This window comes from Prionailurus viverrinus, chromosome C1, assembly GCF_022837055.1.
Source record: "Prionailurus viverrinus isolate Anna chromosome C1, UM_Priviv_1.0, whole genome shotgun sequence".
Taxonomy (NCBI): domain Eukaryota; kingdom Metazoa; phylum Chordata; class Mammalia; order Carnivora; family Felidae; genus Prionailurus; species Prionailurus viverrinus.
In genome coordinates this window covers 202,552,899-202,812,511 of record NC_062568.1, presented here as the reverse complement: position 1 = coordinate 202,812,511, position 259,613 = coordinate 202,552,899, and the positions used below count along the sequence as shown (strand labels likewise).

Below are 259,613 nucleotides of genomic sequence, written 5' to 3'. Positions count from 1 at the left end.
AGGGTTAATTACAGGTGTTGGAGTAGCGTAATTAAAGCCCTTGACCAAGATGATAGGAGGAGAGTCTTGGTGTTCTGAGAGTCTGTGAGCGTGCAAGCGTGCATGAGAGTATGTGCGTGCGTGCGGATGTGTGGCTGTGCATGAGTGCGTGCATGTGGCTGTGTCAGGGTGTGCACGAGTGCGTGTGGACGTGCTGGGGGGGGTGTGAGCATGGGTGTGAGCAAGCACGGGCGGATGTAAGAGGAGGCGTGCGAGTGTGTGAGTGTGAGTGTGCTGTCCTTGGCAAGGGTTGAGAACACCGGCCGTGGAGTCAGCCCAGGGGTTTCGGGAGATTTCCTTTCTCCGAGCCTCAGTCTGCTCCTCGGGAAGATGTACGAACCTCCTTCAGAGGGTTATTGAGATCGAGTAAGGACATGGGTGTGAACCACATAGATCGTGGGTACAGGACACGCTTGTGAAATCCCAGCTGTTGCTACGGGTCTATGCAGTGCGGCCAGAGGAAGCAGTGTGTGTGCTGGGCGAGGCCTGTGGGGCCTCCATGGCACATGGAGAGAAAGTGTGTGTGTGCGCGCGTGTGTGTGTGCAGTAAACGTAGGGAGAAGCCTTTCGCGTGTTGCGTTGGCAGCTCTGGGCTGTGGTGAATGTAAGACCCTCCCTGTACAGGTATGTCACGTGCCGTGCAGGCTCCGTATGCTGGATGCGACACTAGAAAGTACGCTCCGAGAGTGCGGGGACATTTGTCTTTATACCTGACCCATAGCGGGGGTTCAGCAAACCTCTGCCCGTGAATGGACTGATGAGCGAACGAAGGCATTGGCAGGTTGTGTGGTGCCTGGAAGTCTCTTTACGTCGTGTTGGCGGGTCCTTTATGTGGCATGTGTAGGTTTCCCCGCGTGGCCCCACGAGGGTGGCCCCACGTGTCAGGGGTGAGGGCAGCCCCTGCTGGCTGTGGGCCGCGTGCCTGGAGGTATGGGCCCAGCTGGTGACTGAGAGTGCAGAGACAGGTGTCGCTCCCACAGAGGCCTGTGGGAAGGGGTGGTGAGGGCGCTGGGAGGAGGGTGGGGGTGGAAGAAGCTTCTTGGTTTTTAGTCACTCACCTGGCGACACGCCCTTCCCGGAGTCCTTCCCGCTCAGCGTGACTGGATGCTGAGAAGGAAAAGTCCTTTGGTGAGTCTTACAAAGGTCTTACAAAGCTGCGCTGAAAAGTGGTATTTATTGTGACATAATGAGCCCTAATGGAGATAGAATTACCCCATAAAGGCCCCAAAAAGCCCGCGGGGCCTGAGTGCCACTGCAGCAGGCAAGGCTTCGGGTACAGGCAGGTTGAGCCTGAGTGTGTCTGTGGGTGGCTGCGCGGGCCTCACCTGCCATCCCCACCTCAAGCCCAGCAGCCTGCTCAGGTGTCCACCTTTGCTAGGACTTGGCTGTAGGCTGGGGACAAGCTGACGAGAAAGAGAAACACGAGACAATAGCTTCACCCACCCCACCTTTGATCTGTGCCTGAGAGCAGCAGGAGAAAAAAAACATTGTAGCCCACGCTTCTTCTCAAGTGCTTAGGGACTCCTGGGTGGCTTGAGCTCCTGACTCTTGGTCTCAACTCAGATCATGATCCCAGGGTCGTGGGATCGAGTCCTGCATCGGTCTCTCCACTGACAGCACGGAGGCTGCTTGGGATTCTCTCTCTCTCTCCTTCTGCCCCTCTCCCCTGCTTGCGTGTGCATGCTCGCTCTGTCTCTCAAAAGTAAACTTTTTTTTTAAATTTTTTTTCAACGTTTATTTATTTTTTTGGGACAGAGAGAGACAGAGCATGAACGGGGGAGGGGCAGAGAGAGAGGGAGACACAGAATCGGAAACAGGCTCCAGGCTCCGAACCATCAGCCCAGAGCCCGATGCGGGGCTCGAACTCACGGACCGCGAGATCGTGAGATCGTGACCTGGCTGAAGTCGGACGCTTAACCGACTGCGCCGTCCAGGCGCCCCGACCCTACTCCTTCGTTAAGACTTACTTTGGAGCAACTCAGGAGAAGGAACACTGGAGCCCCAAGTGTAGGGGAGTGCCTGGTCTACAGGCACTGAGACAGATTTGGGCAAATAACCGAATGGCTGGAGGGTCCAGCAGACCTGGATTCTGCCGCTTAACCGACCGCCTGGCTTAGCCAAGCCTTATACCCTCAGCTGCCTTATCTGTAAAATGGGCACACTAATAATGGCTTCCTCCCTCTGGTACTGTTGCGGGATTAGTTGAGAATACATCTGTAAAGCTCTTAGCACAGTATCTGGCACACAGTGGGCGTGCACCGAATCTTAGCTGTTACCTTCCCAATCAAAAGTTACTTCTGAAAAGCCGCTGGGCTCCCCCAGGCCAAATTGTTTCACCCTGGAACAAACCTCAGCTCTCACACTGTTATAATTACTTCCTCACCTGCCCTCCCCTTCAGGCAGGGAGCTCCTTGAGGGACAGAGGCCGGTTTATTCCACCTTGTCATGCCCAGTGGAGCCCGGGATGCAGTAGGCGGTCAGTAAATGCTTGTGGGTTGCACACACATCGCCCACCCCCCCGAAATAACACACTCCCCGATTGCAGCCACAAGTGGACTCCACGTTCAGCTTTTCAGGTGAGGTTTTTGGGGTGAACTTGCCTGAGCAGAAGTTGTGCTGAGCTCCCCTGCCCCGATGAGGCGGGTTGAGGTTGGGAGAGGGGTACTTAAATTTGGAGTGGAGGCCGACAGCGTGGGAGGAAGCTCCCCCCCACCCCCACCCTCCACATAATTGCGGGGCTTCCCCCACTCCCGGAGCTGGGTTAGAGGCTGTGCCGCTTCCTCTGGGGCTTGCTCAAGCTTCCTGGGACCCTTTGAAGTGGGTTCCTGGCAAATCCTCCCCAGGGCCTGGATACGGGGCGGAGCTTCGGGGTGGGGCGGGGCCTCAGCCTGGAGGCGGCCAGCAGCGGGAGGGCAGGGGGCTCCCCGTGTGTCTTGGGGCCACCTCCTGCCTGGATTCAGAGCCCCCTCCTCCCAACTCTGGCTTCCGGTTGTCACCCCTCATTTTCTTGCCTTTCCCTTCCCTCTGTGGCCACATCCTCCTTCTCCCCTTCCAAACAAACTCAGCTTAGATGCTCCACTCGAGGAAGCCTTCCCTGACCACCCCCGACCGCTGGTATTTCTCCCTTCTCTGAGTGCCGGTTTTTAACCAGGTGTCTTAAACATCAAAGTAAAAGCAGGGCTCACTCGTGGAGTCCCAGTGATGAGCCAGGGTCTGGCTTAAAGCTTTGCAGCACAGCCTCACCTCATGCACACAGATGAGAACTTTGGGGTTCAGAAAAGTCTGAGTCACTTGCTCAGGGTCAGGAGCCTAAAGGGGCAGAAGTATCTTCCAAAGCCCTTGCTTTGCGGTCCCCCCACCCCACCACACACACACACACACACACACACACACGCACACACACACACAGAAGCCCTGGACCATGCGTAACTAGTCACAGCATGTCCTATGAAAGGGAATCTTGGCAGATAAAGTCCAACCTCTGTATTTTACAAAATTGAGGCCCACATAGGGGAAGGATCTTGCTGGAGGTCCCAGAGACAGCATGAAGACTAGAACCCAGGCCTTCTGCCTCCAAAGGCTGTCAGATGGGGTGGAAGGTGCCTCATCAACCTTTGCAACAAGAGAATTTGAAAGATGGAGAATGGTAGGCCTGCCTCAGGGCCTTTGCACTTACCTTCCCTCTGCCTGGCACTCTCCCTCCCACCCACCCTCCCTCACCTCCTTGGGGGCTGCTTGAAGTTCAGGTCATTGTGGTCAATTGCCTGACCATTCTAGTAAAATGGCAACACCCTAAGCCATACCTGGACTCCCTATCTCCTTTCTTTGCTGCATCTTTCTCTATGGCACTTTCCCGCCCCACACTCTACATGTTGTCTGTCGTCTGCCCCATTAGCACGCAAGATCCGTGTAAGGACCCCCAGGTTGCGGCCTGTTTTGTCCATGGCTCACCACCCCCCGACTTTGAACTTTGTTGAGCAAATGGGCAAAACACATGGTGGCTTCTGTCAATCTTAAAAAATAAAACAGCCAGTTATCTCACCAGCAAAATGGGTTTATTCAGGAAGAGTAAAGAATCGCGATTCAGGAAAAGCAAGCCAGAGGCAAGCTTAACAAGCAAAGGAGAGGAATGTTACTTTGTCGAGAAAAAGGAGGAAGTGCGGAGGGGTTGTCCTGAACAAAATCCACTGGAGGAAATCAAGGGTTCAGGGTGGTGACGGCTTCTCATTGGCTGAGTTGCTGAGCAGGAAAGGAAATCTTCCCTCTTGCTGGAGGGGCAAGTGGTACCCATTTGCAAGGCGTAGCTCTTCCTGTCCGGGTCTGTGGCTGCCATGGGGAGGTGGAGTCATAGTGCACGAAGGCTCCCCCTTTGGGCTTCCCGGCTCCATTTTATTTTTATTTTTTTAATTTATTTTATTTTATTTTTAATAATTAGAAAGAGAGAGAGAGAGAAGGAGAGACAGTGTGTGTGTGTGAGCAGGGGAGGGGCAGAGGGAGAGAGAACCTCAAGCAGGCTGCGTGCTCAGGGCAGAGCCTGACACGGGGCTTGATCTGGCGACCCCGAGATCATGACCTGAGCCGAGATCAAGAGTCAGACGCCTGAGTCACCCAGGCACCCTGCCAACTCCATTTTAAACGAGGCCCCCCCTCTATTAATATTTATACTTCCTACCACAGTGGTAAGAGAACTTCCTCAGTGTGATCTGGGCCATTTACTTCTCTCTTTCCCTGACTATTCCTCACTGGTACAGGTGCACCATGGGGAGAGCAGTGGCCCCTCCTCTCAGAGGTGTGTCAAGGGGGGCACAAGCTACCACACGCCACAGGGCTCAGCCACAGCCAGAGGCCCAGGATGAATCCGGGAGTCAAGGGGCCAACAGGACTAGTGGGAGGGGGGCGGATTCCCACCGCTGCAGCAGGTGGGGGCCTTCTCTGAGTCCCGGATTCCCCCCCAGATTCCCACATGCGCCATGGCCCCAGCGCTACTCAGCTAAGCATGGCCTTTGGAGGTCACTCTGGTCTTTCCTCCACCCTGGTCTCCTCCCCGGTGTGAGTTGTGATGATCCAGCCTGACAACCAGGGTCCTCTGTGCCGTGGGCGGTGAGGAGCCGAGGGCACACGTCTGGCTTCCCACGGCCACACTTATCGTGAGCCCTGGATGAGAAGCCTCACCTCTCGGAGCTTCTGTTTTCTCCGTGGTCAAGTGGGGATAAAAATATTGTAATACCCACCTTGTCGGGGGAGCCATGAAAGTGTGAAAAACTCTTGGCACGGTGCCTGGCATATGGCAAGTCCTCCGTAAATGTCAGCTGTGATTATTTTTATCACTGACACCATATTTGGGGGCCGGGGCTGGCACAGTACCTGCCAGGTGCCGCCACCCCCCTTCCCGCATCCTGACAGTTTGGCAGCTGGCCTGGTGTAGGCTCTGAGGAGGAAGGGAGGGAGGGCAGGGGAGCCGTTCTGCTTGTTTTCTGAGAACCTCCAAGTCTGACCCCAGCCCCTTCCCCCTCCTGAAGGCACGGATGAGAGCACAGCACAAGGCCCAATTCACTGAGAACCCTGCCTCTGGTCCCCTTCTGGCCATGCTCCTGGGGGATAACCCCCCCCCCCACGATGCCATCCAGCCCCAAAGGGAAGGGAGGAACCCCACACTCCAGGCCCTTATTCCCACGCCCAGCATCAGGTCTGAGCCCTCACAGTCTACACACACACTAGGAAGTGCTGTGAACACAACCACAGCCTCAGCACCAGACTCATTTGTGTGTCTATGTGTGCAAACACACACACGCACCCACGCACGCACGCACACGCCTGTCCAGGCACACAGGATTCTGTAGGGATCACTGCAGGACAGACAGAGGCTCCTACCCCACGGCACCCCTGCCCCTTCTCCCTATCCTGTCTCCCTCCATCTGTCTATCCATTTCCATCAACCAGTCCCAGGGAGGCCCTGGTCACTCCTTCCTGACTCCCCTCCCCATCTACCCACCCACCCATCCACGAGTCCATCTGTCTGTCCTGCCGTCTGTAGCCAGCCCGGCAGTAACCCCGTCCTATGCCTCATCTCTGCAACAACCTCCCCAGCAAGACCCTGTCCCCTCTCTCAGCAGGGTCTCTCATCACTCACCCCCTGCCTCACCCAGCCTTCCTCCACCCCCTCATCTGTCTCCCTCATCTGTCAGTCCGTCCATCTATCCATCCTTCCTTTCCCCATGGGCCCGGCCCCATCCATCACTTCCCAGACAGTCTTGTCCAGCCAGGTAGTCACCTCTTGGCAGCTGCTGCCTGCCTGTCCGTCTGTCCATCAGCCCATCCATCCATCTGTCTGCCATCCTATCCATCACGCCACAGCCACTTGTCCACGCTTGCCACCGGTCACATATTCCCTGGCTGGGGCCGCTGAGGTGCCCCTCAGCCAGCCCTGTGAAGGGGGTGTGCGTGCATCTGGACACACGCGCTCACTTGTGTCGCCACCTCCGAGACCTGGGACACGCATTTGTGCTGAATCCCGAGGGGCCCAGAGACCTGGACACAGCCCTGCCTTGAGGAGCCTTGAGGAGCTCACTTGAGGAGAGAGTGAGCAGAGAAACTAGGAACCTGGCCGGGGGCGGGGGCGCGAAGGGGCGGCTGTGTGACTGTGGGTCCTTCCTGTGTATTGTGTGAAGTCGGCCCCTTAGGCATCAGTGAGCTATTCAGAAATAAGTACCTAATTTGAAAGAAGTACCCGGCCTCTATCCTCCTCCCGATCGATCGCTGAGCAGGGGCCTGACCTGGGCCCCAGGGCCCAGCCCCCCACCCCCACCCCCGCGCCCGGCAAGTCCCTGGGCCGTCCACCGCCCTACATCTCCCCCCCCCCCCCCGCCCCCCACCGCTGTCGCCGCTACTGAGGGACGAACTCGGAGACGCGCAGAGCGGGGCCCAGCCGGCGGCAGAGCGCGGAGAAGGCCCGCGGGAGCTGGCCACGTGGCCAGGGAGAAGCGCGGGGTGGAGGGGTGGAGGGGTGGGGGGGTGGAAGGGTGAGGGGGTGGAGGTGTGGGGGGGTGCAGGGGTGCAGGGGTGGAGGGTGGGGAATGGGGGGACGGGCAGAGGCGCCCGCGCACGGGACAGGCGGGCGGGAGGGGGCGGGGGCTCGGGTCTCTGGAGCGCGGGCTTCCCACCTGCCCGGAACGGGGCCCGCCGACCCGCTGGCCCGCGGCGGGGGGCGCCTGGGGGTGGGGGGAAGGGGGCGGCCGCCGCCACCCCGCGCCGTCTCGCGCCCCGCCCGCCCCCGCTTCCGCCCCGCAGGTGTCCTCCTTGGAGGGTCGCCGCGAGCACTTTACGGCCGGGGGGCCCAGCCCCTTCCCCGCTGCGAGAAACCGCCCCTGCGCCTCCTAAACGGGGTCGAGCCCGGGGAGGGGCAGCCCCCGTCGCCATGGAGACAGAGGCGGCCCCGGGGACGGCGGCGGGGGACCGGGGCTTCTGGGGGCGCGCGGTGGGCGACCGGCGCTCCCGTGCGCGTCTCGCCGACAGTTTGCTGGTTCTTCCCCTGGAGGGCGAGCCGCCCCTCCTCCCCACCACCCCGCCCTTAAAAGCCGCCTCCTCCAGAAAGCCTTCAGCCACTACACCTGACCTGGCGGCCTCATAACAGTAATAATTAACAATAATCACAGTGGGCGTTAGCGAGCTTTATCTCGGTGCCAGGCACCGGGCTACCGCTTCTCATTCCTCATCGTTTGTCCTCACACCGACCCTGGAGGGGAGGCAGACGAGAAAACTGAGGCTGGCAGACGTCTGCCTAAGGTCTCACAACTAGAAAACTCCATCCTCCTTCTGGTCTCAGTTTCCCGGTCTGTGGAAGGGGAAGGTTGCACCTGGGACTTGCCAACTGACAAGGGCAGGAGGGAGACCACAGACTTGCTTGGGGTTGGGCTGAGCGTAACACCGCGGCTTTGAAGGTCTGTAGACGGACATGCACAGTTTGTCCCAGCGGATGCCTCCGGCACTTAGGTCCCCGCTGCCACATTGGCATTTCCCTGGGTGCCAGGGAAAGAGCCTGCGGACCTCGCCTGGGGCTGGGCTGACTTGGGGTCCGCCCTAGAAACGGAATGCTGTTGATGGTGGATAGTGAGAGGTCTGTCTGGGGGTCCTGGGAACCCTGCCGTGGCCCCCAAGTTCATATCCGCGTGTACAAGCCGCGGTGTGATCTTCCAGCTGGGATGTGTGGGCACACTGCATGAGAGGGAGTGGGGGTTCTGAGCAGGGCTGCATGGGCGTAGGTAAGCGCCCAGGTGAGTGTGTAGGAATTCGTGCGTGCCCGTGTCTGTCTATCCTGTCCCAGTGCAAGGGCATGGGGTGGGGGAGGGAGGTGCTGGCCTCTGCACATACTGCATACCCAGGAATGCTCGCTATTAGGATCCCCAGAACAGCCCTGGAAACCAAGGCTTGGGCAGGGGGAGGGGGACTTGCTCCTACAACTAAAGTGTGTGTCTGCATGTGTGCGCAGGTGTGTGTGTGTCTGTGCCTGGGCGTATGTGGGGGGCAGGCAGGGTGGGGTGGGGTGGGAGGGCTGCCTGCTGTTCCAACCCTGTAATAGAGCCTCCCTGTCTCGCCGGGCCCAGGGGAGCAAGCGGTAATAATTGTTTTGTGTACCGGATTCACCTCATGTCACAGCCTGAAAATGTGCCTTGGGGCCAGTCTGACAGAGACCCCCCCCCCCCTCCCCAGCCAGGCCCTGACCCTAGGCTGATCCCTGTGGGGGTGAAGGTATGTGTCTCTGGGCCCTGCCTTGCCTTCCTCACCTTCAAATTGGCCTGATGAGGCCCAGCAGGTACAGAGCTGGACTGTCAACAGTCCTGTAAGTTAGCAGCCCTGCCTGCCTCTGTCCTCAGACTGTGAACCCCCCAGGGGAAAGGGCAGGCACTCCTCCAGCAGACTGGGGGGCTTTTCCAGGTATAGAGTGGATGCCTCTGATCCGAGTAGAGAGAGTCCCAGGACAGAGGCAGAGCCTTCCCCCATCGGCCTGGATGGGGGGTGCTCCTCTGCAAGGAAGTATCACAGACACTGCCCCTTTCAGCCCTAACCCCCCAAAACCATTGTCTTCTGTTCCAGTCGCCTCCCCCCAAGACTGACAGAGGCTCCAGGACAGTGGGACAAAGCTGCCAGGCAGGCTGGGGCTGGGACATTTTTCCCCAGCCCTGTCACCTCTTATCAAAAACCACCAAAACCAGACATTGAAACTCCCAGCTTTCTGGCACCCAGTGCCCACCACCCACCAGGAAGTCCCAGGGGAGCAGAGGTTAGCATCCGGACCCCTCTGAGTCCTCGGCCCCTCCTGGGGCCGGTCCCTCCACCTGTCCCTTTCTGCACCAGATGACCGAGTGGGGTGGTGCCCAGGGGCACTGCTCATAAAGATAAAGAAATCTGAAGGCAGGCGCCAGATCAAAGTCTGGCCCGGAGGGTGAGACCCGCTAGGGGAAGTGACTTATCCCTAATCTAGGAGGAGGTTGTAGGACCTTCCACTTTCTCTTCCTTCTCAGGGCTCGGAGAGACCCTGGGCTGATGCCAGCAGAGAAGGGAAACTGAGGCCCAGGGGGAAAGCCTAGCCCAGGCTCATACAGCCAGGCCTGGAGGGTCTCTCCCCGCCCCTGGCGTGCTGAGCACAGGTCTGGTTCACAGGCCTGTCGGAGCCCTTTATTCACTAAAGACCTGGCCGCACCTCAGTTTCCCCATCTGAACAGTGGAGGATATCAATAGTGAATCACTTTTATTATACGAGATAAGGACCTGGATGAAACAGCCGGCCGGCACCGCTGCCTCCCTTCTAGTCTAAAGTTCCCCCCACCCCCACTGGGGCCCCGAGCCCCACTTCCCCAACTTTCTCGAAGGGCGTGTCTTACTTCCCCCAGGCACACCTCAGACCTCCACCCCGACTCCCCCCACTATGTCTAGCCAGTGTCCCCAGATGTGAACCCTAAGGCCGCCCCTCCTCCTCCAAAGGGAAGTAGAACTTCCTCCTCCCCTCCAGCCACCACCGTGCTGGTGATTCGCTGGGAGGGACAGGGCTGCCCGGCCTGCTGACTCAGCGCCTGGAGCTGAGGCTTGCTTAGCAACGGGCACCAGCCCGGGGCAAACAGCGCCCGGGGCGGCCACACCCCCACCACAGGAATGCAGCGGCATTCCCCGGGGGTGCCGTGGCACCACGCCTGCAGCTGGGGTGGGGAGGCAGGTGGGCACCTTCCCCTGCCACCTTGGCACCAGGAGGGAGGGGACGGCACGCTGGGGGCCCAGCCCACAGCCAGGGCCCGGCATCCTGCGGAGAGAGGGTGGGAGTAAGGTCGGGAGGCTCTGAAATCTTTACAAGCCGGATGACCTTGGACAAGGCCTCTCTGAGCCTCAGTTTCCTCGTCTGTCAGGTGGGGGGAGACATAGCGGCAGCCTCCTGATGGCATTGCCAGGGGGACTGGTGGAAAGAATGCCGGTCCAGAGCTTAGCACCAGCCAGCCCCACTGCAAGGATTCAGGGAAAGGACCCTCAGTTACCAAGCCTGCGTCCCCATGACAGAACGAGGGAGGTCTCCTGAGCCTGGGGGCCTAGAGAGAGATTGAGGCCCAGAAAGGGATTTGTTCCTCCCTGAGGCCACACAGTAGGGCCACACTCCGGGGACCAACGGCCCAGTGTACTGCTCCCCCTAACCCTCTACTCCCACCCAGAGCCCTCACTAGCGAGACCCCCATTCGCTTCTCTCCTGGGCAAGTCTGAGTCCCCAGGCCCCACTGCTCTCACTGGCCCAGGGCCCCCAGTCCCCCCCTCGGGTGGTCAGGGGAAGGGGCTTCCCACAGGACACCCTCTCTCTCCTGCCAGCCAGGGTCACGTTGTCCTCTCTGTCTGCCATTGGAAGAGGCCACAGGACAGGGGTGTCTTGGGCACAGAGGAGCCTTGTTTCATGAAGAAAGCCCTGACTGGGAACCAGGTTACCTGGATTCACACCCTGGTTCTGCCTCGGCCTTGCTGCGTGACCTTGGACCAGTCCCTTCCCTTCTCTAGCCTTCCTTTTCCCGTCGTCACCCACATTGCCCGTGGCCGTGAGGAGTACCCGAGACCAGGAAGTGCCCAACACATAGTAGGGAGCCCCGTGGGGCTGCCTCCAGCCCAGCTCCCCCAGCCTCCCACTGCCTCCTGTAATCCCCCTAGATCTGCCGGCCTTTGATACTCCTGTCGGGGCTGAGCCGGGGTTCTGAATAGGAAGCTGAGGGCTCAGGGGCTCTGGGGAAGCGGCAGGCGCAGAGCCTGCCAGGCCGGCCCGCGGGAGGGGGCTGCGGGCCCCTCGGGCCCCTCGCCATTCACCACTAAGCCTGGATCCGGACTCCTTTGTGCCAAGAACAAAACCCAGGGGATCAGCTGTTCTCAGACCTGCCTCTCTCAGCTCCGGAAGGGACAGGAGTCTGGGCCTGAGGGTGTGGACTGTGCCCCCTCCGCGGGCCCTGGGATGCGGGGGGATTGGCCCCACACCCCAGAAGTTCCTCCTACCTCAGGGCATGGGACTGCATAGGTGAGCAAACCTCGGTTCAAATCCGGCGTCTTACTGGTGACGCTTGGGTAAGTGTATTAACTCCCCTGAGCCTGAGTTTCACGATCTGTAAAGAGAGCATTATAATGGCTCCAGGCCTTGTGGGGCCTGAGGATTCACTAAGACGATGCATTCAGGGCTTGGAAGGGCCCAGGGCCCAGCAGGTGCTCTACAAATACAAGCTGCTATTAAAGTACTTTTATTCTTGCCCAGGTACATGGGGTTTAGGCCAGATCAAGTCTTGGCTCTGAGTGCATAATACGTGTGTGTGTGTGTGTGAGAGAGAGAGAGAGAGAGAGAGCGCAGGAGAGAGAAAGCAAGAGCGAGAGAGAGACAGGGGGCTCTGGGCAAGCCTGGCCAGGTGTACCGGGAGACAAGGCCCTAGACTCACCCACCTGCCTACTCTTCCTTCCAGAAGGCCCTCCAGAATGCCCATGGCGCATGGCTCACTCCCAACCTAGTGCCCTGGGCCTGGGGCCACAGGCACTGAGAGGAGGGGTGGAGAGACCCTGAGCATCCGGGTGGTGCTGGACCCCTGCTGACCGGGCCCCAGGTTAAAGTCTGAGCTTGTTCCCTCTCAGGCTTCCCTCTGGCCCTCAGCCCCAGGCCTCCTGGTGGCTGGTTGCTCCCCGCCTGGAATGGCCAAACCGCTCTGGCAGAGGCATCCCCCTCGGTGGTATCTGAGAGAGGCCTTGGGGGCTCTTCCGGCTCTGGGGCCTCTCCTGGGACCCTCAGGCCTGAACCACTGTCTGGGGACAAGACTCTGTCGGAGGTGGCTGAGATCAGGCCCCAGGCAGTCATTATTTGAGTTCCAGGCAGGGGGCCAGGAGGCCCGTGGTCACACTCTGCCTGGGGCCTGGGCTCCGGCCAACCGTCAGCCGCTGAGATTGTTGGTTCGGTTTTATTTTAAACAAGAACTTTGAGTGGAAACATGTGTCTCTCCTTCTCCCCCTCTCCCTCTCTCCCTCTCCTTCTCCCTCCATTTCATTCTCAAATATTTCTCTTTTTTTGTGTGCCTCCTTTTCTGTTTTGTTTTGTTTTGTTTTTTTTTGGTTTGCCCTGTCTCCCCCTTTGTCTTTCTATCTCTTGACTTCTCTGTCTCTCTCTGTCTCTGTCTCTATCTCTCTGTCTTTGTCTTTCTATCTCTGACGTCTCTATCTCTCTCTATCTCTTTCTCTCCAGCTTCCCGGGAGACTGGACTAGCACCTGACTTCCTCCCTCAGGGTATGACCCAGGCTCCTGGGATCCCACCCCACCCTGTGGATGAAGCCCCCCGTGGGTTCTGTGGTCCCATGCAGGAACTCTGCCCAGGGAGGGCCGAGGGTCCCTTCCAGGGAGTCCAAATCCTCGACCCTCCTGTTTTCCTTCCTAAGTGCCAGCTTCTCCCAGACCTGCCCCTTCATGTGTCCATTTTCTGTACAAGGCATTTAAAAATAATTCTGCAGCTGAGTTGTCAACCGGTGATCTGGTCCAAACCTCCCATTTTGCAGCCAGAGAGGCTGGTGCCAGGAGGGACTGTGACTGGCCCAAGGCATCAGGGAGAAAATGGGAGCAGAGCCGGGCAGGCCTAGCTCCCCGCTCGCGGGCAGCATCGCCCCCAAGTCAGGAAGGGGAGCGTCCCACCCCGGACTCACAGTCACCGCACTTCTCAGGCCCCAGGTGTTCCAGAAGGGGGGGGTCTGCTTCCTAGGGGGTGACAGATCTCCCCGGAGCGGTCACCAGCACCCCCTGGGAAACGGCAGGTCTTGGCTGGTCGCCCCTTCGCTCCAGGACAGCCTGTGACTGGGTCCCCACCTTCTGGCCCCTCTGCCACTCACCGGGTAGCAAAGAAGAGAGACTGAACATCCAGGGACCGGGTCTGGGCTCCAGCTCAGCCTCTCAGTCCTTGTGTGACTGTGGACATGACCTTTTCCCTCACTGGCCTCAGTTTCCCCGTCTTTGTAGCAGAAGGCTCGTTTTCACCAGGCATCGTCTTGCCCTAATACTTTATTGTGTTCTCGTCTCTTTCCACGGAAAGAAAGTTCTGGAACACCTGTTCAGCAATGCAGTCTTCCCTCTCAACGGACCCTTCTCAACATGACCACCTCCCCTTAACTTTCAGGCTCACTAGTCCCTGGCTGCAAATGCCTTCGATACCATAAGCAAGAGGAGAGATGCGGAGTGGGGACCGTCCCCGTGACCTGGCACCCCCTCGTCGAAGTTGTGCCCCTTTGGGTGCCCAGGGTCCTGCCAGAGCTCAGGTAGGAACAGGAGGAGCTGCCTGGGTGGCAGAGGGGGATTTCTCCCCTCTCCATGGTGCCAGGAGGTAAGCCAGGGTCCATGAGGGGGATTAGCCAGACAGGGGCGGGTAAGCCTGTCTTTCCAGATTTGAGCAAACTCTGTCATCACCACTGGGCTGCTCTGCCCTCCCTCTGCCCACTTCTGAAAGTGGCCCGAGGGGCCGGGCGGGACAGGGGGGGCTACATGGTCACCTCCACTGGGCCACTCTGGAATCCTTGGGCCTGGGGCCAGGGAGGAAGATCGGGCTGCCCAGGAGCCCCGGGTGGGAAGGGGGTGCGGTGCCAGTCCCCCCAGCTGATGCTCCTTTCTGCCCTCCGGGTCCCCGCCAACATGCGCCAGCCAGGGGCTCAAAGGTGTCCCCTCTGCCTTGCTGATCTCCTCACTTCTGGGCTGGAACATGGAAATGACTCACTTTACAGATGAGGGAACTGAGGCACAGAGTGGGGAAGAGTCTTGCCTGAGTTACGCAGACCTGGCTCCTACTGGCTCAGAGAGAGGGGGCTGTTAAAGGCTCATGGATTTTGCAAGCCCGATTTCATTGGCGCTTTGAGCTCAGCTGCAAGTGTAAGTATTTACACCACGGCAATTGGCAACTGACGCAAACCAAGATTTTGTGGGGGTTTTTTGTTTGCTGGTTTGCTTTGTTTCTTCCTTTCAGGCAGCCGGTGGTGAAACATTTACCAGCTCACCACTGACTGGAGGCCAGCCACAGCTTTTAGAGACAGTGTCTCTAGAAGGGTCCCTAGCTTAGAAAGTTGCAGAGATTTGCAAGGCCGCACCCTCGTCTCCAGATCTGTCACAGATCTGAGGCTGACACCAAAGCCAAAGAAATTTCTTCCTTCTCTCGCGATGCCAACAGCTAGTTTCTCTCTCTACTCCACCATAATAACATCCCATTCTGTGCAAGAAGACTGTCCCGACTGTCCCTTGGGGCAGAGATTAAAGGTACTACAGGGTTCAGAGCGCCTGGCCAGCTCGCCCTAACCTCTGGCACCGTGTGATCAATTCCATAAATATTTACCAAGCTCCTCACTTAACCTCCCTGAGCCTGTCCCTTCAGCTGTAAAAAAAAAAAACAACAAAAAACAAAAAACAAAAAACAAAAAACATGAAAAACTCATCAGCCTGTGGGGCGCTTGGTGGCTCAGTCGGATGAGCGGCCGACTTCTGCTTAGGTCATGATCTTACGGTCCGTGAGTTCGAGCCCCGCAACAGGCTCTGTGCTGACAGCTCAGAGCCTGGCTCCCGCTTCTGATTCTGTGTCTCCCTCTCTCTCTGCCCCTCCCCTGCTCGTGCGCTCTCTCTCTCTCTCTCTCTCTCAAAAATCAGTAAACATTAACAAAAAATTTTAAAAAGAAAGGTTCATCAGCCTAACAGCATCCATCCATCCACTCAGCCAATGACTCCCGTGTGCCAGTCAGGGGGTAGTTTGGAAAGATTTCTGCTCGGAATCCTGACTCTGCCACCGGCTTCCGGTGTTAACCTTGGGCCTCAGCCTTCCCATCTGCACACTGACATCGTCTATAAGGTTCCCTTCTAACCTCTCCCCACCTCGGGGCTGTTGCAGGATCGCAAGGGAGGCCTTTGGTGAAAGAACTCTGGGAAAGGCAAACGTGGTCATCAGGGTAACTAGCCTGGCTGGGGACACAAAGGATCAATGGTGGCTCACACCCTGGAGACAAAACACACCCATGTGATTCACACCCACAGTGGTCCCCGTTTCTGTTTACTTGAATGCAGAGTTCAGAAAGCAGGGAGGTGTGGGACGCTCGACTTCCCCTTCCCGATGGGGTAATAACACAGTAACAGCTAATATTTGATGAGCACTTACTGTGTGCCAGGGCCGGTGCTAAGCACACACTTTATCTCGTTTGATCCTTTTGACAAACTGGTATGATACCCATTTTGTAGATGACACAGCTAAAGCCCAGAGCAGGGGAAGTGACTTGGCCAAGGCCGCTCATTTGTTCAAAACTGTTTGTTGATGAGGAGTTACGGTTTCATGGGGCCAGAGTCTGAGTTTGGGAGGTTGAGAAAGCTCTTTTTCTTTTTAAATATATATATATTTTAATGTTTATTTATTTTCGAAGAAGAAAGAGAGACAGAATGTGAGGCGGGGAGGGGCAGCGACAGAGGGAGACACAGAGCAGGCTCCAGGCTCCGAGCTGTCAGCACAGAGCCCGCTGCGGGGTTCAAACTCATGAGCTGTGAGATCATGACCTGAGCTGAAGCTGGCTGCTTAACCACCCAGGCGCCCCAGTGTTTACGTATTTTTGAAAGAGACAGCATAGGAGGGGGAGAGAGACAGACAGACAGACAGACAGAGGATCCAAAGTGGGCTCTGTGCTGATAACAGAGAGCCAGATGCGGGGCTTGAAAATTAATTGAAAAAGTATCTATCCATCCCCAGCTACGTCCTAGGCACCGAACTGGAGCCTGTGGACAGCGGTGAATAAAGCAGTTATCTCTGCCTTCACGGAGCTGACATCCTAGAACGGTGCTGTCCAAGGGAACGTTCTGCGGGCGGACCGATGGCTGGATGGCAACGTTCCACATCTGCTCTGTGCCGCGTGGTGGCCACCGGCCACAAGTGGCTGCTGGGCACCTGAAATGCGGCTGATGCCCCTGAGGAACCGGCTTTCATTTCATTTCAATTAATTTAAATTTAAATAGGCACCTGTAGCCGGTGCCTCCGGAACTGGACAGTGGAGCTCTAGGAGGCCAGTTGCAGGGCAGCTGAGTGCTAGAGCTGCCGGAAGAGGCCAAGTTTGCTTGCCTAAGCCAGCTGAAATCCAGCCGTGTGGGCCTCCTGCACCAGACTCACCGGGGAGGCTCAGAGGATGGGGCCCAGGAGGCTGCGTGTTTGCCAGCGTCCCGGGTGATTCCCACGGGTAATGGTTCCAGTTTGAGACCCACTCGCCCCGCTGGGGTGAGTTGGACTTAGGTCTGCCCTCTGCTGGGCTCCCGGGCCGGGACCAGGCCTGCTGGGGGCGGGGGAGGGGGCAGTGCCCAGCTCAGGGCTTCCCCAACCCAGCCAACCCCGCCCAGAAGATAACCAGCCCTGGCTAAGGCTGAGATCCCTTACGACTGTTCCCTGCAGAGAAAAGAGTCTACGGGGGGGGGTTGGGGAGGGCGCTATCTCTCGTCTCACCGATGTCAGCCCGCTCAGGGCTCTGGCCCTAGCTGGTGCGCAGCAGGAGAGACTTGGCCTGGCACCCCACCCTGGTCAAGCAAGGAAGGAAGCAACGGCAGCCCAGCCGGCCAGGGACCGGTAGGGACAGGGGTGGGGGTGACGCAGGCCTCAGGAATTTGAAAACAAACATTTAGCCAACGGAGGAAGAGGCTGCTGTGGGTCGCTGAGCCAGGGCGGGCCCAGTTCCCTCCCTCCCAGGGCAGAGGCGAGTCCCAGCCCTGCTGACAGTGGCCGCCAGTTGAAACCAGTGCCCGGAGAGTTTCCACTCTGGCAGGATGGGGAGGGCTTGGGGAGTTACAGAGACCCCATGGGCTCTACCCAGACACCGGAGCCTCCTGGCTGGAGTGACGAGAGGCGGCAGAGAGCAGGGAGTCCCCAGGAGGAGGCTCAGTGGCGACATTTTGCTCATGGAGCCTTTATTGAGCACCCGGGGCATGCCAAGAATTCAGAGACAAAAGCACCGCCCAGCGAGGGAAGGAAGCAGACATCAGGGGAAGATGGGACTGAGGGAAGCCCAGGAGCCTGTGAGCCCTCCGCAGAGGAAGTCAGAGAAGGCTTCCTGGAAGCGGTGGCACTGAAGCCAAGCCCTGACGCACAAATTCCGCCAGGGCAGAACAGAATCTTACTAATCTCACCCCTCCTTCTCCCAAGGCCAGCATTCAGGAGTGGATGAGTGAGCAGACACCTGGAATGAATGAATGAATGAATGAATGCCGTGAAGCCTGAAGCCTCAAGGTCCAGACGCAAAATCCGTCTTTCCACCCCTCAGCTACCAACTTCCTGTATAGCCCTGGGGCTAGGCGCCCACTTAGTACCCAGAAACTCGAGCCAGCCTGCGTGGGTTCAAGTCCCGACCCAGTCACATACCAGCTGTGTGACTTTGAGCGATTGACTTAACTTCTCCTGGGGTGCCTGGGGTGGGGGTGGGGGTCCCTGCTCCACGAAACGGAAGTAATAATACTGTCTGCATCATAAAGTTCCGGTGAAGACTGAGTTCAGACAAGTAAAGCGCTTTGTACAACGTCAGGCCCGCAGCGAGTGCTGCATAAGTGTTTGCTAATACGACTTGGGCCCTAGCTTACTCACTCGCTCATTCACTCGCTTACACACTCACCGATTCACTCCCTCGTGGATCCACCCCGCACTCACACGCCCCTCCCTCTTTACCGGTCATTCCCCGAGCCCTCCCCAAGCCCAGGCCCTCTCCTCTCTGCCTTCCCAGCGCCCCTTTTGCCAGTCCTGGAGGGTATCTGCCGCACCGCTTGCCTGCATTCCCCCCGCCCCCAACCCAAAACGAGCAAGAAGAAAAACAGACCCCTGTCTGGAGCAGGGGTGATGTGCTGCCACCACCAGAACCAGGATGTGGGCGCTAAAGCCTCCAGCACGGGCTTCTGGGCCAGGGGCTCGCCCCTGGAGCTGCCCCAGAGGGGGGCCAGGCTTCCCGGGCCTCCACAGGGCAGCCTGGTCCACTCCCCCCTTTGGCAGGCCGGATTCTTCCAAATCCCAACCCCCCCCAGCCCATGTCTCCCCCCACCCCCTGGCGTTGCCTACTCCCCTCCTACATCTCAGACCCCGTTCCCGCCCGGAGCCCCGGACCCCGGTACTCGAGCCAGCCGCCCCCCGAAGCCAAGAGCCCGGAGCCGGCTGACGGGAGAGCTTCGAGGCCGGAACCCATTTCACAAGTGAACGATTCGGGCTGCATGTTGAGCATGATGATTGCACGCTGATTACTGTTAGATGGGCGAGCTGAAGATTCCACAGCTTCCTTCTTTCCCACAGGCCCCGGGAGAACAGGTCATGCTGGGGAAGAGTCGGAAACACATTTCCTGAACACCTCCAGCGTGCCGGGCACCCCGCCCGGCACTTTCTATGGTTTAACAGCACGGCACGGGGGGGCACGACACCTTGCATGGGAATCGAGGCTCAGAGACGTAAAGGGACTTGCCCGAGGCCACACAGCCAAGACACGTGGTTTTGGAAATCAAACCTGTACCAAGACCGGGGCACCTGGCATTGATGAAGCTTGAGGTGTGTGTGTGGAGGGTGGGGAGTGGGCAACTGCCGGGGGTCCTGGCACCCCATCCTGCCCCAGGGATGAGCAAGGCTGGCGTCTGGGGAACTGGAGAGGGGCTGGGTCTGGGCATGAGGTGATGTTTGGGCCAGAGGGTGGGGCGGGAGAGGAGGAGAGTGCGAGGGGCAGGGCCAGGTGCCCGGCAGGAACAATAGTACAGGGCGGGTAACGGGAGCCCGGCCAGGTCCGGGCTCTTGGGCAGGCCCTTCTGGGCCCTGGAAGCAGCAGGCTCATCCTGTAGAACCGCCAGGGTGATACCAGCCTCGATGAGCCAACTCAGCGATTATATCGGCCTCTTCCTGGAAGACTGCAGACGCAGTGGGGGAGCGTGGAAGGGAGGCACCTGTTTGGGAAAGAGGGGGTGTGGGCACCCTGTCCTGCTGCAGCTCCCTCACCAGCATGCAGCGTGTATTTGCCGCCCCCCCCCCCCCCAGGCACTCTGGCTGGCCTCCTCGGGCCCGCAAAGCCACTGGATCCAGCCGTCAGAGCTGGCTGTGGTGGGGGCCGAGTCCAGGGTGCTCCAGGGCCTTGAGTGACCAGTGCTGCTGGCCGCTACCTCCGCCAAGCAGTACAGCGTCCCAGGGCACGTCCACACCTGCCCTCTACGGCGCCTTGTTTCGCCCCACCCTAAAAGGGGCAGGCGTAGACGGGTGTTAAAGCAAGGTTGATGTCACATCATTTGGTGTCCTCTTTCTTTGGAGAATGTCAGGGCCATTCTGCCACGGGGCACAGCTTGAGGGGCACCAAACAAAGGCCTCCGTGGGATGAGGTCTGAGGCATCCCACCGCCGAGCATCACCTGGAGTCTAGACGAGGGACTGGGGCAGGGGCGGGCAGGGCCAATCGCAAGCATTTGTCACGCCTGATAGGGGATAACAGGATCAGGGGACGGGCCACTGCAAACTGCATTTTCCCCACACCCAAGCAGGGCACGAGCAAACAGAGGGAGGGCAGAGGCATCAGGGGGGCCAGTCAGAGGGGCTTGAAGCCCGGCCCGGAGCAGAGAGAGGCTGTGGGCATCTCAACATCATCGCTCCCCCAGAGATGCCGCGAGAACTGCGGCTGGTGGACAAGCACAGGCTTCGCGAGCCAGGAATTGCTGCAGAGCTGGGAAGGAGGCGGGGGTTATAGGAAAGGGCTTCAGGGAGTAGGCTCTGCTTCCCGTGGGCCCGGGCTCAAAGAAGCTCTGCCTCTCATTTGCTGTGTGACCTCAGGCAAGGCACTTGCCCTCTCTGAGCCTTCCTTTCCTCCTTTGTAAAGTCTGGATGCTACAAATAGAACCCGCTCAGAGGGCTGTTACAGGGGTTAAAGGAGGAAATTGACGCTGACGAAGTGGCAAACAACATTTACTACCCGGTGGTAGGGATTTTTATTGTCCCATTATGTAGCCAAGAACTCGGCATAAAGCCTGGGACCATCACAGGCCCCTGGGGGTAGTCTCCAGAGCCTTTGGGGATAAGCAAGCATCTTTCAGTCTGAGGAATGCTCCCCTGCCCTCCAGTGCCTTCGGGGCAGTCTCAGAGGGAAGGGACTCTGGACCCAGCGCGGACACACCTCCACGCGTGTCGTCAATAAACCTGAAGCAGCCCAGAGTGACCCCGTCTGTGCCGGGATCCCTGAAGGCATCAGAGCCCTGCTCTCAAGGTGCCGACTGTCCAGCGGGAGCAGGGAGCCCGCGACGGGCCCTGGGATCAGCTGATGCCCGGGAGGCGTCGCTGTCAGGGAAGGAGGCGGCCCGGACCCAGCCCTGGAGTCAGCACTGGGGGCTTCTTGGAGGGGGAGGCACAACCAACCGCCATCTTACGCGTCAGACCTCTTCCTCTCAGAGTTGAGACCGGGGCTGGGCACGTGCTCCTACTTTCCGGAGACTGTGCCCTCTCTTGACCCCTGCCCGCCCCGCGTCCCTAACCTCCCCTCCCACCCCGCACAGTGGAGCCTCAGGTGGGCCCATCCCCAACTGCTGGGAGGAGTAGGCAGGGCACCGCCCTCGGGACCCCCGCGTCCCAGCCCGGGGCTCTGCTGCCCCCCGGTGGCAGGACTGAGGAGGACGCTGCGCCCACTAGGGGAAACCAGGCAACAAACAGCAATTACCATAAAAAAGAAAACGGTGATGAGGATATTCACCGCGTTACAGTTTGTAAAGTGCCTTCTCCATCAATCCCAGGCTGCAGGATACTGGACCGAAATCAGATGGGGATTTCAGTCCTGAGTCAGGTTCCAACTGGCTATGTGACCTTGGACAAGTCCGGTCACCTCCCTGAGCCTCAGAGTTCTCCTCTATAGAATGGGTGGCAACATAGGGCTGTTGTATAAGGATTCGGTGACCCAACGCCAGGTGCACAGGTTGCCCCGAGAACGGTAATAGCGCCATTGTGATCATGACACTGGCCCAGTCGGCCGAACATCGCCTCCCTTTTGAATAATGTTTTTTTGCAAAGTCCTTTTTTGAAGCGTCCCCTCCTTTGCTCTGCACTATTATTCCCGTTTCGCAGATGAGGGGATTGAGGCTCTCAGGAAGGGGAAGTCACTTGCCTAGAGCCTCGTGGCTTGTAAGTGGTAAAGCAGGACTCGGGCCCAGGTTGGCCTGACTCCATTCCCAGCACTTGCGCCCCACACCCTTCTTTGGAAACCAGAAAGCACCTCAGCATCCCCCGTATCCTCGTGGCTTCATGTGAATAAGCCGGCCCAGCCTCTGCTCCCGTCAGCCTCTTTCTCCACCTTCTCCCACAAGGCCCAGCAGCTGCCCCCGCCCCTCCTTCCCAACCAGGTCCCCAGCCCTCAGGACAGCTCATGAGCCGGGGGCTTGAGAGTGGCTTCCAAAGGTCACCCCGTCCACCCCCCTGCACCCCGCCCAAGCAGATGACTGTTCATCCTGTTCTCCATGCTGCTCAGGAGATTCCATAACTCCGCCTCCTCTACCCGCCCAGTTGTTGCAGTTCCCACACTCGAGAAGTTCTCTACCTTCTCAGAGAGTCCCTCCTGCTGGTGGCTCAGCCCCTTTCCTTCTGCTCTTCCCCCCCAGGAGTGTCGGGTACACACTTTGGGGAGGACACTTGAGACCTGGAGAGAGGAACCCTGGAATGGGGAAGGGTCCCTCGAGGACAGGAAGTGAGAGCTGAGCCCAGGTTCAACCCCAGGTCAGGGCGGCAAGAGTGGCCAAGCTGGTCTCCTGGTGCCCAGGACAGCCTCAGCCCAGGTGGGGCAGCCTCACCCACAGCCTGAGGCCGCCCAGGCCCACCCCCTGCCCCGCTGGCATCGTGTGGCTCATCGGCCTGGCATGGGACCCGAGAAGCAGAGCGTGAAGGCTCAAACTCAGGGGCTGGGTTCAAATCCCCTCAGACCCCTCTAGAAACATTTGCTGAGCCTCCCCTCTGAGCCAGGCACTGCATTCCGCACTGAGGCCAAAGCCAAGGTCCCTGCCCCACGGAGCTCCTGGTCCAACAGGGAGGTGACAATGAGCAAGTCAATGAGTGAATAAACGGGAAATCCCAGAGTGGCAGGAGGGAAGGTGGGGAGGCCACATATTTGAGAGTGATCAGGGAGGTCCTCCAGAGGAGGTAGCGTTTGGGTCACGGCCGGAACAACAAGAAGGAGCCAGACCCGAGGAAGGGACCGAGAACGCCCCAGGAAGAGGGAACGGTCTGGGCAAAAGCCCTGAGGTTGGAACGAGCTTGGAAAATGGCCAGGGCGGCAAGCCTGTACGGGGCTCCAGTGTGTGGACGCATACACTGCCTTTCTCTCTGAATGTCCGTGTTCTTATCTGTGAAATGGGTTCAACAATACCCGCTGAATATGGAGATGGACATACAGTCCTTATATCAGGGCCTAAGTGGCCCTCTCTCATTGCTCTAATAACAGGCCCATGGGTGGCATCATTCAGGGTTCAGTTTCAACACCATCCCCCAGTCCCAAACTCCCCCCACCGTGCACACGGAGCTGCCCGACCCGCTAATTGGTTATGGAAGGGTTCTAGGCCTTGTCCAAGGGCACTGCATTTCACAGCTTATAGAGCGCCTCCTCCCGCCCTCCCACTGCCCTGCAGAACAGGTGGTTGAGGAAATCCTTGGAGTCATTGATAGCAAAGAGTCTGGTCCCAGGCTCACAGCCGGTGCTCAGAAAGTGTCAGGTACAGGCCCTGTCGCTGCTGCTGTCCCCATGACGAGCTTTCACGTTCCACAGCCTTTTCTTACCAAACTTCCTTCATCGGCAAAAAGGGTCATTTTCCCGCCCCCCCCCCCCCCCGATGGTTCTGGCTCACAGCTAAACTGTTGGAATCAGAAGGCAACTCTCCATCAAAGCCCAGATCAAATATTGGAGCGAGGGTCCTTGGACCCTCCCAGCTGGAAGCAGAGCAGGAGGAGGCCAAGGTCAAGGTCAGATCCAGGACTTGAGCCACAGACTCCTTCTTTCTTCCTGACTGGAAAAGACCTTTTGTAAACTGCTAGTTCCCAGAGGAGGGCAAATCCTGGGTCTCTGCTCTGCCGTATCCTGTTCCGACCATCTGCATGTCAGCCCTCAAGATGTAGCTTGGAGGGCCCTGCCTCCAGGAAGCCCATCCCGATCTCCTGTGAGAGCTGGCTGCTGCTGTTTTCGCCCACCCAGGGCCCCAGGGTTTCTCTACCAGGGTAAAGCTTCTGTTGAAGTTTCACCCCGAGGCATCAGGGACACAGATCTTACGTGTGCAGCTCAACGAACTGTCCCCCAAACGAGCAGCCTGTGTAAGGGGCATCCTCAGACTCCTCCCCCACCAGGGAGACAGCCCCGCCCTGACCTCTACACCCGCAGTGAGTTCCGGTTGCTTTTGCACTTTACGCGAATACAACCATCTGAGGAGTCCTCTTTGCGTCCGGCTTTTGTCGCGTTGTGTCCAGATTATGTCCTTACACAGACTTGCAGATGGTTTCTTCTCATTACTCTGCAGGGTCTCCCTTGGGAATAGGCCACACGTTATCCCTTTTGCCACTGGTGAGCCTTTGGGTCATTTCTAACATTTTGGTCATTAATGAACAGGACTGCTATGAACATTCTAGCTCGTGTCTTTCGGGGCATACACGTACACGTTTCTGTTGGGTACATACCCAAAGAAAGGAGTGGGTTTGCTGGGTCACTGGGTAGGCATGTACTCAGACTTCGCAGATGCAGCCAAACTACTGCCCAAAGTATCGGGTCAGTTCGTACCCTGCCGACAGTTTAGGGGAGGTCCTGCTGCCCCATTTTTACCAACTCTTGAGTCTGTCTGGAAGCCTCCCCCTGCATTGTGTCCGGTCTCTTGTCTGTCTCATCTCTTACAGAGAGTGGATGCCTCTGTGCCCCCTGTCCCCCGTCCATGGAAGGCACAGATGAGAGAGGAGAGTGAAGGGGACTGGAAAGCTGGAAAGGAGAGAGACAGAGAGGAAGGAAGGAAGGAAGGAAGGAAGGAAGGGAGAGAAGGGGGAAGAGAATCAACAAAGACACAAGAGGCCATCTCCATGATGTGGGGCTTCATGCTGCTGCCCCAAAAGTTAGTGCCTGGTGGGACTGAAGCTTTGGCTCCTGGTTAACCCTGAAACCTCAGCGTGCCCTATAAATGAGCAATTGAATAAATTCTATTCTCAACAGTTTCCTTTGAGGATAAAATCTTTGAAACAGTAGTTTGGAGCCTGGGATCTATCGGGAGGAAAGCAGGATCCCCTCGGTCACTGTAGAGAAGGGGTCAGCCCTGGGTGGCTTCTTATGGGCCCCTGGGTGGGAAGGGGGTTCCGGGAAGCCTTGAGATTGGCTCCCAAAGGTATGCGGCTTGGACATTGGCCGAGCAGACAGCCTCAGGGGCCAAAACCCCTACCCCAGACATGCCCGCCCCCATCTGTCCTGCCAGACCCATCCCAACTTCCTCCCTCTCCCACGGCAAGCAGGGGCAGGGCCCGAGGTCTTTGGCCAAGGCCATATACGGAGGCCAGGCCTACCAGGCAGAGGCACATACCGCGGAGAGAGGGGCTATGTCAAGATGCCTTGCCTGGATCTACCTCCTGGGTAGGTGGCAAACGAGAGAAGTGGGCCTGGTGGGGTCTTGTGCAGCCCTCGCCTCCCTCGCAGAATGGCCCCAAAGCCAGCTGCCACCCCCCAACCCCAGCCCCCAGCAGCCTAGCACAGACTTGGGTGTCAGCCAGAATCCAGATATGCCAGGGCAGGTTGAATGAGGAGAACGTGTTTCCTCCGCTTTGCCAGTCTGGTGCCAACTTGGCTCTCCCAGTGCAGATTCAGCACTGGAAGAAGCAGAGAGGCCCTTTGGTCCTTACTCAATGCAGGAATCCCATTCCTGGAGTTCCTTAAGTCTTTAAGGACGGAGGCCTGATCGTCTCACAAAGGCCCCCACGCTCTGGTTATGTAGCTCTGACCCAATAAAAGCCATCATTTTTGGCAACTTCTTGTGGACCAGGCACCGTGTCGATTCACAGAGACTCCATGAAGTAGGCATTACTATCACCACCCCCATTTTGAAGATGTGGTAACAGAGCCTTAGAGTTATTAAGTGTCTTACTTAAAATCACATGATATAGATAGATGAGAGAGAGAGAGAGAGATGATAGGTAGATTTCCTACCTCTGTCCAATGGGAGGGCCTAGAAGCAGTGACACCTCAATAGCAATGAGCACACGCAGTGCCCAGATCTTGGTTTCTAAATACCACTCTCCAATAGAAGACACTATACTCCTTAGAGAAATGGCTGATTCTAGCACTCAGGCAGGTAAATACAAGGTGATCCCGGAGCATCTCATAGTGCCAGGAAGTAAGGCAGTGCTCGAGAAACAAAAGGAAAAGGGGGTGTCAAACAGACACAGGAGCCTAGCCCAAAAACCTCCCAATGGCCAAAGTTGGAACAATTTGAATAAAATACATAGCTTAGTATTTAATTATAACTCAAAGGAAAGATGAAGAAAAGCATAGGTACATGCCTTTATAACAAATGACTGATTACATAAGTAGGCAAAAGGAACAAATCTTCCTTACAGAAGAACCCCAAATAATACATGTAGATATATCCACCAGGAATCGGGAGCATGCCTTGAGTGTGGGTTCCACTTGCTTCCAAAGAACAGAGTATGGAAAGGGAAAACAGGGGTGCCTGCCTGGCTTAGTCCGTAGAGTGTGTGGCTCTTAATTTCGGGGTTGGGGTTCCAGCCCCATGTTGGGTATAGAGATTACTGAAAAAAATAAAATCAGGGTGCCTGGGTGGCTCAGTTGGTTAAGCATTTAACTTCAGGCTCAGGTCACGATCTCACGGTTTGTGGGTTCGGGCCCCACATCAGGCTCTCTGCTATCAGCACGGAGCCTGCTTCTGATCCTCTGTCTCCCTCTCTCTCTGCCCTTGCCCCTTTCACACTCTCTCTCTCTCAAAATAAATAAATAAACATTAAAATAGATAAAATAAAAATCAGGGCGCCTGGGTGGCTCAGTCAGTTAAGCGTCTGACTCTTGATTTGGGCTCAGGTCACGATCTCACGGTTCGGGAGTTCGAGCCCTGCGTTGGGCTCTGCGCCGACAGTGTGGAGCCTGCTTGAGATTCTCTCTCTCTCTCCCTCTGCCCCTTCCCCCTGCTTGTATACTCTCTCTCTCTCTCTAAATAAATAAACTTAAAAATTTTTAATTTAAATTTTTAAAATCTTAAAAAAAAAACACAAAAAAAGGAAAGGGGGAAAATAGTAACTTCACGATGGGAAAGCCTAGCAGGCACCAGCTTAACCATATAGTCAAAGTTAAATCACCAGGACTAAGTCACGTGGACATGATGTGCCTCCTGAGATCATGTGACGAGAAGGGCACTCTGCCTCTGAGGTATTCTTCCCTCAAACCCATAACTTCTGCCCAGTCATAAGAAAAACATCAGATAAACCCAAATAGAGGGACAGTTTAACAAAATTCTGACCAGGACTCCTTAAAATTGTTAAGGTCATGGAAACCATGGAAAGATGGAGAAAGTGGTGTAGACCAGCCGACACCAAGGAGACATGAGGACAACGTGCCACGTGAGATCCTGGACTGGATCCTGGACCAGAAGAAGGACATTAGTGGGAAAGCTGGTGAAATCCGAATAAAATCTGGAGTTCAGTTAATAGTCATGTACCGAAGTTGGTTTCTTAGTTTTGACAACTCTACCATGGTAATGTCAGATGTTAACAGCAGGGGAAACGGGGAAAGGGGCACATGGAACTCTCTGGACCATCTCTGAAACTTTTCTGTGAATCTACAATTATTCCAAAGTAAAGGCTTTATTTTATTTAAAAAAAAAAATCATACGGATTGGGGCACCTAGGTGGCTCTGTCGGTTGAGCATCTGACTCTTGATTTCGGCTCGGGCCATGATCCCAAGGTCATGAGATTAAGCCCCACATGGGACTCTGTGCTGAACGTGGAGCCTCCTTAAGATTGTCTCTCTCTCTCTCCCTTTGCTCCTCTCCCCCACTCACACATGCTTTCTCTAAAATAAAATAAAATAAAATAAAATAAAATAAGATAAATTATAAAATAAAATAAAATATAAAATAAAATAATATAAAATAAAATATAAAATATAAAATATAAGATAAAATAAAATAATGTAAAATATAAAATAAAATAAAATAATATATAAAATATAAAATAAAATATAAAATATAAAATAAAATATAAAATAAAATAATATAATATAAAATATAAAATAAAATAAAATAAAATAAAATAAAATAAAATAAATAAAATAAAATAAAAATAATCGCGTGGGTATAAATGTCTGAACCAGGATTCAAATGCAAATGTTTGCCTCCTTAGCCCATACACTCCACCCTCTCCACACCACCTCATGTTAACTTTTTTTTTTAATGTTCATTCATTTTTGAGAGAGAGAGAGAGAGAGAGAGAGAGACAGAGTGTGAGCAGGTGAGGGACAGAGAGAGAGGGAGACACAGAATCGAAGCAGGCTCCAGGCTCTGAGCTGTCAGCATAGAGCCCGATGCGGGGCTCGAGCCCACGAACTGTGAGATCATGACCTGAGCCGAAGTCGGACGCTTAACCGACTGAGCCACACCCAGGCGCCCCTACACCACCTCATGTTAGAAAGTCATCCCCAAAAGCTTCTTCATGGGTCTGAGCTTCTCCCCATCTGCCCACGTTTGCCTTCTAGGACCATCCTGGCTCATAGTTTCTTTGCCCCACGGCCTCCTTTTGAGGGATGAGGAGGCTCTGGTCCCCCCACGTGTGCTCACATCTCCAAGCTCATTCCCAGGTGCTTCTACTCTCTCGGGTGATTTGGGTTTCCATGAACATTGGCCTCCCCAGCAGCTACCACTCCTGTGCAGGAGCCATCAAACTCCACTTGGGAATCCATGGGGTTCCAGGAAAGATAACTCCCCAACCTGGCTCCAGGGACAAAACACATGACCTAAGCTAGGTCTGTCAACACACACCACCCCCCTGGCCACTGTGATCAGCCTAGAGGCAGCCACATGATCCAAGCTGGTCTCATCAAAAAGCATCCCAGGACTTTGACTTGGAACGCTGGGACAAAGACAATTTCCTCCTCCCGTGTTGGATGTGAATGAAGAAGCTCCTGGAAGCCTTAGGATGAAGACAATACCAAGGACCGCAGAAAGAGCTGAGTCCTCAGTGACATCAAACCTTGCCTGAAGCCCAACCTGCCTATAGACTTCTTAGTTATGAGAACTGTGGTAGGCTGAGAAATGGTCCCCTAAGAGATTATCTACATCCTAATCCCTGGATCTTATGAATGTTATCTTATATGATAAACAAGGGGGGTGGAATAGATTTTTTTCTAATGTTTATTTATTTCTGAGAGAGAGAGAGAGAGAGAGAGAGAGCAGGGGAGAGGTAGAGGATCCAAAGTGGGCTCTGTGCTTACAGCAGAGAGCCCAATGCAGGCTCAAACTCAGGAACCGTGAGATCATGACCTGAGCTCAAGTCAGATGCTTAATCAACCGAGTCACCAAGGTGGGGGATAGATTTTTCAGGTGGGATTTGAGTTAAGGATTATGAGGTAGATTATCTGGGCGGACCCCAAACGCAATCACGTGTATCCTTATACTTGGGAGGCAGAGGGAGATGTGACAGAAACACACAGAGGAGAAGGCAATGTGACCACAGAGGCAGAGACTGGAGCGATGTGGACACAAGCCGAGGAAAGCTGGTAACCACCAGAGCTGGAACAGACAAGGGACAATTCTCCCCTGGAGCACACACCCACTGCAGGACAGGGGACAGCCCTGCCAACACCTGGATTTTGGCCCAATGACACCAACTTCAGATCTCTAGCCTCCAGGACAGTCAGAGCATAAATTTCTGTTGTTTTAAGTCACCTAACTTGTGATCATTTGTTACAGAAAGCTATAAGAAACAAACACAAGAACTAAAAAATTCTCTTTAATCTCTAAGCCTATTTGAATCTGAAATTTTGTCAATTGCAGTCAAAAGTAGTCTAATTCACCACAGCCCTGCTGTCACCCTCCTCTGGTTAAGAGGGGAACTCTATGGGGGCTCCTGGGTGGCTCAGTTGGTTAAGCACCTGACTTTGGCTCAGGTCATGATCTCACAGTCCGTGGGTTCGAGTCCCGTGTGGGGCTCTGTGCTGACAGCTCGGAGCCTGCAGCCTGCTTTGGATTCTGTGTCCCCCTCTCTCTCTGCCTCTCCCCCATTCACGCTCTGTTTCTCTCTGTCTCTCAAAAATGAATAAATGTTAAAAATTTTTTTTTAAAAAGATGTGAACTCTATGGAAAGACAAATCCCCACTGAGAGGCAGCCAGAGACCCCCCCCCTGACCTTTAGTTGGGGGAGTGGGGCAAGGGGTGGGGGTGGGGGGCAGCATCAGACAGCTCACAGACTCCAAGCAAAGGCATCATGGGCGTTTATTTACAGAAAACCCACAGCAACCAGGGCCCATGCAGGCTGTGGCCAGAAGATCCCAGATAATATATACATATATACATACAAGTCCCAGCACCCAACAGCACCAGAGCCAGGCCCCTGCCAGAGGGACTAAGAGTCTGGCAGGGTGAAGGGAGGGGGCCCCAAGTCCTTGCCATATGTCACCTGTGCAGTCCCTATGCCAGAGGAAGAAACCGGCATTGGCCCCAAAGCGTGGACTTTAAGGAACGTGAAGACAGGCTATGCTCTCGATGCCAGGCCAAGGCGCAGCCACGATGGCCTGGGGCACGGGACACAACAGGTCCCTCCAGACCTGTCCAGGAGCCGGGCATGATGTCCCAGGCTGCGGCTGCCCATCACACGGGGGGCTCCCCCACTTTGCTGGTGGCGCTTGTGATCCGTTTATTCTCCCGGAGGTTTCGAAGGCGGGCACTGAGGCTGCTGATCTCTTCCACGTAGGCCTGGGGCACCCACCCCTTCTCACCATCTGCCAGGCGGACCCCCTCCAGCCAGCCTACAGGCACACAGGCCAGGAGCAGCATCCGTGAGTGGCATCGAAGGGACACCAGGGCCAGGTCTGCAAGGGAACACCTAGGCCCTGATGCAAGCCTTGTCTGCACCCCCGGGGCCGAGGTGACATCATCCCAGCATCTCCCAGCTCCAGGAAGGACCCTGCCTCTGGCAGCCTTGCAGATGAACTTCTGACCTGTTTTTCCCGACACCCTCCACGAAGGGTATTTCCCACTTTCCCCCCATCAGTCACTCCAAATCCTACACCTTTATGAGCAGGAAGTTCCTCCTCTTGTCTAACTTGATTCCTGCATGCTGTGGTTGATCAACACTTGCACAAGCTTCTCCTGTGATATCTTAGCCATCTAGCTACCTCCTACCCACCCGAGCCCCATCAGGGAGGCCTTCCCAGGAGGCCCTTCTCACCGTCGCTGGTTTGGGTCCTCACTGCCAGGATGTCAGTCTTTTCCAGGGTCAGCTCATCTGGCTGCAGTGCCTTGTATGTCCTGACACACTGAACCTGGGGGCGGTCTGACAGCCCAGGGGAGAGTGAGGGAGTCCCCAGGGGAATGTAAGAGGGGGCAGGGAGGGGTAGGAGGAGGAAGTAAAGGGGTAGGAGGGTGGCCACTGCAGCTTCATTTCCTCTGCACCTCCCTCTGCCGCCCTGGCCACTCTCCTCTCTTACCCAAAACACAAGCCCTAGGTGAACCCAGCCCCTCCCGGCTTCGCTTATTGCTTCTGTGCCCCGGGCTCTCGCCTCCCCAGCTCAATCTGACACCTTGATGCTGACCTCCAGGCCGACGTCCAACTGCCCCCAGATACCCCCCCACAAAACGGTAATGGCCCCTTCATAGGCCCCTGTTACTTCTCTGGGGCTCTCTCTAATCCATCCTTCTCAACTGGGTTTCAAGTCACATCACTCCCCCAGTTACAACCCTCCAGGGCTTCCCAGTCCTCTTCGAATAAAAGAAAATCCAGAGTCCTCCCCAAGCCTCCAAAGCCGTGCATGGGATGGTACTGCCTTCTTGCTAGCCTCCCCTCCTCTCCTCCTCCCCTCTCCCCCTTGCTCACGAAGCTCAGCGACACTGGCTGCCCCGCTGTTCCCCAAATATTCTGAACTCCCTTCTGCCTCAGGGCCTTTGCACTGGCTGCTTCTCCTCCCAGGAGGGCTTTTCCCCAGATCTTGTCATGGCCGCCCCTCTTCATCCTTCAGGGGCTTTCCTTGACCGACTGTCTGGAAGCTGTGGGAAGCTCACCCCACAGCCCAAACAGCACTCCTAGCCCAAGCCAGAGAACCGGCTTCAGTCTAGGCCCCAGGCTCCTTCTATCATAGCAGGCAGGCTGGCAGTATTGGGAAAACCACAGACTTCGGGGCCAGACCTGACTTGAATCCCAGCTCCGCTACCCATGGGCTACTTGGCCTTGGGCAAGTTACTTAACATTTCTGAGCCTGTTTTCTCAGATATGGGAGGGGGGGGGGGGGAAGAGTCTACTTAACAGGTTTGTCATGAGGATTAAGTAAAGTAAATGCATATAAAAGCCCCTAATACCAGGCCTGACACATGGCAGGGATGGGTAGAAATGAGTTCCCTTCCACTCCCTTCATTAGCTCAGCCCTAACTCCCCTGCTCAAAAGCCTTCAATAGCTGCCTGGTATCTGCTCCCTCAAGGTCCTCTGTGATTGGGCAGCACTCTGGCTGACCAGCCTCATGCACACCCCAGAGAGAAGCCTCTACGTCACCCCCCACCCCCTGGCCATGCCGGTTCCTGTCCTCTTTACAGCTAGGGCAGAGACGGAGACAGACCCGGGTTCCAGTCTCAGCTCCGCCACCTACTTGGACAGGTCACTCTACCCCTCTGAACCTGTTTTCTAGCTTGTAAAGTGGGTTTCTGTAGGGACGAGATGGGAGGATATAAAAGGCTTTGTCATCTCCAGGGTGCTGCCTGTGCACATGGCTGGGGGGGTGGGGGGGTGGAGAGGAAGTCGGCCTGTCGTGTGTAAAACCCGCCCCTCCTTCCAGGTTCTGCACAGCCGCCCCGACTGCCCCGGGGTCAGCTGATCGCTCTCCCTGCTGGGCCTGCGGGCCACGTGGCTCCAGGGCTGGAGGAAAGGGAAGGCCCCAGCCCCAGGGGATGTGGGCCTAGAAGTGGGTGATGGCGGGGGGCGGGGGGTGCAGCAGGCTGCTACCTTGGCCTTCGCGGAAGACCTCCTTGTCCTCCTGGGAGCTGGAGGGGCTCATGGCCGAGATCCACCGCCGCTTCTCACTTCTAGGGAGGGGGAGGCTGAGCTGTCACAAGGCGCAAAGTGCAATCTCCCAGGGCCAGAGTGGTGAAACAGGGCTGGGAGAATCGGGTATGATGTCCAGACTCAGGACCCACCCCAGGGCCCACCCCACAGCCCTGTCCCCAAGCCTGTGCCCCACCCAGCTCTGAGCCTAAGGACAGAGAGGGCCCAGAAGCCCCCCCCCCCCCCACGCCAGCTCCGCCCGTGTCCTGCCTCAGGCCACCGTCCTGCAGCCAGAGGTCAAAGGCCTCGTGCCCTCCTAGGGGTCCTCTCTCTCCACACCCAGGCCCACTCACTCCGTCCGGGCCCTCAGCAGGAACTGGTGCTTCGCATGTTGCCCGTGGAGGAGCTGCAGGAGGAACACGTGGCCGGGGATGCCCTGGAGCTTGAGGCTCAGATCCTTCACCTGGAGCTCGGCCATCTTGGCATGGACGAACACGGCGAATTTCCCTAGCCTGCAGGGCCCGGGGAGGTGAGGTCAGCCTGGCTCATCCCCAGGCTCCCAGCCCCACCCTCAGGACAGGTGAGTTCTGATCCGAAGGAGAACTCCGGCTCCCTCCCCAAGGAAACTTGGCTGTGCGAGACATCACCTCCCTAACAGCCAGCACCGTCCCCACCAGGAACGGGGACCCCGTTCCTGCCGGCTCCCTGACGGAAGTGGAGGTGACAAAAGCCGGTCGCTGCCCCAGGCGAGCTTCCAAGTTCTCTCTGCACCTCTCCCGTGGGTCTCTGTTCTAAAGAGCCCACGGACAGCCACTCGGAGGAGACCCTGCCCCGTTTAGGGTCTGCCTCTCTAACTGGTGTAGAACCTGAACTTTGTCTCTTGTTTGCCCCACTCTATCCCAGTGCTTCGCCCCGCCTGGCCCACAGTGTGGGTTCAACAAACACTTGTGGGAAGAAGGGGCAGGTGGGTGGGTCAAGGATGTTCCACGGATTCCTTCTTCTCAACCCATCTAAACCGAAGTCAGTATGCCTCGCTCCAAACCGGATCGTTTCACTGTTCCCCATTCCGGGGAAATACTCCATCAGGGTGCCCAGGGGGAAACTCAACCGTCATTCGCGCCCCTTGCCTCCCTCTCCCTGCCTCTTCCCTCCCTCTCCCTGCACACCCAGCCAGCAGCTCCATCCTAACTCCCTATTGTTCCTGGAATCCACTTACCACAAGCCCCCCCACCCCACCCCCAGCTCTGAAGCATCTCTTGTCACTTGGGGACAACTGCCACGGCTTCTGGTCTCTCCCCTTCCAGTCCATCCCCCAAATTGGCCGGGAGTAAGACGTCACACATCTGTTTCACTCTCCACACTCCCCATGGCCCTCAGGACGCCCAACCTCTGTACTATGACTTTCAACACCCCAGCTTCCTTCTCCTGCCCTTCCTCTCTACAAACCCAGCCAGAGCAGGCTTCATCATCCCCTGAACACAATCTGCCGTTACGCCTCACTGTGACTTTGCTATATATCCTCCCAAACTCCTCCTCTACCTGGCAAAGTCCTATTTACGCTTCAAAACCCAGCTCAGGTGTCCCTTCCTCTTTGAAGCTTTACTGATTCTCACCCCATGCCAGGGGATGCTTTCCATCAAAACCCTAACCAGGTGGTTACCAGGATGTATTTGAATTGTTCTGAGAGCTCCTGTAAGCAGAAAACAAGTCTCATTCAGCTTTATGTCCCTGGCACCCAAAAGGGCCCGGGAGAGAATAGGGGTTCGGGGACATTTGAGTGAATGAGTGAATGAATGAATCAGGAACGAACGCTGCCCATAGTGCAAGGAGTCCATTCTTCAGCGCATGCAGCCTTAAGGCTTACCTCCCTCGGAAAGTCTTCTCACTCATCCCAAACTTACCACTCACAGCTAATGCTGAGCGTTCACCATGTGCCAGGTACTGTGCTATGGCCTTTCCACGTATTATTACGACACTGAGTCTCCCTACCTGCTAGTCTCTATCTTATAGATGGAAGACAGGATAATACAACGGTTAAGGGCCTGGGATCCGACATCAGACAGACCCGGCCTCCTGACTCCTGCCTTTACTAGCTCCACGACCTTGAGAATAATAAGGGAGCCTACTTTCCAGGGAGATGTTTAAAGAAGTACAGAGAATAATCCACACAGCATGCCTGGCACAGACTCAGCAAATGTTGGCCATCACCATCATGACTCAGGGCGGAGCGGGGGCTCCAGGATCGAGCTCTTAACCTCTGCTCTACTTGGCTTAGGTTCAGAGTAGCGTCCAGTCCTCCACATACAGTCCAGCCCTTGGTTCTTAGGTCTGGAAAATGGAATGGACTTGCCTCACATCTCTGCCTTTCCTGGGGGAGTCTGCAAGGCTCGGGGTGCCTGGGCAGCACAGTCTGACCTGTGGTTCTTGAGCCCAATGGTGGCTGTGGTTGTGAGCCCAATGGCGGGCAAGAAGGGAGCCTGGCTCCAGTCTCCTTCCCCCCACCCTGCCCAGACTCACTCCTTCCGCCGGGAGAGCAGCAAGCAGTCATTGAAGAGGTGCAGGTAGACCGCCTTGCTGGACAGCTTCAGCTTGGCGGGGGGTGCCGCGGGCAGCGGTGCCAGTTCCACCAGCTCCCCGTGCCGAACCAGCCAGCGGGCCTGAGAGATCAGTGGGAAGATCTGGAAGGAAGGAAGAGGCAAGGGGGAGGGCAGGTCAGGCCCAGGACAGCAGGGCAAAGAGCACAGAACAGGGAATGGGAGGGGGTGGGCAGTGATGAACTGGCTCCCAGTGCCCGGGGGGGGGGGGGGGGGGAGGGAACAAGAGTTGCCCCTTTGTGGACCCCATCCCCCCAGCTGCGGACACGCACCTTGCCCTCAAAGTGGATCTTCTTGCTCAGGTGGATGAGCTCCTCTGTCCTCTTCATGGACTGCACACTGGCATTGCACTCTTGCACCAGCTGGGGAGGCCGTGGGTGGGTCACCTGCAGCCCCCCCAGCCCCCACCCAACCCCGGCTCCCAGAGCCTAGCCTCAGACTCCCTCCTGGGGACCAGAGGCTCTGATGGCGGGGGCTCATTCAGAGATGTGCGGGTGTTTGGGGGAGGCCCTCGGGAGCCGAGCTCACCTCCTTGAGCGCATTGAAGGCTTTGGTGGCCACATCTTCATCTTCTGAGCCCTGTGCTGTCCTCTTCAGGATGTTCTGGAGGGTGGGGTCGGTGCAGTGAGGCAGGCCATGACCTCTACCTATAACCCTGCCCACCCGTGGGTACCCGGAGGGGCTGTGGAGGGCACAGCACCATTTTCCTCACGCGGCCCTCGCTGTAGCCCTCTAGGTACCTCCACGAGCATCTTGAGGCGGGTGATCCTCTGAAATGGCAGGATGAGGAAGGAGGTGAGGGGCAGACGCTGGCATACGGGAGACTCCTCCAGGCGAGCCAGTATGCCAGGGAACTTGGGATTCTCCAGACTGAAAGATGGGGAGGGGGTTGGAGTCACGGATGGGTTCTTGGTCCCACGAACGGCCAGGATCCATGACCCCAGCCACCACCTTGGTTTTTCAGGTGCCTTCTCAGCACATCCCTCCTGCCTCTGGCGCCTGGATCTAACCTCATCCTCGACTGAGAGGCCTGTTCAGGGCCTCCTCCCCTCCCAGGTCACCCTTCCTCACCCAGTCCTCTGTACCCACTCCTGCCTAAGACCCCCCCCTTACCCTCCCTCCCCCTCTTACCCTCCCTCCCCCCCCCCCCCGCCTCCTCCCCCGCCCTTCAGAGCCTCCCGCCCTACAGCAGGCGCTGGTATGTGCGCTCCTGGTAGGCCTGGTTGGTGACGTAGGGCAGGTAGACTCGGCGGAAGGCTGGGCAGTGGCGCAACACGATGTCGCACACGCTGAAGCGCAGGACATCGGCCTCTAGCCGCTGCTCCAGGTCCTGCAGGAACCTGAGGGGTCCGGCGAGGGGTCAGGGTCAGGGCCAAGGAGAGAGCCCAGACCTGGGCCCCCCCCCTCCCCCGCCCCCGCCACACCCCTGACCGGACCACTCCCTCACCTCTCGCTGGTGCTCTTGACCTCAGGCAGTTTGGAGAAGAGCCACTGTTTGTCCTGCACCCCTAGACATTCGCTCAGTTCAGCGGAGCCCAAGAAGTGGCCCACGGCCACCGACAGGCTGTGGATGTATGAGGCCTCGGACGTGATCAGCTCGAACTTGGCCTGAGTGTGGGTGGACGCGGGGTTGAAAGAGCCGGAACGGCCCATCCCTGACCTCACTTCCCTCCCGCCCTCCTCCCCCTCCTTGCCCCTTCACCCCCCACCCCCGGCTGCGCCGGCCCTGGCCACCACCGCGTCAGACGCCGCACCCTCGTGTCCCCGCCCCTTTTCTAGCCCCACCTCCGAATACCTGGGGGCAGGCGGGTTCAGGGGACCCATCTCCAGCCGCGCGCAATTGTTCAAACCCAACCGAAGACCGTGACTGAGCCCCTGGCTCCACCCACTGGGCGGGGCCCTAGTCCTCCAGCGGCCCTGCCCCTCCGCGGGGAGCCCTGCGTTTAGCCCCGCCCCCGGTCCCAGGCCAGCAGAGTCGCTCGCGCACCACGCGTTTTCCCTCCCGAGGGCTCTGCCCCTCCCCTGTCCTCGCTTTCCCGATCCCACCTCAGCCCGCCCGGCCTGACTCCGCCCCTCACCCCACCCCTTCGTCCGGCTGCCGCCCTCGCCTCCCGCCCCGCTCCCGGCCCGCCGGCAGCCAGCCCACCCAGTCAGGTCCCGGGCACCCACCTTTCTCATTGACGGTCCCGCCGGCCCCGCCCCCTTGTGGCCCCGCCTTCCCCGCTGAGGCCCCTGCCCACCTCCCGCCGGTCGCAGTCCCACTGGCCGGGTACCCCAGGGCCCCGCCGAGTCCCGGGACCTCGTCCTCCCGGCCCCGCCCCCCGCGGGCCCCAGCGCCACCTCCCCGGCGGGCAGCCCCGCCCACCCCGCCCCGCCGACCCCCGGCGCCCACCTCCTGCAGCTTGCAGTCGCGCAGGCTCAGCGTGGCCAGGACGCCGCTGCCGCGCACGTCGGGGATGTCCTGCCACAGCGAGAAGGTGGAGCCTCGCGCCGAGCGCTGCGCCCGGAAGGAGCTGCTCGGGGAGAGGTTGGCGCGCGGCGGCCCGGGCCCCTCCTCCGCGCCCTCCGCCTCGTCCCCCGGGCCCTCCTCCTCGCGCTGCTGCCGCCGCAGTTCGCGGGCGCTGGCCACGTCGCTGTATTCCTGGTAGAGGACCGCTGGGCGGGGAGAGGGGCGGGGGAGGGCCGTGGGGCGCCCGCCTGCCCCGCCCGGCTCCTGCCCGGCTCCCCGAGAGCCCGCCTCCCTAAGCGCGCCTTTCGGAAGGTTCGGGTCGCGGGACACGGTGGCCCCGCGCACGCACTCCCTCCCTCCCTCCCTCATCCGTTCCGTCAACGCGGCTGGCGCGCCCCCTGCGTGCCAGCCGCCGCGTGCTTGCTGCTGACATTCATTTCCCTCCCTCTCTCGCAAGATCCCAACCTCCGAACTCCCCCAACCCCCCGGGCCCCCAGCCCTTCCTCCCACGTACTGTTAAGGAGAAACCGGGACTGGCGCCGCTCGCTGGCGCTCCTGGAACCCAGAGCCAGCTCTTCCTGCGCGTCCAGCCTAAGAAAGGGACGGTGTCAGGGCCCTTCTTCGCCTGCACCCCTCCTGGGGCCGAGCTCGAAGTAGGAGACGGTACCTGGGCTCGGGCCAGCCGCTATGGCCGCCGCTCAGCTCAACAGGGGCTGGCATCGCCGTGCCGTCCGCCCTCGTCTCTACACCGCGCGACTCCCTTCCGGACGCCTTCCCTGGAGAGAGCGAGAGCTGAGGGCGGGTGGCTCCAAGAATGGCGCTGGGCACCTGGGGTGCCATCCTCCAGCTGTCCAGCACCCAGTGTCAGGTGTGGGCCGGGGCCCCTGCTGCATCTGGCTCATGGCCTGCTCTTAGGGCCCAGGGGAGAAGCTGGTACCTTCCCGAGCTGCTCCAGTGCCTGACCCTGGGGTCAGCACCCTGGCTGCTGAATTCCGCCCCAGGCGCAGGGAAGAGTGCAGCCGGGTCATCAGTTCAGAGGCCGAGAAGCGCCTCCGCTCAGACCCCTCCAGGCCTAACCGGGAGGGCCCAGACAGCTCCAGGGGCCTAGGCTCCTCTGTGCTCAGGGCTTGCTCTGCTGCCTGGCCAGGCTCCAGGAAGACGGCATGGGCCTCAGGGCTGCCAGGGAGCTCTTCACGCTGGTACACCCGCATCTTGCGCCCTGCAGGCAAGTGGGGTGAGAGCACAGGCTGGCATCCATCCACTGGGCGCTCTCTCTACTCCTGCCTGCTGCTGCCCTGTGGCCCTGAGCATCTGAAGGGCACGCCTCAGGGAAAGGCCAATGTTTTTGCCAGGATGTGGTCCCCCCCCCCAAAAAAAAATGGGATCAGCAAGAGGGGTAGAGAGAGCACAGTGCCTGACTGCAGTGGACAAGGGACCAAGGAGCCCAGGGCAGCCGCTCATTTGCTGTGCCACATCCGACAAGTCACTTGTCCTCCCTGAGCTCCAGTTCCTTCCCTTACCACTAAAACCTACCACTTGTCCTGCCTGTTTGGAGAACTCAGGGGCTTAAGAGTCCCGAAAGAACCACCCAGCCTCTCCCCTATCTGCCCCACTGGGCCACCACCCAGAGTGACTCACAGGCTGACTTCTTCTCTGAGCCGTGGCTGGCCCGGCGCTGTGGCTGTGGGTGCTGGGGACTCCAGGGTCCCTCCAGAGCTGGGGGCTGGGCACTGGGACAGTGTGGCCAGCTGCCAGCCCTGCTGGGCCGCATTCCCCCACTGGTGGAGATCTCGCTGTCTGAGACTCCTGGGGATGGTGGCCATAGCAGCCCTTGGAGAGGAGCAGGGGTCCCCAGGGACCAGCGGCTGCCAGGAGCCTGCAGCTCCTCTGGGCCGACGGGGAAGAGATCCAGACACACAGGGCTCGGGGGCTGCAGGGTGGGCAACTCTGCAAAGGACAGACTCTCCTGCTGGCACACGGCTACTGGGCGGCGGGCAGTGCCACGTGGCCCGGCCAGGTGGGACTGGAGGGTGGCAGGTGGCCCACAGTCCATTCCTCCTTTGCTCTGCCACCCACCTGGACCTGTAGGGGAAAAGGTGTCAGAGGCGGACACGGAACTGCAGGGCTGGCCAGCAGGCCACCTTTGTCTTGGAGGCCTGGACAAACCCTTGTGTACCCACATCTGTACCAGCACACTCACACGCCCAACTGCATGGCAATAGCTCCCACTGAAGCTCCTACTCATTTGTCACTTACCGAATGGCGGGCCAAGTGCTTTGGATATATTCTTGCATTTGCACAACAACCCTGAGCTGATGCTATTATCATCCCCATTTTATAGGTGAGGAGAGCGAGGCACAGAGGTCCTTTGGTATGTGGTGAAGCCAGGATTCAAAGCCAGGCAGCGTAGCTTCTGAGGCTGCGCTTTTAACCACCTCGCACACTTCCAGCTCTCGCTGACACAGGCTCAGACATACAGGTCCCTACGCTGTCACACAAACACACGTATGTTCCATGGACTTGCACACACGCTTTCTTCCAAGGACACGCACGGACATACACACTTTCACAGACACACTCAGACATTTCACGTTCGCAGGCTCTCACATTCACACACTTTTTACCCAACTACATACATTCACACCGACTCTCTCTCTCTCTCACACACACACACACACAGACACACATGCCGACCCATCAGATACTTGTGTATCCACTCGAGCTCTCGCTCCTGTTCCATTCACACTCACACACCAGGATCCAGACACAAACACACGGGCCCAGAAGTCCTTGCCTTGGTGTTACCCAACCTTCTCTCCCGTGCCCAGAGTTACAGCCTTCAACGCTGAGTGGTGCCCACACCCTGCCAAGCTGGCTGGGAGGGTCACGGACTGGCAGGCGGGCCACCACCCAGATCAGGCTAGGCCCTCCCAGGAGAAGGGCAGGGAGATGTCCCCGCTCCCCGGCTTGGGGCGAGAGAAGGGGTCCTTCCCTGTCCCAGCTCCCAGCCCCCGGGATCAAGCCAGCTGACCGGGTCCTCTCTGGGCAGGAAGTCATGCCAAGGAGTCTGCCGGAGCCTCGGGACAGGCCTATTGATTGAGGGATCGCGGCCCCCACAGCCCTTCCCCCGTGGCCCTCCTCTGGCTGCCCTCCTGCAGCCCCCTCACCTCTCGAGCCGAGGGCCTCTGCTGATGTTGCTCTGCTCCGGCAGGGGAAGCCCTCTCTCTGCCCAGCTGGCTGGGGGAGATCCCACCCAGACAAAGAGTTTGATTCATCAAACCCTGTGGTGAGGCAAGCGGTAGGGAGGGAGGGAGCAGGCAGCGGGCTGGGCGGGGGCCTACCCTAGCCTGGCCTCACTGTGGGCAGGCGGGGCAGCATGGACCCCCCCCAGGGGCCCCCTCAGGCCAGAGGAGCAGTGCCCAGCCTGGCAGGGCAGGGAGACCCAGAGGACAGAGACAGAGATAGGGACCCAGAGATACAGAGACCCCTTAGGCAGCATCTCGGAACGGAGACCCCAAAAGACTCAAACCCAGAAAACCACAGACGCCAAGACATTCAGGGACCCAGAGATGGAGACAGAGAGACAGAGACACCGAAAATTTCGCAGACCAGATACTCAGAGACAGATGAGAAGCACAGAGAAACCCAGGGAGACAGATGAACAAATGTTTCGTGCCCCGCGGGGTTGCCAGTCCAGTGAGGGAGTTAAAACGGAAAACAGTTACAATCTGGGTTGGCAGGGGCCCAGGCAGAGGAACCATCGGCGCTCAACTTGACCTGAGCATTCCAGGAAGGCTTCCTGGAGGAAGTAATGACAAACTGTTCCAGCCGAAATACCCAGGGACCCGGTAAACATAGAGAGGGAGAAAATCTTGACCTGAGAGGAACAGTGACAGTGTCAGTGACCTTGGGAGAGAGGGATGGAAGAGCACCCAGTGGGGGACCACTCTGCACAGGCGCCCAACTGCTCCCCTGCTCTCTTCAGTCCCTGCCTGGGGCGGGGTGGGGCTGCTCCTAAGAGACAGTTACTCCTAAGGGTCCAGCTTTAGCTTGTACTTTAAACCTCTGTCCATCTGAGCACATCTCTGTTCCCTCATCTGGTAGATAGGCTAGTCGTGCCAACTTTAAAACACGCATGTGAGGGGCGCCTGGGTGGCTCAGTCGGTTGAGCGTCCGACTTCAGCTCAGGTCATGATCTTGCAGTTTGTGAGTTTGAGCCCCGCGTCAGGCTCTGTGCTGACAGCTCAGAGCCAGGAGCCTGCTTCAGATTCTGTGTCTCCTTCTCTCTCTGCCCCTCCCCTGCTCATGCTCTGTCTCTCTCACTCTCAAAAATGAATAAATGTTAAAAAAAAATAATAATAAAACACGAATATGAGAATTCGTGATAGCATGTACAATGCGGCTAGCACATAGTGGGAGCTTTGTAGTTGATAGTCATTCTACTGAGTATTGTGATTAGTCTTTCTCTAGTCAGGCAGGTGGCTTGACTGCCCCCATCACACAGATGGGGAAAGTGAGGCGGTGAGGATGAGACCCACTCTTCTTTGTAGGAGTATGAGGAATGAGATACGAGACCACTGCCCACCAGAGAGGTCTCTTTCTCTCCAGGAATCTGAAGTCCTCAACATAGAAGTCCTACTTGCTTCTGTAAGGACTCACAGTATTCTATTCCCTTGCATTCTGGGTGAGCCTCTCCACTTGGATTTTGGGAGCTCCTGGAAGGCAGGGAGCACACATCCCCTATACCCTTCTGAGTTACAGGGATAAATGGGCAAAAACATGGACGCCTTGGGGCAGGAGCACCCGCGTATTAAAGACTTAGAGGAGAAGGCTGGGTGAATGCTGAGGAAAGGCGGTAGAAGGCTTTCTGGAGAGACAGGCTGGAGGTAGGTCCCTGGGGGAGGAAGTCAGGAGTGAGTCAGCCTCCACCTCTGTCCAGACCAAAGGGCAATGGGAATGACCCTGGGATACCAGGGGATACACAGGCTGAGATACCAGCGCTGTGGCCTTCCAAAGATGTGGCCCACTCAACCTCAGTGCTGGGGGACCAAGGAGGACTAGAGCTCTGTTCATATTACGTGTAGCTCATCTCTGCTGGGGGGGGGGGGGGGGGGAGTGGGAAGGGGGGGAGGAAAAAGCCACAGGAAGAGAACTGGCCCCAAGTAGCAGGGACATTCCCTGCCCCAGACACGACCACAGGATACTCTAGTGCCAACAGTCATTCTGGAACCCACAGGGGAAAGCCGCTGCCAGAGTCCAAGCCCAGTGTTGACCCCAACTGGCTGTGTGGCCTTAGGCAAGTCACAGCCTGTTTCTGGGCCTCAAGTGTCCCCATCTGTAAAGTAGCACATAAGGGCCCTCCTGGCTGCCCCCTCTAGGAGACCCGTGTCATCATGAGTGTCTCTGCAGGCGGAGAAGGATGGGCAGGGGCCAGGGAGGGTCCCATCCAGTGGGCACTGCTGATCACACAGACAATAGGCCCACTTGGCAAGGCTGGCAGAGAGGATCTCTGGATACTACCATGGTCCAGGGAGAGCACCTCTGGCTTCCTGTGCCCGGGTTTTCCCTGCTCCCTCTCTGGTGCCCCTTGTCCCGATGCCCAGAGCAGTAGGGCCCTGCCACAGCCCCTCTGCCCCTCAAGGGACAAAGCCAAGTGGCAGGTCGTGGCTGGAAAGGGGATCTAGGCCAAACGGGCTGTGGAGCCCCAGGAGGCCATAAGTGGGGTGGGAGCCAGGATCAGAGACCAGGCAAGCAGCACAAAGGACTCACTCTGGAACGACTGACGGGAGGGGTGGGGCTGCAGGCAGCAGGGTGGGGCCCTACCTCAGCCAGGGAGCTCCGTCCAGCCTCCGACACGGTCCAGGGCTCCAGACCACCTGGGGGCTCTGGGGTTGTAGCCGGGTCCTCAGGGGGCGATGTCGGCATGGCCCCCGAGCCGGGCAGTGCAAGCTCCTGGGTATTGTGTGGGGCGGGGAGGGGGGAGGCGAAGGCGGAGGGAACCTCGCAGGCGGGCAGACGGCTGTCTCAACGTGCCTGCTCCCCGCCCCCCTTCCTCAGAACCGGTTTGGCCAGTCTGGGGTACTAGAGGGGGGCTGGAACAATAGGAGTCCTATGCCCCGGAGAGGCTCCGAAGGACCCCAGACCGATGTCCTCAAGATGGGGGAAGAACTGCTTCTCCTCCTGGGAAACATGTCACCCCCTTCTCTGGAGCTTCCCAAACGTGAGACACGCTGGGAGTGGAGGGGCTTCACAGAGAACCTCCCGAGCTTTGGACTCCTCAGGGACCCTGAGAACTCTGCAGTTCCCCCTCTGCTGACCCTCTCTGAGCTGGCTACCGCATCTATAAAATGGGAATGCTCTGGGGCGCCTGGGTGGCGCAGTCGGTTAAGCGTCCGACTTCAGCCAGGTCATGATCTCGCGGTCCGGGAGTTCGAGCCCCGCGTCGGGCTCTGGGCTGATGGCTCAGAGCCTGGAGCCCGTTTCCGATTCTGTGTCTCCCTCTCTCTCTGCCCCTCCCCCGTTCATGCTCTGTCTCTCTCTGTCCCAAAAATAAATAAACGTTGAAAAAAAAATTAAAAAAAAATAAAATGGGAATGCTCATCTCTAGGGCGGGGAGATGGAAATTGTGAAAGTTTGGCGACGTGATGCATCCAGGACCATCCTGGCCGGCCCTTCCAGCATCACTGCTCTCATGAATGACCCATCCACCCCGGCTGCCTGGAATGACCCACCTTTGCCATTTCCAATGGCCTCCTCCACCAGGAAGCCTTCCCAGGCTCTAATCCACACCAAATGAGCCCTCAATAAACCAACAGCCCAAGTAGAACCAGCCTCCAGTAAGGAGGGCCTACTCTACAGCCAGCAATCTTCCCGACCCCGGGAAAGGGAACGCTGCTTTCTTCCTAATACTCTCTGCCATTCATTTAAGCACTCGGTAGTTGCCAGGCACATAGTAGTAATATGAATACGTACACAAATACCAATACTCGTGTTGCTAATAACTTACTGTCCACTATGTGCCAGGCACTGTTCCGAGCACTTCACACACTGATTCACAGGTTTCCCTCCCTATCCAAAAGTAGAGCGCTCCTGTGAAATCTTTCCTAAGCCAAAACGACGTGCAGCGAAGAAGCAATCGTCATTCATTTATTTGGAAAAATGTTTTTAGCACTTGCATACCCCCCAAAAATAACCTCTCTTGGGTTTTTCTGATACTTTAGGACATATCTTGCTAACAGGTGCACAAAATAGATGGAGATAAAGCACAAAGCTCGGGTGGCTTGATAATGACACGCTGAGGGTCGCACCAGGGCAAAGCTTGGTGGGGCCAGGCTCTCTGCTCAGGGGGTCGCTGCGTGCCAAACACTATTTTCCCTTTTCACCTTTTTCCGTAAAAGCAAAAACGTTCTTTGGATTTCTTCCGGTTAGCAAAAACACGTAGTAATGCAGATCTTCGGGGAAAGCCAAGTCACAGAGCTGCAGACTTTTGAAAAGTTTCGTTTAATCTCTGCCAGGACCCTATGAGGTCGATACTGTTACTGCTCCCACTATCACATGAGGACAGGAGGCTTGTACGGGTTAAATCAGGGGAGGTATCACATCAAATGCGTTAAATCTCTCGTTGGCTCTATGAAGTCTCTATTTTACAGATATGAAACTGAGGTTCAAGGGATGAATAACTTGCCCAAGGTCGTGCAGCCAATAGGTGTCAGAACTAATATTCAAACCCAGGTCTCTGACCCAACCACCAACCTGAGTCCTTAACAAAGGAGTGCATCACCAGGCTTTGGGGGAGGATCTGGCGAAAAGTGTGCAAACATCCGTGGGGAGGTGTCTCAGCTCTCCCTACTAAACCCTTTACTCTTAGTCATACACTGCAGGCCTCCGTGAGCATGATGGGCAGGTGTCCTGGGCCCAGATCCCAACGAACTCTCCCCCACCAACTGGTGACCATTCAATACCGAGTGATTAGGGTCCCTCCACTCCCTTGGCCTCCAGAACATCCCGACATAGTGAAGACACACTACACAGCGTGTGCGGGAACCAGGTGGCACGCTGGGGGACAGAGAGAGGTTTATTGCCCGCATTGCACACAGAGCAGGAGACGGGACAGGGAGAGGAAGGCAATGCGGGACTAACGGTCTCCCTAGAGCTCTCCCAGGCCAACCTTGGGGCCGCTGGCCAAGGTACTGCCCAAGACCCCAGCCGGAAGCAGAGGACCCCAAATGGAAGGAAGCATCTGGGGAATCCAGGTTTTTGGAAGTCCCCTCCCCACTCGCCCCTGGTCCTGGGCTCTGGGGACAGAGCCCCTGCTGCACAGGACAGAAAGCATGGTGGCTTGGTCAGGGTGAATAGGCGGGCCTTCGAGAGTAGAGGGGACGCAGGTGGGGAGAATGTAATAGAAGGGGCGTGGCGTGGGCGGGGTTTGGTGAGGGGCGGGGCCAGGCAGAAACCGTAGGGACTCCCGGCCAATTCTCTCTCCAGGAGAGGCCAAACCAGAGGGCGGAGCAAGAGGGGGCGGAGCTAAGGTCTGAGGGCGGGTCGAGGGGAGGGCAGGCTCAGAGGGGGAGGAGCCAGGATCCGTTAGCAGCGCGGACCGAAAGCAGCGACTCCCGGTCGTCCGCAGGCTCCTGCTCGGCCAGATAGCGCTTCGCGCTTTACCTTGGCAACCAGGGCGGCTGGCACGTCGGGCACGAGCCAGGCGAGGAGGCGCACGGAGAACACCGCATGCTGGGGGGAGGGGGAGCCAAAGAGAGAATGAGTCCCTTAGCTAGCTGAATGTATAAGTGCAGGGCACCATTCTGAGGGTTTCCCGGGTATTAATTCATTCAATCCTCCCAGCAACACCAGGAGGGGAGTACAATTACTGTTCCCGTTTTACAGGTGAAGAAACTGAAGCATAAAGCAGTTGTCATTTGCCCAAAGACACAGGTATAACACTAGGGACCTGATGGAGAGGCAGGGCTGGAGAAAGGATCCTGAGCAAAGCCGGAGGGGTCAGGCCTCCTCGCCTTCGTCCAGCTCTTGACTACTACAATGTGCTGGGCGCTGTGCAAATGCGTGACACCGATTCTTCACTACGACCCTCTAGATTCTATTCTATAGCATAGCCCCGTTTACAGCTGGTCGGCGGCAGCCAGAAGCTGAACCCAGGTCTGTCCGATACACAAATACCTGGAAGGAGATGGTGAAACCCAGACGCACGGCCAGCAGCTTTCCTGTGCGTCGCGCGAAAGGCCGCGTACCTGAGCTGAGGAGCGGGCGGGGTCCCGCGAGGCTCTCCCGCCCCTCCCGGCCCTGGAGTCTGGCCCCGCCCCCTCAGCCCGTACCCCCTCCGCTCGGCCCGGCAGTCCGCCGCGCAGACTCAGCTTCCGGTCCTCCCAGTTAGGCCCCGCTCCACCCCTCCCACCGGCTCCCCGCTCCGCCTCCAGATCCAGCACCCCGCCCCCCAGCCAGGCCCCGTCGGCCCCGGGCTCCGGAGCCCCGCCCCTCCCAGAGAGGCCCAGATCCCAGCCTGAAGGCTCCCAGGGCAGTGGTCCTCCCGGGCAAGGTAGGCTGGAGGCGTGGGTGCAGGTGTGAAGTTGACAAAGCTGTACATACAGCAGGCTGTAGTGTTCGTACTCGTACAGGAGGCGCGTTAAGTCCGAGGTGAAGGCGACGAGGAGGAAAGCCTGCAGGGCCAGAGGGATTCCAGGGCCCAATCTCCAAACTCACCTCCAGCTGGGCCCAAACCCACTTGTGTGGGCAAGATGAGCCAGCGCCCAGAATCCTAGCCCCCTGCCTCTATTTCTCTATCTCTGACCCTGGAATTCAGCACCCGTTTCCCTATTCCTAAACCACCTTTCCCAGTCTCTAATCTCCATTTCCCCCTCTGCCCCTGTATTCCCCTCTTCCGCCCCATGCTCACATTCATAGTGACCAGAAGGTGGGCCGGAGCCTCAAGCGGAAGCAGGCAGATTCCAATGTCCTGTGCCCGCTTAGCCACCGGCGGTGGACACTCACAGCGAACTTGTGGGTGTCCGAGTCGGATCTCCACCCAGTTGTTGAGCACAGCAAAGAGGGGGTGCCAGCAGGAAACCTGCCACAAAAATGGCAATGAACACAAACGGCAGCGCTGAGAAGTGGGGTGTCAGACCTGGGCCACCTTGAGGGCTGAGTGAGTGAATGAATGCAGGGGTTGAAGTTTCATATTGACCCAATGGTGTGTTAGCACATTACAGTTGAGAAAATTGAAGCCCAGGGAAATCGAGGACCAATTTCAAGGTCAACGGCAAGACCTTGGTAGAAACAAATCTGGAGGTTCCAGGATGATGCCACTCTGTCGGCCCACTTTGTTGGGAGGCAACAGCCCCGGGGGGGGTAGGGGGTCCTCCCCTGCCTTTGAAGAATGCCATGTAGAAGGAAAAGTAGAAAATCGACAAACTCAAAGAAGAAGACTCTGAAAGTGAAGGTCTTCGTGGAAGGTCTGGGTTCTGTGCATCTCTGGGCAAAAGGTAGAGATGGTCAGAGTTCTATTGGTTGTAAGGGGGAAGGCACAGCTTAGCAGGGTCAGTCCATATGCTTCTGTCCCCAACCCACTTTCACTTAATGCCAGCCATGCGCCCCTGGCCATCTTCACTTGAGGATGGCTGAGTAGGCTGGGGACACCAAGATGGGAGCTGAAGGCTTTGAGGTGTATGGAGTCTTGCCTCAGGGCTCCCAGGACTCAAATGATTCCTGGGCACCCCTGTGAGCCCCTGCCCTCACTCACCCCACCCGGTGAGCTGCTCAGCCAGCAAGTAACAGACCTGACCCAAGAGGAGGATCAGTACCAGGTTGAGCACAGTTCTGCTGATTGTGGCAGACCTATGGCCATCACCCGAAGCCCAGCCTGGTGGGTAGGGGTAGGAGGAATCTGAAGACGCCCATATTGTGCCTCGAGTCTAGAACAGTGCCCCCACCCTCTGCTACCCCCAAAGGGGCACACACTCGGGTCATGGACATGGGGTTGCCTGTGTGAAAAGGCATCAGCCATTGCTGATGATGGCACAGTAAAATGATGACTGACACCAGGAAACTCATCACCACACAGAGCGGGGCGCCAGCAAGGAGGGTTGTCAGAATTGGAGGGCAGGCCCCCAGGATCCCAGCCCACTCTGGAGGGTATGGTCCTTCCAAAGCAAGGGCCCAAAGCTCCCTCACCATGACAAGGATGACTGAAGAGCTGGGGAGTAGGTGGGAAAGGCGGGTGCAGTCCTTGAAGGACTCTTTCAAGCCTATCACTGGGTCCTGGGCCCAAAGCAAACTCTTTGGGCCCAAAGCAAACACACACATTCCTGTCCAAAGAGGCGATAGCTGTGCTTCCTGCAGCCCAACAGGCTGGGTGTCACAACCCTGGGGTGGGGGGAGCCCCCATCTTTTTCCGCCTGTGCAGGGAGCTCTGGAAGTACAGGAATGAGGTTCCATTTATTTTTGTTTCTGCAGGGCCTTCCTCAACCCTCAAGGGCCTGGCTAAGAGCCTGTGGATGGATGGATGGATGGATGGATGGATGGATGGATGGATGGATGGGAAGGTAAAAACAAATGTAAACAACAAATGGATGTACTTGTGGGAGAGGGCTGGATAGACTGACAGATGGGTGGGCAGTAGGAAGACAAATGGGTGGGTAAACCGGACAGGCCAACAATTGGCACGTGTCTGTAAGTGGGTGCACAAGTGGGTGAGTGGAAGGGCAGGTGGGTGCATAGATGGTTGGATGGCTAGGTGGGTGAGCAGATGAAAGCCGGGTGGGATGGATGCTGGATATAATGTGTAATAGATCATGGATTAGTGTGTCTGGTAACTTGTAACTGACTGCATACTATTCTACAGAAGATACTGGATACAATGTGATAACAACCTGGACAAAGCCCGAGCCCTAATGGACTTTACAGTCTAGTTGGGGAGACAGACATCAAACAAATAAGCACAAATACGTAATTGCGAAGAAGTCCTATGCAGGAATGATGCTAAGTAAGAAGAAGGTGGAAAGACAGTGTCCCACAGTGGTGACGGTGGTGGTGGTGGTGGTGGCAGGGAGGAACCATGTGTGCAAAGGCAGGGCCATTCTTTAGGTCACATGAGTTGTATACCGCACTATTCTAGGGGGCACCATTCACACTGACTTTGTTACCTCAATGTTTCCTTCCTGCTTTTTCACTCCCCCCACATCTGTTTAACCTAATGCATCCCATATGAGAACGCATCCTACTGGAAGGCTTTGGGGAGGACAATGCACAACATGATTTGTGTTTTCAAAAGATCACCCTGGCAGCTGAAAAGAAATTAAGTAGGGCAAGTCCAGGAGCAGGGAGACCTTTGGAGGGCTACCACAGTGGTTCAGGTGAAACGATGGTGGATGGTGGCTTGGACTGGGGACAGGGGGCAGGGGAGGGAGTGGCAGTGGAGGTGGAGAGAAGCAGATACAGGATCAATGATTAGGTGTTTGGATGGGCTGGTGGGTGGCTGGCTGGCTGGGTGAGTGGAATGCTTCCCCCCTTCTTCCCTGTGCCAAAGTTTCTCTTTGAGACCCTAAATGCACCCAGTCTTTAACCTCACCAACCCTTATATCATCTTGATATCAGGGGCAGGTGGAAAAGTAACCTGGGAGGTGTAGGAAGGAGCCAGATTTGGATCCTGGAATTTTGGACTTCAAAGTCTAGTCTCTTCCCAGCATGCCTTGTGGTTTGTGAGAACTCTGGGAAATGGAGTTCTGGGCCTGGCGGCCTGAGCTGGGCCTCACCTCCTCTTCCTGGAAGCCACTGTGGTCCCAGTGGTGGACAAGGGTGATGCTCTTGCACTTCCGGTGCTCCAGGAAGGCCGTGGCCCACAAGGACATAAAGATGTTGAAGAACACAGTCCCCAGACAGGGAAGTAGCCCAACTGCAAGAAAGGGCGAGGGGACATACTGCAGGGCCAGCACTGCCTCCCCACAGCCAGACCCAGGTGTCCCAAACACCTACCCATTCCCTTGCTCTTGTCCCTGTCTCACCTTGCCATGGGGCAGATCTTGGAATTATTCCATACGGCACAGGTATGGCAGAGGGGGCACATGAGGAAGGTACGCTCATGGCACAGGTCTGTTCCCTATGGGCAAAAAGTGCCCATCCTGGGAGAGTCTATCCTCAACCAACCATCTGATCTGGCCCACCCAGCCCGTCCTCCTGCCCCTAGCTCCAGCCACTCATGCTGGCGTGTTGGTGCCCATGACAGTAAGGCCAGAAATAAAGACCGGGGTGCCCACAAGGGCAGCAGGCAGGCAGCAGCGAGGCTGTGCAGAAGCCTGACAAGACGACAAAGTTTGCGAGCCGCCATCTTTGTACTTGACCCCAGCTCCCAGCCCCCCCCCCCCCCCCCCAGTGCCAGGTAAAGTAGATGACCTTCTCCCCAGAGTACTCTTGTGCCAGCATCTCCAGCAAGCCCAGCAGGAGCACAGCAATTGGTGAGGGGTGGAGTCTGCATCAGGCACCTGGTACCTGGGCGGGTCAAAGGGCCCCAGGCAGACGAAAGGAGGGAGGGCTGCAGGGTTCCCTCCTGATGCCCCGGCAGTGGGAGAGAGCTGAGCTTGGGTCATCTCCAGTTCATGCAGTGGGAAGGCTGCAGGGTCAACTCCCCTGGCCAGCAGATGGGAAATGGCCATCTCTGTGCGTTTCTACTTCGCATAGACTGCCACCTGCCAGAAAGAATCCTGGCGTCAGCTCCCTCCCCTTAAGGTCCCTGCCCCATCCCCACCCCCCACCCCCAGGCAGTGGTCTCACCACCTCTGCCTCTTTGTGTTGGAGAAGTAGGAGTCGTGGGAATCCGTGCCTAGGAATCTGTGAGCAGAGCTGGGGTCAGAAGCCCTCTGCCCAGTGCGAGACCTAACACAATGGGAGTGCAGAGTCTAGTCTCTAGGCTGGGGACACAGGGTTGAGATGCGCCAGTTGCTAAAGCCAGAGAGCCCATCTCCCCACAAAGCTCAGCCTGGGCTGGTGTGTTCCAGCCAGATGAGCACCTGAGGGGGACCGAACGGGTGGGAATCAGGCACTGGGAGCCGCTAGGACACCGACTGGCTGAAGACCTCAAGCGAGTCAGGCAGGAGGTGCCTCCGCGAGGAACCGGGGAGCCAAGCGCCCCGCCCCTCTGCGGAAGGCCCCGCCCCGCCCCGCCTCTCCCGGCTCGCGAGGAGCTGCGGTCTGGGCTCCTGCAGAAGTCCCGCGGCCGCTTGGCCACGTGTTGCTGCAGAGTTGCTCAGGCGCAGGCGCCGCGGCGGCCCCGCAGAGCGGTCCGAATCCAGGGTGGGTCGGGCCTGGGGGAGGAGGAGGAGAGCAGGGTGACGCGCGCCTGGCAAAACTCGGCGACCCGGCCGACCCCTCCCCACTCCTCTCATTTCCTCCGCGTAGAACAGGAGCAGCTCCCAGGGCGCGCTCAGCTTGGCGAAGTGCACGGCGGGCCAGAGCCCCGGGCCCCTTCCCTTGCGACCCTGGCTGGGAGGTGGCAGATCGCGTTCTGTGCGAGGGTCCTTTCCGGCCTGCAAAAGCGCCTTGACCTGCAAAAGCGCCTTGACGGACGCGTTTTCTCGTTTGAAATTCAAACGAGGAGGGAACTAGTACCTAAACGTGGATGACGCTGAGCAGGCCCGCGTCCTAGAGTGGTGGCTGCTGTTTCTCCTGTATTGGGCATCTCCAGGCCCTGGGCTGGGCGCTGGACACACTTCTCCCGCTTCGGCATCACAGACCCTCTGGGTTGGGGGTTGGGGGGGGGGGGTGCTGACACCACGGTAAAGCCAATTTTACAGATGAGATGCTGAAGTCGCTTGCGCAGGTCGAAGAGCGTATTAGGGGAGCCCGCGCTCAGCCTCGGGGACAGAGCCCGCGCTGCCGGTTCCCGCCGCGCGCGCAGGTTCCGCTGGCACTTACAGTGTCAGGGTCACTGGGGAGTCGCAAGTGCTGTGACCTCCAGCCCGCGGGGTGGGAGGGCAGTTGGGAACTGTCTGCCTCACTTCCCTCCTGGGCCTATCAGTCCCAGCGAAGCCGGAATTAAAGGAAATTGGGTTTAGCTCCAAGGCGGAACTGCCCATTGCAAGAAATGGACGAGAGATGCCACGGGATTGCTCGGCCGAGGGAAGAGCGGATTTAAGAGCGCGATCGTGGGTTGGCTGCTCGGGCCTCGGGGGACGTGTCTCACCGATTTCGGTTATCCTGCCGCGGGAAAGGTTGCCCCCCGGGAGTCGGAGGCACAAATGTTGACGCAGGACGCGCAGAGACGGTCGTCGTTGGGGTCCTCGTCCCCGGTGCCATCGCCATCCTGGGCACAACAGGACGGGAGGGAGGGCGAGAGGACCGGAAGCGGTTACTGGTGCCAGGAGCCTCTCCATTCTCCGTCGCCCCTGCTGGGCTGCCGCTCGGCCCGCCCACCCCCGGCTCGGTGTGCGTGCATCCAACCGCCCTGGCGCAGTCGACCGGTCTCCCTCTCCAGCCCAGCCGCCACCACTACCATAAGAACAACGACGAAGAGAACAACCAGCATTTATTGTGCCCTTAACTTGGTGCCTGGCGCAGCACCGAACATTTCCCACACATTTAGCTACAATCCAGAGAAATGCGTGCTACTGTCCTTTCCATTTCACAGATAAATGAATGCACGGGAATTGAAGCGAATGGCCCAAGGCCCCAATTCTCCCTCACCTTCCTTCCGGACCCCCTCTCCACCCCCAGCCTCAGTCAGTCCTCTTTGCTCCCAGAATCCACCCCAACTTTCTAGAATAGAGTTGAACACCAGCTTCCTCCATCCCCACTGCCCCAGCCTCTGGGTCTGAGGTCACAGGGAGGGAAGAACCTTCACCACTTCCCAGCTTCACTTCTCATCTCCTGGTTGGCCCTCTGGGGGTCTGGCCCCAACCTGTCCTAGCCTCTGAGCCCCCTGCCTCCATCTGGGCACTTCCCCCACCCCCACCCCCCCAAGCCTGTGCCTGGCACAGGGGCATCACAGCTGGCACCAGGCTGGCTAGGGAGTAAGGAGATCCAGGGCAAGACCAGAAAGCCCCAACCGGAATCTGGACTCAGCCAGGGAGGGCCCCGGAGGCCCACCCAGCAGCCTTTGCAGGGAGGGGGGATTCCTGCAGCCCCTTCCTATCCTGGGGCCAGCTTCCTCACCTGGGGTCCTCCCTGCTCCCCAAGAGGCCAGCCAGCCTAGGCTGGCAGCGAAGAAGAACTTCTCACTTAACAGCTCAGCTCAGCCGGACCTGGGAAGCTTTGGGGGCGGGGTGGGGGGCGGGGAGGAAAAGGGAAGGAGAGGGAGGGGCCAGCACTGCATTTCCCCTCCTACAGGCAGCCCCAGGCTTCAAAGTTGGAAAAATTGGGAGGACCGGGAGAGGGCCTGTGAGGGGCTGAATCCTGAAGACTGCATTAGGGGATGAGGGGGAGGGATGGTCCAAGGGAGGAGAGTGCTGAGGGCTGAGAGCATCAGGGCTGTTTCGTGGCTCTGCAACCTTGGGCAAATGCTTGTCCCTCTCTGGACCTCAGCTTCTCTGTCTTAGTCTGTTCGGGTCGCTATAACAAAATACCACAGACCGGGTGGCTTATAAACAACAGAAATTTATTTCCCACAGCTCCGAAAGTGGCAAGTCCAAGATCAAGGCTCCAGCAGGGTCCTCGAGGACCCTCTTCCTGGTTTATAGTCTGCACTTTCTGTGTCTTCATTTGGTGGAAGGGGCTACAGAGCTCTGTGGGGTCTCTTGCATAAGAGCACGAATCCCATGCGTGGGGCTCTGCCCTCTTGACCTCCCAAAGGTCCCTAAAATACCATCACATTAAGGATTGGGATTTCAAAGTATAAATTTTGGGGGGACACATTCAGACCATGGCACTCCCCATCTGTAGGCTCTGTTGAGAGCCTGTTTGGGGAAGGAAGAAGCAGCTGATAGATCCTGACTCTGGGAACAGCAGTGGGGCCAGGCCACAGCAGAGCTAACCCCCACCCTCGCCTCAGGAAAAGATGATGGCTCCCAGCGGCTTCCCTCCAGAGCCCCAAAGTTCAGTGGCTCCAGGGCCCTCCCGGACCTTTTCCCAAAGTCAGGGCCCACCCCTGACCCAGTCTGGGGCATCATCACTACCCCTTCCTTCCAGGGAGCCTCAGGGCCCATGGAGGGGTGGGGTGAGTGGAGAGATACTTGCCCTGAACTGCTGTGAGGCTTAACCTAACGGTGGAATTTGGGGCACCAAAGCAGGGAGAAAAGATGGCCTTGTGACACTTCCCCGGAGTGGCCCCTCCCTCCAAACCCTGAGAGAGGAGCTTTATCTGGAGCCCAGACCCTCTCCCTGGATAACACACCCAGGACCCGCTACAGACTGTGCGGTGTCCAGAGTTTCAAGATGGCCAGAGCAGAGCTTCAAACCAGGTGGGAGGGCCCCTCTGAGGGCCGTGAAGCTGGCTCGAAACCACACGCGTGTGTCCGCACGCTCTTCTCACTCCCTTTCCACGTGGCCCTGCCCAGGGAACACACTGTAAGTGCAGTCACCTGCTATTTTGATAATGGCTCCCAGCTCTGCACTGCCACGGAGGAGGCCCCCCGGATAAGCAGTCTGCTAAGTGCTGAAGGGACACGGCGGCAGGGCTCGCAGGGGCACAGAAAGTGGTGCTGGGAGGGCAGGTGGCCAGGCTCCTGGTCCCAGTCCCCCTGGCCTCCCTACCTTGTCCTTACGCAGGAAAACAGCAGAGAACTGTTCACCTCCTTGGTTTGGGGTGAAGGTGGGTGACAGGGTGATTCTCTGATTGGGGCAGGGCTAACCAGGAGAAAACTGGCCTGCGGGTACAGAGCGGGGACCCAAGAAGGATGCAGTAGCTTCCTTTCTGGGGGAGTTTCAAGCCCAGAGATAACTGGCTGGTGCTCACAACACAGGCACCTGTAGCTAGAGCATCACATTCAGGCCCAGAGGTGACCTTCACCGGGTCCCACTCCCAAGCTTTGCTGTTGCCTCCCGGGTACGGTCTACTGGAGCTAAGAACGGAAAAGAATGGGCTGAGCCGGCTGCCCGGAAGCAGAGCTGAAGCCCGCAGGGGACAGGTCTATGGCTCAGGAGCTCAGGAGTGGGAGCCAGCCCACCGGCTGTGCTACCATGAGGCTTAGGGTCCCGCACAGGGACGTTCTTTCTCTGGGGTATGGGACAAGCTCAGGACTCAGCTCTGAACCAGCGCTGGTCCTTTAGGCCCTGGAAGGGGTGACCGACGAACCTGTGGGTGGTGCCCAGGGTAGCAGACATGGTAAATGCCATCAGGCAGGTGGTCAGTGTGCCCAGGAGGGTGAGCCCGAGTGGGTTATGTATGAACGTCCTGCGTGTGCCAGCAGGGGGGGTGTGCACATGGGTGGAGGGCAGTGTTTTAGGCCAAGGGCTGGTATGTGTGAGCATGTGATCATGCCTGTGAGGATGTGGTATACAAAGCTGCCAGGGCTCCCCTCTCAAGAGGCGGCTCCAAGGGTCCGCTGGCTTTGGGGGTCACATATCTGGGCCCCCAGGTCCTTCCAGCTGGCTCAGACTCAGGCCAGGCCTCAACCCAGGGTTCCAACTAGGGTACCATCAGGGGGTGTCCGAAAGTATAAAGGCCCTCTGCATCAGCACCGCCCCCTCCCCCCATACTTTAGCCTGCATTCACCAGTGTCTCTGGTGGATGGGGCAGGGGTGAGACACAAGAATGGGCACATTCCCTCACTTTCCTGCTCCTGCCCTTGCTGGCTTCCCACAGGGCAGAGCTGCCAAACAGGGCACCTCACTCCCTGACCCCACCTGGTCCAGTCCCTGGCCCTCCCCAGTGAGCTTTCTGATACCCCAGGCTGGCGGGGCCCTGCTTCCCAAGCCTAGCCTGACACCTTCATTTTCAAGAAAGGTACTGCACGGAGGGCTCACCCCCTGAACATGAAGGTGGACTACATTTCCCAGCCTGCCCTGCAGCTCCATGTAACCATGTGACTGGGTGCTGGCCAATGGAAGGTGGGCAGAAGGCACACCCCCAGAGGCCAGGTCCCGGGAAACCTCCTAGGTGACCCTCCACTAGCAGTCACTCCCCCTCTGCTGACTGGATGCTGATGCCCCAGGGCCAACCGGGAAGCCATGTGTTAGAGACCTCAGAGTCAGGGTTCATTCAGCAGAGCCCCCAGATCCCTTCACTTTCAGCTGAAGTGAGGCTGAGCAAGGGAAACACTTCTATCGAGTAAAGCCACTGAGATTTCAGGGTTTATCCGATATAGCAGATGGTGTTGCCTCAAGGAATACAGGCTCTTGACTGAAGTCACTTGGGGTCCAGGGCCCGGCTGGGATGCCCCCCCTTTCCAGTCGCCCTTTCTGGGAGGACAGCAGGTGGGGGGTGCGGGAGAAGCTTGAGCCCTAAGGTTCTGCCCCTATACTTCCTCAGTTTCCAGAGCCCAGACCCTCCAAGGCGGAGGGAGAAGGCCAGGGGGCCCCCGGATGCCCTTAGGCCACTGATGTACAGAGCCTCGTGTCCCCACCTCACTGCTGTGATTTCTGCAAGGAAGGTGCCTCCTCGTCCTCCTGACAGGCCCCTCTGGCCAGTCCTCAGGATGAGGTCAATGTTCCTGCCTCAGCCTTAGGACCTGGTCCTGCCCTCTGCCTTGGGTCACGGTTGGGAGTAGAGATCAGCTGGGGGAGTTCTCCGAGGTGTCGGGGAGCAGGCCAGCTGCCACCTGGTCCTGGTGCCACAGCTGTTCCGCCAGGCCGTTGAGCACGTGGGCAACGTCGGCCAGCCCAGCCCACCCATCCAGTGTGCGCCCATCTGCCAGCCGCCGCCCCGGCACACTCTTCACCCTCAAGAGGGGCAGTTCCCAGGCCTGCCGGAAGGCCGTGAGGTCACGCTCAGGCACATCAGTGTGCATGTACTGGTCAAATCTGGAGGAGGGTCAAGGAGCCTGGCCGGGTGTCTCTGCTTACCGCCTCCTCGCACCCAGCCTCAGCCCTCTTCCCTGGAGCCCCATCCGGTGGGGGCGGGGGGGGGGGGCGGCTGCTGCAGCCTTTAAGATACTGTCCATGGGCGTAGAGCCCACAGCTAGGCAGAGGCAGAGTCCCTGATCCCCTTGCTCTGTGCCTTGCCAGGTGTGGCCTCAGACTGTCCTAGGGGCCACCCAAAGGATACTTGGAGCCGATGACCATCCTGACAACACCAGGGGTGTCGCCTGCTACTCGGGCCAGCTGTCCAGGGAGGTCTTCAAAGGAGGCACGGTCGGTGAAGGAGAAGAGGAAGAGGAAAGCATCTGTCTTCTCCTTGCAAGCCTGGGGAGGGAGAGGCCGATGTGAGGCTTGTAACCAGGGGGCCAGAACCTCCGATCAGCCGCAGGGCCCTGAGAAGTCTCAGCAGATCCCCTCCTTCCACAGGCCCAGAGCAGGGACCGGCTGGCCCAGGGCAGAGCTGGGGCTGAGACCCGGTCCCCACGGCCAGCTCAGCCTTCTCCCACCCGGGGCAGCACCCCCCAGGCCACGCCCAATTCTGCCTCCTGCAGACAGGGCAGGTACTCAGAAGCCCACCTCAGACAACCAGCTCCTCCCGGCCCCTCCCAGGCCCACCTGTCTGCTCACCGGCAGCATGTGGTCGAACTTTTTGAGTGCAGACTCCCCGCAGTCCCAGAACTCAAAGCGGAACATGACAGCACGGTCACTGGCCTGCAGTTTGGCTGGCCAAAATACCACGGTGGTCTGGATGCCTGGGGGAGGGTCAGCTATTCAGCATGGGAGAGGCGGAGTGGAGAGGGGCCAGGGGCCAGGAAGAAATAGGAAGAAGATACATCCCCGGTGGGTCCACCAGCCTGGTGCGGAAAGCATAGTCGCTGACCCGGGAAAATTCTCAGGCTGATGGGGGGAAACCAAACTGCTCTAGAAGGGTCTCCAGCCTGCCAGAGAGATGCAGCCCCAGCCCCAGCCATGACAAAGCAGTTCCACTCGTACGTACGAGGGGACCCAGACGTACTGGATGCTGGAGGATCCAGTTGCAACCTGCTGGTCAATCAGGAAGGAAACCGGAAGAGAAGATCGGCGTTCCCTGAGCGCCCATCTTGTGCCAGCTCGGGGCGAGGCATGTTACCAACACGATCTCTAGTACCAATCCCACAATACACTGGGGTTGGAACTATCATCTCTGACGAATAGAGGAGCCAGTGAAACGCCTTTCCAAGGTTGTGGAGTAAACGAACGATGGGTCAAGGGCCAGTCTTTCCTCCACCCCAGGGAAGGCCTCCCGGGATGCACTCACCAGCGGTCTCATGGTGTACCACGGGTACCTCTAGGCCAGCCAGCTTGGCCACCAGTGCTGTCTTGCCCACGCCGCTCTTTCCAGACACGAAGATCTTGTAGCTGGCTGTGTCAATGGCCACGGGTGGGGGCAGCACTGGTCGTTCCAGCAGCCCTGGGGCAAGAAGGGAGCCAGGTGGGGTCAAGAGGTCAACCTGTGCTTGCCCCATCAGACCCATCAGCTCTAAGGGCTTTCTGGTGCCAGCTATCCATGGTTCTCTATACTCGGTACGGAGGCCTGGGACACAGGCAGGGTCCCTGGATGAGCTCTGTTACAAACACCTGTGCTCTGTTAGGTGCACCAAGGCCCATTCCAAATAATACCGAATTACTTTTCTTTAAAGTTTGATGCACGAGGGGCACCTGGGTGGCTCAGTCAGTTAAGCGGCCCACTTTCGGCTCAGGTGGTGATCTCAGGGTTTGGGAGTTCGAGCCCCGCACTGGGCTCTGTGCTGGCAGCTCAGAGCCTGGAGCCTGCTTCGGATTCTGCGTCTCCCTCTCTCTCTGCCCCTCCCCTGCTGGCGCTCTGTCTCTCAAAATAATAAGTGAACATTACAAAAAAATAAATAAATAAAGTTTGACGCATGAGATTGTTTTTATTGATACTATTATCACCTGTTCTAGATTTCCCACATGTAAAGGCAAGGTTCTTCGTAATTCTTTCCTCCGTGGAGAAATATCAGCAAAAATATTCTCAGTTACTATAAATAAACTTGTTAGAATCAATACACTGAGATCTTTATGAATGCTTTTAATTTGCAAAAAAAAAAAAAAAAAAGGTCTGAATTATGATACATGCATAGGCTTAGCATCTGAAAGTCCTCAGCTGTGGGTTGCCCTGTCATTCTATGGCCTTAAACCTCCTGGCGCTTTGTTTCTTCTGGCCAGAGCTGAGCTCTCACAGCAGATGCCAGGCCCCTCTGCTGACCTGTCAGTGCAATGCTGGGTGAGGTGGCTTCATCCTGGGAGATGTGAATGTCTCGTCTTTGAGACTGTAGGATATGGAAGAGGCTTGCCTCTACTTACCAGGCTGGGTCTCGGACAAGTCTGTAAGGTGTGCTGTTGAGGGCAGGCGGGAGTCTGTTGTGCAACATGCCCAGCAGAGGGCCTGGCACAGAGGTAAGAACTCAATCAACAGCCTCTCTGGTGACAGTGTTCTTGGCAGGGTTGGGGCTGTTTCCATGCTCCTGGCTCTGATGGTGGAATTCGCTCTAAGGAGATTCGGGGGCCCCAGGGATAGGGCTTCCAGGGGTCTCCAAGGTTGAGGAGTGTAGTAACGCAGGCCCTCACTGCCCTACCGCTTTGCCACCTTCCCCACCCCTCCCGACAGGTGACACTGTTCTTCCAGGGGAGTGACAGGCTTGGGGGCAGGCACTTACCGAACACCCGTCTGCGGTTCTTGCGCAGGATGCAGGCTAAATACTCCTTGCCCTCGGCGCTCTCGTGCCAGTCTGGGACAATCACCGAGCCCGGGGCGGGTGGTCTGGCCATGGCCTGGCACCGCGACGGGGTAGAATGCTGAGTAGGGGAGGGGAGAGGGTAGATGTCCTGAGCTGGACCTGCGATCCCTCTCAACCTGCTCTCTGACTCTTCCTCAGAACCCCAGCTCCCTCCTTGGGGTGGGGGGCGGGGGGCGGGCGTCATTTACTGCACCTCACCCTTATTATCCCCATTAGCGCTTTTGGAGTCCCAGTTTCCTCTCATGGTCCTGGGGGGTTACACACTCCCCGTCTCCCTCTTATTACCCAGACGGTGCAATTCCATAGTCCCTTCGTCCCCATACTGCCCCCTGGACAGCCATCGCATTATTGCCCCGGGGGGGGGGGCACTTACACAACCCCCTCTCCCTTGTCATCTCGGGGCAGGAGCGAGGGTTTTTACACAGCCCTGTTTCTCCTCTGCCTCCTCGATCCCAACTCCTGGGGCCACCCAGCCCTCACCATCAGAAGTCCCCGTCGGCGAACGGGCTCAGGCGGAGCTGGTCCCTTTAAAAGCCCACCCGCTCACCCGCCGCCCAGTCCGCCCGGGTTGCTTCCGCCCGGCCTGCGTCTGGCTTCGGAGCGCTCAGCCTGCCTCCGCGTCGGAGCTTGAGGCGCATGTGCGGAGGCTGTTGTCAAGGAGACGCCGGGGGCGGGACTGGCCCCCTCTCTTGTCTGCCGCTACCACCACGCGGGGGCACTTCGGACGCGGCCTAACCCTCCGGGCCGTGGGTCCTTGTTATTGCTCAGTACGATTCCCAGGCTTTCCTCCCCAAACTCCTCCCAAATCAAATCCCCCTCCTCCAGGAGCCTTCTCTGTCTCAGTGACTCAGTTCCTTCTTCTATAAAATACTATTACCTCCTAGGGTGTTTTTTTTTTTTTTTTATAACAGTGCTCAGCCCATAGCAGTGCTCAATAAGTTTAGTTAGTGTTGCTTATTATTATTGTTATCGCTCTATTAATTCTGCTCGGCAGGACCTAGAGATGAATTAAAACACCTATGGCTTCCTAAGTGGGGAAACAGCAGCTCAGAGAGGTTAAGGGACTTGCTCAAAGTCTTAAAAATGAGTCAGAGGGCCACAGGAATCTACCGGCCATTCATTTATTGATTCATCCCATCCATTCAACAAATAATTACTGAGCACCTATTATGTGTTCTGCCCGTTCTAGGCACTGGCAATGGAAAGACAAGAAGTACTACCCTTCTGCAGCTGACATTTCAGCACTGAGGCCATGAGCCCCCCTCCACCCTTCCAACAATGGGCACCCACCTGTTACCAGAAGGTGGGGGTGCTCAGTAAATGCCTGTTAGTTGGACAGGATGCAGGTGGGTCCTTGCTGAGAGGTTATCTATTACACTTAATTTTTGCCCGTATCTTCGTGCAAGTAGCACGAAGATTTGTCCTTCAAGTAGGACAAATTTGTCAAGTAGGACAAATCACTGCTTTGTAAGGAATAATCTGTAAGTTAACCTTTATTGCAGGCCAACTCAGTGCCAGACAGTGGGGGCTTTACAGAGGTTAGCTTCGTTTAATTCTATAAACAAACTTGTATGGGAAATATTATCATCTCTCTTTTCTTTTACAGGTGAGGAAACTCAAGACAACATGATTCTCTGGGGTCACATCACACGGCCGGCCAGTGGCAAAATTAGACTCAGAACCCAGGATTCCTGGACTCTGAACATCTGTTCTGCCAGACTGGGTCTCGTGTTTTTTTAAACTTTGTCCCCAGCCACTAGGAGGGCCCTTCTTAGTCATGCCGACAGCAGCCAGAGGGCCATCAACCCACAAAGCATCGAGGTCCATTATGTCCGAGAGAGTAGAGGGGACGTGGCCGTATAAGACAGGGTGCTTGCTGTCAGGTGCTTCCACTGCAGCTAGGCGGAAACATAACAAATGAGCATTGATTTCTCCGGGATTCTGCAGCTTGAAACCCCTGCCCACAGTCCCAGGTTGCTCAGCTCCCTTTCCTGCCTTTCTTACCGCACCTGCCCAGACTCAGGATTGGTCACGCTGTGTGGAGCGCCCTCTCTCCGTGGACCTGAAGTGCCTCCATGGCAGGGCTCAGATCTGACTTATCTCTGAGTTTCTGCACTTCATCGTTAGCCGTGCCCTGTCTTGGCTCTTGGAGGGCTTGGAGGGCTCGGGGAGTGTGAGGAAATGAAGCAACTTGGCAGGATGAGCTTGCCAGTTATCCTGGAGGCCAGATGTGAAGTCCTCTTGGACAGAGGGGGAGGCTGGTGATCAGAGGATCTAGGGGCCAGAGGTTTTGGGGAGAATCGGCCTTCACCGCCCTCAGGAGCTCATGGAGAGGACACTTGGGGAGCATCAGGAGCCTGTTCAAAACATGGGTTCTTGGGGTCCATCCTCCAGAGACTCTGCTTTGGGGGGCCAGATGGGTCTGTAAGCTTGCATGTGAACACGGGGCAGTTCAGAAGTTGGGTTCTGTATCAGTCTGCTGTGGCTGCCGTAAGAGACTACCACAGACTAGGCAGCTTAAACAGCAGAAATCTATTTTCTCGGCAGTTCTGGAAGCTGGAAGTCCAAAATCAAGTTGCCAACGGGGTTGGTTTCTGGTGTGGCCTTTCTTCCCGGCCTGCAGGCAGCCGCCTTCTCAGTGTGTCCTACAAGGTCTCATCTCTGTGCACACATACCCTTGATGTCTTTTCCTTTTATAAGGACACCAGTATTATTGGATTAGGGCCTTGCTCTTATTACCTCATTTAACCTTTATTACCTCCTTAAAGGCCCTGTCTCCAAGTAAGTCACATTGGGGGTTAGGACTTAGCATATGGATTTTGGCCGGGGGTGAGGGGAGTCACACACCATCCAGTCCATGGCAGGGTCCACAGACCTCACTTAGACGTCACTGCTGGTGAGAGAGCCAGTCAATGGTTAGAGCCTGGGAGTGAGGTGGTCAGAATTTCGTTTCAGAGGATGCTTGTGGACCATTTTGGTCTAGTGAGTTCTGCTGTCCTGTGCCCCCTCTGACCATTAAACTGAGTGTCCCTCTAAAGCAAAATGTTTCTCCTCTCAAGGCCTAAGGTGAAGCAGGTGGACCATCTATCTAAAGGCCCATATGGTGTAAAACTTTCTGATTCATCTACTCATTTGTTCATGGTTTGGTCTCCCCCCATCTCCCAAATTGATTGAGCACCTTCTGGACAGGGCACCATAAGGCCTGGATGGGCAGACACACACAGGCCTGAGGCCCTCAGGGGCAGGGGTGGGTGGGATGCCCAGGAGGATGAGTGGAGGAGGGACAGTCAGATTTGGGTGTCTGTTTCTTCTCTTGCCTGGACACTGCAGCTGTTTCCTGTAGGTTTCCCTGCTTGCCTTCTGGAATGCCACAGAGGCACCAGAGTCGTCTTTAGGCAAAGTAAATCCAGCAATGCCACACCCATGCTTATAGTTTTCCAATGGTTTTCACTGCACTCAGAATAAAATCCAAACTCCATGCCGCCAAGGCCATCTGTGGCCATCTGACCACCTCTTGCTTTCATTTCAATGGTCGCGCTTTTCCCCTTGCCCAATGCCCTCCAGCGAGCCCGGCCTTTTGTTCCCACACAGGACCTCTGCCCTCCAGTGTCCAACACCCAGACCTCCCTGCATCACCCCCCCAACCTCCCGTGGATGGCTGCTTCACCTGCACAGAGCCCTTCCTCCTCCTCCGCTCAAGGATTCGCCCTTACCCTCCGAGACTCACTCCTTCACGCCCTCCTGTTCTTGATTCTGAAATTTTATTTTTTAAAAGATTTTTAAGTAATCTCTGCACCCAACATGGGACTTGAACTTACAACCCCAAGATCAAGAGTCGCGTGCTCTACCAACTGAACCAGCCAGGCGCCCCTTGATTCTGAAATTTTAAATTTATTGTCTCTCTCACCTAGAACATAAGCTCCATGAGGCTAGGGGCCTTGTCTTTGAGGCTAGGGGCCTTGTCTTTTCATTCTGTTATACCCCTGTATTGGTTTCCTACACCTACAGTAACAAAGTACCACAGACTGGGTGGCTTAAACAACACAAATGTGTTTTCTCAGTTCCGGAAGTTAGAAGTTATATATCAATGGGTCACCTGGGTGGCTCAGTTGGTTAAGGGTCCGACTTCAGCTCCGCTCATGATCTCACGGTTCACAAGTTTGAGCCCTGCATCAGGCTCTGTGCTGACAGTTCAGGGCCTGGAGCCTGCTTCAGATTCTGTCTGTCTGTCTGTCTCTCTCTGCCCCTCCCCTGCTCATGCTCTATCTCTCAAAAGTAAATAAGCATTAAAAAAAAATTTTTTTTTAAAGAAATACATCAAGGAGTTGGTAGGGCTGGTTCCTTCTGAGGGGCAGGAGAGAAGGATCTGCTCCAGGCCTCTCTCTTTGGCTTGTGGGTGACCATCTTCTCCTCACGTCCTCACATCACTTTCCCTCCGTACAAATCCGAGTACAAATTTGCTGTTCTTAATAAGGACACGAGTCACACTGGATAAGGACCCACCTGAATGGCCTCATTTTAACTTAATCACCTCAGTAAAGACCTTATCTCCAAATATGATTACATTCTGAGGTTCTGCGGGTTAGAACTTCCATATGAGAAGGGAGGGGGGCAGAGGGACACAATTAAGCCCATAATAACCCCTACTAGCTAGAATATGTTGGACATATAGTAAAAACTCAATAGAAACGTGTTGGCTGACTGGCTGTGGCTGCAGCTTGGGGAATGGCCTGAAGAGGGTGCCTGGAAGAAGCCACCAGTTAGGAAGCCCGGCAAACATTACAGGCACGAGTGGGTGAAGACATGTACTTGTCAAATACGTAGGAGCACTCCCCGTGCCAGGCCAGACACTGGAAAGACGACCGTAAAGGAGATACAGACCCTGTCCTTGTGCATTCCACACTCCGCTGGGGACAATAATCCAATAACCAGGGAGTTGCACTTATAAGCAGGGCGGGAGGGTAGATTAAAAATGTCCAGATTCCATTTAAAATATAGGGTTTGGGACTGGAGCTGCCAAATCATCCCCAGGGAGGTTTTTTTGAGCCTGGAATGTGCCAGGCCTGTGCTCGGCAGCAAGGTTGGTGTCCTTGACCCGGACAGCCTCATGTGTCACTTCCCTGCTTAAAACCCTCTAATGGCCTCCCACTGCACCTGGAGTCTTGTCCACCCCTCCCTCCCCATGGCCTATGAGGTTCACTGGCACCCACTGCCTTCACTCACATGCCTCAGGCACTCCGGCGTTTCCTCTGCTCCCTGAATTTGTTGAGTTCATGCCTGCCTCTGGGCCTTTGTTCCTGCTGTTTTCTCCACATGGCTGCTCTTCCGTTCAGGTCTCAGCTGAAACGTCCCCTCCTCAGAAAGGCCTTCTCTGATGAGCCCAAGCCCATCACACTCTGTCACATCCCCCTTTAATTTTCCTCGGGATACTCATCTGGAATGGTCCTGCTTAGCTCTTTCCACGTTTGCCCCTTCTCCCTCACCCCCCACTGAAATACCACCTCCACGGGGAGGGCCAGTGCCTGGCTCACAGTGGCATTCCGCACTTGCTCCATGCAGGGAGCAAGTGAGTGCCGGCCTCCTCCCCCCTTGATCCAGGCAGCCACCAGGCGTCCTCTCCCTACACATTTAACATCCTGTCCTCTCTTGGTTGCCACTGCCTGGGCCCAGATCCCACTCCCCCCCCCGCCTCTCGTCCCCATCTCCAATTCATTCTCCAGTTCTGCCCCGTGCACTCCAGTCTCACACTGACCTTCTCAAGATTCCGGAAGGGCTGGTCATACTCGGATTTCTTTGCAAAGGCTCTTCCATCTACGGGAATACCCTTCTCCTTTCTTCCTCTGGCACTGGCCACAGCCCCTCTCACCCCTGGGTCTTGGGGTTCCCTAGCACCTTATCTGATTTCTCTCCTTCTACTGGAGCAAGTACAAGCTTTTACCTTGGCAGACTCAGATGCTTAAGAAACAGAGCTTTGTTTCCTGGCTTGATTTAGTCTGTCTGCCGACATTTTAATCCAATAATTTCCTGGTGAACTTACATTCAATGGATTTCTCATTCTCTACTCTTTAAACTCAATCTCCTCGAGGTTATTTCTTTTCATCTCCCCCTCCTCCGGCCCTGGGGCTCATGTTCAGTGTGTAGGAGGTGTTGCCCAAATGCCAGGGAAGCATGTCTGTGGAGGGCACCCACTCCTTGGGTGTCCTCTGTCCTGGACCTTTGTGGGCCTCCGCTACTGGGAGAACTCTATGCCATCAGTCTGCCATGGCCCCAGCTGTGCGGGCCTCTCCTCCCACTGTGGATTCTGCTCATAAGCTGCTTTCCTTGCTACATCTGAGGGGATGACCTCTGGTCAACAGATCCATATGGGCCACTCTGTACTGTCCTCAGCCCCAAACACCAGCCCCTCTGGATATGCCAGACCTCCCACAGCCCTTCTGCACCTTTCCTGGACCACAGTGAGTCTGTCTTCCCAGGGTGAGGCCCGGAGGCCCGCCAACACCCTGCATTACTGACTGCCAGAGGCCAGGCCTGGGATCCCCCAAGAAAGGCTCTATTCTCATTTCAGTGGGTGAGGCTGGGGCAACGAGAAACCCATCTGTTAGCGCTCTCTGGCTTCCCAACAACTGTCCTGCCCTTGACTGCCTATGTTGGTTACAGACAGTTCTGACTCTGCCTCCTTTGCATCTTTTTAGTACGACACCTGGACTGTCTTTGGCTTCTGAAGCCCAGGATTTGTCATCTTCGTTCAGCCCAGCGTGATGCCTCCCTGGTTTGTGATGAGGCTGTGAGCTCCTCCAGGAGCAGGCCTCTTTTCAGCCATCTGCGTCCCAGTGCCTCGAGGGTCAGTGTGTGCTCAGGTGTGCCGAGAATGACTGACCCCGAAGGGCAGTCCCGGGCTCTCCTGGTCTTGCTGATGGGTGGGCAGCAGCTTCCTTCTTCCTTCCAGGGTTCTGCCTGGTCAGGTCTGGTCCTCAGCCCTCTTTCTCTTCCCTGCAGTGGGCGGGGGCAGACAGGTTCCCCGGTGGGGAAATGGCACGCTCTGCCAGGCTTCTGAGGCATTGACTTGTAACATCGGCTCAGCTTTGTGCATGCTGACAGGGCCTGGGCCCACAGCCCAGCCCAGTGGAGACAACACTGGCTTTCCCATAGCTGGAGGCTGAGGCAGAGAGGGCGGGGGGCGTGGGGGGGAAGGCAGCCTGGGACGGTGTTCAGACATGTGGCAGAGGCCAGGGAAGGGGCCCTACCCAGGCTCTACCAACAGTGGGAGGGAAGAAATGGGCATTTTTCTCCTCCAGCCCATTCAGTTTCCCTCTGAAGTCAGCCTCTGATGCAGTGCCCAGGCCACAAAGCCTTTCACGGGGTGCCCCCAAGTGGTCTTTTAGGGAAGCGCACCCACTCCGTGGACCAAGTTACTGCTGGATCCAGCTAGGCCGCTCATCTGTGAGGCTAGCAGCATCACCGCCATTTGAGTGAAAAAACTGAGGCTCAGGTGGGACCAAGGGACCCCCAGGTGCCCTCTCAGCTCTTGAGTTGTGAGATGACTTGTGTCAGCCCAAAGTGACAGCGCCAGCTTTTGAAACCAAGGTCTTTTCTGGTTCAAAGCCGGCCCTCGTCCCTGTCCTGCAGCCTCTCTAGGAAGTCCTTTCTGAGTGCAAAGGGCACGGAGGGGTCCCTTGGCCCCATTCTTGACCGGATGCATACCTCAGCTCTACCTTCCCTTCCCGTGAGAGTTAATCAGTCTCTGCTTGAGCACCTCCAGCAACGGTGACATCATTACCTCACAAAGTATCCACAAGAGCACTTGGCTGCTTTTGTCAGTGGTATATTGTGGGCAAGTGGGGACAGTTGTGGCCACTGAGAGCAGAAGGCAGACCCAAGCTAGGGATGCTCCCTTGTTGTGGGGGGCGGTGGCAAGGCATAGAGAAGCAAGGGTCCGGTCCCCCGTGGCAGCGTTACAAGCAGGCCAGCCTGCAAGATTTTGAGGTGATGCCTCCTGTCCCGCTGGACAACAGGGTGCTCAAAGGCTGGCTTTTTGCAGAGGCTCCCAGATGAGGGTGATGCGAGGCAAAGCCTTGGGCTGCAGAGCTGGCTGACGGTAGCGACCTGTGCGATGCCTTGGCCTCCCAGTCTGAGTCAGTGATTCCTGCACTGCCGACCCACAGAGCCAGCTGGAGAAGAGTGGCCAGGGCCTGGGAAGGAGAGAGGGCAGTGTGGAGCTGCCCCTTCCCTGCTAGGTGCTGAGATTTACACCCAAATGTGCAAAGGCCTCTGGCCTGCAGACACCCAGGGGAGTGGCGAGGGAGTCTTGTGCTAGGCCTGCGTGAGAAGGCAGTGGTCGCCACCTCCGGTCAGGCCTTGGGAGAGTCACGATCTTCTCTGTTCGTCTCCACATTAAGGTTTCTCCCCAGATTGGCATGTCCTCTCTTCTATGCTCCCACACACCCTCTGACCTGGGGCTGATCAGGCTGCTGTCAAGTTCAGGTCATCTTTGGAGCAGAAACATGCTCATCAGGGGGTAGGAGCATGGCCCTTGGCAGGGACAGACCGAGTTAGGATGTGGTCTGGGAGGCTGTGCAGGTCTGACCTATCCTGAAGACTGGGCACGGGGGGCCTTCCTCAGGCACCGGTGTTTGCCTCCTTCCCCAGGACCACCAATCAGTCACCCCTAGCACCCTACCCACCAAACACAGCCTCCTCCACAACATTCATTCCACATAGACTGCCCGGGCAGTGCTTGAATTCCCCCAATGGTGCCAAACTGGTTCTACCTGATACATACAGTTCTGGCCATTGGGAGGAATTTCCCAATGATGCTGAAATCTCTTCCCTAGAGCTTCTACCCACCGGACCTTGTTCAGCCCAACAGACCCACCAGGGACAAGTCCAACCCGTCCGCAGGGCGACTGTGACAGAATTCAGAACAATCATGCTACCCTTTGCCAATTCAGTAGCAGCCAGCACGTGGTGCTGGGCCATTTGTACCCCAGGGCCCTTCCCCAGACCATGCTGTAGTTTGCTATCCGCCTTAAAGTATGGTAAACGGAACAGACAGCATCAGACCACCTGCTGTTAGAGGTGGAAGGTTCACCCCACAGCTTGGGAAACACAACCGTGCAGACGGGATGACAGCCGCAGCTCCACAGCACCTGAACCTGGGACGAAGTTGGTACAGTAACCGCTGAACGAAAAGCCCGTGCTGGTGCTCGGCCCAAAGGCCCGTGGGTGTGAGGATCTGGCAGGTGGCTTCAGCACTGGGGCAGCCCCCTGCCCTGGTGGTGCCTGTCTCCTCCCAGGCCCCCACACAACCGGGCAGACTCGTGTCGTCCGTCCCTAATCGACACTTCCAAACTGGGAGCCCACTAACTGTGCCCTTGCAACCAGGCAGAAGGACACCTCACGTGCCGGAGGCAGAATTCAACGAGCACACCGCAGAATGAAGTCCGGAAGGGAGATTAAACGATAGACAGTTCTGACCTGATTGATGGCAGCAGCTGCTACTTACTGCTCTCGAGAGGCAAAAGCCCCAGAGGTTCTCACGGTGACATCTAAAAGATGACCCGGACGACCACAGACACGCATAGTCCTCAGCAGCGGCACGCTCGTGACGGTTTACACGGCGAGCCCAACCCTTTCCTTCACGATCCTGTATTTTTCTCGAGGGTTAATTACAAACACTACCCACCACCTAACGAGCTCTCGCCGTGTGCCAGGGCCTGTGCTAGTGCTTTCGTATTCAACTTCGGTTCACCCTCACGATCCTTTCAGATAAAAACAACTAAAATTACAGATGAGGAAACCTGTATCCAAGGGGAAGTACTAACAGGGGGAAGGCGAGATCAGGTCAGAGGCCTCTAGAGCCGCAGGCCTGCTTCTCACCACCATCTGCAATTATGTCCCAAGATCCAAGGGCTCCGTGTCCTCGTCTTGCCCAGGAGGCCAGTGACGGGGTGGCTGTTGTGCTGGCCCCCGGGGCCTCCGCTCCAAGCTGATCACCTCTCTTAGGTGTGCACCACAGGGTAGTAACTGAGGCTCTGAAACACCAAGTCCTTCAAGCAGGACTGAGGGAGCCACGTCACTGTTAAATGGAGCTGTCCCTGGGGAAGGGCAGCTCTCCACCTCAACCCCAAAACACACCCCTCCCAGAGGAGGAGGGAGTCTCCCAACTACCTTGCTTTCAACTTCCGTCTCCAACCTCAACTGCTTGCTCCTACAGCTTTCTTTCTTCTTTCTTTTCTACTAATAAAACAGTTAAGACAATTCTGTCCATTTTGTTTTATTTGTTAAATTGCTAAAAAGTCATCAGGGAAAACCTTAACAAAAAATGAAACAGACAGAGATTTAGATATTAGTGAAGTCCACTTTTCATTCCTACACTGTTACGTGCCTAAGATGACCATCTCAGGGGAAGCCACCCGGGACCCCTGAGTTGCAGGGAAACCTCACGCACAGCACCAGCTTCGCCAGGGCACGATGGGTGTGCGCTGACATGTACCCTGGTTGGTGGGAGGGGAGCAGAGCGAAGGAAAGAGAGCAGGGGTGGAGTTAACACCTAGGGGTTGCTCTCATTTGACAAGGGACAGAGTGAGAGGGAGCCACTTACTGGTGACCGTGCAGAACATGCCTTCTGCACTTCGCGGGGAGGCTGCACGGGATGCAGGCCTCAGAGTTCGGCTTCCTTGCCCCTGGGGGTATTCAGATCCTCCCCACTGACTCGTGCACTGGTAAGAGAGCACAGACAACGCAAAGCAGAGCACATCACCATGCCAGGATCACCACAAGGACAAGGACAGACAGACAAACCCACCAGGAACATCACTTTTACGGGGAAGGAAAGAGCAAAGCAGACGGAAACACAGAAAGATAAAGTCAGAGGACAGGAAGTATCCCTCTGTTCTCCAACAGCTGGTGGCTTTCTGTTCTCCAAAGTCAAGACTTCTCAAGCTGGTTTTCTTTCATCCTCCTCTTCTTCTTTTCTCTAAAGAGTTCCAACACAGTTCCTAGGATAGTTCATGGTTTTAGCTCTTGATACAGAACTCAAACATTAAAATCAGATCAATCCGTAGAAGGCCGGAAGGAGAGTGAGCCTAGTGTTACAACTAAATTTAAGCTTGTTTCAACACCTCATTTGTGCTCCTAAAATATACTACTTGGGGGGGACGAAGGGGTGTTTGTGCAGCCCACCATCCACGTTAGTAGAAATGTGAACGAAAACACAGAACCCTCTCTGCTGCCCAGCCGATAAAGTGAGGAAAGGGAAGCTCCGTCCAAGAGGGAAGGAAGACACCAAGACTCTCACGTGAGAGTCTCAGCAGGGTGGCCGATGAAGCGGACAGGACATGGGGCTCACAAAGGCACACTTGCAGGAATGGAAGGGGTTAAAGCTTCAAGTAGAAACAAAATGTATTTTAAATACTTAAATACTGATAAATAGTTGCTAATTTAGGTGGTCCTGAAGGCTTAAGAAATCGTCTCCTTTTTCTCAGTGAATTTTAAGACAAAACTGGCGTCATGTCAAAAACCAGAGTTGTGGTTAGATGTGACCTGGCGGAAGCACCCCCGGGGGGCTGGCAGAATGCTCTCCGCAGCCGAGACGCCTGGAGTCCCAGCACGCGCGCGTGCGGCTTCACAAGGGCCTGAGGACACAATCGCCTTGACTGTGTCGAGTCGCTCTCCTAAGGTATCTGCCCACAGCGCCCAGGAGCCACCGAGACCAACACCACCGGGTGCGGATGAGGCAGATTTTTCTTAAGGAGCTGTCAACAGCCTGGTTCGGAGCGGTGTAGACAATACTGGATGCCACGGAGTGCCGAGGAGCTGGTTACTTTCTAAGAGCATCATCATCTCCACTGCCTCCCTGTTTGGGGAAAACGGAGGGAATCCACAAGCTAACAGCTGGCTTAGGGAGGCCACAGGACAAAGGGAATGATCACCAAGTTGAGAGTCTGAACTTTCAGGCTTCCAAATACTTTCTTTATATTTCAATAGGAACTGAGTTAGGAGATGCTGTCCATGCGCAAGTGCAACGTCATAAACAAGGTTCAGCAATGGCAACAGTGTAGTATCTAATCTCACAGGCTGCTTTATCTTGTGAATAAGGACCCCACGTGGTCTAACAGTCTTTGCCAAAGAAGGACCGGCAACAGCCCAAGAGCGAGGAGTCTGGAAAGCTAAGTGCTGAGCTGTGAGTAGGTGCACACCACAGCAAGTAGGCTTGGTAGTTTCCTCATCTAAGGGAGCACATGGAACAGTTTCTGGAACACAGACCTCTCCCTGCGAGCTGGCCCCTTCCTGCGCTTGGCACCACAGGGGCTTTCCCACCAAGACCAAATTGTAAAAGCTAATGGCCAGGGGAAAGAATTCAACATGATGTAATAGGAGAAAACACACTTATCGGACAGACTGCTAAGTGCTGGCCGAGAGCCAGGACCCAGGGCCAGCTGTAGCAGGCTTGTGCTTGGGAAATGCGAACAAGAAAAAGGGGAGTGTGAAAGATGGGAAATGCAATGTTTTGAAATTCAAATCCTAAGGGCAAAGTAAAAATCCTCTTTGCACTGATGAGAAATCACCAAGAATCCACATTTAAGTGGTGACATTTGACTTTATTCTAACATCTCCTACATCCAGCCCACGGCTTAGAGACTGGTAACTTCCAAGAAGATTGGTAAACTTGTAACTTCCTATGTCAACCAAAGACATGCTCCAGTTGGTTGCACTTTATCTCAGAAATGGCGTGAAATAAAAACCCAAACCTTATTTGTGTCATACGTGAACAGCACAACCACAAAGGAGGGGCTGCTCCCGAGGTCAGCCTTGCAAAGACGCTAAGCACATGATGCTCAACCCAACCACCGCTCAACAGCCAGGCAGAAAAACGTATGTCACGACAAGGACAAAAATCATTTCTAGAAGGAGCTATCACTAGGATTTCCTTCCAGGATCAATTTCCACATTGCATGAATATGGACGGGTGGGCCCCATGTGCTCTGGAAGTAAAAACAAGCCCCAAAGGGAAAAAACGGTATTTTTTGATGCTTCAAGGATTTCTCATGATACTGCCATCTTGGAATTCCCTACCAGCCTCCTAAGTGATACCAGAGAAAGGGTTCCAGAAAAGAAATATCTCTAAGAGATTTCCCTGGGCACCTTAGCTTTGTAAGAGAAACAGAAAACGAGAAAGCTTTTAGGGCTTAAAAAAAAAAAAAATCCACATATGCCCCCCCCCACACCCAAAAAAAAGAAAAAGGCAGCCTCTGAGGATCAAGTTTTAAGGGAACAAATGTGGTTTTTGGCAACTTGCAATCAAATACGATTGTCAGAAAATTCCAAAATCAGACACCAAAATGTTTTTTCTGAGACACAGAGGGAGCACGCAAAAGACCAGTGGACACGAGGTAGACAGGCGTGTCTGCATAAACATCGTCTCACGGTGATCCTGGCACACACATGTGGAAAAGAATTCCCGGCTGGGTAACTTTCCTCAGTCACGAGGGCAGAACGGGGCCAGGCAGAGGGCATTACCGCTTGGGTCCTCTGTGCTTCTCAAGGGAAGGGAGGAACAGTTCTCTACAGGCTCCTTTCCCCCTGCCAGCTCCTGGAGCTCGTGGGTCTGGAGCCTCCACCTGTGCACCTTACACACGCTCTTTCTTTCTCTAACTCCAAGAAGGCCACGTAAGGACTTATGGGGGCTCTTCAGTTGCCTTAGGTTACGTTCTGACATTAGTCTGTTCCCTAAATTCTTGGTCTAGTTACCAGCAATGTAGAAAAAGGCAGCCGAGCCTCTGCTAAAACACAGCAACAATTTGATCTGAACCAGGACGGAGACCTCTCCCTCTCTGTAAACACAGTTGGCTATATAATATATATTTATAGATTTATATATAATTTTTTTCGTAATGGAGGTTTGACCCCAGCCTGCAGTGAGTGAGGTTGGGAACTGGGGGTTTGGTTTATGGGGTAATTCTGTCCTTTGTTTTCCCAATTCGCAGTCCAAATGCTTGCACACTGGAAAATTAAAAGCCACAGAAAGGGAAGGGGGTTTAGAACATATTATCTCTTTGCTCGCACAAAGTACAAGGCGTTTGTTTTTGGATAGTACTTCACATTCTGTTTCTTGTCCATGAGTCCTCCAAATATGATGAGTTCGCCCCTGCCTTGTACCACTGTGTGCAGGCTGGTTTCAGGAGGTCCGACCACAGAACTGCTATTAAATACTTTCCATTTGACCCGCCCCTTCTCCTTGGTGTCTTTAATGTCTAGCACGTACATCTGCATGGGCTTGCAGTTCATACTCTGGTACAAAGGTTTGCCAACATTCAGGGACTGCGGAGGGTGGTGGCCCAGGCGGCGGGCAATGGGAGGTAAGGAATGCCCATCCCCTTGGGCAGGCCCTGGGCGAGGGACGGGCACTGTTTCTCCACTGCTCAGGTTCTGGCTCCCGGGGGAGCCTGGAGAAGACCCCAGAGGAGGACTTAGTGCTGTGGACGCTGAGGGGCCTTTGGATGACATTGCTTTGATGGCTTCTAGGCTCCGACGCAGGGCACCTGGGGAGACAGCCCCTGCAAGGGCACTGGCCACGTGTGGTGGGGTATGCACACCATTCGTCTGTTCGGGAGGGTGTCTCGTGCTTCCCCCAACTGTCCTGTTGTCCACACCATCCATATGATTGCTACTCGAAGTGGGTTTCAGATCCCAATTCAGATCTATTGATCCTAACCTCAGATCTTTCTGATCTGGTAGTGACCCTCGTCGGGGGGCCAAAGAAAGTCCCATTTTGAGGTCATATCCGTCAGTGGTAGATGGAGTGCTAGGAGACACGGCCTGCACAGGGCTGTCCAAGGAAGAGCCACCAATCACTGCTGTTCCTGGAGACAAATTCCCACCATTGAGGATGGGGGAGCCATCTCCTCTGGCTGGGGACAGGCTCCCTTCCCGGGAACTTGAGGGGGTCTGCCTTTGAGCTCTGGGCCTCAGTGTTCCCCAGCGGCCGTTAACACAAGGAGCTTCATCCATACTCCTTACTGGAGACTGAGAGCGGTACTCTCGGGTTTCGGGAACCAGGGCTGGAGGAGTGGCGCTGATAGGTGATGGGCGAGAGTTCAAACTTGGGCTGAGTGGGGCTCTCCCGCTAGGAGCCTGACTGAAGACCACCACACACTGCCCTACCTGGAAGACAAAAGACCTGTGCTCAGTTCTGACCATTCGTCTAAACGGCAAACATTTGATCATGAGCATCTGGGGAGGCCAGGCATTTTGTAGGTACCTGAGACACTAAGATGAAAATAATGGAGCCTGCCTTCTAGGCTAGAAGGGGAGATAGACATGGGGATAATTTTTGCTGCAGCGTGACAGGTGTTACCATTAGAGTTGTATGTACAGGACAGGGGAGGGGTGGAGGGAGGAATCAGTTTTGGTTTGGGGACCCTGAAGAAAAGTTCATAGACAAAGAGATGCTTAAAAAGCTAGCACTAGGGGCGCCTGGGTGGCTCAGTCGGTTAAGCGGCCGACTTCGGCTCAGGTCATGATCTCACGGTCCATGGGTTCGAGCCCCGCGTCGGGCTCCATGCTGACAGCTCAGAGCCTGGAGCCTGTTTCAGATTCTGTGTCTCCCTCTCTCTGACCCTCCCCCGTTCATGCTCTGTCTCTCTCTGTCTCAAAAATAAATAAATGTTAAAAAAAAAAAAAAAGTAAAAAAAAAAAAAAAAGCTAGCACTAAAAGGATCAGTGGGGTATATGGGGTGGGGTGGGGAGCGCCTGGCTAGGTCAGTCAGGAGAATGTGCTACTCTTGATCTTGGGGTTGTGAGTTCGAGCTCCATGTTGGGTGTTGAGATTACATAAATAAATACACTTAAAAGAAAAAAAAAAAAGGATCAGTGGGGCCCACACAGGTTTCTCATCTAAAGGTTCATATATGAGCAATGCCCAAGGAGTTATGGTTAATGCCCACGTCTTTTATGATGTCAAGGTGTTTTTCATTTCTATACAAATTTGCTTGGAAGTCTGACGAGCTAATTTGGCCCTACAGTTAGGACGTCCTCTCTCACTGGCCTGTCAGTCCTCTGCTCACCCGGCAAGCTGGATGGCACCACAGTTCTGGAGCCCCATGATCTTCATTTTCTACCTTGAGCGGCTGCCAGGCCCAGGGGCCTGGATGCATGTGCAACAACCAAGCATCCTTGAAGAGCTGTAAGAGAAGGACCGACAGGAGGGCTCAGGTGTGGTGCAGGTTACAAAACATACACACGTAGCTGGAATCTCAAAGCCATGCTGTTTGGTCTAGAGAGTGCGTGGGCTCTTCAGAAGAGCAAAATTTTTGGTTAGCCATTCATTCACGCCCCTTCATTCATTCATATACCACCACCGGCCTGGAAATACGAAACTGTGCTTGTGACCTACAAATGAATTTTAAGTGGTTCTAAATTTGGCCTGTGGTACAGCGCATGTGTAGGTGGCGTAAATAATACATATCCATAACTTTCTGAATCTGCATTCTTAAATAAATTCCATGTAAACTGTTTTTCTGTCCCACTCCTCCTAGAAACATGACAGCACATTACAGCCTAAAAGAGGAAGTAGGAGTAGGGAGAATATACAAATATTTAAGAGACGAACATCTCTGATTAAAAGCACCTCTCCCCCCTCCAAAAAACAAAAACAAGAAGCAGATCTCAGCCAGAAAATACAAAGGTTCTATATATACCCAAAGTGAAAACGTATTCTCTAAGTACAAATGTGGAAATGGTCTTATCACTGCTTACAAGGTGACACAGGGAAACAAGTTTCGGACACTTAGCAACGTGTGCATCGGAATATGCCACACCAGCAATACTCACAGCGTTGGGACCGCCACACCCTCCAAGGATTAAGATAGTTGCATCATCTATGACAATCTGGGGAGAGGAAGACATTTAAAATAAAACTACAAAGACACAGGCACCTGACCTCCTACGCATCAGTGGTATATGAAAACAGCCTACCCAGATCCCAAATGAGAGTATTCTAGTCATCATAAGCTCTCCAGTCTCCCCAAACCATGTTAATTCTGATGTCTGGGGGCAAATTACTGATGATTCACCTGAATGGATATATCCTTTGTTGATCAAACATTAAAATGAGCATACCAACCACATAAAATGCAGGGTTCTCTTGAGAAATGAAATAGCAAAGTAAATGCTTTGGGGAGAGGCATAATATAAAGCCACTAAAAATTAACACAACCCATTAGAAGTTGAAAAATAAATACCAGCAAAAAAGAACGACAAAGTCTCTTTGGCTTATGCATGTTGGCATCTTACCTGACTCCCTCCTCCCTTTCCCATCCTAACAGGAAGATGCTACAGTGTTTGCTGAATAGTTATTTTAATTCCTGAGCACCTGAGATTGGCCACCTCGAGGATGAGGACTGGGGCCGGAGATGTTCGGCTTGGACCACGCCCACTGCTCGAGGTCAAGGACCCAGACATCGTTGCTCCTATAAGATAAGGACAGGAGAATGAAGGAGTCAGGAGCCACCAGGGACCCCAGAGCTGATATAAATGAAGTTACATCGATATTTTATTTATTATTATTTTTAAGTAGGCTCCATGCTGAACATGGGGCCTGAACTCACAACCTTGAGATCAAAAGTTGCATGCTCTACCAACTGAGCCAGCCAGGTGCCCTTTGAAGTCACATTTATAAAGATGCCTAGCAAAGTGCCATGCTGATGCCATCTTAAATTATATTTTTCTTCCCCTTCTTTCCCTGGAACCCACCTCAAGAACTTCAAACCTTTGTTCTTCCCACTGACCCCTAAGTCCTCTTTTGAGTCAAACCTACAGCGACATACTAGTATCTAAAGTAAGAATGAATTTTCGTTGGAAGTTTAATTGGCAACAGCTACTGGTCAAGATACAGTCTTTCAAAAGCAAAAACCACAAGGAAGAGAACAAAACTGATGCAAAAAGTAGCTCTATCATTGTCTAGGAGATAAAGATTTGTCAATTCTGGCTATCCAAATTAATTTCACCGTGGCTAATGAGATCTGCAGTTTTATCAAGGACAAACTGGCATCTCCAACCCCCAAGGGACCAGTACGGCAAGGACAGACTCCTGAAAGGCAGTCTCTATTTTACAGTCAACTTGCTAAGGTCGTTTATTCACATAGAGGAACACGGAATAAGAACTCTAATACCGTAAAGCCCTAAACTGTCTCAGCTGAAGGGCAGCTCATGGTGTCTCAACTGTTTTAAAACAGGAAGATGTGGGGTACGCTGCCTGACAGGGAACAGGGTTGGGTCTGGAATGGTTTTACTGCTGACAGCCCATCAACCTGCCTTTCAGAGCACAGGGAAAATGACCACTACTGCAGCTACCACCAAACCAGATAAAGAGGGATTCAGATGGATGGCTCTGGCTCTTGATGTTGGCCTGAGCTGCTGAGTCATGGCCAGAGATGATGAGGACAGTGGGTGTATCAGACCTGACAGATTTCTTGCTCCTACCCACTCCCCCAACCCATCCTATCTGGAGAAGGAACCATTTTCACCTGTCCTGTCAATCTAGCTCTCTCCGCTAAAGCCCAAAAGGGCACAGGCTGGCTCACAAAGGAGAGCAGGTAAAAGCACCCTGTGCTTCTTGGACAGCAGCCTTCCGGAAGCACAGGTAGAAACAGACAAGGTGGAGGCTATCTCAGAATGTGATCCCACCGAATGAACCACATACCAAATAAAAAGATCCTACACGGCTCTGACTTTATGGAGGAAGGTTTCCAATGTATTGCTCTATGATGAGGGGATCAACAACTGGAATGCTAGGAAGCAACACGTGGTTGGATTAATTAGAACCATGCTCAGGAATACTAACCTGACTAGTTCACTCTTCTGACCTGTTATTCCCAGGAGTATTTACCTTCAGGTTGATAGTCAGCAAACCAAATATACTTACATTTGCCGGGATCCTAAGGAGCCACCAAAGACAATCATTTTATCATCTATCACACAGGAGGAATGGCCAGCCATGGGAGGTGGCCCGTGGGTCGTCACAATGCAGTTCCACCTAATATAAAAAGACAGAAAGAAGCCAAGAAGTCAGCACCACCTGGTCGTATGTGTTTCAGGTGGCAGCAGTAAGTCAGTATCCACTTGACGCGACGATTCTATCACCCTCAGCAGAGCTACTGGTAGGATAATAAATGGAGGATGGCAGAAGGTATTTATGCCCTTCTTATAAACCTGCTCAAGCTATATTCACTTTCAAGTTCTCAGTGTGTATGGCTTGGAGGTAGAGTGGAGAGAGGACCAGGGAAGCCATCGTGGCTCTTCGCCACTCCAGGCTAGCGTGCTAAAGGAGCATCACCTGTACTTCCTTCTACAGTCCCGATCAGCTGCAGCTACTGAGAGCCCTGTACTAAGTAGTCTGTTCCAAGAACAAAGGAAAAAGAGTCAGGAGTCAGTCTTGCGGACGCAGAAGGAACAATGATCATCTGAATCCACGGCACACCTGGGGACTTAGCAGCCAGAACTATTCTCCAACTGGCACATTCATTTCTCTAGGAAGAGGAATAAATCTCTTCCACTTTTTCTCTTGGGAATAAAGGTTCATAGCTTTAGTTTCTTTTTCTTTCAAAAAACTTTTAACCTTTTCTCTAAACTTAACAACAACAACAACAACAACAAAACTCTTTTAAAAACGTAAGCTCTATCAGCCTGAACTCACGACCTGGAGATCAAGAGTCACGTGCTCTTACCGACTGAGCCAGCCGGACACCCCTTAGCTTTAGGTTTTCAGGGGGTCCTGTAAACTCTCTGAAACTGTCAGCAAAATCTATGCATATGTAAATTTTTTTCCTGGAAGAGAGCCCAAGCTTTTACCAAATTCTCAAAGAGATTCCTGGTCACAGAAAAGACTCATTTATTCATATATGTATGTATATATAAATATGTGTGTGTGTGTATATATATATGTGTATATATATATATATATATATATTTTTTTTTTTTTTTAATTTATTTTGAGAGAGAGAGAGAGAGTGAGCACAAGCAGCGGAGGGGCAGAAGGAGAAAGAGAATCCTAAGCAGGCTCCATGCCCAGTGAGGAGCCCAGAGTGGAGCCCAAGGAGGGGCTTGATCTCAGGATGGCAAGATCATGACCTGAGCCGAAATCAAGAGTCAGACGCTTAACTGACTGAGCCACCCAGGCACCCCAGGAATCCATTTATCTAAAATCTTTTATTCCAGATTGGAAGAATCTTATCTTTGTGGCTTACCAGTTTTTAGAGGGTGAGTAAGTATGTATTTCATCAAAGAATCTCTCTGGTTGGTGTAGGGGATAAGGGCTTGGCCGCGTCCAGCCACCAAACAGCACCAGCAGGTCCTTGTACACGACCAGAGTTGCTCCAGCTTTAGGGGAAGGATAGGACCCTAGGAAAGTCAATAACACCATCATCAGGATTCAGGGTCTCACAAGCGGTAGGGAGGTTGTCTATATATGACCATTCCCTGGAAGAGTCACAAAAGGGGAACCAATACCATAAAACATAAGGGAAAGGCAGAGACAAAACTGGTTTGCAGGTCTGACAGAAAACCATCATCAATTTATACATTTTTTTTTTTGTACAGTTGACACACAATGTTACAACATAGTGATTCCACAAGTTTATACACTATGCTAAGTTCAACACAAGTGTAGCTACCATCAATAGCTACATCGACTATTACAGTATCACTATCAATTTATACATCTTTTATAATTAAAACAGAGAAACCTGAATTAGAGGAAAGTTACTTAGTTTGCTTACCTGAAATGAGGGATGAGAGTACCTATCTCATAAGGCTGTTTTGAGTATTAAATAATACATCTGAAGCACACAGCACAGTGCCTGGCACCTAGTAGGTGCTCAATAAATGTTGACTCTCCTGCCCATCCCTTTAATAAGCTTAATAGACATAACAAAGGAAAGAAAGTAACAGATCAAGGAGTATATATACAGGCTAGTTCCTGGATGCAACTTAAAATATACAATAACTGCTGTTACCCAACACAGGTAAAAAGGGAGGCACGCAGTTCTCATTTGTTAGCATAGTGGCCTCTAGGCCTCTAACTGTGGGCTTCACTAGCACAAATGGGGGCGAAATTTCAGGCGCAGTGTGAAGACATTCCAGTGAAGATGTAGGCCGCGGTACCAAGAGTGGCTATGAAGGCCCTCCAGGCTGGATCTGTGAGCTTTGCTGACCAAACTTTGGAACAACAGAAATGTGGCTTATGCTAGAAAACCTTACGGATAACAAATGTCACACAGGAGCATGATTTTTCTGAGCCCTTTCTGCATTTATGTAACAACTGCTAGTTCTCCCAACCTCTTACTCTGCATGCCAGAGTAAGTTTGCTTTAGTTTACTTAAAACCAAAGAAATTTGTCTCAATACATATGTAAATATGTACATATGTACCCAGGTGTCAGTAAATACTAATATTCAAGAAAAAAAATGTTAAAGCTGCAGGGTCCCTTAAAAAAAGACAAAAATCATCAGCAGAAGGAATCCCAACAGTGTATTTAACCTCATGGCAGCGGAGGTGCTCCCATTCCAGGAGACAGAGGTGCCTTCCCCTTCAGCAAAGGGTTTTTGGGGACACGGTGTTGATGACAAAGTCTCAAGGTTGAAAAAGCGGAGTAAGTGATAGTCTTCTTGGGATCCAACTTAAGAGTAACTTACCATGTAATGAGAAGGTACCAATTCTCAGAATATGGAGTGGGCATCTCAGAGTATGATGTGGCATCAGCTATTCTGAATACTTTCCTAATAGAACAGACACCAATCCAGACAGGATCTGACCACAGAAATGAGTCTTCTCTAGGAATGATTCTCCTGTCAATCGGCAGCACAGACTGAGGTCATACTGGCTGAGGTATTGCATGAGTTCGCTCTTGCTACCCTCCTACCCCCCAGGTATCATGACTAAGGGGGCTATTGTCCTTCACAGAGTCTTGTGATTTCTGGGGTAAAAACTTTTTGCCTTCCTGGGAGGAAGCCTCCTAGACCAACGAGAAAACCTAACTAATACAATGGTCTAGTTAAAATGTTAGTATTATCCCCAAATTATTTAATTTGTGAAATATCAAACAAAGCTTCAAGTTCTTACCCTTACCTTGGAACTCGTAAATACTATGAAAAAGTTGGGAAAAGCTTAAAAAACCTACCAGACTGAAATCTGGGTTTGGACTTGAAATACTGGAAATCCTGGCTTTTAAAATCAAGTGTATAAAGTAAAGCAGCACCATTTGCAATGAAATGGATGGAGCTAGAGAGTATGATGCTAAGCAAAATAAGTCAGTAAGAGAATGACAAATAAAGAAGATATGGGGGGTGTGTGTGTGTGCGCGCGCGCACACACACACACACACACACACACACACACACACACACAATGGAATAGTACCTGGTGACCAAAATGAATGAAATCTTGCCATTTGCAACAACATAGATGGAACCAGAGTGTGTTATTTGCTAAGCGAAATAAGTCAGAGAAAGCAAGTGTCATATGATTTCACTCATATGCGGAATTTAAGAAACACAGCAGATGAACACAGAGGAAGGGAAGGAAAAATAAGATAAAAACAGAGAAAGAGGCAAACCTTAAGAGAGTCAAATACAGAGAACAAACTGAGGGTTGCTGGGGGGAATGGGCTAAATGGGTGATGGGTATTAAGGAAGGCATCTGTTGGGATGAGTACTGGCTGTTCTATGTAAGTGATGAATCACTGGGTTCTAGTCCTGAAACCAATACTACACTGTATGTTAACTAACTTGAATTTAAAAACAGAACAAATGGACAAACAAAAAAAAAGGTAATCAACAGGAGAAAAAAAAAAAAAGACCAAACAAACAAATGAGCAAAAGGAAAAAGAGAAACCAACAAACAGACTCGTAGCTGTAGAGAACACACTGATGGCACCAGAGGGAAGGTGGGCAGGGCCACGGGTTAAATAGGTGAGAGGGGATTAAGGAGCACACTTGTGATGAGCAGAGGGTACGGTATGGAAACGCTGAATCACTATATTATGCACCTGAAACTAATACTACATACACTGTACGTTAACTAACCGGAAATTAAATAAAAGCTTAAAAGAATAAAATGAGGCAGCAGACCCAGGGTTCCCAAAACAGCAAAACATGGAAACAATCAGGGGCACCTGGCTGGCTCCATCGGCGGAGCGCGTGGACTACTGATCTCAGGGTTGTAAGGTGAAGTCCCGTGTTGGGCCTAGAACTTACTTAAAAAAAATTAATTAATTAAGTTAAAAGACACAGAAACAACCAAACAGAATTTATTTTATTTCTGGAGAGAGAGAAAGCAGGGGAGAGGGAGAGAAGGAGAGAGAATCTCAGGCAGGCACCATGGCCAGCAAGGAGTCCAACACAGGGCTTGATCCCACAACCCTGGGATCATGACCTGAGCTGAAATCAAGAGTCGGATGCTCAACTGACTGAGCCAGCCAGGCGCCCCCAAACAGAACTTTTCGTTGAACACTTGTATCAAATTTATATCAAAAAATTTTAAGTGCATATACTTTCAATCAGTATTGAAAGCATATACTTCAATCAGTAATTCCATTTCTAAGGATTAATCTAATGATAGCTGGGCAAAATGAAAAAAGAAATAGATACAAAGATGCTCATTTAAAGTGTTAAAGTAGGGGCGCCTGGGTGGCTCAGTCGGTTGAGCGTCCGACTTCAGCTCAGGTCACGATCTCGCGGTCCGTGGGTTCGAGCCCCGCGTCGGGCTCTGGGCTGATGATGGCTCAGAGCCTGGAGCCTGTTTCCGATTCTGTGTCTCCCCCTCTCTCTGACCCTCCCCCGTTCATGCTCTGTCTCTCTCTGTCTCAAAAATAAATAAAACGTTAAAAAAAAAAATTAAAAAAAAAATAAAGTGTTAAAGTAGACCAAGAAATATCCATATAAAAAAAACAGTACGTGGTAATTAAAAATCATGCGGCTCTGGGGGCACCCGGGTGGCTCAGGTCATGATCTAACGATGTGTGAGTTTGAGCCCCGCATCAGGTTCTCTGCTGTCAGCACGGAGCCAGCTTCAGCTCCTCTGTCCCCCTCTCTTTCTGTACCTCCCCTGCTCGCACTCTCTCAAAAATAAATAAACCTTAAAAAAAATTCGGTGGCTCTTTATTTGTCTTGGAACAATCAACACCCATGCTTTATTAGGTGGAAACTGAATGTAGCAAGTGACAGTGTGTCTGTTTTAGGGGCTATGGGGATGGTAGGAATGGATGGGTAACTTGACTTTTTCCTACTTTTTTTTTTGAAGTTTATTTATTTATTTTGAGAAAACACACACACACAGGAGAGAGCGAGAGAGCAAGCAGGAAGGACAGAGAGAGAAAGAGAATCCCAAGCAGGCTGTCAGCGGACCCATTATGAATCGTGAGACCACGACCGGAGCGGAAATCAAGAGTCAGAGGCTTAACTGACTGAGCCACCCAGGTGCCCCAGGTGACTTGATTGTTAAGAGAAATTGCAATTACAACTAATGATAATGACTAATATTTATTAAGCATGTATCATATGCTAGGCACCTAAGTGCTTTGCATGTATAAGCTAGTTTAATTCTTCCCCCAAACTCCTAGTTTTATTCCCCTTTTACAGATGAGAATACAGAGGCACAGCTCATATAAACAGTTTACCCAAGGTCATAGAACTAATAAGTGGTGAAGCCAGGATTCTGATCCGTTTAGTCTGGATTTAAAACTCATTCTTAGCCATTGTATTAAACTGCTCTTCATGCATATGGAGACATTCTTTCTGAGTAGATGCCATAAACAAGTCAGATACCGTAAAAGGTGGGAGTGTTTCAAAGCTGAAAAAGCACTTTCCTAAGTCTTAATTAATTAGGTAGGCCATAGAGACAGAGTAGATGAGAGTTTAGTAAATTGAACAGAAGGCTACTCTTAGGACCTCTTTTTCTCCACAAGGCTCCGGGTCACACCCTACCTCTATTACAGGACCCTTTATTTGTCCTCGGGACTTTCCAAGGAAAGGTAAACTGGGGCCGGTGACAATGACAACTCAATCCTTATGGATTATCTTAGGTAAGGACTTTCCAAAGTGATTTCACACAAATATCTTGAGCTTTGCGAAAGCCAAAATCCTTCCCTCTACTTCCTATCCCAAGGAGTGGGAGAACTCCCTCATCCAGTATTTCCGAGGCCTGTTTCATGTCACAAATACACACTTTAATTTCAGCATCTTAACATTTTGAGCCAACTAAAGTAGGGTCACACTTAAAGTTAATTAACTGTGTTCCTCCACCTAAATTTGGAAGTGGGAAAAAACAAATGAAGCAGCAGGGGAGGGCAGGCAGAGAATTCAACATACAACCTCTATATAAAATTGTTCACCAAGGAGAGGTCAAAGATACTGGTGTATCAAATTTTCTGCGACCCCAATTATGCATATAATGTTTGCATTTGTTGCAAATTGAATACTTTTAAATTCTTGTTACTTTACTATTTTTTTTTGTTTTTTTTTTTAATGTTTATTTATTTTTGAGAGAGGGACAGAGAGAAACAGAGCGTGAGAGGCAGAGGGGCAGAGAGAGAAGGAGTCACAGAATCTGAAGCAGGCTCCAAGCTCTGAGCTGTCAGCACAGAGCCCGACGCAGGGCTTGAACTCACGAGCTGTGAGAACATGACCTGAGCCAAAGTTGGACGCTCAACCGACTGAGCCACCCAGGTGCCCCAAATTCTTGTTACTTAAAAATCAACAGTGTGAAGCCTCTCTAAAAAGTCTCTAATTTTATCATATCTTTTTTTTTTTTTAATGTTCATTTATTTTTGAGGTGGGGGGGGGGAGGGGGAGGGAGGGAGGGAGAGAATGTGAGCCAGGGAGGGGCAGAGAGACAGGAAGAGAGAATCCCAAGCAGGCTCCATGCTGTCAGCACAGAGCCCGATGAAGGGCTCGAACTCATGAGCTGTGAGATCATGACCTGAGCCGAAGTCAGATGCTGAACTAACTGAGCCACCCAGGCACCCCAATAAATTTTTATTAACACACACCTGCCCACCACACCACAGACTGATTCACTGGGAATCTGGTCTGGTATAAGGTACTCTGACACTTGCAGACCCTCCACAGTTAAAAGGCCCATCATCATCATGGTGACATATGATGAAATAAATCCCCTGCCCTCAAGAAAACTTATACATGAAAGTTTTATACTCATTAGGACGTTTCTTGGCCTACCTTCAACATAATGAGGCTACTGAGCCTGCAGACAGACTCTAAAATCGTTGTATCACAAAAGTAGAGGACGAAAGGGTGTCACTCCCATGCAGGTTCTCATCGAGCACCACGGGACCATATGTGCCCACCAGCAAACTTGGAGGGACATGTTACTTGGGCCTGTTCCCCCAGAGCCGACGGTTAGCCTCATAGGCTTCATTCCCCAAACATACCAAAGGTCTCCTAATCACACAGCAGACATGATCAATGGAGCACATCTCTGAACGAGGCACAAGCCAGAAAGGCAGCTGTGAGAAACTGGATAATCAGAGAGGCACCCTATACACAGAACTAATATTCCCTAAAATTGCTCATTAGTTCAGATGTTTCCCAAGGTTCCTATGAAATCAGGAAATCTCACATGCGGAAGACAGTGGTAGAATTACAAGGCATTCTTGTTTACTTTTGCAAAGATGGTAAAATGGTGAAGCAATTCCAAATTCTGGTCTGGTTTCTTTGCCACTTTCCCACAACTGGAGTTTCTACTCACACAGAACCAAGGGCTAGAAGAGCAGCTCTACTGCGGGTACAAGACAAAACAAGGACTGGTTTTAATTAGGGATGCCTATATTTCATGCATGACTAAAAAGTTATTTCTACATCTCTATACCATGATCAGTCTTTGTTAATATTACTGGGATGTTATTACAATGGTCTAAGCAACAGCCACCATTCCCCTGGAACGTTAGTTCTCAAACTCCAGCTTCTGCTAATAGGTGGAGGACTTGTTACAATGCAGACTGTGGGCCTCACTCTGCGCTCCCCGTTTAGTGGGTACGAGTGGGGGCCTAGAACTTACATTTCTAACAAAGCTTCCAGGTGATGCTCGTGTTTGGGGACCAGACTTAGAGAACCATGTTGTAGAGTTAAACCATCGTTGAGTGAGCCTTTAAATAGTGCTCCAAAATGACATTAACGTGGACTATATGCAGAATTTTTTCTAAGCATACTCAGTATACGACTACATGGAACCCTTCATTATGGTGAACAGAGTAAGGACAAGGGTCCAAGGTGGGCTTTCCTTGACAAATGCTTTGCTCATGGGGGTGCTGAAAAGAACACTCATATTTTCAGTATACAAATATTCTCCAGTCGTTCTCGTCTCTATGTCACTGAAGTTACACTTTGCAAAATAAATAAAAGGAAAAAAAAACACGTTCTGTCTACTGGCTTTCAGGCAAATCACTTTAAGACTTACTCATAGCGACATAGGTGAGCTGCTAATAGTTCTCCATGACTCTGAAAACAGAAGATTTAAGACTAGGAATTAGGGACTTCCGGGAGGTAAAGTCTGAAAACAACTATGAGCATGAAAAATTTAACCATGGGATTCATGAGCATACTGATAAATCCAGAAGAGAAGTACTAGGCAAAATCTTTACTTTGCTCATGGAATTCCAGAATGTTGTACCATGTGGTTCTTTTTTAAATTATTTAATTATTATTTTTTATTTGAGACAGAGAGCGCGCACGTGTGTGTGCACAAGTGGGGAAGAGGGGCAGAGGGAGAGAGAATCCTAAACAGGCTCCATGCTCAGTGCAGAACCCTACACATGGCTCACTCCCACGAACATGAAATCATGCCCTGTGTTGGGCTCTGTACTGACAGTGCAGAGCCTGCTTGGGATGCTCTCTGCCCCTCCCCTGCTCTCTCTTCCAAAAATAGAATGTTTTGTTTTGCATATTTAAAAAAAATGTTTATTTTTCAGAGAGAGCAAGCAAGCACATGCATGCGCGGGGGAGGGATAGAGAGAGGGAGAGAGACAAAGAATCCCAAGTAGGTTCCGCGCTGTAAGCATAGAGCTGGAATCAGGGCTTGAACTCACGAACCACGAGATCATGACCTAAGCCTAAACCACTTAACTGACTGAGCCACTCTGAACAGGTTCTTATCTGGCAATCAAAAAGTTTTCCTTAGGATGCTTTCAAATCTTTTACAGTAACGATGCCAAAGGGGACATTCAAGAGTAACTGCTGAGGTTTCAGGTCACAGTCCCACCTCATTCTAGCCACTCTTCGCAAACACTCGCTTCCTCAGGGTAGCTCCAAAGAAGCTCCATCTGCAGGACGGAACTGGCCTCAAGGGCAAAGCAAGACCAGACAGACCAGACTGACCAACAACCACATGGCCCAGTTTCTTTTGTGTGGCTACTTCTTCTCTGTGGTAGCCAGGAGCCTTGAGCTGGTGTGTGCACAGTGGGTAGGGGAGATGCATTTTGCTGACAGAATCCAAGCTGGGTCTTGGGAAGCCGACCAAGCCTCTGGCTTGATAGAGCTGTCATTATGGTAGTGTGTGAAGTAACTGACCTTGATAGCAAGAGTTCAGAAGTCAGGAAAAGAATAATTTGGAAAGGCATTTCCCAGAACACCATATTAGCATCTGAATTAGAAAACCTAGAGGGCAGGAGAGGACAGGCTGGCATCGATAACTTAGGAGGGGAGAAATTCTTTAAAGAAAAACTACTGGAGTTATAATTTAACTGCTTATATCTCCAAACTGTTGGTTTTATAGGTAATACTCTGTCACGGAAACAAGAAAAGCCATGTTTCACGGTTTTATTATTTGAGGAATGGAAAGACAAAAGGACAACTGAGAAGAACATTTTACAATCCCTGAGTGTAAAGTCCATCTTGGGCTGTAAACACCTAGAAGACTAACTGTTCAAAATGTTCTCCAGGAAAGACCACAGGGGTTCTGTCTGCAACGGCAATCAGTCTCTCCCCGATAATGAAAACATTTCCAATTTACCATCAATGTGGCCAATAGTAACTACAAGAAGTCTTTGCATTTACAGAGACGCCCTCAGAAGATACAAGTATATGGAGCTTATTTGACAGAAACAAAGTAGGAAACAAATACAAAGTTGCTCTTTGGTAAAGTCTCTACAGAATCCCTACGCTGCTTTCCAGAACTTGGTTCTAGTCAAGTGTGCTATTTAAACTCAGTCTAAAATAGAGACTTCAGTTACTCACAAAGAACATGGTACTAAATTCTTCTGCACAGGCATGGCCTTCTTTGGGACCTCTGCCAGCACATCCCTTCCCACACTAGGCTAAAGTGCCTCCTGGAGGGGAAAGGGTACTGTATCAACCCCAATCCCAGAATTTAGCACATTGTGTTGAAATTATCCATTTAGACTCTCCCAATAAGATTACACTATCCTAAAGGACAGGAACTGTTTCTTATGAAAATGCTGAACTAAACCCAATCCTGGAAACCAAATGGTTGTAGATTCCTCATGCGGTGGGAGAAGACGTGGCTCAGCAGGGCTCAGCAAACTCAGCAGGGCTGAGGGCAAACACTTTTCTGGGTGTCTCCCTTACACTGCCTTTTTTTTTCCTTTTCCTATTTTATTCTTCAGTTGTAACATGGCCAGAAAGTTACTGATTGATATCAAACCAACTCACTAATATTAAGACAAAAGCTTGTCTGGATCTTGGGCTTCAGGGCATACATTTTCATTATTATAATTATGCCTACATCTTTAAAAACATCGCTCCTTGGGTCATCCAAAGCAAGAGGAACATCCAAAACAAGAGGAACTTTTGTAATGGGCATGAGAAAAGTTTAGATCCTGTATGACTGCATATACCACAGGCGTTAAAAAAAAAAAAAAACAAAAAGAAATTCCATATTGGCATTGTTTTCACTTCTAAATAAACCCATGAGAAAGGCCACTTGATGAATAGGGCAGTACTTATCAGCTAAAAATTAACAGCATGAAAACCAATAATAGTTCCTTGTTACCATTTCAAGTGGTCTTTTGATCCAATTTCTCCTGGAAGAGAGGAGGTCCACAGTCAGTTTAATCAGATAACTTGTTAATTGCAGTTCTAATGGGGGTTGGAGAGTGGGTACTCTTTGAAGTGGCTCTGTTTAGAAGTAAAAACAATGTTGCTAGTCATAAAGTTTCTGGCCTGGTGTCAAAACAAGGAAATCCTAGTCAGGCAGGAGAGAGCCAGACTGAAATATGGTATAATCTATATATTCTCTCCCCTGGAAGACTGAGGTTTTACCCAGACTTGTGCTATGCACATTTTCCCACTCTTCTCTCCAGTAAGAGATAATGTATACCCACCTCAGAAAAGTATGTATTCTGGAAAAATCCCAGCATCTGAACTTTATAAACAAACAGGAAGAGTTCCTTCCTTTCCTAGGGGAACCCCAAGGCTCTGCTCTCATTCACCTGTCCTGAGACCACCACAGACCCAGGTTGTTCTAGGACTGCAAATGGCTAGAGGAGACAAGGAGAAATCACCAGCTCATATAGATTAACTAGGAACGGGTCCAGGGATCGGGAAGGAGCTAATATAGTAATATATTGCAAAGAACTGAAAGTAGTTGCCTAAGTAACATCCTATGCCTTCTTCACAGAGATTAGTACATGGAAGTGCTGAGCGCTGGGTGCCTTCCTTCTATGAAAACAGAAAAATATTTAAGATACTTCATAGGCGTTTTAATCAAAAGCACATCATCTTAATACAAACATGTAATTGGCCTTAAAAATAAACTGTAACAAATTGTGAACAGAATCCAAATTCATTAGTTTGCTACTTTTCTCTTCATGAATCAGATTTCCTTTAACAATCTATCCATCCATACAGAAGTCCTGGATCGATATAGTTTATAACTTACTTTAAACACCTCCGTCTACTCTCTTGCATCACCAGTTAATTTTCTTCCTAGTGCATTAGATTTTCTTTGTATAGACTGATTTGTTTATGGGCTGTCTTCCCCCCAAACAGACCTGCGTCTTGTTCACTCCTATATCTGCCCCAGCTTGGACAGCACTGGGCATAAACATTCAATAAGTAAAGGCATGAAAATGAATAAACAAAGGGATGAAGGCAATCCCTTTTCAAGCTTTGGGAACTTGAGGATAACTTCTGACCACTCTCCTCCCTAGCTAGTACTTCTGTATATATACAAACTGAACTTGATCAGATTCTACATCTCCCTCCATCTGAATACTGTATTGCATGTAATCCGAACAAAAACTATGAAAGGTAGATATCACCATCTCTATTCTAAAGGTGAGGCAAATGAGATGTTACATAACCTGTTTACGGTCACCGGTTACTAAGCAACAGAGATCTGATGCAAACCTGTGTTTGCCTGGTACAAAAACCAAGCTCTTAATGTTATTACTAACCAGTCTCCTTCCTTCTCACAACACATTCCTCCCATCATTTTAGGTAGGGAGGCCCTAATTATGAGCAGTACCTTTAATTATTAGCCAAGCAGTCTTTCCTCCCCCAAATCTCTATAATACTTAGTTAGATCATCAGATCTTTCTACTTAGAGCAGGATTAAGTGAATAGAGAACTCTCTGGGATACTCACTGTATCTAGAATATGTCTTTTTTTTTTTTTTAAGGTTTTTAAAAAGTAATCTGTACACTCATTGTGGAGCTCAAACTTACAACCCCAAGATCAAGACTTGCATGCCCTACTGACCGAGCCAGCTAGGCACCCCTAGAATATTTCTTAAACAACTTTACGAAACATGGTAGGTCTTAAGTAAGAAATGAGTGATATGTCCACAAACAAACTCACATAAGAATGTTGACTGCAACTATATTCAAAGCAGAAATAACCCAAGTATTCATCAACATTAGAATAGGTTAAAAAAAAAAAAAGTAGTATACTCACATTACGGAACAGTCACAGCAACGAAAAGGAATAAACCCCTGATAAATGCAACCGCACAATGAATCTCAAACAGACCAAGATGAATCTCAAGTCTCTTAGAAGTCAGAAGGTGGTTACCTCAGTGGGGAGTGGTATTGACATGAAAGGGCATGAGGGAACTTTCTGAGGTGACAAGTATTTTGTTTCTTGATCTGGGTGATAATCACATGGGTGTATACACAGTTTAAAAAGTCTGAGTTGTGCAGAGAACAAATCTAAGATTTGTTCATTTTACTGTACGTAAAGTGTGTTTTAATAACGTATTAAGAAAAAAGACTAGCTAATGTCAGAGCTGATAGAATGAAGCGAACTGTAAATCATGTTTATACCACCGTCACATGGCATCAGCCACTCTTTTTACCAAGAAACAGAAAGACCAATCCACTGCCAGAAAATTCATCACGGGAGGTCTTTGAGAACATATTCCTTCCATAAAACGCAACCACGCCATAACTCACATATGTAAATAAAACAGCAAGAAACAACTTAAGATGGGGCAATGAATTTCAGAAACATTACTAAATGGGAAAGAAGGCAAAAAAGGAACACAGCATAAAAGCCAACAAATCAAATATAAAATAGCCCATAATCACTCCTAGAGAGAACTATGGAACAGAGGAAATTATCAGGCACACTGCTTGTTTGAAAAAGTAGAATTAATTAAAGCAGTATTTCAAGAGTTCATTTCCCAAAAAGGAGATGAGAGGTAGCTTCTAAGTTTTGAAAAGTTAAAGTAGTCTCTAAGAACCTAAGTTGATATTTCAAATTAATAAATGACCAACCACAATTCTCACCCACCTAGAAGACCAACCACCCTGCAGATTCTTTACAAAATCTCCTCAAGGTCACAAGAACTGGAAAACTTGAAAAACCAGCCCAATCCTGACTGTACAGAGAATAAACAGCCAAATAATAAGCACTAGGGCATGAGCTGGTGAAAGGCACTGCGGAGTCTCCTAGAGACCAATAGTGTCATGGGGAAGGAGTCAGAAATGACTCTAGCATAGTATCTTTTGTGTTCCCCCACATAAGATTAGCCTTCTGCAATTTCACTCAGGACACACAAAAAAATTAAGAAATCTGAATAGCACTGGAGATAGGGATAAAGCATCATACAAAATCAAGTCTACTGTGCTCATAAAACACCAAGTGCTATCTACTGGTGGGGGGTGGTTATGTGGATACCTGAGAAAAACAAACACTAGATGGTCTGAGAGTCTCACTGCACAGGAAATGCAACCAAAAACTGCCTGTCAAGAGGGTAGGCAGACAGGATAACAGTGCAGATATGGAGGCTCAGAATTCTAAGGAACGTCACTGCTTATGCTCAGTGACACTCAGACTTCTATCTAAAATAAGAAAAGGCAGGGGTGTCTAGGTGGCTCAGTTGATTAAGCGTCCAACTTCGGCTCAGGTCATGATCTCATAGTTTGTGGGTTTGAGCCCCACGTTTGGCTCTGTGCTTGACAGTGTGGAGCCAGCTTGGGATTCTCTCTCCCTTTTTCTCTGCCTGTCCCCTGCTCTCTCTCTCTCTCAAAATAAATAAATAAACTTAAATTTAAAAAATAAATAAATAAAATAAAATAAAATATAAGAAAATGTTTATAGAGTTTTAAGAAAGGACAGAAAAACTCATGAGCTGGACCAAGTAAATAAAAGTGAAAGGATGCAGAATTTTCAACATGGACAGATTTTAATACATTTTGGCAATCAAGACATTAAATAATCAAGAAAAGATCCAGGGGCGCCTGGGTGGCTCAGTTAGTGGAGTATCCGACTGCAGCTCAGGTCATGATCTCATGGTTGTGAGTCTGGGCCCCACACTGGGCCCTCTGCTGTCAGCACAGAGCCTCTGTCCCCCTCTTTCAAAAACAAACATTAAAAATTTTTTTTTTAAAAGGGGCACCTGGGAAGCTCAGTTGGTTAAGTGTCCGACTTTGGCTCAGGTCATGATCTCGCAGTTCATGAGTTCAAGCCCACACTGGTCTCTGTGCTGAGCCTAGAGCCTAGAGCCTACAGCATGCTTTGCATTCTGTGTCTCCCTCTCTGTCTTTTCCCTGCTCATACTCTTTCTCTCCCTCTAAAAAATAAATAAACACTAAAAAAAAATTAAAAAACAAACAAAGATCCATAGGTAAAATTAGTTGGGCCTTCTCATTCATAAATAAAGTATTAAAACAGTGAGGTCAATGATCAGTTTTTAGCACAGAGAACAGAAGAAGCTTGGATTGTATTTGAAAGTCCTCTTGTTAAATATGGTCCAATATTTACCAGTTGATAGGCATCTACCTCTCTCTCATCTCCACAGAACTGGCATTCTCAGAACATAATGGTAACTTTTAAAAATGTATAAAGTGTTTAGATTCAAAACAACACTACAAAGCAGAATCTAACGCCTTTGAACACACTAATAAGTTATTTAAAAAAATTCCACATCCAGCTATTTCAATGTCAATACTGACACCTGGGATCTAAGCCAAGGGAAGGACTGGGTGATCTTTTCCAGAACACACTCTCCTGGTTAGCTGTTCTGGGTATACCTGGTGCCAGGTATCAGTCCCACACTCCCTTCTTTGTTTTGACATTTCCTGAACATGTTACCACAGGCTCAGGAAAGGCTAAACTTTTCTACCAGACACAGGACAGCAAAGCTTCATCAATGGATCCAAGAGCCCTGTGTGCACCATTTTTCAGATATCATTTACAGAGTAAGAGAAACAATAACACTCTGGGCAGTTATTTCTGGGCAGTTCCAGAACTTTCCAGCTTTAAGGATATTCTGGCCTTCCCACAGACATCTGATATGACCAATATTCTTTCTTTTTCTTGCCCAACTCCAAAAGTAAACTAGCTTTTCTGCTAGATTACTCAGTGATTTTGGAAGATGTGATTATTTGTTTAGGAAACAGTCTTAATGAAAACAAAATTATTTCCAATAGAGCTTTTGACTCTGCACGGCTGGAAAAATCTTGATGTGTTAGGTCAAAAAAAAAGATGTCTTCAGCATTCTGCTCCCCGCCAAAAGAAATTTGAAAAGGCAAATCATATTGATATTTGAAAATTCTCTAAGCTGTGAAAAGGTTTCCTCAAATGACATATACCCTTCTGCTCATTATCCTTTTCTGACTCTGATGACTGACATAACGGCCAGAGCACTTGGTTTTCCCCCCAAATTCAATAGAATATCAAGGACCAAGGGCAACTACAAATAAAGGGAATCACAGGAAAAGAAAGAAAAGCAAACTAGGAAAAAGAATTTTAAAGGAAGGGCAAACAAATATATATTTTTTTATAGTAGAGAAATCTAATAAACACTATCTCAGCCAGGTGATCAAGGTTAAGATCAATGGTAAAAAAATCATGTTCATAGTATGTACCCTCAACAGGGTGTGATAAGGACATTTTACCACTGTGGTGTTCCTCCCCAAAACCTGTAACTCTAATCTAACCATAAGAGAAACATCAAACCCAAAACAAAGGACAGTCCACAAAATACCTGACAGTACTTCTCAAAACTGTCAAGATCATCAAACTAGGGAAGTCTGAGAAACTATCACAGCCAAGAGGAATCTAAGGAGACACAAAGACTAAATGTAATGTATCTTGGATGGGATCTTGGAACAGAAAAAAGGTATTAAACAAACAAAAGAAAAAGAACTGGGGAGCCTGGGTGGCTCAGTTGGTTGGGCGTCTGACTTCAGCTCAGATCATGATCTCACAGTCCGTGGGTTTAAGCCCCGCGTCAGGCTCTGGGCTGACAGCTCAGAGCCTGGAGCCTGCTTCAAATTCTGCCTCCCTTTCTCTCTGCCCCTCCCCTGCTCACACTCTGTCTGTCTGTCTGTCTCTCTCTCTCTCTCTCTCTCTCTCAAAAAAAAGAATAAAGTACAGACTTTAGTTAATAATAATGTATCAGTACTGGCTCATTAATTGTCATAAATGTACTACACTAATGCAAGCTGTTAACAATAGGGAAAACTAGGTGTGGGGCATATGGGAACTCTGTTCTATTCTAAAATAAGTCTATTTAAAAAGTTTTTTAAAACGTGAAAGAAATTATAGAAAAATAAAACTACTCACAGCATGGCAGAGGAGAAAGAACACAGACTTTAGAGACAAAATCTTGGGTTTCAGTCACTGCTCCATCATTTATTGGCTGTGTGATCTTAGGTAAATTACTAGGTGATTTTCTGAGCTTCAGTTTCCTCATCTGTAAAATGGGGATAATAGCAGTGCCAACCTAACTGGGTTGGTTTGAAGGTTAGATAGTTTGTTTGAAGAATCTGAGACAACCAACACCCCACCCCTAAAACGCTTTCAAGGGTGTCATCCATACACATTTCCTCAGACAGCAGGCCACTCCTGACTAAGCAGAGTAAAAGGTAGCTGTTTCTACAAAGAAGCAGTTAAGAGAACACCGAGCAGTCATCCTTCTTCCTTACCAAGAGTTTAGGAGTCTAGCTTTGAGCATTACACACTCACCTAACAGACCGCGATAACAAAGTGAAGTCACAGATTGTGCAGTAAGAAAAGCCAAAAGATTTTGGAGGGATCCAGGATTTCCAAATTTAGCTAGGGATATTTTCTCTTTTTTAAAAATGGAGATCCACCACTCTATTCCCAACCTCTTGGGATTAGGTGAGGCTGGTATGAGGCAGAGGAATCTATTTTTTTTAGTAAGCTTCTTCCCAGGTTACTTGGACAATAGGGACTTTTGTCAACCTGTGACTTTTAGGAACAGTGATCTTGTCTCTACCTCTTTCACAGAGAAGAAACCGAGGCCCAACGAATACAGAAGTGATCAAGGATTAACTTAAGAGGCAAGTGGCTCCGGAGTGGCAAGGGTAGCCCGGTTGTGTATCTCTGTCCCTGAGTGTTTTCTAAAACAAAGGGTCTGAGCCATAAGCCATCACTTGGAATTTCATGTGTGATTGATAGGGTAGAAACTGAAAAGCAAAAAAAATGTATTGGACAGTAAGATTCTACAGGGAGAATGTAGTGGGAAAATCAACTGTGCTCTAGGACTTGTTAACAGAGAAGACAAGTTGAGTCTTAAATCCTTATCTAACATTTATCAACTCTCCTACCTGTGGAAAATTCTAGAACTGAAATTTGTTCCCCTTTTGTAAATGGGTGTGGGCTAATCTTGAAGTTCTGAAAACCAGAACACTCCAATTTTAAGTGCAAAAATGTGTACTTGAACATCTCTACTTTGATTTAAAGTAACCAAAAAAGGCCGTGACTTATAATGTTATTATACATTAAACAGATGCCACGATTACCTTCCGTCTGACTAGAGGGTATTTTAGAAACAGTGTTTAAAAATTAGTCTTTTGAAGGACCTGTACCAAGAACTGTGCATTTGCTGGGGAATCAGCACAGGCTGATTAAGAATTAAGGTGTTCCCTTAGCACAACTCCAGAAGGCGGAAGATTCAACTTCCTAGAACACCTGGCAAAGACTACAATGTAGACAATCGTACATTCATAATCACCGCCAGGATGTTCAATGGCCTGTTCTGCTCCCCCTCGGTTATTTTATCTAAGCGATAAAGCAATCAGAACTTCTACCGGTTCCCACGTCTACCCATCCGCCAGCGTCTGTAATCACATACTCTTTCCTGCTCCTTGGGATAAATGGTCAGTGCTCTCGTCCATGGCCAGCCCTCTCCCTTTCTTACCCCTCGAGGACAAGCTCTAACAATCCTTCCTCTCTATCCACATCAAGTCTTCCCTCTAGATCATTCCCAGCAGCATGAATATGCTATAAAATCTGCCATCTTAAAAAAACAAACCTCTCAAATCTACATTCCCCTCCACTCAGTGCCTGGTTCCTCTGCTCTCTTTTACAGCAAAACTCTTCAAAAACGGCAATGCACTGTTTATACTTCCTGTCTTCAACTCCTCTCTTCCCACTGTCTTGAAACCATTCCAAATACACTTTCGTCCTTATCACTCGTTGAAAATACTCTTCACTCAACCTAAGGACAGTTCTAAGTCCTCAAATGACTTGACCTCTTCCTTGAGTAGGACCTGGCTGATTATTTCCTCCCCTCCCAGAAACACTTTCAAGTCTGGTGGCTTCTAAGATGCCTCATTCTCCTGTCTTCCCCCTCCCACCTCCACAGATATGCCTTTTCTAGTTTTTTTTGCTGTTTCTCCCTCTCTCCCTGATCCCCAAACAAAGCTATGTCCCAGACTTACCTTCTTCTATCTTCACTCACTTCCCTGGTCATCTCACCCAGGGAATCCATGATGCTAATCACTCCCATATGGGTATCTAGACAACTGTCTCAGGCGTGCAGGTCTCTCTGGAACTCCAGACACAACTCCACCTGGATGTCCCAATGTGTGTTTCAAATGTAATGTGTTCTCTCATCTCTCCTGAACTCTGCCGACCTTGGCCACCCACAGCCTTTCTTACCCATCTCAGTTAATGGCAACACTATTCCTTCAAATGCCCAGGCTAAAAATCCTTAGGACTGCCCTTGACTCTTCTCTCTTATCACACTCCACATCCACATCATGGGCAAATCCCACTGGCCCCATTCAATCCATCCAGTTGTTAACTTTCTGCTAACCCCCTAACCCAAGTCACCATTTCTTGTCTAGATTATTGCTACCACTTCTTAGCTGGTCTCCTCATTCTTACACTTGTCTTCTTATACACTCTTCTCAGAAACCTAAATGGCCAGTCATTGCACTCAAAAAATGTGAAAAAGTCCCCACGACAGCCTGAAAGTCTTATGTGTATGACACATTTCCATCCATTATTTGTCCAACCCCCTTTCCTAGAACATTCTCCTTTGTTCACTCTCATTCCTCATTACCCCTTGACTGTCCCAAGCACACTCCCACCTCCAGACCTTTGCACTGGTTATTCTCAGTTTGGAATGTTCTTTTACTTAGCTACCCCTTGGTTCACTTCTGTACCCAATCAAGTCTTTGTTCTAATGCTACCTTCTCCATGAGGTCTACCCTCATCGACCTAGTTATAACTCCCTATTCCTGACCCTCCTTACCATGCTATAATTTTGCTTCAGTAGCAGTAACCATCTTCTAACATACTATATTATGTCATTTGGCATTTTAAATATGTCTTCCCTCATTTGGATTTGATCTCCATCAAGAGCGGGATTTGTGTCTGTTTTATTCACTCATGTGTCCCCAGCATCTAAAACAATGCCAGGCACGGAGTAGGAAATCCGTAAGTATTTGCTGCAAGAACAAATGAAGGATGAGAGTAGAATTAACGGAACAAAAGGAAGGACTGTGCTGTCATTTACGGGACGTCAAGCACTCTACTTTAAACATCAAACTCTCATAACAACTAATTACATGATACCACCACTGAAATGTGTAAAGAAATAAAAAAATTAAACTTCTTCCAAATATTTATTGTCCATTTTAGGGAACGGGCCCTCTATCTACCCAGCTGTCAAACTGAAGCATAAGTCAGCCTTGACCGGCCCTCTGACCCTCCCAGCCAATCCATCAAGAAGTCCTGCTGATTTTATCAGAATTTCAGCTCGAATTCTTCCGTTTCCCTTTACCTCTACTCCTAGGACTCTAGTCCAAGTCATTACATCCCCTCACCCGTACCATGTGAGGGCCTCCTAGCTGTTCTCTCGGCTTTGTCTTCTTGCCTTCTTCAATCCATTTCCTGAGTAGCAGCAAAAGTGTTCTTTAAAATGTAAACTGGATCATACTCCTCTGCTTAAAATCTCAAAATCTCTCAGATGCTGGAGCGTGAACGAGTCAGCTCCCGTTTACATCTCAGCTCCACCTGGGCCACTCTGCTCCTTGCTCAGCGTACTATGTCTGTCCACCAAGGGCCACTTTCGGGTCCTCTTACGTGTGCTATTCTTTGCTGCCCCAGGGCCTCTGCATATGCTGGCCTCGCTTTTTCCACTCTTCATCCTTCAAATCTCAGCAAAAAAAAAAAAAAAGTTGCCTTCTGTTTAAAGTAGCTCTCCCCCTCTTATTCTGGCTCATTCCTTGTTTTCTCCATACTTCGTAATAATTTGCTTGCTTGTTTTTGTTTCTCCCTCATTACAGGATACGATATACACTTCATGAGGGGAGGGGCCACAAGACAGCTGTAAAAGGAAGCAGGGGGCACCTCACTGGAAACATCTGAGAAGTACTAGCTATAGTAGGTCTGGCTCAGCCGGAAGAGTTCTCATTCTAACATTTGTCACCACCACACTCCCTCTAGATGGAGTGCTTCTATCACTGCAAAAGGAACTAACAACCGGGATTCAGAGGCAAGTCGCATTAATTCCCATGGTTATGGACTGAACTGTGTCCTCTCAAAATTCGTATGTTGAAGCCCCAACCCCAATGTGATGGCCTTTGGGAATAGGACCTTTGGGAGATTAATGAGATTTAGATGAAGTCACAAAGTTGAGGCCTTTTATAATGGGATTGGTGCTCTTATAAGAAGAGGACGAGACACCAGAACTCTGTCTCTGCCAGATGAGGAGAGAGCAAGAGGGCAGCTGTCTCCAAGACCAGAAGACAACCCTCACCGGCACCCTGGTCTCAGTCTCCTAGCCTTCAGAACTGTGAGAAATAAAGTTCTGTTGCTGAAGCCCCTAGTCTGCGGTATTTTGCTGTGGCAGCCTGAGCTGGCTAGGACACCACCCCACGTGGCAGGGCTCCTGTCTCATGTCTAGGGGCAGCCGATAAACAAGGAAAAAGGCACCTGATGCAGAAGCACCCTCCAGAAAGACTCTCCACTCCAAATGAAACTGCCCCACTGCTTGTCTGCTACTCTTCTCCACACGGCTACACTTTCAAAGACTGAACCCTGTTGAGGTTACGGCTTTAAATACCCTCTGCTTACAAATATAAGTGAGGGGACTCCACAGCGGACACCCTCCCCTCAGTCACTTTCCAACCTGCCCACCTCCATGCGCCAGAACGGGTGAGTCAGGCACACCAAGGCGTATCAACAACGGGGTGCTGTTCAGAAAGACTCGCTGATGTTTCAGTGAGGAAGTCATTTTGGCTGGGACTCATGACAGCACACAGAAGCATGTCCTCAGGCAATCTTCCCATGGGATTTCTGCCCGAAGGAGAATCTCACAGGCTTCTTTATTAAAAACTAGTGCTTGTTTGTTTAAAAAAGGAGACATTTCAAAAAACTGTCTTCCCCCCTTGAAAACTAGGCTCTAATTGTAGATTACAGTGAAGTGGCAAGCAGATTCTTTGAGACACTTTGTTAGAAAATTGAGCCTTCAGGAGCTTCTATGTTTTACAAAAGGAAATAGTCTACCATTGTATTTTTAAAGTCAGTTATTTCTCTGATACTTCTACCTTGAGGATCTCAAAACAGAGTCTTAGTGGTTTAAAAACAAAAAAAAGTCCCACGTCTACCTTACAGAGGGAAATTAGGGAAATAAGCCAGTAGGTAGCAGTATGCTATGAAGGCCCCACAGTCCAGGGCTCCACTTATAGAAGGAAGATCAACCCCCAGGCCAAAGTATCAGAAGCATAGAGCTTGGTTACACAATAGAGAAGGGGCAGTATTGGCGTTTTGTGACTGGAATAGCCAAAACTGCTCTGGAATGGGACCTGGACACCAAGTACAGTGGCAACAGGATGCTGAAGCTGAAGAAATCTTGGACATTTTAGATCTGTGATTCCAAATATTAATCAGTATTGCTCTAAGTGCAAGAGGGGACAGGGGGCTAGAAAAGGAAACTCTCCAAAGCACACAATTCTAAGGGCCCTAAAATAGCACTAACTTCCAAAATTTTTAAGATTAACACTTGGTCTTCTTTCTAATGATTTTAATAAAGAATTTCATCTGTACAAAACCCAGGCCCACCTGTGAGTACCTGTTGTCAGTAGGCTTCTGTTTCTTAGATTTGTCTATTGCAGGGGAAGGAACAGGAGCTTACAGCTTTGGAGAAGCAAATTATAGTTTCTTCTCTTAAAAAGGTTTTAAGCCCCTGGCTTAGACAATCATAGCAGTCATTCCAGAAAAAAAGAAAAGCATAAACTAGCCATTTGAAAACAGAATCATCTAATCCTACTCCGTATCTGTCCCAGAGAGATGCAGTCATCTGTTCACTGACAATGCAGACTTGGCTATTATGGCAGGAGATGAAACTCAGGTCTCTTCACTCTTAGCCTAGGCTCTTTCTACTATACCAAGTCACTTCCCATGTAGTTATCAAACTAGTAAATCAAGACCTAAATGAGTAAGGAATCTGCCCAAGAAAACCTGAGTCTCCTTAGTCCTAGAGTGAATTCCAATCTTGAAAAGCCACATGAATGTCTGGGAAAAGCTTGTCAACAAATCTAATAGAGTACTCTACGCTCAGTGGACTCTTATTTCTCCAGCACACCAGCCCCTTCGGTCTTACGGCTGTGCCTTTTCAAACTGTCCTGCCTCAAGAGTGCAAAAACAAATCCCCAAAAGGTTAAATCAAAAGGAGAAAATAATCAGGCTCCTGGGTGGCTCCTTTGGTTAAGTGTCTGACTTCGGCTCAGGTCATGATCTGATGGTTCATGAGTTCAAGCCCCGCGTCGGGCTCTGTGCTGACGGCTCAGAGCCTGGAGCCTGCTTTGGATTCTGTGTCTCCCTCTCTCTCTGTCCCTCCCCCACTCGTGCTCTGTCTCTCAAAAATGAATAAACATTTAAAACAAAAAAATTTTTTTAAAGAAAATAATCTAGTTTCTTTCTGCCAGAATTTCGGCATAGTGGGACTATGCAGGAATGTATCTACTGGAGAATCTTCCCACATTCCTGAGTCGTTAAGAGTAACCAGCAGAGGCATGTTCCATACACTCCCCAAATGTCTGAGCTGGCAACAACAAAAGATATTCAGAGATCTCAGCCCTGGAACAACAGCTTCTGTCAGTGAACTACCGTTCTCACGATGCTGTGTTTCTGCTTACTTCAACTTCATACCAAAAGGCACATCACACCAGTGCGAGGACTTGAGAAAACCACACCAATGAATTCACACAGTAGTACAATTCTGGCAGGGCACCAATACTAGTAATAAAGTATAATTTTTTTTAATTCAAAGACCTTATACAAACACATTACTTTTAGCATTTACACAGATTTGACCTGGGACCCTAGTACCAGAGACCAACACCAAAACAGATCAGATAGAATGTCCATGCAAAGGGAGTTCAAACATCAGCACTTTAGCTCTTACCTGAAGCCAAAGGTCGGATCCACTCTTTGCTATTTAGGTCAAGTCTCCAAAGGTCATTAAAAGCAGCATTGCAGCTGCTCTGGGTACAGCCTCCAAACACGTACATAGATTGATTAGCATCATAATAGCATGCACCTAGAAAGAAAACAATAAAAGTATAACTGATGTTCAATACTGAAGCCCCTCTGACACCTTAACTGTAACACTTATCTTTCAAAGATCGATAATTTCAGCCATTCGGCGACTCTGTGGCCAGGTACCAACTTTCTATAACCAGCCTCTTGTCTTCAGATTGGTTAATATCACATTATTATTACTATTTTTTTTTTAATTTATTTTTGGGACAGAGAGAGACAGAGCATGAACGGGGGAGGGGCAGAGAGAGAGGGAGACACAGAATCTGAAACCGGCTCCAGGCTCCGAGCCATCAGCCCAGAGCCCGACGCGGGGCTCGAACTCATGGACCGCGAGATCGTGACCTGGCTGAAGTCGGACGCTTAACCGACTGCGCCACCCAGGCGCCCCTCACATTATTCTTTAAAATAAGGTCCAGCAAGGGGCGCCTGGCTGACAGTTGGAAGAGCATGTGACTCTTGATCTGGGGGTCATGAGTCTGGGCTCAGTGTGGGGTGTGGAGATTATGAAAAATAAATAAACTTAAAAAAATAAAGTAAAAGAAAGCTCAGAGGAAAGCTACAGAAATATCATTTCTGAGAACACTGAGCAAATTGACAATGTCACCATTAAATAAGACCGTATAATTCCAGCAAGAGCACACAGGAATTCAGATTATGGGTGCTCAATGGGTAAAATTTCAGTACAGCTGCACAATTAACCTAAATCTGCATCCTCACCCTCTAGGGCTAGGCAGAGAGAGCCAGTGCTAGTGGATGCACTCGGTCCTCCTGTTTCTCTCCTCCAGCCCTCCTATTATTGCTTTTGTTTTCAAATGAAACCTGAAGCACAAACTAATAAACACATCTTTACATGAAGAGAATGACAGAAAACCATTTTAATCGATGCCATGAAGTAACCACACATGAAGATCAATGTATCTCGGGGATCTCAGAAATAGGATGGTCCCCAAGCTACGGAGAGAACAGCATGGAGGTCGTTAAGCCGAAAGCCACCAAGGTGCATCAGAAAGCCACCAAGACAGGCTGTTCGGTGCTACACAGAAAACCAGTGAAGTAACATTTAAAAAGCATCCAGGTCTCTGAGAAGAGCCTTTTCAATCAGATGATTATACACTACTCATCAACAGACACCATTCCAAAGAAAAGGGGTAAGGACTGTGAGAGGGGCTGGGCTGTACCTCCAAAACCAGAAGGACCACAGCCAAAGTCTAGAGGAGAGGCACTGCCACCTTGTTTTGCCCTAAAAAGTTCACTTTGTCTCTATTCTTTGGAAACGATGACCCCACTCCTTACAGACTTGCATTTACCATCTTGGATCTCAGGAAGGGGGCCAAGCAAAACTTTCCTTTCCATTCATTTCATGCATACTGGTGGGAAAAAAAAGAATTCTCAGTGTTCCCCTTACGTAAGAGGAAAGTGAAAAGAAACTCAGAGATTCAACCCACTAGTGCATGGTTTCAGTGACCAGTCAGCTTATTTGTAGGTCTAGTGCAGTTTAGCACACCTCTGTTTTTAAGATCTCTTCTGAACTCTGGCACCACTTAGTCAAGTTCAGAAAAAGAGAAATGCTACTGCTATAATTATCTCTGTGATATGTACTAGCTCTGGGAATAACCCTCCTTTTTTTCCTTAAATCAGCCTACCCCATAGGCCCTTTAAGGAACCTCTGCACTAGAAAGGCCAAGTCAGAAAACTTCAGGAGTTAAGAGGTACCACAGTAGTGTATTTAGTCGCTTACACCCAGTGATCTCAGCCAGTGGAAGGCACAGATCCAAATCATCTTGACCTCTGACATTGTGCAACAATGGAGCTGCAGACTTTTCAAATTAACAGACACACTACAGTATATGAAGATTTAAATGATCTTACACTTTCCACTAACTTTCTTTGCCTTTGCAAATAACTTCTAATCTGTATGTTTTAAAATCCACATCGCAGGGGCGCCTGCGTGGCTCAGTAGGTTAAGCATCTGACTCCTGATTTTGGGTCAGGTTATGATCTCCCAGTTCGGTTCATGAGAGGAGCCCTGCGTCAGGCTCCCGGCTGGGTGTGGAGCCTGCTTGGGATTCTCTCTCTCTCCCTCCCTCCCTCCCTCCCTCCCTCCCTCCCTCCCTCTCTCTCTCTCTCTCTCTCTCTCTCTCTCCTCTCCCTCTGCCCCTCCCCCCCTAAAAAAAAAATCCACATCCTAACAAGAAAATCTATTAAGAAATAAAATCCCATGAAACTCCAATGCTCATATTTCAGATTGGTTAAGAACTGCAAATAACAAGGGGCACCTAGGTGGCTCAGTCAGTTAAGCATCCGACTCTTGATTTTGGCTCAGGTCGTGATCTCACGGTTGTGAATTTGCACCCTGAGTCAGGCTCTTCACTGACAGCAGGGAACCTGCTTGGGATTCTCTCTCTCTCCTTCTCTCTCTGACCCTCCCCTGCTTGCACACATGTGTGTGCACAGTCTCTCTCTCAAAAATAAATGAATAAACATTTTTTAAAAAGAACTGTAAATAATGAAGGATCAAGTTTAGCTGATATTAGACAAACAAGAAGGATAATTGCTAGAGTCACATTTCAATCTCCACTAAAGGAGCTGAGCTTCAGATATCTCGGTCTTCTCATATCTTTCTTGAATTAGTTACTCCAACAAATTGACTGAAATTTTGAACGGAACCAACTGGTACCAGGCATAAAAGAACATTCTTTTCTTCTTGATAACCCACACTTACGGAAAATAAGTTAGCAATGTCCTATGGCCTCTGAAACCTTAATGTGTGTCCATTATAACAATCTTTAATAAGACAAATCTGTGATTTCATAACTAAGAGTCAAGGGCTCATTTATGTCTCCCCGTTCTTCAAACATCAACTCTTGGCAGCTGCTTCCTTCATACAGCAAAAGAGCACAGTGCCTTTATTTTTCAAAGAGGTAGCAAACATTCTTCTTCTCTATTTGGATTGAAAACCCAGCCAACAGCCGGGCCCCATGAGGTCCTTGCCACATGTATTTTAATCCTATACTAAAATAAGGCAATCGGCATTCTCCTGCTTCTCTTGGAACAAACAAAGGTTTCTGGAAGAGGAAGGCATAGGCCAAACTGTGCAAAGCTAGCAGGACTAAAATGACAAGTTTCACACACCGTATTCTCAATGTCTATCAGTTAATCAGCAATGAAGCTTAGAGAGGAAGAGAGTCAGTTTGGGCAGCTATGTTTAGAACTCCAATATAATGGAATAAGAAAACAGCCATCAATAATACCCTCAAATATTTTAAGCATCCTACTAAGCTTTTGTTTATTGTCTATTTTTATTTAAGACATCTACGTGTTGGTCTGGGTGGGTGTGGGGAGACTCAACAAGTTCAATGGGCCTTTTAGAAAAAATTAAGAATTCAAGCAAATACCAGTGCTCAAGTAGTCATTTCCCTTTTACCAACGTTCTCCACCCACATAGTTTTCTTTTCAAAACATCTAGACCAGTGGAATGTGCAATACGAAAGTTACAGTTCATAGTACAGTATGAATACTCTAAGTAACATTAAGAATGTTTATTCTAGGGGCTCCTGGGTGGCTCAGTCGGTTAAGCCTCCGACTCTTGGTTTTGGCTCAGGTCACGATCTCACGGTTTTGTGGGTTCAAGCCCCACACTGGGCTCTGCGCTGGCAGTGCGGAGCCCGCTTGGGATTCTCTGTCTCCCAGTCTCGCTCTGTCCCCCCCACCCACTTGCGCGGTCTCTCTCAAAATAAATAAATAAACTTAAAAAAATAAAAAGAATGCTTATTCTAATTGCTACATTTCTTCAAATTTTCTGAAATGGCTTGATTGCTCCATGAACAACTACTGCAAAACATACATTTCCAGTTAATATCCGATAATCCCTACTCGAAGACAAGTCAAATATTCATATCAACACACAGCAAACCAGTAGTTCTTTGGCATCCTAAACACTTCTGTACTGTAGTATACTCCTCTCTAGTGCAAGGTCTTCCAGTTGTTTCAGAGAGTCACTTGAGAAATGTTTACTTAACTCTAACTTTTGCATTCAGATGTTAAATTCTCTTTTGTTTCACACTTGTTTCCAGGGAAAGGTCCCGAGGCATGTATCCCATACTCAGAGAGACTATGCTGTCATGTGTCTCACGTCTACAAGCCAGGACATATTTGATAAGGCCTGTAATTACATAACTATGGAACAAGCAAGGCTGGTTATCCCGTTTGGGCCTGCTTAGCTACTACAGGAGCACAGCTAGCATGGGTGTGACATGACCTGACCCTATTTGCAGCCTTCACTGAAATACAAAAAGCACGATGCTGGAGACTCAACAGATCCCTATATTAATCTGAAAAGGGCATTCTCTGTTAGTCAAGGTTTGCATGATCGGTCACGCGCACACTCACCAAAGAGTTAGGAAAACTGGCTTCATTTTCCTTCCCCTCTTTGTCCCAGACTTTTAAACAGGAAAGAAGCTATACTGCTACATCTTTGTTACACTTAATTTCACAGAATTCAATGATTTCAGCTATGGACCAAGTGTTGTGAAAGGTGCATGGATGTCTAACACCTGGAACCTGCTTGTCCTCAAGCAGACAACCATTTGAGGAAGAGATCTCTTCATCCCTCTATCATTTTGCAGTTAAAAACATACTTGTGGGGGCGTCTGGGTGGCTCAGCTGGTTGAGCGTCTGACGTCAGCTCAGGTCATGATCTCACGGTTCGTGGGTTTGAGTCCCTCGTTGGGCTCTGTGCTGACAGCTCGGAGCCTGGAGCCTGCATTGGATTCTGTGTCTCCCTCTCTCTGCCCCTCCCCCGCTTGCAGTTGCTCTCTCTCTCAAAAATAAAATGAACATTAAAAAAAATCTTCAAAAAAAAAAAAAGAAGAGCCAAGGAACTTACTTCCCAAGTTTAAAATTCTTCTTTCATACGCAGCCTCTCCAACACAGACAATTATGGCGACAGACAGATGGTAATAAACAGTAAAAGAAAAGGCAAGAGCAGTGTTTTAGGGGTGTATAGGCAGAGGAAAAAAAGATCTTAATCTCCATGGCAGGGAATCTGACAGGAGCTTGTGAAGAGGTGGCTTTTGGCTTTATCTCTGAGATGGGTTTTAGAGGATAGAACACTCTAGTCCATTAACAATGGGCAAACAAGTCCAGGGACGAAAAGGGGAACTGGAGGGGAAGGGAGAAGGAAATCAGGGCATCCAAGCAAGGCCATCAAGTCGGGAAGTGTAAGACCTAACAAGGAGTCTCGTGTGGGTGGAGCCTGGCTGTGTGAAGATGTGGGAGAGATTCAGGCTGAAAGAGTAAGCTGGGGCCTCGAAAGCCAAGGGGAGTGGAAACTCCTCCATCAGCCTGGAAAGACTGAGGTTTTTTAGCAGAGGAGTGACGAGACTGGTCTGATGCTTCACTTACAGTGGTTCCCAACAGGGACGCCTGTTATTTTAGGCAGGTCCATTCTCTTTGTGGAGGAGCAGCCCATTCACTGCAGGACACCGAGCATTCCTGCCTACTAAATGGATACAGTGCTACCCAGTCAAGCAAATGAACAATGACCTTACACATTTCCAAATGCCCTAGGAGGTGGCACTGTCCCCAGCTTTAGAGATGGTTGCCAACAGTGTCTCGTTCAGGTTCAGATGGAGAACCTGAACTTCTTATTTATGCAATCATTTAGAAAAGATTTAGGAAAGATAGAATGTAATCATTCTAATGAGTAATGTAATCATTACTCACATTCATAAATGTGAGTAATGGGAAAAATAAGGAAAGATATAAGAGAGATTGCAGAGATGAACAGAATCAACAAGATCTGACTTTTGTTACTGAAGGAAGAAGAGGAATTGAGGATAAATCCGAGAATTCACACTTGTGTAACTGCGAGAATAATGCCATTAACTAAATTATGGAGAGGGGAAAACTTGGGAGGAACTACTGAATTCCACTTTTAGCTGACTAGATATGAAGCATCTGTGTATCTCTGTGGCAATACGAGCAAAGAATTTGAAATGCAGATCTCCAGCTCAATGTGAATCAGGAATAAGAAATACAATTGAGGGGTATCTGGGTGGCTTAGTCAGTTGCATCCACCTCTTGACTTCAGCTCAGGTCATGATCCCAGGGTCATGGGATTGAGCTCTGTGTCAGGCTCCATACTGAGCCTGGAGCCTGCTTGAGATTCTCTCTCTCCCTCTCTCTCTCTCTGTCTCTCTCTCTCTCTTCCCTCCCCTGCCTGCCCCTCTCCCCACTTGCTTGCTCTCGCTTGCGCTCTGTCTCTAAAAAAAAAAAAAAAAAAAAGAGAGAGAGAAAGAAAGAAAAAGAAAAAAGAAATAAAATTGAACTTTGGGGAGAAACATGCAGTAGGAAGAGGAAGGAGCTAAGGAAAGACATTGAAGGAATTCCTTGTTTTCAACCTATTCTGAAAAATGCCCATTTCTGTGTAACAGTTCTCTTCAGTCTGCCAGCATGCAGAGAGAAAGGCAACAGTGAGAGATGAGCTGAGAGAGAGGAAACAAGACACACAGACACCTTTTTAAAAAATCTATGGCACCTTTGGGGCGCCTGGGTGGCTCAGTGGGTTGAGCGTCCGACTTTGGCTCAGGTCATGATCTTGCAGTTTGTGGGTTTGAGCCCTGTGTCAGGCTCTGTGCTGATGACTCAGAGCCTGGAGCCTGTTTCAGATTCTGTGTCTCCTCTCTCTTTGCCCTTCCTCTGCTTGCTCGCTGTCTCTCTCTCAAAAATAGATAAACATTAAAAAACTTAAAAAAAAAATCTATGGCACCTTTTCTTGGATTTTAAATGAAGACATGAAAAAAAATTTAAGGTAAAAATAAATATTGAAATCCACCAACCTCTGAATTTCTGTGAGATTACTCTATTTTTCTTCTCTATGTCCCCTGCAAATAACTGTCACTATTTTGTAATGATACTCTTTCAAAAGCTAGTTAATTTAACAATTTTTTTCTTCTCTCATTAGAAAGCTAAATTGTCTGTCCTGTGATAATTACTCACCCCTGAATACTTCCCAGCTTGGTTTCTACTTTATCCAGACTCACAACATTTCCCTCACTTAGGGTTCTTAAAAATACTTGTTTCCAAAAACCATCTTAAAACAGTCTTTAGAAACTCTGTCTCTGCCTCTCATTCCAATTACTTGTCAGTAACTGAAGTTAACCCTCCCTCAACAACAAATACTGGATCTAACATGGATTCTCCTGTAATTTCATTACATATCCTTTAAAATTTTTTTTTGTTAATGTTTATTTATTTTTGAGAGGGAGGGAGAGACAGAGACACAGAGACAGAGAATGAGTGGGGGAGGGGCAGAGAGAGGAGACACAATCTGATGCAGGCTCCAGGCTCTGAGTTGACAGCACAGAGCTAGATCTAGGGGCTCAAACTCACAAACCCATGAGATCATGACTTGAGCTAAAAGTGACTAAGCCACCCAGGTGCCCCTCATTACATATGCTTGACAAGGATTCATTTATAGTCTTAAATGAATTAAGTATTGAAGTGTGGATTCCTGAAAACATTCAAGTCCCTTTCAAAAACTATTTTTGTAGTAAGAAGGAGAGGAAGAGAAAGGGGGGGGGAGGAGGAGGAGGAAGGAAGGGAGAGAGGAAGAGAAGGAAGTACCGGTAGTAGTAACAGTAGCCTGGGCTTTGTTTTTTGTTTGTTTGCTTGCTTTTTAACATTTATTCATCTTTTGAGAGATAGAGTGGGGGGTGGGGGGGGGTGGGAGGAGAGAGAAAGGGAGACACAGAATCCGAAGCAGGATCCAGGCTCTGAACTGGCAGCACAGAGCTGGATGTGGAGCTTGGACCCATGAACCATGAGATCATGATCAGAGCCAAAGTCAGATGCTTAACCGACAGTGGCCCCTGTTTCTGTTTTTAATGTTTATTTATTTAATTTGAAAGAGAGAGCAAGTGGGCACCTGGGTGGCTCAGTCGGTTGAGCGTCCGACTTCGGCTCAGGTCATGATCTCACGGTTCCAGCCTCAGCCTTGCGTCGGGCTCTGTGCCGACAGCTCACAGCCTGGAGCCTGCTTCGGATTCTGTGTCTCCCTCTCTCTCTGCCCCTCCCCCACTCATGCTCTGTCTCTTTCTGTCAAAAATAAATAAACATTAAAAAAAAATTTTTTTTTGAAAGAGAGAGCAAGTCAGTGTGAACAGGCGAGGCACAGAGAGAGACAGAGAAACCCAAGCAGGCTTCATGCTGTCACCGCAGAGCCCAATTTGGGGCTCTATCTCACGAACTATGAGATCACAACCTGAGCTGAAATCAAGAGACGCTCAATGGGCTGAGCCATTCAGGTGCCCTGTTTACGTTTTTTGTTTTTCAGTAGTTGCTGTTAATGGCCTTTTCCACTCTGTTGACATTTGCACTAATGGTACAAAAGCAATGCAGAGTAAAACTGTTACAGCCTGTGCAAAACTCAAGGCAGGGGCATTAAAACAAAGAAAACCAGTTCTGACTTCACAGACCCCCAAAAGGGTCTCACAGATTGCCCTCTTCCCCAGAGGCCTAGGAATCACACTTTGAGACCCACTGCCCTAGGGGGGTTACGACAGCAAAAGTAAAACGGCTCCTGGAGAGAACGGAGAACACGGCAACAATCTGGCCTGCTCCTTTGATCTATTTAGATCCAGTTCCAAGACAATGATAAATTATAGTTATGTACTGAATTCTCCTTTGGAAATGAGAATACAACACACGGTTTGGGACAGCCAGCCTCCAAGATGGCCTCCAAAGGTCCTCACGGCCTGGTATTTACCCTGCTGGTCAATATCTGTGTGACCAATAGAACGGATCAGGAAAGAGGTTCATTTCAGAGATTAGGTTGTAAAAGACACTACAGCTTCTATCTTGGTGTCTCTCTCTCTCTCCCTCCCTCCCTCCCTCCCTCTCTCTCTCTCTCTCTCTCCCCAATCATTCATTCTTTCATTCTGTGGGTAGCCAGCTACCAAGTCATGAGCAGCTCCACAAAGAGGCCCAAGTCCTTTTTTTTTATGTTTATTTATGAGAGAGAGAGAGAGAGAGAGAGAGAGAGAGAGCGCGCAAGCATGAACAGGGTAGGGACAGAGAGAGAGGGAGACACAGAATCTGAAACAGGCTCCAGGCTCTGAGCTGTCGGCACAGAGCCCGACGCGGGGCTCAAACCCATGAACTGCAAGATCGTGACTAGAGCCAACGTTGGATGCCTAACCGACTGAACCACCCAAGTGCCCCCAGAGGTCCAAGTCCTAAGGAACAGAAGCCTCCTGTGAACAGTTACTTGTGTGAACCTGGAAGCAGCCCGCCTGGGCCCCAGTCAAGCCTTCAGGTGACTACAGCCCTGACAGACTGGCTGCAACCTCATCAAAGACACTGAGCCAGAACCTCCTAGCTAACCACTCCCAGATTCCTGACCCTTGGGAACTCTGTGGGATAATAAATGTTTTAAGCTGCTAAGTTTTTTAAACAACATGAATAACCAATACACTCTCCTTCCCTCAAGAGTTCCAAATATCCACAGTTATCATGATAAGCACTGAGTATTGTACAGAAGTACTGAATCACTACACTGGACACCTGGAAGTAATATAACACTGTACATTAACTATACTGGAATTAAAATTAAAACCTGAATAACACAAAAGAGTTCAAAATTAGTAGTAATATTCAAGAGTATCAAAAAGTTGGGGCACCTGGGTGGCTCAGTCGGTTAAGCATCCGACTTCGGCTCGGGTCATGATCTCACCGTTCATGAGTTTGCCCCTCTCTTTGCCCCTCCCCCACTCGTGCTCTCTCTCAAAAATAAACATTAAAAATTAAAAAAAAAAAAAGAGTATCAGAAAGTATCAAAATCAGTATTTCAGACAACAACATAGGCTCAGAACAGGAAAATATTTTCTATGAGCTAAAGAGTTGAGAGGTTTCACGAAGGAGCCAGAACTTCAATGGAGTCTTCAAGGAAAGGCAGGCTTTAGCTAAGTGGATACAAACACTCCAGGGAGGAAGAATCCAGCATGGCAATGTGACAGCTTGAAAGAGGAGAGCTCTTGGGCAAAGCTGGGAGATGATGTGGTAAATCTGAACACAGGTCAAATTAAAGAGGGCTCTGAATATAAGACTAAGTTTAGCTTTTATCTTGTAAGCAACAGGCACTGAAGGTTTCTGAACTGGGAAGTAATATAATTAAAGCTGTAATTATGAGAAAGTATTTAGAGCTCCCTCACCCCCACCACACTGCCACGAGCTTTCTTTATGGAGAACCATTATTAATATACCTGTACTGGCCTAAGATATACCACATCTTAATCTCATTTTGATGAAGGTATGAATCACTAATAGAATAAAATGGTGTCTACAAAAATCAAATTCAAATGGAGAGTTAATTCTAGAATAATCTAAAAACTCTAACTTAGGGGCACCTGGGTGGCTCAGTCGGTTAAGCATCTGACTTCGGCTCAGGTCATGATCTCGTGGTTCGTGAGTTCAAGCCCCACCTCAGGCTCTGTGCTGACAGCTCAGAGCCTAGAGCCTGCTTCGGATTCTGTGTCTCCCTCTCTCTCTGCCCCTTCCCTGCTCACGTGCTCGCTCTCTCTCTCTCTCTCTCTCAAAAATAAACAAACATTAAAAAAATTTAAATAAAAATAAAAACTCTAAATTGTGTCTTATTTACCAGAGCATTTATAATTTTACTATTTAAATTGACTTTTTTTTTTTCAACGTTTATTTATTTTTGGGACAGAGACAGAGCATGAACGGGGGAGGGGCAGAGAGAGAGGGAGACACAGAATCGGAAACAGGCTCCAGGCTCCGAGCCATCAGCCCAGAGCCCGACGCGGGGCTCGAACTCACGGACCGCGAGGTCGTGACCTGGCTGAAGTCGGACGCTTAACCGACTGTGCCACCCAGGCGCCCCTAAATTGACATGTTAAAATTAATACCCTTCGTGTTCAAAATCTTTGTGTGATCCCAGCCAAATTCAGTGTTGGCTAAACATATACTATGTTAAAATAAAGAATTATTTTAACTCTTAGTGTTAAACTCTGGCTACTCCCTAAGCAGGATCTTGGAAATACCTTCCTGTACTTCTTTGATATCCTCTTACTTGATATCAATGTTCAAGTCTACGATAACACCTTGACCTCTTTGGGGCAGAGATACTAGAAAAATTCAAATATAAAATTATACCAAGGTGCCTATGCTGTACTTAGGCTCACACTCTTCCCTGATTCTAAAGTTAATATAAGTCCTCATTAAAAAGTCAAACAAAATACATGCCTCCAGAGGAATTTTTGGAAATATGACCACGGGCAGGATGGCATCTACTCTCACAGTAAATACTTACTGTGTGAGAACCGTTGAGTGATCGGGGTTCCAGGATAAGGGTAAGTCCGACTCTCCCATTGAATGTTTCCTTCCTGGACAGCCTTTATGAAACCATGATAACACTGGTGGGCTACACCTAAAGACAAAAATAACAAATGCTTCAGCCTGGATACTTCACTTTTCAACCAAATTATTAAAACTGCATCTATTAGCTGTCACATAACTTCTATAAAACCTAAGTTTCTTATTTTTCATTCAAAGTAAGAAACAGAATTTCGAAAGTAGAAGATCCAATCCTTTCACTTTACAAAGGCTCGGGGTGGCTAAGTGTTACAAAGGTCAAGGTTACAAAATCAGCTCACACTATAACTCTGCTCCCCTTTATGTCATATCTTAAAGCAACAAATTAAAATAATTGGTAGAGGCACCTGGCCGGCTCAGTCAGCAGAGCACGCGACCCTTGATCTCAGAGACGTAAGTTTGAGCCCCACGATAGGCATAAAGGTTACTTTAAAAATGAGTAAATAGGGGCGCCTGGGTGGCGCAGTCGGTTAAGCGTCCGACTTCAGCCAGGTCACGACCTCGCGGTCCGTGAGTTCGAGCCCCGCGTCGGGCTCTGGGCTGATGGCTCAGAGCCTGGAGCCTGTTTCCGATTCTGTGTCTCCCTCTCTCTCTGCCCCTCCCCTGTTCATGCTCTGTCTCTCTCTGTCCCAAAAATAAATAAACGTTGAAAAAAAAAAAATGAGTAAATAACTGGGGTGCCTAGGTGGCTTAGTCAGTTAAGCATCCAACTCTTGCTTTTGGCTCAGGTCATGATATTGTGGTTTGTGAGACAGAGCCCCAGTCAGGCTCCATGCTGACAACACAAAGCCTGCTTGGGATTCTCTCCCCACCTCCCCCACTCACACTTTTTCTCTGACTCTCTCAAAATAAATAAATAAGCTTAAAAATAAAATTAAAATTAAATTAATTTAAATAATTGGAATTGTCTAAAGAAAGCAAAGGGACTGGGGGTAATTTAGCTTTGAGAGAAAGAGCACGGTAAAACAGCGTCTGGAATATAAAAAACAGGTGTTCATAAATGCCTATGGTTAGACCATGGGAACCAAGCATATTCTATCTTAATAAACGAGGAGACAATAATTAGCTTACACTGAATTATGAAATGATGAATTTACAACTAAGGAAAGCTGTTTTAAAAAGTGAGCGCTTGGGGCGCCTGGGTGGCGCAGTCGGTTAAGCGTCCGACTTCAGCCAGGTCACGATCTCGCAGTCCGGGAGTTCGAGCCCCGCGTCAGGCTCTGGGCTGATGGCTCAGAGCCTGGAGCCTGTTTCCGATTCTGTGTCTCCCTCTCTCTCTGCCCCTCCCCCGTTCATGCTCTGTCTCTCTCTGTCCCAAAAATAAATAAACGTTGAAAAAAAAAAATTTTTTTTAAATAAAAAAAAAAAAAGTGAGCGCTTGTACTATAATGGTGGATACATATCATTACACATTTGTTCAAACCCACAGAATGTGCACCCCAATGTAAACTCTGGACTTCGGGTGATGATGATGTGTCCATGCAGGTCTGTCAACTGCAACAAATGCACCGGGGTATGTTGATAGTAGGGGAGGTTGTGGATGTGGGAAAACAGGAAATGTCTGACCTTTCTGCTCAATTTTGCTGTGAATCTAAAACCGCTCTAAAAAATAAAGTCTAAGGGGGCGCCTGGGTGGCTCAGTCAGGCGAACGTCTGACTTGGGCTCAGGCCATGATCTCACGGCTCATGATTTCAAGCCCTGCTTTGGGCTCTCTGCTGTCAGCATGGAGCCTGCTAGGATCTTTGGAGCCTTTGTCTCCCTCTCTCTGCCCCTTCCTAGCTTGAGCTCTCTTAAGAAAGAAAGAAAAATAAAAGTCTTTGTTTTTTAAAAGGTGAGAGCTTCAGGTTTCTGGAACAATCTATGTTTTTAACACATGAAATGACTACCTTATTTCAAAGAGCAACATTTTGAATGAAGAGTACAATAATTTATGTTACACTTTGAAAGAATGTATCATTTTTTAATTCATGTCACCTTAGTGGATCCTTAAGCAGGATCACAGTATTTAAAAATGTTTTCCAATGATGATTACTATCCTTTGGCTGAACTCACAGTTAAGAACTGGAATATTAAAAGATAGTCATCTTTAATGTGTGACTACAGTGCCAACTATACTCTGATGAAGAAAGTAACAGATTTGAAAATGTTGAATTGAGGTAAGGCAGTAATGAATAAGGGACAGATACATAATGATAGAGAGGGGGAAAGAAGAAGCTATCCTGGCAGTGACTTCCTTCTCCCAGAAAATCTAAGACTGTGAGTGCTAGGTTAGGGTTCCTCCCTCTTTAAAATAAAAAAGTGTGTGTGCGTGTATAAATGTATGTATATGTATATATGTATGTATGTATACATATATGTATGTGCATATACATACATATGTATATATACATACATATGCACATATCTATGTGCATGTGTTTTATATATATATATATGTATATATATATATATATATATATACACATACACACACACACACACACACATACATACATATCAAAACAGTAAGAATGCCATATAAAACCAAGAATAAACTCGTAACTTTGATTAGTTCATAGCCCCTCATCTGTGATTCTTCCACCTCTATTTTAGAGGTGAAATCATCTATTTTCACAGGGTAAGCATTCAATCTCTACTGAAGGGTCCATTAAATCTGCAAAGAGAAAGCAAGCATTACCAGTTGTAAGCAGATGAGCACAGGACCCAGCAAACAGTTTCAACACACCTGGTCCTTAGCCTTCTAGGTTGGGTTCTGAGCAATTGACAATGACCCCATGCCCCATGAGAACCACCCTGATGAAAGGAAATGATTTTTAAGACTGATTCTGATCTAAAGGTTTTTTCCTGTCATATTTCTGACTGCCTGTTCCCACTAGGAAGGAACAAACTGCTTGATCAAAGTTTATTCAGCTGGCTTGGTCTTCATTCAAAAATGGGCCCTTTCCAGTTAAAATGTACTGTAAATGTAAAACTGTAAATGTAAAAAAAAATAACTGCTATCTATTAAATTAAAAATACACCACCCCTGGTAAGTACAACATTTAGCTAAAGTTGAAAACTTGATTAGAAAATGGAAGACGGGTGTGTGGGTGGCTCAGTCTGTTAAGCTGCTGGCTCTTGATTTTGGCTCAGGTCACGGTTCTTGGGATCAAGCCCTGAGTAGGGATCTGTAGACTGACAGTGAGGAGCCTGCTTGGGATTCTCTTTCTCCCTCTGACCCTCCCCAATTCATGCTCACTCGTGTGTTCTCTCTCTCTCTCCCTCTCAAAATAAATAAACATTGAAAAAAAAAAACAAAAGAAGGGGTGCCTGGGTGGCTCAGTTGGTTAAGCATCTACCTTCAGTTCAGGTCATAATCTCATGGTTCGTGAGTTTGAGCCCTGCATCTCTGCTGTCAGCACAGAGCCTGCTTCAGATTCTCTCTTTCTCTCTCTCTCTCTCAAAAATAAATAAACGTTAAAAAAAAAGAGAGAAAAATGGGAGAAGAAGAGGAGAAACTCATTTTTAAAAGTAAAAGAGGGACGTCTGAGTGGCTCAGTTGGCTAAGCATCCGACTTCAGCTTGGGTCATGATCTTGCGGTCCATGAATTCGAGCCCCTTGTCAGGCTCTGTGCTGACAACTCAGACCCTGGAGCCTACTTCAGATGCTGTGTCTCCCTCTCTCTCTGCCCCTTCCTCACTCACATTCTGTCTGTCTCTCTCTCTCGAAAATAAACATTAAAAAAAAAAAATTTTTTTTTAAGTAAAAGATATGCATAGAGCCTTTATCACTTAGAGATAAAATAAAGCAGTAAATACTTGCACAATCCCATATTTGCCACAATTAGCTACTTTAAGAAACAAAATGATATCCTCTTAAAGAACACGGACACTAAAGCCAGACTGCCTGAATGTGGATCTTCGATCCCCCGTGATACCCGTGTGACTTTGGGTAAGTTACTTAACTGCGCCTCTCACACTCTTGTTTCTTCACCTGTTCAGAGTTTTCTGTGAGGATAGTAAAGCAGTCACAACAGTGGCTGACAATGGTAAGAGGTATATTAACATTAGCTGTACTGTTATCCCACATCTATCCCTACTTCGTCTGTTCAAGAACAACACAATTTACCAGACCAACTCTAAGAATATGCAAAAAAAGAATCCACATTTTAAAACTGCAAGTTGGATTCAATACTACAAAACCCAAGCTGTTCCTAAAACTAACCAGAATTAAGAGAAAAGGAAAATGTACAGTTAATTGTCTAACACTAAATTTTAGAACCACAATAAATTTAAGGGAGAAAGGAGAAAACGAAACTGGGACCTTAAAAATAAACCATTAAAACAAATTTAAATAGATAAATAAGCCTTCCACTTTGCACAGTACCTTTGATAAGTCGATACCACTGTTTGCAGACAAGGGCTGCAGTTTTGTGTTCCTGGTATGGTGAAAGAAAGGACAGGATATACTCCAAAACCTCTTCTGGCAGCTCAGACATGGGCCTATTATGTCTGGTCTCTTCAACCTCCAGTACTGGGTGGGGCTCCTCATCTTGCTCCATTGTCCCTTCCAGCACAGTTTCTTCTTGGTCCACAGCCATGAAACTGTCATCTTCACTGTCCGAGGAGCTGGCCATGACATTCCACTCAACAGCTATAGTGGGAAATGAACAAACATCAGTATACACTGTCAGAAGCTCTGAAATAACTCAGGCACATGCATCCAAGCTGCAAATGATATTTTTTAGACCCTCGGTGTGAAATCTGTTCTCCAGCACTTTCCCACACTAGTTGAGAGCCACCTTAATTTAACAGGTAGAGCTCAAATACCAAGCCCATCCCAAATATCTAACAAATCCCTAAAGGCTTCTTTATTATTATTATTATTTTTTGAGGCTTACTTATTTGAGAGACAGAATGCATGCAGGATGGGCAGAGAGAGAGGGAGAAAGAATCCCAAGTAGTCTGCACACTGTCAGTGGGAGCCAATGTGGGACTCGATCCCAGGATCATGACTTAAGGTGAAACCAAGAGTAAGACACTCAACCAACTGAGCCACCCAGGCACCCCTAAAAGCTTCTGATTATATTTTTTCTCTCCACTGTAAATCAGAATGACAGCCGAGTTCTGGCATAACCATAAAACACGAAAGTTGTTCCGTAACAGCTCCTCTAAGGCAAGCATCTGACTGGCAGACAGCAAAAGGAACAGCATCTAAACTCCCTTGGCCAGTAACATGATTCAAGACCTCAGACTTCAAAGGAAAAACTAACTGAGGGTCCTATAAAGAGTAGTAAGAACATTCTGAGGACGTGGATTAAGAAAAGTTTTTCTTACAAAGTCTTCTTACATAAGACAATTCACTTACAAGGATAATAAACGTTCCAAGAATAGGCTTACCCAGCTAAAATACCAAATACTAGGCAACATTTGTATTAGAAAACATCAAAACAGATCTAGGGAGTAAGAAACCAGAAATAATATATATGCCCATCAACAATGTTACAGATAAATTGTGGTCCATTCACACAATGGAACTTCTGCAAGACACCCACACAGGTAACTCTCTCAAACACAACACTGAACCAAAGACAGAAGAGTGCATACTACATGGCCACACTTATATCAGATTCAAAACCAGGTAAAATTAATTCATGCTCTTCAAAGTGAGTGCCACAGGGGTGCTGGTGAAGTTGTTTCCTGATTGGGTAATGTTATACGGGTATGTTCAGTTTGTGATAAATTCACCAAGATGAGCACTTAATGTTTAATGCACTTCTCTAAAGTTTATCAAAATAAGCCATTATCAAGTTACCTCTTGTGAAGGTATTTAAAAAAATCATTATGGGGGCGCCTGGGTGGCTCAGTCGGTTGGGCGGCTGACTTCGGCTCAGGTCATGATCTCGCGGTCCGTGAGTTCGAGCCCCGCGTCGGGCTCTGTGCTGACAGCTCTGAGCCTGGAGCCTGTTTCGGATTCTGTGTCTCCCTCTCTCTCTGACCCTCCCCCGTTCATGCTCTATCTTTCTCTGTCTCGAAAATAAATAAACGTTAAAAAAAAAATTTTAATAAATAAAAAAAAATCATTATGATTGAGTTTTAATTTCTCTATTCCTTAAATTTTCTAGAAAGAGCACAACATGTTGAAATATACATGCAGAGGCAGGAAACTCGGGTGATTTATGTAAGAAGTGTGTCACAGGTTATATTACCCAGGAAGCAAATGCTAAAAAAACAAAATTCGGAATGAAAAAATGTTTCATGGGGAGTCTTGTGAGAAGAAAAAAGAAGGAAGCAGGACTGTGCGGGGGGAGCAGAGTGTGATGCAGATCTGACAACGCCTGGAACAAGGTGGCCATTTAGAAGGCTCCAGAATGCAGCATATCTGTCATTGCTCTGCTCAGCCACTGGCTGGGGGGCTGCTCCAAAGCTGAGGCTGACCCTGAAGAGACTAACAGCTTTCTTCAGTTACACTCCTTACAGATGGGCAGGAAGTCTTTTCTTGAAAGGACATCTGAGTTTGTTTTCTTATTTTCTAATACACCTATTCCCCTTGACCACACATACCTACCCAGACCATTCACTATGCCATTCACCTTACAAATTTCCAGCATTGCCTCTAGCACTGATGTAAAGAAGAAAAAATAATGGGAAAAGAAGAGTGATTCTGAAATACACTTGGGGTTTTGAGAAAGATCTGAAATGTTCCAGGGGCACCTGGCTGGCTCAGTCAGCAGGGCATGCTACACTTGATCTCAGGGTTGTGAGTTTGAGCCCCACATTGGTTACAGAGATTACTTAAAAAAATAAAATCCTCTTTTTCTTATAATTTTTTAAAAAGAGAGATAGGGGGCGCCTGGGTGGCGCAGTCGGTTAAGTGTCCGACTTCAGCCAGGTCACGATCTCGCAGTCTGTGAGTTCGAGCCCCGCATCAGGCTCTGGGCTGATGGCTCAGAGCCTGGAGCCTGTTTCCGATTCTGTGTCTCCCTCTCTCTCTGCCCCTCCCCCGTTCATGCTCTCTCTCTCTCTCTCTCTCTCTGTGCCAAAAAGAAATAAACGTTGAAAAAAAATAAAAATAAAAAAAAATAAAAAGAGAGATAGGGCAGGGGAGGGGGCAGAGGGAGAGGGGGAGAGAGAGAGAGAGAGAGAGAGAGGGAGAGAGAATCTTAAGCGGGCGTGGAGCCTGTCATGGGGCTCGATCTCACGACCCAGGACTATGACCTGAGCTAAGATCAATAGACGCACACTCAACTAACTGAGCTGCCCAGGCACGCACCCCCAATAAAATCTTTAAAAAACAAAAAAAAACAAAATGAACAAAGATCTGAAATGTTCCCAAAGGTGAGGGGGACAAGGAAAGCAAAGAAGGGAAGCTTCCCACCTCACCTTGCCACTCCTATAAATCATACAGGAAATTGAGTACATCTTAAAAAATGGAAGGATGATCACATTAAGGAAAATGAAAACATGAATCAAGTCATGAAACTGCTTCCAAGAAACTCATCTATCAAATTAGCTCATGATAAGACAATGTATCCTGGCAGAGTGGCTGCTGGAGTCCTGCTGATGGTGAAGGACTGGTGGCGAGCTATACACACAGTGGGGCAGCCGAAATCCCCCCCCTCGTTGGGGCAGCGGCAGAAGAAGGTGGTGGCAATGTCTTCCACTCCCCTGCAGCAGGGAAGGAGTGTTTACTGTAGGTTTACTGTTACCATAGCACATAAAGGATCCTAGATGGTTGCTCCCCACTTTGGGTGAGTGGTTCTTCCACATGCTTAACTTGCTAGAGGAGGCCTTTCCATTTCCAGGTCCAACACCTACCCAAAAGAGTACAGTTTGGGGTACAATATAAAACAAAAATTAAAATTTTTTTTTCTGGGGGATAAAAAGATACCTTTTACTACTGGAAAAAAATTACTTCCCGTATTCCCTCTTTTTCTCCCCTCTACAAGTTATCATTTCTCACCTCTCACTGGCTATCTTCCCTAATTTATTGACTTTCTCATATTTTTAACTCCCACTCAGCTCTGGAATTCACCAAGGAAAAGAGTCCAAAGAAACAGATTCCTTAAGTTTGGCTGCATCTCTCACATTTGAATTAAACATAGGATCTCAAATATAGTTGTTCTTTACTCAACAACTCGACAGACTGAGTCTAGGTTCTGCTTCAGAACAAACTGAATCAATGAAGACTGCAAAAGGTTATTTGTATAATACTATTTTTCCCCCAAGCAAAATAAATTTGTTTGGCTCAATAAAACAACTTCTTACTCCCTTTAGTAAGCCTACATAAAGGGATGCAAACTTTTGTAATGCCCAGTTTTAAGTAACTCTCACCATTCAACCATTTTACTGTCCATAAAAGCACCAAACCCGATGCTCCTGGGGGCATGTTTGCGAACTTGGCCTTGAGCACAAATGCCAGTGAGAACACACAGGGATGGGCTCAGATGTAATTCCTTGTAATTACACTTCCAGCACCAATTTGCACGGTCCCTCATTTTCACTTCCATGATTAGGTAATGAAATCATCACTCACATTCCCACAGGATATGGAGGCATTTTGAAACAGTTTTTTTCATGCCAAAAGAAGCCCTATAAAACATTTCACATGCAATTGTTGTTAACTCACCGAATGTGGTTTTCATGAAGTATTTATTATTTTTTAAGATTTTATTTTTCGATCTCGCGGTCCGTGAGTTCGAGCCCCGCGTCAGGCTCTGGGCTGATGGCTCAGAGCCTGGAGCCTGTTTCCGATTCTGTGTCTCCCTCTCTCTTTGCCCCTCCCCCCGTTCATGCTCTGTCTCTCTCTGTCCCAAAAATAAATAAAAACGAAGAAGAAAAAAAAATGTTTTAAAGATTTTATTTTCAAAGTAATCTCTACACCCAAGTGGGACTCGAACTCAAGACTTGCATGCTCTACAGACTGAGACAGCCAGGTGCCACGGTTTTCATGGAGTCTTTATTTATTTATTTTTTAAAGATATATATATATATTTTTTTTTTTTTTTTTTTAAGTAATCTCTAGACCCAACATAGGGCTCAAACCAACTCCGAGATCATGAAGTCTTTAAAAAAAAAAATCTTCCATACCCTTCACGTTTGTGTGAAGCCTTCTTAGTTTCCCCAAGTTTTGGGGACAAACATCAAACGAAGTCGGTTTACTGGAATCTGAGCTTCTTGAGGGCAGAGACCATTTGCCTGGCCATCTTGTCTCGCTAGCACTAGACATTCAAATTAGCACAAGGACTCACAACACCCTTGTGCTGACTTTCTGTTATTTTATAATCGAAATTACATCGTCAGTACATCCAGGAGTAGCAGACCCTACCCTTACATGTTACGGGCTGCTGTCAAGGTATTTTATTGGTCAGAATGGACATCTCTCTCTGGTCCCTTGAATTTTGGCCTTTTAAGGTGTATACTGGCCTGTGAGTCTGCTGCCGGACTCCTGAGCCAGACCCAATGACCCTTGGCTAGGTCAAGATGGGTGGTACTAGAGAAACCATTTATTTGGCCCAGTAGTATCACTACTATACTATACTATATACAGTATACTACCAGACCACATCCAACTGAATACAAATCACTTTCAAAAATCCAAATGCCTTGGGGCACCTGGCAGGCTCAGGCAATAGAGCATGTGACTCTCGATGGCAGGGTCAAGCCCCGCATTGGGTGTAGAGTTTATTTACAAAAAAAAAAAAAAAAAAAAAGATCCAAATACCTTACCCTTCTGAAGTATAAACTAAGGTTAAGATTTTGAGATGGAGAGTCTGCCTATATAATGCTGTGTGATCCAGGGTAAGTCACACATAACAACGTGGGAAAACCTCTTTACCCGTAAGTAATGGAAATTCCCTACCAATATGAAGATTCTATAAAGGTAGCAGATATCAACAAACTACTCTGAACTCCTTGGAGGAAAGTGATTAACTTGGAAAGAGTTAAAATCAATTCACAGAAATTCAGGATGGGAACAAAACTACTTCGTTATCCATGTAAAAGTTATTATCAGATCCTAGTACAATATTTGATTAACTATGCCTTGGTTGCTGTACATTAGACATCTGACAATCCTTTTGGAGTAAACATGTCTTTACGGAAATCAAAATACACTTCACCTACCTAAAAGGAACCTGAAGATTTAAAATGCAATCAAGATTGGGGCCCTTGGGCGGCTCAGTCCAGCACTGACAGACTGGAGCCTGCTTGAGATTCTCTCCTCTGCCTCTCCCCGTCGTGTGCATGCTCTCTATCTCTCGCTCTCTCTCTCTTACTCTCTCAAAAACAAACATTTAAAATGCAATCGAGATTATTCTTCACAATTTCAAAAAGCTTTTCAAAAATTCAATAAGGGAACCTCTTACTGACAGTAAAATAAAGCACTGAGACTTAACTGAAAATCATGTGGCTGAATTGAATGGAAAAGCACCCCAGTCTCCCTCAACATGAGGGCTTCTGAGGCTTCTGGATATCGATATGAACTCATGAAGTTACCCACCTTAGCAGTACTAACATGAACTAAAAGGTATTAAATTCTACTCTTAAAAATATAAAATACTGTTAAGTGAAGATTTATAGAACACCACAAAATGATTCAATCTAAGATAACAAGGCCTTCTTATTAATAACATACATTATCATTGTACTAAGTCAAATGAAAGAGTTATAGAAAATGGGAAAATGGGGAGGGTGCCTGGGTGGCTCAGTTGGTTAAGTGTCCAACTTCTGATTTCGGCTTAGATCATGATCTCACGATTTGTGAGACCCGCATTGGGCTCTGCATTGACAGCATGGAGCCTGCTTGGGATTCTGTCTCCCTCTCTCTCTGTCCCTCCCCTGCTTGCTCTCTCAAAACTAAGCAAAAAAAAATAAAGTTAAAAAAAAAAAAAAGAAAATGGGAAAATAAAAATTTATACTTTCATGCGTTCAACAAGTATCAATGAGACATTTGCTATACATGAAAATTCTGTGTGGGGTGCCTGGTGGCTCAGTCGGATAAGCATCTGACTCTTGATTTCGGCTCAGGTCATTATCTCATGATTCATGAGTTCAAGCCCCCAGTCGGCTCAGCGCTGACAGCATGGAGCCTGCTATCTCTCCCTCCCTCTCTCTACCCCCCACCTCTGTACAAGCACTCTCTCCCTCTCTCACAAAATAAATAAACTTTAAAAATAAAAGAAGAAAATACTGTGCTTACATCCCATGAGAATTTAAAAAAAAGAGAGAGAGAGAGAGAGATGCCACTCTTTCCTCTCAAGGGGATTAACACGGTAAGAACTAACGGCACCTAAATAAAGAAGAGCAACACAGGACAGACCTGTGGTATGAAACAAGAAGCTTTAGCAGTTCAGGTAAGGAGGAGATGGTTTCCAACTAGTCTGAGCAGGAAATTACACAAAGGCAAGCATTTCAACTTTGAAGAATAGGCAGGATTTCGGAGAATGAAATGGGGGAAGGTGGAGGGATAAAGATCTTCAAGTTACTATCCCTTGAAATGATATGCTTTGCTACTTTCCACAACTACCTTTAGGACAAAGGTAAAAACTATCTCTTACTTGATGGGTGTTTTACCACTTGTACACACTACTTACTATTTTATCCACATTAACAGAAGCTCATAATCTGGAAACTCCTTAGTTCCTGACAGTCAATGTTGTGACAAAGTCTAGAAATAGAACAATTCGGCATAACGACTGTTGCTATTAGCAAACTGTGAGCTATTTTGACAAGCAACTTCAGAGAGCTGTTTCCGTAAAGCACTCCAAACCTAAAAGAGATATCAGGTGCAGTAATTTTCTTAAGTGGCTAACTCATCAATGTGTTATCTAATGAAGACTCTCTCTTCAATGAAATAGAGAAATAAAGTATTTTGCCAAACTACCTACTTAGTATACTTCTATTCTTCACAATGGCTGATATTAAATGAAAGCACTTTATGACAGAAATGGACCAGTTCTCAGGCAGTTCTCCATATTCGTATGTAGAAGCTAAAGGATTTGTTATTACTAAGTATAAACGGTCAAGAAAAATGTGCTGGTTTCATATCATGAATGGAAATACTCTAGGTTCTGAAAATTCCATATGGAGGAACCATATATTCTAGGTTCAGCAAAATGTTTCATTTGGTAGAAAGAGTATAACAGAACTTTAACATGCAAATTTGTATTGTGTGAGAGCTTGAATTATTAGATTTTTTTTAATCTTTAGATTTTAAAAGACAGTAGTAATTTACAAAGTATAGAATAATTTGGATTGTAATAATTTAACATATAACAATTTAAACAATAGGTTTTCATTTGAAGTACAGTATAAATCAGAGAGGAGTTAGAGGAGAAAAAAGGTACATTAAAAGGGTGCCTTATTCTGGGGCATCCTGGATGGCTCAGTCGGTTAAGCGTCTGACTCTTGATTTTGGCTCAGGTCATGATCTCACAGCTCATGGATCAAGCCCCAAGTCAGGCTCTGTCTGCACAGACAGTCAGGGCCTGCTTGGGATTCTGTCTCCCTCTTGCTCTGCCCCTCCCCCACTCGCATTCTCTCCCTCTCTCTCTCAAAATAAATAAATAAACATTTTTTTAAAAGGTGCCTTATTCTGGGTTTGGAAATTCTTTCCCTCTGAAAAATAATTATTTAAGACATTAAGAAAAATGGGGGCATCTGGGTGGCTCAGTTGGGAGTCCAACTCTTGATCTCGGCTCAGGTCATGATCTCGCAGTTTGTGGGACCAAACCCTGTGTTGGGCTCTGCACCGACAGCATGGAGTCAGCTTGGGATTCTCTCTCTGCCTCTCTCTTTTTCTCAAAATAAATAAAAATTAAAAAAATAAGAAAAATGCAAAAGGAGCAAATAACCATACTGTAACAGTAGTAACCTGTATTAACTCAAAGTTGACTGTATCAGGCTATGGGAAATGCTCAGAACATACATACCTCTCTCTACATGCTATGACTCCCACAATACAGCATACGTGCCTGCAGTACTAGAAATTACTACACTGCAGTTGTCTGCCTGCCTCCTACTCTCCCCTTAGGGCAGGATAGAAAATTGTTTTCTGCATCCACACAGGCAAGCCCTCAACAAAAGGCTGCTGAATGAACAAACACAACTTTATGAATTGATTCTTGAGTCAAAAACAAAACCTAAATGTTAATTCCTACATATTCTCATGAAAGAAACAAACCATATCGAAAAGATAAAAAGCAATAAAATCAGAGTTCAGATGGCTAAAGACTAACAAAACCAGAGAGCAGAGAGTAAAAAACGGGCCTGAATAAGTGGGAATTTTTAGTCTTCAATTAAAAACATACAGTATCAGGCACCTTCCCTCTGCCAAGAGAGGACTGCACAAAAACCACTGCATGCCAGGGTTCTCTTAGCCTTTTGCGGAAAGATTCTTTCACAGTGGTTCCCAGACTTCTGAATTTCATAGATCAGCAATTTTTTTTGGACTGATATAGGGTCAACAAATTTTTATTTTCCCAAATAAGGACAAGGGGGAAAGAAACACCGTATACACAAATCCTGCCATCTACTATAGTTTCACGAAAGGACATTTAAAAACCTGAACAAGGTGGAAGATCACAGTGTTTGAATAACAGGTTTCCCTTCCAAGAAAGGAAACCATACACACATATACACACTTACGCACACACCCTCAAGATAGTAAGTGTGGATGACTATTTTTGGGAACCACTATTGTGGTTTGTGGGGGAAACTTTAACACTTTGCTTTGTGGGGAAAAAAATCCTACAATTAAAATGTTATATAATCTGAATTTAAAAATTTTGTTAAAAAAATTTTCTTAATGTTTTTTTTTTTTTGAGAGAGAGAGAAAGAGCGGGGCGGGGGGGGGGGGGAGGGGAGCGGAGGTGGGGCAGAGAGAAAGACACACACAGAATCTGAAGCAGGCTCCAGGCTCTGAGCTGTCAGCACAGAGCCTGACACAGGGCTCGAACCCACGAACTGAGAGATCATGACCTGAGCCAAAGTCAGATGCTCAACTGACTGAGCCAACCAGGTGCCCTTATTTTCTTATTTTAATTCCATTATAATTAACCCACACTGTTCTATTAGTTTCAGATGTACAGTATAGTGATTCAACAATTCTATACATTACTCAGTGTTCATCATGGTTAAGTGTACACTTCAATCCCCATCTCCTATTTCACCCCCACCCCACCTCCCCTGTGGTAACCATCTGTTCTTTATAGGTTAAGAGTCTGTTTCTTGGTTTGTCTCTCTTTTCCTTCACTCATTTGTTTTATTTCTTAAGTTGCACTTTAGTGAAATCACACGGTATTTGTCTTCCTCTGGGTTATTTCACTTAGCATTATACTCTCCAGCTCCACCCATGTTGTTTCAAATGGCAAGATTTCATTTCAAATGGTTTCAAATGGCTGAATAACATTCCAGTGTGTGTGTGTGTGTGTGCGCGCGCGCGCGTGCATGCGTGTGTTGGTTCTTTATCCATTCATCTACTGACAGACACATGGGCTGCTTCCATAAACTGGCGCCTGAGTGGCTCAGTCGGTTAAGTGTCCAACTTCAGCTCAGGTCATGATCTCGTGGTCAGGCTCTCTGCTGTCAGCACAGAGCTTGCTTCGGATCCTCTGTCTCCCTCTCTCTCTGCCCCTTCCCTGCTCATGCGTGCATACTCTCTCTCAAATAAATAAACATTAAATTAAAAAAAAAAACAATGCTTCAATAAACACACAGTGTGTGTATCCCTTTGAATTAGTGTTCTTGTATTTTCTGGGGAAATATCCAGTAGTGAAATTACTGGATCACATGATAGTTCTGTTTTTAATTTTTTGAGGCAACTCCATACCATTTTCCACAGTGGTTGCACTGGTTTACATTCCCACCAAAAGTGCAAGAAAGTTCCTTTTTCTTCATATCCACCCTAACACTTGTTGTTTCTTGTGTTTTTGCGTTGACCAATCTCACAGGTGTGAGGTGATATCTCATTGTAGTTTTGATTTGTATTTCCCTGATGGTGAATGATGTTTAACATCTTTTCATGAGTCTGTTGGCTGTTTGTATGTCTTCTTTGGAGACATGTCTGTTCATGTCTTTTGCCCATTTTTTAATTGGGTTATTTGGTTTTGAGGTGTTGAGTTGTATCAGTTCTTTATATATTTTGGATACTAACCGTTTATCAGATATGTCATTTGCAAATATCTTTTCCCATTCTGTAGTTTTGATGACGAGTTTTAGTTTTGATGACTGTTTCCTTTGCTGTGCGGAAGCTTTTTTATAGTTTATTTTTGCTTTTGTTTCCCTTGCCCAAAGAGATCTATCTAGAAAGCTGTTGCTGTGGCTGATGTCAGAGAAACTGCTGCCTGTTCCAAGAATTTTTATGATTTCAGGTCTCACATTTAGATCCTTGATCCATTTTGACTTTACTCTTGTGTATGGTGTAAGAAAGTAGTCCAGTTTCATTCTTTTGCATGTAGTTGTACAGTTTTCCCAGCATCTTTGAAGAGACTATTTTTTTCCCATCGTAATACTCTTCCCTCCTTTGTCAAAGATTAATTAACCATATAATTGTGGGTTTATTTCTGAGTTTTTTATTCTATTCTATTGATCTATGTGTCTATTTTTGTACCAGTACCATACTGTTTTGATTACTACAGCTTTATAATTATAGTATCATGTCATCTGCAAAGTAAGAGTTTTACTTCTTCCTAACCAATTTGGACACACTTTATTTCTTTTTGTTGTCTGACTGTTATGGCTACGACTTCCAGTACTATATTGAATAAAAGTGGTAAGAGTGGACATCTTTGTCTTATTCCTGACCTCAGGTGAAAAGCTCTCAGTTCTCCCCACTGAAGGTACTAGCTGTGAGTTTTTCATATATGGACTTTATGCTCCCTCTGAATCTACTTTATTGAGGGTTTTCTTCACGAGTGGATGTTGTACTTTGTCAAATGGTTTTTCTGTATCTATTGAAATGATCATATGGTTTTTATCCTTTCTCTTTTTTTAAAAAATGTTTTTATTTGTTTTTGACAGAGAGAGCATGAGTTGGGGAGGGAGAGAGAGAGGGACAGGATCCAAAGCAGGCTCTAAGCTAACAGCAGCAAGCCCAAGTGGGGCCCAAACCCATAAACCACGAGATCACGACCCCAGCTGAAGTCAGACAACCAACTGCGCCACCCAGGCGTCCCATCCTTTGTCTTACAGATGTGATGTATCATAGTGATTGATTTGCAAGTATCAAACCACCCTTGCATGCCAGGAATAAATCCCATTTGACTGTGCTGAATGATTTAATATATTGTTGGACTTGGTTTACTAGTATTTTGTTGAGGATTTTTGCATCTATGTTCATCAGAGATATTGGCCTCTCGTTCTCTTTTCTTACAGTGTCTTTAAGACACTGGTTTTGGTATCAGGATAAGGCTGGCCTCATACAATGCATTTGGAAGTTTCCCTTCCTCTTCCTTTTTTTTTCTTTTTTTTTTTTGGAATAGTTTGAGAAGAATAGCTATTAATTCTTCTTTAAATGTTTAGTAGAATTCACCTGTGAAGCTGCCTGGTTCTGGACTTTGGTTTGTTGGGGTTTTTTTGATTACTGGTTCAATTTCATTGCTGGTAATTGGTCTGTTCAAATTTTTCTATTTCTTCCTGCTTCAGTTTTGGTAGGTAACATGTTTCTAGGAACTTATCCATTTCTTCTAGGTTGTTATTTTTAACAAAACTAGCTCTTCCCAGTATACTGGGAAACCATTCCCTAATGATACTAAATCAGAGACAACGATGGCTACTGGCAAGAATACATAAAAGATAAATGCAACCTGATTTCTTTTAAAAATATCTTAGCTGTTCTTTTCTTTAGTTGGCTTTTTTAATAATGTTTTTTAATTTACAAGGTTTTGCATTTACAATACTTTCACTCTTGTGTTTTCTCCACTAAATTCTTAAAGTCTATATATTTTTTAAGGTCTATATTTTTATTAAGATTTAACTATAGCACTTTTTCTTCTTTTAAACTGTAATTGAGTATATTAGTCACATTTTATTACTGTTATTGGGAGTATTACAGTCAAACCAGAGTTTCAAAATTTTTCATAGAAACTAAAGTTTTAAGCACCAGGTTCTCACACAAGATGCTATTTGTGCTACTTAAAAAAACAAACAAACAAACCACAAGTCTAAACTTCATTCCAAAATTATATAAGCTAGAAAACTCTTCAAGATCCAGTAGAAAGTCTGAAATAATAAAGAAAACAGAAGTCTCTCCTGGGTTAAAGATTGACTAAAGCAATCACCACCTCATGGCTTCAGTTTTAAGAAAGGCTAACACCTTTCTGGTTCACTCATCCATTGCAGATCTATTTCAATGGAAGGAGAAATTTTTCTAAATCAAATTCATTTTACTTTATACAGGTAAATATTTGTATAAATACTTCCTTCAGAAGAAGAAATTCATACACAAGAAGAAAAAAGTCTGGGGTACCTGGGTGGCTCAGTTGGTTAAGCGTCCAACTCTTGATCCTGGCTCAAGTCATGATCTCATGCTTCATGAGATCGAGCCCTGAATTGGGCTCTGCGCTGACAGCACGGAGCCCGCTTGGGATTCTCTCTCTCTCCCTCTTTCTCTGCCCCTCCCCTGCCTGCTTACTTATGTGAGTGCACTCTCTCTCTCTCAAAATAAATAAACACAGGGACACCTGGGTGACTGAGTAAGTGTCTGACTTTGGCTCAGGTCATGATCTCACAGTTTGTGGGTTCAAGCCCTGTGTAGGGCTCTGTGCTGACAGCCCAAAGCCTGGAGCCTGCTTCAGATTGTGTCTCCCTCTCTCTTTCTGTGCCTCCCCCACTCCTGCTCTCTCTCTCAAAAATAAACATTAAGATAATAAACAGAAAAAAAACAAGTTCAAGAATGTATTGGATTTAATAATATTTGTCAATTAAAATTTGTTTTAATGTTTATTCATTTTTGAGAGACAGAGTGTGAGTGGGGGAAGGGCAGAGAGCGAGGGAGACACAGAACCTGAAGCAGGCTCCAGACTCTGAGCTGTCAGCACAGAGCCCAATGCGGGGCTCAAACTCACGGACTGTGAGATCATGACCTGAGCTGAAGTCAGATGCTTAACCCACTGAGCCACCCAGGTGCCCCTACCCCTACAATGTTTATTAATTTTTAATTTGACTTAGCAAATTTTGACTTAGCAAATTTTAATTTCCAGGTATCTTTCCAACACAAACATCCATACACGTGCCCAAAGATGTATGCACAAGAGGTCTTTTGTATCTTCTTTGTAATGACAAAAACTTGCGATTACCTAAATGCCCATTAATAGAATGGCTAGATAAATTATGCTGAATCTAAATTACAGAACTAGAACACCAGTTTTTAAAAATATGGGTATTTCAGCATATACTGACATGAAGAGATCTCCAAGACAAACTATTATGCAAAAAATGCATAATACCATTTATGTTAAAGAATAAATCAGGGGCACCTGTCTGGCTCAGTTGGAAAAGCATGCGACTTGATCTCAGGGTTGTGAGTTTGAATCCCATGTTAAGTGTAGAGATTACTAAAAAAATAAATAAAAACTTAAGGGGCACCTGGGTGGCTCAGTCAGTTAAGCGTAACTCTTGGTTATAGCTCAGGTCATGATCTCATGGTTCATGGGATTGAGCCCTGAGTCGGGCTCCAGGCTCCAGGAAGACAGCAAGAAGCCTGCTTAGAATTCTCTCTCTCCTGGTCTCTCTGCCCCTCTCTGCTCATACATGTGTTCTCTCTCTCAAGATAAATAAATAAACTTTAAAAAAAAAAAAAAAGAATGACCTTTAAAGAAAACTTAAAAAAAAAAAAAAAAAGGAATAAATCAGTGGCTGCCCATCAGAATCCCTTGAAAACTATTAAAATTCAGATTCCTGATCACTCAAACCAACCATATCAAAATCTCCGGGGCACACAGTGGAGGGGTCAGTGGATCTCAGTCATTTTTATCTTTTTTTTTTTTTAATGTTTATCTTTGAGAGAGAAAGAGAGAAAGAGCGCGCATGAGTGGGGGAGGGGCAGAGAGAGAGGGAGACACAGATTCCAAAGCAGGCTCCAGGCTCTGAGCTGTCAGTACAGAGCCTGATGCAGGGCTCGAACGCACAAACCATGAGATCATGACCTGAGCCAAAATAGGGACGCTTAACCGACTGAGTCACACAGGCGCCCCCCCATCATTTTTATCTTTAACGAAGCACCCAACAACTCTTTCACAGCCAGTTCAACAACAAATGAATAAACATAAAATCCATGTAGTACCCCATAAACACAGAAAAATTATCTAGAAAAACACACATCAAATTTAAGACATAATCTCTGAGGAGGGAAAGATGGAGTCTTTACCTTTTTAAAATTAACTTTTAACAGCCAAAAATATCATACATACAAAACTGTATAGAGGTGTAGCCACTGTGGGAAACAGTATGGTAGTTCCTCAAAAAATTAATCATAATTACCACATTCTATAATCTCATTTCTGAGTATATACCCAAAAGAACTGAAAGGAGGGACTGAAACAGGTATTTGTACGCTCATGTTCACAGCAGCGTTGTTCACAATAGCTAAAGGTGGAAACAACCCAAATGTCTATCAGCTGATAAATTATAAGTCAAATCTAGCATATACACACAATGGAATATTCTTTACCTTAAAGAGGAATGAAATTCTTACACCTGCTACAACATGGAACCAAGCCAGACATACCGCAGGATTCCACTTATATGCAGTACCTAAAGTAGTTAGTACATCCAGATACAACGCAGAATGGTGGCTGCCAGCAGGGAGGGGAGGGAGAACAGAGAGTTATTATTTAATGGGTATGGAGGTTCAGTCAAGGAAGATGAAAACATGCGGGGATGGATAGTGGTGATGGGCAACAATGTGAACATATTCAATGCCACTTAACTGCACACTTAAAATGATTAAAATAGTAAAATTTATGTATATTTTACCACAATTAAAAAAACTTCATAGACATAGATACACAATTTTAAAAATAATAAAATGAACCACTTCGTAGCCACATCCAAGTTAGGAAATATGACATCACCAGGACATTTAGAAAGCCTCTGTACGCCCCCCTCATTACCATCTACCTCTGACTCAACTGTAAGTAATCACTATGCTATTTTCTCTATCACTCTCTTACCTTTCTTTATAGTTTTGCCACATAAGGATATCACATAAAAATTTATTCCTAAGCAATATATTTAGTTGATGGATGTAGTTGTAGTTCATTTTCAACACAGCGGAAAACTGTTGCATGAATACATCTCAATTTATCCATTCTGAAAGAAATCAAGGTCTCCAATGTTTGCTCTTATGAAATAATGAGCATTTTTTAGTTTGTGTAGATTAGGAGTGGCCTCCAAACTTTCTTGACAGCAAACAAAATAAGAAAACACATTCTACCTCATAAATCTGTCCACCTACACCTACAGATAAATAATTGGGAATAAGTTTTTCAAAAGTAATACCCTAACAATGAGGTACACTGACATTTTCTGTTCTATTTAACACTTAAGAAAATTGTTGGTCAAATGGTATTAAATTGCCTTCATTCTTACTAATGGGCTGCAAACCATAGGTTGAAAACAATGCTCTAGAATACATATTTAGGAGGGGTGTCTGAGTGGCTCAGTTGGTTAAGTGTCTGACTCTTGGTTTCAGCTCAGGTCAGGCCCCACATCAGGCTCTATGCTGACAGCATGGAACCTGCTTGAGATTCTCTCTCCCTCTCTCCCTGCCCCTCTCCCACTCTCGTGAACATACTGTCTCTCTCAAAAAAATAAATAAATAAATGAACTTAGACTACATATTTAGGAGTGAAATTGCAGAGTGTAGGTACAAGTGTGTGCATCTCCCCTAGGTAATGCCAAATTGTCTTCTAAAGTCATTATTCCGACGCACACTCCCATCTGCAGTGTATGTAACAAGTGATTTTAATTTAATTTAGTTTTTTAAAGTTTATTTATTTATAAGTAATCTCTACACCCAGCATGGGGCTTGAACTCATGACACCGAGATTAAGAGTTGCATGCTCTTCCAACTGAGCCAACCAGGCACCCCAATTTTACTTTATTTTAAAATCATAGGGGTGCCTGGGTGGCTCAGTCAGTTGAGCGCCTGGCTTTGGCTCAGGTCGTGATCTCGCCATCTGTGGGCTTGAGCCCCGCATCAGGCTCTGTGCTGACAGCTCAGAGCCTGGAGCCTGCTTCCGATTCTGTGTTTCCCTCTCTCTCCGTCCCTCCCCTACTCATGCTCTGTCTCTCTCTGTCTCTCAAAAATAAATAAACATTAAAAAATTTTTTTATTAAAATAAAAAATAAAATCATAAATGGGTTTTAAAAGTTTATCAATTGTTTTTGCTGCAATTAATAAAATGTATGGTTTCCTGTTAGTCCGTTTAAGTCAATTACATTTTCTTTTTTTTTTTTTTAAGTTAGTTAGCTTATTAATTAATTAGTAAATTTATTTACTCTTTACACCAACATAGGGCTCAAACTCACAACCCAAGATCAAGTTGCATGCTCTTCTGACTCAGCCAGTCAGGTGCCCCTACTAATTGATTTTCTAATGTTAAAACAAGCTTGCATTCCTGAGATAAAATGGAATATGATTTATTCTATTTTTTACAATGCTGGATTCAGTTTACTAATGTTTGGTTTAGAATTTTTGTATCTATGTTCATGAGAGACATGGCCTATAATTCTTCTTTCTTCTATTGTCTATCTCCAGTTTGAGAATCAAAAAATATGCTAGTTTCATAAAATAATTTGGGGTCAAAAAATAAATTAAAAAAACTAAATGATTTGAAGTCTGTTCCTCTTTCCCCCATTCTCTGGAAGAGTTTACTTTTATAAAACAGGGAATTATCTGCTTCTTGAATATTTGGCAGAAATCACCTGTAAATCTATTTAGGCCTAGGGTTTTCTTTTTGAGATTTTTCTGTCCCAATTCCATTTCCTTTGTAAAAGGACTACTTGAGTTTTGTTTCTTCTTGAGTTAATTTTAATAAGTCCTATCCTTTTCTAGAAATTTACACTTCATCCAAGAGAAAACTCACTAGTCAGAATCAACTATAGCTTTCGTTACCAACATAATTTAAACTTACCACCACTGCCAAAACATAGAAGTGAATTACATAGATGTCATCTAAGAAATGGGTAAATGCTCTTAAGTAAGATATATATCCTCCAAAAACTTTCAATTTATGATGAGACATTTAAATTTTTCTAATCTCAACAGATGTCACTAAAAAGTCCTGTTCACTTATACAGACTTCATCTCTATGACCTGCTTCCAAATCTCATTTTAACTTCCTTTCTTCCCACTACATGATACACTACTTGAGAGAAGAGGCCAAGTCATGTTCATCTTTGTAACACCTGGCACATTAGCTGGTACCTTACCAATGAGTATTTTTTTTTTAATTTTTTTTTTCAACATTTATTTATTTTTTGGGACAGAGAGAGACAGAGCATGAACGGGGGAGGGGCAGAGAGAGAGGGAGACACAGAATCGGAAACAGGCTCCAGGCTCTGAGCCATCAGCCCAGAGCCCGACGCGGGGCTCGAACTCACAGACCACGAGATCGTGACCTGGCTGAAGTCGGACGCTTAACCGACTGTGCCACCCAGGCGCCCCCCAATGAGTATTTTTTAATGAATGAAGATTACAAGTTACAAGGTCCCCTACTGAAGAGATTAGTGTTACTGACTCACTTCTGGTTGCCACTGTTAAGATGTTTAGTGTTGAAGGACTCCTACTGAACAATACTTTCACATGGCCCTCCTTGTGATCAAAGGCACAAAGCCATCTGAAAGACAGCCTTAGTTGGGAGAAGAACATTAAACAGGTTTGCCTTCACTAATGCATTAAGTTACTAAGTTAAAAATAAATCTTCAACTACTTGCTGTAGGTAACTTCGTGCTAACCAAATGAGTCAACCACCTAAGAATAAAACTGTAAAATGACCAATAGGGATAACACCCCAAAACAATCAAGGGTAAAAATGCTAAGATACTATTCAATGCCAGATTTTGAATACCTGTCATCAATTCAATCACAGATTCGGTAATGCCTGGAATCTTCAAAGATCTAACTGTTCCTTTATGAAAATCTGCAGGTTAGATTTAAGAGCTTAGCTGACAAAACAAGAAAGAAGCAAACCCACCCCCCAAATTGCCAACTTTTAATAGTGATAAGTACTAGAAGAAAAATATTAGAGGGAAGCCAAAATGAGAAAGATAAATGTTAGAATCACAGCACTGTAGAGTTAAAAGTTAGGGCCGGATATCATTTTGGCCAAACCATATTATTTAGCATTTTAAAATTCTAGTAAAACTATCCCAATCCACATTTGTCAAAACCCACAGAACTTTACAGCACAAACAGTGAAACTTAATGTATGCAAATTATGGGGCGCCTGGCTGGCTCAATTGGAAGAGCATGCAAAGCTTGATCTCGGAGTCACGAGTTTGAGCCCCATGTTGGGTGCAGAGATTACTTAAAAAAAAAAAAAAAAAAAAATATATATATATATATATATGTATGTATACTTAAAAAACCTTAATGTACACATATTTTAACAAACTTATTAGGAAGGAATGAGACTGACAAAAGAATCTAACTGTATTACAAACACATAAAAGAGCTGTGGGTGGAGGAAACCATGCTAACCTAAGTAACTCTGAAAACGCGTGACATCTGTAAGACTACATACAGAAGGCACTGCAAATAAGCACTAGCTTACTGTTTCTACTAGTGGATGAAGTTGTTTCCTACAGGAGCACAGTTAATAATTCTAATACAGCTATACACATATACTGGACTTGGACAATTAAGTAAAGTTGATGGCTGGAGCCCAGTTCCTCACTTTTGGGGTAGGAACTCACAGATAAGCAAGGAGAAGGTTTAATGATCATGTGATAATGCATTAATATAAACTCATGTTTAGCTTCATATAGATACAGATGATTACACACAGAAATATTTCTAGATTTATGTATATACATGAGTTAGTGTACACACATGTATTTCTTTGTTCTGTCAGCTGAGAGGGCAGCAACATCCCCAGTAGCAATGAGCATACCTTAGCACCCAGATCTTAACTTCTAATACCATCCTCCAATAAAAGGAACTAGGGCTCCTTGGTGAAATGGCAGAATCTACGAGTGGGACAGAAACTGTACAAGATGAGCCTGGATAATCCTGTAGTGTCAGGAAGTAAGGATACAATCCCAAAACAAAACATTTATAAGATCATGTCTGAGGGACACGCAAGACAAATGAAAGAGCTCCTAGTGGTCAAAGCTAAACCATTTCAAGCACAATATCCATGAGTTTATAGTAATATAAATGATTGGTTAAAAAAAAAATACAGGGGGCGCCTGGGTGGCGCAGTCGGTTAAGCGTCTGACTTCAGCCAGGTCACGATCTCGCGGTCCGTGAGTTCGAGCCCCGCATCAGGCTCTGGGCTGATGGCTCAGAGCCTGGAGCCTGTTTCCGATTCTGTGTCTCCCTCTCTCTCTGCCCCTCCCCAATTCGTGCTCTGTCTCTCTCTGTCCCCAAAAAAATAAATAAACATTGAAAAAAAAATTTAAAAAAAATACAGAAGACAAATCCCCTTTGCAGATTTCCAAATAATTTATGTAGATTCTCCCCCTTTCAATAGGTGGGACTTAATTTTCCCTATCTTCCTAAACTTCTCTCCACCTAGGTAAAATTCTTATTAGCACACAATGTAGCTAGACACTAAGGTAATTTTACAATAAATAGAAAATACTCTCAACCAGAAGACTACTGCATGACGTCACTCTTCATACCTTGGGCAAATAAAACTGTGTATACCTATGCCAGGAAATTCATAATGGGGAAATAAAGGTTAAAAATAAAGAAATAAGGGTGCCTGGGTGGCTCAGTCGTTAAGCGTCTGACTTTGGCTCAGGTCATGATTTCACAGTTCGTGAGTTAGAGTCCCACATCAGGTGAGCTCAAGTCCTGCTTCAGGTAAAACACAGGCCCCAGGTAAACCCTGCTTCTCTCTTTCTCTCTCTCTCTCTGCCCCTGGCTCACTTGTGCCCAAGAAAGAAAGGAGGAAAGAAAGGAAGAAAGGAAAAAAGAGAAAGGAAGGAAGGAAAGAAAGAGAAAGGAGGGAGGAAGGTGGGGGGGGGAGGAAGGAAACAAAGAGGGAAGGAAGGAAGGAGGGAAGGAGGGAAGAAGGGAAGGAAGGAAGGAAGGGGCACCTGAGTGGCTCGGCTGATTAAGTGTCCGACTGATTTCAGCTCAGGTCATGATCTCATAGTACATGAGGTAAGGGCAGAGCCTTCTTCAGATTCTCTCCCCCCCCCCCGCCCCTCCCCTACACATGCAATCTCAAGATAAATAAACATTAAAAAAATTTTTTTAATGAAAACCAACAAGTACTTTCCATTAAGAGGCATCACCAAGGCACCCAGCACCTCATTTCCAACTGGCATGATTTCCAAGTTGTGTTTGTCTACCAAGCATTCCTTCATATTTGCACACCAAGAACTAGACTCTGCCAGTTTTGGTGGCTGACTTGATAATGAGAGCTGACTTAATAATCACAAGACCCCTTGCTTACAAACTATTTTTCCCTTTAACTAAAGTGAACTATCGATATTTCTTAATATGTATTCAGATTCTGTGCAAATGAAAAACAGAGATTTTTGGTAAAAGAGCTGTAGGACAGAAGCACAATCTTAAGGAGGCAAGGCCTCAACTGAACCCCACGACAGGATTTTCTGAAGCCCAGTTTTGATCACATTATTAAGCAAACTCTTAAGAGCTTCTATTCATTTCCTTTGAGAATTTTCTTGGAAGGATAAAAACATAAAATGCTGACAAGGAACTCACTGCCCTCTGTGATGGACTAAATGTTTGTGTCCCCTTCAAATTCATATGTTGAAGCCCTAACCCCCAATGGTATTTGGAGATGGGGCATTTCAGAGGTAATTAGGGTTAGATGAAGTCAAGAGTGGGGCCCTTAATAGGATTAGGCCCCTAGTGAGAAGAGCTGCCAGAGAGCTTTCCCTTTCTCTTTCTCTCTACCTCAGACCCCAAAGAGGTTACATGAGCACACAAGGAGATGGTAGGCACTTGCAAGTCAAGAGAAAAGGCTTCAGGGGCGCCTGGGTGACTCAGTCACTTAAGAAACTGAGTCTTGGTTTTGAGCACAGGGCCCACTTGGGATTCTCTATCTCCCTCTCTCTATGCCCCTTCCCCACTTGCACTGTCTCTGTCTCTATAAATAAATAAATGAATGAATGAATGAATGAATGAATGAATAAATAAATAAGCAAGCAGAAAGAAAGAAAGAAAGAAAGAAAGAAAGAAAGAAAGAAAAATAGATAGATAGAAAGAGGCTTCAGGATGAAAACTACCTTACCAGCACCTTGATCTTGGGGTTTTCAGTCCAGAAATATGAGAAATAAATTTCTGTTGTTTAAGCCACCTGGTCTATGGTACTTTGTCTTGGCAGCCCAAGCTAAGACACTCTCCTTCCAAACACCTCATTGAAAAAAATGCTAACATAACTACGTAGGAAGTAAGCCACAGTGGATTTATAGCATAATAAACTGTTTAAAATCTTATGTTTAAGCAATCTCTACACCTAATGTGGGGCTCGAACTCACAACCCCAAGATCAAGAGTTGCACACTCCACCAACTGAGCCACCCAGGTGCCCCAACAAACTAACTTTAATTTAAATTTTACTTATAAACCTTTTTAAAAAAATGTTTATTTGGGGTGGAGGAGGGGCAGAGAGAAGGGGACAGAGGACCTGAAGCAGAGGCTCTGCCCTGACAGCAGAGACCCAGACACAGTGCTCAAACTCGAGAACTGTTCAAGCTCCACGATGGATGTAAAGATCACTTAAAAGTAAAATCTTAATGGGCACCTGGGTGGCTTGGTAAGTTGAGCATCCACCTTCATCTCAGGTCATGCATGATCTCACAGTTCATGAGTTCAAGTCCCATGTCAGGCTGTGTACTGACAGCACTAAGCCTGTTTCAGATTCTCTGTCCCTTTCTCCCTCCACTCCTTCCCTGTTTGCATGTATGCACTATCACTCTGTCAAAAATAAATAAACATTAAAAAAATTTTTTAATAAAATAAAACCTTGGGGTGGCTCAGTTGGTTAAGTGGCAACTCTTGGTTTCAGCTCAGGTCATGATTTCAGTTTATGATTTCAAGCCCCACATCAGGCTCTGTGCCAACACTGCAGAGCCTGCTTGGGATCCTCTCTCTCCCTGCCCCTCCTTGGCTTGCACTCTCTCTCTCTCAAAAAATAAAATGAATAAACATTTTTTAAAACTTTTCAAAAATAAACATTAAAAATAAAATAAAATAAAATAAAATAAAATAAAATAAAATAAAATAAAATAAAATTCTACAAGGCACCTGGGTGGCTCAGTTGGCTAAGCATCCAACTGCGGCTCAGGTCATGATCTCACAGTTTGTGGGTTCAAGCCCTGCGTCAGGCTCTGTCCTGACAGCTTGGAGCCTAAAGACTGCTTCGTATTCTGTCTCCCTCTCTCTCTGCCCTTTCCCAGTTCGCGCTCTGTCTCTCTCTCTCTCTCTCTCTCAAAAATAAACATTAAAAAATGTTTTTAAATAAAAATTTTTTTTAATAAAATAAAATCTTGGGGTGCCTGGGTGGCTCAGTGAAGCATCCGACTTTGGCTTAGGTCATAATCTCAGAGTTCGTGAGTTTGAGCCCCACATCAGATGCAGTGCTGATAGCTCAGGGCCTGGAGCCTGCTTCAGATTCTATGCCTCCCTCGATCTCTGCCCCTCCCCAACTCGCACTCTGTGTGTGTGTCTCTCTCTCAAAAATGAATAAACATTATGGGGCGCCTGGGTGGCGCAGTCGGTTGAGCGTCCGACTTCAGCCAGGTCACGATCTCGCGGTCCGTGAGTTCGAGCCCCGCGTCAGGCTCTGGGCTGATGGCTCAGAGCCTGGAGCCTGTTTCCGATTCTGTGTCTCCCTCTCTCTCTGCCCCTCCCCCGTTCATGCTCTGTCTCTCTCTGTCCCAAAAATAAATTAAAAATGTTGAAAAAAAAATTTAAAAAAAAAAATGAATAAACATTAAAAAAATTTTTAATAAAATAAAATCTTAAAAAAATGATATTGCACTTATATGTTAAAATTTTTTAATTTCTCCAACACAGTAGGAAAGCAGACTACTACTATTATTATTGAATGAAGATCAAATATATCTACTTTAATCCAAAAAAGGGGAACATTTATGGAATAGATGAAAAGATTTAATGGACTAAACTTTGATATGTCATCTGGACAGAAAGTAAATAAAGTTATTCTACTGGACCTTGGAAAATATATCTTATTTGGTTTAATTCTTCCTATCAACAATATGAATGTTTTGATTAAATGAATAAAATTACTAAGGAATAGCTACCAAAGCATGCCGGGGATTTAAGAATAAGATTAATGTCTCTTTCTCACAGATTTCAATTCAGTCGTTTTGAACTACTTGTTCCTGTAATAGACTAAGCTCTTTTCCCATCGCTGGTCTTTGTTCTTGCTGGCTACCCGCCCCCCTTCCTAAAATACCCTTCTCCTACTTGCCAGCTTGGCAAATTCCTACTTGTTATTTAAGAGTTATGCCTTGTGAGATCCTCCCATCCCCTCCAGCTTATTAAATATTCCTTCTGGCGTTCTATTCATTTTGTACAGTATCGTCATTACCTAAGAGCTATATAAATATTTGTTGAGTTAGGTGGCCTACAAGACCTAAGCCAACATTAGATAAATAACACAGATAGTTTCTACTTTTCATCACTTCACAAGTTACAATTCTGCTCGTTAATAACTCGCCTAATTAAAACCCATATTTCACTTCTTATTGCTATGGTTTCCAATAAAGTCCAGACAAAGAAACAGCACAAAAAGCACTCAAGATTCAACATATACAGCCCAAATTTTGTTTCCAGGCAGACAATATACTTTAAGATAAGGGGTCTAGGAACATGTGAAAATGACCAATGCCAACTGCCCTTTTTTTATGTGCTGCCTCATACTGTCCTTCAGATGTGTAGTGTGATGGCTAAAAATCTTTAACACTCTGTAAGGGTCCACACGTTTAGGGGCACTTGGGTGGCTCAGTCGGTTAAGCCTCTGTCTGACTCTTGATTTTGGTTCAGATCATGATCTCACAGTCATGAGATCTAGCCTAGCATCATCAGGCTCCATGATGAGCTTGGAGCCTGCTTAAGATTCATTCTCCACCCTCCCTTCCCCCCTCCCCATCCCCCAACCAGGTGTGCACATGTGTGCTCTCTCTCATAAAAAAAAAAAAAAAAAGAAGTCGACACATCTGAAAGGATGGAGTCAAGAAAACTGATTTCCATCTCTGGCCTTTAAATTTGCTGTGACCTGAGAGAAACTGATTTTGCATACCATATCAATGGTATGCAAAATCAAAAAAATCTACCAGAAATTTCAAATTGTGGCATTTTATATCATTTCTATAAAAATAAGTGAAGACTGTGCAAAATATAAATGTATTCAAATTATTAATATTGAATTCAGCTATCAGACACAAATATGTGAAGGCAAAATTTTGTACTTACTTAAAATTGATGCTACACTTAACCTAATGGCCTCATACAACACTTTACTGGTGTTTGAAGTCAAAGGTCAATTGTATGGTTTGTTCTAAACAGCTGACATTAAAAATTCTTTAAAAGAAACCCACAAGAACATAATATAAAACAAAATACCCCTGATTTCACTGCTTCACATGTACTATTCTGGATCAGTTTACAAACTCTAAAATAAAACTGACATACATTGATAGACTTCCCACCCACACAATAACATTATCGTACAAAAGAAAGATAATAGTTATGTTATTAGGAGTTATTTACTTCTCTGTTACTTCTTTTAAGCTGCAAACCATAAACCTAACCTTCAGGAGAGATATTCAGTAGAGAGTGCATGAAGATGAACTATATAGGCAAACAGGTATGTGGAAACATTCAAATACTCTTATTCCTATACACTGAAATTCTTTGGATGAAAGCAAATCCCCATTAAATGGGAGTGAGTGGTATAAAGGTAAAAGGTGACCTTGATATATTATCAGGAAGGAAAGAAAAAGTTTTAATACATAAATGACCTAATTTTATATCAAGCTGGTGGCATAACATCATAGAGAGAGGAATTAATTCAAGCAGTTTTAAAGTACAGTGTTTTTGACTACATATCTTCTGTGAGTTATATTTTAAGTATAAAAGCATGGAGTACCTGGCTGGCTCAGTCGATAAACCATGTGACTCTTGGTCTCAGAATCCTCTCTCTCTCTGCCCCTATCCCATTTGCACACACACACACTCTCTCCCTCTCTCTCTCTCAAAATAAATAAATAAATAAACTTAAAAAAAAAAAAAAGAATATAGATACTCTACAGGATAAAGCAAGTAAACATGTTAACAGTATTAAAAAACAAAAACATTCAGCATAAACAAAGATATACAAGTATAAAATTAAAGAGGTCAAATAAAAACCCTATAATTATACATTTGAATCAGAAGTATCAGTAGAGAGGTATCAGGGTGGCTCAATTGGTTAAGCATTCGACTTTGGCTCAGTTCATGATCTCACCGTTCATGGTTTCAAGCCCCGCGTCGGGTTCTGTGCTCACAGCTCAGAGCCTGGAGCCTACTTTGGATTCTGTGTCTCCCTCTCTTTCTGCCCCTACACTGCTTGCACCCTGTCTCTCAAAAATAAACATTTAAAAAAAAAAAAGGTATCAGTAGGAACTCATTTTTTTTCCTCTTTAAAGAAAGCATTTCTGAGGTGCCTGGGTGGCTCAATCAGTTAAGTGTCCAACTCTTGATTTCAGTTGAGGGCATGATCTCATGGTTAGGGTGCTGAGCCCCCACGTTGGGGGGTCACACTGAGCGTGGAGCCTGCTTGGGATTCTCTCTCTCCCTCTCCCTCTGTCCCTTCTCCACTTGAGCTCTCTTTCTCTCCCTCTCTCAAAATAAATAAACTATAAAAAAAAAGAAAGAAAGAAAGAAAAAAGCAAGCAAGCATTTCCTGGGGCACCTGGCTGGCTCAGTCAGTAGGGCATCCTACTCTTGATCTCAGAGTCGTGAGTTTGAGCCCTGTGTTGAGGGTGGAGATTACTTTGAAAAGATTTAAAAGCAATGACCTCTCAGTAGTAAAGAGTACCCTGGAACCTAGATTGTGGCCTTTATATCCTATTTTTCACTAAAAAGATGGTCTCCTTGGAGAAATGGCTGTTTCTAAAATTGGGACAGGAAATGTACAAGGTGAGCCTGGAACATCTTGTTGGGCCCAAAGCAAGGAGACTTATTAAAGACTAATGTAGGGGCGCCTGGGTGGCTCTGTCAGTTAAGTGTCCGACTTTGGCTCAGGTCATGATCCCTCCATTTGTGGGTTTGAGCCCTGAATCAGGCTCTGTGCTGACAGCATGTAGCATGGAATGTTATGGCTTCTGTGTCTACCTCTCTCTAACCTTCCCCCACTCGTGCTCTGTTTCTCTCTCTCTCTCTCAAAAATAAACATAAAAAAAAAAAAAACCTAATATAGTCATGTCAAAAAGTCATGGGACCCAAATAAAACTCACTCCCACAGGCCTGCAAGGAAACAATTTGAGCATCAAAACCACAAAAAACAAAACTACTACGGATTAAAACATATGAAATATACAAAAATCTGTATGTTCATAACGCTACTAAAAAAATTCCAATGGTTACCAGGGGAGGCCACTAAAGGGACTAATTCATGATTACTCTAAAATTACTCGAAAAATAAGGGAAAGAACAAGTCCCTTTCCTACTTTTCCTACACTAATCAAGAGAGTAACCAAACAGTTAATGTGGTAACGTTCTTTCTGGAAATTCCACTTATATGGAGAAGAACACAATAAGAAAACTACCATTTTGCAATCCCCAAAATAATTTATAGTCAACAAACAGGTACTAAAACCATTCCATGAAAGATTAATGGAAAATATTCTAATGGAGATATGGGGCTACTATCATCTGAACCCAATGCTCAATCTGAACACGGTTAAAACTGGAGACCTCTTGAGGTGACTGGGTGGCTCAGTCGGTTGAGAGTCTGGCTCTTGATTTTGGCTCAGGTCATGATCGCAGGGTTATAGGACAGAGCCCCTCATCAGTCTCCATGCTGAACATGCAGCCTGCTTGAGATTCCCTCTCTCTCCCTCTGCCCCTCTTCCCCCACTCACGCTTGCACTTTTTGTCTCTCTAAAATTAAAAAAAAAAAAAAAAAAAAAAAAAAAAAAAAGCGAGACCTCTAGAAATTGTGCATCATGAGCCAAACAATGGCAAGTCTGCAGGACTGAGGACTGCCTGTGAAGGGTTCTTCCTTTAAATTTTTAATTTAAACATTTAGCCTCTAGATCAAGCTAAATGATACCATAAACAAGTAATCAGATAAATGCAGACTATGGTATATTCTGATATTCAAAAGACTGATAGCCCAAGCTGTCTGCCTAGAGGCAATTTTTATATTCAATGAAGTAAGGGGGAACCAAAAGAGCCCCATTAGCCTCTGAGTTGAGGACACAGATAACAGGGCTCAGGGAGGCTGAAGAGTTTAGAACTCTAGGGCAAAATTCCAGAAAGGAAGGAAGCTACGCAGAAAAAGAACTAAAATCTGCATAGCATCCTCTTGAATCTTTGCTAAGTATTGGGCAACACATGCATAGCAAAACTCCACAAAGTCAGGCAAAGAATGACAGGGAAGTTGTAATCTGGTCAACTGCCACAGCTCACAAGCAGAAAAATATTCAAGCTCCAGCAAGTCAGAGTAAAGAGTCTTCAGTGATCACTTGAGATATTCAGTAGAGACCTGCGAGGGTTCACCCCTTAGTATAGGGCTGAACTGTCCCTGAAATGAAGACTACTATAGATCTATTCCAGCAAGACTTTAGGCCAGATCTCGAAAACATGAAAATGATCAGCAGGCAACTTAACTACCAAAACAAAGCCAAAACACTCACTATAGAAAGACAACAAAAGCCAGACACTCATCCAACACCTGACCAAAAATTCTCAGATGTGCCAAGAGACAAAAAGAAAAAAAAAAACCAAAAATAAACAAAACCATACTAAGAGAAAAGTTAGTGAACAGAACCTGGAAATGGCAAATGTAACTAAAAGATAAGGACATTAAAATTTTAAGAACTTTATTACGCTCAAGGACTTAAAGGGAAACATCACTATAACAGAAAAAAACAGGAAACATTTAAAAGAAAAGAAACTTGTAGGGATGAAAAACACAATATGTGAAATGGAAATATCATTGTATGCGATTAATGGCAGATTAGACCATGCAGAAGAAAAGAATCAGTTGAAATTTAAGATACAGCAACACAAAGTGTCCAAAATGAAATACAGAGGGAATAAAGACTGAAAAAAAATTAACAAAGCCTCAGTGACCTTTGGGACAAATACCAAATGGTCTAACATACACATAATTGGAGTCCTTATGGAAAAGAGGCAAGGGGCCAGATAAAGATTTTAAGAAGTAATGGTGAAAAAATTTCCTAATTTGATGACAACTATAATCCCAGAGATCCAAGAATCTGAACAAACCAAACAGGATAAAAACACATACACAAAGACAAAATCACACCAAGGCGTATTATAATCAAATTGCTGAGAACCAGTGATGATGACTGTCAGAAACTGTAGCAGCACCCGGGTGGCTCAGTGGGTTAAGTGCCTGACTCTTGATTCGACTCAGTTCATGACCCCACAGTTTGTGAGTTCAAGCCATGCACTCAGCTGTGTGCTGACAGTCATTTTTCATCATGTAACATGTATTGCTTGATTTCCAAATGATTTTAGAATCTCTAGTTTCACTTTGATGGAAGAGTTTGTTACTGTTACTTTGCATAAATAATATTCCTATTTTTGCCAGAGTAGAACATTTTGAATGTAAATAAAAAATACTGTCTTTTAAATTTTGAAAAGCAGGGGCACCTGGGTGGCTCAGTCGGTTGAGCATCCGACTTCAGCTCAGGTCATGATCTCGCGATCTGTGGGTTCGAGCCTCGTGTCGGGCTCTGTGCTGACAGCGCGGAGCCTGGAGCCTGTTTCGGATTCTGTGTCTCCCTCTCTCTCTCTGCCCCTCCCCCGCTCATGCTCTGTCTTTCTCTCTGTCAAAAATAAATAAAAATTTTCTAAAAATTAAAAATAAATAAAGATAAAATAAGTAAAAAAAATTTTTCGAAAAGCAAACATTTTTCTAATTATGTTACGTAAAATTAACATTTTACAAACAATTTAGTATGGAAACTACTTTTACTGATAAAGTAACTAAATCTAGACATTTATACTAATGCTCATTTGCTTGTTTTACACTAAAAGAGAAATATATTCTTATTTCCCTCCAAAATGATTGACAGCTGATTTTTTTTTTTTTTTTTTGAGAGAGAGAGAGAGAGAGGCAGAGGGAGGGAGAGAATCCCAGCGCAGAGGCCCAAGGAGGGGCTCGATCCCATGACCCTGGGATCATGACCTGAGCTGAAATCAAGAGCTGGACTCTCAACTGACTGGGCCACCCATGCACCCCTATAGCTGCGTTCTTGACTACAGTATTCCAATTCAGGAAGCCTAATATAATAAAAACTTTCTTTTAAAACCAGCTTACCAGAACTTATAAGTTCTGTTTATAGAATGCAGTGTTACTTGAGGAAAGCCTAGAATTATAGTTCTAAGTGTTTAATTTTACAAAGAAAAGCCTGCTTAACTAAAACTGCAGGTTAGCATAAATATCTTCCTATTTATAGTGGTATGGCCAGAACCAGGAGCTATTTGCAAATTTAAAGAACTGACAGGAAAAAAAGTATTCAGAATTTAAACAACACAATTACGAATTCTACACATGTTTGCTGTCTACCAGAATCTGATTTAGAAAGAAATATACAATTGCATGCATGTATACACACACACACACACACACACACACACACACACACACACGGGGAGTGGGGGCGAACACTTGAGATTTAGATGTTACAAAAGATTTTTGTTATTAACCTTCACCCACAGTGGTACTGATTTAAAATTTGTATTAATCAAGATGTAGTCATTTACATGCAAAGATAGAATCACTAAGACTCTTCTATTTTAAATTTTCAAGTTTTCTAGTCAGAACTGACATTGGCAATTTCTTACATTGCTGAGCCCCCTCTGCTGGTTTAGCAGCAGTAGGCATCCAAAACTTAGTTGCAGTACTAATGAATACACTTTCATTAAATTAATGAAATAAATTTTTCATTATGTATACATTTCATAAAACGCATATTTTCAGTGTAAAGAAAGTTACATTAACGTTAGACCTAAAAAGGGAAATCATTAGTAAAAAAAAATTCTGTACATTAGTACAGAAAGACATGCTTAACCAACTCTTTTTTTTATTTATTTTTAACTCTCTATGCCCAACATGGAGCCTGAACTCTCAACCCCAAGATCAAGTTGCATGCTCTACAAACCGAGCCAGCCAGGCACCCCTTGACTAACTCATGTTTACAGTCACAAAAATGACTTCATAAAACAAAATCTAATTTGTACAGTATTACTCATTTAAAAATAAAACTTGGGGGTGTCTGGGTGGCTCAGTCGGTTAAGTGTCTGCCTCTTGATTTCAGCTCAGGTCATGATTTCGCAGTTCGAGAATTCGAGACCTGCATCAGGCTCTGTGCTGACAACGTGGACCTGCTTGGGATTCTCTCTCTGCCCCTCACCTGCCCACATGCATGCTCCCTCTCTCTCAAAATAAATAGACACTTAAACAAAAATAAAATAAAAATAAAAATTGTTACTTACATTAAATACCTACACAACAAAACTATCACTATATCGTGTTATAAATACATGAATATATAGTAAAATATACTAACATGCATGGGAATAATGATCCAAATTCATTATGGTTAGACATCAAGGCAACTGAGACTGGATGGGGAATATACAGGATTTCAACTGTTACCTGTGTCTTATATTTTTTAGAAAAATCTGAAGCAAATACAGCAAAAAGACAAACTTGATAAAGCTACAATGTTTAAAAAATTTTACTGCCCCTATAAGTACCTTTCTGTAAAACGTGGTACAAGACATTGTATTTCTTAAAAACAAAAACAAAAAACAAAAAAAACCCTAGGAAAATGAAATATCATTCTTGAATCACTCTACTAGGTACTTCAAATTAAGTGTGTTAAATCTTCTAGTGAAATTAAACAAGAATCAATCTTATGGGTGGGAAAGATAAAAAAATTGCTAGGAAAGAGGTTTGCTTTTTAAAAAGCAGGAAGAACAAAGAAATGTATTATTGGTTACATAAAAAGGTGAATATATTTAATGCCACTGAACTACACATTTAAAAATGGCTAAAATGGTTAATTCTGTGTTATGCATACTTTAACAATAAAAAAGAAAAGTATTATCAGTCAAGCCAGTTTAAGTTGAAGCAAGACGAATTTTACTGACAGGGAAAAAAACTAAGGACAAAAATTCCAAGTGGGAATTCCTGCTTAACAGCAGAAATCCAAAACTGAAACCATAGCCGACGGCACACTGATGTAACTCTATCTCAGTCATGGATCAAAAAATATGAAAAACGGCACAAGAGAAAAAATATTTTTTGGTCACACCTATGGACAAAAAAAGTGAAATAGCAAACCTTAAATTTATTTTGAAGAACACATTTCTGAAAATTTCCAACTTCATCTGTTATCACTATTTTGATTCCTCAAATTGTTTAATTCTTGATGACTATATATTCCCCTGGGTCTTTATTACCTCTCTGACCCCTCATTCTGAGGTTCTTTTCTCCTTTCATACCTAAATGTGGAGGTGGCCCCTAAAATTCCATTTTGCTTTCTCTTTCCTTGCCACATTTTCTCCTTAGACAATCACATGGTTTCGAATATAATCACTAAATGACTCACAAGGCTGTATGATCCTTGAGGTTACAGACTGCTGTGTCCATCTAATATGCCCAGCAAAGGCAGAACAAATGTTCAAGACAGATGGATGGACGGACAGGAGAATCACCCCACAACTCATCTGTAGGCCTGATTCTCCTGAATTACATCTCTCCACTTTCATATTTTTATTGCCTTCTGGATAGGTGATGCCAAATTCATACTGAACACTCTTCCAGCCACCTGTTTATCCTCCTGCATACCTGACCCAAAACCTAGCAGCCATCTTTTTTTTTTTTTAAGTCTATTTATTTCAAGAGACAAAAAAAAAGCAAGCAGGGGAGGGGCAGAGAGAGAGGGAGGGAGAGAGAATCCCAAGCAGGCGCCACACTGTCCGCGGAGCCCAACATGGGGCTTGAACCTGTGAACCAAGAGATCATGACCTGAGCAGAAATCAAGAGTCCTATGCTTAACGACTGAGCCACCCAGGCGCCCCTAGCGGTCATCTTTTATCTTTCCTTTTCTCTTCCCTCCCACATCTAACCTGTTGTCGAATTCCACCCCACCCCCACCCCCCAGCATTAGCCCTTCTTCCCACTTCTCTCCACTGCTGCCTTAGAGGCCCAAATCATCTCTTAACTAAACTACTTTAATAAAGAGGAGGACTTGGTTTTTCCACTGCTTACTCCTTCCTTCTCCAATTTATTATTTTTTTTAAAGTAATCTCTACACCCAACGTGGGGCTTAACCCCACGATCCTCAGATCAAGAGTCGCATGTTCCACCAACTGAGCCAGCCAGACACCCCTCCAATTTACTCTTTCTTTTAATTCAGAATTAATTTTCATGTGCAAATCTGGATCAAAAACTTTCATGAAGTGGGGGGATGGGTGAAAAAGATCAAGAGATTAAGAGATCTAAACTTCCAGGGGCACCTGGGTGGCTCAGTTGCTTGAGCTACCGACTCGGGCTCAGGCCTTGATCCCACAAGCTCTGCACTGGGCTCCCCCCCTGAACATGGAGTCAGCCTAAGATTCTCTTTCTCCCTCTGCCCCTCCCCCCTGCTCTCTCTCTAAAATAAAGATACAAACTTCCAATTATAAAATAAATAAGTCACAGAGAAGAAAAATACAGCATAAAGAATACAGCCAGCAATTGGCAATAATTTTGTATAGTGGTAGATGGTGGGGACTACACTTATCATGGATGAGCACTGAGTAATGTACAGAATTATCAAATGAGGGCGCCTGGGTGGCTCAGTCAGTTCACTGTTCGACTTCGGCCCAGGTCATCATCTCACAGTTTGTGGGTTCAAGCTCCACACCGGGCTTTGCGCTGACAGCACAGAGCCTGCTTGGATTCTGTCTCCCTCTCTGTCCCCCTCTGCTCATGCTCTCTCTTTCAAAAATAAATAAACAATAAAAAAAAAAAAGAATTATCAATGTTGCACACCTGAAACTAATATTGTATATTAATTATACTTCAGTAAAAAAAAACTTTCATCAATTACTAAATGCTTTCTCTTTAACATTTAAGGTCTTTAGCATTGCATTTTTCGTGTTTTATTGTAAAATATACATAACATAAAATATAACACTTAAATATTTTAAATATATATTTCAATGGCATTAAGTGCATTCACATTGTACAACCATCACCACTATTCATCTCCAGAACTTTTTCATCATCTTAAACAGAAACTCCCTATCTATTGAGCACAAACCCGTTTCTCCCCTCTCCTCTGCCCCAACAACTCCTACTCTACTTTCTGTCCCTATGAATTTGACTGTTCTAGTTCTAGGTACCTCATATAGGAAGAATGGTATAGTATTTGTCCTTCTGTGTCTGCCTTATTTCAGTTAGCACACTGTCTTCAGGCTTCATCTATGTTGTAGCATATGTCAGAATTTCATTCTTTTCTAGGACTGAAGAATATTCATCATACGGAACGCTGGCTGTAACACTGTATTTTAATATCCTGTTCATCTGTCAATAGACATTTGGGTTGTTTTCACCTTTTGGCTATTGTGCATATGCTACTGTGAGTATTGATGCACAAATACCTGTCTGAATTTCTACTTCAATCCTTCTAGATATAAACCTAGATGTGGAATTCCTAGATCATATGGGAATTCTATGTTTACTTTTTTGAGAAACTGGTGTCCACAGCTAGCATAACACTTTAAAGTCACCACAACCTGGGTCAAACCTCACTTTTTGTGTGCTTCTCCCACTCCAGCCTAGTCCTATTATTTGACAAACTAAATTTCCATAGAGCCTCTTCCTCCTGCCTCTGTGATCCCTTGTCCTTGATGCTCTCTGTCTGGGATACAATTCCATACATGCAAATCTGCCTATACTTCAAGGCTGGCTCAAGCACCACCCAGTCTAGAAAACCTTCCCTGATTGCTCCAACTAGAAGGGATCTTTTTCTGAATTCCCTTTATATTTCCTTCTTTCTACCATATATGATAATCAGGTACACACCTTTCTCAGCAAGTATGGTTCTATATCTAATTATGTATGTACTGCCCTTAGTAACTAGCAGTAGTAGACGATGGATAAGTGAACATAACGGATAACTCAAAATTTCTTTTTATTCTTAAATTTTATTTAAATCCACGTTAGTTAACACAGAATGTAATATGTTACATTTCAGGAGTGGAATTTAGTGATTCATCACTTACATGTAACACCCAGTGCTCATTCCAACAAGTGCTGTCCCTAATGCTCATCACCATTTAGCCCATCCCCCACCCAACTCCCCTCCAGCAAACCTCAGTTTGGTCTCTGCATTTAAGTCTCTTATGCTTTGCCTCCTTCTCTTTTTTTTATCTTATTTTTCCTTCCTTTCCCTAATTCAAAATTTCCAATCAACTTGAGGGCTGTGAAGGAAAATTAAACCATACTTGTTAAAATCTTTTTAAAAATGTTACCTGCCAACATTTTAAATGCACATGCCAGGGATCCTTGGGTGGTTCAGTTGGTTAAGCATCCAACTGCTGATTTTGGGTCAGGTCATGATCTCACAGTTCCTGAGTTCAAGCCCTGCCTGGACCTATACAGTGACAGCACTGATAGCACAGAGCCTGCTTGGGATTCTCTCTCTCTCCCTGTTTGCCCCTCCCATATGCACATGTGTGTGTGCTTGCTCATGCACAAGATCACTCTCTTAAATAAATAAATAAATAAATAAATAAATAAATAAATAAATAAATAAATATCTTCCAAATTTTCAGTAAATCCAGCGTGGTTCCAATTTTAAATATAAACATACAAATTTAAAAGTGGAATATTCTATAACCTAACTTAAAAAAAAAAAAGACACCTAGGAGATTTTAGAATATTCCTGCCAAAAATAAATATTAAAAAACTAGCTATTTTGTAATGTTTAGAATCAAAGTGCTAAATGGTTTACATATTACAACTGTGTATCTTTAAGTAGAGGACAGAAACAAATTCTGTATCAATGGGTGCTCTACAAAGACAACTGAACATCAAGGCTTAACGCTATAATTAAAATTGTTCTAAAACTGAAACTTGTCAGACTTTTGTTTTTGGCTTCCCTACTTTAAAATTGAGCAAAAGATGTGCTCGCTTCAGCAGCGCATATACTAAAATTGAGCAAAAGAAGATAACCAAAGAATACATAAAGTATGGTCCCCTTTACATAAAGTTGACAACTAGGCAAAACTAAACTACTGTCTAGAGATACATATGCAGGTGATAAAACTATCGAGAAAAGCAAGGAAATTATCACAAAAGAAAGAATAGTGGTTACTTCTGGGGCACCTTAGCGTAGAACCCGCTTGAGATTCTCTCTCTCCCTTTACCCTCCCCTCCCCCATTCACACTCTCTCAAAATAGACTTTAAAAAAATAAACTTAAAAAAAAAAAGAATAGGGGCGCCTGGGTGGCGCAGTCGGTTAAGCGTCCGATTTCAGCCAGGTCACGATCTCGCGGTCCGTGAGTTCGAGCCCCGCGTCGGGCTCTGGGCTGATGGCTCGGAGCCTGGAGCCTGTTTCCGATTCTGTGTCTCCCTCTCTCTCTGCCCCTCCCCCGTTCATGCTCTGTCTCTCTCTGTCCCAAAAATAAATAAACGTTGAAAAAAAAAAAAAAATTAAAAAAAAAAAAAAAAAGAATAGCGGTTACTTTCAAGAGAGATAAATGGATGTAATCAAGGGTGGGGTACACTGGAGTGCCTCTGGTCTCTAGCAATATTCTATTTCTTGACTTGGTTGGTGGTTACATAGGTGTTCGCTTATAATTATTCTTTAAACACATATTTCATGCATTATTTGGAATGTCTCATAATGCTTAAAAATCTAGCTGAACCTAATCTTTAATACTATTTAATAATAGCATGTAAAGATTTCTGCAACTGAACTTTTATCCTGAACAGGTGCTCATATATTTCATCTGAAACAGTTTCAGGGGTGCTTGGCTGGCTCAGTCGGTGTAGCATGTGACTCATGTTCTCGGGGTCGTAAGTTTGAGTCCCACAAAAGAACAAAAACTTTGAAAATAATAAAACAAAATAGTTTCAGCTAATAGTGTACAGCAAAACCAAGCTGCCAAAGGCACAAAGAACCACCAAATCATTAGGAACTCAGACAAAAAGGAGGAAATCTCACTAGAAATCTCTTAAGGTTCCAGTGCTTCTCAAGTTGTAACATGGATCTCATTAAACTACAGACTTGGACCCAATAGGCCTGGGGTGCAACCTGACATACTTTTGCATTCTAACCCTGGTGATGCCAATGCTGCCAGCCCACTGACTCTGAGTATCAAGTTCTTGAGTAACCATTAAAATGTGGCCGGTGTCAGGGGCACCTGGGTGGCTCAGTCAATTAAGCGTCTGACTGTTGACTTCAGCTCAGGTCATCACCTCACTATTTGTGCGTTTGAGCCCCACATCAGGCTCTGGGCTGACACTGCAGTGCCTGCTTGGGATTCTCTCTCTCCCCCTCTCTTTGCCCCTAACCCCCCTCAAAGATAAATAAATAAACTGTAAAAAATTGTGGCTGGTGTCAAGATAATCAACGGAAAGGGAATCAACAGGTATTGAGAGTATGTGCCAGCTGCCTTACCCCAACTCTGTAAGGGGCATATGATCAGTCATGTTTTACAGATGAGGAAACAGGGCTCAGATAAATTACTTTGCCCATGATTACACAACTTTGTAAAAATAAGAATTTGAATCCAATTCTGTGACTCCATTTTTTAAAAAAGAGGATAAATCAGGCTTTGAAATTAATTTAAAATAATTCTCAAGGGGCGCCTGGGTGGCTCAGTCAGTCAAGCATCCGACTTTGGCTCCGGTCATGATCTCACGGTTCGTGAGTTCGAGCCCCGCGTCAGGCTCTGTGCTGTCAGCTCGGAGCCTGGAGCCTGCTTCCATTCTGTGTCTCCCTGTCTCTCTGCTCTTCCCCCGCTCACACTCTGTCTCTCTCTCTCTCTCTCTCTCTCTCTCTCTCTCTCAAAAATAAATAAAAATTTTAAAATAAATAAATAAAACTTAGCTTAATGTTCTCATTTATGGTTTTCCTGTGCCTGGCATACTTTGGTAAGCAATAGGTTTAAAATATGGCTAATAAGGGTGCCTGGGTGGCTCAGTTGGTTAAGTGTCCAACTTCAGCTCAGGTCATGATTTCATGGTTCATGGGTTCGAGCCCCTATGAGGCTCTCTGCTGTCAGCGCAAAGCCTGCTTTGGATCCTCTCTCTCCCTCTCTCTCTCTGCCCCACTCGCCCCCCTCTCAAAAATAGACATTTTAGGGGCGCCTGGGTGGCGCAGTCGGTTAAGCGTCCGACTTCAGCCCGGTCACAATCTCGCGGTCTGGGAGTTCGAGCCCCGCGTCAGGCTCCGGGCTGATGGCTCGGAGCCTGGAGCCAGTTTCCGATTCTGTGTCTCCCTCTCTCTCTGCCCCTCCCCCGTTCATGCTCTGTCTCTCTCTGTCCCAAAAATAAATAAACGTTGAAAAAAAAAAATAGACATTTTAAAATATTTTTAAAAATTAAAAAATGGCTAATAAAATTTCCAGAAAAATATAAAATATAGCAGGAGATCTTAGAGATCATAGAGCAACTGAACCCTTATTTTACCAGGGAGGAGAAACTGAGGTCAGAAAACATGCAACTTCCTAAGGGAACAAAACAGAACCTGTGTCTCAGTCCTCCTTCTAACACACCATACCAAGATCTATTTTCAAAAGAGCAGCAGTAAAGCATTCCTTACTGATGTTTATCAAAGACTGACTAGAACAAATCCAGCACATCCACATAACAAAAATGCTGTGAAAATGATTAAGGATTACCTGCTCCGTTACGACAAGATCACTAAGACACAGCAAGAAAGGCGCTGAATAGTGGACATAATACGGCAACCTTTTGTGTAAGAAGGAGTAAAAAGAATATATGCAGATATTTGCTGATTCTTGCCCCCCCCCAAAAAAAAAAACCTGAAAAGGCTAAACTAAGAAGTAACAAAACTTAGGGGTAAGAGGACAGTCCAGGCCCCAACCATGTGGCACATCTTGGCAAGTCCTCCTCATGGTCGCGGCTCTGCAAGTGGCAGCATGCTTGAGGTGGTGACCCCTCCTCCATATTCTTCAAAAGTTCTGGGAACACCACCTACCCCTTAAGTTCCCCTGACTCTTGAGATAATACTTTCATCCTACAGCTAGGAATCTCTAAGCTACACCCGACTCTTTTTTTACTGTCTTGCATCACAAATTCTCCACATTAAATCTCCTCTACTTGAATACCCAGGACGTTTTCCATTCTCTTGACTGGATCTTGACAGAATGTTAAGGGCAAAAAGAATCACAAAGGAATCTTAAATTTGCGTCAGTAATTTCGTTAGAATATAGATACTATCTATTTTTTAATTTCTTATGTCTATTGGAAGAGAAAGCAAATAAATGTGAACAGTACTTAAAAACCAAGATTTCCAGTTAAAGAGAGACAAATATAAAATCTAAAGAAAAAAAAACCTGCAATACGTTCAAATTAAACTGGAAATATCAATATGAAGTTCTCATTTCTAAAGGAAACAAAACAAAACACATTTTCCAAGTGGCCCATCCAAAGGACCCAGAAATAATGAAGACCCAGTCTCGATGAGCATCCCTAGCACTCAGATCTTGGGTTTCTAGTGGCATTCCCTATAAACCAAACTAGGCCTTCCTAGAAAAATGACTGATTTTAGGTCAAGGACAGGAAAAGTACAAGGTGAATCTGGGATATCTTGCTGTGACTGAAAACAATCCAAAGACCAGGGAGAACATTAGCATCGAAAAGACTAATAATGGCCGCAACTAAGTGTGAAATGATGAATAAATAAAAATCCATGTACCTACAGTGATGCAGAAAAAAGCAGAGAAACTTACTTGCCACCACTGGGATGACCAATTGTTTACTAAGAAAATCTACAGTGAAAAGCAAAGAATTAAACACTCTGATTAGGAGAGATTTTTAGTAGCTCATTCTCATTTGGTGGTTCCTTGTCAGCTAATAAGTGTGGAAGCAAGAGTAATAATAATCATCCTGCTCCAACCTCCAATGAAACAACTGATTCAAACAAGGATCATTAATGGATGCTAAAACCAACAAGTGAAAGACAGTTGAGAAACAGTTTACTTACTACATTATGTTAAATTGCCACCCCATAGATTACCTGATCACTGTAAAGGGAAAGCTTTACAATACAAAGATTTTCACATTAACCAAGTGATCAAATTTTGCATCATTATCATGGAAAAACATGACATCTAGTTTGATATAAGCATAGGGTATGACAAAGGATTGCCGATATAAATATAATCAAGCCTTTAGAGTTGTCTTAAAAGGGGATAAAGTAGTTAAATGACACAAGGAAACACTAAGACAAATCACAAATGTGGAAACGTCTATCAGAGAACCAGACTGGTATCTTCAAAAACCCAATGTCATTTAGGGAAAGAAAAGGGGAGAGGGGTGTCAATGAGGGGTGGGCTGTTTTAGATTAAGAAGCAAAAACTCAGTAACAGCCAAATGCAATTTAGGAATCCTCATTGGTTCCTGGTTCCTACTTTAGTCCTCTGCAGTTGTGTTCTCTCTGTCCCCAAAACTGAACACTAAACATTCAGCCTTGTGTCTTCCAGCCTTCTGTATTACCCTTTTACGGAGGCCTTCTCTAAACCACCTAATCTTTTTAAAAATATAATGTATTGTCAAATTGGCTTACACACAAAACCCAGAGCTCATCCCAACAAGCGCCCTTCTCAATGCCCATCACCCATTTTCCCCTCTCCCCCATACCCCATCAACCCTCAGTTTGTTCTCCGTATTTAAGAGTCTCTTATGGTTTGCCTCCCTCCCTCTGTTTGTAACTTTTTTTTTCCCCTTCCCTTCCCCCATGGTCTTTTGTTAACTTTCTCAAGATCCGCATGAGTGGAAACATATGATGTCTTTCTCTGACTGACTTATTTCACTTAGCATAATACCCCCCAGTTCCAGCCATGTTGCTGCAAATGGCATGTTTTCATTTTTTCTCATTGCCAAGTAGTATTCCATTGTGTATATAAACCACATCTTCTTTATCCATTTGTCAGTTGATGGACATTTAGGCTCCTTCCATAATTTGGCTATTGTTGAAAGTGCTGCTATAAACATTGGGGTACAAGTGCCCCTATGCATCAGCACTCCTGTATCCCTTGGGTAAATTCCTAGCAGTGCTATTGCTGGGTCATAGGGTACTTTTGTTTGTTTTTGTTTTTGTTTTAACGTTTATTTATTATTGAGCAACAGAGGGAGACAGAGCATGAGCATGGGAGGGGCTGAGAGATGGGGAGACACAGAATCCAAAGCAGGTTCCAGGCTCTGAGCTGTCAGCACAGAGCCCGACACAGGGCTCGAACCCACAAACCACAAGATCATGACCTGAGCCAAAGTGGGATGCTTAACCAACTGAGCCACCCAGGTGCCCCAGGGTAGTTCTATTTTTAATTTTTTGAGGAACCTCCACACTGTTTTCCAGAACGGTAAACCATCCAATCTCAGTCTTCCCCTTCTACTCCATGTCATTACCCACATCCCCCTGTTTTATTTTCTGTGTTGTAATTACTATCAGAAATTTTGCTCACTCATTAATTGGTTTCTCCAATCTCAAAAGTAAGATCCAGGAAATTAAAGACCTTGCCTGTTTTGTATATTGTATCCCTACTACCTTGAACCATCCCTACTCCCTATCCCATTATAGCATTCAATGGCAAAAAGGCAAGAAAGATTCAACAGATACTTGGGATCACACAATATCTCAGAAAACTCATGAGGAACATAAATCTGTAAGAATCAAAAGTATATTCTAAATGAGTATCTGAGTGCCTAATACATAAGCACTCAATGTGCCAACAGGGCACTAAAAATATTACATATGAATTACACTGTATGATATGTCCCTTCTAAGCTATTTGGCAGAAATTAATTAGCACAATTTTCGTCTTGGATATTAACTTTAACCTAATTGTGCAAGGACAAGTGGTTCAGTGGTACAGCATACAGGAGACGCTATACAGAGCTGCAGACAGTAGTTAATGAAAAAGGAAAAAAAGAAGGCTCCCTACCTGGGAAGATGAATGTTCTTGTACAAATGAGCATAATATACACAAGAGGCAAGGCAAGGTACAATGAAGGTCAGAGAGTTCAAAAGATAAGTGGAGGAAAGAGGCAATGAGTTACCATGGGTTTTTTTTTTTGAGATTTTTTTTAATGTTTATTTATTTATTTTTGAGAGATAATGCAAGTGGGAAAGGGACAGAGAAAGACACACACACACACACACACACACACACACACACACAGAATCCAAGGCGGGCTCCAGGCTCTGAGCGGTCAGCACAGAGCCCTACACAGGGCTTGAACTCGTGAACCACAAGATCATAACCTAAGCCAAAGTCGGATGCTTAATCAATTGAGCCACCCAGGAGCCCTAGCTATTTATTTTTTGTAACTTCTACAACCAACCTGGGGCTCGAACTCACAATCCCAAGATCAAGAGCCGCATGCTCCACCAACTGGGTCAGCCAGGCACCCCTCTCTGTCCCAGTTTCGATGTTCCATAAAAACAGCATAATAGGGGTGCCTGGGTGGTTCAGTTGGTTGAGCATCCGACTCTTGATTTCGGCTTGGGTCATGATCTTTTGGTTGTGGGATCCAGCCTCCCAGACATGTGCGCATGCACACCGTGTGTGTGTGTGTGTGTGTGTGTGTGTGTGTGTGTCAAAATAAACATTAAAAAAAACAATATAATAACGTCTAAGATTTGGATGTTTACTCTTTGCTAAGCAATGTGCTAAGATGATCACATACATTCCCACATTTAATTGTCCCACAACATAGGTATCAGTATCCTCATTTATAGATGAAAAACAGAAAAGCTAAGGTCCATATCTAAGGAAAGAAGAACTATGAGCCTGAGTTGACCTAGGACCAGAGCCCAGGATCTTAGTTACTATGTTGAAATAAACGGTTATCAGGCCATCCTACAGAGCATATATAAACTATTAAATTACCTTTTTTAAAATTGTTATTGTGATAATACATACATAACATACATACACGCCATCTTAACTGTTTTTAGGACACCTGGGTGGCTCCGTCGGTTAAGTGTCCGACTTCGACTTAGGTTATGGTCTCATAGTTCGTGGGTTCAAGCCCCGCCTCGGGCTATGTGCTGACTGTGCAGACCCTGCTTGGGATTTTCTCTCTCCCTCTCTCTGCCCCTCTCCAATGAGTGTGTGTGCTCTCTCGCTCTCTCTCAAAATAAGTAAACTTTAAAAAAAATCAATCTTTCTCCAAACAATGCACCAAGAGGTTCATTCTGGAAAAAAATTCCTGTTCCCAATTAGCAACATGAATCAAGCCTTTATTTATTTATTTATTTTTAACTTATTTATTTACTTAGAGAGAAAGAGTACACGGACCAGAGCAGCAGAGAGAGAGGGAGAGAGTGAGAATCCCAAGCAGGATCTGCACTGTCAGCAGAGCTGACAACACGGGGCTCAAAGTCATGAGCTGTGAGATCATGATCTGAGCTGAAGTTGGACGCTTAACCAACTGAGCCACCCAGGAACCAGGCACCCTACATGAACCAAGCATTTAAAATGAGAATAACAAGGGAGGCCTGGATGGCTCAGTCGGTTAAGTGTCTGACTTCGGCTCAGGTCATGATCTCATGGTTTATGAGTCTGAGCCCCTTGTTTGGCTCTGCACTGACAGCTCAGAGCCTGGAGTCTGCTTCAGATTCAGTGTCTCCCTCTCTCTCTCTGCCCCTCCCTGACTCACGCTCTCTCTCTCCCTCTCAAAAATAAACCAAACATTAAACAAAAATTTTAAATAACATGAGAATAACATGGGAAACACAAATTTGGAAATAATGTCATACCAATGAATTCCTTAAAATAGTTGAAATAAAAATATCCTAAATAGGGGCACCTGGCTGGCTCAGTTGGTAAAGCATATGACACTTGATCTCAGGGTCATGAGTTCAAGACCCACAATGGGCATAGAGCTTACTTAAAAATAAAAAAATGAAAAATTTTAAAGTATCCTTGGGGCGCCTGAGTGACTTAGTCTGTTATGTGTCCAACTCTTGATCTCGGCTCAGGTGATCAGACCACAGTTTGTGGAATTGAGCCCCGAATCAGGTTCTGGGCTGATGGCGTGGAGCCTGCTTGAGATTCTCTCTCTCTCCCTCTCTGCCCCTCTCCTGCATTCTCTTTCTCTCAAAAATAAATAAATAGAGCACCTGGTTGGCTAATCCAACCAACTCTAATCGAGAGTGTCCAACTCTCAATGTCAGCCTGGGTCATGATCTCATGGTTCGTGGCTTTGAGCCCCGCATCAGGCTTCACATTGATGGTGTGGAGCCTGCTTATGGTTCTTTCTCTCCCTCTCTCTACCCCTTCAGTGCTCTCGCTCTCTCTCTCTCAAAATAAATAAACTATAAAAATAAATAAACTTTTTAAAAAAGTATCCACAATATTGAATATTCTAAAGGAATGTTAATAGCTGAAATGTAAATCTTGTTTGCCTTTATTGAAATTAACTGAACTACCTCAAATTTATTTATTACTGGAAAATAAGTTACTGTCCAGAAAAGTAAAACTTTATGTAAAAATTTATGAGCAACCAATACTTTATATAATATCTATATATTTATCATAAGTAAACAAGCATCAAAGCACCACAAGATTACTTCCACTTTGGAAGTAAAACATAATGACACTGGAAAAAATTAAATTAAAAACTTGGGAGAAGGGGCACTTGGGTGGCTCAGTTGGTTAAGCATCCAACTCTTGGTTTCAGCTCAGGTCATGATCTCACAGTTTCGTGGGCTCTGTGCTGACCGTGTAGAGCCTGCATGGGATTCTCTCTTTTCTCCCTCTCTTTCTGCCCCTCCCCAATTTGTGCTGTCTCTGTCTCTCTCTAAATAATTTTTTTTAATTTTAATAAAATAAATAAATAAATAAAAACTTGGGAGAAAACTTTACAAATTAAAAAACAGAAACTCCAGGGGCGTCTGGGTGGCTCAGTCGGTTGAGCGTCTGACTTTGGCTCAGGTCATGATCTCACGGGTCGTGGGTTTGAGCCCCGCATCGGGCTCTGTGTTGACAGTGCAGAGCCTGGAGCCTGCTTCGGATTCTGTGTCTCCCTCTCTCTCTGCCCCTCCCCTGCTCATGCTGTCTCTCTCTGTCTCTCAAAAAAATAAATAAATGTAAAAAAAAAAATTTTTTTTAATAGAAATTCCATACAGAACAAATCAAAATTCAAAGCAAATTTGCCTTCTAATACATGCATGAGTAAGGAAGTGTAAAATTAAACTACAGGAATACCACTAAGTCATAGTTTTATAAGACATTTAGAAGGTCACTAAAAACAATTTAGTTTTCTTTTTCCAACACTTTTTTTTTTTGGCTTACAGTAAGCTATATGCCTAATGTGGGGCTTGAACTCACAACCCCAAAATCAAGAGTTGCATGCTCTTCCAAATGATCCAGCCAGGTGCCCCAATACCGGGCAAGTTTTAAAAAATATTTTATTTTTGTAAAGCAATCTCTACACCCAACATGGGGCTGGAACTCACAATCCCGAGATCAAGAATCCCATGCTCTACCAACTGAGCCAGCTAGGCACCCCTGGGCAACTTTTAAATGACTTGTCCATTGTCCTTGTACATGTAACAAACTCACAATTACAAAAAAAAAAAATAAAAATAAGTGAACACATCACCTTCACTTTTCTGTCAACCACAGCATTAAAGCCCTCATTTTTAGTGTTGAGTGTTTACGTGGTAACATGTAAACATGAGTGTTACCAAATTGTAAGTATTCAATTAATACTGCACCAAAGATTCTACACATCCAAAAACTCAAAATTTTCGCAACATATGGGACAACATGCTTAATTAATTATAAAACTACCACAGTACTAACATGAGGAACTGCATTGGGATGCAGAAACTCAGTATCACAGATTCTAAGCAATCTCAATCTACATGAGTAGATTCTGTAAAATAGCTTAGTATTGTTCTGGTTTAAATCATCAACTTCACCCAAAAAGGCAAAGGACTTTCTCACTTAATTTATTACTGGGAGAAGGGAGACAGTACCAATAACCACTTATAATCAAGATTCTAAGGGACTCACAACTAAACATTAACCAAACATGATCAAACTAAAATCATACAGTGCTTCTTGTGCCAGTTTAGAAAACACAAACAAAAACAAAAACAGCACCACTCCAACGTTGTCACCATTCAGTAATCTGAGATATTTTAACTGCAGCTGCAATGTTTGTGTTTGCTGCCTGGCGTATGACTCACTCTCAGGTTCTCCCAAGACTCTGTTGGATTTTTGAGAATGCAGAAATCATACCTGGGGCATACTGTGTGGGAGGTGTCATGACACTGAATGAATAAAAGGGGGAAAGAACTCACGATAAAAAATTTTTTAAGGTCTTATAAAAAGCAAGTCACTCACAAAAGGCAGATTTTTCTGCAGCAACAGGAAAGAATGGGGAGTAATCCTGGTCCTGAGAAGCCTTCCTTGACTCCCTTGGTTGGATTTTGTGCACTTCTCACTTCTTACGCTACAAGATACTTAACCAGTTTCCTTGTCCGGCTCCCCAACCAGACTATAGGCAACTTGAGATCAAAGGTGTCTTATCTTAGAATCATTAGTGCCTACTTCCCAAAATGCCCAGCATATTTAGAGGGCCCTCGGTAGGGATTTTCATGAAACCGATCATCGGATAATCAATCTTACGTTTACCTTTTATTTTACAAAGAACTTTCACAAAACATCACCTCTTTTGACTCACGTAACAATCTTGGGAGTGGAAAAGGCATCAGTTAACCAGACAGCTTCTGGTTTTATAAAGAATTGTTAATGCACAGACTAAAACAACCCTGAAATCACAGAAGATAATCACGCATGTGTTCATCTTTGAAATACCTTCTCCTTGGGACCTCAATATTCTTGTAAAACCCAGAGGTTTTATCAGCATTTTCCGTGTCTGCTCTTCATAATAGGTAGGAATCACACACCGCCCTGAATCGTACAGGAGAGTTTTAACTACATAAAGCAGTGTTGCACAAAGGCTCTTAGAAATCAGACAGTAAAGAGCATCCTAAGCTATTTTTTTCCCCTGATCCTATTCTTTTCGTGACTCTGGAAGGGTAAAGAATTGCAAAAGGCCAAACGCTGGAGAATGAATGATGTCATGGATGTCATGAAGTTGCATCAATACCTGGTGATGATTTAGCACAACAATGCAACACATTATGCCAAGATGCATAATGTCAAACGATCGGGATCTTTTACTGCATTAATTTCATGACTCTTCATTAGCAAATTGAAATGTAAAGTGGCTCTCAAATGTTCTATGATGAAGACGTTATCTGCTCACGTTTATGTCCTTATGGAAGGCACTAAGAAAATCTACAAATTTCTATGGGAAAGGCTTTAAGGAAAAAAAAAAAACCAAAGAATTAGCTAATATTAAACCAAACAGTTGTCATTTTAACAATTAAAAGCTTTTTGAAGTAAAGGAAACATCCGTGGTCGACATAGATTAAGATTCATACTGGGTTTGTCAAAAGCAAACAGTTTACAGGGTATAAAATGACAACACACAATACAAAGGACACCCAATCAGATTAGACACATGAATATGCACAAAGTTAGGAATCTGACACAGAGAGTCACTACTCGCTGTAAAAGCTACAGGATGCATTTTATTTCTTTTTTTTCAGGATGCATTGTAAATGTTCAGTTCTAAATGGGGCATTTCCCCCTCTAATTTCCTTCTCCCTTTACCTATGATGTCATCATTTTAAACATAAGCAAAGCAAATTTAAGTTACAAAGGTAGTCGGTGTGTCCAAGCCCAAAGCCATCGCTTCAACAAACGCCCATATAGCACAATTCCAACTGATTCCATCATCCTTCAAGGAAGAGACCACAAGGCTTCAAACCGGCTTCCCAGCGTGAGATAAACGAAATCAGAATCTCCAAATTAGCAATTGCACAACAACAAAAACTTACTCTCAGAAAGGAATAACAGGCATAGCACAAGGCCCCTGCCAGCAAGTGCGAACTGGTAAGGTGTCTGAATCTTCACCCCGAGCAATCAGAATCCCACCATCGAAACTCCGAAGACTTCGGCAATTAAGAAAAGCAGCTTTTATTTTCCTAATAAAATTCGGGGAGATTTAACAGGCAAAAAGCAACCGGCTACGCCGAATCCCCAAAATACAAAGGTTTCAAACAAACGAAGGCTTCACTAGCACCTAAGTGAGCCTGCAGAGACCACGAAGATCTCAGAGCGGGCTGTTCTCCGCTTACAGACCCGTTCCCACCCTGCACCGTCCCCTTTGCACAATTCTCACAACGTGGACGGCTGTCTCAATCAAGGAGACCCGCGGTTCCCACTTCGCCGGAGGAACCCTCGAAAAGCTAGGCGGTGAGACCGGCTGCTTGCGTCTAATTTTTCAAAGCCAGTTCCAAAATCTTTCCTTTGCAGCTGCAGCTTCAAAGACGCTGGCCCCCTCGCCGCAGCCCCAATTTTGGAAGGCACCGGGCTCCGGCTCCTCGGCGCAAGGCGTTACGGGATTCCGGGGCTGGGCGAAAGATTACCTGACACCCTTACAGCCATCCTTGCTCCGGTCAGATCCCCCTTCGTGGCCCCGGCGAGGGGACGTGTACCGCCCTGCTTGAGGAGAGGGGCCGGGTGGAAAGGGGCACTCCTCCTCCCTGCCCAACCCAGGGAGGCCGAGGATGACGACAGCAAGGCCCCCAGGCCAGCCAGCACCGACCCCCGCGCAGGAGGCGCGTCCAGCGCGGGACCCGGGACGCCCCCTGCCCCCTGCGGGCCTGGGGCATAAAGGGCAGAAGGCGCCGGCTCCCCGCCGCGGCCCCAGGAGGGGGAGAGGCCTCACCTGGCCCAGCCCGCGCCACGCTCTCGGGTTCGCGCCGCTGGCGACGGCGATGAGGGAGCCGGGGACAGGGCCAGAGCAGAGGCGCTTCGCCTCAGGCCGCGCTTGCCGCACTCAAGCGCCTCACAGCTGGCGGGACCCCGAACCGCCCGGAGCCGCCATCTTCCTCCACTCAAACGCCGCCGCCGCCGCTGCTGCTGCTCTGGCCAGGAGAAGACAGCGCGGAATGCGCATGCGCCGGGGGCCGGCGCGGAGGAGGCGCTCGCACATACGTCAGCGCGGCGGCCCCGCGCGAGGCGGCCTGATGGTGCGGCCATGTTGGGAAGGGTTGCGGTCCTGGGCAGAGATTCTCCAGGGGTTAGAACGCCGCCTGCGGGTGTGAAGCTGGAGTAAAGAAGGGTCGCGCTTCTGCGCCCGCCTTCCTTGGGTCCCTGGCACCGACCTCAGAGCTGCACCCACCCTCTCTGGCACTGCCTAGGGGCAACTGGGCAGTTTTCCCAGAGGCTTGGGACTGATAGACCCCTGGCGTGGAATTAACTCATTTGGACCCCCGGAGGCCTGATGAGAGCAAGGGAGGGCAGTGGTGAATGGAAGTACTCTTGGATGTCGACTGAAGAAGGGAAACAACGTGCCTTGATCGGGCAGTCGAAGTGTCCCTTAACGGAAGCAACCGCTGTGTGACTTGTTCCTACAGCTCCATTTATCAGATGAGGAAAACTGAGGTGCAGAGTCGTATGAGTATATTTTCTCAAGGCCACACATCTGAGGGGCATCTGAGGGTGAGGGTGGGGGAAGCAAGACAGAATAGGCATATATGATTCACAAGCTCCAATACTTTACGGTATCACTGTCACCAGGCGGCGGGGTCCGGCAAAGTACCCCTTCCAAGGGAGCAACCTGGTGTGTAGGTGAGAATCTTCATGAACTCATGCGTGGTCTAAGGAAATGCCAGAGCCCAAGGGTTTCAGTCTACACCCCTTGTACCTGAGACTGGAGGAATCTTAAGCTGCCAGCCCACCACTCTGGAATAAAGTGGACCTTCTGGGACACCTCTTAGGACGTAGGTCTGGGTCAGAACCCAAGTCCCCTCTCAAGTAGGGAGGGCAAGGTGCTACTGAGGAGACTTGGGTCAGCCTCAGAAAGTACTGGATCTGTGTTCCTCAAACTTGAATAATGCAGAAACCCCTGGGGATACACTCACCGAATCCCAGCATGAGAAACACCGATTTAAGAAACTCAAGTCTTTCCGGGGCTCCTGGGTGGCTTAGTTGGTTAAGCATCTGACTCTTGATTTCGACTCAGGGCATGATCTTGCAGTTTGTGGGTTTGAGCCGCATGTCGGTCACTGCACTGACGGTGGAGAGTCTGATGGGGATTCTTGTTCTCCCTCTCTCTCTGCTCCTCCCCTGTTTGCTCTCCCTCTCTCTCTCTCTCAAAGTAAGTAAACATTAAAAGGTTAAAAAAAAAAAAAACCCTCAAGTCTTTCAGGTAGGAAACATGGAAATGTCACTGTGTAAGAGAAATTTGGCAATTGCAACTGGCAAAAGAAATAGTAAAATACTGTCATTAAAGAGCACGTGGATGGCTCAGTTAAGCCACTGACTCTTGATTTCGGCTCAGGTCACCATCTCGCAGTTTATGAGTTCGAGCCCCCCCATCGCGCTCTGCACTGACAGTGCTGAACCTGCTTGGGATTCTCTCTCTCCCTCTCTCTGCCCCTCCCCTGCTTGCTCCTTCTCAAAAATAAATAAGCATATAATATAATATAATATAATATAATATAATATAATATAAAATATGATCTTGTCATTAAAAACCCAAGCATAAAAATTGCCATAGAGTTTGTGACTAATCCTACCACCCACCAAAATACTCTATAGAGCTCAATGTTAGAAACACTGAACTGGCTACTAACTGCTTCCTTTTAAAAATGCAGGTTCCAGGGCTGGCCTCAGACCCCACTTCAGACTTTTTCTAAAACTTTCTAGGGCTTCTGATGCCCGGATTGGTTTGGAACTGCTCGATCATGTTAGAACAGGTTAAAACATAGAACTACTCCACCCTGAATCTCCTAGCTCAAAGACAACAGATACTGCTCTGTTTTGTTCACAGCTTTATTATCTAATACAGAGATTGGCATACAGTAGAGACTTGCTAAATATGTGTTGAATAAGTGAACACACTGGGAATTTGACAACTGAGAGAGCATTCAGTCAGCAAATATTTAGTGAGTGCCTACTATATGCCAAACCATGTAATATGTATAGTAATATATTTTTATTTATTTTATTTTATTTAAATGTTTATTTATTTATGTCGAGAAAGAGAGCATGCATGCACGTGTGCACATACAAGTGGGGAAGGGCAGAGGAAGAGGAAGAGAGAGAGAATTCCAAGTAGGTTCCATGCTGCCAGGGCAGAGCCTGACGCAGGATTCAATCTCACAACCGTGAGATCGTGACCTGAGCCAAAATTGAGAGTCAGTCGCTTAACTGAGTGAGCCATCCAGGTGCCCCTGGTGATATATTTTTAAATATATTCGTGGAGGAACCCATGGAAGTCCCCTACGTTACTGGGAGAGACAGATAATAAGCAAGTAAATAAACCAAAATGAAAGGATAAATTGCGATAAGAATGAAAGTATTATCATCAAAACAAAATTGTCAAAAATAATCACAGCTGATGTTTATTGTTTGGTCTTATGAGTCAAACTGCTAAGTAGGGGCCATTTTGTGCTTATTCTGCAGCTGATGAAACTGAGGAGGGACGCCTGGCTGGCTCAGTCAGTGAAGCATGCAACGCTTGATCTTGGGGTTGTGAGTTCAAGCCCCACGTTGAGTGCAGAGATTACTTAAAAATAAAATCTTTAGGGGCGCTGGGTGGCTCAGTCGGTTAAGTGACCGACTTCGGCTCAGGTCATGATTTCGCGGTCCGTGAGTTTGAGGCCCGCGTCGGGCTCTGTGCTGACAGCTCAGAGCCTGGGGCCTGTTTCAGATTCTGTGTCTCCCTCTCTCTGACCCTCCCCCGTTCATGCTCTGTCTCTCTCTGTCTCAAAAATAAATAAACGTTAAAAAACATTTTTTAAATAAAATCTTTAAAAAGAAAAGAAAAGAAAAAAGAAAAAAAAAGAAAAAAGCTGAGGCATACAGAGATTAAGTAGCTTAACCCATGATCACAGGCAGAGGTCTGAACCCAGGTGGTTTTACGTCAAAGCCTTTGTTGTTGTTGTTGTTGTTGTTAATTTTGTTAATTATTTTTTCCAATTTTTTTGGAAACAACATTTACTATCCTACCCTTTTTAAGTGTAGCATTTGTTGGTATTAAGTACATTCATATTGTAGAACCATCACCACCATCCATCTCCAGAACTTTTTTTTATTTTTAATTAAAAAAATTTTTTTAAATGTTTATTTATTTCTGAGACAGAGAGAGAGCATGAGTGGGGGAGGGGCAGAGAGAGAGAGAGGGAGACACAGAATCAGAAGCAGGCTCCAGGCTCCCAGCCGTCAGCACAGAGCCAGATGCAGGGCTCGAACTCACAGACCGCGAGATCATGACCTGAGCCAAAGGCGGACGCTCAACCGACTGAGTCACCCAGGCGCCCCTATTTTTAATTTTTTTTTTTAAATTTTAATGTTTATTTATTTTTGAGAGAGACAGAGCATGAGCGGGGGATGGGCAGAGAGAGAGGGAGACACAGAATCTGAAACAAGCTCCAGGCTCTAAGCTGTCAGCATAGAGCCTGAAGCAGGGCTTAAACCCACAAACGGAGAGATCATGACCTGAGCTGAAGTCGGTAGCTCAACTGGCTGAGCCAACAGGGGTGCCTCCAGAACTTTTTTCTAAAGCGTAGTTTGACACACAACATTCTGTTGGTTTCAGGTATATGATATAATGATTCAAAATGTGTATACATTGCAAAGTGATCACCACAATATATCTACTATGTGTTACTGTTACCGCAGAGTTGTTACATATTTTTAACTATATTCCCGATTGTACATTGTATCCGTGTCTTGTTTTATAACTAGAAGTCTGTACCTTGTGGTCCCCTTCTCCTATTTTGCCCACTCTCTGACCCCTCCCTCCGGCAACCACCAGATTTTTCTCTGTATCTATCAATTTCTTTCTGTTCTGTTTTGTTTGTTCATTTGTTTTGTTTTTTAATTTTTTCAAGTTTATTTAATTATTTTTAAGTCATCTCTACACCTAATGTGGGCTTGAACCCACAACCCAAGATCAAGTGTCCTGTGCTCCACTGACTGAGCCAGCAAGATGTCCCTGTTTTGTTTTTTAGATCCCACATGTAAGTGAGATCATACAAGGGTGCCTGGTTGGCTCAGTTGGTGAAGCATCCAACTGTTGATTTCGGCTCGGGTCATGATCTCCCAGTTTGTGATTGAGCCCCAAGTCGGGCTCCGTGCTGACAGCGCAGATCCTGCTTGGTATTCTCTCTTTCTCTCTTTCTCTCTCTTGGTCCCTGTGTGTGTGTGTCTCTCTCTCCTCCCCTCCCCCACTTGCACATGCATGTGTGCGCTCTCTCAAAATAAAAAACTGAAATCACACAGTATTTGTCTTTCTCTGACTTAGTTCATTTAGGAAAATAGCCTCTAGGTCCATCCATGTTGTCACAGATGGCAAAATTGAATTCTTTTTTTTTTTATGGCTGAGTAATATCCAATTGTACAAATATATCACACCTTTATCAGTTCATCTATCGATGGACACTTAGCTATTATAAATAATGCTTCAATGAACATAAGGATGCATGTATGTTTTTGAAGTAATGTTTTCGTTTTCTTTGGATAGATCCCCAGAAGTGGAATTGCTAGATGTTATGGTAGCTCTATTTTTGATTTTTTGAGAAACACCCATACTGTTTTCCACAGTGGCTGCACCCATTTACATTCCCTCCCATAGTGCACAAGGGCTCCCTTTTTCTCCACTTCCTCACCAATACTTGGTATTTCTTTTCTTTTTCATAGCAGCCATTTTCACAAATGTGAGGTGGCGTCTCTTTGTGGTTTTGACTTGCATTTCCCTGATGATGAGTGGTGTTGAGCCTCAAAACCTTGGTTATTGAACCCTATACAATGTTGCTTCTGACAAACAGGAGGACAGAGGATTGAGGCCAGTTTATATATGGTCTGAAATATCAGCAGGAAAACTGGATATTAACTTCTATGTCATGGAGATTTGGGGGTAGGGAGGCTATGTGATGAAAATAGTATTTTAGAATAATCTCTCTGCAGGGTGAAGGCCAATTGGGATATGATTGAATACAATGAGACAAGAGACGAGAGGGCTGGCTGTCGCCTCTCTAATAAGTGTAAAAGAAAAGTTTTCCTCCAGAGTTGATTCCAGTAATCAACTACTGAAAGTAATTTCTCATGTATATACCCATGTAGAGTAAGTAAGCTGTAAACATAGAGCAACATTCAAAGGGTGCAAAAGGAGATACAAAAATTAAATCCATCCTGCCAGTCCCCTAGCTACCTCTTTCCTCCACCAAAGCAACTACCATTACAAATTCCTTGTATCTTTCCAGAGATGTATACGCCAACAAACACATACACATATAGGGGCTCCTGGTTGGCTCAGTGGGAAAAGCATACGTCTCTGGATCTCCAGGCTGTGAGTCCCACGTTTGGGGTAGAGATTACTTTAAAAAGCAAAACAAGTACACATACAACATATAAATAAATAAATAAATAAACAAACAAACAAATAAATAAATAAACAAACAAATAAATAAATACAAATAGCAGCAAGCTATACATGCTGCTCTTTACCTTGCTGCTTTTTTTAAATAATAATTTTAAAAGAATGTTTATTTATTTTTGAGAGAGACAGAGCATGAGCGGGAGAGGGGCAGAGAAAGAGGGAGACACAGAATCCGAAGCAAGCTCCAGGCTCCGAGCTGTCAGCACAGAGCCCCACACAGGGCTTGAACCCACGAACCATGAGATCATGACCTGAGCCAAAGTCAGACGCCCAACCGACTGAGTCACCCAGGTGCCCCCCAATTTTTTTAATGTTTATTTTTGAGACAGAGAGACCAAGGGCAAGCGGGGGAGGGGCAGAGACAGAAGGAGGCACAGAATCCAAAGCAGGCTTCAGGCTCCGAGCTGTCAGCACAGAGCCTGACATGGGGCTCGAAACCCACGGCCCATGAAATCATGACCTGAGCCGAAGTCGGACACTTAACCAACTGAGCCACCCAGACATCCCAGATGCCCTGTACCATATATTTTTTATTTTTTTTTAATTTAATTTTATTTTTTTTTAATTTTTTAATGTTTATTTATTCTTGAGACAGAGACAGAGTGTGAACAGGGGAGGGGCAGAGAGAGGGAGACACAGAATCCGAAACAGGCTCCAGGCTCTGAGCTGTCAGCACAGAGCCCGATGCGGGGCTCGAACCCATGAACTGCGAGATCATGACCTGAGCTGAAGTCGGACGCTTAACTGACTGAGCCACCCAGGTGCCCCTCATATATTTTTTAAATAAATTCTCTAGAGGTGGACATTTGTCTCTACTGTTTTGTGAGTATAAACAAAGTAGCAAAGCATATCCTTGTACTTTTGTTATTCGCATATGAGCAAATGTATCCACAGGGAAATTTTCTAGAAATGCAACTGCTGGGTCAAAAAGGCATGTAATGTACACTTTAAATATTGGTAAGATCTATCTTTCTTTCTTTCTTTCTTTCTTTCTTTCTTTCTTTTGCTTGCTTTCCCATTTATTTCTTAACACACCTGTCTACCTAGCATCAGTTTGTGCATTAGATGGAAAGTTTCCTCACTATGGGCTTTGCTCTTAATTCCTATCACATATCAGAGTGTTTTATCTGATGTATCAAAGGTGCCTGCAGTTCTGAGTACAAGTCCCAAATGTGAATAGTGTATCAAATGTATTTCACAGGAAAGAGAAACTCACGTTTTAGGATATCTGCTAATATCTACATGTACCACTACTGCAACTTCTTGGACTTTCCCCCTGATCGAAGCAAATCACCACCACTTCCTCGATTTCAGAACTTATTTGGTCCCATCCCTTCATTTTACAGATGAGGAAGGGACTTGTCCAAGGTCACAAGGGGTCTATATCTAGGGCTGGTGTCCAGCCTTAATGGAACAAAAGCTATTTCCTTTGCAATATGCTCAAGTGGTTTCCAAGGTCTCTATCTTTCTGCTCGCCTGGAAAATTCAGTCTCAGGAATGTCCAACTAATTCCTTTGTGAAGGTGCAATGGCAAATATAACAAAATTGTAAGAAACTATCTCCCTCTGCTGGTAACATTCTACAACTACAAAGCCTTAAAAAAAAAAAAAAAAAAAAGCACATCAGCTGCAATGATGAAAAATTAATCAAACCTCAAGAGTGAGACTTTGGTGAGGCCTGATAGACAATCTCATCCTCCTTGCTGTCCCCAAGGCCCAGTCAGGATAATTCACTTAAGAGAACAGTTCACAGAAGAATGTATTCAAAGTAAATATAGCTCCAGGGGTGTCTGCTGGCTCAGTCCATAGAGCATATGACACTTGATCTCCAGGTTGTAGGTTCAAGCCCCACGTTGGGTGGAGAGCTTACTTAAACATAAAAATCTTTAGGCGTGCCTGGGTGACTCTGTTGGTTAAGAATATGACTCTTGATATCGGCCCAGGTCATGATCTTGCAGCCTTGCCCTGAAGTGTGCCTCCCCCCACCCCCCCACCACCTCTCAAAATAAATAAATAAACTTAAAAAAAATAAAGTCTTTTTTAAAAAACCCAACAAAGTAAACATAACTCCAGAGAGTGAACAAGACAAAATGCTTTTTCTCTGACATTGGTCAGGCTGTTCATAATATTTTATTATATTTTATACATAGAGAATTTGAATTGCTAATGGAATATCCAATGTGGAGATGCCAGTAAGAAGCCTAGATTAAGAATTGGTAACACCAGGTCAGGTCGGGGCTGGAAGTCAACTTTGGGAGTCTTTAGCATTCAGTAGGGAGCTTACATCATGAGCATCTATGTAAAAACCATGGACTGAGGACATACCCAGAGATTATCCATATTTCAGAGACAGGAAGTCATGAAACCAGAATTAGTAAGCATGTCACTTTAACTTCTAAATAAAAACTAGTAAGATTTAACACATGATTGCAGTTTATATAATAATTATTAGGAATGCAAATTGCAAAAATTCTTGGGGTACCTGGGTGGCTCAGTCGGTTGGGTGTCCAACTCTTGGTTTCAGCTCGGGTCATGATCTTGGTTTCATGGGTTCAAGCCCCCCCCTCTCTGCCCCTCCTCCATCCACACTGTCTCTTTCTCAAAATAAGTAAATAGACTTAAAAAAAAATAAAAAATTCTCAACAGGAAGCTGTTACTTTAGAAAGATTAATGACATGCTAAAAACATGAGAAGAAACACATTCCAAGTTAGGTAATTTGATTACAAATAGCTAAATGCACCACTACCAAATGACAGGTTTTTAAAACTGGGGAGCCCATGGGAATATGACAGTGAGAATAAAAATACATGGTGTTTGCTTTTCCCCTTTTTTGTGTTTTGGGAAAGAAAGGATGATTAGAGAATTGCAGGGTTTTTTTAGGGAGGCAAGACACCCTCACAATGATAATAGCTAACCCTTGGAACTCTTACTATGGGTCAAGCACTGTCCAATGCTTCTCAGCATAGTAACTAGTTTAATTCTTACAATCTACCTTTGAAGCAGCTACTATTATTATCTTTTTTTTTTTTACACTTGAGGAAACTGAAGCACAGAACCCACAAGTAACTTGCATAAGATCACACAAACTTGTTCAAGTTGGAAGTGTCCAAAGTTGAACTTTAAAGTTCAAGGTCTCTACTTCTGTACTGTAGAAAAATAAAGCAGGAATACCGTTTAGGAAGATGCATAAATAAATGTTTAAGGAAATGCTAATGTTTGTATCTGTCATTGAAGACTCAGGAGAACTTTTGTGGTTCTGGTTGGCCAGCTCAGGTGCAGTATTATCAACTAAAACTACCGTTTTAGTTAACAGATGCTTGGAATATGCTTTATGTGAAGGAAAAACTGTAACGATTTTCACCTTATCACATAGAAATAATAAAATGTGTTATGCATCAGATGTTTTTCATCCTCTATTGAGGCATAAAAATATTTTAAGAACTTAAAAAAAAATACGCCATCTGCAGTTCATCAAGATTACCAGTCACTTTAAAAAAAAAAAAAATGTTCTCAGTAATTGCCTGCCCTTAGAAAAGATGGTTCCAAAGAACACACTTTCCCTACTCAGGACGATGACTTCACGTGGAGTCTCTCATTGAGTACAAGAGCTAACACGTTGCCCTTAAGAAAAATGGCAACCTTCTGGTTCCTCTGCCCTTTTCCAAGATGGCTTTCTCGATGCTCATGGGCGCTGGCCAGGCGCTTCTTCCGGGCTTGGCAAGGGGCGGGGTCCATTGAGTAAAGCCTTGCGTGCCGGCGCCCGCGACGGAGGCGCGCTTCAGGGCGCAGGCGCGGGGAGGGGGTGGGGGAGGAGGGAGAGCGGCGAGTAAGATGGAAGATGAGGAGGTCGCTGAGAGCTGGGAGGAGGCGGCAGACAGCGGGGTAAGGAGGAGCCGCCGCCGCGGGGCAGGGCCGGGCGGGACCTGGCGTGAGGGAAGCCTCCGGGGAGCGGGCCTGGGGATGGTTCTCCCCAAGGAAGGGCCCCACACGCCGGGCCGGGCGTGGAGGAGAGGCCCCCGGTCCTTGAGCGCCGTGAAGGCCTCTTAAAGGGGCCGCGTTCCATTTCTCCCTCCACTTTCGCCCGGTGCGCTTCCCTACATCCCCCCCGACGTGTGCGTCACCCGGGGCGCCCCACCCGCCATCCAGGGCCTCTTTGCGTGGCCCCCGCGCCCGCTAGCTCTTCCCGGGACTCTCTGGCCCTTCCTCTCCTGTCGCCGCCCACCCCCCCTCCCGAGTCACCATTTTAAAGTTCATGTGCTCTGATGAGGAGCGACACACGGCGGGGGGGGGGGGGGGGGGGGGCTGCGCTGACCGGGGCGGCGTGCCCGGCTCCGGAGAAGAGCAGCGGAGGGCAGGAGGGGAAATTGAGTCGTCTCTGGTCCCCTCCACTCTGTGCTAAAATCCCCCATTGCTTTGCGCCTTCCGCCACGGTGGGCGAGTCTGGGTTTTTTTTTTCTCTTTCAGTTTTACTCTGAGAGCCCGTTGCAGGCGGGTCTCCCGGGGACCCCGCCAGAACAACCGAAAGCCCGGTGGGCAGCCCCTCTCCCCGGGGACCCACCCAGCGATCTGAGCCCGGGGCGAAGGTCTTGGAGAGTACTTGCCCGAGTCCGGGGGGGGGGGGGGGGGGAGGGGGGAGGGGTGCGATTTGTAAAGTAGCCGCATTCCTGGGAGAGGAGGGGGGAAATGGACCCTTCGACTTTGCTTTTGGAGTTTTTGTTTGACTCTAGAAGCTGTAGGGAAATAGTTTATCCCAAGCTGAAACAGCCGGAGCCAATCCTGTTAGGTTTGTGATTCATTTGGGTCTTTTCAGAGTTTGTGGTTCAGTGGTGACCCTTGTGAAGATGCGGAGATAGCCTTTTGGCCTCCCGGCGTTCGTGTCTGTTCAGTGTTGGCTCAAGTGACCTCCACCTTCAAGGTTTATGTGTTGGGAGTGGGGCGCGGAGAGCTGAGTGTACTAGGGTAGAACAGGAGTTTTGTTTTTATTTATTTATTTTCCCCCAAGCGCCTTTGAGGGTGCTCATCAGAGCTGGAAGAGGCGGAGAAATTGACCCGGCTGCAGAGGGTATCTCTGCGGGAATGTTGAAACTTGGCTTCGCTCGTAGTCTTTTCCCGTGGTTCAGCATTTCTTTCATGGTGTTTCTGTTTTTCCGCTTAGCATAATTAAGAATTTGATGGATTAGTTCGTTCAGAAGGTATTTGATACAGTTCTTATGTGCTGACCATCTTTCTTGGATTTTGACTTGAGTAAGGAGAGCGATTGAAAGATTTTATAGAGAGCAACAGGTGTCTGAGTGTTTATTCAGCAAACATTTTTTGAGTCTCTCTATGTGCTGGACAGTGTGTGTAGCAGTGACTTTGTGCTATAGAATGCAAAATTTCCGGGTACAGGCATTTATTACCTACCACTAATATGAGTGCAGCATTCAGACATGCTTCAAGTACACCCTTCTGCAAAAAAAAAAAAAAAAAAGAAAGAAAGAAAAAAGAAAAAAAAGCCTGGCCTGTAATTTGAATGTGGCTCAAATGATAAGTTTCTTGAGCATCTTGACATTTCTTTGTTTTTTCTGACCTGTTTACAAGAGACATGAGTTTTTCATGTTAGGAAAATAAAAACAAAAATCAATGCAGAAATTCAGAAAATCAATTCAGAAATCTGTGGATTACTTGTGTTTTTCAGAACAGATAAGGATCAGCTAGCCCAGTCCCACATTTTACAGCTGAATGAACCCCAGGGATGTAGGATTTAACTTAGATCTTTCTGATGTTTGTCCACTACGCTTTTGACTATATGTTAGAAGTGCCCGGTGCAGAGATGGAACCCAAACCTTGCCTTGTTGACATAGGAGCAAAATGCAGGTTCCTTCTGTATCTTTTATGTAACTGAACCACTGAAACAGTCTCTAGTTATTGCCCTTTTATAACCAAGGAAACTGAAGTTTAGAGAATAACCTGTCTTGCGCAAGGTCGCACGGATTGGATAGTAAGTAGGGAGCTGGGTTTTGACACCAAAGCCTATCTGACTCCAAGGCAGAGTTCATTCTGTAGCATTTTGCTGTCTCCCTTCCTGGGACCTGTGGAAGACTTGGGAGTTGGGCATTACCTTTATTTTTTCATATGTTTGCTTTCGGCTTATATTTGAAGGCTTTTTGAATTTGATTCCCTCTTTGAATTTCACAAACGGTTTTGTAAATGTGCACCTTTGAAGGAAGGGTGCCAGAGATGGGATGACGTGCTGTGTCCACGTCACTGGGAAACCAACTGATTGTACGTGTCTTTCAGATGTAGCCAGTTGCATATGTAAAAGTTATCCTTTCTAACATTCAAGTGATCCTTTCTAACAACTGAAACTTGGTAATGAGTGTTACGCACTCACCCTTCCAAAAAAACAATCTGGATGGTGAGAAGACTAGTAAATGGGGGTTGACAAATTTTTTAAGTGAACACGCAATCTTTATATAATCTGGAGGTAGTTCTGATCCTTCAAAATAGAGGCTTTTGGGTGATCCCTGCCCTCGGCACCACGAAAAAATTTTGATGTCATACTGGAGGTTTTGTTTTGTTTTTTAATGTTTATTTATTTTGAGAGAGACCGCACCTGCCTGTGTTGGGGGTGGAGGACAGGCGCAGAGAGAGAGAGAGAATCCCAGGCAGGCTCCTGCTATCATCACAGAGCCCACTGCAGGGCTCAATCTCATCGTGAGGTCATGACCTGAGCCAAAATCAAGAGTCAGATGCTTAACCGACTGAACCACCTAGGTGCCCCTGGAATTTCTTACGTGTCAGTACATCTGAGATCGTTTTTTTTTTTCTTGCATATTTTCAAAATACTCAATATTGAGTCCTATTGTGTCATTCTGGGGAAGACTCCAAATTGAGAAATACTCCAAATTTTCTGTAAATTGGCTGCCTTTTGCTGTTAGTTAATGTGGTGGACACTGACCTGATATAGAACTATTCCTTTCCTGTTTCCTCCCAAAGAGTCACATTGCCAATCAAAGGACAATTCAAGGAATATAACTTACATCCCACTAAGGAAATGCTTCTTTAAAAATATACTGCCTTTGGGAGAAATGAAAATGTAAATTGAGTTAATTTTGATTCAAACTCTAAATTCTGTCCTTTGTTTTAAGCACATTTCAAGGGACAAATAGAGCATTTTGTAATTGGAAGACATCTTTGTGCGCCAAAAAAAAAAAAAAAAATCAGATCAACAGTTTGCTCAGTTTCTGACAGTTTGAAGCTTTATATATTCACATGTTTAGGGAAAAAACAAACAAACAAAAAAAGGCATAACCTTGTCCATCGTGTTGGTAATGGGCTAACCTGATCCTAGGGGAAGACAGATGGTACATAAATGGAATTGGACTGGTAGCTATAATGCTTTGGCAGCCTCTCTGATTTCTTTGCATCTCAAAGTTGCCTTTTGTCCTTTGCCAAAGGCAAGTCATGTAACTAATTGGAAGAAAATGTATCTTAAGTTAAAGGACGAGTAGTCTGTCTTCTGGACTAAGAATTCAAATTTATGTTTACTTTCTACCCTCACTGAACCTCTAAACATTACCCCATCAGCAATGCTGGTTGCCATATAAGTCTATAAGAAAGTGTCAGTAAACTCCAGATACCTACTGTGTATCAGGCACTGGGCACAGGCCAGTGGAGGAGTCAGATGGGTAAAGCAGCGCTTTTCTTTAGAAGAGGCATAGATGGGGTACGATAGCTGGGATCAGAGACAGTCTTGTAGAAAGAAGGTGATGTTTCAGACTACTTGAATTAAGCCGTAGAAAGCCTGGGAGGGGTGGGTAGAGTGTAGGGCCAATGTGGATGTGTATAGGCAGCAAGAGAAGAATGTGCCGCATTGGGAGAGCTACAAATACTTCCTTCTGGCTGTGGGGTAAGGGTTTGGCAGGGCTGAATGGAAAGAGACGAGGCCAGAGAGGTATGCAGGGGCCAGATGGGGAAGGGCCTCATTGTATTTGGTTCTGGGGAGCTTGGACTTTGTCCTTACAGCACAAGAGAGCTTTGAAGGCTTAATTTTTTTTTTAAAGCAGAGTAGTGGCATATTTGTTTATTTACTTATTTTGAGACAGAGCATGCGTGTGAGCGCTTGCATGGGGGAGGGGTAAAGACATGGGGAGAGAGAATCCCAATCAGGCCCCATGCAGTCAGCACAGAGCCTAACATGGGGCTTGATCCCACGAACCAGAAGATCATGACTTGAGCCCAAGTCAACAGTTGGATGTTTAACCAACTGAGCCATCCAGGCATCCCTGGCATAGATTTTAATTGAAGAGATAAGAACTTTGATTTACTTCTTGTGTGTGTGTGTGTGTGCGCGCGCATGTGCATGTGCACGCTAAAAGGTGATTTTATTAAAGCTTGGGGACAGGACCCATGGGCAGAAAGAGCTGCCTGATTTACTTCGTATTCTTTGGAGAAGAGGCCATTCTCCCTCCTGGAGCATGGCTTGCACCTTACTTTGGGGTCCTTAGCGCTTCCTGTAACTGCTGTCATTATGGAATATTTACTATAGCTGTGGGTAGTGGGCAGATAACAGTTATTTCGGGGCTACCTGGTGTTGATTTCTTTGTCCTTAGAGTAAAGAAGGCATTTAAGATTTGTGGTATTAGAAAGTACAAATCCAGGTGTCCCATGCCTGTGAAGGAGCCATTTCTTTCTTTCTTTTTTTTTTTATATATTTTTTTAACATTTATTTATTTTTGAGACAGAGACAGAGCATGAACAGGGGAGGGTCAGAGAGAGAGGGAGACACAGAATCCGAAACAGGCTACCGGCTCTTAGCGGTCAGCACAGAGCCCGACGCGGGGCTCGAACTCACGGACCGCAAGATCATGACCTGAGCCGAAGTCGGCAGCCCAACCGACTGAGCCACCCAGGCGCCCCTGAAGGAGCCATTTCTAAGCTGTTCCAGTTCTTTCTGGGAAGATTGGGTCTTAAGGATTGTGATATGCTCAGAGCAGCCTTCTGTAAAGCATTTGGCCGGTTGAGACATGATCATGCTGAGCAGTCTGTCCTTGTGATTCTGGAAACAGGTCTGTTTCGTTATGGTTTCAAAGAAACCGTCATGCACTTTTCACTAGTAACCCCTCTGCTCCTTTCATTGAGGCTGCTTGGGGGGCCTGTTCCCAGCATGCTCTAGGTGTTTGAGACAGCTGCCATGGTTGCTGTGGGCTGGAGATGCAGTCACAGGCCTACTTGCTTTAACTTCTACAACAGGAGAGAACTTAGTGTATGTCTGTAAAGCTTTTGGTAAATCCCTGCAAGAGAAAAGGCACTGTTGTCTAGATCTGATGACTCAGATGTATTCTTGGGGCTCCATCTTTCTTTCCAGTTTCCACCCTTATACTGCAGTGGCTTCCCCACAGGTAATGTCCATTTCTGGCTGTATCAGGTAGAAGCCTTCACCAAGGAGTGGGTTGTTCTTTCCTGCACACTTGCCCCACAGGAATAGAAATTATTTTCTGTCAGGACAGTTACTGACTTGGTTTCCTAGGAGAAGACTGAGTTTAGCTACTTGCGTTTGTGGCCAAAATACAGAATGAAGAGTGTGTGTGTGTGTGTGTGTGTGTGTGTGTGTGTGTGTGAAGTAGTAACCATAGAGATTTCTCTTGCTGAAGGGTTTTTAACTGGTAGCCTCTACCAAGCATCCTTCTCTGTAACGTTGAGCTCCATGCAGGATGTTTGATGGGAAGACAGAGGTGAAAACCCACCACCGCAGAAATTAGCAACAAATCCTGACCTCAGTCTTTATGTAGATAAAAAATCTTATCCCTGAGGTTAAAACATTTCAAGATGTCCCTCCCAGTAAGTCATCCCCTCCCTGCACCCAAAACTCTTTCCCTTATAAAATGAACACAGGAAATTACAGTCATTCTTTCCTAAAAGGAATAATATGTACGGTTGAAATTGCATTCTTCAGGGTTGTGATCCTTAGACTGTTCGAACTCGAGTCTGGAGAAGTCAAGTTTGTCCTCACTCTCCCTGGACCTTGAGAGCCAAATTCTCAGCCCTTATGCTCTGGCATTTGGCATATTCTTGGCCCAGTACGAGCATTTGTGACCCTCCAGCTCTCAGTGCTGTTTTTGCCACCCAGTTGCACATCTCATTGGTGAGTGGGCTCTGCCCGTAAGCCCACACAGACTCCCAAATCCCGCTGGCCCCTTTTGGAAGGACTTCTTAGATAGCGTCTTAAGGGCTCACTACAGGCTTTGCGGAGCGCATTTTCACATTCATTATCCCAGTCAGTCTCCGTGACCTGGTGATGCGTAGGTGTTTTTATTCCTAGTGTCCGAGAGAGGAAGTCACTTGGTCGGTCTCAGCTCAGCTACTGGCATCCTGAGCCCACACTCTTAGGGACCTTTTTGGACTGTTTGTTTACCTTTGCGTTTCAGCAGATAATTAACCAGTTAACTGCTTTAGGATGTTTAGTTCCTAGTTCCTTTGAAGTATTGTTATTTGTTTCACCTGGGATTGACCTTCTGCCTCTGTAGTCTGATGATGAGTTGATAAATTTCTTGTCTCTGAGAAACTTGAATTTGGTTCCCAAGAGCCAAAAGGACACAGTTGCTATCAGTTGTTTTAAATTTAAAACAAAACAAAACTTTTTTAACTTTAATTTTATTTTTAAAGATTTATTTATTTTTGAGAGAGTGCAAGCGGGCAAGGGGCAGAAAGAAGGGGTGGGACAGGAAATCCAAAGCAGGCTGTGTGTCGCCAGCATCGAGCCCAATGCGGGGCTTGAACCCACAAGCCACGACATCATGACCTGAGCTGAAGTCAGACGCTCAGCCAACTGAGCCACCCAGGTGCCCCTAAAATTCTGAGTAGCTTCCACACCCAATGTGGGTCTCAAACTCCTGACCCCAAGTTTAAGAGGCTCATGCTCCACTGACTGAGCCAGGCAGGCACCCCTGCTGTCGATGTAACACTAAAAACAGTGACTGCAAATGACATGCTCGTTGAAATCTTGATCATAATTGGGAAATAACATCTGGCCAAGTGAAAAGAGATAATATAAATATCTTTTGCTCAGATCTCTTGAGAAGATTTAACCACTCTGCTTGCTATCTTAAGGATCCCTGTATCTGTAGTTGCAGACTGGCGGCTCTTGGGTATTCAGCCTATGTACTTTCGCGGGGTGCACGCTTCGTTTATATATTGAATTTGAATGCTTTTCCCTGGGCCTTGGTTGTTCTCCCGTCCTCTGTAGTCCCCACTTTATGTATTGTGCGACCTCTTGCGATCCTTCCTGCTTACTTCATTGGCTCGACCTGGAGGCATTGTGTTTGCTGCCCCTGCTTAGTGCCATGATTCTAAGTAGCCTTTGATGACAGGGCCCTTGGGCCTTTGGATGAAACTTCCTGGTGGTATAGGGAGGAGGTAAGAATGACTTTGTTCCATCCCCCAGTGTCCAAATGCATTGTATTTCCTCCTGGGAGAGGAGCCTTGCTGTCTTTATAAAAGGAGGAAAGAGCAGGTCACTTCTGCCAGTTAGTGACCCATTTCCTCCATCCATGGCAGTAACAGAAGTCCGAAGGCGAGGCTGACTCTTGAGGTGCCTGCCAGGTCTGGTTTTGGGCAGATCACTGCCTACCTTTCTCTCAACTTCCTTTTCCTCTTTTGTCACCTGGGGCTAATAAAATCCCCCTTGCCTGGCAGTGAGGGTTAAATGGAGCACACAGGCGGATGTTGGGGTAGCGAGTACGGTGGCCGTGAGCGTGAGGGCATTCCCCAGCCACTCCAGTAGAGTCTCTGCCTGGTTAGAGTGGCAGGTTCCTAAGACTGGCTGAGAGGTCTCTTTCTTGCTCCCCCTGAGAACTAATACACAGTTTTCTTTGAATTGTAAGGGACAACAAGCGTAGAGAAAGGGGAGCCCCGTTAGATTCTACCCATTATTTTATTCCAGGGACAGGGCTCGCCACCCTACTCCCCCTCCTGCCTGTTCTGCGCTTTTAAGCTAAAGGGTTGTATGGATTCCCTCCCCCATGGAGACTCTTTGAAGAGGCACTGGAAGCAGAAGGAAACAGTGTCTCAAGATTGCAGTTCTCAGTTTCCAGGCCCTCCATCCTGGGCTACGTCTATATCACCAGACTCGGTCTGTACTGAAGAATTGTTTCCTTTAGGGGACTTCTTCGCAGACTTAAGGTCTGGACTTTGTTGTGGTCTGCCACTGCTGTAGCCCCTCCTTAGAACCCCTCAGCTTGCCCTGGCCTGGCCTGGGGTGCAGAGCAGGCAGGGTGGTATTCCCTGTCTGCCTTTATCCTACCTTCGTAGTTCCTGTGGCCACCCACTAGCCACTCCTGAACGTTTTTGCTTCCTCCTCTTGACGTTTAGGATTCAGTTTTGTCACTTACAAGTCGAGTGGCCTTAGGCAAGTCATTTAACCACTGAGCATGCAGCACGGCTGTTGTATGTCCCATGGATTATGGTGAGGGTGAGGTGGTGAAGGGAGGGCCAGAGACTTCCGTACACACACCTGCAGCAGGTGCTTGGAGTGTGCTGCCACCGCCACTACTGCTGACAAATGCGTGTGGCAGCCTCAGCTCTTACTGGGAACACAGGTAGTGTTGCTGTGTTCAGACCCAGATAGACCCAGTTCAGATTCTGGCTCCCCTCCGTACTGTGGTGGAACCACGGTCAAAGTACATAACCTCTCAGAATTGGTTTCTAAATCATTTGTAAAATGCGGCTATCTTTCTCTCTCTTTTAATGTTTTTAAACAAAAATTTTTTAACATTTTACTTACTTTTGAGACAGAGAACAAGTGGGGGAGGGGCAGAGAGAGAGGGAGACACAGGATCTGAAGCAGGCTCCAGTCTCTGAGCTGTCAGCACAGAGCCTGACGTGGGGCTCGAACTCACCGTGAGATCATGACCTGAAGTCGGACACTTAACTGACTGAGCCACCCAGGCGCCCCTCTTTTAATGTTTACTTTTGAAAGAGGGGGTGCAAGCAAGGGAGGGGAAGAGAGAGGGGGACAGAGGATCCAAAGCAGGCTCCAAGCTGAGACCACAGAGCCTGATGCGGGGCTCGAACTCACTAACCGCAAGATCATGACCTGATCTGAAACCAGACGCTTAACTGACTACTGAGCCACCCAGGCACCCCAAAATGGGGCTGTATCTCTAGAATCCCTGTTTCACAGGATGGTTCATAATTCATGTGTTGGGTACTGTTTTAGGAGCTATGGACAACTGTAGTGAAAGAACTTTCTTCTCCTAAAACTTGCTTTCTAGTGGAGAAAAATGGACAGTAAACAATAATGTTTTATATACGCACCCAATGAAGAAAAACAAGAGAGATAAAGAACGTAGAAAATGACTGGCAGAGGTGCCATTGTGTGTGGGGAGTGCAGGGGCAGGAAGGTCAGAGAAGGCCTCAGTAAAGATAGGCAGAGAGACCTGAAGGGAGTGAGAAAGCAAGTGTGCAGAAGAAGCTGGTGGAAATGCGTTCCAGGTAGAGGGAACGGCAAGTGCAAAGGTCCTGAGGCTGGAGCATGCTTGTTTTATTTGAGGAACAGCGTGGCCCAGAGGTAGCAGGGAGCCGGATCCCCTAGAGGCTAGTAGGCTGTGGTGGGTATTACCTTGAAATAGGAAGCCATGTGAGGGTTTTGAGCAGAGGCTGACTTGGTTTTCAAAAGGATTATTCATTCTGGTTGTTACGTGTAAAATAAACTGTAAGGGCAAGAGTGGGAACACGGACTGAAGATGCCATTTCAGCTGTCCTTTCGAGGGCTGTGGTAATTTGGACGAGGGAGGTCACAGTAGCAGAAGCGTTGAGAAAGTTCGGGATCTGTTTTGCAGGTAGAACCGACGTGGGGGATGAAAGACATCAGAGCTGAAGCGGGGTGAGGAGAGGGAGTGTGGGAGGAGCAGGCTTGGGTGAGTGAATGAAGTCAAGAGTTTGGTTTGGGGCCTGGGGAGTTTAGGTCCCTTGTGAAATCGGAGTGGGGGTGGTGAGTCGGCAGCCGTACACCCACTGATGTGTGGAAGGCCGTGGAACCAGATGACACCGCCAAATCAGCCAGCGGAGTCACAGAGGAGGGGAGGTGCAGACTCTCCAACCTCGGGGGCCTGGAGAGGAAGAGGAGCCTGTCCTGTACAGGGAACGTTAACTGTGGGCATGAGAGGAGCTACCAGGGAGCTGGGAGGGGACCGGCAGGCTGGGATGGACAGTACTCTGAGGAGGGAGCAGCGAGCAGTGTTGGACGCTGCTGAGAGGCTGAGTGAAGTGAAGGTGTGGAATTGACCGTTGAGGTCATTGGTGACTCCGGCTGCAAGTTTCAGCAGGACGGGGGGCGTGTAGAGAGCAAGATTGATGAAGTTGTGAGTGTCACTTAGAGCAGGGCCTGGGCTGAACGTTGGGCACCGGGCGAGTGCTGGTTGCTGGCACACCAAAATGACAGGACCCGCCACAGTAGGATATGCACATCAGTAAACGGCATGCCCCTTGCCTCTTGGGTCCCTAAGGTGCTCAGTTGCTAGTTGCTGAATTTTTTTTTTTAAACGTTTATTCATTTTTGAGAGACAGAGAGACAGAGCATGAGCAGGGAAGGGGCAGAGAGAGGGAGACACAGAATCCGAAGCAGGCTGCAGGCTCTGAGCTGTCAGCACAGAGCCCGACCCGGGACTCGAACTCACCAACTGCGAGATCCTGACCTGAGCCGAAGTCAGACGCTCAATGGACTGAGCCACCCAGGCGCCCCAGCTAGTTGCTGAAACATTAAATGTATAACAGATACATCTTATTCTAAGATTGTATCTCAAGCAGTGTTGTCTAAGCGAAGTACCATGTTAGCCACGCGTGTGATTTAAAACTTCCCCAAAGCCACATTTAAAAAGTATAAGGAAACAGGTGGAATGGATTTTAATATTTTTTTAAGTTTTATTTATTTAAGTAATCTCTATACACCCAGCATAGGTCTTGAACTCACAACCCTGAGATCAAGAGTCGCATGCTCTACCAACTAAGTCAGCCAGGCACTCTGGCTCAAATTCAGTAATTTCAATATTTAGATTAAAAATTTTTAATGTTTATTTTATTTCTGAGAGAGAGAGAGAGAGAGCGAGCACGAGCAGGGGAGGGGCAGAGAGAGAGGGAGACACAGAGCCCAACCTGGTGCTCGAACCCAGAAACTGCAAGTTCATGACCTGCAGTTGGACGCTCAACCAACTGAGCCACCCAGGCGCCCCTGAATATTTTAAATAGAATGCAGCATACCCCAAATAGTATCACGGTCAGCACATAATCAATATTGAAAATATGTTAATGAGCTGTTTTACACCTTTTTTTTTTTTTTTTTTTTTTTTTTTTTTTTTTTTTTTTTGTCGTCATAAGTCTGGGAAGTCTGCTGTGCATTCGGCATTTACAGCACATCTCAGTTGGGACTGACCACGTGTGAAGTGCTCACCAGCCACGTGTGGCAGTGGCCACTGGACCGGGTGGCGTGGCTGGAAAATGTGCCCAAAGGATTTCCTCTTCCTGGGCAGGTGCAGAGAGCTCCTGAAAGCCTTGAAAACTTGGGAAGGAAAGTGGGAAGTGGCTTCCCTTCCAAGCAAGTGAGAATTGTTTTGTCTCTGCAGCATATCCTCCCCACACCCCCAAGCCCTTCATGGTTTTCTGGAGCCCCTGGTTTCTTCAAATTTGTACCTTGCTGGTCCTGGAAAGTGTAGCTGGCTTTCTGCAGCAGCTTTTCAAGTTGCATGGATACCAGCTAATAAAGACCTTTGCTGAATGCAGCTCAAGTAATATCCAATGGATTTCAGTTGAAGTTATCTCTTATTTGGGGTCCCTTTTTTTCCCCATTTTCCTTTCCCTCTATTCATGTTTTCATCCTCTTTCTCCCCAATGTTTCTGTGCCTCTCTCTTTTTCTTGAAAGTCTGTTCTTTAGGTCTCTGCCATTTTCTCTGACTCCTAACAGGTTCACCACCTCCCCATTTCTCTCTCCACAGTGCTGTCTGTACAGCTAGCACAGCGACTGTGGTTCCCTACCAGTCTTCTCCCTCCTGGCTGGGCTCTCCTCTTCAGCAGAGGTTGCCTTATCTCTGGGCATCCAGCATCTGGCACGTCTCCTACCTTACAGTCAATTTGCCACAAAATGCTTGCCTCCAACTTTTTTCTTTTTCCTTTTCTTTTTCTTTTTTTTTTTTTTTTTTTTTTGTCACAGTGAAGCAAAAGGACAATGGCTTTTGAGATACATTAACAAAGTGTAGACTTCCTTAGGGAGGGAATTTTAAAACTATCCTGTGCCCCCACAGTGACCCATTTAATGTGGAATGTTTTCCTTGCTGTGGGAGTAGCAGAGAAGGGAGGAGTGTTCTGTGTTCCTTCAAACAGACTAACCTGTCTGTATTAAAAAAGGGCAACTGATGAAATCATGGCCCGGATGTCTGGTCTCTCAACTTCTGAACTCTGCCTTTTTCAAGATTTTACTTTTTTTTCCTCAAGATTTTACTTTTAAGTAATCTCTGCACCCAACTTGAGGCTCAAACCCACAACCCCAAGATAAGAGTCGCATGCCCCACTGGCTGAGCCAACCAGCAAAAAGCTTTTTTTTTTTTTTTTTTTTGACTTAATCAATCATGTTTGCCCAGGAGTTGAGTTAGTGTTTTGAACCTGACTATGTTCCTGAATGAAACATCGCTGTAGAATCAAACCTGGAGTGGTAAGACATTGGGGGCTTCTCTCCCTGGGTTAGCCAGGGTCAGTAGATGAAGCACTGTCCACTGCCACAGCACTGACGTAGAGAAACAAGGCAGGGGCTGAAACAGAGAGTTAACAGAGTTGGTGTGAAGGTGGTTTGGAAAAGTGTGTGGATCGCACGCCTGGACTTGAAATGGCCAGCGGTGTGCTCCAAAAGTACACCCCGTTTTATCTGATAGTGTTAAACCAGATTTTGCTGTCTGTAACTGTGAATTCTTGTGCTTCCCTCCTAAGTGAAATTGAGGCTCTCCCAGGAATAGGCAGAATCCCATCCAGATGCGTGATCTGGGAGACACAGGTGCCTTGCTGGGGACACAGAAGGCCCTGTAGCCAGGGGAGTGGGTGCTGAGTTCCTGCCCAAGACTTCCGGAGACCAGGCCCAGCCTGGCACTGTCGTCCGTGCTGGGAGTTCAGGGCCACACATGTTGGAACGAGGCCTGCCTTCTTCCCAGCATCTTCTCTGCGTTTTGCTGAAACGGTGTCATTATGTTCGTCAGGATCTGTCAGGCTCCAGTTCTGAGAGAAACCCTGTACCCAGGGCTCAGTCTCTTCTTAGATTTCCCCCAGTGTCTGTGGACGTGTGCTCCCCAGTGTGGGATAGCGGGACACGACCAGACAAGCCTGTGGGACACAGTGGTTCACGGAGAGCCTGAGGAGAAAATCAGAAAATGTCATCTTCTGAAATGGAAACTGACAAAGAGAAGCAAATCATCTGAGAAAAGTCACTTAAATAGTAACTTTGGGTGATAAAAAGAGGTTATGTCCTAACTCAGGGCCAGGAACCTCCATTTAATACAAGGTTTCTTGAATTCTTAGAAGTTGTGTTCGTCGCACTGGTGAGCAAGGATTCTGGTTATCAGAGGAGGGGGTGCGGTAGAGGAGCAGGATAATCAGCGTCTTTGGCACTGAGTTGGGGGGAGGCTGGGAGTGGACAGCAGCAGGTCAGGCACCAGAAAGGGCGGGGCACCGTGTAGCAGAGGATGTGGGTTTGTTTGCTGTCTATTGTGAGTTTGGCTAGTTTGTTTTCATTTATTTTGGGGAGAGTGTGCGCTCAAGCGGGGGAGGGGCAGAGAGGGGTGCAGAGGATCCAAAGCGGGCTCTGCACTGAAAGCAGTGAGCCTGATGTGTGGGGTTCAGACCCAAAAACCATGAGATCATGGCCTGAGCCAAAGTCGGATACTTAGCTGACTGAGCCACCCAGGTGCCCGGAGAGAGAGAGAGAGAATCTTAAGCATAGGGCCCGTTGTGGAGCTCGATCTCATGACCCTGGGATCATGACCTGAGCAAAAATCAACAGTCAGACGCTCAACCCACTGAGCCACCCAAGCACCCCAAGTTTGGCTAGTTTGAGTCAGTCCCCCAGGGCTTCATCCATCACCCCTAGGTAAACTGATAAAGTCTGTTTCTTGAATATTCAGGTCTGAGAGTATGGCTGTGATGATGATGAACTTGAACTTGCTGTAATTTGCCCCAAGGCCCAGAGTAGCCTGTTTATTTCTCTCCTTTGCCTTTCTTCCACTTCGCTCCCCTTCTCACCTTTCTTTTTTTTCCTTTCTCATTCCCCTCTTAGAGCCACAGCAGTGAATCTGTCACTGTAACCTGCCTCCCCTTGCACATTCATCCCGATCCTCGTGTCTCCTTTGTTCCTTTTGAAAGAGGTGGCTGCGTAACAGATTAGGCTGAGGTGTCCCTTCTCTGCTCTTCCCTTCATATGCCTCTGTTCCCCAGCTTTCTGGGGGTGAGGGGGCTCACAAGTGTGAGCGTTCCAAGGTTAAGGGCATCAGCAGCCATTGAGGCTGTGCTTTTTCCCTCAGGTGAGTCGAATTTGCAGGTGTTGTGTCTGATTCATTCACCTGTGGCCGTGGCCTCTCCTTTGCCTCCCACAAAGGACCAGTGCTGTCCACAACTACCTTGCTCCCCACTGTGCTTCTTCACGACCTCCTGCCTCCACTCCTTTCCTTCTGGTTTTGCTTGTTCTCTCGGACCAAGAAGGGTTTACCTCATTTTTGTAGAGATGTAGCCCCACAGGGCAAGTGATACCTGTGTTTAGTAATAGCAAACCATTTTTGTTTTTTGTTTGTTTTTTTACGTTTATTTATTTTGAGAGAGGGAGAGAGAATCCCAAGCAAGTTCCATGCTGCCGGCACAGAGTCCGATGCAGGGCTCAATCCCACAAACCGTGAGATCGTGACCTCATGGTCATGAGCCGAGATCAAGAGTCAGGCACTTAACCGACTGAGCCATCCAGGTGCCCCTGCAACAGCAGACCTTTTGCTTAGGATTTTGACCCAAAGAGGAGACCCCTTACCACCCCCCCCCCCTCCACCCCCCGCCCCATCATCAGAACACAGCACATTGTCTTCTGGAGTCTACTCAGTGCTACTTGGCAAAAAATAGCCAGGAAAAGTCATGGGAAATCAAACTTTTCTTAGCACCTCACCTCTGATATGCTTATGCTCTAACACTTGCCTTGTGTCCTGGTGACCCCTCGTGGCTCTGAGAAGTCATAGAGTGATAAGCTTATGTATGGGTTTCTTTCACTACCTGTGGAGGTTGAGCCTCTAACACAGAAGCCTTGACTTTGGGCCAGAGTTCTGTTCATCCTCATGAAAAGAGAAGGTGCTCTTAGGTGATAAGGTTTCTTGTTGGGTCCACATCCAGATGCTTCCTCACACAGCATTGTGGGGCCTTTGGATTCCACTGGGCTGTTGCATCTTTGGAGAAGACAAGCATTCTCCTTGCAGCGTACCCGGTAGGAAAGTTTTGGCTTGGTGCAGCTCTTCAGAGCACGAGACAGAGCAGATCCCTTGCAAGGCCTTGTCCAAAAAGAGAATGGACTGACTCATGATACCTGGATAGACTCCAGAGGGAGTTGCAGTGCCCTCTCCGTTTGCGGGCAGGGCACTCCCTCTTAGCGGGGCCAGCTCTGGGCACACTGGTGTCCAGCTGGCCATCCTGACGTAGTCAGGATCAGCTTTCTACCGAAGCTGTTGGGATTTATATCCCGTTCTCTAATCCGATGGAAGAATTCGTCCTCAGCTCTGATAAGCCATCCTGCCTGATGTGATGGAGCTTGAAGGGAGTGTTAGTTATTGGAGTGCCGGAGAGCAGTGTGGAATTCAGGGGAGATGAGGAAGAGAAGACCAGCGTCCAATGGCTTTACCATCTCCAGGGATTCAAGCGCTTGTGGGGTTGTAGCAGCATCAGGCAGGGCCCCAAAAGGCCCTAGGTGTTGGGCTGCCTCTACGATTTACTACTTTGTGACGTTGAGTATGTTAACTTAACCTCCCTGAGCCATATCACCTTCATCTGACAGAACAGGATAAAAGCTCTTTTGTCCATCAAACCAGGGATGTGTGACCGGAACTGAGTGTTTGGGGGAAGCGTCTTGACAATCCTAAAGTATTATATTGACATAGGTCATTATTTCTAAATTTTTTTTAATGATTTTATTTATTTTTGAGACAGAGACAGAGCACGAGCAGGGGAGGGGCAGAGAGAGAGGGAGACACAGACTCCGAAGCAGGCTCCAGGCTCCGAGCTGTCCGCACAGAGCCCTAGGTGGGGCTCAAACTCACAAATAGTGAGATCGTGACCTGAGCCGAAGTCGGATGCCCAACCGACTGACCCAACCAGGCGCCCCAGACGTAGGTCATTATTTCTAAAGCCAGTAGCTTATATTATATGCCAGGGATGCTGGTTACATTCTAATTTGGGGACAGAGGCCCATTTACTCATACATGGTCCATACATAATGCCCTCTTGAAGGGCTTTTCTCTACCCAGGCTCCATTTGCTGGGCATGGGCAGATTCTGTCTTCCCGGAGGCCGTAGGGAAAAAAAGGAAGCAGTTTGTTTTCCTGAGAGTCTCCTGGATGGGGCCTCTCAGATTCAACTAAAGTAATGTGTATTCATTTTACCACAGTTAAAAAAAAAAAAAAAAAAAAGACTCCTGTGTTAGGCTCCTTTGCCTATATGCCTTACTTGGCCCTCATCATAATATGAAAGTGAGAGTTCATGTAATAAAGTTTAAAAATGTAGAGCTTTCCCATGAAAATCTTGAGTTTGGTCTTGCTCTGGCCCTGTAAGCCAAGGCTCTGCTGCCTGGACCGTGGAGGCATTTGGTTCTGACCTTGTCTGAAGGCCTCTAAATCCCACAGATGTTAAACCTTGCATTTATGATGGAGACACTTGAGTAGGAAGTGTCATTTTCAGATTGGAGCAAAATGATAACACTGTGGAGTTTTAAAACTGTGAGTTACTTGAAGAAGGCCTTGAAAAGTCCTTAAATGGTAATAGACATCAGACTAATATGAGACATAGTATCTACTCAGGTTATAACACTGGTATTCATTAAAAAAAAAAATTAGAACAATTAATTCTGACACAGACCATGCTGTGGGCGTGGATTCTCTTTGCATGTCTGTTAGTTCACAGGAAACATCCAGGCTGTTCTCCCAATCTCCGTGTCCCTTTTCCATTCAGTCATTAGAGTTGTTGAGTGCCAGCCTGGGTTCCAAGCTTGAGTGAGTTTTCCATCTAGTGGCTTCCTAGCCCCTCCAGGGAGTTGAGGGGATCCTCAGAATGCAGTCCGTTGTGCTTGCCTTAATACATTTGGGGTATGTCATAAAAACAAAAACATATAAACACAGCTCAGCACCTATCAGAATGAACGTCAGTGTCAAACTGGATTGAAATCTGGCTTTGTATGGTTAGTCCAGCTTCACAGTGTTTATAAGAAGGAGACAAAAGTAAGAGCATGGAAAGATGAGAAGGAAAATAGGGAAACGTTCCAGGGAATACTAACCAAAAGAAAACTTGGCATGGCTTTATTAATATTAAATAATGGATTTTTTTTAAATTTATCTTTTATTTTTATTTTTAATTTTATTTTTAATTTTTTAAAATTTACATCCAAATTAGTTAGCATAGAGTGCAACTATGATTTCAGGAGTAGATTGATTCCTTAGTGCCCCTTACCCATTTAGCCCATCCCCCCTCCCGTAACCCTCAGTTTGTTCTCCATGTTTATGAGTTTAAATAATAGATTTTAAAGCAAAGAAGATCATTTCATAGTAACAAATGGGACAAGTTACTAGAAGATAATCTTTGATTTTTTTTCCGGAGTCGATACACGTAGCAAATCAGCAAGAATTTAGAAGTTCTGAACATTATAGTTAACTAGCTTGAACCGTACCCATCAACTGTAGAATATAGCCCTTTTCAGGACATGGGGAACATTCCTGAAAACTGGCTACGCACTGGGCCCTGGGGTGGATCTCCATGCATTTCAGAGACTTGACTGGCAGTTAAGGCAGTGATTCTTAACATTTTGCAAGTTAACAACAACTTTGAAAATCCTGTATACCCTATAAGTCAAGATTCTCAACCTCAGCACTACTGACATTTGGGGCTAGGCAGTTTTTTGCTGCGGGAGCTGTTCTGTGCATTGTACCATTTTAGCAGCATGGCATCCTGGACTCTACCCACTGGGTGCCAGTAGCACGTCCCCTCTAGTATTGGGGGTGGGGGGGATGCGTCTCCAGACATTGCTAAATTGTCTTGTGGTGGGCAGAACCACCCCTGGTTGAGAACCACTCTGATAATAAGTCTTTTTTTCAGAGAGAGAACCTAATTGTTTCATACGGTTTTTTCCTTCTTCAGTAGCTGAATGGTGCTGTCCTCACTGAGGACAGCTGAGTGGGATGTTTGTAAGAAAAAGCAGTGAGACAGCCAAGGGGCCTGAAGGTTTGGTGCTTGCTCTATGCACAGCTCCCCTGTCCAGTGTACAGACCCTTGTGCATGAGGGCGTGGAGGCATCAGAGTTCCTGGCCCTGAGGGCTCACTGCTGTCCAGTGTCCCAGATGTGAGACTTCTGTTTTGTTCTGGGCCTTTGGCTAGGTGCTAGTCACAGAGTTCAAGTCCATACGGGGGGGGGGGGGGGGGGGGGGGAGGCTATACATTTGTGATACATGTGATTATGAAGGAATGTAGAAGAGGGAGAGCTTATGTCTGAGAAGCAGGTGATTAACTGTACCGGACCAGAGAAGACTTTACCAAGGAGAGGCAGACATCAGGCTGGGTGTCGCAGGAGAAATGGAAGTTGGCAAAGGGAAGGTGGATCAGCGTGCGGGGTTCTGGGGGTTAGTAACAGTTCAGTTTCACAGTGATGTAAAACAGGAACAGAAGATAAAGGAAGGTGTGGGTGAGGCGTGCTTAGGAACTTGGACTTGATCTGACAAGCGGTCTAGGGGGTTTTAATGGGGAAACAACCAGATTTGTGTTTACAAAGTTGACTTGAGTGGCTCTGCGAAGGACAGATTGGAGGCTAGGAGACTAGTTGGAAGCTATACAAAGAACCCAGCTGCATGATGAGGTCTAGAACTATCACCGTGGCCATGGGGATGGAGGGAGATGAACCCTCAGGGAGTCAGTTCCCGAGCCCCAGAGTCTAGTAAAGGGAGGTCTGCATCCGTTACCTCAAAGGAAACAGTAATGTCCCTGGTCAGAGGACACCATCCTTAGCTCTGAAAATAAAGACATAAGTTTTTATCTAAGAGAGATTTTTTTCCACTTTTTATATACATTTTTTTCCTCTAGGAAATAGACAGACGGTTGGAAAAAAAACTGAAGATCACACAAAAGGAGAGGTAAGGCTGCTGTCTGGTCTGAGGGCTCATGCTCTGCCGTGTGAGAGCTGGGCAGTCAGTGGTATTGTCCAGGTGGCCATTAGGTTTAGCAGGGCAGGCTCCCGGGCAGGCTTCTGAGCGTGTCCCTCAAGGACATGGTGGTTTGAGGCTTTGAGAGTAAGGCTGGAGTGTCGCATCTGCCTTCTGACTTCGTGGTACCCTGTGTGAGGTGGTCTGGTAGAAAGTGGGGAGGTGGTGAGTCAGAAAACTTAGGTTTTAGGCCTGGCTGTGTTCCAGTTGCTCTGAGGTTTGGGACAAGTTGTTTTGCCCTCTGGACACCAGTTTCTTTCTCTGTGACATAACGAGATTGGGCAGATGATTTCTCTGGGCCCTCTGTGACGTGGTGGCTAAGGGCATTGTGGGGGTATTCTGGAAGAAAAGATGCTCAGAAATTCTTGAAGACTTATTAAGGATACCCCACCCCCACCCCCACCCCCCGACAGGGGAGAAGGCGGGTTTCAGAGCAGGTGAAATTGACCTCAGCAGTCTGACTTTGGGCTTAGGTAACCTGTTGGCTTCCCACAGGGACTAGCGACAGGGAGGAGGAGGAGAGGACCTCTTGGACTTATCATTCCCCAGGGGACGCCGGGGTGCCCTGCCTGCCTGCTAGTTTCCTGGCTTCCTGCCTCTTTGATCAGATTGCTGGCTCCTTGTCTGTCTGCTCGTCTCAGCAGCTGCACTGAAGTCTGGTTACAGTCCCCTTGCCACACTGTTCCTGTCCCCCCCCGGGACCTCCCCTGGCGGCAGCTGAGTTCACCAGCTCCTTCCCCTCCTGACAACCGTGGCTCTGAAAACAGGCCCCCTGCAGGCTGTTTGGTTCTGAAGAGAAGCTAGTTGGCTGCTCTGGGGAGGGTCTTTGTGGCTACTGAGAGGTGGTCACTCCTGCCCGGATCCCTTTTTTCTCTTGTGGCTTTCGTTTCTTTCCCTCTTCCTGTGTTGTTTTCCACCTCTCCTGTGGACTCGTTGCCTGATGTGCACACCCAACAGCCTTGGACAGTGCTTCTCCTCTGAGCAATGTCAAGCACTGTCTCTGGGATCGTCCTTCACCCCAGCCCCGCCGCGTCCAGGATACCAGAGAGCCCGGGTGAGGGAGGTGTCTCTGCTCAGAACCTCTTCTGGAGAGATGACCCAGTTGTCTGGTGTAGCTGGTCTCTGGGAGGCACAGGTCACTTACCAGAAGGCTGAGGCAGTTTGGTAAATCCTATCCTGATGCCAGGCAGGGACGGTGGAGTGGGCTCCTTTGTAGTGTTTGACTGGTGTGGGCACATGTGGAAGGCTGTGGCTGGAGCGAACACTTTGCTGACCCCTAAGCTAAGGGCTCCTGCTACGCCAGCCTGTTACACTCTGCTCTGTGTGTAGGGAAGTCGGGATTTTAACTGACACCATTGGATTCTGGGCACGAAATGTTTTGCCACAGGGGCAAACAGTGGTTGGTGCGACTGTGAACCCGGGTGTAGAAGTCCCAGAATGAGATGGTGCTCCCGCCCCATTTGCCTGGGGTGAGGTCTGAGGAGCAGGCCTGAGGACGACGTGAGCTTGTGGCAAGGTTGCTCTTTTGAGACGCCCAGGAGTGAGAGTTCTGCTGTCTGGTCTGAGGCCAGAGAACAGCGGGTAGAATTAGGAGGAGGGAGGGGAAGGTGATGGGGGCGGTTGAGGGACGTGGATGGGGCCTCCGAAGTCAGGGGTAGGACTTGTGAAGCTCTGTTTGCTCTTTGTCAGCAGGAAATCCAAATCTCCTCCCAAAGTGCCCATTGTGATTCAGGACGATAGCCTTCCCACGGGGCCCCCTCCACAGATCCGCATCCTCAAGAGGCCCACCAGCAACGGTGTGGTCAGCAGCCCCAACTCCACCAGCAGGCCAGCCCTTCCTGTCAAGTCCCTAGCACAGCGGGAGGCAGAGTACGCCGAGGCCCGGAAGCGGATCCTGGGCAGTGCCAGCCCCGAGGAGGAACAGGAAAAACCCATCCTCGACAGGTGAGTGTAGCTGGCAGGGCTGACCATCGACCACTCTGCCCGACCACCTTACAGGGGAGAAGGGGGGGCGGCCTGGCTGCACGTGGAGGAATGAGAAGCAGGCACAATCGGGGCTGGAACCAGGACGGCTCCAGCTGCCGGCCCTGGCCTGGTGGGCAAGTTCAGTGTCTGCTGCGTTGGCTCAGGACCGCAAGCTTTGAGGCTGTGGTTTGCTGGCGGGCTGCCTCTGCAGGCACCGGGGGGGCGGTGTGGCATGGAGGTTAAAGGCATGGACTTTGGGTCAGAATCTGCCATTTCCTTCCACTTAGGGCTGCCTGACCTCTCTGTCCCCTCATAGCCTAACAACGTATGGGGGAAATGGGATGACACAGTACCTGCCCCGTCAACTCGTTGTACAAGTAAATGAGCGTGGCATTCTGAGAACCTCACCTCGCACAGTGGATGGTGCCCCGTGAAGTGCTTAGATGTTATCTTCTGGGTCTCAGAATAGCTCTTTGTAATGTTTTATGGATTTTCTGAATCCTTTTTCGTCCCTGGCACTTTTTTCTTTGCAGTCCTAGAGGTTGCATTATGTAAACGTGTCACCTCTTGCTAAAGCTAAAGCAGTATTTGTTAAAATAGCCTCTTTCTTGGGGCGCCTGGGTGGCTCAGTCGGTTGGGCGTCCAACTTCAGCTCAGGTCACGATCTCGCGGTCCGTGAGTTCGAGCCCCGCGTCAGGCTCTGGGCTGATGGCTCGGAACCTGGAGCCTGTTTCAGATTCCGTGTCTCCCTCTCTCTCTGACCCTCCCCCGTTCATGCTCTGTCTCTCTCTGTCTCGAAAATAAATAAGCGTTAAAAAAATTTTTTTTTTAAATAGCCTCTTTCCGACTTTGGGAGGCCTCCTCGGGCTAGCTGTTCTGGGGCTTGCACCTTCTTCCCATCCCTCCATTAGTCTGATAGACTTTTCTTCTCTAAGCCTTCACTTGGCAGAGTAGAAAAAGTCTGTTCCCTTTTAGTCTTCTGTGTCAATAGGAGTCAACCATTAACCTCATAATTTGGAGAGAAGCAAGAGGGCGGCAGTGGCTGATGCTGGATCCCTCTGCTGAGCTCTTGCTTTGGGGGCTTCACCTCTGCTTGATACTCTGACAGGTCTGTGCCACACGATTCTGTGGGGGCTGAGCTGCCTGAGGTCACTGCCTCTGGACAAGATGGGCCCTTGAGCGCTCCCCTTGCCCTCTAGATTCGGGGAAGAAGCGCTGTTAGCACTCAAGGTGAATGTACACCACCTGCCCCACCTACCCACGGGGGCTTCCCAGCTTGGAACAAGGCTCCCTGAGTCCACATGTCAGAGAGGCGAGGTCAGGGAGCCAGAGTTGGCTGATAGCCACTTTGGCCTCTGCCCCAGCTGCAGTTTTAAGATTTGGTTTTAAGATTTGGGGACGTCTTTGGGGCGCCTGGGTGGCTCAGTCGGTTAAGCGTCCGACTTCAGCTCAAGTCATGATCTCGCAGTTCGTGGGTTCGAGCCCCGCGTCGGGCTCTGTGCTGACTGCTCAGAGCCTGGGGTCTGCTTCGGATTCTGTGTCTCCCTCTCTCTCTGCCCCTCCCCGTTCACGCTCTGTCTCAATAATAAATAAACGTTAAAAAAGTTAAAAAAAAAAAAAAAAAAAAAGATTTGGGGACCTCTTTGATGTCCTTTTTCAGGCCTCCCTCTGATCTTCTTCCCTCCAGGCCAACCAGGATCTCCCAACCCGAGGACAGCAGGCAGCCCAATAATGTGATCAGACAGCCTTTGGGTCCAGATGGGTCACAAGGCTTCAAACAACGCAGATAAATGCGTGCAGGAAAGGATGCTGCCGCTGCCGCCGTCACCGCCTCTTGGGTCGTCCGCCACGGGTCGCACTGCCGTGGCAGACAGCTGGACTTGAGCAGAGGGAACGACCTGACTTACTTGCACTGTGATCCCCTTTGCTCCGCCCACTGTGACCTTGAACCCCATGCACTGTGACCTCCCTCCTTCCCCCCCCCTTCCCACTGTGATTGGCACGTCTATAAGGGCTGTCCCAAGTCAATGGAAAGGGAAAGGGTGGGGGTTAGGGGAGGGTTGGGGGGACCCGCAAAGGACTCAGTAGAGAGTCAGACAGTGCCACTTGGCCACTTGGGGTAAAGCCAGTGCCAGCAATAACAGTTTATCATGCTCATTAATTTTGGGATTTCAAAACACAGATGAGAACTCCCGCCACCCACCCCCAAGTGCATGTCTTTCATCACTTAAAAGCAAGTTCCATTTGAAAATATCCTCTTTTTTTTTTTTTTTTCTCCTTCCTATTTTTTGTTTGTTTATACAAATCTCTGATTTGCAAGAAAAAGTGCATGGGAGGGGTTTTAGCAGTTTAATGAATTTTTAATTGAGAAAGGGTAGTTTGGTAGTCTACTTAAAAATGTTTCTGGGAAATTCACTAGAAACATTAACCAATCGGTTTTTGGTGAGCTTAGCTTCTGTATTCCTACTGCCGCCCAGAAAAGGGGCAGGGCTCTGCAGCCCCCAGGACAGATGAGCACCCCATGCCTATACCTCCCTCCCCCAGCTGAGTCCCAGGGGCATCTTGGCCCTATCTGAGACTGGGCTAGCTCTACAGGCTCAGAGAGCCTGGGGGAGGGTGCTAACCCCACCTCTAGTATTCTGGGAGTTAGGGAAAGTGAAGACTTCCCCTTCCCATACCCCTCAGGGCGGTTCCCTGCCAGCCAGGCTTGCTCCTTCTAGAAGGGAGCAGGGACTGAGATGCACTCCGAGCTCAGAAGTAAGGGGTGTGAGACTTGCTCGGTGTTTGGCTGTTAGCACAAGGAGAGCCAGGAGAGAGTGGCTCCAGGACTTTGCGCCTCCTGCCTAGTGTGCTCGGAAGGTGGAGAGATCTTCCCGCTCCGGAGGGTCTGTGAGCACCGTCTCTGCGGATGGCACCAGCTCAGTAACCGTTCCTGGTACATTTCCTTTGTGAAATCACTACCTTGGGAGCAGACCATTCTGAATACATTTGGGAAAAGGCACGCTGTGCATTGCAAAGATTGGTGATGACAGACTGGTTTCCCATAAACCCAGGCGACCCTTCACCCATTTTTCTGGAGCGGGGGCTTGGAATGAAGTCAGTTTCCCCCTCTGTCCCTGGAGCCTAGAGATTTGCTTTGGCCCTTTAAGGTGGAAGAGGCTAAGAGGGCCCTGCCCAGAGCAGCTGTGTGTGTGTACAATCTGGGTCCTCTCAGGCTTTCTGGTCTCTTCCGTTGCACTGCGCCTTATCCCTCAGCCAGCCGGATGGCCTCCCCGCTCAGTGGATGAGTTTTGGAGTGGGCGGTATGACGTTTTGTGATTAGGGCAGCTTGTGGTGGCCAAGGTGGCAAGCACGGTTTTGCAGGCTCACTCCGCCTTTGGTTCACCTGGCTCTCAGCCCTGCCCTGTGGGAATGTAGGCCGGGCCCAGCAAGCCCGCTGCACCTCCCGCTTAGGAAGGGCCGGCTGCCTGTCGAAGCAGCAGCTAGTCCATAGCACAGCCTTATAACCAACCGTGAGAAGCCAGGAAATTGTCCGCGAGCAGAGCTGGGACAGAACTTCAGTCATGGAGAACCCACAGGGCGTTGGGTTGTGCCCATGGGCCGTTCTGAGGAGGGATTCCCTCCGGGAGTGGGCAAGGGAGAAAGTTGGCTGCTGTCTTTGTAGTTCCCCTGCCCTGACCGAGTTTCCTCATTCTAGATGTATAGTGTCCGTCCCTCATGTAATAGTGGTTTCTGGCCCAAGATGAGACCGTCCTTTCAGTTGGAGACGGGCACAGAGGTAGGCCAGGTGGCACGGCCAGGAGTGCCAATGCGCAGCCGTCGGGACCACCTGTTCTTGCCCACCCCTCCCCTAGTGGGAGCCAATGGGAAGGCTGGCTGATGGGCGTCTGTGGATTGACGATGGAGTAGGGACGGGTGTTCCCACCTCCCTCTGGCCAAAGATGCGGCTCTGCCCGCTGTGTGCCTGCCACCAGCCACCAGCGGTCGTACCCTTGGCTTCCCAGATGGAGAGGTGGCAGGCAAGATTTTAAAAAGAAAGAAAAAAGTGAAAATGAACTGTATTGTGTTGGGGGGAGGCGGGAGGGGAGATGGGAGAGTGGTTTGGATTTTGTGTGTGGGTTGTTTTTGTTTTTTTTGTTTTGTTTTTTTGTTTTTGTTTTTTTGGTAGTTGTCTGTAACTTTCCTTAAGTGCTTTTTTTTTTAAATTTTTTTTTTTTTTTTTTTTTTTTTTTAAAGTAAGCTGCAGGCTTTGGCTTGGAAAACCCCAGGGGGATGGGGGGCAGAAACCTGAGGCTGCTGCCCCTTTATCTGCCTTCATGGTACTGTCCCCTTCCCCCAGCTCCTCCCTGACCCCGTGAGCCAGGCCTCAGACCTTCCAGCTAACCGCTTCCCATGAGCCACTATTCTGATGTCAGCCTATAACCAAAGGAGCTGGGGGTCCGGGCCTGGTGACCAACCCTTCTCAGCCCACTCAATCAGGGTGCTCCCCACCTGCAGGCAGGAGGCAACACCCTATCTGCTACCATCAGCCCCTTCCAGAGCCCACTGCCCCGCCCTGCCCTGTCCAGCCCAGCCATACCCTGCTCTGCCCCATGTGGGGATGCTCTGCTCAGGGATGGGCCGGCAGGGCTGCCCCAGCCTCCCTGGTAAGCAGAGACTCTGGAAACCTCTGGGGTCCTGTTTTCTGGCCGTGCGATCCCAGGGGTGCACATGGGCCCCTTGGGTGTCTGAACAGAAGGGCATGGGAGGAAGGGCCGCACCCCTGCAGTCCTGCTCTGCTGGTCTAGCGGGCAGCTGCCTACCCCACCCCACCCCGCACCGCGGGCTCCTGAGTCGGCAGATTAAGCATTTTATAAATTGTATTTTAAATACATGTTTTAAACTTGTCAGAGCCTTGTCCTCATTTCAGTCCCTGGCCTCCTAACCTCTTGCTGTGCCTGCCTGTTTAACTGCTGGGGGAGCTGCCCCTGCTCAGTCCCAGGGAGGAGCTCACTCTTGGTTAGAGAAGTAGGCCTGGGGTGGCATGTGGGTTGGGGGGCAAAGACCCACACGCCCTTAGGTTTCAAGAGAAGGGCCCCCCTGGGTCCTGGGGCTCTGTTGGTGAGAGCATGGCTGAGACCCCCTCCTGCCCTTCTGCAGGGTCTGGCTGCCCCTTTCAGGGTCCAGAATCTTTCCCAGGTACTTCCCTTAGATTTACCGCTCGAGCAAGAGGGGAGAGATGCTTCCTGTCCTCGTGGGGATCCTAGTCCAAAAGGGGAGACACTCCTCTGCGGAGAGTGCCAGCTCTGTGCTTCGAGAGTGCGTAGGAGGTCAAGACTTTGCACCCTGGGCCCCTCTAGCAGGCGCCCTAACCCTGGGCAGGGTCGTGAGGTGTGTCTCGTTTCAGGGTGTCCCAAGCCTGGGGGAAGCCAGGGCCCTGCAGGCCAAGAGCCGAGTGGAGGGGTGAAAGCCTGGGGGCCTTCCCTGGCGCCAGACGCAGAGGCCGAGGTTCTCGGTGTTTATTGGCTTACCAGGCCACAAAAGCAAAACTCAGCAGCAGTACCTGCCTGACGACCTGTCCATCTGCAGGCCTTGGACAGCAGCCGCCCCGAGTAGACTCCGTAGGTCAGTGGGTTCGAGCTGGCACAGAGCTGAGCCACTTTCGGCTCTCTGAGTTGTGTTCCCTAGGGAGAGAGGCGAGAAGGGTGGGAGGAAACGAGCCATCCCCACGTGTCCCAGGGGAGAGGAGGCCTTCCCTGGGAAGTGATGGAGCCAAGCAGTCAGGCTCGGGGGCCTGATTGCAAGGCCAGACTTCTTTTACCCCCAAAGTGCCTGGAAGGGGACTGGCGGGGGAAGCTTCCCTCCACCCAGCAGTCCCTGTTGCCTACTGCTCCTAACACGGGAGTCAGACGCAGGCAAAGGACTTGAGAGCTAAACCCCCTGTGTGGGGAAGGCAGGCAGCGCCAGCCTAAGAGAAGGACAGCATGTGCCGCTGAGTCTGGGCACAGGAAGGCGTAAGTGCTGTGACAGGCACGATCGCCGTGGCACACAGTGTTCAAACAAAGGTTCGTTTCTTACTGCTTCTGTCCTTTCCCCCTTTTCCTGCCTAGAGCAGCAGTGTCCCAGGTATCCTCTCTTGGAAGGCTGGATTCCCCTCGGGTTAGGCCAGCACCTCATAGAGGAGGAGGTGGATGGGCCTGGGCTGGAGCCCCTGCCTTCTGGACACCCACCTGCTTCCTTGAGATCCTGACTGGAAGAAAAGGCTACGGATGTCGGGGCCCAGGCTGGTGGGGGTACACTGATCTAGCACGTAGTGGCTGCCCTGCTTCCGTCGGGCCATCTTCTTGTCCAGCCGCGGATAGAGCGGGATGCAGGGCACCTGGGCGTACGGGCTCTGCAGATTGGCAGCTGGCAAGGGAGGAGGAGTCAGAAGAGGGGAACGCTCCAGAGCGCGCCCGACCTCGGGAGGCTGGCCCACCCAGCTGAAATCCCACCTTCGTCACATAATGAGCTGGGTGGGTTTGGGCAAATCGCTTAACCTCTCTGAGCCTCTGTGTAAGCTGGAGGTGATAGTGGTGCCCACCTCTCCGAGCTGATTAAAGGGGCAACACGCGCGGAGCACTCGGCTAAATCCTGAGCACGGTGTAAGGGCTAATAACGGCTTGCACAGGAGGACACGTCTTTGTGATGGCTCCTGGCGGTCCAGTCAGTACACCGGAGAGACTCTGGAAAGCTCCTAGCCCGTCACTTGGCACACAGTAGGGATCTAATTGGTGGCACCTGCGATTATGGGGAGCCAGCCTTGCCCAGTGAAAAGGGCACAGGTTTTGGAATCAGACCTGGGTCCACACTGCCCTTTCTGACACACGCTAGTTGTGGGGCCTTGGGCAAGTTGCTTAAACTTCCGTCTCACTGTTCTCTTCTGTAAAACGGGGTGAACGTGATGGCGAGGGCTAAATTCTAGCCCCTGTACGAAGTCCCAGCATGGGGAGTGACCCCAGTGGGTGTTCAGTAAATGGTGAGCTGGGATGGCCAATCACCCTCCGTTCTCAGTTGAGGCTCTTGGGACCAACATGTGCTCAGGGTTAAGGCCTGGGGGACGAGCGCAGGGGGCCCCTGTCAGAGAGCTAGAGGTGGAGGAGCGATTTGCAGCCCGTTGACTACTGCCCACAGGTAGGCCCAACGTGGGCAACCATGTCGCGCAGCAACGAGGTGTGGCCGCGGGGGCCCAGGGAGAGGCCAGGCGGGCAGGAATGCGGAGAACTCACCATGCCCAAGGCCCTCACCGTAGTTCTGCTGCTTCAGCCGGCTCAGGATCCTGAGGACCCTTCGTTCCGGGACTTCCAAGGTGTCTGCTTGCTGGGGGTTGCAGGGAAGCTTCTTCCGGGACCGCAGCCGGCCTATGGCCGACTCCATCTCTCGGGCCTTACAGGTGCCTTCCTTCAGCTTCTTCTGGTAATAGCTGGGGAGGCAGTGTCCGCCCCGCTCAGCCTGGCTGCGTTTAGTTCACCCTCCTCCCCACTCATTCTTTCTGAGCCCCTGGTCTGTCTGGCCAGCTCTGGGACAGGGACACAAGCCCAGGAGTTGGGAGACCTGGGTTTCAGTCCCAGCTCTGCCATTGACTTCTCATGACTGGGCAAGTCACTGCCTTGCTGTGGGTTCCAGTCACCCCTCAAGGGAAGTGGTTACCTCTACCCTGTCACTGCAAGTCACTTGACTTCCCTGGGCTTCAGGTTTCCCCTGGGGAAAACGGGTCAGTTTTCATGTTATAGGATTAAATAACCAAACCCATCAAGTATTCAAGAAAATTGGCCCATGGAAAGAGCTTTGGTAAATGTTACTATGATGTCTGTCGCTGGTATTTTTGCTTAGATGTACACGTGCTCTGCAAGGCAGCTGTGCAGTTAACCTGCTCATCTTCCGGATCTGAGTTTTATTTGAGTTTTATTTTCTTGACTCATTGCTACTTGCCTACCCTCTAGACCGCAGCACCTTTCATCCATTCAGTAAGTATTCAGTGGGTGTTTACCGCATGCCGGCTGCTCATCTAAGTGCTTGGGGAAAGCAGCAAGAGATCTCCATACAGGCCCCTGCCTCCTAGTCTCTCTCAGCCCCTCTCTCACTCCAGCCACTGCTGCAGAGTGACCATTTCCACAGTGGATTTTCAGCAGCTTTGCCCAGGGACAGTCTGACATGGCCTCACCTCAGAAGCCTCTTACCTGGAGCTTCTCTGACACATAAGCAACCCAGAAGTCCAGGGGAATTAAACCACTGTGGGGTCTACCCTTGACCAAAGGAGCTAGCAGCTGAGGGATGCAGGTTTCTTTTTGTTCTCCTGACAGAATTCTGAGCCACCGTTCAGTCTCCTCAGAAGATCCTGGGGGTGGTTGACTCACTAACACACGCTTGCATCGTTCTGTTCACATTCCTCCTGTCACTCCTCCCTGGATTCACTTTCTAAAATCAACCACCTAGGCACACACCTAGTGGGAGAGTCGGACCGTGAACAAATCCATACGATACCATGTCAGGAGTGGTGGGTGTTCTGAGAGCGAGTAAAGCTGGGTAGTAGGGTAGTGACGAGGGTCTATTTTTGCTTGCAGTGCTCGGTGCGAGTCTCAGAGGCAGTGGTGTTTGAGCAGAATGAGGGGAGGGAGAAAGTCAGATGGATATCTCTGGAGAAACAGTCTTTCAGGCAGACAGAATGGCATGTGGGAAGGCCACGAGCTGAGAAAGAGCACAGTGGGCTCTAGGAATGGCAGGGAAGCCAGAGGGGCCAGAGCCTGCTGTGTGAAAAAGAGGGGGCGGCGTGTGCGGCAAGATGGCAGGGCCAGTCCACCCAGGGCTTGGAGGCAGTGGTGAGGGGTGGGCATGCTACGTGGTGTTGGGAAACCCTAAGGCTTAAGCTGCTGGTGCTGCTAGGGCCTCTGCTGATCTCTGGAGCCTGGAATTTGGGGTTTTAATGAGCTTCACACACAGAACATAGAAATTGAATACCAGAGTCCTCATGTGAAAGTTGGATCTGGACCCCTCTGTAAAACGAGGCTCTGAAAAGGCAACGTGTTGAGTGAAAAGATGAACCAGAAAATAACCTCACCCCACAGAGGCCAAAAGGACATGAGCAAAGTGTGTGCAACTTTCTCGGTCACAATTTTAAAGGAAATCGCTTGCTCTCCACTTCCTGTCTCCCTTTTCCAAGGACTTGAATTAAGATGTGTTGCTGGTAAATTGGCTTAGGATTGCCCTAGGGAATGGTGGAACAATAAGTTAGAAAGGAGCTATATGTTGTGCGCTGGGCAGCCTTGTCTTCCTGCCTGCTTCTCCTGGACTGTCAATATAAGAGAGAAATAAACTATCTTGTTTGAACTATAGTGCATTGGGGTCTATTCCTGAACTAACATGCCGATCTACAATCCTATACCCAGCTAAACTGCTCAGTATGTGTGACTATAAACCCTTTTGCAGACACACAAAAGATCAAAAATTCTGCATCCCATGCATTCTTTTTCAAGAAGCTACTGGAGGACGTACCCTTCCAAAATGAGGGCATAAACCAAAAACAGAAAAAGAATATATACGTACAGAAAACAGGCAATCCAACACAGAAGAGAAGCAAAGGTAAAGGAAGATGGTGAAGGGAGATCGCACATTCGTACTGCAACTGCCATAAAGGACAAGTATAGATTAGATCACTATAGCTTAAAAGAATAGGGCCATTTCGAGGGCTGGCATTAGTGCACCAGTTATTGAATCACTGCCTTTCTAACCCAAAAAAGTTACTAGGGAAACATCTCCCATTATTATTATTTTTTTAAGTTCATTTATTTTGAGAAATAGTGCAAGAGAGTGCGTGTGGGAGAGGGGCAGAGAAAGAGGGAGAGAGAGACAGACAGAATCCCAACACAGTGCTGGAGCCCATGAACTATGAGATCATGATCTGAGCCAAAATCAGACGCTTAACCGACGGAGCCACCCAGATGCCCCTCCTATTATTTTTTAATCAAACCAAACAGACCAAGAAAGATTAAGCAAACCGAGAAAAAGTAAGACAATGTAATCTAACAAACAGAATCCTAATCAGAGGAAAGGAAGAATACCTAGGATGACAACAGACTCCCGGGATGACAACTCTGCAACAGGCCTGAAAAGAATCCAAAAATAAGAAGAATGGAATTATTTAGAACATGCCTCCAAGAAAATGAAACCCTAAGAAGGCACAGAAATTATTAATGAGTACAAAACAAACATCAAGGCAATTGTCAACTTCAGGAGCTAAAAAGATAAGGAAGTGAAATCATAGTATAATAAAAAAAAAATCAGCTATTAAAAAATTGCATAACCATAATAATAGAACCCTCCCCCCAAATTATTGACTCAAAAATTATATTAGAATGGGTAGAGGAGAGTTTAGGGGATAGTCGTATCAGACAGCTAAATCCATACATTAATAGGAAATCAATAGATACAAGTCTAAAAATCACTAAAATATTGTAGTACACGCATATTATTTAGAAGTAAGGAGAGAGTCAAAAAGTATTTGCCTTGATAAGGGAGACTTCAGGGAGTGGGAAGCATGGTGAAGAGTGGTGTGGGGAACTACAAGTGTTTATTATGAAGCTTTTTGGACTGTTTGGCTTTTAAAACAATGTACACATTAGTTTTTAAGAATTAAAGGATAAAGAAAGTTCTGTCAGTTGAATACTGACCAAAGGAAGTTGCTATAGCCATATTAATATTTAAAAAACTAGGCCTTAAGATAAAAAAAAAAAAAATCACTAGAGACACAAATGATTACCATAGAATATGATAAAATGTTCAGTTCATCAGGAAATACAAAATTCCAAACATGAAATATAAAGTAAAACCGGATAGAACTACAAGGAGAAGTAGACAATCTCGTATCACAGAAGTGATAATAGATACTCAGTGCTGCCAGTGTGTCACATCAAGGAATCCATAGACTATATGTAGATGAATGGATGTGGCTGTGTTCTGATAAAAGTTTAACTATAAAAACTGAGCTGTATGTGACCTGCGGACAATAGTCTGACGATCTCTGTCAGCTGTAGACTTTCCCTAAAACTAAAATCCACAGGAAGAAGAGTTTGGAACTTGAGTCTACCAAGTCAGAAGGTTTAGGTAACACCTAGGCTTTTCACAAATATGCCATAACAAAGAAAAAAAAAACCCCAAGGCTACATAAATTCAGAGTGATGCCATAACAAAGAAAAAAAAACCCCAAGGCTACATAAATTCAGAGTGATTAGCCAGTAATTGAACTGCCTACAAAAACAAAAAATCAACACTCATCAAGGGAAGAGGTTGGTCTCTAAACACAACAGAATCCAGTCTCTAAATCATATCATCTAAAATGTCCAGGACACAAAACAAAATTATCAGACATGCAAAGAAACAGGAAAATGTCCATAGTAAGGGCCATAAAAATAAACTCATGGAAAGCAACCTTGAGGTAGCCCAGATGTTGGATTTAGTAGACGGTGGCTTTAAAGGAGCTATTAAATGGGAATGCAAGCTGGTGCAGCCACTCTGGAAAACAGTATGGAGGTTCCTCAAAAAACTAAAAATAGAACTACCCTACCACCCAGCAATGGCACTACTAGGCATTTATCCACGGGATACAGGTGTGCTGTTTCGAAGGGACACATGCACCCCCATGTTTATAGCAGCACTATCAACAATGGCCAAAGTATGGAAGGAGCCCAAATGTCTATTGATGGATAAATGGATAAAGAAGGTGCGGTATATATATATATATATATATATATATATACATACATACATACAATGGAGTATTACTTGGCAATCAGAAAGAATGAAATCTTGCCATTTACAACTACGTGGATGGAACTGGAGGGTATTATGCTAAGTGACATTAGTCAGAGAAAGACAAATATCCTATGACCACTCAGATGAGGACTTTAAGAGACAAAACAGATTAACATAGGGAAGGGAAACACAAATAATATAAAAACAGGGCAGGTGGGCGCCTGGGTGGCTGTGTCGGTTAAGTGTCCGACTTCAGCTCAGGTCATGATCTCACGGTCCATGAGTTCAAGCCCCACGTCGGGCTCTGTGCTGACAGCTCAGAGCCTGGAGCCTGCTTCAGATTCTGTGTCTCCCTCTCTCTCTGCCCCTCCCCTGCTCATGCTCTGTCTCTCTCTGTCTCAAAAGTAAATAAAAACATTTTTAAAAATTAAAAAAAAAACAAACAGGGAGGGGGACAAAGCATGGCAGACTCATAAATATGGAGAACAAATAGAGGGTTACTGGCGGGGGTGTGGGAGGGGGGATAGGCTGAATGGGTAAGGGGCATTAAGGAATCTACTCCGGAAATCATTGTTGCACTATATGCTAACTAATTTGGATGTAAATTTTAAAAACATTATATTAAAAAAATAAAAAAAAAATTAAGGAGCTATTAAAAATATATTGAAATAATTGAAGGAAAATGTGATCTTAATGAATAGAGAAACAGAAACTACAGACCTGAAACAAACGGAAATTCTAGAACTGAAAGGTATAATAACTGAAGTGAAAAAGTCACTGAATGGGCTTCACAGGAGCTTGGAGATAGCAGAAAAAAGAATTAGTAAGCTTGAAGACAGATCAATAGAAATCATCCAATCTGAAAAACAGGAAAAAAAAATTGAAAACAAATGAACAGAATAATGTTTCTGGCCATAACGAAACAACTCGTACTGAACTTGTCCTTCTGCCATAAATAACTAGATACATGAACCAACTATGTGAAATTCTTGTCAGATATTGAACAGCGGGCAGCACAAGACTATGATCCCCGAGAGAAGAGAAACCGATGAGGTGATCTCTCTAGAACTTTGCCTGGAGGTACTTCCTGGGCTGCAGTGCAGGAAGTGGTATCCCAAGCAGAACAGTAGATTCACTGAGGTAAGAGGACAGACATCGTAGCTGGGGAAGATGGGAGGCCCCTGGGATTAGTGTATCAGAACATCACAGAGGGGAGCCAGGCAAAGAAAGAGTTGCCGAAATATGCATGGGGTACTCTTAAGTCTTTGGTTGCGTCCTGAGCAGTACACACATAGCGTGAACTTTTACGAAGCCAGATAAAGAACAAAAAAAAGGGAGGAGAGTTCACCCAGGACTGAAAGACACACGAGTTTCAAACGGCCAGAGCAGAAAGACTTTGGTGAACACCTGTGGAATTAGTGGACACCTTAGATGGCTCCTTTTAAGTAGTTGGGACTAAATCAACCCTAGAGTAGAGACTATTCTGGATCTTCCCTTACAAAGCTTTAAAACCTTAAAAGAGGCACGCCTGGCTGGCTCAGTCAGTATAGCCTGTGACTCTTGATCTCAGGTTGTGAGTCTACACTGGGGGTAGAGTTTACTAAAATAAAATAAAATAAAATAAAATAAAATAAAATAAAATATAAATAAAAAATATAAAATAAAACAATACCTTGAAAGAAAGAAGACTATCCTCATTTACTTAGCCACCCGCCCCCCAGTTCAACACTTTAAAGAACAAAATCCAGGGGTACCTGGGTGGCTCTGCGTTGACAGTGAGAAGCCTACTTGGGATCCTCCCTCTCACTCTCTTTCTGTCCCTCCCCTGTGCTTTCTCTCGCTCTCTCTCAAAATAAATAAACTTTAAAACAAAAAGATGAAAATCCAGACATTCAATAAAGGAAATGCCCCAATATCCAGCATCTCATTAAAAATAGCAGACATGAGGGGCGCCTGGGTGGCTCAGTTGGTTAAGCGGCTGACTTCGGGCTCAGGTCACGATTTCACGGTCCGTGAGTTCGAGCCCTGCGTCGGGCTCTGTGCTGACAGCTCAGAGCCTGGAGCCTGTTTCAGATTCTGTGTCTCCCTCTCTCTGACCCTCCCCCATTCATGCTTTGTCTCTCTCTGTCTCAAAAATAAATAAACATTAAAAAAAATTAATTAATTAATTAATTAATTAATTAATTAAAATAGCAGACATGAGAAGAAGCAGGAAAATGACCAGTAAAAAAGGAAAAAGAAGTTTATATAAACAGACCCAGAAATGAGAAAGATGATGGAATTAGAAGAGGACCTTAAATGAGCTATCATAAATATGGTCAAGGATTTAAAGGAAATATGAACGTGAGAGAAATAAAACCATGGAATAGAACTAAATGAAATATGTAAACATGAAAACTGCAAAAGCTGAAATGAAAAATCCACCGGATGTGCTTAAGAGCAGATGAGACTCAGCAAAAGAAAATATCAGCAAATGAGCCCTTAGCAATAGAAACTATTCAAAGTGAAGCGCACAGAGAAAATTATCAAAATGATCAGAGCCTCAGTGACCTAGGAAACGATTTTTCTTAATGCTTTTTTATTTACTTATGTTGAGAGAGAGAGAGGATCGTAAGCAGGCTCTATGCTCAGTGTAGATCCCAATGTTGGGCTCAATCCCACAACCCTGAGATTGTGACCTGAGCCCAAATCAAGAGTTGGACACTCAACCAACTGAGCCACTCAGGCACCCAGGAAACAATTTTAAGTGCTATGGAATTGGAATCCCAGAAGGAGTAGAGAGGGGGGCATATAAAAATAATATTTAAAGAAAAATGTACATTTTACATCTAACAAATTACATTTAACAAATAAATTTGATAAAAACTAGAAACTATAAATCCAGGAAGCTCAACGAACCCAAAGTAGGATGAATACCGACAACTGACCTATAGTCTCAGGACGGATAGAATGAGCCAGTGAAATATGGGGACGGCGTGCTTAGATTTGTTCTTTCCTGTTTGTTACAATCTAGTTTTCTCCCCCTTTTACAGATATCTTACTTCACAACTTCTAACTTGAATTCCTCCCCCTAGCCACTAACTAAGATTTAAAAAAAAAAATTTTTTTAATCTTTATTTTATTCTTGAGAGGGAGAGACAGTGTGAGCAGGGGAGGAGCAGAGAGAGGGAGACACAGAATCCGAAGCAGGCTCCAGGCTCCGAGCTGTCAGCACAGAGCCCGACGCGGGGCTCGAACCCACAAACCATGAGATCATGACCTGAGCCGAAGTCGGACGCTCAACCGACTGAGCCACCCAGGTGCCCCTAAGATTTTAATATATGAAGTTTACAGGGGGAGAAAAAAAAAAAAAAAGGAAGCTTACAGGAAAGTTTCTGGTTGGGGGGAATGAAGGAGTTGAGGGCACATGCCATTGCAAAACAGGCCAGTTCGGCATATGGTTATTTTAGTTCAAAGCACTTGAAAAACAGCAGATACAAGAAGAACATTCAGATCTTTTTTTTCCCTCTCTCTCTCTTTCTAAAAGCAGGTGATAAAATTTCCATGTGAAAGGTGCCCTCTCTGTACCAGGAGGAAGAAACATTCTTATCACAAGAGAGGACGGGCCTTGACTAAGAGAACTCCATAACAGAGCTTGTTAAAATAATTCTTCTCTTTCTTTGGTCGCCTCTATCGTTGCTTTGCTTCTGCACAATCACTAGTCCCTGTTCAACCTAGGATGTAAACACTCGGGCCGAGTCTTTCCTTTGGTTCTCCATTTTTCTCATAAGGGCACCCATGTACATATAAAGAAGATTCGTATGCTTTTCTCTTGTTCATCTATCTTTTTTTTTAAGTTTTATTTATTTAAGTAATCTCTATACCCAACGTGGGGCTCAAACTCACGACCCCAAGATCAGGAGTCACATGCTTTTCCGACTGAGCCAGCTCTAGGCTCCCGCTCCTGTTCATCTATCTTCTGTCAGTCCCAGTTGGAAACTCTTAAGACAGTAAGGGAAGGGGCTCCTGGGCGGCTCAATCGGTCGAGCGTCTGACTTCAGCTCAGGTCACCATCTCACGGTTCTGCATCAGGCTTTGCACTGTTGATACAGGGCCTGCTTGGGGGTCTCCTCTCTCTCTCTCTCTCTCCTGACCCTTCCCCGCTCATGCTCCCTCTCTCTCTCAAAAAAAAAAAAAAAAAAAAAAAAGACAGTAATGAAAACCTTTTCCTCCCGTAGGTATTAAATGCCATTTTTACTTGAAAGAAAGACAAACTATGGTTATTGAGCCTTTGGTATTGGGCAGACATTTCTCTAAAAGTGGATGAAGTTAGCCCATCGCTTCAAGGAAAACGGACAGCATTTGTTGCCTGTGATAGAATTAAAGCTTTCAAGAAAAAAGTTAGAATTTGGGGAAACTTAAATCCATTAATATGGGCCTATGCATGTTCTTATACAAAATAGTTTATTTATAGCAGTGAAAATGAAATCAACTATAGCCACACACAACACTTCTAATACTTAAAGACTTTTCTGATGTTAGTGATAATAGTGTATATTATATATGTACTGATTATAATATATTTGTACTATATATATTAGTGTATATTATATATGTACTGAATAGAATATCAACATTTGGAAGATACATAGTATTTCCAAATAACCAGTGCATGTCAGGAAAACATTCATGGGAGAAGAGCCATTCGAACTATAAGACAGACCAGTAGACTTTTATTTAAAGAGTACAGGGGTGCCTGGCTGGCTCAGTTGATAGAGTGAGTGGCTCTTGATCTCAGGATCATGAGTTCAAGCCCCATGTTGCATGTAGAGATTGCTTAAATAATTAAACTCAAATAATATCAAATAAAATAGTAAAGTTCATTGATAGGGTTTCAGATTTCACATCGCAATCACAGAAGCGTCTACCACTTGTCAAGTCTGGTGTCATATCAAAAAAAATATCCACATGATATGTAGATATGAAATGAAAAGGCTATTAACATCCTCCCTCTTACAGTTACCTATCTGAGTTCTTCATATACTTCAACTAAAGCAAATTGCAGGGGCACCTGGGTGGTTCAGTCGATTAAGCGTCAGACTTTGGCTCAGGTCATGATCTGATGTTCATGAGTTCGAGCTGCGCATCGGGCCCACTTTGGATCCTTGGTCCCCCCCCCCCCCCGCCTTTCTGCCCCTGTCCTACTTGCTCTTTCTTTCTTAAAAGCAAATAAACATTTTTTAAAAAGCAGTATATTACAATAGATTGAATGCAGAGCAGATAGGAGAATCCAGCTGCCTTCTTCTATGCCAGACTCTGAAGAGATTTGCAATATTGCATAACAATGCTATTCTTCTCATTAACTTTTTTTTTTTGGAAAATATAGTTATTTTTTATTAATTTTTTTTTAAATTTTAGGTAGGTTCCACACCCAACATGGGGCTTGAACTCCCAACCCTGAGATAAAGAGTCACATACTCTACCGACTGAGCAACCTGGTGCCCCTAAAATGTTTTCTGATGTTAACATGTAATGGGGTTATTAGTGTTAAATAAGTTAATAAGTATTGAATTTTTTTTCCCTCAGTTTTAAGTTCAAGTGTAGAAAATATTGATAGAGGGGTTCCTTGGGGTCCCCAATAATTTTTAAGAGTGTAAAGGGAGGTTGACTAAAAAGTTTGAAAACCTCTGCTCGGGAAAAACTCTTGCCCATGTGTCCCGGGAGACACATACAAGAATATTCACACTGTTTCTATCATAGCTGGAAACCAAACATAGTCCTAATGCCTATCAGCAGGACGAATAAATATATTGTGATATAGTCATACATAATAGTATGTAGCAGCGAAAATAATGAACAGTCAGGTGCCTGGGTGGCTCATTTGGTTGAGCCTCTGACTTCAGCTCAGGTCATGATCTCATGGTTCGTGAGTTCAAGTCCTGCGTTGAGCTGGCCGCTACCAGCATAAAGCCGTCTTCAGATCCTCTGTCCCCCCTCCTTGCCCCTCTCTCGCTCAAGCTCTCTCAAATATAAATATAAACATTAAAAAAAAGAAAGAAAGAGGGGCGCCTGGGTGGCGCAGTCGGTTAAGCGTCCGACTTCAGCCAGGTCACGATCTCGCGGTCCGGGAGTTCGAGCCCCGCGTCGGGCTCTGGGCTGATGGCTCAGAGCCTGGAGCCTGTTTCCGATTCTGTGTCTCCCTCTCTCTCTGCCCCTCCCCCGTTCATGCACTGTCTCTCTCTGTCCCAAAAATAAATAAACGTTGAAAAAAAAGTTAAAAAAAAAAAAGAAAGAAAATGATCAATGATCAATAGTTATACACAAGAACATGGAAGCATCACAAGAAGATAACGTAGAGGAGAAAAAACAAGTAACAACTTACTACAGTATGAGTCTACTCATATAAAGTTCAAAAATATGCAAAGCCAAACAATATTCAGGAACACAAACAAGTGTGAGTAAAGATCAGAAAGCACCACTGCATACCTACCAGAAAAAAGACTGACTACCAAATTTATACGAGGTGTGGGGCAACTGGAACCCTCATATTGTTGGTCGGATTGTAAAATGGTAACATCACTTGGAAAAAAGTGTGGTGATTTCTCAGAAGTAACGTACAAACCCCTACAATTCCCTTCTGCACGTTCCCCCAAGAGAACCAAAATACGTGTCCACAAAAAGACTTGTACAAAAATGTTAATGGCAGCTTTATTCATTATAACCCCATGCTGGAAACAGCTCAGAAATCCATCCATACGGGGCGCCTGGGTGGCTCAGTCAGTTAAGCGTCCAGCTTCAGCTCAGGTCATGATCTGGAAGTTTGTGGGTTCGAGCCCCACATCAGGCTCTGGGCTGACTGACGGCTCAGAGCCTGGAGCCTGCTTCGAATTCTGTGTCTCCCTCTCTCTCGCTGCCCCTCCCCACTCATTCTTTGTCTCTCTCTCTCTCTCTCTCTCAAAAATAAATAAAAACATTTTAAAAACTAAAAAAGAAAAGGGGGGGGGGCGCCTGGGTGGCTCAGCATCCTGATCTCACATCTTGTGAGTTTGAGCCTCGGGTTGGGCTCTGTACTGACAGCCTGGAGCCTACTTTGGATTCTGTGTCTCGGTCTCTCTCTGCCCCTCCCCTGCTCATGCTCTGCCTCTCTCTCTCTCTCTCTCTCAAATAAACATTTAAAAATAAGTCAATCAATAAAATAAAATAAAATAAAATAAAATAAAATAACAAAACAAAGAAATCCATCCGTAAAAGAATGGATGAACCAACTATGGTAGACTCGTAAATGGGACACGCTCAGCAATAAAAAGGGGTGAACACTGACACCCACAACGACATGGACAAATCGCAAAAGCGCTGTGCTGAGTTCAAGAAGCCACGCTACGACTGCAAACCGTACGTCTCCACTGATGCGAAGTTGCCTGCAGGCAAAACCAATCTGTGATGGAAAACAAACCAGAAGAGAGCGATGGCCTGCGCGGGGGTGGGTTCAGAGGGCGACTGGGAGGGCTCAGGAGGGCCCTCTCCGGAGTGATGGTAAAGTTCTGTATAACTTGAGAGGGGTTCAGGTTGCCCAGAGGTGGGCGTTTGCCGAGACCCAGACCCTGACGATCTGTGTGCTTCACTGAATGTAAATTATACCGCAAGAAAGGATTAAACAACAACAACAACAACAAACCTCTAAAGAAATATTGATCTTTAGTTATTGATATGTTTGCCGAAGTATTTAGAGGAAAATGACCCTAATTTATTTTGAAATGAATAAAAAAACCCAATGTGGATGGGTGACTAGAGGGCTGAGTAGACAGCAGATAAAACAAGTATGGCGGACAGGCAGTGATGGGATCTAGGTGGTGGGTATGTAAACATTCGCGTGAAATTCTCTCCGATTGCTGCATATTTGAAATTTTCAATAAACAAAGGGGAAAAAAAACCAAGCAGTGAGAACTTAAGAACAGAAAGCAAGGGAGTAAGGATTCGTTCTTGTTTGGGGAGAGAGTGCTTTGTGATTAGGGCAGGGCCCACAGGGCTCTGAGGTTATTGGACAGGATCTATTTTTAAACTGGGGACATTGGGGCGCCTGGGTGGCGCAGTCGGTTAAGCGTCCGACTTCAGCCAGGTCACGATCTCACGGTCCGGGAGTTCGAGCCCCGCGTCGGGCTCTGGGCTGACGGCTCGGAGCCTGGAGCCTGTTTCCGATTCTGTGTCTCCCTCTCTCTCTGCCCCTCCCCCGTTCATGCTCTGTCTCTCTCTGTCCCAAAGATAAATAAACATTGGAAAAAAAAATTAAAAAAAAAAAATAAAAAATATAAACTGGGGACATGGACACATGGGAATTTGTTTCATTGGTTTTAAAATTATACATGTATGTTCTTCAGAGTTATATATATTTAGAGTACTTTACAGGGGCTGGGGGGATAAAGACCTTTTTTGTCTTTGGGGTTGCTAAGCTGGAACAGCCTGCTATCATTCCCCCTCCTCCGGCCCCATGTGGACAAGGCCTGGTCTCAGCGACAGGGACAGGCCCCTGTGGGGGAGACAGAGAGACCAGCTGGGGCATTCTGCTGTCACGTGTAGCTTTTAGCCCTTGAGTGTCGATGTTCCGTTTGTATGTAGCCATACCTTCCTTAGACGAACCACTAACCACCCACCAGCCCACTCTGGAGACGTGGGGAGGTCTCCATCTCTAGTGTTCTCTGGCCCCAGGCAGCCTCCATTGCATTCCTTTTCTGAGACCGCCACACTGATAGAGCAAGAAAGAATTCTGCTGCTTGCTGCTGAGGTTGTTAAACTAGGAGGGTGTGAGTATGGGGCTGCCAGTTGCCATCCTTCCCACGGTGAGAAGAGCCTAGCTGAGCTTGGAGCCAGTGTACAGAGATGACGAGGAGGGACCGAGCCTTAATGGTATCATCCGGTCTCCTGGATCCAGCCATTCCTGAGACACGATCAGTTATGTGAGCCAACATATTCCCCTTTTGCTTCAACCAGTCTTATTTGGGTGTCTTTCACTTGCGACCAGGAACCCTAACTATCAGCTGTCAAAATACGAGGTGCCATTTCTGGGTCTGCGACCCTCCACCCCCAGCCACCAGCCCCACTCACTCGGTGATCTCCTCTAAGGCTGCCTCGGGTAGGGCCAGCATCTCCACCATCAGGGACAGGATCTCAAAGAGCAGAGTGTGGGGGTTGGGGGGAGCCGTGTCCGTCAGGGCGCTCTGTTCTGGGGACATGGGATGATGTCTGCCGTTACCATCTGGCAGCTCCGGAGACCCACCCTCCACCGGCCTCCAGGCCCCTCCCGGAACTCTCGCTGCTCTGGGCTCATCCCTGCTCACCCACGGAGGAGAAGAAACGCCCGCTGTCTGTCATCACAGCCAAGAAGTCCTTGAAGCCTACGCGACCATCTCCTGTGGAGGCCAGAGGTACAACAGTGGACGGGTCCCAGGCATTGCAGCCCAGGCGTGCTTACTGGCATTTACTCAATGGGTCTGATGATAAAACACGTATACGGCACATACTGAACACATATATCACATGTATTCAATGCATATATCTGTGGTGCAGACGGGAAAGTGGAAGGCGAAAATTAAAATCTCCTGCGTGGGAAGCTCCCAGAACTTGGGTCCTAGAGATAGCAGCCTGGATTCACATCCCCAGTCCACCACTTGCTATCTGTGCAGCCTTCGCAAAGTCTCTGAACCCCCCCAAGCCTTAGTTTTCTCATCTATAGTCATCCCTGTATCATGGATGATCATGCGAGGCAAAGTGTTTAGAACAGGGCCATGCATCTCTTACGAGCTCACTAAATGTCAGTGACTGTTATTATTACCACGTGCCAGTCACTGCACGAAAATTATGCGCCCACAAGAGTCCCACCTCGGCCTTCAAGGCCCGGTTACCTGTCTCCGGCCTCACCTGGTGCCAAGCGCCTCCGGCACGAGCGTGTTCTTCCACGGGGGGCCACGTTCCCTGTTCTGGGCCTTTGCACATGCTGCTTCCTCTTCCCGAATCCTCTCTACCGTCCTCCAACTCTCTCCCTTAGTGAGCATCCTACGTGTGCTTCTGCCTGACTAAAACCTGACCGAGTCAGCTGCCCCATTAACCACTCTCATAAATTTAATGGAGGTTCTGGAAGGCAGGGACTGGGTCTGTGTTGTTCTGCGCTGTATGCCCAGGACTTAAGACAGGTAGGTCTTGGGGGGGCCTGGCTGGCTCAGTTGGAGGAACGTGAGGCTTAGTCTTAAGGTTGTGAGTTCAAGCCCCGCGTTGGGTGTAGAGATTACTTAAATGAGTAAAACTTAAAAAAAACAAACAAACAAGACAGGTAGGTCTTAGCAGATGTTCTCTGAACTACTAGACAAATGAATGAATGGTCTCTCGTCCTGAAAACCACCCTCTGGAGGTGCTTAATACGCTTATCCCCATGTCACAGATAAAGCCTGAGGCACGGAGAGTAGAAAGCAGTTGCCAGAGGGTCACATAGGGGCAGAACTGGGGTCAATTCCTGGCTTGTGTGTGTGGATTCGCCCTTGTACAGTGATGGAGGAAACACAGGAGGCCAGGTAGTGGCCAGGACCCCAGGACCCTTACAGCTTCACTGCTCCCCGTGTCATGCATCTAGCCAATCAAACCACGTGCGATTCCCCTGATCCCCCCCCCCCCCCGCCATTCCTCTTCCCTTTGTCTACGTTATTTCCACCACCAGGAATGCCCTTCTTCCTTTTCTCTCCACCTAACCCCTGTCTAATCTTTCACAATTTGCCTCAGGCATCACCTCCTCCAGGAAGCCTTCCTCCCCGATCCCTTCCTCCCAGCCACCTTAAGTACTTCTTCCTTTGGTGACTCCTACTTCTGTGTCCCTGTCTAGGTGAGCACCTCAAGGGCAGGTCTCATGGGTCTTACACATCCCTTTATTCCCAGTGCCCAGCACGGGAATGGGCACACAGTGAGCATTTAATAAATATTTGGTGGATGAGTAGTAACAGCAGGCTAACGTCTCCTGGACGCGTCCCGCGCACCAGGCCTTGTGCTCAATGCTGTGCCTGGATCGTCTCATTTGCTTTCCGGTAGCCTGGTGAGATGGGTACTGCTATCAGGCCCATTTTACAGAAACAGGCGTGGTGAGCTTGTTCAAGGTCACACAGCTGGTCAAAGGAGCGACCAAGTCACAGGAGAATGTCCTGTGAAGCACACGTGAGGGCCTAAAAGGGAGGAGTCTGAGGAATCACCTACGTCCTGGGGTCAGAAGGTAGGCCGCGGTCATCTCTGGGTCCCCAGGACCTGGCACTGAGTGGGTGCTCAGAGAGCAGTAACCGTGGGGGCCGGGACCAGCTACACCACTCGTGGGCCCCAGTGCAAAATGAAAACGCAGGGTGGGGCCCCTCACTCAAAAATTACGAAGAGTTTCCAGACCGTGACAGCAGACCATTAAACTGCGCGCAGGGCCCTTTGAGCTCGGGGCCCTGTGTGACCATGAAGGTCCCACGTGGCTGGTCCTGCCTGGGACTGAGAATGACGCCTCCCCCCACTCACCATCGACATCAGCACTCATCAGGGCGTCCTCTACCTGGGCCGGTGTCAGGGAGATGCCCACGAGCAACAGGATGTTCTCCAGGCTCTGGGCGTCCAACTCGCCATGGCCATTGAAGACCTCAAAGTAGCTGCGGAAGGCTGCGGGGGCGGGGGGGGGGGGGGGAGAGCGCCGCGGGGTCACGTGAGTGAGGCAGGGACATTGCTTGTTGCTACCATTCATCCCACCCCTTCCAACCACCCTCCTGCCCCGGCATCCTTTAACACCATGGCTGGGAGGAGGGGCAAAGGTCACTAAAAGGACGACAGTGGAAGGCGCAGTCCCACTCACGCACTCTACTCTACTCTGTGTTACAAGGTCAGGCCAAGGGTTCAGCTGGTGCACCAAATGCTAACCTCCTTAGCAATCTTCATTTTGTACCAGGAGGGCACACGCCCTATTGAGGGCACCCCTGCTATGCGCCAGGCACTGTGCTGGGCTCTTTACGGCCGTGTTCTCATATTAAATTCTTACGACAACCTCTAAGAGTCGAATGCGTGTTCCTTTTGTAAAGATAGGGAAACTGAGGCTTCGAGACTGGCCGGGCAGGTCTTTCTGACCCTTTGGCTTTGGTGCTGTGTGGTCAATTATCTGCACGGATGTGGCTTCTAGGACAGCTTGTCTGGACCAGAGCAGAGGGCTGGAAGCACACTGAGAAAATTCCAGAAAAGCACCAACTGATACCAAAGCCACGGCCTGGTCATAACGTGAGAGTGCCTGGCTTCTCAGCCCTCTCGTTACAGCAAAATGCAGGGAGAGTCAACAGACCTAGAGAGACAGCTGGTTCCACCAGTTGACAATAAGCCGAGTTGCCCTCATGGGCTGAATTGCATCCCACCCAGATTCCTCTGTTGCAGCCCTAGTCCCCACTACCTTAGCATGTGACTGCATTAGAGGCAGGGCCTTTAAAGAGGTGGTGAAGTTAAATTAAAAAAAAATTTTTTTTTACTTTAATGTTTGTTTATTTTTGAGGGAGAGAGAGACAGAGTGTGAACAGAGAGGGGCAGAGAGAGAGGGAGACACAGAATTAAGAGCAGGCTCCAGGTTCTGAGCTGTCGGCACAGAGCCCGATGCGGGGCTCGAACCCACGAACTGTGAGATCATGACCTGAGCCGAAGTCAGACGCCCAACGACTGAGCCACCGAGGTGCCCCTTTAAATTTTTTTGTTTGTTCGTTTTGTTTTAGATAGAGAGCGCGCAAGAAGGGGAGAGGGGTAGAGGGAGAGAGAGAGAGAATATCTTAAGCAGACTCTGAAGTTGTCAGCACAGAGCCCGACGTGGGGCTCGAACTCCCAAGAGTGAGTTCACATGACCTGAGTCAAAGCCAGACGCTTAACCGACTGAGCCACTCAGGTGCCCCTGGAGGCGGTTAAGTTAAAATGTGACAGTAGCATGGGTCCTGATCCAATGTGACGAGTGTCCTTACAAGGAAAGGAAATGTGGGAAGAGACACCAGGGATGCGTGTGCACAGAGGGAGGACCACACGAGGACACGAGGAGAGGCGGCCGCCTGCAAGCCAAGGAGAGAGGCCTCAGAAGACACCAAATCTGCCAACACCTTGATCTTGGACTTCTAACCTTGAGAACTGTGAGAAAATAAATGCTCAGCCACACAGTTTGGGATACTCTGTTGTGGCGGCCCAAGCAAACTCTACAATTGCCGTGGGTGAGTCGCTGTACTTCTCTGAGCCTCGATGTTCCTATCTGTGAGATGGACAGAACAGTGCCTCTTCTGAGAGCAGTTGTGTTAACTCAGTGCCTGGCACATGATAGACTCTGAAGTCTGGCGCATAGAACAGACCCCAGGAAGGGGTCACGGGGAGCCAGAGAGCACTTTCGGGGAAGCTAGAAGGGGCCACGGCCGGCCACGGCTGACGGAGAGGTCACAGACTTGGGAGAGGAGAGAAGGGCGGAGGGAGGACAGCCGTGTGCCCTCCTGGGGGTGGGGTGGGGTGCGGCGGGGCTGCCCTCACCTTCCTCCTGCTTCAGGGTGAGGTGCTCCTCCGACCTCTCCTCCCGGGTCTGAGACAGCTTGAGGAGGCCGCGCTCCTCCAGCTCCTGCCTGCAGAGGACAGACCGGGGCAGGGGCACATGTCCAGCCACCCACCCTGGCCCGGAGCCTCCCCCAGGAAGCTAGGGGAGGGTGAGGGGGAAGGGGGGGACAGGGGAGGGAACCGGGAAGATGCTTGGGAAGTCAAGAGAGTCTCTCAGAGTGACCCTCGGTGAGGAGGAGGCAGGGGTGAGGGGCCATGAGGGGAAGGGACACACTGTGGGAGGGTTAGGAAGGGAAAAGCTGTCAGAGATGGGGGGGGAAAAGACCTAGGTGTGGGGGAGGGAGGGGACCGGAAGTGAGGAGAAACGGAGAGAGGACACCCGAGCAGGAACAGGTGCAGTGACAGGGACGAGAGTCTGGAAGGGAGGTGCCGGGGACACAGGGACACGGGCTGTGACCTTGGGCGCCCTTTGCGGGGTGGCTCCTACCGTGCCTTGGAGCTGCTCAGGCTCCTGTCTCCGCTCGGGTGCAGGAGTTCTGTCCTTCTCCAGCCCGCATCCAGGGTGGGGGGCGGCAGGGCCACCACGGGCCCTGGGACCGGGGTGCCCCCAGGGGCGGGGATTGACCCGGGGGCTGGCAACCGGGCCCAGGATGGGGCCATCACAGGGGCCGGCGCGGGGGCCTGAGGCAGGGTCAGAAGCAGGCTGGGGGCTGAGCTGGGCACAGGGGTCAGGGTCCTGGGGGACTTCCGGTTTGGCAGGGCCCGGGCCTTGGCCGTCGCCCTCCGATGTGTGGCCTCCACCTCTTCCACCTCCAGCAAGCACTTCATGAAGCCTTGCCGAAGGTTGCCGAGGTTCGGGGCCCCTGCGGCCACCGTGGGCGCCTGAGGCTGCTTCTGCACGGGATCCAGGTCCCTCCTGTCTCCAGTGTCCCTCGTCTCCTGGGGACAGGACACGGGAAGGGACCCGGGAGGCCTCCCGCCAGCCAGACTGTCCCACCCGAGCTTCTGCCACTCGCGCTCCGGGCCCTGGTCTGCCTCTTTCCTCCATAACTGCCCGGGACGACGCATGCGAGGCGCCTAATAAATGCCCACTCATTCGTCCGGCAAATCCAGCCACCTCCTGCGCCTGTCCCTCCCAATACGGGGATGGGCCGTCCCCAGTCCACCTCCAGCCCCCAGGCCATGCCGCACAGACTCCTGGGCCCTTTCTCCCAGATGAGACGCAGGGCTTGCCTCACACCCTGTCCCTGAGGGTATCGGCTCTGCTTCGTCCGTCATTTTCTTCCTAAAAAAAATCTCCCCCCGATCAACCCCTCCAGCTACCAGCCCAGGGCTCTGCTCCTCTTTCCAAGCTCCAGAGTACAAGGGCATCCTCTGACCCCCCCGCCCCCCCGCAAGACGCACACACACGCCTACGTGCAAACACACGCGCATGCGTGTGCCTCACGTACACACTCACACTTACGCCTTCCCCAGCTGGACTCCAAATACCACAGCCCCTCCTTCCTCTTCCTGCCCACCTGTGCCCTCCCCACCCCCCACTCGGGGTCTACTTACTGGTGGAGGAACAGGCCCTGGGGTTGGCTGGGTCTCCACCCCCTCGACCCTAAACAAGGGAGAGACCCCGGGATGGCGGAGGGGCTCAGCTCAAGACTTGTCCTTTGCGCCGACCGTCCCTCCGCCCCCAGGACACTCAGATGATCCCTGCATCCCTCCGGCCTTCTAATCTCAGAGGGGCCCCTCATTCCCTCACATCCCCACGTGAGGACAAGACCCTTAAAGCACAGGTTTGCAGCACAAAGAATTCTGGTGTCAGAGCTATCGTACAGATGGGGAAACTGAGGCCCGGAGGGGCGTGACTTGCCCGAGGTCCTACATCAGGTCAGGAGGAGTCAGGACTAGAATTCACCTCACCGGTAACTTACCAGAAGCATGTCCTTGTTGGGCCAGGGAGTGGGGTAGGGGATGGCATCGGGGGATGGCTTACCCTCCTTTTGGGGGGTCCGGTCCTGGCGTGGATGGTGGGAAGGAGTTGGCCGTCTTTTCCTCCAGAGTTGCCAGGGGCATTCGGGGCCCTGCCCCCTGAGAACTGTCCTCATGTCCCCCTGGGCCAGGCTCTGGCAGAGCCCCCTGTGGCCCGATACATGGGGTGTCCACCTCCTCGGCGGGCTTGTCTCCCAGTTGCTGCCCACGGCTGTCCGAGGTGCAAGAAGCCTTCACCGGCTGTCCTATGTCTTCCCCATTAGCTGCCTGGTGACCTGGGGGAGGCCGCCACTCTGGGTCCTGCCAAGGACAAGGATACCAAAATGAGGAGTCCCATCCTGGCTCCCAGGTGAATTCCACAGTCACCTGGAGACCAGTTATCACAGGCTTAGTCTCATCCAGGCACTGCAAGCGTCCTCTTACTGCGTGCTCCCAGCACCCCTAGAAAGCAGCACAGATTCTCGTGTTCAGGGATGAAACGCTGAGGCCCGTAGGAGTCATGGCCCACCCAGAGTCATAGGCGTAGAAAGGGAACTTGGAGGAGGTGAGGCAGTTCCCTTTGAATAGGGTTTCCCGAGGAGGGTTCAGAGTACAAGAATCCCTAGAAAAGGAGTTTTACGTCAACCGATACAGGACTTATTATAAAGTGACTTGTGACCAAGACAGTGTGATACCGGAATGAGGCCAGAGAGATACATGGAACAAAGAGAGTCCAGAAATAGGCTTCCACAGGCATGTTCAACTGGTTTGCAACGAAGGTACAAACCCAGTATGGAAAGGAGTCTTCAGTAAACGGCGCTGGAATGGATGGATGGCCACACGCAAAAAACTGAACCGCTATCTAACACGCACGCACGCGCAAGGATTAACTCAAGACGCATCCTGAGATGTAAATGTTAAGCCTAACATGATAACATTCTTGAGGAAAACATAGGGAGAACTTCTGATGTGACCTTGGGTTAAGCAAAGATGTCTAAGAAACACCAGCAAAAAATCAAGCCCTGACGAAAATATTGACACATTCGGCCTTATCAGAATTCAGAACTTCCGTTCTTTGAAAGTCACTGGTAAGAGAATGGAAAAGGCAAGACACAGACTGGGGGAAAGACATTCGCCAATCACACATCCGATAAAGGACTTGTGTTCAGAATATATAAGAACTCTCCAAACTCAATCGGAAGAGAAGAATCTGATTTTTTTTTAAAGGCAGTAAGTGAAAGGACAATGCACAAAATGGAAGGAAAAAAGTGTGTAAATCGTTTGTGTCGTAAGAGTTTAGTATCCACCATATATAAAGAACTCCTACAACTCAACAATAAGATGACTAGTCCGATGAAAACAACGGGCAAAGCATTTGAATAGACATTTCTCCAAAGAAGACCTACGGATGGCCCAGAAGCGCATTTACAAATGGTCAGCATCGTTAGTCATTAGGAACACGCAAACCCAGGCCACCATGAGAGTCCCCGAGGCACCTATCAGAACACTTAAAATTAAAGACCGGCCCTACCAAGTTTTGGGGAGGATGCGGGGCGGCTGGAATTCCAGGACGTCTGGTGGGGATGTGAAATGGCACCACCACTTTGGAGAAGACTTTGGCAGGTTCTTAATAAGCTCCACATACGCCTACCGTATGATCCATTCTACTCCTAGCGATTTCTTTGCTCAAGAGAAATGAAAGCCTTTGTTCACGCGGACACGAAACGTTCGGAGAAGTTTTATTTGTCGTAGTCAGAAAGGGAGAACAAACCCAATGTCCGTCGGTAGGTGAAGGGATGAAGACAGGGAGGTAGGGGCCTACAACGGAATATCGCTCAGCAACAAAAAGAATGAAGTATTCATACTTCAACAGCACGGCTGAACCCCAACATCATCAGGCCAGGTGAAATTCGAGGAAGTACAAACAAACCCAAAGAGACAAAGAAGCAGATCAGTGGTGGCCTGGGGATGGGGTGGCGGAGGGGCAGAAAGGACTACAAAGGGCCTGGGGAAATTTTAGTGGTGTGTGTGTGTGGGGGGGGGGGAGGTGACAGATAAGGTTTGTTTTCTTGATTGTGGTGCTGGCTTCACGTGCACCAAAACGTCAAGTTGTACAGTTGGAGTATGTGCGAGCGTGGGTGCATTATACCTCACTGAAGCTTTAAGGAAATAATCTTAAAATGAAAATAACTGAAAAGGTATTTTGTAGTCAAAGGAGTTCGGAAAAGGCACCGCGCTCTAGCCATCTCCTGCGAGGTCCCACGAAAGCTCGGCCGCTAAGAAGCAGCTTCTAGGATATCCTAGCGTGAAGAAAACTTTGTCTGAGCTTTTTAAATCCAACATGTGCCCGTTCTTATTGTACACGTAACCCCCAAGTCCTCCCTGCCTCCATCACCCCTTGACATACTGTGGGGCCACTCCGGAAACAGGTTGTAAAGGCTTGCCGTGGGCGATCAAGAATATCCAGAATATCCCAGTGACCCACACAGACTGGGCACTCGACATCGCCAGGGCACAGAGAGGAGCACACACGAAATGGGGGGGGGGGCCCGGGAGGCTCCTCCTTGGTCTCCCCCAGAGAGCAGCCATTCTGTGCCCTCCTGTCACATCTCCGTGGACATTACCTGGTGGCTCTCGGGGGCCTGACCCTCCACCATCCCTGGGTTCTGATGTCTCCCCGGTTGGCCCTCGGTCTCCTTCCCTGAGCCCTGTTGCTGCTGCCCTTCCTGTGCCGCGGGGACCCTGGAAGGCAGCACCCCCAGCTCACTTCCTGGCTTGGCCTGATCACGGCCTCCTTGCCGCAATCCGGGCCCTTGCTGGGGTGCCGGGGTTGACTGCTTCTTCCTGGGGAGAACGACAAAGCGACACCTCAGCTCCTGGATTGGGCCATCGTTTTATATTCTTAGACTCCTTTGTATTTCCCAGAGCGCCCGTGCAGGACTAGGCACACCATAGGTGCATACTTAATGCTGGAGAGAATGAATGGAGGACTGACATGAATTCCCCAAATCCCAGATACTATGATGTCAGTGTCTCGGGGCGTTAGGATTTTATTATTGTTGTTGTTCAGAATAAAAAGAAACATCAGGGGTGCCTGGCTGGCTCAGCCGGTGGAGCATGTGACTCTTGATCTCAGGGTTGTGAGTTCGAGCCCCACCTTGGGTGTAGCGGTTACTTAAAAAATAAAAGAACCTTAAAAAAGAAAGAAAGAAAGAAAGAAAAGAAAAAAAGAAAAATCAGAGAGAAGAGAGATTGAGGGGCTTGAAGGCTTGAGCCTAGGCTCATAAAGCTGAAGGAGACAGCTCAGGGTTTCAGTCTGTGCCGGTCTGATGTCACTTTCGTGTTCTGGAGTATTTCCCCAGGCTTCTTCCTATGGATGTAACATGTGTATTTCTCATGCAGATTTAGTTCATTACCATCTTCAAACAATTGCCTAATTTTACACAGTTACGATTGTGTCGTGTGTACAGCTTTGCCATCTTTTTTCAATGATCGTTTAAAATTTTTTTTTTCAATGTTTATTTATTTTTGGGACAGAGAGAGACAGAGCATGAACGGGGGAGGCGCAGAGAGAGAGAGGGAGACACAGAATCGGAAACAGGCTCCAGCCTCTGAGCCATCAGCCCAGAGCCTGACGCGGGGCTCGAACTCCCGGACCGCGAGATCGTGACCTGGCTGAAGTCGGACGCTTAACCGACTGCGCCACCCAGGCGCCCCTATGATCGTTTTAACCTAATTTTTTTCCGTGCCAAAACATCTCTCATACACATGCCTTTTAAGTGGAAGTAGAAAATTCCATATTCGATAAATAAGCATATTCGACTTTACCATTCCTCTGTAGTGGGTATTTAGGGCATACTGGCATTTCCAGCATTTTTAGCATTTAAAATGACGTGGCAGAGGAAAAAAAACTTGCGTAAAACTTTGCCCGCGTCGCAATTATTTCCTCAGGGTGTATTTCTAGACATGGATGAAGGTAAAGGTATTTTTAAGGCCGTTGAAACAAATGGCCAAGTTGTTGAACAGATGTGTTGAAATGGTTTCTATTTCTACCGGTTCCCATCTGGGCGGAGGGGGGCTCCGACCTAGCTCTGCTTCATTTCCCTAACTTTCCATGTAGAAGAGATTATTCGGAGGCTTTTGGTTATAAGCAAATTAAAACGATATGCTGACTAGTCTGAACTATTCCTATTTCTCAAATCTTTCCCTTTTTGCTTCTGTGTTTCTCTTTCACTTTCCTCTTTTGAAAAAGACTACACTCTGGGGCTCCTGACTGGCTCAGTCGGTGGAGCATGGGACTCCTGATCTCAGGGTTCTGAGTTTGAGCCCCACGTTGGGTGTAGAGATGACTTAAAAATAAAATCTTTAAAATATAAGAGCCTCATACTCTGGTTTCTTTTCAGATCTTATAAATCTTTTGCCTTTTAAAATAGGAGTCTTGGGGCACCTGGGTGGCTCAGTCGGTTGAGCGACGGACTTCGGCTCAGGCCACCATTTCACGGTTCGTGGGTTCGAGCCCGGCTCCAGGCTCTGTGCTGACAGCTCAGAGCCTGGAGCCTGCTTCAGATTCTGTGTCTCTCTCTCTCTCTGACCGCACCCCCCCTCCCCATTCATGCTCTGTCTCTCTCTGTCTCAAAAATAAACATTAAAAAAAATTTTTTTAATATGAGTCTTACTGTAGACAAGGTAAAAATACAATATTTAGAAAACAGTAACAAGAATGCCATGTAAATGTGTGTTTCTGAGTCTCAGCCTCTCTTTTGTTCAGTCTTCCATTAATTCGGTGAGCACATGTTTATTGACCATCTACTAAGTGCCAGGCACAGTCCCAGGCATGAGGGGTTTGAAGCAGAGCAGGACACATCAAAGAAGCTTGTGGTCCAGTGGGTCTAGAAGCCAGTGCAGATGGAAGGTTCGGGAGCGATGATGTAGCGGGATTTGTGCCCCCGTGAGAGAGAAGATTAAGGGCGCATTTGCCTTAGGCTGGGAGTCCTGCCTCATCCCTGTCCCCCAGGTGGCTCACAGAGTTCTCTCCCGGACCTGCTTTAAGAAGTCCCCAGCTCACCCCGGTTCTGGCGGCTGCCTCTGCTCCTGGGTCCTGAGCTCCCGAGGCCCTTCCTCTGAGGCTGCGCTGTGTTCTGGTCCCTTCTCTGGCCCCCCTGGGGCTGATGAGGGCTGCTTCCCACTGCCCATCCCTGCAGCATCTGGAAACGCAACCTGGAACCGAGATGCCCATGCGCTAGCCCAAGGGTTGGCCACAAGTACCCATTCTGGAGGGCTCCTCCCTCTCCTTGGACATCGTCCAGGCCTCAGGGACAGGGACATCCTGTGCTGACTGCGGAAGGCAGAAGGCGCTGCAGAGAGGCGAGGAGGAGGAGGAGGAGGAGGAGGAGGAGGGAGAGGTGCGGGAGAGGGGGAGGGGGAAGGGGAGGGGGAGGAGACAGGCAGCTGGAGAGTGGCTAGGCGTAAGACCTGGCCCAAGCCAGCAGCGCTAAGGGCTCTAGCAGAAACCTACAGTCCGTGGTAGCACCTGAGCCAAGGGAACCCCCTGAGGACAGCCTGACGGAGCCCCCTGGGGGACATCACGACCCTCAGAAGATCCAAGAGAGGCTTCCACAATTTCTGCTACTTCAGAGGTCAGGCTCTGGAACCGGATCTCGATGCCCATCTTGGCCTATCAGTCCCTGGCTGAGCCAGTGACTGGAGCCAGCTCCGACCCTCACCTGAGGCAGCAGACTCCAGACGACCTGCCTCAATCACTTGAGGACAGTTGTTCTAATGCAAGGTCGAGCCAACACTGAGGACACCTACGCTCGGGGAGGCAGAGTCTGTGCCCCAGGCAGTGGGGCTCAAAGGGGTGCCATGGCCCGCCCAAGGTCATATGGCTGGTTACATAACCGGACTGAAACCCATGACTTTGTTTGTTGAAAAAAAAAAATGAGGGGTAGAGGTGAAGGAAGCCCTGAACGCTTGCCCCAGCCTCCTTCTAAGACCGGCCCCCCTACCTTCAGGCGCTCTCCCTGCCCCCGAGGGAAGCCGTGATTTATAACAGAAGCTACAGGGAGAGGGTAACACTTTACCCAAGGGAATGTTGACTTTTTTTTTTTTTTATGGTGACATTTTTGGCTCTGGGGAAACCAGATGAGAAGGAGGGCTTTCTCTGTGCTCTTCAGTTCATGCCCCTTGGCACCTAAAAGAATGGCTGGAAAGAGGCTGAGGGGTATGATGGAGGCTTAGGATGCAGGCTGAGGGCTGGGGAGGGTCGTGCTGGAAGCCTTGAGCAACTGTCAGGGGACTGGAGGGCCTAAAGGGGGCTGGGGGCACACAGCAGAGTAAACAGGAATTCTGGTTTTGCTCACCCAGCATCTATCCTGGTAAGAGAAGCCAGTGGAGTCAAGTGAGTACCACCTCTGGCTCCGTTATACCAAGAGATCCAGGCCACTCTGCTCTGCCACGGTGACTAATTCAGGGATGAGCATGTGACCACGATCTGGGCCAGTCGCAGTGATACCAGAGACTTCCTTCAACTATTACAGAGAGGCTCTCTTCCTGTTGGGGACGCTATGCCAGAGGACATAAGATGAGAAGATTTTAACCCGAAGTGGCCAGGGCAATCCTTGCCACCTTTCAGGAAGGGCCTGCCTGGGAGCGTCACACTGGAAGGCAGAGCCAACAGACACTCATGTAGCACCTTGATCCAGCCATACCTGAAGCACACCCGTAGATTTGTCATCTACCCAAGCTGACGTAGGGAAAGGTGCCGGCTGGGAATAGCAGGGTCAGAACATGAGGTGCAGGGCCCTACCTGGCTGATTTCTGATATGGTAGGCTCAACACCAGGCCTCTTGCTGGTGGTGCTCATGCCAGGACTTGGCTGGGCTCCTGGAGCCTTGATCCTTCCCTCCGTGTGCATCTGGGCGTTTCCGTTGTCCATTGTGCCACAGCCAGTGAGGGTGCCGAGTGAGGGGCATCAGTTGCTGTGGTCCCACAGGAGAAATCCAATCAAAGTTCCACCAAGGTCATTACCTAAGCACTCTTCAGCAGCCCACCTGGAACCTGTGATACAGAGAGCCTGGCTCAAGGGAATAGTCAGGGCCCGGCCCACACCGGAGAGGGATGCAGCGGAAACAGAGAGCTAGCCACACATTCATCCTGATTCTCACAGTAACTCCGAGGAGCAAAGTCACTGGCCCAGGGTCCAATGCCAACTAGGCCACAGAGCAGGAATTAAACCGTGGGCTGTCGGATCCCCAAACACACGCACTTTCTCCTACCCCGGCATTTCCTAATGGGTGCTCTTTGGTCCTAATATTGGTCCCATGAGGTACAGCACACACACACAAAAAGAGTTCTGAGGCCAAATGCATTTGGAAAGTGCTGAGTTAAAATAGAATAGGCTCTGGGGCCCCTGGGTGGCTCAGTCGGTTAAGGGTCTGACTTCGGCTCAGGTCACGATCTCGCGGTTCGTGAGTTCGAGCCCCACGTCAGGCTCTGTGCTGATGGCTCAGAGCCTGGAGCCTGCTTCAGATTCTGTCTCCCTCTCTCTCTGCCCCTCTCCTGCTCACGCTCTGTCTCTCTGTCTCTCAATAATAAATAAACGTTAAAAATTTTTTAAAAAATAGAATAGGCTCTGTGCTGCAGAACTTCTCAGAGCCTTCAATGTGCATGTTAAATATACATTTTAAAGAGTGCCCCAGAATGTCACGGCTGTTGCTGCTATAGATGAAAACTCCAAGTTCTTCTTGGGGTTAAGGAACAAGAGCTGAGAACATCTGTCTCGGGAACCCCAAGGTCTCCAATAGCAACATTTAGTTCGCCAAAGCACCCTCCACCCTCCCCCGGACACATCCCTTTCTAAAGCCTTTCTTGGTGTCTCTTCACCACCCCCTACTCAAACATGTTTCAACCTGAGCAGCCCTCCCACAATCCTAATCCCACAGACCCCCAGCCTCTGTGCCCACATCCCACTTCTCTGTCTCCCCAACAACCCCCCCCCCCCCCACCATTCTTCAACCTCCCACCTCTTCTCCAAGCTTCTAGCCACCTCAGCCACCTCCAGCGTCTGGATTCCTCTGAGGTAACATTAACACTATTTCTATGGCTGCATCACAGACCCCTTTATACTGTTGACGATTTCTAAGGGTAAATCCCACCCCCCCCACCCCCCACCCCAGTGCAACCCTGGAACCTTGAAGATCTTGATGGTGCTTTCACTTTAAGCCAGGGCAGGCCAGTCAACAGACACAGGAATCTTCTATTTGCTGGGGGCGTTTGCAGGCGGTGCTTTCCTAAGGGCTCTGTGGGATCACTGGGTTCAGCCCTGAGGCTCAGAGGAGCCCCGTGTCTCGTCCAGCGCAACTCAGCTAGTCTGCAGAAGATCTGGATTCAGACCCAGCCCTGTGAGGCTCCCGGGACCGCCTGTCTCACCGTCTTATCTCGCATCCAAAGAAGCTCAAGCCACTTACTCGTCTACCTACGTAACCAACAGCTGTTTAACAGACACCTGCCCAAGCTGGGCACGGCACCAGGTCCTGAGGATGCGCTGGCTGTTCTGAAGGCTCTCGCAGTGTACGGGGAGCACAGAGCAGGTGCTCCCAACAGCCACGACCCCCAATCCCCACTCCCTCCTCCTTTCCTCCCACCCCTAACTACACCCCGATCCTTCCTGCAGCTAGGCCTACGCCCCTACAATGCAGACGAGACCTCCATCCCGTGGGGCGCCCGCCCCAGGCACAGCACCCGTCTCCCCAAGGATCTAGTGTCTCGCTTGGCACAGGGAGGTCAGCGCTGTGACCAAATCCCTCCCTCTGCCCTGGAAGTTCCTTGCTCCTCCCAGTCTCTCTCCCATGAGGGCCCCCGGCACATCCCCCTTTCCTCCGGGCATTCCCGCCCCAGGGGTGGATGACCCATCCGGAGGACCGCCCTTCCAGACCCCTCGAACACGCCCCCCATTGTCCCCTGTCTCCACCTCAGAACACTCAGGCCCCGGCATTCCACGAGCTGGAATTTTGAGGGGGCAGAGGCTCCAGAGGGGATCCAGCCCCCTCTCCGTCCCCATCTGGGACTTACAAACCCTGTGAGAGTCTGAACGAGGGGACGCCCCCAACCCTAGCAGAAGGGCATGGAATCTGAGGACAGAATTGAGGCAGGTGGGTGGCACATACAGACGACGATGTCCTTTCCGAGCACTTGTACCTTCTGGTTTTGTCCACGGCTTTGTGGCGATTTCATTCACATCCCATACAATTCTCCCACTTATTAATTAATTAATTAATTAATTAGTTTTAAAATTATTTATTTTATTTTTGAGAAAGAGAGAGAGGAAAGCTGGGAAGGGGCAGAGAGAGAGAGAGAGAGACTGTCCCAAGCAGGCTCTGTGCTCAGCACGGAGACCGACACGGGGCTTGATCCCACAACTGTGAGATCATGACCTGAGCCACTACTGAGTCACATGTTCAGCTGACTGAGCCCCCCAGGCACCCCACAGTTCTCGCATTTAAAGTGTGCCATTCAAGGGTGCCTGGTGGGGGGCTCAGTCGGTTAAGCGTCCGTCCGACTCTTGATTTCGGCGCAGGTCATGATCTCCCAGTTCGTGAGTTCGAGCCCCACATCGGGCTCTCTGCTGACAGGGCAGAGCCTGCCTGGGATTCTCTCTCTCCCTTTGTGTCTCAAAATAAATAAGTGAACTTAAAAAAAATAAAGTGTACAACTCAGTGGCTTGTAATATATTCACAGAATTGTTTGACGATCACCCCAATATTAGAACAACTTTATCACCCTAAAAAGGAACTCCACACCCCTTCACCATCACCTCAATTCTCACACCCCACCCCAGCCCTAGGCAACCACTAATCTACTGTCTGCCTTGCACATATGCCTGTTCTGGACATTTCATATAAATGGACTCATACGATACCTAGTCCCTGGTGACTGGCTTCTTTCACTTGGCAAAATGTTGTCAAGGTTCATTGCCTTTTGTGGCCAACATAATATATTTTGTACAAGCACTTATCAATTAATGGAGATTTGTGTGTTTCTACTTCTGGGATATTATGAGGAATGCTGCTGTAAACATTCGTGTACACATTTTTGTGCAAATACATGTTTTCATTTCTCTTGAGTATACAGCTAGGAAAGTAATCGCTGGGTTATAGGCTAACTCTATGTTTAGTTTCTTGGGTAATTGCCAGATGGCTTCCAAGGGGAAGGCATCACTTTACATTCCCAACTGCAGTGTAGGAGGGTTCCAACTCTCCTGTCTCCTGACGAACGCTTGTTACTATCTGCCTTTTTGAGTTCTAGCCATCCTAGTGGGTGTGGGTATGAGGTGGAATCTTACTGTGGTTTTGGTTTGTGTTTCCCAGATGGCTGATAAGGTGGAGCACCTTTCTTTCTTTCCATTTACCTATTTACTTTTTTAAAGGATTTTTTGTTGGAGACAGAGAGAGAGAGAGAGAGAGAGAGAGAGGCAGAGCGCGGGCAGGAAAGGGGCAGAAAGAGAGGGAGACACAGAATCTAAAGCAGGCTCCAGGCTCTGAGCTGTCAGCACAGAGCCCAATGGGGTCTTGAACTCAACAAACTGTGAGATCATGACCCGAGCTGAAGTTGGACACTTAACTAAATGAGCCACCCGGGCGCCCCTAAAAGATTTTATTTTTAAGTAATCTCTAGGCTCAATGAGGGGCTCAAACTCACAGCCTGAGATCAAGAGTCGCATGCTTTTCCGACTGAGCCAGCCAGGTGCCACATAGTGGAGCATCTTTCCATGTGCTTATTGGCTATCCGTGTATCTTCTTGGGGAAAATGTCCACTAGACTCCATTATTCATGCATAAGTTGGATTATTTGTGTTTTTACTATTGAATGGTAAGGGTTCTTTATATATTCTAGATATAAGTCCCTTGTCAGATATATAATTCGCAAGATTATTCTCCCACGATGTGCATTGTATTTTCACTTGTCCTTTGTAGCACAAAAGTTTTACATTTTATTTAAGTCTTATTTATCTATTTTTTCTTTTTTAAAATTTTATGTATTTATTTTGAGAGAGAGAGAGAGACAGAGAGAGAGAGAGAGAGAGAGAGAGCAGGGTAGAATGAAGGGCTTGATTGCAGGACCATGGGATCGAACCACATGAGCTGAAGTCAAGAGTCAGACGCTTAACCAACTGAGCCATCTAGGCGTCCCTGTCGATTTTTTATTTTGTTGCTTGTGCTTTTAGTGTCATTTTTTAAAGGTGCTTTTAGTGTCCTTTCTAAGAATCCAATAGGGGGGCGCCTGGGTGGTGCAGTCGGTTAAGCGTCCGACTTCAGCCAGGTCACGATCTCGCGGTCCGTGAGTTCGAGCCCCGCGTCGGGCTCTGGGCTGATGGCTCAGAGCCTGGAGCCTGTTTCCGATTCTGTGTCTCCCTCTCTCTCTGCCCCTCCCCCGTTCATGCTCTGTCTCTCTCTGTCCCCAAAATAAATAAACGTTGAAAAAAAAATTAAAAAAAAAAAAAAAAAAAGAATCCAGTAGGTTCTTTTTTGATTAGGACATAAACGCAAGGTCATGAAGGTTTAGGTCTATGTTTTCTCTTACAAGTTGTGTAGTTTTAGCTCTTACACTTAGGCCTAAGACCTATTTTTAATTCCTTTTGTATATCGTGTGAGGTAGGGATCGAATGTCTGCATGTGGGTATCTCAGCACCATTTGTGGGAAAGACGACTGTTTTGGCACACTTCTAGAAAGTCAACTGACTATAAATGTGAGGGGTTATTTCTGGATTCTCAGTTCTACTCCACTGATCTGTGCATCCATCCTTGTTTTGGGACTATACTGTCTTGATGACCGTAGCTTTGTAGTAAGTCTTGGAACCGGGAAGTGTGAGTTCTCCAACTTTGTTCTTTTTCAAGATTGCGTTGTTACTGAGTGCCCTTTTATAAGTGGTTTCCCCATCTGAGAAATTTCTCCGAGAAATGTCTGTGATGGGAGAAAGATACAGCAGAGAAAGATGGTAAGTGACCTGTGATACATATTTCAGGAGGCCACCGAGGACAGCTATCCACATTAAACCCTCACCCTGGCCCGGGACCTACCAGAAAGCAGCTGGGTGAATGAGCAAGGTTTTGCTTCCCTGTTCTCTTCCTCATGCTTGGGATGGGCTCTATCTGAGCTTATATATACTCTGCTTGTTGGGTTGAATTGAATGTCTGGTAAATAACGTAATTAACCCGGGAGTTGATGATAGGTCCAATTACCCTCTGCAGCAGAGGCGTTGGGAGGCATTTCAGGAACGTCCAGCTATGAGGCTGCGATCTGAGAATAAGGCAAAAGGGACAGTTGGACTTCCTCCAACCCGAGGACAATGTAGTTGCCCTGGGCTTGTCACTGTTTCAGTGGCCTCCGTCACACAATGGAGAGAACAATCCTCACCCTGCCCACCTCGCAGAGATTGTTATGTCCAGGTAGCATCTTCCGGAGAGCCTTCCCTGACTTCCCAAGGCTGAGTTGGGTCTCTCTTCTCTTGGCGCCCATAGCCCCTGCGAATTCCTCCATCATAGCCCTTCCCACTGTGCACTGTAAATAACTCCTTTTCTCTCTGTCTCCTCTGGTCTGTGAGCTCCACGAAGACAGGAGCTGGGTTGACTTCATCTCTGTGGCCCCAGCAGCCAGCACCCGCCATAGGGTAGGTGCTCAATTCCCGTCTTTGTTAGACCGAACTGAACTGAACGTGCTCTGAACACATGGTAGGGCCTGGCTTTCCCCGGCATGGGTGATGCTTCCCTTCGGGGCTCATGAGAGGAAAGCTTCCTACCTGTCGTGGCCACATGGTGAGGCCACACAGCCACCGTGGGCTGCCTTCAAGCTGCTTGGCTTCCAGAGGGGAAGTGATGGAGCTCAGTGCTGATTACAGACACTACCCTGAAGTTCAGCTCTTGAGACCTGGTCCTAGATGCTCTCCCAGCTGGAAGTCCTCTAACCCAATGAGTCTGGGTGCTTTACTCCTTGGATACCCAATTCTCCCCTGTGTTGTTCAGTGCATATTGATGCAAGGAGTCAGAGTGTGAAAGAGAAAACACAGTGGCCCATCCCTAAATTGCCACTTGGTTTTGGGATGTAGCCAACTGAACACACACACACACATTTACTCACCCATTCGCTGAGCACCTACTCTGTGCCAGAACTTGTGCTGCTGAATACAGGGTCCACAGGTGACAGGGACAGGATCCTTCAAGAGGCTCACAGTCTGGTGGGAGAGCAGTCATATAAACCGAATGGTGAGAATGTGAAGGGGTAAGATCGTCAGTGTGGGAGTGCACCCTCCCTGCCCCTCTTTATATCTCTCCCCTCCACCTTTGAAGGGAGTTCTGTCTTTGCCACTCCAGGACTTAAGGGACATGAAAGACGGGATCAAAGAAGCAGGAGGAAGAAATCTCATTTTCTGGGTCATTTCTCAATTTCTTCTTTGTTGTGGAGAATAAGGGTAATGAGCAAAGTTGAAATTAGAGGGTAAATCAATTCACATAAAGAGAAAATAACTTCACACCCCCCAGGATGGCTGTGATCAAAGAAAGTGGAAAGTAAGTATTGGTAAGGATGGGGGAAAATCGGAACCCTTGTTCATTGCTGGGAGGAACATAAAATGGTGTAGCCACTATGGAAAACAGTTCAGTGGTTCCAGAGAAAGCTCAACATAAAATTACCATATGGCCCAGCAAATCCACCTCCAGATATATATATATATATATATATATATATATATATATATATATGTATATATATATATATATACTCAAGAGAATTGAAAACAAGGACTCAAACAAATCAGCATCATTCACAGTAGCCAAAAGGTGGAAACAACCCAAATGTCCATCAACAAATAAATGGATACACAAACTGTGAAATGTGCACACCATGGAGTATCATTCAGGCATCAACAGGAATGAAATTCTCATAGATGCTAGGACAGGAAGGAACCTTGAAAACATTATGCTGAGAAATAAACCAAGCACAAAAGCCTGATAACTGTATGATTCCACTTATATGAGGTATCTAGAATAGGCAAATTCACAGAGACAGAAAATAGAATAAAGGCCACCAGGGGTTGGGGGGAGCAGAGAAATGGGGTGTTGTTGCTTGATGGGTACAGAGTTTCTGTTTGGGATGATGAAAAACGTTCTGGAAATAGTGGTGATAGCTCTATGCAATACCGTGAATGTACTTAATTCCACTGAATTGCACACTTAAAGACGGTCAACATGGTAAAGTTCATGTTATGTATATTTTGCCACAATACGAAAGGTTTTTGTTGTTATTTTTTAACTTGTTGTTGGAGAGAGAGAGAGTGCGAGAGCATGGGGGAGGGACAGCGAGAAAGGGAGACGGAGAATCCCAAGTAGGCTGGGTGTCGTGGGCACAGAGTCCCACGCGGGGCTCGAACCCAGGAACCGTGAGACCATGACCGGAGCTGAAATCAAGAGTCGGACGCTCACCGAGTGAGCCACCCAGGCGCCCCTCTTTTTTTTTTTTTAATGTTTATTTATTTATTTTGAGAAAGACAGAGAGAGGGAGCAAGTGGGGGAGGGGCAGAGAGAGAGAGGGAGAGAGAGAATCCTAAGCCGGCTCCATGCTGTCAGTGCAGAGCCCTACCTGGGGCTAGATCCCAGGAACCGTGAGATCACGACTTGAGCCGAAATCAAGGGTCGGAGCCTTAACCCGCCAAGCTACCCAGACACCCCTTTTTAAGGGGGGATTGTTTTTTTTTTTTTTCAACGTTTTTTTTATTTTTTTATTTTTTTTTATTTTTGGGACAGAGAGAGACAGAGCATGAACGGGCGAGGGGCAGAGAGAGAGGGAGACACAGAATCGGAAACAGGCTCCAGGCTCTGAGCCATCAGCCCAGAGCCCGACGCGGGGCTCGAACTTACGGACCGCAAGATCGTGACCTGGCTGAAGTCGGACGCTTAACCGACTGCGCCACCCAGGCGCCCCCGGAGGGATTGTTTTTTAATTAGTTATGTTAGTAAACTTCGCTCTTTGTTGAGTCTAGGCCACACTGGGCCTCGGGCATGTGGTGGGTTAGAATACGGGTGGAGGGGTCAGGGCATCCCAAGCATCTCTCAAGGAGAAGTAGCCTCAGGGAATCATCTGGAGTCAAGAGAAGGAAGGACACGCAGGAAGAGCAGAGGGAAGAGAGAGGCTTCAGGGTGAACCGTGTAGGTAGATCCAGCCTGGAATCTCAGCCAGCTGGGCCCAGGTGTCAGATGGGGATGCCCCACAACCGGACAGCAGATTGCAGCTGGGTCTGTACCCAAGTTGTCTCGGCTGCCCATTCGGCCTTGCGGGAGCGGGAAGCCCCCCGCAAGCCTCTTGGACCTCATCGCTTCGGCTCTAGAATCCTTCGGCCTCACGTCTGGAGCCAGAGCGGCCAGCAGAGGGCGCGCGGGAGACAAACGGGCGGAGGACCGCAAGCCGCCGCTCTAGCCTGACCCGGGCCATAGAGTCGCGCCGCTTCCGGCCCCGCTGCTGAGAAGGAGCCGGAAGTCCGGCGGGTTCCGGGCGTCGCGATGGAGGAGGGCGAGTACGAGTCGGTGCTCTGTGTCAAGCCGGAGGTCCACGTCTACCGCATCCCGCCGCGAGCCACCAACCGTGGTTACAGGTGACCGCTCGCCGCCGGCCCGGGCTAACCCCGACTTAACCCCTTCCCCGCCGGCCGACACGCCCACTGGGAAGCCGAGGACGGCCCCGGCGGGTGTAGGGGAGAGGCGGGAGGTCATGCCGCGGCTTCTCCCAGCTCGAGGCCAGAGCAGCAAGAGGGACCCGGACTTTGGGCCGTCTCAGTCCCAAGCACGGGGCTCCCGGCGCGCGGAAGGCGTTAAAGCCGTGTCTAGCCTGTGGGCTGCCGGGTACCCTGAAAGCGGCTGGGAGTGGGGGTTTCACAAGACCTTTTCTTTCAGCGCCAACTGGCCTTGGAGGGAACCTTGAAAAGCCCGAAGGGGGAGGGGTCCTATCGCAGGCGGAAATCCCCAGGGGAAGGAAGGGAGCCGAGAACCGGCCAAAGTGACCCGTCCGAGCCGGAAGCGGAGGGCCAAAGCCCGGGGACCCCTCCCTGCCCAGCCCCCTTCCCACGAACCTCAGACCCTGTCACAGCCTGTGGCGGTTGGGAGGAGCCCATCCGCGCGTCTCCGGTGATAAACAGGTGCTTGTAGCGTCAGGAAGGGAACGCAGGACAGTGGGGGTTGGAAGGAGACTTCCTTTCAAGGCATCCTTTTTTTGTACTGTTCGCATTTTGTTACCATGTTGGGTGCGTTGCCTGTGAAAAGAGGCAGAAGAAAAGATGTACCTGTTACAGACCGCCTGATCTGTGGCCATTTTGTGCCACTGGGTTGGGGGTGGGGTCGCTCTTGAAGGCCGTGTTTGTCTAAGTTGTTTGGAGATACGGGATTGGCCTGCACCGCGAGAACGGTGGCGCGTCCGCATCTCTGGCCTCTTGCTGCTCTCCAGTTGTGTTAAGGCGGACTCGTAGCTGACTTTCTAGAGAACAGATTCTTTTCTTGAACACCTATTACATCCGTGATGTAACTTAAAAAGAGTATGAAGGCAACAATAGGAACGATGACAGAAACATTCACTTTCTGTCGTCGGACTGGAGGTGGGACACCAAACCGGGGATGGTCATCGACTGCGATCCCCTTAAGTAGGATGGGCTTTGTCCCTCCTGGTCCCCCAGAGACTGAGTCTCCCAAGTGTCGGGGCTGGCTGGTGTGGCGTAGAGGAAACTGGCAGTCCCTGCATTTCATCCTCAGAGCTCTGCTGGGCTTGAATCTAAGGCCTGTGTTGCCCCATTAAGAGGAACCGAAACTGAGTCTGCTGACTTGTGAATTGAGAGTCTGCGTTTGTGTGGCCAGAAAACAACCTGTGTGCACGTTATGGTGTCGCTCAAAGGCCTGACTTCTTCTGCTCAGGGACTTCCAAGAAAAGCCTCTTGGAAACACCCAAGGTTCTTGGTATTTGGGGGTTTTACTAAACTGCTTCTTAGAAATAAAATGTGCAGTTACTGCCTTAAAGGTCCCCCAAGAAGGTCCATGAGGTCCTGTGGTTCTTTCTGCCTAGGACACCTTTGAGATTGTATCTCTTGAACACCCATCCCCTTTTCTCGCACGGATGGCTGCTCTCTTTTTCTCTTTCTCCTAATGATCACTCCCTCTTTGCCTTTCTTTGAAGATCGTCTCAGTGGTCCCAAATGGTCACTCTGGCCCGTGCAGCCTGGCAGCGTCTTAAACGGCAGACCCAGTAGCTACTTCCTTTACAGAAAGAAAACTGGAGGGACGCCTGGGTGGCTCAGTCGGTTAAGCGCCTGCCTTCAGCTCAGGTCATGATCTCACAGTTCAGTTCGAGTCCCGCATCCAGATCTCTGCTGTCTGCGCGGAACCCACTTCAGACCCCCTGTCCCCTTCTCTCTCTGCCCCTCCCCTACTGGCTTTCTCTCTCTCTCTCCCTCTCCACCCCCCCAAAAAAAATAAACACTTAAAAAAAAAAAAGAAAGAAAATTGCAAAGTCCTACTTCAGAGAAGTTCTCTGTAGTCTAGAATTGGGGTGGGCAAAGTGCGACTCACTGTGTTTCTGAATGTCTCACAAGCTGAGAATGGTTTTTACATTTTTAAATAGTTGGAGAACATTTAAAGAAAAAAATATTTCTTAATTGAAAATTATATGAGGGGCGCCTGGGTGGCTCAGTCGGTGAAGCGTCCGACTTCAGCTCAGGTCCTGATCTCGCGGTTTGTGAGTTCGATCCCTGCGTCGGGCTCTGCGCTGACAGCTCGGAGCCTGGAGCCTGCGTCGGATTCTGTGTCTCCCTTGCTCTCTGCCCCTCCCCTGCACATGCTCTGTTTCTCTCTCTCTCAAAAATAAACATTATGGGGCGCCTGGGTGGCGCAGTCGGTTAAGCGTCCGACTTCAGCCAGGTCACGATCTCGCGGTCCGTGAGTTCGAGCCCCGCGTCGGGCTCTGGGCTGATGGCTCAGAGCCTGGAGCCTGTTTCCGATTCTGTGTCTCCCTCTCTCTCTGCCCCTCCCCCGTTCATGCTCTGTCTCTCTCTGTCCCAAAAATAAATAAACGTTGAAAAAAAAAATTAAATAAAAATAAAAATAAACATTAAAAAAATTAAAAAAAAATCTACGAGATTCAAATCTTTAGTGTCCATAAAGCTGCACTGAAATACAGTCGCAGTAGAAAACACTCAGTTAAAATACTTAAAGCGCCAACATGCTCACGTAGCATCTATGACTGCTTTCACGCTACCAGGGCGGCGTGAGTAGTTGTGACAGAGATTGTATGGCCCTTTTCAACCTCTGGTCTAGAGCAAGCAGCCTGGGTGCCCTTTCCATTCCTGTCCCCAGCACTGGAGTGAGGGAGCAGGAGCCTCTAGCAGAGGCTCAATGGTTTTTGTCCCCTTAGGGCCGCGGAGTGGCAGCTGGACCAGCCATCATGGAGTGGCCGGCTGCGGATCACTGCAAAAGGGCAGGTGGCCTACATCAAGCTGGAGGACAGGACCTCAGGTAAAGGCAAGGGAGGCCCTCCTGGGGCCGAGATGCCGCACCTCCTACTCTGTCAAGGGAGAGGCAGCCCGGCCCAGGCCAGTCCACTCACGGGTCATGGGAACCGATCCTGGAAATCGAAGGACCGACTGTACCTTTAAACTGTCTCCATCCCCCCTGCCCCAGCCTTTAATTGCAGAAACCACTGTCTCCAGGTGTAAAAGGGAGTGCCTGTCAAGCACCTGGTTTTCCTTAAGAAAATACTAATTTGGGAGCCCAAGGAGAGGAGAACTGCAGGTTGGTCCCAAGGAGGAAGCCCCAGAGTTTGCCTTGAAGACGAGCTGGGGGAAGACACACAGCCCTTGGCGGCTGAGCTCTCTGCTGCTTACTCAGGAATTCTGTTTATCGACTAAATGGTAGCTCCCCAGACTGACCACGCCCATTAACAGAAAGAGCTGGAAAGTGTTCTGCTCAGCTCTTTTCTGGTGAAAGGACAAGCCAAGCTGGGCTGTGTCGGGGTCAGCTGGCAGATGTTACCTTAGGGGAAATCTGGAAGTCCTGTGCCCCCAGTGGCTCTGGGTGAGCTGTGGGGGGCATTGTGGCCTGAAATAGTCCCAGCCCCCAGGGCAGGGATCGGGCACAGCGCCTGCTCGGTCGGGTGCCAGAACATTCGGTCATTTATTTTTCTAACATATAGAGATTGTTCTTTGTGGGGCAGGACAGAGTGTAAAGAGTCATAGGCAAAATGGGCTGCCTCTTTCAGAACTGTGTCACTTGTGTCTGAGCTCTGAGACCTTGCGCGAGCCATGTGGCCTCTAGTGCCTCGGCCTCCTTTTTGAAATGGGGGTCACCTTAGCTTCTGTTTTCACAAGGCTGTTGGAAATGTGAAGTGAGCACATACTTAGCCAATTGCTTTGTGAACTGCAAGGTGATCCAAAGCGTCAGTTTGTTCTGGAACGTGGAGTTGACAGGTATTGGCTGCAGAGGAGGTTGAGAAGACAGCTGCCATGACTAGGCCAGAGAACTCTGGCTGTGCAGCGTGCTGGGGTGTCCCGGGTGGCCTCCCAAGGGATGGCAACACCTGTTTCCTGGGAGCCTTGGGAGCTGACTTCCGGGTGACCGCCGAGTGTAACAGCGACTGCGTAGAGCTGAGCCTCACCTGTAGGAGCCACCCCAGCATGCTCTTGGCTTGGGGTCGCGCCCACTGGGTCCTGGTTGTCTCTCATTCTGCAGTCATTTTGGGCCAGGGTTTCTCAGCCTCCGTGCTAGTGACATTTAGGCCACGTGAGTGTTGTGGGCTGTTAAGGCAAATTTAAGGTATTTAGCAACATCCCTGGCCTCTGTCTACTAGATGCCAATGGCACCGCCCGCCCCCCCCCCCCCCCCCAAGTTGTGAACACCACAAATGACTGCACACATTGCCACGTCTCCCCTGGGGGAAAGGTGAGCAAAATCACCCCTGGTTGAGAATCGCTGCTCTCGGCTGAAGGCACCCAGCTGAGTTCCAGATGCCAGGGACCCAACTAGGGGGTCAGAGAAATTATCAAGAAGCTGCAGACTTCAGGGACACTGATTTCGGTTCACTTCAGCCTTGATGGCAGTCACCTCTGAACCAGCAGTCAGTTGTAAATCCTGGGTCGAGTACTGAACCTGTGAACGGAGGTCGGCACCTGTGGAGATGACGCAGGTCCAGAATGTCCCCAAAGGTGTGTGCTGTGCTGGGGCCTGGAGAGCCAGAGGGACAGGGGACGCATTTCACCAGGGCTCCTTTTAAGACCAGTGGCCCTTTTGTCCTGGCTGCTTCAGATCCTTCCGTGAGTGCCCAAACCCTCTTTCCCCTGGGTCCGCCAGCCTGTCTGCAGTCCTGTGCTCTACCTGGGGGCTTGCCTGCTCCCGGGCCCTCGAGTGCAGACAAGTAATGTTACAGGTGAGGCGGGTAGACTCTAGCTTGCTCCCGCGAGAATGGGCTTTAGGTTTTAAGAGAAGCCAGAAACCTGGATTATTTTACATGTAACTTGATTTTGAAAAGTTTGGCAGTTAAGTTACAAATGTTAAAACTGGGCCGTGTCTGACCTCTAAGCCCCCTCTGACTTAAACCTTTCCTTACTTATGTTTCTTGTGTCTGCCGGTCCCGTTAGAATAGACTGGATTTGAACTCGAGAGTAAGGTTTGCCTACCTGCCTTTTAGGGAAGAGGGCCCAGTGGTGGGATAGAAATGTCAGGCTGGAAGGGGGCTCGAGGCTCACCCTCCCTTGTGTTTCCAGGGGAGCTCTTTGCTCAGGCCCCGGTGGATCAGTTTCCTGGCACGGCCGTGGAGAGCGTGACGGATTCCAGCAGGTACTTCGTTATCCGCATCGAAGACGGAAACGGTGCGTGCGGGGCTTGGTAGTTCCTCCCACTGAGAAAGGTTTCCTCTGCCTCTGGCAAGTGGGATTAATCCTGCGTTGTCCCCCAGGGCGCCGGGCGTTTATTGGAATTGGCTTCGGGGACCGCGGCGACGCCTTTGACTTCAATGTCGCGTTGCAGGACCATTTCAAGTGAGTGGTTGCAGGACACACGTGCTCACGCCTCCTCCCTTCTTTCCTGGACAGAATGGTCCCCCAGCTTAGGATACCCCGGTGGTTGTGTGGGGTTCGTCTCCTGGCGGCGCCCCGGGGGAACTCGCTGCTCCTGTGGGGCAGGCTGCCTTCTCTGCTTTCGAGCCGTCTCCTTTTCCCAGGGTCAGCCGGCCCAGCCTCTGGGATGCCATTCCTCTTCCCATACCAGGCACCAGAGGTGCCAGAGTCCGTGCAAGGCTCACGTGGCCTTGCTGAGCCAGTTCCCCCAGGTACGATAAGTGGCGCGATCCTCGGCCACCTACCAGATGTCCTGGGAGTCCTTTCTAAAGCTAGAAGACGGGACAGGAAGGACTGTGCCCCTGCCACCTGCAGGCCCCCACCTCTGGCTGCTGGCACGTTGGAAAGAGTGCCGCCACTCACGTGGGCACCCCCGGCACTTCCCTGACGTGTCCCTGGGTGGCTGCTGGCTGGGTATCAGATGGCGGGTGGGGGACCTTGGTGTTGCTCTCTGCCGCCTGGGCATCTGTCATGTCTCACCACCTACCTTAAGAGTCGTTGGGCGCGGCGTGTGGATCCATAGTCTTAGTTCTCACGCCAAGTGCTGGGGAAGAAAGGGCCAGGTTCTCAGATTTCCTAAAGACAGGTGTCAGGACCACCTTGTACATAAATGAGCTCACCGAGTTTTCATAGCAGTCATTAAGACACACAGGATCGTCATCCCATTTTGCTGATGAGGTAACGGATGTGCGCGCGGCTGCTTATGTGACGAGAGTCAGGATTTGAATTCAGGTCCAAGTAGCAAGCCCACGTGTGCTCTTTCTAAGCAGGGCACCTGGTCTCATTGTCACGCTTTTCTTCCTGTTCTGTCCCCAGGTGGGTGAAACAGCAGTGTGAATTTGCAAAACAAGCCCAGAACCCCGACCTGGGCCCCAAGTTGGACCTAGGCTTCAAAGAGGGCCAGACCATCAAGCTCAACATCGCGGTGAGTCCCACCCTCACTTGGCTTTGTTGGCAGGCACCCAAGCCCGGCCCAGAGCCCACCCCTCTTTTCCCATAATTCAGTTCCATCAGTTGAGCCGATACTTGTTGAGCAGCTGCCTTGTGCCAGGTACTGGGCCGTGGGTGGGCGACAGGGCTCAGCTGTCGTGGAGCTCAAAGTTCAACGGAGATGGACGAGACGAACAGCGATCACAACCTGGCAGGGGAGGGGATGTGCTCAGTGCCATGAGCTCCTAGAGGAGGGGCACACAGCCTAGAGCTTGGGGAAGCCAGGAAGGCTTTTTGGAAGAAGCCAGAGCCTTCTGCTCTGGGCAGAAGGGCGCTGAGGTGGATGCCGGGAGTCATGGGCAGCTCCTGCCAGTGGCGGTGTCCTGACACCCCGTGTCTTCGTCCTAAGCTGCCCGGCATCTGGGGGGTGTCCCCTTGCTAGCTCCTGTTGAGAATGGGAAGAGGTAGTGCTGGGCAGGGCGGCCAAGGCTTGGTCCTCACCCGGCTACGGGGAGGGGGGTTGGAGTGATTTGGGGGAACCAAGGACCAGATGGAAATGTTTTTTGAAGAAACTTTGTAACCCTAAAATAATGCTCTTCCTTTTTACTTACACTGTCTCTTTCTCCTCTTTTCTGCTTCGTGATGGTGATGATTTGGGACCCTTGAAGTTGGCCAGCTGGCCCTTAAGAGAAAATACCGGTCATGTCCAGTGGACTGGTTGGGATGTGATTCCTCTCTTGCTGGGAGGGGACTAGCATTTAATGAGCATCAGCTGTGTGCCAGGTAGTGTTCTTAGGCACTTACATGACTCAAACGTTCTCCCATTTTACAGACGAGGAAGTTGAGGCTTAGCGAGATTAAGGAACTTGCCCAGGTCATAGAGCTGCAAATAACCAGCACAGCTGGACTCCCAGCGAGGGCTGTGAGGCTTCTGACTTCAGGGCTATGGTTTTAGCATTGGATTAAGCCGCTGCTCCCCTTATAAGGTGGGGACTGTGTCTTCATCCTTGTAACTAGCACTGGTTTCTGGCTCACGTTGGGACTCAGGTTTTGGGGAGTTTTTAAGGTCTTACTGAAGTATGATACGCGCACAGAAAAGCACACACGTTATAAATGTAGAAGGTGGTGAATTTTTGAAAACCACACGTGCCCACCCAAACGAGCCCCAGATCAAGAAGCAGAGATTATCAGCGCTCGGAAGCCCCTCCCCTGCTCCCGTCCACAGGCTAGAGTAGCTACTGTCCTGACGTTGGACGCCCTAGATTTTGTTTGTGCCTTTTATGAATGAATCCTCCGCTTTGTGCTCTTGTGTGTGTAACCCCTTGATCCAGCGTAGCGTTTGTGAGAGCCTCCGTTCGGTGCACGTAACTTGTCTGTTGTCACTGTGGTGGCGTATTTCGTGACGAGAATGTGCCCCGGTGTTACCGTTCAACCGACGATGCACACTGGAGCGCTTGCCAGTTTGGAGCTTTCACAAATGGTGCGGCTGTGAACGTCCAAGTGCATGTGAGAACGCATTCCTGGGAGGTCTGTTTCCAGGAGGGGAATTGCTGGGTCATCCGTTGGCGTGCTCGGCTTTATAGGTTCTTTGAAGCTGTCTTTCCAAGGAGTTTTCCCAGTTTATGCTTCCACCAGCAGTGTGGGAATGTTCCGGTTGTTCCCTATCCTTGTTGGTACTTGACAGCCTACATTTTAGCCGTTCTGGTGGGCGTGTACTGGCACAGCACTAGTTTTCATTTGTGGTGTTGATTTGTATTTCTCTGATGATTAATGAAGCCAGTGCCGAGTCTTAAAATGAAATGTATTTGGGAATAGCTCCAGAATTGTGCCGCATTGAGTACTGTTCGTAACAGTGAGAGTGCTGGACAGCTCTTGACCGTCTTGTGGTTATACAGACATTTGGGGCTTGGGGGCCGCCGTGGCCCTCCCTGTGGGGTTTTCCAGTGGGAGTGGGACCCCAGCAGAGCTGACTGGCTTGCATTCCTCTCCTCTCTATAGAACATGAAGAAGAAGGAAGGAGCGGCTGGGACTCCCCGAGCCCGGCCCGCCAGCACAGGGGGCTTGAGCCTGCTTCCCCCGCCTCCAGGGGGGAAAACCTCCACCCTGATCCCCCCTCCTGGGGAGCAGCTGTCTGCGGGGGGGTCCCTCGGCCAGACAGCAGTTGCTCCCAGTTCAGGTCAGTGCTCCGGAGTGCCCTGTGGGTTCCTCTCCCCACCCCTGGTGGCTGGGGCCCCGTGGCGTGTTCCCTCCTGCACTCACACTGGTCCATCATCCGGTACCTGTATGTGACAAACTAGAAGGTGATCCTGCCCAGACTGGGTAAGGGCTTCCTCTGTTCTCTGATGCCCACCACTAACCCCCTCGGTGCCTCTGTCTGCCCCTGATGGGGCAGGGACTGAAACTTGTTCATGGCTGTGAAATCACCCACACGTGCGTTCTTGGCTCTCAGAGGCTGCTCAGTGTTTGTCGAGTGGGTGGGTGATGGAGACATGGTCTGCTCATGTCGACTACTCATATCTAGTAGGAGAGAGGAGTCATGGACGCAAAGACCAAATGTATGGGTCAACATACTACCAGCCAGCATGGTGTGGGGAGGCTTCACGCAAAAGGTGGAATTGAACTGGGCCTTGAAGGAAAGAGATTGGGGCAGGGGATGATGCTTGGCATCGCAGAGAGAGACAAGAGTGTGAATGGGGCTCAGGTTTTTTTTTTTTTTTTTTAATTAATTAATTTTGAGAGAGAGTACACGTGAGAGAATAGGGAAGGGGCAGGGAGAGGGGGAGAGAGAATCCTAAGCGGGCTCCACATGTCAACACAGAGCCCGACACAGGGCTCCATCCCACGAACCGTGAGATCATGACCTGAGCTGAAATCAAGAGTCAGACACTCAAGGGACTGAACCACCCAGGTGCGCCAAGACTCAGAGTTTTAAACATCTGGTGTATTTAAGGTAGCATAAGTCTGCCAAGGTGAGTGGTGGGAAATAAAATTGGGGATTTAGCTTGGAGCACGCTCCTTGTAAGGCCCTCGGGGTGCTGGGAAACTGAGAGGTAACTCCCCCAGCACGCTATGCTGGTGCTTGTTCTAAGGTGTAAGGAACGGCTTTTGGAGACCCTGGGATTCCAGAGGTTCGTGCCTATTACCAGCCGCTGATAATGCCGGGGAGCTAGCCCATTTCCTTGGCCTCCCCACCCTACCTGCCCAGCCTAGCTGGATGCTCCTGGCCTTCCCCAGGCTGGGTGATTGTCACCAGCCCACTTTCTCCATGCAGATCTCACCAGGTTCTGGCAGGGGGCAGGATCTAGGCAGGAGTCCTGCTTTCCTTCTCTCTTAGGGGTGTGGACGTTGGCTTCCCTGTCTGGAGGTCGGGCTTCCAACCTCAGCCCTGTGGGGGGTTCCCAGCCCAGGAGTGGGCAGGAGTAGCAGTCAGTGAGCCCCGGCCCCGACACCTGGAACTGTCCTTTTAGCACCGTATAGGACCACCTACCTTGGCATCACCAGGGACAGGGGCAGGAACGTCTATGTTCTTAGTGTTGTGTGCTCGCTGAGGTCTGAGAGCCAGTCTTAGGCCTTTCCTCAGTTGCTCGTGCGTTTTTAACAGCTGATACAGAATATGTACATGTGCCAGGCGGTGTTTCAGGTCCTGGGGATACTCAGAGTACAGCTGCTGCTCTCAAGGGCTGTGCTCTAATGTGCCAGACTGGCAATTAGCATGTCTCCAGATGAAATGGTGTCAGCACCCCACCCCCACCCCGGGGTGGCTTAGTTGGTTAAGTGTCTTGAGCTCAGCTCAGGTCTTGATCCCAGGGTCATGAGTTCAAGCCCTGAGTTGGGCTCCGTGCTGGGTGTGGTGGAGCCCACTTAACAAAACCAAACAAAACACAGACCAGTTCTGTGAAGTCAGCACTGTTGTTGTCTCCGTTTGAGAGATAAGGGAACTGAGACCTGAGGAATGTGCATGAAGTCATACGGTTGGTCCCGGCCTATCTTCCCCCAGGGACTGTGATGGGGTTTGAAAGATAGTGCACTTTAAAGCACTGCTTAAGCACTTGGCGAGCTGTAAAACTAAACACTTGAAGGCCCTGGTTTTATCTGATCTCCCAGCCCAGAGCAGATGAGACGTAGCAAATTGGTGGGAAGGCAGAGGGTAGCAGGCTCAGGGCCTTTGGAAGGGGCGGTTAGCCCTGGGAGAGGTGCCAGAAACGCACAGAAACAGCCCCTGCGGCCCCATTGTGCCCCCTCCCTGGATGAAAAGGTACACACGGATAGCAGCTTCTGTGGCTTCTTCTAGAAGGCTCTCCCCAAACCCTAACCTGTTTGGGTCCCAGCACTTGCCACTTGTCCGGAGCATGACTTTTTCATTCGGTTGATCCAGACACTGGACTGAGGGCTTTACGTGAAGACGGGCTTGCAGCTTTGGTGGGCATTCTCCACTCAAGAAGCCAGGGCAGGAGATGGTAAATTTTAAACAGATGGCCAACGTCAGCCGTTGGAAACAAGGTCAGCTTCAGGTAGGGATGATAGGTGAGGTGCGATTCCTCCTCACTGGCACCCTCCCCTCCACCTCGTACGTGGCTTTCCACTCTTCTCCAGGAGCCCTCAAGGCCTCATGAGCTGATGGCGGAAATGTGGCAGCTCGCTGGGTCTGGTTGCCCCAGAGCAGGTCTCCGTGTGTCTTTCTCAGTCACCTGGAGGCACGAGGCTGATTTCTCAGGGTCACTGAGACCACCCAAAAGAGCGATCCCTGACGTGTGTCTCCTTTTCTTTCCTCCCTGCCCATCGGATGTGGGGACGTCAGTAGGAGGTGCCACCATGTCCTGGCCACAACCCAAGCCTGCCACCGCCGCCACCGCCGACATCTGGGGAGACTTTACCAAATCCACAGGGTGAGGAGGGTCACATTTTTGCGGTGGGACTGGGGCCGGGGCTGCTTCTCGAGAAACCTGGGATCGGCCCAGGTGCTTTTGTTGTGGTGTTCAGAGCAGCAGCTCTCGCTCGGAGATTCTCAGGCCGGCCGGAGGGCAGAGCCCCAAGTGCCTCCTTTGGGTGGCACACTTCTCTCCGTGAAGGCTTTTCGCTGCCTTCTACTGCTGGGCGACCTGGGGCTACCCTTTGCGACTCTCTCCGGTCTCGTCCTCACTAGGAGCTCCCCCTTCCTCCTCCGCTCCCGTCCTCATGGGACCTCCGAGGCAAGGTCTCTTGCCTTCTTCGCCTCGATAAAATTTCAAGCCTTGCCTTGGAGTCGAGGTGAAGAGATGCTCCAAACTTAAATGTATTCTGCGGACGTTATATGGGTTGCGGGACAGGACTCGGCACGTGCTTTCTGTAAAGGACCAGATGGCAAGTAGCATAGACTCTGCAGACCTTATGGCCTCAGTTGTGCTTCTGTAGCTAATGTGCGTGGCTGTGCAGCAGTGACCTTTTATTTACAGAAACAGGCAGAGGGCTAGATTTGGTCCCTGGGCTGTAGTTTGCTGACCCCTGCTCTAGAACATTCGGGGACCAGCTTCCTGGAGCTCTTTCTGCCCAGAGAGAAGCCACATTTTATCGGCTTTATATTTTCAAACATCTGAACTCTCCCACCCCTCCCTTTTTTTCCTTTTACAGGTCGACTTCCAGCCAGACTCAACCAGGCACAGGCTGGGTCCAGTTCTGATCTGAGCGCACCCCTCTTCTTCCTCGTACAACTTCTGGAAAGGAGCCGCCTCACCTGGGCCAAAGGAAGGAGGACGGAGCTCTCCGCGGCCAGCCTCTGTCTGGAGCATGACCCTCTCCTCCTCGTCTTGACGTTCTAACAGACTGGCATGTTCGCAGTGAATTGGCACATGTCACACTTCCCTGGGACTCAGGTGTGCCACCAGAACTCAGGGGGAGAAAAACTCCGGCATCCCCTTCTCTGTTCTCTTGACATGAGAGACTCCGAGACGGCTGCTTCCATCACAGTGACCCGTATTAAACACAAGCCCCCAAAGCAAAAGAAGGGGTTGAGTGTGCTGCCTGGACTCAGATCGGCCCTTCTCAGTGGTTACAAGTGTCACATGACCAGCGTCCAGAAGGAGGGCTTTGTGCACTCCCATTGGCTGGAGCCACTTCATTCCAGGTGCCTTCAGAGGGGGGATTCCTTCCTGATTACTGGCAGGTTTATAGGCTGCAGCTTGAACAGATAATCAGGAGGGGAATCAGGAGTATTAACCAGCTTTTAAAACCTTTTTTAAGATTTGCTTTGCTAACGTGCTGATCTGCACTAACGCGCCCTTGCAAAAGGGACTCCTCCTGCAAAAGGCCCCGGCAGGGGCCTCTGAAAGCATTCCACGGCGTCGGCCGCAGGAACCGCGCTGAGCTTCAGAAAACGGTGTTCGTCCTGGCCAAGTGGCCTGGTTGCCGGGTCCTCCGGGCCCGGTAGGCAATGCGGGGCTGAGGCAGGCTTCGCTGGAAGCCAGGCGGAAGAGTGTTTGAGCAGGAACGTTGGAGCTGTTCTCACGGAGGTGGGGGTTCGGCCTTCCTGTCCGCCGCCAGGTGGTTTCTGAAGTGCCTTGTCTGCAGACAACCTCTTAACTTTCTTTTCTCCTTCAGAGACTGTACATGACAGATAGAAGGGAGTTCTGCGTGAACTGGAAGTCTAGGGTTGCCTGTAGTACTGGTCTGTAAGAAATGATTTTATCTGAGCACACCTCTAAATTTGCTTTTATCGACATACTTTACCTCTGAATCGAAAGATCTGTTTTTTGGAGGGTCAAGACGATGAGATGAAAAAGGTGTTGGCCTTTTTGTGGGACCAGATTCCCTAAGATAAAGAAATAAATATTTTTGCGTCTGTCAACGTATGTCAAAGATGAACGGGTTTTCGGCAGCACGGCCACCAAACCATCCGGGATGCCACAGCTAGACTCAGCCACCTCTCACCACTGGTCACGTGTCCAGATCAAAGTCTGATGTCAAGGTGTCAGATTAGCCACAATGAGAGAATTCCATCCTCTTGCCCTAAGGAAACCAGTAACTCCTCTTCCGTGCGCCTAGAAAGGCACAGTCTCTTTGCCATTCTGGGACGTTTGGGCTCCTTGCCTTGTAAGGTGGTGACCTCACCGTGGAAGCATCTCCCGAGATGGTAAGGGTGTACGGGCAGGCAGAGGCCAAAAAGAAAAGGCCACGGCACTTCCCACGCCTGAGGGTTTGGTAGGAAAGCTGCAGATTTTGTTGTTGTTGATGGAAAGAAACAGCTGCTCTGGCTAATAAACCAGGTAAGGGGGGGGACATAGAAAATTAGAATTGAGGGTCCTGTGCCCTTTGAGTAAGAGTAAGGAACTCGCATCAAAGGAATCTCAGAACTTTGGGTCTCTCTTACGTCCCATCTGTTTTCTTCCGAAGCATCTGGTGGCTGGAAGGGAGGAAGCTTACACTTGAAAGAACCCTTGAGTTGGAAGTACCTCCCCTTGGAGGTGGGCGCTTGGGTTCTGGAGGTGGACCTTGGCTTTGGAGCTAGTCTCTCTCCTGGTTAGGTGTGTGACCACGGGCTCCTTCCTTACCCCAGGTGTCACTCAGAGGAGACATAGAAGCATTAGGAGGCGCCCATCTCATAGTTTGGCCTTAATGACCTTTGCCGAGAACCAGATAACTTGCCCAGAACCATTACTCATAACAGGGGTGGCAAGGCCGCTGGCGAAGCAGCCATCAAGGATCTAACCTGAAAAACACCTTGACGGATCTGTGGCGGGTAGGGGTGGGGCGAGAAACAGTTTGGTGTTCTCCCATCACCTACTGGAATCCTGGCTGGAGAAAACCTGCTATGGGGCCAGGGTCCCCGGGAAAACCCCCAGTACCAAACCAGGCATCTCTTCAATTAGACGCCTGACCAGGGCTTCCAAATTGGTTGGGGGTGGGGAACGTCAGGCCTGGGCTCTACTCTGCGGAGCTGGGGGATCCGAATGCCCGGACCCACAAAGGTGGCCCCCGTGATTACCCCCACCAGGCGTGCACACCTCGCGCAATCCCTCCTTTGACGTAAGCCAGACCCGTTTTTCCCAAGCAATACAATAAGGCAAAGGTGACGAGATGTTGCTTCCGTGCTTAAGTCACAGAACGTGACAACATCTGACTTGGCTGAGATCCCTTCTCACTGGCTTTAGAGAAACAAGTAGCCACGTGTGTGCTGCCCTCATCAGAGGGTCGAAGAGGCAAGGAACTGAGGGCAGCCCCTGGCTGGCAGCTAACAGGAGACCAGACCTCCTGGTCTGACAAGTCTGCCAGAAACAGAGCTCTTGCCCGAACCATGTGAGCTAGGAATCTGGTCCTTCCCCAGTTGGTCATTTAGATGAGCCCCAGCCAAACCTTGACTGCAGAGGACCCGGTGAAGCTGGGCTCAGACTCTGGACCCAGAGCAACTGAACCAGTAAATGTTTTAAGCTGTTAAATTTGTGGTAATCCTATCAATGCAGCAATAGAGAACTAATATAAGAAGTGAGCAAAGTGGGTTTGAAGTGGGAGTCTCGGGGGCGCCTGGGTGGCTCTGACTTCGGCTCAGGTCATGATCTCACAGGTCCTGAGTTCAAGCCCTGCATCAGGCTCTGTGCTGACAGCTCAGAGCCTGGAGTCTGCTTCAGATACTGTGTCTCCCTCTCTCTCTCTGCCCCTCCCCTGCTTGTGCTCACGCGCGCTTTCTCTCTCTCTCTCTCTCTCAAAAATAAACATTAAAATAAATAACACACCTTAAAAAGATACCCAGTGGATCCAATTAATCAGAATGCCTGTCCTCTACGCCTCCTGGTTAATGTGGTTTTGCTGACGGTGGTCAGAGTCCAACCCAGCCTAGCACCGGGATTTGGCAGGCATTTGGCCCTAGCAACCCTGGGGTGGTAATTCCAGTCAGTCACTTGTTTTTCAGTTACCTGAGTTGCAGATTTAGAGCCCTCTGCAGTGAGCAGGTGAGGCCCTGGCACAATTCCCTTCTGGTGGCTGGTCTTGGGGTCACTGGGCTGAGCACCATCTAGGTATAGGGCCGGGAGAGTGGGCAGCAGCTCTGGGGATTCAAATGACCACGGGCCAGGCTGAACTGAGCAGAGTCCCTGGTTCAGCACAGAAGGGGACCCGGCCTCTTCACAGAGAGGGGAGTCAGAGGCCTCCTGCGGAGGCCGGGGTAAGTATGTGATTGCCCGCAGCAGGCTCCTATGGGCTCTGGGGGTAAGAGGGTCAGGAGAGAGTCGCTGTGTTTGCTGTCCCTCCCAAAGTCTCACATGAGGTAGCGTGGTATAGGGGGAAGAACATGAGATTGAAAGGCACTGAACTCCCTGGTGCGTATCCTTGGGCAAGTGACTGTACCTCTCTGAGTGTCCCGTTTCTTTATCTGTAAAATAGAAACAACCCTAGGACCTGCTTTGCAGCCTAGATCCTGTTTCACAGACTGTTCAGAGGGGACTGAGGATGAAGTGGGAGAATCTAAGAGGAAGCAGGCAGCACAGTGTGGTATGCAGCCAGTGTAGGCTGCCTCCGGGGTGCAGGTACTGGTAACCAAGGGAGGCCTGGTGGAGGCAACGGGCAGGTCGGCTGGAGGGAGGGGCAGCGATGGGGGCCTGAACCCAGACCCTGGTGCTTGAGGAGCACTCTGGACGGAGGGCTCTGCAGGGATGGGATCGGGAGTGGACTGGGGAGTCCATGAGCCTGTCAGGGCCTGGTGGGAACCCAGCAAGTCTGGGGAGTCCAGACAGGGTGACAGAGACCTGTACCATCCTGGGGCACCTGGGGCCAGCTGTGCTTACTGGCGGAGGTCAGCCACCCCTTGGGAAATTGTGCCTTCTCCCAATTTTGCAGCTCCTCCTCCCCTTCCCCAGACTCTAGGGATTGACCCAAACCTTTCTTGACCAATAGCTCTCAGCCTTGGCCCAGGTTATGGCCTCCCCCCCCCCCCCCCCCAGTTTTCATTTATTTTGGAGATGGGGGAGAGGCAGAGAGCGAGAATCCCAAGCAGGCTCCACACTGTCAGCATAGAGCCTGTCATGGGGTTCGAACGCATGAACCATGAGATCGTGACCTGAGCCTTAATCAAGAATCAGATGCTTAACTGACTGAAACGCCCAGGCGCCCCAGGCTGCAGCCTTGCCTGTGCCACCCCAGGTTGGCAGGGCCTGAAGGCCACGTTCGCAGCCTCAAGTGTGGGTTCTCAGATGTAAAACCCAGGCTCTTCTTCGACAAAGATGAAACTCCCATTCACCCCTTCCTACCCATCTATACCCAGCCATAGGCCTTCTTTTCTTTCTGGGTATTTCCTATTTTCCAAATATAAAATTAAACATGCTTTTTCAGACAAAGCACACCCCCCTCGCAGCCCTAGAGATTCAGACCTGCTTCCTCCTTTGAAAATGGATGATTTGATTCAGTGCTTTGGAGAACAGAGGGAGATTGAGGCCCAGTGGGTGGACAGAATCTAACTTCTTGTTACAATAGAAATGACCTATCACTGTTTACTTTCCAAAGCATGATTTCCTGAGCACCTGGCTGGCTCAGTC

General features: G+C 48.6%; 6 protein-coding genes across 14 annotated transcripts; 2 read left to right on the top strand and 4 right to left on the bottom strand.

Annotated features, from left to right (window-relative positions):
- Window positions 1-29,977: 29,977 nt before the first annotated feature.
- ARHGEF19 (Rho guanine nucleotide exchange factor 19) lies at window positions 29,978-46,479 on the bottom strand. 6 transcript variants are annotated; one of them, XM_047872812.1, is made up of 16 exons: window positions 46,462-46,479; window positions 39,439-39,882; window positions 38,738-39,019; window positions 38,468-38,576; window positions 38,315-38,391; window positions 37,744-38,006; window positions 36,799-36,959; window positions 36,539-36,691; window positions 36,092-36,221; window positions 35,880-35,954; window positions 35,624-35,713; window positions 35,275-35,435; window positions 33,111-33,269; window positions 32,719-32,798; window positions 30,957-31,061; window positions 29,978-30,597 (listed from the first exon to the last, which is right to left on the bottom strand). In XM_047872812.1, exons 2-16 carry the CDS (start codon window positions 39,851-39,853, stop codon window positions 30,377-30,379), a joined length of 2,481 nt encoding a protein of 826 aa, XP_047728768.1. In that variant the 5' UTR covers window positions 39,854-39,882; window positions 46,462-46,479; the 3' UTR covers window positions 29,978-30,376. The 6 variants fall into 6 exon arrangements, with proteins under 6 accessions (XP_047728768.1, XP_047728767.1, XP_047728769.1 ...); XM_047872811.1 differs by lacking the exon at window positions 46,462-46,479 and adding an exon at window positions 43,624-44,125; XM_047872813.1 differs by lacking the exon at window positions 46,462-46,479 and adding an exon at window positions 40,968-41,013.
- Window positions 46,480-54,424: 7,945 nt separating this feature from the next.
- CPLANE2 (ciliogenesis and planar polarity effector complex subunit 2) lies at window positions 54,425-61,142 on the bottom strand. The gene is made up of 6 exons (XM_047873733.1): window positions 61,029-61,142; window positions 60,468-60,606; window positions 59,051-59,203; window positions 58,381-58,505; window positions 57,941-58,077; window positions 54,425-57,696 (listed from the first exon to the last, which is right to left on the bottom strand). The coding sequence occupies exons 1-6, from the start codon at window positions 61,029-61,031 to the stop codon at window positions 57,447-57,449; spliced, it is 807 nt and encodes a 268-aa protein (XP_047729689.1). The 5' UTR covers window positions 61,032-61,142; the 3' UTR covers window positions 54,425-57,446.
- An 11,984-nt stretch (window positions 61,143-73,126) lies between these two features.
- On the bottom strand, window positions 73,127-168,870 carry FBXO42 (F-box protein 42). 2 transcript variants are annotated; one of them, XM_047871312.1, is made up of 10 exons: window positions 168,668-168,870; window positions 119,578-119,844; window positions 115,149-115,265; window positions 103,683-103,817; window positions 80,792-80,945; window positions 79,471-79,581; window positions 77,920-78,016; window positions 77,379-77,435; window positions 76,613-76,729; window positions 73,127-75,710 (listed from the first exon to the last, which is right to left on the bottom strand). In XM_047871312.1, the coding sequence occupies exons 2-10, from the start codon at window positions 119,825-119,827 to the stop codon at window positions 74,595-74,597; spliced, it is 2,154 nt and encodes a 717-aa protein (XP_047727268.1). In that variant the 5' UTR covers window positions 119,828-119,844; window positions 168,668-168,870; the 3' UTR covers window positions 73,127-74,594. The 2 variants fall into 2 exon arrangements, with proteins under 2 accessions (XP_047727268.1, XP_047727270.1); XM_047871314.1 differs by lacking the exons at window positions 115,149-115,265; window positions 119,578-119,844; window positions 168,668-168,870 and adding an exon at window positions 96,584-96,713 and having other exon boundaries at window positions 103,683-103,809.
- A 9,331-nt stretch (window positions 168,871-178,201) lies between these two features.
- SZRD1 (SUZ RNA binding domain containing 1) lies at window positions 178,202-204,680 on the top strand. 2 transcript variants are annotated; one of them, XM_047869310.1, is made up of 4 exons: window positions 178,202-178,270; window positions 197,708-197,757; window positions 199,516-199,770; window positions 201,479-204,680. In XM_047869310.1, the coding sequence occupies exons 1-4, from the start codon at window positions 178,220-178,222 to the stop codon at window positions 201,579-201,581; spliced, it is 459 nt and encodes a 152-aa protein (XP_047725266.1). In that variant the 5' UTR covers window positions 178,202-178,219; the 3' UTR covers window positions 201,582-204,680. The 2 variants fall into 2 exon arrangements, with proteins under 2 accessions (XP_047725266.1, XP_047725267.1); XM_047869311.1 differs by having other exon boundaries at window positions 178,205-178,270; window positions 199,519-199,770.
- A 594-nt stretch (window positions 204,681-205,274) lies between these two features.
- Window positions 205,275-235,981, bottom strand: SPATA21 (spermatogenesis associated 21). The gene is made up of 15 exons (XM_047869307.1): window positions 235,524-235,981; window positions 235,247-235,426; window positions 233,864-234,114; window positions 232,124-232,275; window positions 229,683-229,902; window positions 227,084-227,379; window positions 226,654-226,702; window positions 225,584-226,035; window positions 225,076-225,164; window positions 223,066-223,203; window positions 220,869-220,940; window positions 220,636-220,753; window positions 207,057-207,232; window positions 206,001-206,178; window positions 205,275-205,454 (listed from the first exon to the last, which is right to left on the bottom strand). The coding sequence occupies exons 3-15, from the start codon at window positions 233,990-233,992 to the stop codon at window positions 205,397-205,399; spliced, it is 2,127 nt and encodes a 708-aa protein (XP_047725263.1). The 5' UTR covers window positions 233,993-234,114; window positions 235,247-235,426; window positions 235,524-235,981; the 3' UTR covers window positions 205,275-205,396.
- Window positions 235,982-236,106: 125 nt separating this feature from the next.
- Window positions 236,107-255,937, top strand: NECAP2 (NECAP endocytosis associated 2). 2 transcript variants are annotated; one of them, XM_047869308.1, is made up of 9 exons: window positions 236,107-236,207; window positions 242,431-242,694; window positions 245,493-245,593; window positions 247,837-247,941; window positions 248,028-248,109; window positions 249,004-249,112; window positions 251,116-251,293; window positions 253,916-254,003; window positions 254,725-255,937. In XM_047869308.1, the coding sequence occupies exons 2-9, from the start codon at window positions 242,603-242,605 to the stop codon at window positions 254,771-254,773; spliced, it is 804 nt and encodes a 267-aa protein (XP_047725264.1). In that variant the 5' UTR covers window positions 236,107-236,207; window positions 242,431-242,602; the 3' UTR covers window positions 254,774-255,937. The 2 variants fall into 2 exon arrangements, with proteins under 2 accessions (XP_047725264.1, XP_047725265.1); XM_047869309.1 differs by having other exon boundaries at window positions 236,108-236,207; window positions 253,919-254,003.
- Window positions 255,938-259,613: the final 3,676 nt, after the last annotated feature.

What these genes read in the sequence shown, in the direction of transcription:
- SZRD1 (XM_047869310.1), top strand. Translation starts at nt 178,220, where the DNA reads ATGGAAGATGAGGAGGTCGCTGAGAGCTGGGAGGAGGCGGCAGACAGC. An exon ending in AAGATCACACAAAAGGAGAG is followed by an intron (nt 197,758 to 199,515) that starts GTAAGGCTGCTG and finishes GCTCTTTGTCAG; the next exon opens with CAGGAAATCCAAATCTCCTC. An exon ending in GAAAAACCCATCCTCGACAG is followed by an intron (nt 199,771 to 201,478) that starts GTGAGTGTAGCT and finishes TCTTCCCTCCAG; the next exon opens with GCCAACCAGGATCTCCCAAC.
- FBXO42 (XM_047871312.1), bottom strand. Translation starts at nt 119,827, where the DNA reads ATGGCCAGCTCCTCGGACAGTGAAGATGACAGTTTCATGGCTGTGGAC. An exon ending in GATCCGACCTTTGGCTTCAG is followed by an intron (nt 80,946 to 103,682) that starts GTAAGAGCTAAA and finishes TGACTTTCCTAG; the next exon opens with GGTCCTATCCTTCCCCTAAA. An exon ending in GGTGTGGCGGTCCCAACGCT is followed by an intron (nt 76,730 to 77,378) that starts GTGAGTATTGCT and finishes CTTCTCTTACAG; the next exon opens with CTCTTCAAGGATGCTTGGTT.
- NECAP2 (XM_047869308.1), top strand. Translation starts at nt 242,603, where the DNA reads ATGGAGGAGGGCGAGTACGAGTCGGTGCTCTGTGTCAAGCCGGAGGTC. An exon ending in CCGCATCGAAGACGGAAACG is followed by an intron (nt 247,942 to 248,027) that starts GTGCGTGCGGGG and finishes GTTGTCCCCCAG; the next exon opens with GGCGCCGGGCGTTTATTGGA. An exon ending in GACTTTACCAAATCCACAGG is followed by an intron (nt 254,004 to 254,724) that starts GTGAGGAGGGTC and finishes TTCCTTTTACAG; the next exon opens with GTCGACTTCCAGCCAGACTC.
- ARHGEF19 (XM_047872809.1), bottom strand. Translation starts at nt 40,045, where the DNA reads ATGAGTAGGAGCTTCAGTGGGAGCTATTGCCATGCAGTTGGGCGTGTG. An exon ending in CACTGGAGCAGCTCGGGAAG is followed by an intron (nt 38,577 to 38,737) that starts GTACCAGCTTCT and finishes CGCTCTCTCCAG; the next exon opens with GGAAGGCGTCCGGAAGGGAG. An exon ending in CTGCTGAGGGCCCGGACGGA is followed by an intron (nt 32,799 to 33,110) that starts GTGAGTGGGCCT and finishes CCCCCTCCCTAG; the next exon opens with AAGTGAGAAGCGGCGGTGGA.
- CPLANE2 (XM_047873733.1), bottom strand. An exon ending in GAACCGCAGACGGGTGTTCG is followed by an intron (nt 59,204 to 60,467) that starts GTAAGTGCCTGC and finishes TTCTTGCCCCAG; the next exon opens with GGCTGCTGGAACGACCAGTG. An exon ending in AGTTCGACCACATGCTGCCG is followed by an intron (nt 58,078 to 58,380) that starts GTGAGCAGACAG and finishes CTCCCTCCCCAG; the next exon opens with GCTTGCAAGGAGAAGACAGA.
- SPATA21 (XM_047869307.1), bottom strand. Translation starts at nt 233,992, where the DNA reads ATGGACAACGGAAACGCCCAGATGCACACGGAGGGAAGGATCAAGGCT. An exon ending in CCATATCAGAAATCAGCCAG is followed by an intron (nt 232,276 to 233,863) that starts GTAGGGCCCTGC and finishes TCTCGGTTCCAG; the next exon opens with GTTGCGTTTCCAGATGCTGC. An exon ending in CTGAGCAGCTCCAAGGCACG is followed by an intron (nt 225,165 to 225,583) that starts GTAGGAGCCACC and finishes TGTCCTCTGCAG; the next exon opens with GCAGGAGCTGGAGGAGCGCG.